This window comes from Musca autumnalis, unplaced genomic scaffold (genome assembly GCF_047663935.1).
Source record: "Musca autumnalis isolate F117 unplaced genomic scaffold, ASM4766393v1 scaffold_3, whole genome shotgun sequence".
NCBI lineage: Eukaryota > Metazoa > Arthropoda > Insecta > Diptera > Muscidae > Musca > Musca autumnalis.
The window spans coordinates 175,034,929-175,280,928 of record NW_027411866.1 but is presented as its reverse complement, the minus strand read 5'-3'; the positions used below and the strand labels follow the sequence as shown (position 1 = coordinate 175,280,928).

Sequence of the window (246,000 nt, the reverse complement as noted above, 5' to 3'; positions counted from 1 at the left end):
GTTGGCTTCTTCCGCATATAAAATATCGATTTTACTCCAGATATGCTGATTTTCATCCGAACTATGGATTTTATACCACACAATGCGAGCAAAACTACGACATAACTTGAAAAAAAACCCGCTCCAAAAAAGGATTGGATTGATTCTATGAAACACGTCGAAGGGAGTAGTATTGTTTGGCTTGAAATGCAACAATGGGTGTTGACATTTATGTTTTTATAAAAGCAAACATGATCACGGCATTATTAGCAATGTTTCCTCGATTTTTTCCTCTATCAGGGCAATGCCGTTAAAAGCTAGTCCAATATGGGGCAAGCCTGGCTGATACGGGACTTTCCAAATATCATTAGATTGTTATACCCTTCACCACTATGTGGGGAGGGTATTATAAGTTGGTTTTGGCCAAAAAGTTTGTAACGCATCGAAATAATGGTCGTAGACCCATACATATATATACCAAAATGAATGTCTCGACGAGCGATCTGGCTATGTGTGTCCGTCTGTCCGACTGTCCATCTAAATCTTGTAATCACGCTACAGGTCGCAATTTTGATAGGATCGTCACCAAATTTTGGGTGTTGATGAGGGTCCCGGAGGGGAAGAAGCCTATTGATTTTGGCGATGTTCTGATAATATTTAGGGATCGGAATGGGCAAAAAACTTATTTGGAGAAAAAGTCAAAGTTTTTTTTTAAAGCGAAAATCTCCGCATCTGTAATGGGTATATCAAAAGCAAAACCTGACAATGAAAGTAGAAAATATCACCTTTCTAACGACGTAAAGTAGGTTTTCGTAGGTGATCAAACAACGAAGATATCACAATAGTCGCTAATACACCCCAACTTTTCAATTTTGCGATTTTAATCATAATGACGAATATCACAGCTTTGGCTGGGGAGCTTCCAAAGGCACAGCCTGACTATGAAAGTAGAATATCCCTGCTTTACAATGTTGCAAAGTAGGTTGGCGTAGGTGGCCAAATAATGGAGATATAGCAATAGTCGGTAATACATCCCATTTTTCATTTTTTCCTGAAATCGCTCTATAGGTCGCAATTTTGATAGGATCGTCACCAAATTTTAGCTGTTTAGGGGGGTACCGGAGGGGAAGAAGCCTATTAATTTTGGTGATGCTCGGATAATATTTAGGGCTCGGAATTAGCAAAAAACTTATTTGGAGAAAAATTCAACGTTTTTTCCAAAGCAAATATCTACGCATCTGTATTGGGTATATCAAAAGCAAAATCTGCTAATCAAAGTAAAAAATATCATCTTTCCAACGACGTAAAGTAGGTTGTCGTAGGTGATCAAACAACGAAGATATCACAATAGTCGCACATAGAACCAAACTTTTCATTTTTGCGATTTTAGTTATAATGGCGAATATCACAGATTTGGATGGAAATTTTCCAAAAACAAAGTCTGGGTATGAAAGTAGAAAATCCCGTCTTTACATTGATTCAAATAAGGTTGGCGTAGGTAGCCAAATAACGGAGGTATAGCAATTGTCGGTAATGCATCCCATTTTCCGATTTTTTGTAATCACGCTACAGGTCGCAATTTTGATCGGATCGTCACGAAATTTTGGGGGTTAATGGGCGACCCACAGAGGAAAAAGCGTATTATGTTTGATGATGGTCGGATAATATTCAGGGGTCGGAATGGGCAAAAACGTATTTGGAGAAAAGGTCAACGTTGTATTTCAAAGTCAATATCTCTGTTTTTAAGAGGTATATCAAAAGCAAAACATGGCACGGAAAGTAGAAAATATCACCTTGACAACGATGTATAGTAGGTTGTCGAAGGTGGACAAACAACAGATATAACGCAATAGTTGGTACTTTTCCGATTTTTTGGTAATCACAATTTTGATCGGACCGTCACGAAATTTTTGGTTGATGTGGGACCCACAGAGAAAGAAGCGTATTAAGTTTTGTGATGGTCGGATAATATTCAGGAGTCGGAATAAGCAAAAAGCTTATGCGGACAGAACTTAATGTATTCCAAAAGGATAGCCCGTCAATGGAAGAAGAAAAGATCTCCTTTATATTGATGCAAAGGATGTTGGCGTAAGTGGGCAAACAACCGAGATATCACAATAGTCAATAGTAGTATATCCAATTTTTCCATTTTTTGTAATAGCGCTACTGGTTCGAATTTTGATTGGATGGTCACGAAATTTTGGGGGTTGATGGTGGCCCCACAGAAGAAAAAGCATATTGATTTTGGTGATAGTCGGATAATATTTAGGGATCGGAATGGGGAAAAACTTATGGTGAGACAAAATCAAAGTTTTATTCATTGTGAATACATCGGCTTCTAGTAGGTGTATTCCAACGGTAAAGCCTGGTAATGGAAGAATAAAATATTACCGTTATATTGGAGTAAAGTAGGTTGGCGAAGGTGGCCAAACAGGGAGATACCACAATAGTGGTACAGGTCGCAATTTCGTTACAGGTCGCAATTTTAATCGGATGGTCTGGAAATTTTGGTTGCTTATGGGGGTCCCAGAGAGAAAAAGGGAATATTATGTTTGGTGGTAGTCGGATTATATTCACTAAAATAAATGTTTACCAGTGAAAAGCTTATGCAGAGGGGTAGTGGTGTAGGGTATCTCATGGTCGGTCCCGTCCCGACTATAGCCTTTGCTCACTTGTTTGTACGTAATCTAGACAAAACCGTTAATGATTTTTCATAGTCATTTTTTTGCAAAATAACTTCGAAAACTAGAAATTTCTAGCCAAATTTCCTACAAAGGGACATTAATTACAATCATGCCAAAATTACGCCAGGAACATAATTTTTTCTGTCGGAATCAATAACAAAACTACTGAAAACGATAGGAAACCAATTATTCCATCATTCTGATTACAAAAATGGTATAAAAAGCAAAAAAAAAAAATAATGGAAATTATTTATCGATTATTGTGGTGCATCATTTTCAATGCTAAATTTAAAAATGTCAATTTTTGGTTTTCCGGTAAAATTTTAGTATAGCGGTTCTGTAAACAGAATATTTTTGTATGCCATCTTAAAGACATCTTTTCAGCCTACAAAATTGTTTTTGAATTGTTAAAAAATCTCAACTCGTTTCCAATTTATTAACGTTTACATTTTTTATTTCAGGTTGCATTATTTTCAGTGACAGTCACTATATTTACAAGAACGAATGAGACATTATGTACTTTTGGAAATCTAAGTTCGTGATTCACCATGTTATGAGATTGGATTGGATAAAAATGGACAATACACAAATATATTTATATTTTTACTTTTGTCTATGCTTAGTATATAAACCGCAAGCGATGGTATTACTAAAACCGAAGATATGATTCTACATTCATATTCATGATTTTGTTAAAGTACTCGATTTCTATATAAATTGACACCACAAGGCAGAAGGAATAACATTTCATTTGCAGTCGTAAAACAGAATATATCCTATTGTGTAATAAACCTTTCTAAAGTTAGAAAATGCGTATGTATTTTTCGCGTATTGCTCTACTTTTATTATTAGTTGCCATAATCGGGTGTTATGGAAAACAAACCGAAGAAATAGATAATACTGATTCGATAATATTAAGTACCTTGATGCACCGAGTTAAACGTAGAATTGGTGTTCCAAACAGATGTAATAATGGAGGTCCCACTTAATTTTTCTAAGCGTCGACACATTTCAATTGCTACCTTTAAATTTTGTTGTTTTGCATAGTTTTGTTTATAAATTAAACCCAATTTTACATACCGACGCTTACACTATAATTAAAAAATCACAATTTTAACAAAACAAAAAATGTACAGAAAGCATTTGTGACCGAGCAGAGTAATAATTATTTTTAATTTCAATTACACTGTGCAACAAAAGTCAAAATGATGGGAAACCCGAGTAGATTATGAAAATAGAGCTAAAAATATGAGACACGTGTATCGGCGTTTTTAATATTTACATTTCTAGTTTTTTTTTTTCGAAATATTCGAGTTAAGATATTATGGAATCCTTGCATTTCTATTATATATTTGAGTTTGGTGATAACAGACAGACTGACTGACTCAACATCAACGACCAGCTAAAACGGCTACAGCTAGGAGCTTGAAATTTTACCAGTAGGTCACTGTTGGTGCAAATGTGCGAGATAAGGCCGGGTTTTGCAAAATTCGACCTGGAACCACAAAAAATAACAATAACAAAAATCCTTATTATTCACTGTTCTTACCCAGCAAAATTGTGATTTCATGACGTGATTTCATGTCATCTTTTGCATTGGTTCAAAGGAAGTCGTGAAAGATCCGATCTTTTCATTAGGATTTGAACCAATGCAAAGGAAGTCGTGAAAGATCCGATCTTTTCATCAGCATTTGTACCCATTCCATCGATCCAATAGAGATGATGTTTGTGTTTTTATTTACACACCTGTTTATTTTCATTTTGGTATGTTCCAGTACTGCAAAAATCTACTAATTTTTACTATTTTTTCCGATAACATAAAGGAAAAATTGTTATCATAGTAAAAATAAGTAGATTCTTGCAGTTTCTGGAACAGACCAAAGTTGTTAGAACTGTCGTCGTGATGTTGTCTTACATTTCCTGCATATCAAACAACTAAAACTTCTAAACAATTGGTATTATATGAAGTCCCAACCATCGAGCTAAAAATAGAATCGGACTGCACACATTGCTATTTTAAAAGTTCCCTTGTCTGTTCTAAATCTGACATAGAATGAAATCAATCAAATCTCGCTTCTTGGAATTTGAAAAAAAACGTCCGAAACGAAAAGGAACAAGAATCTGAAAATAAAGAAGAAACTACTTTTGGAAAGAAACAATTAAAAATAAATTAATTAAGCATAAATGGTATTTTCCATAAAAAGTCTCTCCTCCCCGTTGGTTACATTTTGCTCTTAGAGATCCCTAAAGCAAGCCGGGTTGTAGATCCCTACATATTTCCGTCACTAAACAAAAGAGTATAAATTACCAAAATGTTGTTATAAGATAACAAAATTATAAAATAAAAGTAATTTACGAAATAAAAATACTTAAAGGAGTGCATTTGGAGTCCATGTTGAAATCTGAACTGGTGATGGGAAGATAATTGAAAAAACCTTTTGTAAGATGAAAGAATATCAGTTGCGGAGAACGGAGGAAGTAATCTTTTGCGTTGCAGCGGTGGTGATTACATTGCAATTTTGGATGTAAACTTTTGAAAAACTAAACTGATAAATTAATTGTAGCTATTTCATGAATTCGTTTGAATTAATAAAGAGTTTTGTTTTTCATGAAAATCATATTTCAATACAGCATTTCCATTTTCCAAACAAGACATGAAAATTTCATGCCAAGGGGTTGGTGAAAATGACATGCCAAAGCATTGGTTAAAATGACATGTCAAAGCATGGGTGAAAATGACGTGTCAAAGCATTGGTGAAAATGACATGTCAATAATTGGTGGAAATGACATGCCAAAGCATTGGTGGAAATGACATGTCAACGCATTGGTTAAAATGACATGCTTAGGATCCAGAAAAGAACGTCATCTTTTGGGGTCCACGCTCATATAAAATTCATCGATGAAGATGCTAAAAAGATGACATGCTAGATCACTTGCACCCATGATTGAATGTCATCTTTGGCATCGAACATTTTGCTGGGTACTTACTTATGTACTTAGTTGGCAACACATTTGTCAAATTAAATGCTATAATTTCTTAATACCGTAATATATCACAAACAATTTCAAATTTTGTAGTTTACTTCTAGGCGCATTTATTTTATCGTAAACCAATATATATTGGAAAGACAATGAAGGTTGTTATCTTTCATTGAAATAGAGGTCGCAGTTGGTGATAATGGTATAAACTTCTTTCTGATTTACGTCTCTTTAATAATTTTATTTTCACATAACAGGTGTCGCACAAAAGATTTACTTTCGTTAAAATCCAGTTAGACAAACAATGATTACAAACGATGAATTAGTAAAAATTTTGATTTTCAATTTCAAATTAAAACAAAAATTGAAAATCAAAATTTTTACAAATTCATCGTTTGTAATCATTTTTTGTCTAACTGGATTTTAACGAAAGAAAATCTTTTGTGCGACACCTGTTATGTGAAAACAAAATTGTATAGCTTATAGCAAAATTTTATAGCTTACTTGAAGTTTATACCATTGTCTTTCCAATATATTGGTTTACGATAAAATAAATGCGCTTGATGTAAACTACAAAATTTGAAATTGTTTGTGATATTTTACGGTATTAACAAATTATAGCATTTAATTTGACAAATGTGTTGCCAACTAAGTACATAAGTAAGTAAGAACAGTGAATAATAAGGATTTTTGTTATTGTTGTTTTTTGTGGTTCCAGGACAAATTTTGCAAAACCCGGTCTTATCTCGCACATTTGCACAAACAGTGATCTACTGGTAAAATTTCAAGCTTCTAGCTTTAGCCGTTAAAGCTGGGCGTTGATGATGAGTCAGTCAGTCACTTATCACCAAACTCAAATATATAATAGAAAAAAATAGCAGTATCAACTTTGCTGAAAAAACATGAAAATATTTCCCAATTTTTTTGTTGAAATTTTTCCTTCTTTTTTCAAGTTATTACCTGAAAGTAAAATGAAACTTGGTTCTAGGTGAAAAGTGTCAAAAGATGAAAAATTCTACACAAAATGTCACTGTGAGTTTCAGAATAAACAATAATATATCTACTATAGTATACGTAGAGAAAATTAGATTACAAATGTATATATATTAGAATGAAATTATGTGTTTTAATTTTGGACTGTTAATTTTAAATAATTCCATGCTGGATCCAATTCTAGCAAAATCCTTTACTTTTTGATAATAGTGTTAAAGAAAGAAATGTTCCAAATGAAATTTCATTATGAGTCTTTGAACAAAAGAAATCTGTAACCATAACATGTAGCATTCTTAGCAGCCCTTGTTTTTGATAAAGGGTGGTCCACTGGTGTCATGTGGAGGCACCCTGTTGCAGTCCTCAGGACAGCGTTTTGGCAGGTTTGAATCTTCTTCCACTGCGTAGAGCTAACATTTGCAGACCACGCTGGCTTTGCATAGCTTACCACAGACCAGCCTATTGTATTGTAGGTGGTCAACCAGGTTTCTTTATCAGCTCCCCAAGTGCTTCCGGTCAGCGACTTGAGCACCTTGTTCCTACTTCTGATCTTATCGCAAATAGCTGTGGCATGCGCGGACGACTTAAACATGCTATCGAACGTTACACCCTATATTTTGGTAAAGTTAGTGGTCGGAATCAGTGCACCATCGACCAATATGTTCAGTCGGTGCCTCATTTCAGCCGTCCATGTGGTGAAAAGTGTAGCAGTGGATTTAGCGGCGGATATTTTCATATTCCTTAGATGGAAGAACTGCACTAGGTCAGCTATGTAGACATTTGTTGTTGTTGGGGAGAATGCGGGGGTGTCTCGTATTCCGACGACGACGAAGAATCAGACGACGACGTAGAAGACGCACTGCGCAACGTGCATACGCAGCAAGCAGCAACATACCTATCGTTGTAATTCCGGGTGATATTAAGGCCAGAGCACCTACGAAAATGCACCCATTCCATACATCCGTTACATCTCACCATTGTTGACATGTGGTGGATGCGGATCTGGCAAACGTAACAGATTCATACTGGCCCGGGGTCCATCTCTATCCCGGCAGGGACCAGAAGAGCTCGGAGCAGTCATTCCGGAATAAATTGCCGCTCCCATGGTAAAAAAATACAAGAACACAAACACATAATTGTTGAGGTGACGCACAGTGTTGCCTCGTGGACAAACATCAAAAATTGTGATGTTAACTTTTACATATATTCATGATTTTTTCTTACAGTAAACACATCACATACAACGAATCTGGAAGAATTTTGTCGATATGTGCATCCATAATGAAGTTATAGCCCTTGAAATATGAAAAATATTTCCCAGGTAATCTAAAGCGGTAATCATATGAAAATTAGACAATTGTTAAAATAACATTTTCTGAAAAGTTTGTTGATAAAATTAAAAGTTTTGGATGGGGATTTGATGGGTGGGCTATAAATATAAAATTTTAGTACAAAAAGTTGACATCAACTGCACGTGGGCAATGTACCGTTATCAAGAAATCAAAATTTAAATTTGATAAAAAAATTCAAATTCTTATTATTTAGTAGAGCAGATCTTTTGATTGCCACCTATTGCCACCTCGGCTCTTGTTTTACGTTAATTGGACATCTCTTTCAAATAAAAATGTGCAACAACTTTCTGCCCATCCCTGCAACCTTCTGAGATATATCGGTTCAGATTTTATATAACCCCCATATATATCTTTTCCCGATTTAGCTACAACTTGTTCAATTTTGATCGGATAGCCTTCAAATTTAGTACGTGTTATTTTCTTAGGCTCCTGAATAGCTACACCGATTTTCACAAAAATCGGTTCAGATTTGGATATAGCCCCCATATATATCTATCACCGATTTTGCTATAACTCGGTCAATTTTAACCGAAAAGCCTTCAAATTTTATGTGCGATATTTTCTTAGACCCCTGAATAGATTCACCGATTTTCGTAAAAATCGGTTCAGATTTGGATATAGCCCCCATATATATATATCTTCCCACGATTTTGCTATAATTCGCTCAATTTTTGATGAATAGCCTTCAAATTTAACACGAGATGTTCCTCAGGCCCCTGTTCAGTTTTACCTTTGACCTGGTTTGATGAATGCTTGCACAAGTATTTATGAGGGCACAGGTCCATATCGGTTCAGGTTTGAACATGGCTTCGATATATAATTTCGCCCGATGTCACTCAAGTACGGATAATTACGTCATTTTTTCTTAATTAACCAATATCGTTGCGTGTTTAGTGAAATATATATGAGAGCTATATCCAAATCTAAACCGATTTTTGTCAAAATCGGTGGAACTGAAAAAGGCCTTAAGAAAACATCCCATGTTAAATTTGAAGGCTATGTTTCAAAAATTGATCGATTTATAGCAAAATCGGTGAAAGATGTATATAGAGCCTATATCCTAATCTGTACTGATTTTTGCAAAATCAAATCAAAATCGGTAAAACTGAACAGTGGCCTGAGGAAACATACCATGTTAAATTTGAAGGCTATTCATCAAAAATTGAGGGATTTATAGCAAAATCGGGGAAAGATATATATGGGGGCTATATCCAAATCTGAACCGATTTTTATGAAAATTGGTGAAACCACTCGGGGGCATAAGAAAATATCACATATAAAATTAAAATTGACCGAGTTATAGCAAAATCGGGGAAAGATATATATGGGGACTATATCCAAATCTGATGCGAGAATCGGTAGAGCTACTCATGGGCCCATGAAAATATTACATATTAAATTTGAAGGCTATTCGATCAAATTTGACCGAGTTAAAGCAAAATCGGGGAAAGATATATATGGGGGCTATATCCAAATCTGAACCGATATGGACCAAAGTTGAAATTTTTCATTCCTATGCCCTTATAAGTACTTGTGCAAAAATTCATCAACCTAGGTCAACTCCTTCTATTTTTGTCCACTTTTGTATGGAAGCGGCAACACTGTCATGACGGCCCCTGGTCGAAGATTCATCCGATTCTATTCGGTACATAGTACCGGCCGCCGTGGGATTTGCTTTTTCAATTGGTTTATTTGTGTGCGTGTAGAGAGAAACGCTCATTGAGCGTACGTGGTGCTTAACGCTGCTTTAGTGTGGTCTGTTGATATTTGCAAAAAGTAAGTATTGTAACATGTGGTGGCTTCGCCACTGGGCCGGCTACGCCAGCGCCGATTTCCTCGCAAACTACAAATGCTAGAAAAAAACCGTTACAGGCAAAATTGTGAGTTTAACGATATATCTATTATCTCCCTAAAATTTGGCAATTATGTCATGAGTATGATAGCGGAGGCATGCGGTTTTGTGTTTTCAGGGCATTCGGAAAGATAATGTTTTGTGATATCTTCTTTACCTTTTATGATATAAGAAGGGTATAAGAAGACAGCTACTATAGTATAGAAATCCCAATAATTTGCATGAAAAAAGCAATTACAAATGTCAATATATTCATATTAATATGAGAAATTTTTGGTTAATATCATAAATCTGCCAAGTTTAACTTAAATTCTTTATGCCAAATGTTATGCTCAACGTATGTATCTTATTTTAGTAATATTATGACTTTTGTTCCTAAATTCAAGGTACCTACTTCAATTAACTGCTGGAATCGGTTTATTTTTGTGAATTTGTGATGATAACATGTTCCTTTTTTTGCATAATGTCGGCATTTAAAGAAAGTTTTATACCCCCAAAGAAGACTAAGTACCAAATTTTCTTTATTTCAACAGACGGACGGACGGGCAGACGGACAAACGGTTAAATCGACTTAAATTTTACTCTGATCAACAATATATACTTTATAGGGCCTCCGATAAATATTTTGATGTGTTACAAACGGAATGACAAATTTAATTATACTCTCCATATTATGGTGGAGGTTATAAAAATTGACTCAACATTACAATGTTGGATAGCCGTTACTTACAATAATTGTTTGCCTTCTACAATACACCAAAGCTAATTCATTTCCAAATATTTTTTCAAAAATTTTTCTGCAAAATTTCTGTTATTTTATTAATACACTCATGTTCACATTTTAAATTTATATTTCTACATTAGCAATTGTATTTAATTTATTCTACACGTTCACAGATACCATTATGATCGGCAATAAATCCATCGGGACACAAAAACTCTGATATCTGCTCCGTTGTTGTTATTGCTGCTTCATTAGTCTCCAAATCATTTGCTGTTGTTTCATTAGCCCCCGTATGCAAAGACTGTTTATGCTCATCCTCTGTCAGCTTATCAATGAAAGCTCCAAAACTATTTATTATACCAATACCCAATAGCTTAGCTGCTTCTTCTAAACGTTTCGCTTCCTGTTGCAGTTCATCCATCCATGGCTTGGCCTTTTCCAAGGTACATTGTATTTTATGTAGGAATTTATTAACTTCATTTTCACTGGTCTCATGTTCCACTGAAATGTGAATATGTGAAATGTTGTGTGCAAACTTATCACCATTTAGATTCTCATTAGATTTTTCATTAATAATTCGATCATTTTCACATATTATTGAAGCACTTTCAATCGGAATGATTTGGAAAAATTGTATGACAAATATTTGCAACACAATGACGTGTGAAAGATATGCCATTATTAGTTCAAGATGCGATGTTTTACGTTCAAGCCAGTAATATTGACTGTCTTATGTGACACTTGAGCGATGTTGCAATAACCTTTACATGAAGAACAAGATGAACAATTTTAAACTTTCTTGTAGCAAATGAATGTGGGCATGTCCATTGTGGTTAGCTAACTGTCTTCTTCTTTGGTGTCTTACCATTTCTTATTATGTACGTATGTGAAATAACTTGTTCTGGTTCATCAACTTTTTTTTAATATGGGTGGCTATGTATGCACATTGCTACAAACATATAAACAAATATACATATGTGACCTAAATAAATCTTAAGAATGTTCTGTAACAAACATTATCCAGAACATCAGCTACTAATTTGGGAAGGAACTCCTAAAGTAACAAGTAAAAAAGTATCAGTCGGCTCTGCCGACAGAGATATACCCTCAGCCTGTGTCTATTGAAAAAAATTTTTCCCCAAAAAAGGTATGTATGTAGGGGGTTTTAAAAATGTTGGGCGTTTGAACCGACAAAAATGTTGATGATGATTAAAATCAAAAGTTTTGCGGAGGAGATACTAAAAGGAATGGATCGACATTGACCATTATGGAAGTGGATCTCCAGCCACTACATATGGTACCTATGGGGTTTTTACACCCATCGGGCTGTTTTCTCAAGAAGTATAGACTTGCCACTGAAAAAAAACTTTTGCCATCGTAATTGAGGCAGCGAATGCAAGCTGCTTCAACAAAAATCAAGGTGATTCGATATCAGGTCTTAAAGTGAACTTATCCGAAATTTTGTGTGGGAGGTACCGGATGGAGTAGACAAATATAGTCCATATTTGAAACTGATCTATAGCAGGAAGATATATTGGGATGTGTAAAGTATGGACCAATTCGGCCACTCCCTTCGAGAGTTATCGTACGAACAATTTTTGCGAACATTTTTGAACTTTTGTGGGGGAGGTACCTGAAGGAGTGGACCGATATGGCTTATCTTCGAACTTAAACTATGTTTGGACAAAATATTACTAAGGTTGGACCGAATCGGCAGATCCCTTCTAGAGTTATCTTGCGCTCCAACCACCTCACACGGTGTCATAGGGGTTTTTTGCAACTTTCATGCTATTTTCTCAGGAAGTATGGACTTGCCCCTAATAAGACTTGTACCGTCGTATTGGGGAAAGTGAATACAAGCTGCTCAAACAAAAAACAAAGCGATTCGAGAGATGGCCCTAAACTGAACTTTTCCGAAATTTTGTGTGGGAGGTACCCGAAGGAGTGGACCAATTGAGTCCATATTGAAACCTTATCTAAGTCTGGTACACATTTCAGGATGTGCAAAGTATGGACCAAATCGGTTACTCCCTTCAAGAGTTATCGTGCGCACAAATTTTCTGAACATTTTCGAACTTTTGTGTGGGAGGTACCGGAAGGAGTGGACCGATATAGCCCATCTTCGAACTTAAACTAAGTTTGGGCAAAATATTACGAAAGCCAAAATTTGAACCGAATCGGTTCATCCGTTCGAGTGCTATCGTGCGCTCCAGCCAGCCAGACAGACGGACGGACATTGCTCAATCGACTCCAAATTGTCTGAAACACATTTCGTCCAAACATACTTGGGGTCTAAAACCATTATTTCGATGAGGCGCATTATGCCCGTATGAAAGTGTATATACCCTCGTTAGCATAATTGCTGAGGGTATAAAAACGTACTTTCTTTGTTCGGGTCGAACCAAGAGAAAATATTAAAAGATGATATGTCGAGCTCTGAAACATGTAGCCATAAATGACATTGCTTATATAAATTGTAATCAAACAAAGGCTGTCTTCGACATAGACAATTTCTATAAAACCATTAAAATCATTCTAAATCAGCCAGTTATACAGGTTCAAGAGATATGTCGCTTGAAAAAGTCGATTTCTGTAAAACTATTCTTAAAATCACAAAATGAATAAGTTTTTATATGTTTATTTATTTATTTTTTATACCCTCCACCATAGTATGGAGGGTATATTAAGTTTGTTTTTCCGTTTGTAACGCATTGAAATAATTATTTGCGACCCTATAAAGTATATAAATATTCTTGATCAGGGTAAAAATCTGATTTGATCTATGCATGTCCGTCCGTTTGTGGTAATCAATCTAGCATCCACAAAAATGTAGATAGTTCGCTGAATTTTTTGGAAGATGCGTCTTTTGTTTGCGGGCAGGTCTCTAGGGTCCTAGTGATCCACAAAGTTATATTCCATAGATCTATGTTTTGGTATAGCCCCCATATAACGATACCCCCCAATTTTCGTTGTTCTGGGAATTTTAGCTAAAATTTTTAACCGAACTAGCTGTAATTTGAGATTTAAGGTTCTCAGTAGCCATGAAACTTTTCCACCAAAAATCGTCAATATAGGGCCATGTTTTGGAATAGCCATCATATAACGGTTCCTCCCGATTTTAGGTATTTTGAAGATTTAAGCTAACATTACGGTAGATTAGGTGAGCATAATTTCCTTAATTAGGTGATCAGCTGATCTGAAAAACCACCCTTGTAATGCAGCTGACCTCAGATGCCTTAAGGGCTACTACTATAGAATATCAGACCTCTTAGAATACTACTATAGAGTAGGCCTCAGAAACTACCAATTTAGCTGACCTCATAGATCTCTATTGTAAGTTAGCTGGACATGGAACAATTTTTGTAGCCTCTTAAGACACTACTTTAAAGTAGCTGACCCCAGAAAGTGGGCTCATATGCCACTCCTACAGAGCACCTCAAAGGCTAACAATTTTGACTAACTGTTGTATGTGGTCCCAACCTGCGACAAAAATCGAAAAATCAATATAAGCTAATTTCAGCGACAATTCAGCAAATTGTCTCTAAACATATCATATTTTAATATTCCAACAATGTTTTGGAATTTATAACGGTACTTAAGAAAGCAAAACAGAAGAAGTTGACATTTTCGTATGATCCCTTAAAGACTATAAAAACGTCAGTAAAGTTGTGACTTATTACACTATGCAACAAAATGGAGGTGAACGTCTGGGGAAGAGGTAATTCCTTTTGGGGATGGATGTTCTTGGTGAGTGTATTAAGAACCCCGAAGGACAGATCCGCCGTGAGTCGAACTTTCGAGTTATGGCGTGATGAATATTTTGCTGAAGGCCCTATAAGCCCTCTGGAATTAGCGTTATATCTTTTTAGCTGTTGCTTTGGCTTATTTTTGAGGTTACATGTCTTCAGTCAAATCGAATGAGGACTATTTTCGTAGAGCACTTCGACATTCTAACTAGCTTCCTTCAATGCCCTTTTCGTCCTTTATTTTAAGAGCCGATATAAATGTACCACAATATGACGTTTTACAGCATCGAAATGTTCTGCAAAAATGTCGCTCAGAAAATTTTAGGTACGGCTCTCATTGACAACTAATCGATTTTGTCGCGTTTTCGTTGTCGTTTTGTGAATTTACCCTGTTTTTGTTCAGAAAACGACTACTTTTAAAGCGGCTCTTAATATAAAGGACGAAAAGGACATTGAAGGAAGCGAGTTAGAAGGTCGAAATTAATCCTCATTCGATTTGACTGAAGATATGTAATTTCAAAAATAAGCTAAAGCAACAGCTAACAAAGATATAACGCTAATTCCTGAGGGATTATAGGGTCTCCAGCAAAATATTCATCACGCCATAACCTGAAAGTTCGACTCACGGCGGATCTGTCCTTACGGGTTCTTAATATACTCACCAAAGACATCCTTCTCCAAAAGGAATTATCTCTTCCCCAAAATTTGTGTTCACAGTGTTATAAGGCCAATAACAAAAATTTAAAAGATAAAATTATTATTTTTTTTTTCAAAATGGAATTTTTGGCTAAAGTTATTTAAATTAATTTTACACCAATATTTGTACAAGTTATTCGCATAAAATTTAGTGGAAATTAAATTTTTTTGAAAAACTTTTTTGTGGATTTCTTTCCAAGTCTTCAAAATTGAAGTTGAGTTTTACTAGCTATGCCATCCTAGGCCACTCTCAATATTTTTTGGAAAATGTTCAAAATAGTGTAAATTTTACAAAAATATGGTTCCAGTTGCATATATTTGCATTTCCGCGTGTGACATCAAAAATACTGACGATGCCTCTGGTCATTGTAGTGACTGCTGCAGTAGGTTGTGTTTTGTTGTTACCGCTATATGGGGGCTGTACTAAAACCTGGACCTATGTCCACAATTTTTCGTGCAGAATGTTTCTGACTTCTAGGAACTCAAAATACCAAATTACAGCCAATTCGTGCCCAAAATGTAAATAAAAACCTCAAAACACCTGAAATCGGGTTGTACCGATATATGGAGGCTATAGAAAAACATAGAGCCGTATTGATGATATTTTTGTCGCACCTTCCCATACAAGTTGGACCACTGTGCACTGTTTAGTAGCTGACCCCAGAGACCGCAGAAACTGGGCTCGTATAACACTCCTAGAGGGCCCCCCAAATTCTAACACTGTTGACTAACTTTTTCATGAAACTACTACCACCACTGTATAGTAGCTGACCTACAGTGGTGGCACTGTAGGTTATTCAGCCATATATGCCGCTACTATAGGACTGCTGAAATTAGAAACCAAAATTGTAGTTTAACTGGGGCACCTGAGCCACTTCGGTGGAGTAGCTGTTCTCAGAGGCCACTTCTAAAGAGTATCTAGCTTTTTAGGACACTCCTGTAGAGAAGGGGGTCCCACTATAGCAGCTGGCTGACATCAGTGGCCTCTACAGTAAACTAGAAAGACTCAGGCGCCACCACTATAGAGTATCTGACCTCTCAGAACACTACTGGCCTCAGTTGTCTCTATTGTAAATTTGCTGAATTTAGGAAAATTTTTTGTAGAATAGCTGGCCTCTTAGGACACAACTTCAAAGTAAGGGACTCATATGTCACTCCTAAAGAGCAGCTGACCTCAAAGGCCAACACTGTTGACTAGATTTTGCTTGAAACCAGTGCCATTATTGTAGAGCAGCCGGCTTCAGAGCACACCACTCTGGATTAGTCAGCCTTATATGCCACTACTATAGGGAAATATGAAACCACAATTATGTTCCTGTAAGCAGGGGTCCCTTCTATAGAGAAGCTGGTCTCAAACACAGCTTCTATGGAGTATCTAGCTTTTTAGGACATACTTGTAGAGGAAAGCGCCCACTACTGTAGGGAAGCTGGCCAAAAAGGCCTCTACTCTAAACTAGGTGGACCTAGCGGACACTTCTGTAGAGTAGCTGACTTGTAGTGTAATGGTGTCTTAAGACACTATTATAGAGCAGATGTCCCTAGAAACTGAGCTCATATGAAGCTTCTATTGATCAGCTGGCTTAAGAAAACACCAAGGCGTCTACTGTAAAGGTACCTAACTTTAAGGACTCCTACTATAGAGTAGCCGGCCTCAAGGGCCTCTCAGAATTTACATTTATAAAATGGCTGCGCTTGATACTTCCCTAAATAAAGGGACCGACATTTCCGAAAAAAATTACAAAAATCAATCAAGAATTTTTGCTCAAGGAGATTTATGTTTGGGTTCGACCAAGTTTGAACTGCATGGATCGAACTCAGAAATTTACGGCAGAATAAATCAGAATGTTTCAAATTAACAAGTAAAAAAGTATCGGCAAAGCCGACAGACATATACCCTCAGCCTATGTGAAAGGAAACTATTATCTACGGACAGATCGACATTTGAATTTTGGACATTTGAACTTGCCGACAAAAACTTGGATTAGGATTTTAGATCAAAATTATTGCGGAGGAGGTTTTTAGAGGAATGGGCCGACATAGTCCATTATGGAAGTGGATCTTATTTTGGGAGTCATATCTTTAGGTCACCGTGTAAGTTTTGGACCAATATGCCAGGAAGCATGGACTTGTCTACGGAAAACATAATATATCTGAAAGCAGATCCACAACGAACAACATCGGTATACATCTCCAAAGGATCTTCGAACAGAACCTAAACTGCACTTAGACACAAAGGTTGGGGAGGTACCCTAAGGAGAGGACCGAGAGAGGGCAAAATATTAGGAGATACAAAGTTTGGACCAAATTGGTTGCCTCGTTCAAGAGATCTCGTGCATAACATTTTAGTGACATTTTTTTAAAAATTGGGGGATAGTACCGGAAGTTGTGGACCGGTATTGGCCATCCTCGAACTGAAACTAATTTTGGACAAAATATGACAAAAGTCATATTTTGGACCAAATCGGTTGATCAGTTCGAGAGTTATCGTGCTCTCCAGCCAGTACACATGGTGCCATAGGGATGTTTACAACTTTCGGGCTATTTTCTCAGGAACTATTAACTTGCCCCTGAAAAAACATGTACCATAAAAGGGGTCAGTGAATGCAAGTTGCTTCAACAAAAACCAAAGTGAATCGAGAGCAGGTCTTAAAGTGAACTCAACCGAAATTTTGTGTGGGAGGTACCCGAAGGAGTGGACCGATTGAGTTCATATTCGAACCTGATCTATACCCGGTAGATATATTAGGATGTGTAAGGTATGGACCAAATCGGTCACCACCTTCAAGAGTAATCGTGCGCACAATTTTCCGAAGATTTTTCAACTTTTGTGGGGGAGGTACCTGAAGAAGTGGACCGATATGGCTTATCGTCGAACTTAAACTAATTTTGTACAAAAAGTTACGAAGGCCAAATGTTGGACCGAATCGCAGATCCGTTCGAGAGTTATCTTGCGCACCAACAACTGCACACGGTGTAATAGGAGTTTTTTTTTTAACTTTTAGGCTATTTTGTCAGGAAGTATGGGCGTGCCCCTAATGAGACATGTACCGTCGTAAGCGAGGCAGTAAATGCAAGTTGCTACTACATATTGGAACCTCATCTAAGTCCGGTAGAAATTTCAGTATGTGCAAAGCATGGACTAAATCGGTTGCTCCGTTCAAGAGTTATGGTGCGCGTAAATTTTCCGAACATTTTCGAACTTTTGTGGGGGAGGTATCCGAATTAGTGGTCCGACGTGGCCTATCTTCGAACTTAAACTAAGTTTAGGCAAAATATTATGATACCCAAAATTTGGTTCCAATCGGTTGATCCGTTCGAGAGTTATCGTGCGCAACAGCCAGCCAGACAGACAGACGGACATTGCTAAATCGACTCCAAATTGTCTGAAACGGATTTCGTCCAAACATATTTGGGGTCTAAAACCATTATTTCGATGAGGCACATTTTGCCCGTATGAATGTGTATATATACCCTCGTTAGCATAAATGCTGAGGGTATAAAAAACATAAATTTACAGTGCCCGGCATAATTATTTTGACAAAATTTACATTTGTCATAAATGGCATATAATTATTGTCAGCATTCATATAACGGGATATTAACAGCTTAGGGGTTTTCTTTGTCCTCTCAGCTAAATAAAAATTAGTGGTTCAAAAATATTCCAGCTTTATTTGTGATTAGGTAGGCAAATGTTTAAAAAGGGAGGCAAACGCAAAACGGCATAAGTATTTTGACATGCTATAATTATGTTACTTTTGGTACTTAATCGAACTTTTTGGTAACAAAATTTATTGATTTAGCTAAATTATTAACATTTAAGAAAAAATGTTCTTGAGAGTCATAGATTTTTAATTCAAATAGGGAATGTTGGTGTCAAAAATTGTAGTGAAATTTAAAATTACAGTTTCGGTGATAAATGTAGCTATTGTTTAGACATTGCTGCCGTTATCTATTTATTTTAAAACGAATAAATCTCAAAATATTGAAAACGCTGTAAATATGGTCTATCTAGGCAGAAAATGTGAAATTACAGAAGTTGCTCTCCGGTAAATAGAGCAGAATTGCAAATCTAATCTTACTTAAGCACACAAATCCTCATCTTCTGAATAATTTCGATGTCAAAGCAAACTCTCTATTAAGACTAGAACCTCTAAACATTAGAAAAAAATCAATTTGAAATCAGTTTTTGCTATTCCACTCGATTTATAAATCATAGCCACAAAAATTTTCAATTAGATTTTCAATAAAAATCACTTGCACCCCACCAATCATTGTGGTAGAGCATATTGTGGACTGATAAAAATAAATTTGGACATAATTCATCTTAAAATATCTTTTTTAGTATGCTTGAGTGAAAAAACCGCCAAAAAGTTTGATATCTTTGTGAAATTAATGTCCTTCTGATGCTATTGCCATGCCCAAATATATCCAAGCATCAGAATATGTTGATCCACCATTTAAAATACTGTGATATTTAATTTTTATCGATAATGCTGTGGACTATAATGAATATTTTGGCATTTTAAACAATATTTCATAACAACATGGTATTAAACCGATCGAAATGTTATGTATTCATTTGCAGAACACTGTTACTATGGTAAGCCTGAATTTTGTGGAGCAAGTTTGGGGCGTCTTTCGGGTTCAAACTTAAAGTAGTATCCTTCAAATATCACATTTGTAAGAGAAAAATGTTCTTACTCTCATTAAAAAGTGGAAATGTGGAAAATAATGGGAGAAAATCATCGAAAATGTTGTTTAGTGATAAATCCCTAAATCCTTGAAACATCGATCCTTAAATGGGTCCATAGCGGTACAGATGTGTGTGAAGCATATTATTTTTTACCGTAACTAATAATAATCATAAGTATAAATAAAACATTTTTAATTGTTGAGGTCTATAAATCAATAAAACAATTTTGTTAAAATACTTATGCCACGCAGTGAAATTTTATTTACATCACAAAAGTGGAAGCGTAAATTTAAATTGATAAAATTTATTACTAATTATAAGTACTCTAGTAAAGGATTAGCCAGAATATTTTTTCATATTTTTGTAGAAGACTAATCCGGTAAAAAACCAAACACATCATTTTTTCAAACTTGTCAAAATAATTATGCCGGGCACTGTATATGAATTTCAAACTAAATCTTTCGAAATCTGGGCATTGTAATTAATTTGAAAAGTTGCTTTATTTGGTTCCAAAACGACAGTTTTGGGTGAAATTTATGTATATTTCCCCGCTGAATATTATTAGCAACACAAGCAATCTACGTCAGCAATGTGCACCATCAAAATTAAAGATTAAACATTGTGTATTGTGTTAAACAACAACAAATTCCTCAATCGAAAGAACTACTTTACCAACCGACCAAGGTATGTGTCACAAAAGTTTCCCAAAATTCGTCCAATAACGGCAACTCCCTGATTTATTTTACGCTCTTCTGTTGACTTATAATACTATCTCTCTCACTGTCTTGAATGAGTAATTGGAGCTAAAGAAACAATCTGGAAATTGAAAAACAAATCTCAGCTTAAATTTATTTAACAACAGTGAACGCGCTTGGTTGTCAGATCAAAATAACAAACAGCAACGATTAGTTGTCGAAAGCACTTTCGAAAAGAAGCATCGTTTAAAGTTAAAGGCGCGAATACAATTTTAAAAAACACAAAACATTTCATTTCGACATGAAGTTCTTAATTGTTTGGACATTTTTGGCACTTATCTTGTTGTCGGCCACCAAGGCGGAGGAGGAGAAAAAAGATTGTGGTGATGCCGAAAAAGATGGAGCAGTTACTGCATGGTTTAAAAATGCCGGCTGTACTTTGAAACCATACGCAGACACAGTGACCAACAAGGCCAAGGAATTTGGTAGCACAGTTGCCCAGAAATATGACGAAGTTAAACACAAACTCACCGACAGTGATGAGAAACATGAAGATGCAGCAGCTGCTCCAGCCGCCGCCGCCGTTGTAACATCCACTGAGAAAGTTCCATTGGCTCCATTACCCGGAAGTGGTCATGAAGATGCCGCCAAAAGCAGCACAGGTGAGCATAAAATAAAGCCAGTCGTTCCAGACGCTATAGATGATCGTTTCCTTTTGCAGCAACTGGGGCATGATTGTCCACAAGGCCAAGTCCGCGATCACAGAAATCAGTGTCGTACCGGAGTGTAAATTGTTATTCTCTTTTTTGTTATTTTTTTATTTCTTCCCGATTTGTGTAAAATTAGTATAAATAAAACCTAAAAAGAATTGAAGTAAACATAGTAGTGTGTGTGTGACTTTAAACGAAAAATGGTTAAGTATAACGAAGAACAGTATCGATAGGCTGACAATAAAATTAAGTTGGCAACTGACTGTTGTTTACCGACATTGAACCCGTCGTGCATTGGGCAATGTGCACCTGCCATCACCAGAATAACCGGTTTGGAATATAAAAAAATTCGAAATTGTTCAAGCGGCAATGTGAATTACATATGTATGTATATGGGAAGGGCTTTTGCATTGACTTAACAATGAAAACACATCGAGTAGTATTTTTACGACTATATGGATTTTGTTAACAAAGAATAAAAAGGGTTGGGTAATACCGCAGTCTGATTTATAAATGTGTTAGGCACCTACATATATGGTTGAAAAAATATTGATCCAATGTTCTAGATGTTGTTTTTGTGTTAAGAATTGAAATAAAATAAATGACAAAATCGCAATAATTGTTTCAGAAGTAAACTTTATTTCCTTAAAAGTATTGCGTTTATTCCGGCTCGACTGTAAAGTAATACATTTTAATAAAACCATGGTCAGAGTAAATACTATAAACGGAGAACTAAAAGAACCGGTTTTGCACTGTAAAATAAATTACAAAAAAAAAAAAAAAAAAAAAACCAAAAACAATGAAAGATAATAGACTATACAATAAATAATAATATGAGATGATTTATTATCCAGCTGACTACAGTGCATTTAAAACGAAACACAACAAGAAATGTTATATGAAAAGAAACAAAATAAGAAAGGCTTTTCGATGAAGCTAGCTAAGTCATTCGTTATATTAGGTTAACTTATTAAGTTATATTAACTAATTAATGTTATATCTCAAAACCCAATAGGAATTTTGCTTTGAAATTTTCGACAAAAGTCTAGTCTTTGAATAGAAGCAAACAATTAAGCGCTAAACCCTCCCCCAAAAACTGATTCTCGATCCTCGAATTGACAAAATAACGAAAATGTTGATATTTTTAATTACAGTGCTCAATAACTGCTAAACAGTTGGTGTTAAGTAAATTTGCTTTAAAAATTATTTATACATGTTGTTTGAATTGTAAACATTGTCGACACTCGAAATATTCTTTGTATTTACAGTTTCACAACAGTCTCGTATACTTCTCTATTTCTTGGTCTAAACCTCAGCAGAAGCTTATGAAACAAGTAAGCAACGGTTATATGTAGGCCCTGCACCCCAAACCGGTGCCGTGACATAACTCCCAACCAAAACAATTTTGGGAGATATGTATGTCCGCCTTGGTCTGCGGACATAACACCCAAATTTTTTGGAAGCTATGTCCCACCCCATCTTGCGGACATAAGTCCCAATGGGAGTTATTTCCGTTTTTAAAATTTAAGTGATTTTTATTCAAATAAAATATTCATTTCAAATCTATAAGAAAACACTGTGCAACACGAAAATTATTAACCATATTCTGACACCGCAGCGTGATAGAAGACCAAAAAAGAGAGGACACGTGTCTCGCCGTTTTTTCGTATCTCATCAACTTTCTCGGTTATAGGCCTCCAAAGGTTTGAGGCTTTGATGTAAAAAGGGTCATTGAGTCAGGACTATATCTTCCAAACCGTTAGGAAATTTGAACTTATCTCAGAGGCAAAGTTGTAGCTCTTGTCTTAAAGAACGAAAATCGTGAACACATATAATCCATCAAACTTCATCTGCAAGGTCAAAATCGCCATGGTCAAATTTCTTTTAAAATTTTGTCTCAAGTTTTGTTATACAGCTATCCAACCGATCAAATTAGAAGCAAACAACCAACTACAAAAATGTACCTCAGATCTCAATAAACATCCTTCTAGAATATACGAACTCTGTAGAAAGGGATCTTAATGGTCAAAATAGCAAAACAATTTCGATTTTTATCCTATTAAATTAGAAGCAAACAACCAACTACAAAAATGTACCTCAGATCTCAATAAACATCTTTCTAGAATATATGAACTTTGTATAGACGGTTCTTAAAGGTCAAAGTAACAAAGCAAATGGGATTTTTATCCTGTTTTCTCTGGTTCTGATCCACAGATACTAAACGGCTCAATATTCAAGAAAACAACCAACTGCAATAATGTAGCAAAGACATCAATGAACAACTAGCTGGAACATGCTAAATGTCTATGAATGGTTCTTAATGGTAAAAATAGCAATCTTTTGAAAATATCCAATATTTATACTTTTTTGTCCGACTCTTGTCCAAAGATACGCAACCGCCCAAAAATTAGGGATACAGTCAAGTACAAAAATGTACCTTATATCTCAACAAACAAGTTTCTAGAACAAATGAAGATAGACATTTTCAGAAAGTTGTTTATTGATGCCTTATCCACAATATTGTGGTTGATTGTTTTCTTGAATTTTGAACGGTTTAGAATCTATGGAGCAGAAGCCGAGAAAAGAGGATAAAAATCGAAATTATTTTGCTATTTTGACCATTAAGATCCCTTTCTACAGAGTTCGTATATTCTAGAAAGATGTTTATCGAGATCTGAGGTACATTTTTGTAGCTGGTTGTTTGCTTCAAATTTGATCGGTTTGATAGCTGTAAACAAAACTTGAGAAACATTTTAAAAGAAATTTGACCATGGCGATTTTGACCTTGCAGATCAAGTTTAATGGATTATATGTGTTCACAATTTTTGTTCTTTAAGACAAAAGCTACAACTGTGCCTCTGAAATCAATTCAAATTTCCTAACGGTTTGGAAGATATAGTCCTGACTAAATGACCCTTTTTACATCAAAGCCTCAAACCTTTGGAGGCCTATAACCGCGAAAGTTGAGAGATAAGGAAAAACGGTGATACACGTGTCTTCTCGTTGTTTGTGTTCTATCACACTGTGGGGTCAGAATATGGTTAATAAAACATGACTCGAAAAATTACACACAGTGAAATTAAAAATTAACTTTAAGTACATACATATATATTTTTCACTTCATAATATAATTTATAATAGATTTAAAATTTTTAAGAAAATTAAGTACAAAATAAGTCGTAGCCAATACAAATCGAAATACAGTTGGACCTCGATTATCCGTGATGGTCGGGACCGGAGGCATTACGGATAATCGATTTTCCGGATAATGGAGGCAATGCTTTTACGCAGTTTTTGAACATATTTTTAATTAAAAATGACATAATATTGTACAATAATATGAAAATCTGCCATTTTTATTAAATTTGTTACGGTAATCCACCAAATTTTAGAAGGATAAGTAAATATCATCATTATGATATTCATCTGAATTGACTTTGTCCCATGGTTTTTGTGATACCATAAATACACAAATTGTGTAATAGGGTAGAATTGCCTGTTTTCGTTTGTTTACCTTTTGTTTGCTTAATCAGATTTATTGGAAAGTGTGTTTTTACTAACGGGTAATGAAATTTATAACGAAAAATAGAAGAAATGGAAAAAAGTCCAACATTTCTTTTCTATCACGGATAATGGAGGTTCCCGGATAATCGATTCACGGATAATCGAGGTTCAACTGTATATTCAAAATTTGCCATCAAACCCATCTTAAACGAAAAAGTAAGAAATTAAAAATCTTTTGTTTAAATTGGAAAATACTTTCAGTAGTGGAATTCTGTAACTCATTTTCGAGTTACTGACAAAAAATCGTTAAAAGTAAAACGCAAAATTATGAATGAAAAGTATCAATAAAAGTTGACAGCACTGTTGTTGTCGGTAGGTATTGGAGACAACTTTATTTTGGTTGTTAACTTACCGAAAATTTTCGTTAATTACCGAAATTATAAGCATTTTTATTTTACCGATTTTTGTCGGTAACTCGAAAAATGAGTTACAGAATTCCACTAATGAAAATATTTTCGAATTTAACTCAAAAAATGAGTTACAGAATTCCACTACTGAAAAACGAAAATATTTTTAAAAAATCGCGAGATTTTTACCAAAATATTTTCACTAGTTAAGAAATTAAAAGGTTGTTGTTACAATTTGTAAACACTTTCTGAAAAACAAAAAGCGTCGCAGGCGAAGATATTTTTAAATAATCGCGCCATGTTTTACAAAAATATTTTCACAATTCAAGAAGATAAAAAGTTTTTGTAAAGATATTCAAACATTTTCTGAAAAACGAAAAGAGCCACACGCGAAAATATTTTTGAAAAAAATCACGCGAGTTTCTAAAAAATATTTTCACAATTTAACAAGATATAAAGTTTTTGTAAAAATATTCATATTTTTTTTGAAAAATGAAAAGCGCCGCAGCCGAAAATATTTTTGAAAAAACGCGCGATTTTTTCAAAAATATTTTCACAATTTAAGAAGATTAAAAGTTTTTGTAAAAATATTCAAATACTTTCTGATAAACGAAAAGCGCCGCGCGATTTTTTACAAACATATTTGCACAATTTAAGACGATTAAAAGTTTTGGTAAAGATGTTCAAATACTTTCTGGAAAACGAAAAGCGCCACATGTGAAAATATTTTTGAAAAACATCCCGCGATTTGCTACAAAAATATTTTCACAATTTATGAAGGTAAAATGTTTATGAAAACATATTCAAATACTTTCTAAAAAACAAAGTGCACCGCAGTTTTTACAAAAATATTTTCACAATTTAACAAGATAAAAAGTTTTTGTAAAGATATTCAAACATTTTCTGAAAAACGAAAAGCGCCGCGCAGAAAAATCGAGCGATTTTTTAAAATCATATTTTCAAAATTTAAGAAGATTAAAAGTTTTTGTAAAGATTTTCAAATACATTCTGAAAAATGAAAAGCGAAGCTGGCGAAAATATTTTCGAAAATTTAAAAAGATAAAAAGTTTTTGTAAAAATATTCAAATATTTTCTGAAAAATGAAAAGCGCCGCAGGCGAAAATAATTTTGAAAAAATCGTGTGATTTTTTACTAAAATATTTTCACAATTTCACAAGATAAAAGTTTTTTTTTAAAGATATTCAAATACACTCTGAAAAGCGCCGCAGGCGAAAATAATTGTGAAGAAAATATTTTCACAATTTAAGAAGATAAAAAGTTTTTGCAAAAATATTCAAATACTGAAAACGCGCAAGCATAAGTATTTTTAACAAAATTCGCCCGATTTTCTTAACAAGTATATTCACAATTTCAGAAATACCGCAGTATGGTAAGACTACTCCGAACAGATACTAACGTAATTTCTTCTATAATTTCGTTTTTAAATAATTTTATGAAATCAGGAGGATTTTGTGGATACATCGCCATTGGTTGGCACTAAGGCCTTCTCAAATGTATAACCCCCTTACATTCTAACTTCTATCTAAAATTGATAAAAATTTGTATAACCTTAACAAACAAAACATTGTTTCACAACATCCCATTTTTAATATTGGTCCAAATAGGTAAAATTTCTTCTTGTATTTTTTGTGTTTTTATAAGCTATCTAATAAAAAACAGAAGCAGTTTTGCACAGTGGTCTTGGGTGAAATGTTCGCGATTTAATATTAAAAATCAATTTTTATTTATGATTGTACTCTTCAATTTTCTTGAAATTTTTCTGTATTAAACTATTTTTTTTTTAATTTGTCAAGAAATGTGTTCCTACGTGCAAAATTTGTTATTTTGCAAAAAAAAAAAAAAAATAAAATAAAAAGTTTCATTTAATAACATTTGCTTTGTTGTCTTATTAAGGAATTTATCTTATACATCTTAAAAATTTCTTTATTTTGTAAATTGAAGTTGTTTCTTTTACCCGCGATATGTTTAGACATTTACTATCTATCTTAAATTCAAATCCTCTTTCATATGAAGAAAATATCGCTTTACTATTTGATAGGTTATTTGACTCATATATAATTCATATAATTTCTGAGCTGTAGTTATTTGATCATCAGTTTAGTTAATCTATTGTCCGGTTGGTATAATTATTGCTAATCAATTTTCAAAATCAAAAAATAAATAAGTGAGCCAAGCAAGTGAGCAAAGGCTACAGTCGGGACGGGGCCGACTATGTAATACCTACACACCACTACCCCTGTGCATACGATTTTCACTGGTAAACATTTTTAGGGCATATTGTCCGACCTTCATCAAACCCAATATGCGTCTTCCTTTTTGGGACCACCATTAGCTACCAAAAATTCGTGACGATTCGATCAAAATTGCGACCAATACCCTGATTACAAAAAATAGGAAAATGGGGCTTTTGTGATATCTACGTTGTTTGTTCACCTACGCGAATTGGTGGATTGTATGTGTTCAGAATTAGTTCTTTAAGACAAGAGAAATTTTTAGCGGTTTAGAAAATATGAGCCAGGCAAAGTGATCCTTTTTGACAACAAGGCCTCAAAGCTTTGGGGGTCCATAACCGCGAAAGTGGAAGAATGGGAAAAACGCCGGGATACGTGTTTTTTATTTTTGGATTCTATTATGCTGCGGTGTCAGAATTTGGTTTATTTTTTGTAATTTTATTCGTGTCGCATAATGATATAAAATAAAATGTTTTGTTTTCTTCGAAGAAATTCATGTAAATATTTATTCAAAAATAACTAAGAAGGCTAGAATATTGAAACTTCGGGAAGTGTTGCACTACATGAAGGACATTAACATATATTTTTTTGAAAAAAAATGCAGGATGTTTTCAAAGGATTTTTTATCATTTAATTTTTCAAGGACATTTGTGATGTCCTTGTTATCCTGAAATGCAATAATTTATAATTGTTATATAAAGCCTATACTCTCCCCTTTAATATGACACCAACACCACCATCGTACGATGAGTACAAGTATTTAAAACATTTTTTTGAAAAATGTAGACCTTTGAAATTTGATTTTCCTCTAAAAGGTCAAAACGATGAGAAAACGAAAAATTAAAAATGTCATTATACCCTCATCATTTATGCTAACGAGGGTATATACACTTTCATACGAGCAAAACGTGCCTCATCGAAATAATGGTTTTAAACCCCAAGTATGTTTGGACGAAATGTGTTTCAGACAATTTGGAGTCGATTTAGCAATGTCCGTCCGTCTGTCTGTCTGGCTGGTGTGCTCGATAACTCTCGAACGGATGAACCAAACTTAGTTTAAGTTCAAAGATGGGTTATATCGGTCCACTTTTTCAGATACCTCCCCCACAAAAGTTCAAAAATGTTCGGAAAAATTGTTCACACGATAACTGTTGATGGGAGTGACCGATTTGGTCCATACTTTACACATTCTAAAATATCTACCAGATATAGATCAGGTTCGAATATGGACTATATTTGTCCACACCTTCGGGTACCTCACGCACAAAAATTTGGATAAATTCAATTTAAGACCTACTCTCGAATCACTTTGATTTTTGTTTCGCTGCCTGAAACCCTATGGCACCATATGTAGTGGCTGGAAAGCTCGAATCGAATATATTACCGAATATAGCTATATTATGTTTTTCGCAGGCTAGTGTGATAAAAAAAGCCCTAACTGTCGATATCCCCGCAAATTTTTGAGCTTTAATCCTATACATACTTTAAGTTTTTTTTTTTTTTTGGAAAAAAGTATTTCAATCCACACAGGCTGAGGGTATATCTCTGTCGGCAAAGCCGACTGATACTTTTTTACTTGTTTTACTCCATTTTGCCTATAGTTTCAAACGTATATAGTCCGGTTCAAGTGTAATTTTGGCTGTCGGACGGTGTTATCGTACAATTTATGGAATTAGCAGCAAAAATTATAAATTTTATTGTTTTGGCGAATATCTCTGGGTATCTGAGATACGTTTTAGAAAAAATAAAAATATATTTGGAGGTTAAATGCCGTTATTTAATGCCAGACTTCTTGTATAGTTCGTTAAAGCAGACCGTTGTTGTTTTCTTTCCTTTTTTAGGTATTTTACTTTATAAAAACTATTTTACTTTATAAAACTATTTATAGCGTAGTAAGATTTGTCTATTCCCTTAAAAGATTGCCGCATGTCACTCCTTTTGTTATTGATTTTTTAGGTTGCAAATTTCGTGATTTTATTAAATTACGAATATGCCTTCTCTTCTACAAATGCTTTAAGATGCAGACGCCACTTTACTTTGTAAATTTATTCAGTTTTACAAGATCATATCGGAACCCCCAAATTCGCATTCCTTTGCTCACACCTCCATTAGAGAGATCGTTTCTTGTTCGAGTAGCTAGAGTATATAATGTATTGCCACTGCGCTTAAGAGGAGTGTTTGGTCTTTCATTAGTTGTATTCCGCAGGAAATGTTGGAGTATATTGTTTCACGTTACTCCCAATTGTGATCTATTTATATTAATTTTTATATTATCCGCTTATAGCTCAAATGCTTTAAATATTTTTTCCTATGCTGCATACATGTGAATTTGAATGTAGTCACTGTGCCGTATTTTGCTTGAAATATTTAGGCACATCACTGAGTGGTTCATTTCATATTCAGATGTAAAAGTAGTTTTTATTGGAGTAGTTCAAATTCTTACTTTGCATTTAATGATCTGAATTTTCATAAAATAATAATGAATTTTCATAAAATATTTGTTTTTGAAATTCTCATTAATCAAAAAAATAAAAAATTAATATTATTTATACATATTTATATTGCTCTTATTATAAATGCTGTATTTCTTTTGGAGTAGTTTAAAATCCTTTCCATTCTTGGAGTATCAAAATTCAATTAATCAAAATGTTTTTTATTTACATTTTTTTTATTTTATAATTACTGCCCCCTTTTTTATACATAGTAATTATTTTTTTTTTTGAGTAGTTCTAATATCCCTCCCATGTTATATTTGAGCTATTTTATATAATATAAAATTGAACATTATACTGTAGTATACAGCCCTAAGGTCGAAAGACTGGGCATATGAAAATTGAAATAAATAAATAAAAATAAAAAAACTACAAATATTAGTGTCAGATTGCAGATCTTGAGGTCCTAGAAAGCTTTGAAGCTGTCCTTGTGCATAATATACCTTCCTGGGTGTCGATAAATGAATGTTTTTCCTAAAATTTCTCAGGAAGTTAATAGATTCTGCCGAATTCTTGGCGCAAATTACATACAGAAGGCCTTGAATTGCCTTGTAATATGGTCTAATATAATCCTTGGACAGAAATCCCAATGTATACATATATGACATATATGGTACATCTCACTATAGCCAAAACCTTGGCTTTTCACAAAGTTCAAATGACTGATATTATTTTAGCATTTGTTTATTTTATTTTATTTATTTAAACATTCATTTGTGACTAACTGTTGTTCGATTCCCTGTAGTAGTCAGATTTCTTAATTTAAAACGATAAAAATAATAGGGAATGAACTTTTCCCGCCGCAAATGATTTGCTGGTGCTTTTGTTATTAGTATTCTAAGCGTGCTGTCGTTATTAATGGAAATTTAAAATAAAGCCGCCGCGTCATGCAATTTAAATGAATGTTTCACAGATCGTTTATCATAAGATCATCAGTCTATTATGTATTGATACATCGCTTGAAATTATGAATATACATATATGCTATTATTTATTTATTCAAAAGTTATAGTCGAACATTTTTTTTAGTTTGGGGTTTCAGTTTCATATAATAACTTGCTGACCTTGGTTGCGGAAATTTTATTGAGACGTTATAATGTTGTTCGATGATCTATGATTGATTTGATTCCTATTTATTAAGAACAACTGTCTAGAAACCCCAGAGCAACAACTAAACAGCCCGTGGATAGAATGTAAACATTGGACAGACGTTAAAAAACTGGAATGAAGTCCAGCGTAGTATAAATTCTTGTTTTGTTGGCATATTAATTAGTAAAATAACACAATACAACAATTGACAATTAACTCTGTATGTGATTAGTAGAATATCCCAAAAAAAAAAAATGTTGTTCATTGTTGCGGCTAAAAAACGAATCCTACAAAAATGTTCTGAAAATCGGCTAGGAGATTGTAATGGAGACAACAACATTCCAGAGACATTTTAAATTAATTTAATCGTTCCAGGCTACTCAAATATAATACAAATATTTTGTATATGTACTGAATAAATTAATAAACAAATTGTCACATTAATTTGCTAAATTATAAAATTGTCAAAGTGACAGTTCTATTATCACTTTCATTACTGTTGTTATTGTAAATTACTGCGATTCTGTTTTTTTTTGCACCGTTGAGCAGACAATTATTTAGATTTATTGCTGTATAAAATCACAATCTCTATTGAAATTATTATTTTATTGTTGTATCACACTAAGTTAATTACATTGTTTTTGTTTTCTGCATTTGTGTGAAATAATAATTCACTATTTTATTACTGCGTTGAAATAATTATAAAATAATTACAAATAGCCTTTGTGTAACAACTGTTTAAAATGTAATTAAAAGTTTAGAGAATTGTGTAGAAAAAAAACAGTAACAAGTAAAAAAGCGTTACATTCAGCCGGGTCGAACTTTTTTACCCTCCACAGTGAAATATTCTGAGTTTAAATATAACACCGTCCGACAGTCAATATTATACATGAACCGGACTATATAAGTCTGAAACTATTGCCAAAGTGGATTAAATTCGCAATTTTGATTTTTCGTTTTCTCATCCTGTTGACCTTTCAAAGGACATGCAAATTTTAAAGCTCAACATTTCCTCGGTGTCATGCCTAAGTGTTCCATACACCATGTTTGCCTTTGTGAGATAAATGTGGTGTCTAGGGTTTTCCAAAAAGGCTAGAGTGCAAGATAACTCTCAAACGTTTTCAAAAATGTCTTCCAAATTTACTTTAACATAATTTAATATTACGAGTTCTCTAGGAACCAGACGTTTGTTTTCATTGCGAGACGTTAGGAACTCATGAACGCCCTCTTATCGAGATTCAAAGCCACTTTATTTTTATAACGCAAATCGAAACAAAATCTATTATTTTTTGCTAATGATTTGGTATAGCCCACATTACAGTACCTACTGATTCCACTATTTTGTCATATACATTTTTTTTATATACAGCATTCTTATTATGTTTGCCTATTTGTTTGGTTAGAGGATGAGGGTTTAAGAGTTTTATACGAAATGAAAATGTTGTTTCATATCGATTAGTCGATAAAATTAAATGTTTATTTCCAAGCTCGTTTTATTACGTCTTAATTTTGGCGTAGCTTTTTGTAATGAAAAAAAAAAAAATATGACAGCAATTCTTAACATTTCCGTGACAATATATCAATGAATCAACGACAGCAAAAATATCTCACATCTGATTGTCATTATTTTTTAAATAAACCTATTCTGAAGTCATCTGGTTTAACTTCACAATATAATATTACTCATGCCCTGTAAACAAATTGAAATAATTTAATTGTTGGCAGACGAACAAAAAAATAAATGAACGCCGATTCTAACAAAATGTTTTAAGCATTCGATTTATAGATTATTCGTGACTTGAATTATCCGTCTAGAAACCAATTATACGGCAGTCAAATTGAATGTCACACATGTACGAGTTTTTTGTTATTTAAAATTAAATAATAACGCTTGTACAAATATATTTATTCGAGAATACAAACATTAGTTGCTGGGATGTTTGAATTGTCCAATAATTAATGATATCACTGTGGATGAGGTGAATGAATTTTGTTGGAACGAACATATATACATATGTACATCTGAGCAATGTATGGTAGGTACAATATTACTTTCCTTCATAAAAAATTGATATACACAAAAATGTACTAATTGAAGGAAGATATTCAGGTAAAAACTCATTTTAATATTATTTGTTTTCTTTAATGTTCAGTTTAGGAGAATACGTGACAAGGTACTATGATGGACCGACCACTCCATAACTTATTACCAGATAATACCAAACACCTTTATAATCCATTGCGCGAATGTTAACTGTTTTGAGATATTACCCTGTAGGAAGCATGGGGTCATGTGTCGACATAACATCCCTTTGTCTAGTATTATGGTGACAAAGTAAACACTTTCTCAACATTTTGTCAACAATTGATACTTTTACCTTAATAAGAAGACACATTGTTTATATTGACAGCTGATAGCCCAACGATGCATCTTCTTATTTTTATACCCTCCACCATAGGATGGGGGTATATTAAGTTTGTCACTACGTTTGTAACTACTCGAAATAATCATTGTAGACCCCACAAACTATATATATTCTTGATCAGCGTGCAATTCTACATCGATATAGCCATGTCCGTCCGTCCGTCTGTCTGTCTGTCCGTCTGCCGTCTGTGGAAATCACTCTAGCGTCCGAACGGATTGACGTAGGTGGATGAAATTTTGGGAAAATCTATTATTTGTACGTAGGACTTTTGGTATTGAAAGTGGGCTATGTAGGTCCACGCTTTCGTATAGCCCCCATACAGAATGACGCGTGACGCGTCGTCGTTTTAAGGAATTTTTAAGACATTTGTCCCATTTTACCACCGAATTGGTTGTAATTTGGTATTTTGTGTCTCCAGAGGCCAAAAAACATTCCTACCAAAGTTGGTTTATATAGGTCCACGATTTGGTATAGCCCCCATATAACGCCCCATATAAAGTACGCGTCATTTTAATATATTTTGAATGTATTAGTCCCATTTGACAACAGAATCGGTTGCAACTTTGTGTTTTGTGTTTGCAGAGGCTAAGAAAGATAAAATGTTTATATAGGTCCACGTTTTGATATAGGCCCCATAGGACGATATCTCCCGATTTTCGGTATTTTGAAGGTTTTGGCCTCATTATCACACCGATATGGCTGAAATTTGGTATTTAGTCTTCGTTAAGGATATAAAACTTCCCCCCCAGAAATTTGTAGGTATAGGTCCGCGCCATCATATAGCCCCCATAGAACGGTAACTTCCGATTTTCGGTATTTTGAAGGTTGTGGCCACATTAATCCACCGAAATGGCTGAAATTTGTGGTGGAGGGTACAAAAAGTTCGGCCCGACCGAACTTAACGCTTTTCCTACTTGTTTCTTAATTGTTTGGTGTAAAATAATTTGGAGTTTTTTGTGAAAAATCAATAAAATATCGTAAATTTAGCAAGTGATTAAACTTCAGTTATATAACTTTAATAACAACAAGTATGAGCAAAATAAATTATAAAAGGCAAAAAAAAAAAAAACAAGTAAGAAAAGTGTTAAGTTCGGTCGGGCCGAACTTTTTATACCCTCCACCACAAATTTCAGCCATTTCGGTGGATTAATGTGGCCACAACCTTCAAAATACCGAAGTTCGGAAGGTACCGTTCTATGGGGGCTATATGATGGCGTGGACCTATACCTACAAATTTCTGGGGGAAAGTTTTATACGCCTAAAGAAGACTAAATACCAAACTTCAGCCATATCGGTGTGATAATGAGGCTAAAACGTTCAAAATATCGAAAATCGGAAGATATTGTATTATGGGGGCTATATCAACACGTGGACCTATATAAACATTTTATGGTAGAAATGTTTCTTAGCCTCTGGAAACACAAAATACAAAGTTACAACCCATTCTTTGGTCAAATGGGTCTAATACATTCAAAATATATTAAAATGACGCGTACTTTATAAGGGGTCTTATGTGGGGACTATACCAAACCGTGGACCTATATAACCCAACTTTGGTAGGAATGTTTTCTGGCCTCTGAAGACACAGAATACCAAATTACAACCAATTCTGTGGTCAAATGGGTTTAATACATTCAAAATATATTAAAATGACGCGTACTTTATATGGGGGCTGTACCAAAACGTGGACCTATATAACCCAACTTTGGTAGGAATATTTTTTGGCCTCTGGAGACACAAAGTACCAAATTACAACCAATTCGGTGGTAAAACGGGCCAAATATCTTAAAAATTCCTTAAAACGACGACGCGTAACGCGTCATTTTGTATGGGGGCTATACGAAAGCGTGGACCTACATAGCCCGCTTTCAATACCAAAAGTCCTACGTAAATATAACATATTTTCCCAAAATTTCATCAACCTACGTCAATCCGTTCGGACGCTGGAGTTATTTCCACAGACGGACAGACAGACGGACGGACATGGCTATATCGATGTAAAATTGCACGCTGATCAAGAATATATATACTTTGTGGGGTCTACAATAATTATTTCGAGTAGTTACAAACGTAGTGACAAACTTAATATACCCCCATCCTATGGTGGAGGGTATTAAAAAGTAGACAATTCTATATAAAGATGCTAATTCCGAGGCGGCTGACAACATTTGTGTGAAACTTCGACAATGAGACATTTTGTGTAACCTTTAGAGAAGATTGTGGATCCTGACGAATATATTGTCCCGTCTCGATGGAAATGATGAACGCAACTTACATCTGAAATTTGCAAAATTCGACTGCGAAATTTTTCCAATGTTTATACAGCTGTAAAATCTAAACAGATTTAAGGACTTTTTCTAGTAATGCTTGTTTATACATATTTATACAAAAGGTACCCTATTTAGTATATTCGTACCCTTCTAGTTCGAATTTCCAAAAACCAAAAAATTTCCCAAAAAAATTCAACTTTCTACCTTCAGCGTTTTCGACTGGGCGATGATATGTCAGTCACTCACTCACTCACTGAGCTCTTTTATATATATATATATATATATATATATATATATATATATATATATATCATATCATATCATCGCCCAGTCGAAAACGCTGAAGGTAGAAAGTTGAATTTTTTTGGGAAATTTTTTGGTTTTTGGAAATTCGAACTAGAAGGGTACGAAAGTACTAAATAGGGTACCTTTTGTATTAGGCAAACGGGAAGAGCTAGAATTCTGAAATTTGGAATGAGGGTCACTGATGGAGAGTTAGAAAGATGTACCAAAGGGTTTTTGGAAATTCGACCCATATGTCTACAAAAAGTACTAAAAGTTACTAAATTTGGTACTAATTGTATATAGCTACTATATGGATATAGCTACAATCTTAACATTTGGTATGGGAATCAAGGTCGGGAAGGGTTTTGGAAGTTCGTACTTATGGGTACGAAAAGTACTAAAAGCTACTAAATTTAGTACAAATTGGATTTGGGTGAACGGATAGCGCTGAAAACATGAAATTTGGAGTTATGATTACTGTTGAATTGTAGAATTGAGATATGGAGGTAGTTTTTGGAAATTCGTACTGATGTGTACGAAAAGTTCTAAATGGTACTAGATTTGGTACAATTTAAAGTTTGGTGAACGGATAGAACTAAAAACTTGAAATTTGGAATTGAGATTACCGTTGATGTGTAGGATTGCGATGTGGGGGTAGTTTTGGAAATTCGTACTTATGCGTACGAAAAGTACTAAATTTGGTACAATTTGGATTTGGTTGCACGGATAGTGATGCAATGATGAAATTTGGAGTTAAGATTATTGTTGGAGTATAGTATTGAGGTAGCTTGGTAAATTCATACTTATGTGTGCGAAAAGTACTAAATGGTACTAAATTTCTTACAATTTGGATTTTGGAGAATGGATTGAGTAGGAATCCTATAATTTGGTATGGTATGGAGGTAGCTTTAAAACTTCATACTTATGTGTACTAAAAGTAGTAAATGGTACTAACTTTGATATTGTGTTAATGAATAGAGTTGGGATTCGAAAATTTAGTATTAAAGTTGCTGTTGGTGCGTAGGGATGTGGTTGTGGAAATAAGTTCCATAAGTATACGAAAAGTAATAAATGGTATTCAATTTGTTATTGGATGTAGGGATGGAACTAGAGTGTAGCGTTGGTATATGGAGGTGGTGTAGGAAATATGTATGTACCATAAATATACGAAAAGTACTAAATCGTTGTAAATTTGGTAATTGATGTACGGACAGCGCTCGAATTTTAAAATTTAGTATTAGAGTCCCTGTTTGTGTGTGGGGTTTTTATATCGAGGAGGTATAGGTTGGGGGTTGAGATGTGGAGGTATTGGAAATAGAATAAGTACTAAAGGGGTTGAGCTGGAATTTTGGGATAGCAGTTGGTAGGAGGAGGTTTTGTGAACTCGTACTTATGAGTCCTAAATGGTACCAAATTTGGTACAGTTTGGATTTTTGCAAACGGATAGAGCTGGAATCTTGAAATGTGGAATTAAGGAAAGTACTGAATGGTACAGAATTTGGTATAGTTTGTTATTGTGTAAAGGGGATGAGATAGAATTTTGAATTATTAGGAGGGGATTTTGGAAATTCGTACTTATGTATATGAAATTTTTTTCTGGGGAAACGGATAGAGCTGGAAATGATAATCCCGCTTGGATGTAGGGTGATATAAGGAGGTATTTTTTGAAGCTTATACCTATGCGTACCTTTTTGGTATTGCTTGTGAGAATAAAGCTGAAATTATGTAATTTGGAATTATGGTATTAGTGTACTAAAAATATTAGAAGGTAAAAACAATAAGTGTACTAGAAGTACTAAATATTGCAAAACATTGAAGAACTAATATTGAGTGAACAGCTAAATCCAATGCTTTGACATTTGAGATTAGATCAGAATGGTTATGCAAATTCGAACTTAAAATGTATGACTTTGTTTCGACATGTAATGCCATAGGCATTAGGTGAACAAGGAGTGGAAAAAGTGTTAAATTTTAGATAAGGCCATGGGTGGAAAATTTGTATTAAATATTGTACCATTGGTTTTATGTGAACGCGAAGTATTTTACTGAAATCAAGTAATTAAAAGTGTAGACTCTTAAGTAAATTCATTTGGAAATGTAGACACATGCGAAAATTTTTTTCAAGAAGGTTTTTTCTCCCTTTGACGGCTGTTGATGTTTTGTGGTGAGATAAACCGATTTTTTTTGGAAATTCGAATTAAAGTACGAAGAGTACTAAAATGAAATCTAATATCAATTAACAACATAATTTTCATACCTCACCATTTCCATATCAAATATTGTTTATTCCCTTTCCGCATACGAAGTAGCGGGCATTTTGCTAGTTATTTAGTTTTAATTAAAAGTATGTTTTGACAGCAAATGAAGACATCAGTTGGTATTATTGTATCACCTTCTTTCTTGCACCCGGGACCAAGTCTTATGGCCAAGAAAATAAAAAAGGCGATGATATTTTTGACAAAGTAAACGAGTTTGTTATTATTTAAATGTTAAAATGTTTAGACAGCATCAAAAACATTGGCTTTATTTACTAATTTAGTGCTTATGTGGAATCTTGGGTTTAACCCTTTAAAACGACTATAATACGCAATTTGTATTTTTTAGCATTTTCAATATTATATGTTTTTCTTTAATAAAATATACTATTTATACAAAAGTGTAAGTTCATCGTGTTATTAAATACACTATATAGCTTTTTAATCTATAAAAAGTTCCGAATAGGCCAAACCCTTTACGAACTATTAACTCACTACCTCCAATGTCTCTACTGACTCACTACCTCCAATGTCAACACATGGTCTCTCAGCAACTACAGACATACTAGTTCTAGTGTCACTACTGACTTTCAAATGACACGTTCATACAAAATGTCTATAGGCAATTACATGAGTTGTCTACAGTTTGTCAGTAGTACTGTTGACAATGTCAGTAGTAAGTCAGTATAGATTCACTATTGACATTTCCTACAGGGTATCTTAAGGGAAAGTAAACACTATCATTCAAAACTGACATTCAGCGTACTTTTATGATAATTTTCCGTCAAATAAAACATTATTTATTATTTACAGATTAGGAATGTAATTATTCAGCAAGACTTTGATATTAACGAAATATACCTCGATGACTCTCATTTTTGTTGGTCTATGTGTATTATGCTTGAAAATCTCTTTAAAGAATAATTCGATGCCGAGGGTTCCACAAAGATTCAGGTGTTCATTACTCTGTTGTTGTACACAATTTTAGTCTGACAATAATTTACATAATTTTATTTATTATTATTAACTGCAGCTGATTATATAGAATATATTAACAAACGGACATACATATGTATCTGTATAAATAGACACATAGCAATCGAGTTTGTTTTGAAAACTTTCAAAACAATAGAAAAGTGCACTGCTAACACTTGATAACCTATTCTGAAATTGTTTCATTTCGTTATCTGCCAGCTCTGTACGTGATACATAGATTAACAAAAATGGGATTTCCATTTTTTATTTTTCATATTTTTTAATTATAATACTGTATTAATTAATATATTAAGAGATATGTATATAGAGTAGCGTTAGTTATTATCAATTTCATATGAACTAATTTAATGTGCACGCAAAATAATAGCTGGTTTATCTGTTAACTTTCCTATAACAAAACAATTGTATGTGTTAAACTAGTCATTCGATATATCACATATGTACATAGCCTAAGGTTTTTCGTTAGTAGCAATACTATTCTAATAGTTTGTAAACTGGGTTTTATCGAAATGGGAAGTCCAAAAATTAAATTTGTAAGTCTCCCAAAAAATTATTTTGACTTTGAATAACTTTTTTGTACACATGATACATCTCATTGTTAAGGACAATTCCCGAAATTTGAGGCCTAATCTTTCGTTGTAGTGAGGATTCCAGACCACTGGAGGTGCACTGCTATAGCAGTGAAAATTAATATCAATTTTCAACAAATGCGGGAAAATCCATGTATATAATTTAATCCTGGCGATAGTATCGATAGTTTGAATGAAAATATTGAAATTATCACATGTTGCGAATATGGATAGGTTGTCATATATATACAATACATTCATTAGGGTGATGACTTTTCGCCTTTTTTAAGCAAATAATTTCCTGTAGCACAAATGCTGGAACTGTCAACGTTTATTCCAGTAATATATTTAAAAGCAAAACGCACATACCACTTTAAAATAATATTTTTGTGAAAAACATTAAATTTTTATGTTTTTTGTTAAGTCATTTAACTTTTCACAAAAGCCACATCGCCTATGAATAAAATGAGGCATTGGTCATAGAAATTGACGAACTTCTTAATTTAGAATCGAATTCATCTCGTTGGAAAAAACGTTGACGATTTTTATAATTCTCACAATTAAATAACATTAGTAAGAAATTAAACGATATGCCATTTGTATAATAAAGTCTCAAAAATGTATGCTGAATTGCTTTTCTTCTGATATAGAAACTACTCCGTTTACATTCAATTTGAGGCGGAAAAGGAAAGCCAGTTTTTAATTATGTGTTTTGGCTTCTGTCACTTTTATGAGCGATCATTATTCTGAAAGTTTACAATTTTTACAACGAACGCATACATATACGTACACACATACATATGTTTCCTCAACATCTCCGAAAGGACAAAAGAAAACTTCTCGCATATAAATGAGTGCACGTCGATTCATATTCACTCAATGATTTGAGACCTAGTTTTTATCGAAGAGTCCGAACGTCTAAAATACTCAGGGTAAGCCAACATTACCCTGAGGAAATTGCCACCACAGGTATTCTGAGTGCAATACGAACGTGCTTCCCACTGCACCACAGTAGCTCCCGAATCAGGTACAACATCCCTAAAAAAGATATGCCAATTCATACTAAAAAAACCTTCTGGCCTAGGCAAAACGCAGTGCCGCCAGACGTCATTTGACTTTTTTTAAAGTTTGAAAATGTTTAGCCTAAGGGCAGAAAAATATATGTTAGAAATATGTTTGATTCCAAACAAATATTTGTTTGGGACTGATTGCAAACAAATATATGTTTGGATCCAAACATAATTTGTTTGTGTCCAAACAAATATATGTTTGCAACATTTTGTAACATATCTCAATTTTATATGTTTGCCAACATACTTTTACCAACATATTTTTTATGTTAGATCATATTTTTTATGGGTGGAGAGGATTTTTGTCAAAGAGAGTAACAACAGGGCTCTCGCAGCTTCGGAATGCTGGTTTATAATAAAGAGCTGTGTGCATGGCATAATAGTAGACGCAGACGTTTTGTGATGTGTATGCGTAAAACACGTGTGTTCCGTGCTTTGTTGTTGTTAACCAACGTAGCAAGCGAAGAGGAAAAAAAATGGTATTAATTATGTTGGTTTTGTTTCATCAGTGTTCTAGAGAACATCGTTGAGTAAAGACGGTAAAGTGAGTGAATACATCAGTGTTTTGTCTTTTCTTAAAGAAATTGTGCTTTTTAGTAAATTAAATGTCCAATACATTTTATAATTGAATCAAAAAGGGGAATGGAAATATTTTATTGGACAAGGAAGAAATCGCATTTAATATTGGTAATTACATCAATATAATATATATATATAATATGAAATATGGATGTACCTATTTATTACATTATATAATCATTTGAAAATGTGTTTTATTTCACAATTAAGGAGAAGCGTTCAACTATGTTTCTATATAATTTTTTTCTTTTTAAAAGTGCCACTTTTTATAAGTTATTTCATTTAGTTTTTCTTTTATAAAAGTGTGTTATGTATTTCTTTGGAATTTTGTGTCTTTGCTGTTTTGTCTTTTTTCTATGCCCTTAAATAAAAAACACCACCATTTACAAATGTGTACATACATACATATGTATGTTAGAAATAGCCAGTGAGCGCTTGCTGAGGGCAAGTGAGCATACATTTCAATGTGTTTCACATTGACATTTACGCTCCTTGCTCTCAGAAAGCGCCCACTGGTGCTTGTGTTTGTTTTTTTTGTGGCTTTTGGGTTTGTATTTGTTTTGCACCCAAACATATAATTTGTTTGCACCCAAACATATATTGGTTTGCAGGACCCAAACATATGTTATGTTTGGGACTGCTTGCAAATAAATATATGTTTGCTGCAAAATATGTTTGGGACATATGTTAGAAAGGCCATTTTTTCTGTGTGCACTCAAGACAGTTTGACATTCGACCATGTATCGGGTTGTTTACAGTGGCTTGATTGAAATACCTCCAAAACATGGCTTTTGAAAGTTTTTACAGCATCTTCTGCCGATTGCTGCTAGTGCTATACGATGAACCTTTATCGACATACAAAGATTTAATTTTATCGATGCACTCTTGCCGTAATTATTCACGTCGGAAATTGTGAAAAATTATTGGACGAAAATGCTTACAAGCAAATTCCTTTTTTTGATAAAGTGATTTTTCAAGTCACTGTAAACAACTCAACAAATGGTCGTATGTCAAACTGTCCTGAGTACGCTTAGTCTAAAAACTGTCAAACTTTCCAAAAAAAAAAAATCAAATTAAAAGACGCCTGGCGACACTGCGTGTTGTCTAGGCCAGAAGGTTTTTTAGTGACCCTCGTAAGTACCTGTCAATACAATACTGAAATTAAGTAGATTAAATAGGTGTTCATTGATCACGAAGCGTCGACGAATCCAAAGAGTACAAGTACATATTTTAATTTTTTAAATGTAAATTATAAAGAAGATCTTAAACAACAGGAAAATATTGAAGGAACTATTTGACATCTCCAGTATTTTACAGTGACCGATATTTGTCCATTCGATCTGCATGGCTTCCATGACAAACCCTTTTTTGCGCAACTTGAAGGGGATCCTGGAGAGGAAGAATAATAATATTCATCAAAAACCTTATATGGAGAAAAATTCAAAGTTTTATTCTTATACCAATATCTCCGCTTCTAGTAGGGGTATTCCCAAAGGAAAGCTCGCCAATTCTTGATCAGGATAATATTCTGTGTCGATCTAGCCATACTCGTGTGTCCACAAAAATTGCATAACAAACAACACAAAAACATTGGTCCACAACATCCCATACGGGACAAGGGAGACTTCTCTCATATCAATGAGTGCACCCCGATTCATATTAAGCTCAATGATATGGGACCTACTGTTTATCGCCGAGTCCGAACGGCGTGTCTTAAGACACTACTTGTGGAGAAGTTTTTCAAGGCTGAAATACTCAGGAAATGTCGCCAACATTACTGAGGGGTATTTTGCCACCGTTAAAAAAATTTTGATGTGCGTGCAAAGCGGGCGTGCATAGCATTGCACCACGGTGGCACCCAAAAATTGCACGCAGAGAAAAAAATATGATTGATCGATTAGCAAAATATGTATTGTAAAGATATTGTTAGATTCCGCATGTAGTATTGTGAGTCCAACAATCGTTTTCGTTAATTACAACAATTGTTTTTGTCATATCCAACGATAGTTGTTCTCATATTATTGATGTCAACGCCTGCACGTTGTCGTAACAACAGAGAATAACAAATTCAAATGAATGCTATGTCAGCCGTTGTTTAACTAAGGCACATTACTCTCCCATAAATTCTCTCTCATTTATTTTGGACATCAATGTCTCATATCCAACAATAGTTTTTGTCTGCTGGACAATATTATTCTCTTTTCTTCGAAAATTTTATTCTCTTTTCTCGGTATTCGTGCGTGGTGAAACAAAATACGAGAATTATATACTATCAATTGTTTTTGTAAAAATTCTAGATTATGATAGTTCCTACCATAGGTATTGTCAATGATTTTTACAATATTGAGGAATTTCGCAAGTTGTATTTGTTTTGTATGTTTGGAGCAAACGATGGTATTTTTGGATTTGCAATTGCAATGCTTGAACAAAACAAATGAATTCTTGGAACAAAAATAGATATTTTTGATCCAACAAAAGCAAAAAATATTTTTTCTCTGCGTGTGGGCGAGAACGCTAGATTTTTGCAGCCGAGTATATTTTTTGTCATTGGCAGGTCGAGTTCGAATATGGGCTATATCCGGCTGAATTTGATATTTAAGGTTCCTAGGTGTCACAACACTACTCTATTAAAGAATTTCAACAGAGGTTAGGTATCGTCCCCATATAGCTGTACCTCCTGATTTTCTGTACTTTAAGGGTTTTAACCACAATTATTATCCGAACGTGCTGTATATTTACATTTAAGGTTTTAGAGGTCATGAAAGTTATCCATGAAAAATCGTTATCATAAGTCACAAAACCTTTCCACCAAACATTGTCTGCATAGGTCCACACTTTGATAAAGCCCCCATATAGAATTACGACCTGATTGGACAAAGTTGTAGCTCTCGTCCTAAAGGATAATAATTGTGAACACATTAAATTCATTCGACCTCGTCTTCCAGGTCAAAATCGTCAAGGTCCAATTTTCATTATGGATCAAAATTGAAGCAAACAACCAACTAGAAAAATGTTCCTTAGATCTCAATAAACAATTTTGCTGTACGAAAATAATTACTAATAACCAGTATTACATACTTTTAGGCATTTGATAATACAATAACATAGGGATGCCGATCAACACATTGTTTCATTTTCATGTTGAATTTTTCCCAATAAAGGAGCATTAAAATGTGGGAAACACAGCATTTTTCGATTTAAGAATTTCCCTATACCTGTGATTAAATAATATCAAATAATTTATTTTTTAAGGTTCCCATAGTGAACCTCAGCATATTTTCTCTTTTCTTTTCTTCGAACGTAACAACAAAAGCAGGTTAGCCACATTGCAGCTGTCGTTTATGTTTGGCATTCCCAGGCGCCTGCAAAACGACACCGCATTGTGTTGCTGCAACATTGGACAACCAATATCAAACTTTTATTCTTCTGCTTGGTTTGAAGTTGTTGCATTGCAGCCACTAAGAAAGAAGAAAGCGAACTTCTGCAAGTTTAAGTCAAAACTATAATGGGAATGACAAAAGAAACTTTGCTTTAAAATTCAACGATACTGCGAACAGGCCACAGCTACAGCTACTACCAGTACTCTAAGCCACGAATCGTATTTATTCCTTCGATAATAACGATTTAGATGGTGGCGTGGGATTAAGTAACGAGGAGGGTTTATAAAAGTGGGGAAAGATTTACACTAAAATAACAAATAATATTAATATGTACAACTTGTCTATTTATCTTCTCTCTATTTGCAGGTTTGTATGTGTTCTCCAAGTAAATGGAGTTTACATTAATACCATAATTCCGAAGGTAATAAAGAAGAACAGGTGAGGATAAATTTTATACTACTAATTGCCAAAGCCAATTTTTGGTGGATCACCTATTTCAAAGACCAATCGTATCTCAATTCACAAAGGCTATTAAATGTTATTAGATCAGGCAAAAAAAAACAATTAAGCGTCGACCGGTTCAATAAACCGGATTGCCTCAAAGTAACAACTTTTACTAGCAACATTATTTTCGTATTTAACTATTTTTTCTACATTGGGAGCAGCACATGCCGAAATCACTCCTTGAATTATTTGAGTCATTGTCTGAATTGAGAACAAATCCTTGTCAATGGGTTCACTCAGATTGTAATCGTTTCCTTCTTTATAGTTCGTCATTGGTGTGATGCCAAGAATTAAATGCAGAGATGGCCCATATTTAATTGTTTAGGCTTTCGACCGTCAATAAGTTGTAACGTCTGTCTATTTAAAAAATCAAAAGTTGGACTTTTGAACTGGTTGATTACTTAGGATTTTGGTGGAATTTAAAGCAGCGGATAATTTTAGATTGGTAACTCCATGGTGCACTGGCAAGCACATTCGGCTTTTTCACTGAATGCATGTATTCGATTCCGAAATCAGAAAACGTCATATTTCTAATGGTGGCAAAATATACACCTCAGATTAAAATAGGCCATATTACCCAGCCTTTCAGTCAACTAAAACTTCTCTAAGTGTGTCGTCTTAAGACAACCCGTTCGGTTTCGGCGATAAAATATCGGTTCCATATCATCGAAATATCTATTTCCCTACAAAAGATTATGATTCTGAAGCATAGTGAGTCGCTAGAACTGCAAAAAAAGTGTGAGTACATGATTTCAATGGACGATTTTCATAAATATGTTAGGGTCTTACATGTACATCAACACCATAAAACGCTGTTGATGCGATAGTAAATTGAGTGTTGCCGACAAAAGTCATCCATCTTATGCAAATAAATTCTCCATCAAGAGAATCATGTTCAGTAGGGCGATTCTGTCACTCATTTTTTGAGTTACCTACAAAAATCGGTAACATTAAAACGCAAAATTATGAATGAAAAGTTTAAATAAAAGTTGAAAACACTATTGCTATCGGTAGAACTTTACGACAACTTTTTATTGGTCGCTAACTTACCGAATAATATTGTTAACTACCGAAATTATATGCATTTTAATTCTACCTACAATTGTCGGTAACTCAAAAATGAGTTAGAGAATCGCACTACAGGAGGATCAGGCTTCATGTCTTAATGGTAAAAGGCATAGTGTTAAGGTTAGGCAGAGCTGATTCTGTTGAAACTAATATAGTCATCCTCGGATACAATGCTTGCTCGACTGCAGCAGAGAAAAAACAACAGATTCGTATAGCAGATTCACATTAAGCAATTAATATCACGATCTTGGTTTTTAGAAACTTGCTGCACACAAAAAGTTTTTTAAAGGTATCCGGTCCCTTAATAGACCGAACATTTCCAGATTCGCAGATCAGATAACTTACTACCCTTAACGGATGTTAAAATCAGCTCCCTAGGTGACACTTAGTTGGGCAATCCCACGGCAGCTGGAAAAAGTCGATGTCAGATTATTTTATGCTCAAACTTTGGCAATCTTAAAATCTAACAAAACTAAACACTTTTTTAAAACCACCCTAGTGCTCAAACCTTGGCAATATTAAAATATAAAAAGTAAGAACAGCGTTAAGTTCGGCCGGGCCGAACTTGTTGTACCCTCCACCACGAGTTATATTGAAGTAAAATGGACCTTTTGTTTATGAAGAAGACTAAAACCAAATTTCAATAATTTCGGTGGAATATTGAGCCAACAACCTTCAACATACCGTAAATCGGGTGGTATCCTTCTATTGGGGCCATATGAAGGCGTGGACCTTTACCGCCAAATTTAGTGGGGAAAGTTGAATACCCCCAACGAAGACGAAATACCAAATATAAGCCATTTCGGTGGGTTATTGTGGCCACAACCCTCAAAATACTGAAAATCGTGAGATACCGTTCTACGGGGGCTATATGAACCTATACCGGCAAATTTAGAGGGGAAAGATGAATACCCTCAACGAAGACTAAATAACAAATGTCAGTCATTTCGGTGGATTATTGTGTCCACAACATTCAAAATACCGAATATCGGGAGGTACCGTTCTATGAGGGCTATATGAAGGCGTGGACCTATACTGACAAATTTCATATGTAAAGTTTCATACCCCAAATAAAAACTAAATACCAAATTTCAGCCATGTCGGTAGATTATTGTGGCCACAACCTTCAAAATACCGAAAATCAGAAGGTACCGTTCTATGGGGGCAATATTAAGGCGTGGACCCGTACCGACAAATATCTGGCGGTAAGTTTTATACCCCCAACGAAGACTAAATATCAATTTTCAGCCATTTCGGTGGATTATTGTGGCCACGACCTTCAAAATACCGAAAATCGGATGATACCGTTCTATGGGGGCTATATTAGGGCTAGGACCTGTACCGACAAATATCTGGGGAAAAGTTGTATACCCCCACGAATACTAAATATCAATTTTCCGTCATTTCGGAGGAATATTGAAGTCACAATTATCAAAATAACGAAAACGGGAGGTGCCGTTCTATTGGGGCAATATTAAAGCCTTAACCGGCAAATTTATGTGGGATAGTTTTATACGCCCGATGGAGACTAACTACCAAATTCCAGCTATTTTGGTGTGGTAATGAGGCTAAAATCTTCAAAATACCGAAAATCGGGCGGTACCGTTATATGGGGGCTATATCAAAACGTGGACCGATATAGCCCATTTGCAACACCAAACATCCTAGGAGTAATAGCAAATACCATACCAAATTATAAAGCTCTCTATATTATGTGGAGGGTATAATAAACACTTTAGGGGGTCTGCCGCATAAACAAAAATCTGACACCAGCAGTTGTTGTTCCAATCCTTTTAATAGTACTTTTTGCAATTCAATTGCGAGATAAAATCGAGTCTGAAGAAAATCAAGTTCGCGGCGGTACACAACGTACTGAGGAATGATCGTACCAGAAGTGGGGGTGGAGGATTAGCTCTCCTATTGCACCCGTCTGTTCAATACAGACCTATCTCGCTCGAGCCTGGCTCTAATAACCCGTACATGGAATGTATGGGGTAGCTGCCAGGTGAGGAACTGTCGAGGTAGAGTTGCTGAATGTATACGTCCCACCAATAAATAGCTGTTTTCCAGGTTATGGGTCCAATATTAGCCCGCTTTTGGAAGGTCGTTACCGTCTGGTCTTGGGGTACTTTAGTGCATATCATGTGTTGTTACATTCGGTCCTCGGAAATGACCATTGGAGTAAAGTGCTGGCAGAGCAGATTGATAGCTCTACTTTTTGCACGGTCAATGAGAACGCCCCTACCAGAATTAGCGGAGAGTGTCACAGTCCGCCAGACATAACCACAGTGTCTGACAAATGATTCCACCCGTCATTTCTCTTTGCTCTGACCACCTTCCTATCATCGTCTACGTAAATAGACCACCCATAGAACAAGTAAAAAAGTATCAGTCGGCTTTGCCGACAGAGATATACCCTACGCCTGTGTATATTGAAACAATTTCGTGCTGTTTGTTCAAGAAGTATGGACTTGCCCCTAAAAAAACATTTACCATCGTAATTGAGGCGACGAATGCAAGTTGCTTCAACAAAAATCAAAGTGATTCGATATCAGGTCTTAAAGTGAACTTATCCAAAATTTTGTGTGGGAGTTACCGGATGGAGTGGACAAATATAATCCATATTTGAACCTGATCTATATCTGGTAGATATATTAGGATGTGTAAAGTATAGACCAATTCGGCCACTCCCTTCAAGAGTTACCGTACGAACAATTTTTCCGAATATTTTTGAACTTTTGTGGGGTAAGTACCTGAAGGAGTGGACCGATATGGCTTATCTTCAAACTTAAACTATGTTTGGACAAAATATTACTAAGGCCAAATTTTGGATCGGATCGGCAGATCCGTTCGAGAGTTATCTTGCGCTCCAACCATCTCACACGGTGTCATAGGGGTTTTTTGCATCTATCAGGCTATTTTCTCAGGAAGTATGGACTTGCCCCTGATGAAACTTGTACCGTCGTATGGAGGGCAGTGAATACAAGTTGCTAAAACAAAAATCAAAGCGATTCGAGAGATGGCCCTAAACTGAACTTTTCCGAAATTTTGTGTGGGAGGTACCCGAAGGAGTGAACCGATATAGCCCATCTTCGAACTTAAAATAAGTTTGGGTAAAATATTACGAAAGCCAAAATTTGAACCGAAACGGTTTATCCGTTCGAGAGTTATCGTGCGCTCCAGCCAGCCAGACAGACAGACAGACGGACGGACATTGCTCAATCGACTCCAAATTGTCTAAAACACATTTCGTCCAAACATTTGTTGCAAATGACACCATATTCTCTTGTCCGATAGGTACAATAAATATAAACATAAAATTAACGAGTTTATAAAGAAAAACCAAAAATTGCAATAGTGTCAAAAGTTCCTAATATGCTCCGAAATGGCGCGATTTGAAAACAAATTGGTCCAGAACAGTTCGATAATGATTTTAAATTAGATTACAAAAAAATAAAAATTTTAATGAAAAGCAAATATGTTGTTATTACAGATAAAATTAAAAAATGCATTACTGAACTTCAATGCATTTGGTGCGGAAACTTTTTTCGCGATAGAGAAAAAATTACACCTTATTTCAAAATAGTATTTCATGCTCTACACGGCTATGTGGTGGTATTTTTGATATTTGCAAAAAAATGCAAAAAGTTATATCCCTAGTGTATATACCCTCGTTAGCATAAATGCTGAGGGTATAAAAACTGATTGACAAGGGTTCAGAGAATTTACCAGTCACCGTTTTAAAGAGCTGCCCATTGCCTCAGATGCTCGGCTAGCTGAGAATGCTCTCCGGAACATCGTTACTGCAGCAGCCGTTCGATACATACCTGTTGGTCGCATACCCGAAATCAGCCCAAATTTCTCAGAGACTAGCTAATGAGCATGATAAGACAGGAAAGTTGGCAGGGTGGTCCCGCCACAAAAGCCGGGTAATGGCGTAAGTAGAAATGAATCTTAAAGGCCGATTCCCCTCCTGTCGCCAGTAGCAAAGACTCTAAAGGCACTACTCCTTCATGGATTCTGGAAAATGCATAGTATTACAAGAACATTACACGCCATATCCACACATATCAGTAGAGGACTGAACCAGAACAGGCCCTGCGACCGAACAGTGATGGTGGCTCTTGACCTATCGAAGGCCTTCGAGGATATAGATAAGACTACGCTCCAGCCGTGTTTGAAGTGTTATGAAATGAGACTCCCACTGAACATTTGGTCGATGGTGTCCGGATTTTGACCTATAACTACCCCAAGATATTGGGTGTAACGTTCGATATCATGCTTAAGATGTCCGCGTAAGTCACAGCTATTCGCGATAAGATTTAAAGTAGCAACAAGTCGCTGGATGACAGCATTTCGAGTACTGACAAGGAATCCTTATGGACATCTAGCAAAGCAATAGACTGTTGTTCCTCCGAACTTCGGAACAACCTCCTCTGGACCTCCGACCACCCTCCTCCGAACTTCGGAACAACCTCCTTTGGACCTCCGACCACCCTCTCCGCACTTCGGAACAACCTCCTCTGGACCTCCGAGTACCATCTCCGAACTTCGGAACAACCTCCTCTGGACCTCCGACCACCCTCTCCGAACTTCGGAACAACCTCCTCTGGACCTCCGACCACCCTCCGAACAACCACCTCTAGACCCTCTCCGAACTTCCGAAGGTCCTCTGGACCTCCGAACACCTTGCTCTTCCCATATTCAACCCACAGGAACATCAAAACCTGTTCGCTACTACACACGAAACAACACACAAAGAGCAAAAAAATATTTTTATCACTCGATTTTACTCTTCGAGCAAACTCGTACTCTATTTCGAGTATTTTCATTCGCACTCTTATTTTTAAACCAAGAGTACTCGCGTGTGCTCCCAAATAAAACAAAAGAGTGGAGAGTAGAGTGGAGAGTAAACAGAGAGTACTCCCATTCGCGATTAAAAACGAGCAAATCGGACTTTTTACTAGCACTCTTGGAGTACTCCCACCCGCGATTAAAAACAAGCAAATCGGAGCTCTGTCTCAGGCACGTCAGGAGTGATCTTCATGATCTGGTCAGAGAGGTTCAAAGGTACAAACGAGAACCTCTAGACTAGCGAGGAGATCAGACAGGCTTGGATAGCATTCACACTGGTGTATTCGCGCAGGCGGTACAGAGATATCATGTGAATGCTATAATTGGGGACCACCTTCATCCATTGCAAGGCAAACACGAATGGTTTCAGTCCAGTTAGATCCGTACGATGCAGCCGCCTCAATTCTTATTGGCCCGAATTGATGCCATGATACGCAACACATGCCCGGCATGTAAACTGGGACAGAGCTACACGCTACACTTGTTTAGCTGCCCAGCTAACTCGACATTCTGTATCCTGATTCTTTATGGACCCAAGCAGTCTAGGTTGCAGAATTTTTGGCACTGGCTACAAAGGAACCAGAAACATATAACGGAAATAATACATGAACGAACATATTTGCGTTGCTATAACAAAAGATTTGGATTCCACATTCAGATTGAGAACTTAATATCGTTGATAAGTTTTTGTAGAGACTTGGCAGTGTACAAAAAAGAAGAAAAAAATACAAAAAACAAATTACAGGTATCCGCACTTAAGCTGGGTACACATTGTCAGTTTTGAATGACAGTTTTGTTGGTGCATGCTAGTGTGGCCGTTCATTTTTGTCATTCATCATGCAACCACAAAATATTTTGTGGTTGCTGGACGGTTCGACAGTTATCGATAATTGCAAAAAATCGTCATTCAAAACTGACAATGTGTACTGTACTTTAGAAACTTGTTGTTAACATTGATTATGTCATGTTCCTTGGTACAGGTTAATACCGGAAGTTAAAAGTTTATATATCGCTGAATGCCAGGAGCATTACGAGTTTTCTACAGTTCATAGGAAATTCCTATTAGGAATCCGATGTCAAATTGCTTCACTATCCTCGTTTAATACCAATACCATCATCATTGTGTTATTGTAAAGTTTTGCACTTAAGTAAACATTTGTGCACAAACGTATAAATGTCATAAGCATGCACAAGCACACACCAGTCACATTCCTACCTACATCAACTATTTGTAAGTTTCGAACTATGTGAGTGTTTCTGTCATATTTGTTAAACTAGAAGTTAATGCTTAAAAATGATGCTGCTGGTGGTGCCTTGTCCTGATGCTGTTGCTAATGCTATTGCCTGTCGGTATGCTGCTGCTGGTGAGGAGCTTAAATGCAGCTTGTATAGATTTAAAATGTTTATTGTGTTTTGTTTTTCCTGTTGCTGTTTTGTGTGTTGTTGCTACTGCTCTTCCCTCCCTCCCTGCCTGTGGCTGCCAGTCGACAATGGCTTTGGCAATGGCTTCCGAACTAATTCTCATTCGCAAAGATATAGACGTCTCGTGGGCATCGAATTATGACACTTTTAGTGGTTTTTGTTCAAGAAGTAAAATGCAGAAAAAACGAAATGTTTTTAAAACTTTTCGTTTTGTGCCCTCCTCTGAGAAGTTCTATTGGGATTTTGAGTTCTAGAAGTGAAGGAAAAAAATATTGGTAGGTATGTTGGTTTGAGTCGTTTTAGTTTATTTATTTTTTAAGAAGAAGAAGTCCAGAAAATACGGGAATATAAGAATTAGCTGTTCTTTTCTCTCTCCCTTGTTCGTATTTATTTTGGTTTTACATTAAAGTTTAACATTTGTTTTGTTGATATTTTTCGTTTGCATTTGCAGGAAATTTGCAAGAAATTTTTTGCACATTCTTTATCACTTCCGTCTTGTTTGAAGTTCTTTAGCGTAAAACGGAAAGAACAAAGTTTCTCAATAAAATTATGACAAAATCAAACTTTTTAATTTGATGCAATTTCCTTTTTGTTGGGAGAGAGCAAAAACACTCAGTCCACTATGATTCATTTACAGTTATCGAGTTTTTTGTGCTTGTTTATTCGAATGTGTTAAATTTATTTAGAGTCAATTATTCACCACAAACTCAGAAAAACTGTGAATGTTAAAAGGTATCACACATCCCTACAAGTGAGAGACAGGGTGGGATGGAATCTCACAGTCTCTCCCTCCTCATCACATCCCACTATCACAAGACTCTAATGATTAGAGAGATTAGAGTCTAATCCACTGTTGGGCAGAAATGCTCGGCCTCATACACAAAAGTGTAAAGAATACATGAGTCTCTCGCAATTTGCCCACCAATGGTCTAATCTCATAAATGAGAACACGGTAATACCACACATGGCAATAATCTATATAAGTAACAAGTGAACCAAGGCTATAGTCGGGTTGGGGTCGACTATGTGATACCTTACACCACTACTCCTGTGCATAAGTTTCTGACTGGTAAAACTCAAAATATTAAAATTGGGATAGCTTAGCGCCTTTGCTCTGAATGTCTTTATTAATACAGGTCAATTTTGTTGAAACGCATTTAAGTGCATCGTCAGTACAACTCAAAGAAAAAAGTGGAAAAGTGGGATGTACGCCAACCTTCCATATGCTTCTTTCTCTGTGAGACCCCCATCAACCCCCAAAATTCCGTGACGGTCCGATCAAAATTCCGACCTGGAATGGAAAAAAGGGATGTATTACCTACTATTGCGATATATCTGTTGTTTGACCACCTATGACAACCTACTTCACATCGATGCAAAGGTGATATTTTCTACTCTCCTTGTCAGGTTATGCTTTCGATATACCTCTTACAGAAGAGAGATTAATTAAAAGTTGGCCTTTTCTCCAAATAAGTTTATTTCACATTCCGACCCCTAAATAATATCCATCCATTACCGAAATCAATAGGTTTTTTCCTCTGTGGGAACCCCACGAATAGCCAAAATTTCGTGGCGACCCAATCAAAATTGCTACGTGTACCGTGATTACAAAAAAAACAAGTAAAAAAGTGTCAGTCGGCTTTGCCGACAGATATATACCCTCAGCCAATGTGAAGTGAAGCTTTCACCTACGGACAGATCGAATGTATTTAAGGTCTCTTCTGAATATTGTGGCCCTTTTTGGACATTTGAACTCGCCGACAAAAATGTGGATTAGGAATTAACTGCACTAAGATACAAATGTTGAACTTTTGTGGGGTAGGTACCCTTAGGGAAGACCGATATGGGCCATTTTAGAAGTTAAACTAAATTTTGACAAAATATTAGGAGATATCGTGCTAGCATTTTAGTGACATATTTAATATATTGGGGAGAAGTACCGGAAGTTGTGGACCTATATTGCCCCATGAAACTAAGCTTGGATATAATATGACGAAGACCAAATGTTGGACCAAGTCGGTTGAACAGTTCGAGAGTTATCGTTCTCTCCGACCGCCACATATGGTGACATAGGGGGTTTTTACACCTTTCGTGCTGTTTTCCCAAGAAATATGGACTCGCCCCTGAAAAAAACGTTTACCGTCTAATGGAGATAGTGAATGCAAATCGCTTCAACACAAATCAAAGTGATTCGAGAGCAGGTCTTAAAGTGAATTTATCCGAAATTTGGTGTGAGAGGTACCAGAAGAAGGAGACAAATATAGTCCATATTCGAACCTGATCTATATCTGGTAGGTATATTAGGATGTGCAAAGTATGGATTACATCGGTCCCTCCCTTCAAAAGTTATCATGCGCACAATTTTTCCGAACATTCTTCAACTTTTGTGGGGGAGGCACATCAAGGAGTGGACCGAAATGGCTTATTTTCGAATTTAAACTACGTTTGGACAAAATATTACGAAGGCCAAATTTTGGACCGAATCTGCAGATCCGTGCGATGGTTATCTTGCGCTCCAACCACAACACACGGTGTCATAGGGGCTCCTTTCAACTTTTAGGCTATTTTCGCAGGATGTATGGACTTGCCCCTGATGAAACTTTTACCGTCGTATGGAGGGTAGTGAATAAAAGTTGCTAGAACAAAAATCTAATCGATTCGAGAGCAGGTCCTAAACTGAACTTTTCCCAAATTTTGTGTGGGTGGTACCCCAAGGAGTGGACCGATTGAGCCCATATTGGAACCTCATCTAAGTCTGGTAGAAATTTCACGATGTGTAAAGTATGGACCAAATCGGTTACTTCCTTCAAGAGTTATCGTGCGCACAAATTTTCCGAAAATTTCCGAACTTTTGTAGGGGAGGTACCAGAAGGGGTGGACCGATATAACCCATCTTCGAACTTAAACTAAGTTTGGACAAAATATTACGAAAGCCAAATTTTGGACCTAATCGGTTGATCCGTTCGAGAGTTATCGTGCGCTCCAGCCAGACAGACAGACGCACGGACATGGCTAAATCAACTCCAAATTGTCTGAAACACATTTCGTCCAAACATACTTGGGGTCTAAAACCATTATTTCGATGAGGCACATTTTGCCCGAATGAAAGTGTATAAACCCTCGTTAGCATAAATGATGAGTGTATAAAAACTACTGAACCGATTTTCCTAAAATTGTCAGGGAATGTACAGGGATGGCCCCCGAAAACAGGCTACATATTTTATTGAATTCCAGAGGGAGCGGGGTACCACCCGTTTGCGATAATTAAAAAAAAACGATATATTTGCAAAAATTACGCATATATCGGTTTAAAAATTTACAACACTGAAAATGCAAACAACTTCAAGTATGAATTTTTGAAACTACATATTAAGACATCAAAAAACCTAGTTGGGTTTTGTCCTGTCAGATCCAGTTCGGATTTTATGGTCTCATCTAAACCAGGCTAAAACTACAGATGTTGGCATTTATCGGGTCTTAATCTCAGAAACGAATAGGAATTTGACCATGCTGTTTTCAGCAATATCGTAGCCCATCTAGGGCATAAAAATCGACAATATATAGAAAATTTTACATAATTTCTGGAATTCTGGTCGGTATCAGCTAAACTATTGGGAGTTGAACCCAGTAACCTTTTGAAACTCTAAAATGCTTATTTCATATTGTTTCAGCGGTATTTGTATCATAACTTGTACAGCACATATTTCAAACACTGTTCACACGACGGTTTATTCTTGCATTTGTGATTTCACCTCATTATAGACATATTTATTAAATTGTCGTTGAGAAATAATAATTATTCCACAAACAAACATCCCATACGGGACAAGGAAGACTTCACTCATATCAATGAGTGCACTCCGATTCATATTATGTCAATGATATGGGACCTACTGTTTGTTGCCGAGTCCGAACGGCGCGTCTTAAGACACCACTTGTAGAGAAGTTTTACATGGCTGAAATACTCAGGAAATGTCGCCAACATTACTGAGGTGTATTTTGCCACCGCTGAAATTTTTGTTGTTGCTTGGCCGGGGAATCGAGCCCACAACCTTCTGCGTGCAAGGCGAGTGTGCATACCATTGCATCGTACCCACGGTGAGAAATATACTGAAAACAACGTGATAGAGGCATTTTACAACAATGGCATGTTCTGAAGAGTTGTGTATTATATTCCAGCGAATATTTTTCCAAAATACAATACAAATACGAATTATGGAATTATTAGATATATATTGTAAATTTTGAGGCTATAAATGCAGTTTTTTTCCAGTTCATTGTTTCTCCAAATATATTCCTTTTGCTCTTATCTACAAGTTTCCTTCAAAGGTGAGGAGAAGATTCGCATTGGTTTCAGGGATATAGCCCCGGTAATATAACGGTTAAAGAATTAGCAAATGTACTTGCTCGAGGTGGCTCTAAGTCTATCGACCTAAGGATTGATGAAACTGTCCGGCCACCAATGTGCTACTACACCGGTAAACTTCGTGAAGCACATCGATGATGGCTCTTGGAACCTGGATTCAGGACATCTAAAACAATCTGACCTTGGTCTCCCTCCTATCACTCGGCAATTTAGGGATGAAAATCACTGTGGTCTTCAAAATGGGATCAATCCCACGGCAGCGGGTTCTTTCGTACCGGATTGACAAATGTCTGTATGTATTTGTTTCGTTTTTCTGTGTTGGGAGCAGCATATCCCGGAATATGGGCTCCGAATTCTTTTGGTCCGTGCCGGGACGGAGGAAACCCCAGGACCAATATATCTGTGCTCAGTTTGTCACATCCGCATCTTCAACCACATCTAACCTTCGGTGAGATGCAATAGATGTCAGGAGTGGGTGCATCTATGGGGTTGCTCTGGACTTGTCCACGTGAGGGACTACGACAGGGACTATGTTGCTGCATGCTGCGTGAACACAGTCCCCAGTGAGTCGTCGTCGGATTATGAGACTCCCTCGTCGTCTGACTACGAAACTCCCCCGCAGTCCCCTCGACAACAACCGCACACGCAGCCTTTAACACCAGCCGTTGTTGTCCCAATCCCAGAGAATGCATCCTTTTTGCAATTTAATTGCAATAGACTCCGATGTAAGATCGAGGAAATAGTAGATTTCATGAGTCAGAAGGACATCAAGGTCGTGAAACCAAGCTGAACGACAACCACAACTTAGAGCATTGTGATGGTTGCAATGTGCTAAGGAAAGATCGCACCAGAAGTGGAGGTGGGGGATTAGCTTTCCTATTGCACCAGTCTGTCCAATACAGACCTATCCCGCTTGAGCCTGTCTCTAATGACCCGTACATGGAATGTATGGGGGTAGCAGTCAGGTGTGGAACTGCCGACATGGAGTTGCTGAACATATACATCCCGCCGAGAAATAGCTGTATCTCAGATTATAGGCCTGATATTAGCCCGCTCTTGGAAGGTCGTAATCGTCTGGTCCTGGGGGACTTTAGTGCGCATCGTGAGATGTGGCATTCGGCTCTCGGAAACGACCAGAGAGGTACAGCGCTGGCTGAGCAGATTGATAACTCTACGTTTTGCACGGTCAATGAGGACACCCCTACCAGAATTAGAGGAGAGTGTCACAGTTCGCCAGACATAACCATCGTGTCACCTGGTCTGACAAATGACGTTACCTGGCAACCCATCATTTCCCTTGGATCAAACCATCTCCCCATAATTGTCTCCATTAGCAGACCACCCGACTTCATTACCTCTGACCGCCGCACATTCGTCAATCATAAGAAAGCTGATTGGCCGAGTTTCAGAGAGTTCACCAATCACCGCTTCAGAGAATTGCCCAATCCTTCTGACGTTCGGGTAGCGGAAATGACGTTCCGAGACATCATCACTGCTGCAGCCGCTCGTTAACAGGCTGGTCGGCGAGCGTAAGCGGAACAAATGGTTAAATCATCTGAAGAGCTTCAACATTGGAGCCGGTATATGTGAATTGTGGGCAACGGTTAAGTCACTCTCGAACCCTGGAAGAAAGGAAGATAGGACCTCAGTCACGTTTGGCGACGTTAGTTTGACTGAACCGAAGAGGTGCGCAAGTAATTTCAATCGATAGTTTGTCGAGCGCCCCGAGAGTGACAGGGCGAAGAGAAGAGTAGTACGTCGCATTACGTCGCACAATATACAATGGATGATGTTGCCAAAGCCATCAGAAACGCTAAATCATCCAAAGCGTTGGGCCCTGATGGAATTTCCATGGTAATGCTGAAACAGCTGGATGAGCCGGGATTGGAGTATCTCACTAAAGTTCTCAACTTGTCGCTAGCCACCCTCGTTGTTCCCGAAGTCTGGAAAATGGGCAGGGTGGTCCCACTACGGAAGCCAGGCAAGGATGCCAGCAAAAGTGAATCGTACAGGCCGATTTCGCTTTTGTCGCCCGTAGCAAAGATACTTGAGGCCTTACTCCTCCCCAGTATCAGAAATAGCTATCAAGTTGCCGATCATCAGCATGGATTCCGTAAGCAGCACAGCACGACAACAGCGCTGCACGTCATTACCACACATATCTGTCAAGGACTCAATCAGATACGACCGTGCGATAGAACAGTGATGGTGGCGCTTGACTTATCAAAAGCCTTTGATACAGTCAGGTACTCCAATCTGTTTGAGGACATTGAGCAGACAACCCTCCGGCCAAGCTTGAAACGTTGGATAGTCAACTATATGCGTGGACGCCAGTCGTACGTGGAATTCAGGAATAAGAAGTCCAAACCCCGTAGAGTGCAACAGGGATTCCCCAAAGGTGGGGTGATATCTCCGGAACTGTTTAACCTCTATCTCTCCCGTATTCCGCCCCCTCCAGACGGCATCGAGATAGAAACATTTGCGGATGATTGCACGATCCGTCGGGTACCTATCTTGATGACATCTGTGAGAGACTTAACAACTATTTAACCGATCTTACCACTTTTCCATTCGAGGAATATGCAGATTTCCGCCACAAAATCTACAGCCACTCTGTTCACCACATGGACAGCGCAGTTTGGACGTGAGTTGAATGTCGTGGTCGACGGTAGCAGAATTCCGACCACAAACTGCACTAAAATCTTAGGGGTCACATTGGACACTACATTCACATCGTGCACACACGCCACAGCTATCTGCGACAAGCTGAAAAGTAAGAACAAGGTCCTCAAATCCCTGGCCCGCAGCACTTGGGGTGCAGATAAAGAAACATTGTTGACCACATATAACGCTATAGGTCGGTATGTGGTAAGCTATGCGGCTCCAGTCTGGTCCCCGAGATTATGTGATACGAATTGGAAAAAAATTCAAACTTGCCAGAATGCCGCCCTGAGAACAGCAACAGGGTGCCTCCTCAAATCTTCAGTGGACATCTACATGAGGAGGCAAAGATTCTTCCAGTAAAGCAACACAATTAGATGCTTTCGTTGCAGTACCTGCTTGGATGTTACCGTGTGAGCCATCCCAATCACCATCTTGTGGGTAGGCCCGACACATTCAGGCAGACCAGGAAGGATATCCATGCTCTAGAGGGAGAGGTCCGGCGATACAGGAGAGAACCCCTAGATCAACAAACATATCAAGCAGGTTTGAATAGCATTCACACGGACGCAGTTGCCAAGGCCTTAAACAATTATAGTGTGAATAAAGTACTCGGATTACATCCCCCATCTATCGCAACTGAGGAGCGTCAGCTGCCACGACAAACCAGAGTAGTTTTGGCTCAACTACGCTCGGGATATTGCAGTCGCCTAAATTCTTATTGGGCGGAAATAGACCGCGCCGTGCAAAACATCTGCCCAGTATGCGGCGTGGGCCCGCGCGACACAGAACACCTTTTCAACTGCCCCGCCAAACCTACCCATCTAACTCCAGTGGATCTGTTGCTACATCCCATCGAAGCAGCCATTTTTCTGGAACTGGAGATAGACCCGGAGCCAGATTGAACAGAGAAACGAACATACAAACATAATAAAAAAACACTGTTACAACAAATCAGTTTTAGAAGTTATGTCCCTTTTAATGGGGTCTATGTCCGAAGTTATTAAGCGGACATAACTTTCAATGGGAGAAATGTTCTTCCTGTCCATTTTAATAATTTTGTTCTAAAATTTAAAGTGGACGGACGGTCTTCTGCTTGGATTTAAGACTATAACCCTCATCATCACCATCATCTTTGACTTATAAAATCTCTAATCGTTCAAAGATGATGAAGACGGTCAGCTTTTGACCGCAATTTGAGATTTCAACCCTTGGACAGGTGCAAAACCCTATCTTATTTTCCTTATAAAGTCCTTATAGTTATCGTAGTAAAAATACTCTGGGGCAAATATTAGCTTAACACCTTTAACGGCTGTTAATGGTAGGTCCGCAGGTAACATCACTGTGCGATACGACACGATAAGAAAAAAACAAGACAAGTAATACAATAGCCAAGAGTACAATCAATAAAGACTTTTTTCCATATATTTTTAAAATCTTTATTATAACAACTATATTTTTAATTAAAAACAAAACTAGAGCTTATCACAGCAATTATTTAAAAATATGTAGTGGCCAAGGGTAGTACATTTTTTCACGTTAAATACACATGACTATTCTATATACATATATTTACACTTAAATTTTATTCATACAGATATTAAAATATACTTGGAGGCCTTTTTACATTTACTAAATAAACTAAAAAATTTCGACAAAATTCTACACGTAAACCTTATGGAACTTTATACAATGTTTACCAATTCACAAAATTCATACCAATTCCCTAACCACAAGAAGCTTATGAATTAAAAAGAAAAAAACTTAAAACTACATCCCTTGAATACTAAAGTAAAATTAATAGAACTAATAATAGGTGTTATTTCTTTATCCTTTTACTAAAGCTTTAATTTGCTTTTTCTTCTCGGCAGCCAAACTATTGGCAAATTGTTTACTAGCTTCCGCTCGATATTCTGCTAAATTGGATTTTGTTGCCTGCAAAAAGATATAAAAACTTTTATTGAGGAAGTGCATGTCTATAAAAATATCAGCAAGTTCTCACATTGAAAGCATCTTGAAATTCAATTTGTGCCAAACGTTTAAGTCCTCTAAAATTGCGCCCAAGAATGCGTCCGAATTCGTAACGTGATATCTGATAACGTTCGGTAGTGGTTTTAACTTCAGAACTATCCGTGCTATCTTCACTGCTGCTTTTCTGTTTCAGGGAGATAAAGAAGAGATTAGAAAAGATTGAGTTATATGAACAAATGAGAGGGGAAGTTCCTTATTATCGAATTTCGTTTCGTAAAAGAATTTAGTTATTAATTTCTATTTCATTTTGTTGATTATTTTAGCAAATTGTTCTTCAAATAGCATATATTTGATTTAAATCATACAGACCGGCGCTTCTGTGCTTGTACTGCGTGGTGTTGGTTTCGATGGTGCTGGATCTGAGAATTGACTATTGAACATATTGAAGACCTCATTCAATGTATCTCTTGTATCGGTATATTGCTAAAAAAAGATGAAATGAGAATTTCACTCGATTCACCGCTTCAAATATTCCATACTTACCTCCACAATTAAATTTTTAGTTATAACCATTTTCTGAAAGATATCCCAAATTCCACGTTTCGCCCTATGTCCAGTTCTTTCTTCAAATTGTGCTGGTCGATCATCGATATCTGCAATAGTTTTAAAGTTCGTTTCTCCACCATTATCGTTCATTTCCATATGAAATGATTTGGAGACATTGAGCACAAGAAGTACAGCTATTAAAATTAATTTCATTTTTGTAGTTCGCTGTAAAGAAGGAAAATAAAACAGTAATTAATGAAAATATTATATTTAACGATATGATTGTTGAATTTTAGGTACATTTAAATATGAAAATTAGCGCTATAAACGAGAATTTTGAATAGGAATTTTAAAATGGCTTGCTTGGGGTTGCTTTAGGGTGAATACATTTCTTCTTCTTAAATATTTTCCTGTAACATGGATTTTCCTGTACCATGGTAGAACAAACAAGGTAAAGTAAATACTACAACAAATAAAACTCAACAACAACCACATAGACATTTGTTTTTGTTTGTAATGTTAGTGTCATCGGTACATATATGTAAACAAAACAAGGAAATGTCTATAAATTATTGGAATTTAAAAACTAATAATTTTTCACATTTGATATGTTCCGAAAACATGAATGAAAATTTGTTACATTTTCAATTTGAATGTTTCCATATCATTCCACTAAATACATAATTTCTCACAGATAGTAGAACTCTTGCAAAAATGTTTGGGATAGCTGGAAATCCATTGAAAAAGGAGAAGCTGTTTCAAACTTTTGTTTTTGAAATCAAAGAAGCACATGTTTATTAGGGCTTTATTTTTTCAAACTTAACACAAAATCACACATATTAACAAATGCTTTACCACCTCTATAGGAGGTGTTTTAGTGTGCGGCACGTCGCACAGTGTTGCCGCTTCCATACAAAAGTGGACAAAAAATAGAAGAAGTTGACCAAGGTTGATGCATTTTTGCACAAGTACTTATGAAGGCATAGGAATGAAAAATTTCATGTTTGGTTCATATCGGTTCAGATTTGGATATAGCCCCCATATATACCTTTCCCCGATTTTGCTATAACTCGGTCAATTTTGATGGAATAGCTTTCAAATTTAATATGTAATATTTTTTTAGGCCTCTGAGTAGCTCTACCAATGTTCACAAAAATCGGTTCAGATTTGGATATAGCTCCCATATATATATTTCCCCGATTTTGCTATAAATCGCTCAATTTTTGATGAATAGCCTTCAAATTTAACATGGGATATATCCTCAGGCAACTGTTGAGTTTTACCGATTTTGATCGGTACAGATTTGGATATAGCCTCCTTTTATATTTTTCACCGATTTTGCTATAAATCCATCATCAACCTAGGTCAATGGTAAAACTGAACAGGGGGCTGAGGGACATCCTATGTTAAATTTGAAGGCTATTTATCAAAACTTGAGCGAATTATAGCAAAATCGGGGGAAGATTTATGTCGGGCCTATATCCAAATATGAACAGATTTTAAGGAAAATCGAGAAACTATTCAGGGGCTATTTGATCAAAATTGAACAAGTTGTAGCAAAATCAGGAAAAAATATATGTGGGGGCTATATAAAATCGGAAACGATATTTCTCAGAAGGTTGCAGGGATGGGCAGAATGTTTTTACACATTTCGCTTCGGAGGATATGTGCAATTAACGGAAATAAAGAACCGAGGTGGCAATCAAAAGGTATACTCTACGAAATATTAAGAATTTGTATTTTTTATCAAACATAAATGTTTAATTCTTGATAACGGTACTTTGCCATATGTAGTTGATCTCCATCCTTCTTCTTTTCCGTTTAACTCCTTGAGGAGCATAGGGCCTCGATCCCCATCCAAAACTTTTAATATTATCAAAAAATTTTTCAGAATATGTTATTTTAAATGTCGTCTAATTTTCATATTTAAAGAGAGTTTCAATTCGTGTATGAAGAGGACTTAATACAAAATTTCAGCAATTTCGGGAAAACAATGTGAGGCACCATTCTATCGGGGGTATTTCAAAACGTCGATCTATACCGACAAATATCTGACGGAACTTTTTTAGACTCAAAGAAAATTCAATACCAAATTTCAAAATACCGAAAATCGGGAGGTACCTTTCCATGGGGGCTATATGAAGGAAAGTTTGAGTATCCCCAACCAAGTCTACGAGTAAATACCAAATTTCAGTCATTTCGGATGAAAATTGAGGCCACAATCTTCAGAATACCGAAAATCGGGAGGTACCGTTCTATGGGGACTATATGAAGGCGTGGACCTATACGACAAATTTAAAGAGGAAAGTTGAGAACCCCCAAACGGTGTCGAAATACCAAATTTCAGCCATTTCGAAGGAAAGTTGAGGCCACAACCTTCAAAATACCGAAAATTGGGAGGTACCGTTCTATGGGGGCTACATGAAGGCGTCGACCTACACGGACAAATTTATAGGGTGAAGTTGTATACCTCCAACAAAGGCTATATACCAAACTTCAGCCATTTTGGAGGAATATTGAGACCACAACGTCCAAATACCGAAAATCGGGAGGTACCGTTCTATGGGGGCTATATGAAGGCATGGACTGATACCGATAAAATTCAGGGTTTTATACCTCCAACTTAGACTACGTACCAAATTTCAGCAATTTCGTTTTGATAATGAAGCTAGTACCTTCAAAATACCGAAAATCGGATGGTACCGTTCTATGGGGGCTATATCAAAACGTGGACCGTGGACGTGGTAATAAAAACTTCTGAACCAAATATTGACTGTCTATCTTTAAAATTGCGAGCTCTATCTTGATTGCAACAGACAGACGGACGGACTGACGGACATGGTTAAATCGACATATAATTTTATGCTGATCAATAATATATATACTTTATAGGGTCTCCGACGAATATTTCGATGTGTTACAAACGGAATGACAAATTTAATTATACCCTCCATATGGTGGAGGGTATACAAATAAGGGGAACTCATACAAACAAAACTCACCAAAATTATTTTCTTCACCACGGCATCGAATACCGTGAGAAGAGAATAAAATTGTCGAAGAAAAGAGAATAATATTGTCCAGCAGACAAAAACTATTGTTGGATATGACAACAACTTTTGTTGGATATGACAGAAACAATTGTTGTAATTAACAAAAACGATTGTTGGGCTCACAATACTAGATGGGGAATCTAACAATATCTTTACAATGCATATTTTGCTCTACGAATATTGTTGGATCAATCATATTTTTTCTTTGCTTATACTTTTCAAAATTTAAGCGTTCTATCTATGTTTTTGTGGATGCTAGAGTAATTACTACAGACGGACGGACGGACATGCATGGATCGACTGAGAATTTTACCCTGATTAAGAATATATTGGGTACTCTGAGTGAAATCGAACACTTTTTCAAAAGTGTTTTTTGATTTTCTTTCTTTTTTTCTGTGGCGATGCTGCTATTCAGCAAAACATTTCGCTATATTTTCAGGTTTTTTGACGAACGGATATAGTGCCTTGAATATGTCGAATTCTGTAAAAACTTTATGCAAAGAAATGCTCATAACTTCTTTGGTTATTGGTCCAAATAAAAAAATCTATCCTTGTTTTTTTTTTTTGTTATTATCAGCTATCTAATTAAATATAGAAAACAAATTAGAACAGCGGGAATTGTTGCAATATTCGCGATTTAGTATTTAAAATCAATTTTTATTACTGTTTGTACTCTTCGATTTTCTTGAATTTGTTTGTATTAAACTACGATTAATTACAAACATTTTAAGACCTATTTGGTCGAATTTTTTAAAATTTATGAATACAATTTTTCCTCTATACTAGTGTGAAGCATTTGATATTTTGCAAAATTAAAATAAAATAAAAAAAAAAATAAAAAAGTATCAGTCGGCTTTGCCGACAGAGATATACCCTCAGCATGTGTTACATTTGAACTTGCCGAACATAGTCCATTATGGAAATGAATCTTATTTTGGGAGTCATATCATTTCGATAGATATCGCGCCCACTAGTCATTTCAGTGGGTCTTTGTATATCTTTTGGACCAGTATACCAGGAAGCATGGATTTGTCCACAAAAACATAATATCGCTTTAAACAAGACCACAACGAACAGTATTGGTATACATTTCCGCAGGATCTTCGAACAGATCCTAAACTGCACTTAGGCACAAATGTTGAACTTTTTGTGGGAGGTACCCTAAGGAGAGGCCAGTTTAGAAATTAAACTTAATTTGGATAAAATATTAAAAGGTCCTTAGTTTGGCTAATTCGAACTGAAACATAGAATATGACGAAGTCCAAATTTTGGACCAAATCAGTTCGTATGGTACCATAGGAATATTTAACAACTTTCGGACTGTTTTATCAAGAAGTATATACTTGTCCCTGAAAAAACTATTGTCATCGTAATTGAGGCAGCGAATGCAAGTTACTTCAACAAAAATAAAAGTGACTCGTGGACAAATATAGTCTATATATGAACCTGATATCTATCTGTTAGATATATTAGTATGTGTAAAGTATTGATCAAATTTGTCAGTCACTTCAAGAGTTATCGTCCACACAATTTTCCGAACATTTTTGAATTTTTGTGGGGGAGGTAACAGAAGAAGTGGACCGATATGGCTTATCTTCGAACTTAAACTAAGTTTGGACAAAATATTACGAAAGCCAACATTTGGACAGAATCGGCAGATCCGTACGAGAGTTATCTTGCGTTTCAACCACTACAGACGGTGTCGTAGGGTTTTTGTGCATCTTTCAGGCTATTTTCTCAGGAAGTATGGACTTGCCCCTAATGAAGTTGTTACAACAAAAATCGAAGCTATTCGAGACCAGGTCCTAAACTGAACTTATCCGAAAATTTGTGTGGGAGGTACCCGCAGGTGTGGACCGATAGAGTCCATATTGAAACCTCAGCTAAGCCTGGTAGAAGTTTCACCATGTGCAAAGTATAGTCCAAATCGGTTACTCCCTTCAATCGTGCGCACAAACTTTGTGAGGAAGTACCGGAAACACATTTCGTCCAAACATACTTGGGGTCTAAAACCATTATTTCGATCAGGCACATTTTGCCCGTATGAAAGTGTATATACCCTTGTTAGCATAAATGCTGAGCGTATAATTAATTTTTTAACATTTGTTTTGTTGTTTTATTTAAGAATTTATCTTAACTTAACATCTTAAAAACTGCGTCATTCTTCGACTTGAAAATGTATTATCAATTATTGTTGTTATTTCTCACACTTATATATATTTTTCACTACGCAAAAACAAACTGAATATACCCTCCATACTATGGTGGAGTGTATACAAATTGACCAACAAATTTCAGTGTTTTCTTTTGAACAATTCATGAAAATGGCTTTTATTGGGCTTTGCCACTAACAGGAGGTCGGTCACCCCTTTAAATAAAATAATCTTTAAGAAGTTAGATGTTCGTTTTAAGTTGTTATCTTCAAAGTAGGTGATCTATAAAGTCATCTTTCGATTTGCAGTGTTCTTCTTCAAATTATCCAAATAATTGAATTCGCAAAAACTAAATAATTTAATATGAAATGAATTTTAAAGTAAATGACAGTTTGTCATTTTCTCTGGTTAGTCGAAGGTCACACTAGCACTGTTTCAACATGACGATATCGAGTTTATAGACGAGGGGTATGAGGTAGTTCAACCGATGTACATGGTTTTCTGTATTTGCGATGTTGCCTCATCCTATTGTTCCCCAGCAAACCAAACCCCAGAGACGTCTTTCAGATTTCGTTCCGATTTCTACATGATTTTTCGGAGCGGTAATAGTTCGATTTCGGAACAAATGTCGGAAAGAAATTTCCTTTCCGAATTTCCCAAGGATTTTCTTCAGATTTCGTAACGAAATCGGATCGAAATCGTTTCGAAATTTCGTTTCGAAATTATGTCAACCACTTCATACAACTTTCGTTAAGATATCGTTACGATTTCGGATCTGACATCGGACGTATCGTCCGAATTTTGTTCCGATTTCGTTAAGATGTCGGTACGATTGGTTTGCTGGGTCGCTTCAAGAATCTCGCTAGTGTGACCAAGGACTTACCACCCAACAAATGAAACTATGCACTTCTTTTGTTCTGTTTGCCATTTCATTTGGTTCTCTTTACATTCTTCCAGTTGTGTTTATTAATTTGTGCCGGTAAGAACTGCAGTCGTGTGGTGAAATAGCAATCGAGTATTTCGCGTTCATTGTTTAAATTGTAATTCGAAAGTAAGTTTAGTAATTTGTTATAATTAATTGAATCTTAACACCAAGATTTATTTATTTATTGTTTATTAAATTTCATTGAATTGCAATATCTTGTGCCTCTATTGAAAATAAAGTATGTGAGAGAGGACAAAACTAAAAGTGAAATTGCAACATGCATGGGAGACAAATGGAAGTGAAGTATGAATGTTGTTAGTGTAATATTCTCTGTTTACTTTTTCATATTTTAATTTTGGAGAATGATTTAACAGAAGTAAGCAAAAAAGAAAAAAAAATAAAGTATGTTCTGGCTTGTGTCTGGCATGGCGCACTGTGTCACGACCGTGGCAAAAACAAATTGAATGAGTTTAAATTATCCCAGCCAGCAATTGGGAGTGAGTGAGTCACTTCCTCTATCAAAAGTAATCGCTTTCTGAACTTCTATTCTAGAAAATAGCGATCCTTTATCATTTTGCAATAACAATTTCATTGCTGTCCCTTTTTTAACTTCTTGAATAACTACCTAGTGTCAGAAAAGGAGATCGAAATTCTATTATTGCTTTTTTACACTAACAATGCTACTACTTACGACTATCGCATGGGCAGACACTTTCTCTGGTCAATGCAGACACTTCGATTGTTTACGTTCATTTGAGGCGTGTACAACCTTAAACTAATATAAGACTTTAGCCTATCTGGTACGGTGGTGCAGTGGTAAGCATGTTCGCTTTCCATTCGTAAGGTCGGGGGTTTGATTCCCAGGCCAGGCAACATAACATTTTTAAAAGTACAATAATTAATGAAGATGGCAATTTCATCTAAGGATTGTGTTCTTTAAAAACGTATGTAATTTGAAACATTAATTAGAATAGTAAAAAATAAAAATTAAAAGAATAACAACAGATAAAATGAAAAACGAAAAAAAATGTTTTTTTTCGTCACAACCAATTTTATCGCTAAAAGTACTTCTAGGAAGTCTCGAAAGCGGCATTCACAAGTAGTGTCGTGGACGTGGTTCATTTCTTCCCGAACGGTGTGCCTACTTCAATTAGAATGCGAGATCGCGGATGTGTATTTCTATCGCCTGGGAGTGACTGCTTCGGGTAATGGGCGATAATAAATGCTTGCTGGGATGGCATTGATATGGCAAGTAGTTTTGTCAATGTGAAGGTGCAAATCCGAAAATTGTTGAAAATAAGTACTATTTTTGTCCTGATTTTACTAAAATAATTAACTTTTTTCATGGTCAAATATTCTAATATTTTAAGTAATAGTCGTTCTAAGAGTAATTTTTACAGTTGCTTGCGATGCAATAAACTTGGCTTTATTATTGTTTGGAGGTAAATAATGATCATATGGTGTTTACTTAGTACATCGGTTTCGTGAACCAAATTTTAAAATTTGTGGAGCGGGAAAATTTTGTATAATAGTGTATATCGATACTATACACAGCAACCCCCAGTTTTTGTAAAAATGTTTAATCTTCTCACACGAATTGTCAAATTTTGTAGATCGATTTACTCGCTTTAGCGCAAATGTAGAGCGCTGATTTTTAAATGAGGAATCCTTAACGATATGTGGAACGGGTATACGAAAAATTAGATGTGTATGTCATCTGGGGGCTGAGCTATGAATGCCTAAATTATTACGAATATAGACGAACGAACAAAAAATAAGTTACAAAAACTGGGGGCAAGTCTGAGTTCTGAAAAGTGAGCAATTCAAATGTATAAAGCATCTTTTCCAGTGACCACCTCATTAAGAGGTTGTCCACTTTTTTATACAAGAGTTTTGGGGTGTCCACCAAAGCTCGAAAACGAATGGGCCGATTATCATATATTTTTGTGAGCTTATTAGGTACCTAATAATACTGTCTTTTAACGAGGAATTTTAAAAATATCCATATTTAAAAAAGTCATATTTCCGTCAAAGTCAAAATTCCGATTTTTAGTAAAAAAATAAGTTGTATTGAAGTAAAATGGAATAATTAGTTTCCTTTCGTGTATGAAGAAGGCTTAATACTACATTCAGAAATTTCGGTAAAAACAATGCGAGGCACCGTTCTATGGGGGCTATTTCAAAACGTCGATCTATACCGACTAATTTCTGACGGATAGTTTTCAGACTCAAAGAAGACTAAATTCTAAATTTCCTATATTTCGGTAAGAGAATGTGGCTAAAACTTAAAAAATACAGATAATCAAGAAGTACGCTTCTATTGGGATATAGGAAGACGTGGACCTATACTGATAATACTCTTCTGGAATATTTTATAACTTTTGGAAGACGAAATAACGAATTTCAGCCATTTCGGTTTTGACGTCACAATCTTCAGTATTTCCAAAATCGGGAGGTACCGTTCTATGGGGGCTATATCGAAACGTGGACCTATACCTACGAATTTTAGTCGGAAGTGGGGCAGTATGAAAGCGTGGACCTGTACAGACAAATTTCTAGCGAACAGTTTTATATAACATTGAAGACTAAATACCAAATTGCAGCCATTTCGGTGGAATATTGAGGCCACAACGTTCAAAATACCGAAAATAGGGAGGTATCGTTCTATGGGGGCTATATAAAGGCTAGGACCGATAAAGTTCTGGAGGAAAGTTTTATACCACCAATAAGCCCACAAAACTATATGAAGACTCAACACAAAATTTCAGTCATTACGGGTGAATAATGTGGCTAAAACCTTTAAAATATCGAAAATCGGGCGGTACTGTGCTATGGGGGCAATCTCAAAAATAAAAAAGAAGTAACCGATACCTTCATGAAGGTTGATGGAGAATCTGCTAAAGTGGGTCTGGCGGTAAACGGCGAGAAGACCAAGTTGATGGTATCGACGCGCAATGCGTCCATTGAGATCGGACCAACTGTTGAAGTTGGTTTCTATAATTTTGAGGTAGTAGAAGACTTCGTATACCTCGGCACCGCCGTAAACGCAACAAACGACATCAGTTGTGAAATAAAAAGAAGAATTGTATTGGCCAACAGATGCTACTTTGGCTTAAGTAAGCACTTCAAAAACAAAGCCACAACTCGTCAAAAAAAATAACGCTTTACAAAACACTGATACTACCCGTGCTGATGTATGTTCCGAAGCAGATAAGGCAGTGCTTGGCGTGTTTGAGAGAAAAATCCTTCGAAAGATCTACGGACCAATCTGCGTTGACGGAGAATATCGACGTCGTATGAACCACGAGCTGTTTCTGCTATACAATGACATCAACATAGTTAAACGTATCGAGATGCAGAGATTGCGTTGGCTAGGCCATATAATAAGAATGAGCAATGATTAACCCGCTAAAAAGCGTATAAATACGGGCCACATGGCGGTGCACGCAGAATTGGCAGGCCAAAGAATAGATGGCGCAAACAAGAGGATGAAGAGATGGCAAGGAGCGGTATACCAGAAAGCGAAGCACTAAACAGAGAGAACTGGAGATCTTTTCTTAGTTCGGTCTATGGAACAAATGTTCTGTGATGGGCCAGCTTAGTAAGTAAGTGTAACAAAGGGTCTCGCAATGCCTGTAGGGTTATGCTTCCTTCCGTGATACTTTCGGAACGATCGGGGTTCGCTGAGCTGGTAAGTGTGGACATAGTTACTTCAATTGTCTTCTTTCGCTTGTATTGATGCATGGAATTGGCATCGCAGGTTTGTCGCTCGAATAACCAACGCTCTCCATTTGTATCTGTTCTTTGCGCATCCATTCGCCTTTTACATTTGCGATGTTAAGAGCTCCTCCAGTGAATCAAAGTAGTGTTTTTTCTGTAGTTCAAGTTCAAAGATGTAACAAGATGCCAGGAACTTTGACAGGAAAACCTTTTTGAGTTCCCTGTAATCAAGTAATCTCCTTATTTTTGTGTAATTTGACATATGCTCTTTTCTGTGAACAGATTCGCCTTTATTCGGAACGTCCACAGTCTTTAAGTTAAGTATCCCAAAAATTCCATTAAGGTCCCGAAAAAGGTCGCAACCTTCGGAAAACTCCCTATACTATACATACATAATTTTCGGTGAAAACAATTTCGGTTGTATATCCATTATATTACGTATTTTTAACCAAAACTAAATACATCCTTTTTGTAGTATATTTTGGGCAAATCCATTTCAAGTGTAATGCTCACATGTATTGTTATGTGACAAAACTTTACAATACAAAATGCAATATATTAATCTTGATATACTTAATGCTAATCCCTACAAATTCTAGCATTCAACCAAAAATATTTATCAACTTATGAATGTTTGTATGTATTTCCGATTTACACTATTAGCATTTATCAACCGCAAATCGTAATCGTTTTCTCATTACTATTAACATTAATTCAATTTACATTGTTCGATTAGACAAACCAATTACCTATTGTTGAACAAATTAATTTTTAAAGTGTGATAAATCAATTAATTACCCATTTTGTGGAAATGGCAATTCATTTACATTCGGTATGAGTAACCAGCCGTTCGTTCGTTCTTTCATTTGTTCGTCTGTTTATTTATTTGTTGGTTTGTTTGAATCGATTGCATGCTTTGGTGATTTTTAACATTTCTAAGAGTTTAAATAAATGAATGAGAAAAGAGTAATTACTTCAAGAGGATACTTTCTTTTGTAATTGTGTATGCGTTTGCACTTCAATATAAGTAATTCAATACTTTAAGAATTTAATCAAAGTGATTACAACAAATTGATTTTCAAGAGCATTACGAATGAGGTTTAATCAATGATGTATACATGAAGAAGTTAATGAAAGTGCCTCGAGTGTGCGGAAATTTTGGAAAATCAAGAAAGGAAACTTGTAAACCCTTTAAATAAGGTTAGCAATTGTATTTATGAAAAAAAATAATTTTTGAAATTTCCCCATTTTTAATAATCACCTGATCATTTTTTTGGCACTTTAAAAAATGTTTGTCCAAAAGCATAGCTAAATTTGGGAGCCACATATGCAGAAAAACACACACATGAAAAAAAAAATTCAGCAAACATATAACATGTTTGGATGAAAACATAAAATATGTTTGGATCCCAAACATATTATATGTTTGCAACAGTCCCTAACATATATTTTTATGTTTGCTGCAAAAAATGTTAGAGAGGCCGTATTTTCCTCCGTGCATATTATAAGGTAATGTAATTAAGTTACCAGAAGGCTCAAGTATGACGGTAGTACAGAGTCTGGGCGTCCGACTCACATTAGGCAAACTATTTTTCTTGTTAAAAAATCATTGGTGTATGGTAAAATTGAACCTAAACAGTTCTAACAAGTAAGAACGACGTTAAGTTTGGGCGGACCGAACTTTTTATACACTTCACCACGAGTTGTATTAAAGTAAAATGGAACAATTATTTTCATTTGTTTATGAAAGTACTAAGCTCTTCCCCCACGATAACTAATGAATACCACTTTCGTTTAAACAAGAAATCTGAAATTCCATTTTACAGTCAATCCATTTGGACGATACGTGCACAGTAGGGTTATGAATTTTCCGTTTTTTTCTCAAAAAAGATTTCTTCTAGAAGGAATGGGTGAACTTTTTTCATATTGTGACTGAAATAACGTTTATTCCATTGAGGTATTAAAAAGGGTTCCGCACAAACCACATTCAAATTACATTTTTGTAAAAAATACTGTGAAATGAAAAAACATTTTTTCTCAAAAAAAATATTTCCTGTTGCACGAATGACAGAGATATACATTCAACGTTTGTGAATTGAAACTTACATCTATGGGCGGATCAACTACCGGTTCCACAATCAACATAATCCCAGCAAACCAAATATAGGATGTCCGACACGTCCGATCAATTTTGGAAGCAAGATTTCGTTCCGATTTCTAAACGATTTTTCGGAGTGGAAATAGTTCAGCTTTCGTACCGATTTCGGAGCGAATGTCGGAAATAAATGTCTCTTCCGAATTTCCCAAAGCTTTTCTTCAGATTTCGTTCCGCAATCGATCCGATTTCGCTCCGACATTTCGTTCCGAAATTATGTCAACCACTTCATACGACTTTCGTTAAGATATCGTTACGATTTCGGATCCGACATCGGACGTAGCGTCCGAATGGACGTACTTTTGACTGTTGATTTTTGCTAAAATATCGGTTGTGTGCAGTGTGGCCGTTTATTTTTGCCAGTCATCAGGCAGCCACAAAATGTTTTGTGGTTGTTGAATAGTTTGACAGCAATATATATTTCGAAAAAAATCGAGTGTCAAAACTGATGGTGTTGGATATGTACATAACGGTCGATACTTCTTTAAAATCCGCTTTCTTTTGTGGTTAAGTACGGACTTTTCTTCTGATAATATCGATAGAAAAAACACTATTAATTAATATTGACAACAAAGCATAGTTAATCTCATGAATTGTCTGCATTATTTTCTTTAGTTTTTAACCTTATTAAAAATCGTATGTCAAATCTGAGACGATCATGTTTTAAGACGCACCAAAACCCTTTGAACTAAGTCTAGTGTTATGATAGAAGACCAGCAGCCAGTTGCATAATTAAGAAGGGTTGCTTCCTGTGGTTCAAAACACAAACTCAATACACGATTTCGACATTGTGGTGTGGGGTATAAAATGCGTTTTGAATCACTAACACTTTTAAATTAATTATATTTTATTAAAAAATACAATTTCAATTTAACATACTATGTACATATTTAAAAATTACTGACTGGCTATCAGTGCAAATAAAATCACCTATCATAATTAATAATTACAAATAAATACATTTACAAATATTTAAAATTTAATTTAAATTTAATGTAAAATGGCTAGAATGTTTTGTGCTTTCCATGCAATGCTGCAAATCACCAACAAACACCCAACAATGGATAAATTTAAATTATTTTTTGATTAACTGAACATCAATGCACAATACACGCACACACATCCTCTATGGTGGTATTTTCAATAAAAATATCTCTCATTAAGTTAGGCCATTTTCTAGGAGGCATTGTTGGAATAATTGCCACCTCCGTGGCGGCTTCGTTATCCAACTCGGGGAATTTAAATCAATTAAATGTAACGGTTTTGTAGTCACCTACACTGATAACACTGTGCAACATTTTTAAGGTGACCTCGTGCAAACAATTCGAACTGAGGATTTTTTGAAAGTACAGACCCAAGCGACAAGAAACCCTAGTTGGGTTTTGTTGTGTCAGATCCAGCTCGGATTTTATGGCCCCATCTAAACATGGTTAAATATTGAGTTTTTAAAGAAAGTCAGGGCTGTATCTCTGAAACCAATGCGAATCTTCTTCTGACCTCTGAAGCAAATTTGTAGATAAGGACAAGAATAAAATATTTGGAGAAATAACGAACTCGAAAAACTACATTTATCGCCTCAAATTTCAAAATATATGCAAAAATTCTACAATTTTTATACATTTCGCACCGTATCTCCAAAACCGTTAATTTTTTCTGAATATTTTTTTGGAAAAATATTCCCTGGAATGTAATACATAACCTTTCGGAACATGTCATTGTTGTAAAATGCCTCTATGCCGTTGTTTTTAGTACATTTTGCAACGACTATTTAATAAAAATGTCAATAATTTGTGAATTCCGAAATGCGAGAAAAAACTGTTGGTGTGAACTGTATTTGAAATACATGTTGTAAAAGATATGATGCAAAATACCGCTGAAACAACATGAAGTAAGCATTTTAGAGTTTCAGATAGTTCTGAAGAATTGTTGAGAACATTATTTGGAAGATTTTTGCAAACGGTTACTTGGTTCAGCTCCCAATAGTTTAGCCGATACTGACCAGAATTTCAGCAATTATGTAAAATTTTCTATATTTTATAGATTTTGATGCCCTAGATGGAGTTTTCTTATGTGGTTTTTTCAAAAGATAAGTTCTACTAGTTTAGGGCTACAATATTGCTAAAGACAGCAAGGCCAAATTCCTATTCGTTTCTGAGATAAAGGCCTGATAAATTCAAAAAAGTGAAGATTTAGCCCGGTTTAGATGAGGCCATAAAATCCGAACTGGATCTGACAGGACAAAACCCTACTAGGGTTTTTGTAGTCTAAATATGTACTTTCAAAAAATGCATACTAGAAGTTGTTTGCATTTTCAGTATTGCATAGTGTAATGAAACGCTTGCTGTTGCCGTGCAACAACTGTTAACAAGTCGCCGGTAAATCTGTTGCTATTGTTTATAACAATTTCGTATCGAAATGATTGGTATTTTGTTGTTATGGTTGGATATCTGTTGTTATTTTTTGTTGTTTTGCAAATAAAACCAAATTGCGAAGCATTACACAAACCCATTATTAGTATGTATAGAATTTTGTTGTAATTGTATGCAATTCGTTATTACAAATGAATGCGTACTAATTAAATGCAGAAATGCGAACGCATTTTCACAAACATACATACCCACATAAACACAGATATAGGATACCCAAAGGTATAGAGGAAAGAAGGTATATGTTATATGTGTAAGTGTATAAATGTGTAGTTATCAATTCAGTAAACAATAATGCGGGTGGTATTTTAATTAAAATTTAAATCTTCATAGTTTCTTTATTTATTAATTTATATGATTATTGTATATTAATATATAATCGTTTTACTCCTATATTTTCAGAAATAAAAATTGATCTTGACAATTTTAACTTTAAATATTAAGTTTTATTGATTTTATTTGTCCACAATTATTGTTCTATATGACAAGATATTTTTCTCAGGGATTAAATCAAAATCCTACACGGTTTGCAATATATGAGCCCGACAAAATAGCGAAGGGGCATGAGTTAGGGGAAAACGTCAAGACACGTGCCTTTTCTTGTCTGGCTTCTATCACGATGCGTTGTCAGAATTAGAGAATACGGTCGTATAGTCGAATTAGATGGTAAAATGGTCCGAGTATTCCTTTGAACATAAGTTTTAGCTCCTGCTGTCTTTATAAACACATCTATATTACAACTTGATAGGATAAACTATATGCTACCCTACACCACCACGATCTCAGTATAATTTGGCGAAACTGTTTCTAGACCAAATTGCGTCACATGTTCATTTTTTCATCAAAAGGTATGTACAATTTTGTGTTTGGTGTGTCAAATACATGAAATCGGCCGAAAATATATAAGAGTGTTATATCTAAATCTGAACCGTCTTCAAAAAAATTTTGCAGACTTTTTTGTAAGGCAAATTCCCTCACACACTTCAAATTTCAACAAAATTGCGAAAGTCCTTTGGTCAAAAAAATATCTTTCCCAATTTTTAAGCGAATTGAACAATAAATGCGACCTGTACTTTAATTACAATAATACATGGTCAGATGAAAGGATAGACAGACGGATATGCGTAAATCGACTCAGATCATCAAAAAGAACTCTAGGTCTATTTCGTTTCCTTTTGCATGTTACAAACTAATGCAGTGTGGTATAGAGTGCAGGGATTCATTTTACGACTGTCCGTTTTGTTTGTTTGATTGGATAGTCCATACGATGGGATTTACCTATATTGTACCCACTTTACTTAGCCTATTATTTCTTAGTACTTTATATTAATCATGAAAATGGACTGCATGGTCATTTCCTTCTGGTATTATCCCATCAACAATTCGAAAGGTTTCGCTTAGCTCTATTTTAAGAATTTTTCAAGGATAATTTTCTCGGAAGTAGTTCTACATTTAGTCGAAGTTTTTCTAATATCTAGAGTTGTGTAGTTTTGGAAAGAACTAGTTCCAAGGAACTATTCCAGAGAATGAACTATTGGAACTATATCCAGCTCTTGCGTTTGTATTGTTCCTTTAGTTCACATAGTTCCTGTCGTTCTTCTCGTTCCATTAATTTAACGCATCGTTGCTGTTAATTCATCCACCATACCTTAACAAGTGAGCAAAGGCTATAGTGAGGACGGAGCCGACCATGTGATACCCTACACCACTACCCATGTGCATAAGCTTTTCACTGGTAAACATTTCTTTTAGGGAATATAATCCGACTACCACCAAAGATAATATGCCTCTTTCTCTCTGGGACCGCCATAAGCAACCAAAATTTCGTGACCATCCGATCAAAATTGCGACCTGTAGCGTGATTGAAAAAAATGGAAGAATTGAAAGAATTACCGACTATTGTGGTATCTCCCTTGTTTGACCACCTTCGCCAACCTACTTTAAGCGCCCCATACAGTATCAAATTTTGATGTCAACATTTGTAGTAGTATGGATTGAAGAAAATCAAAATAGTTTTGATTTTCAAAATGAAACCCAATCAATCCGATGAATATGGTTTATTTTGAAAATTTCCAAAAAGCAATTTTGAAATACAGAACATTGTGTTTGTGAAGAAATAAAAAAAAATTAAGTTCATTAATTTTTTGAGGAAAATTTGAAGTTTTACGTTGCAGATTGAAGACTGATTGAAAGCTTTGCCATACACTTATCAAGCACACACGTACAGAAGGAGTTCATCGGCTTGGCAATCAAATTTGATAGCGTGTGCCATGCTTAACACCAATGCACAGTGGATCCACCCATTGGCCAAAAATAAAAAAATTAATGTCAAAATTTTGGTACAACATCTGGCAAATCTGACAGCTATGACATGGACCTTTTTAAAAATACATTAGTTTTTGTTTCATTCGAACGCGATCTTCTTAAGAATAGGTTCAAAAGTCGGAACATTTTAATAATATTTTTTGTTGTGAGTGCAGCCTATATCTTAAGTGCAAGTAAATATATTCAAAATATCGCGAAACTAATACGTATAGCAAGAAGGAGGTAATAGCATAATTTCTAATAGCATAATTTTTATTAAAAAATAGTGTTTTAGCGTGTTCTGGAATTCTAGTTAACTTTGCCGTTGGAATACCCCTACTAGAATCCGATATATTCACAAAGAATAAAACTTTTAATTTTTCTCCACATGAGTTTTTTCCCATCCCGACTATGACCAAAATCAATAGGCCTCTTCCTCTGTCCATCAACCCCCAAAATTTCGTGACTATCCGATAAAAATTCTAACCTGTAGCGTGATTACAAAAAAGGAAAATTTGGATATATTATTGACTTTTGTGATATCTGGTTTTTTTCCCACTTACTCTGGTTTTTTTCCACATACATACATATATAAAGGAGTTCTTTTCTTCTTCCATTGACGGGCTTTCCTTTTGGAATACTCCTACCAGAAGCGGAGATATTCGCGTAAGAAAAAACCTTGACTTTTTCCACATAAGCTTTTTGCTTATTCCGACTCCTGAATACTATCCGACCATCACCAAACTTAATAAGCATCTTCCTCTATGGGACCCGCATCAACTCCCAAAAAATTTGTGACGATCCGATAAAAATTGCGACCTGTAGCGTGTTTACAAAATAATCGGAAAATGGGATGCATTACCGACTATTGCGATATCTCTGTTGTTTGACCACCTACGACAATCTACTGTACATTGTTGTAAAGGTGATATTTTCTACTTTTCTTGCCAGGTGTTGCTATTAATATACCTCTTAAAGAAACAGAGATATTGGCTTTGAAATACAACTTTGAACTTTTCTCCAAATAAGTTTTTGCCCATTCCGACCCCTTAATATTATCCGACAATCATCAAAATCAATAGACTTCTTCCCCTGTGGGATCCCCATTAACCCCCAAAAAAAAAATTTCGTGACGATCCGATCAAAATTGCGATATGTAGCGTGATTTCGAAAAAAAATTGAAAAATGGGATGTATTACCAACATACTTTGCATCATTGCACAGTGGATCCACCCACTGGCCAAAAATAAAAAAATGAATGTCAAAATTTTGGTACAACATCTGGCAACTCTGCCAGCTATGACATGGACCTTTTTAAAAATATATTAGTTTTTGTTTCGTTCGAACGCGATCTTCTCAAGAATAGCTTCAAAAGACAGAACATTTGACAATATTTTTTGTTGTGAGTACAACCTATATTTTAAGTGCAAGTAAATATGTATTTTCAAAATATAGCGAAACTAATACGTATAGCAAAATATTATGGTGGATTTTGAAGGAGGAGGTAATAGCTTAATTTTCATTAAAAATAGTGTTTTAGCGTGTTGTGGAATTTTAGTTAGCTGCATATTTTCTTAGTGTATTTCGTAATGCCAATTCGATCATATACTTAAATTTGACCTAAGGTTTTAGTCATGATGCCCACCAGTGCCCACCTCGGGAATAATTTTCCAAAGTAGGTCATGGGTTTAAGATTATTCAGTATTAAAATCAGCTGCCATCTAGTGCCAGACTATAAATGGTGGGTCGCTGAGTAAATCTGCCGTATAATAGGGTTTCTACGGATATATTAGCGTATAACTCTGTTATCTGACCACGTACTTTAACATTATTGGCATCAGTGGCAAGATGAAGGAATCTTCTTCCAAATTAGTCTTACGTTGGCGGTACGTGCCTTCCAGGAAGAACGCTATATAATCTATTTTAAAATTTTTTTTCAGACAAAAATATTAATTTTTTTAATCCGCCAAATTGGTTGGATTTTATGTTGTTTTGGAGATTGTTTGGTTTCCCTAAGCCCATTTTTGCATCATAAGATAATCGGGACCTTTGTTCACGTCATTTTGTATTAACCGCCTAAGAAAAATTTTACCGTATACCCCCTCCAGAGGGGAAAGGGGGGTGAATGTCACGCTCGTGGTTTCTTAAAACAGCAGCATAATGCTGTCACCGGCGCATTGGCTTGATTTTTACACTCTAAATATTTTTGGCCACTTTCTCCATACAAGTGGATCCACTGTGCATTGTAAAGGTGGGATATTCTACTTTCATAGTCAGGCTTTGCTTTTGGAAGCTCCCCAACCAAAGCTGTGATATTAGTCATTATAATTAAAATCTCAGAAATGAAAAGTTGGTTTGTATTAGCGACTATTGCGATATCTTCGTTGTTTGACCACTTACGACAACCTACTATAATAAATCGTTGTAAATGCGATATTTTCGACTTTCATTAGCAGGTCTTGTTTTTCACCTTATAGATGCGGAGATATTCGCTTTGAAATAAAACGTTGACTTTTTTCCAAATAAGTTTTTTGCCCACTCCGACCCCTGCATATAATTCGACCATCACCAAAATCAATAGGCTTCTTCCCCTCCGGGACTCTCATCAACACCCAACATTTGGAAAGATCCGATCAAAATTGCGACTAGTAGCGTGATTACAAGGTTTAGATGGACAGATGGACATACGGACGGATACACATAGCCAGATCGTCTCAGCTCGTTGAGACATTAATTTTGGTATATATAGGTATGGGTCTACGACCATTATTTCCCCACATAGTGGTGTAGGGTATAAAAACCAGAGCTTTACGTCAATTTTTGCAACCATTTTTCGTGGCGTTTAAACGACCAGTGGCTTTATGTGGGTTAATGTCGATTGCGATACTTTAACAAAGATTATCCTTTTTTTGGAATCTCGAATCAATCGTATTTTTTTCTTCCATTGCAAATTGTGAAGACTTTGATAAATCAATGTGGCAAAATCAAAAACATTTTTGCAGAACATTTCAATGGTGAAAAACACCGTCTTGTGGTACTTTTATAGCGGTTCTTAAAATACAGGACGAAAATGACATTAAAGGAAGCGAGTTAGAAGGTCGAACTGCTCTACGAAAATAATCCTCATTTGACTGAAGACATGTCATCTCATAGATAAGCTGAAACAACAGTTAACAAAGATATAACGCTAATTTCAGACGCCTCACAGGGTCTTCAGCAGAAAATTCATCACGCCATAACTCGCAAGTTCGACTTACGGTGGATCTGTCCTTCGGGATTCCTTATATACTCACCAACGGATTTCATTCCCAAAAGGAATTATTTCTGCCTAGATTTTTGCCCCAATTTTGTGTCACAGTGTTATTGAAACTTTCTAGATTTCAAGAAGAATGCACTATTGCGGTCAATTCGGTTTGAAAATTCAAAATAAATAAAATCCGGAGGTATCGATATTTGGAATAGGGAACATTTTTCATGGAGGCTTTTGTAAACTAAAAAATGTGTTATGGATGTTTTACACTTGCTAAAACTAAAACTATATCGCAACATGATGGAAGATCCAAGAAGGAGAATACTTTCGCGGTTATGGACCCCAAAAACGAGAGGCTTTGATGTCAAAATTTTGCATAAACCTTTTAGAATTTTGATTTTACTCTTGGAGGCAGAATTGTAGCTCTTTATCTTTAAGGCAAAATCGCCGAGGTCAAAATCCTTTTATAATTGTTCTGGGGTTTTGGTCTGCAGAAGCGGTTCTTAAAGATCAAAATAGCAAAATAACAAAATTCAAGAAAAAAATTGACTACAAAAATGTTCTAAGTAAATTTCTAGAATATCTGAACTTTCTAGGAACGGTTCTTAAAGATCAAAATAGTAAACACAAGTACGAGCGGCGTTAAGTTCGACCAGGCCGTACTTGTTATACCCTCCACCACTAGTTGTATTGAAGTAAAATGGAACAAGTAGTTTCCTTTCGTTTATGAAGAAGACTAAATACCAAATTTCAGTGGCTAACGTTCAAAATACATAAAATCGGGAGGTACAGTTCTATGGGAGCTATATGAAAGCGTAGACCTAAACCGAAAAATTTCTGGGGTAAAGTTGTATACCCCCAACGAAGACTACGTACATATCAAATTTCAGGCATTTCTGTGTTACAATGAGACTAAAACCTTCAAAATACCGAAAATCGAGTGGCACTGTTCTATGGGGGCTATATCAAAATGTGGACCGATATAGCCCATTTGCAATACCAATCTTATGATGCAAAGTGTCCTTTGTCTACCACCTTAAAAAATAATACAAGTAAAACAAACGTTAAGTTCGATTAGGCCGAACAGACAATCGGAAAAATATACATAGAAATCAATATATCCCATAATTTAATGTCGATTTGTTTAACACTTTTCCTTCCGTCATGTCAATTATAACTCTATTATAAATATATTTGCGCCTTCCTCAGCATAAATCTATTGACAAATTTACACCGTACGCCTGATATGGTAGGTTTTCTTGCGGATTACCACATGCTCTCCTGTTATAAAAAACAAACTTCCTCATAAAAGACTGTTGGTCCTTCAAAAGTCCTTTAAAATACCAACATAGCATAGCAATCATAGCATACGACTGGGATCTCTTGTAAAAAATGACATTCCAAGAAGTCTGACTAACTTTTCTCGTACAAATTCGGCAATAACCTACTAGGATCAATATCACTTCTATAAAAGTCCAGTTGTTTTTCAATATGATTTCTCTTCAAGTACTACAAAGTCTTTCTTAGAAGTCCAACAGATCATTAAACAGAAGACATTAATGACTTCTAAAAGAAAACAGGAGGAGAAAACCATTATGACCTCTATGAGATGACCAGTAAATTTTCTAGAAGATCTTTCCCAAGAATATGTGGGGTATGAAACCATTATTCCAAAGTGTATTATAAACAATCAATTAACCCAAAAAAGTTTCCTATGTGCATTTTATAATCAACATAGAAATTAAAGAGGTTGTATTTAAATTATGGTCCTTTAACTGATTTAAAGAATTTCTGATTTAAACAATTTTTGATAAATATCGAACAAATTGTTGCCCGGAGCCGATCTTTTTACACGACTCCGGCTCCGAGTCCAGCAAATTTTGCTAGACTCCGATCCCAACTCCGACTCCGAAATCCTGGGCATCACTATAATTAACGGGAATTAAAAAAACCGATAAAAGACATATGGTTTAGTTTTCGTAATTAAATTCTTCCATTCTTGGTATCTTCAAACCCACAAGTCTCCCGCCTTTGGTCTTATAGGGATGCAAATGGTCTGTGGTCGTACAGATAGGCCCATATCAGATTTTGTAAAAATTGTGTATTTTGAGTACTTTAAACTCGAATTACGTCATTAGGGCAAGCCATGGGCATGTCATATTGGATGTCCGAGATTTTGGCGAGTGCCTTGAAAATTCCTTCACAAATTCTATTTGTCGTTGAAGAATTTTACTGGGGGTCACCCTTCTTGTTGAACACACACTAGATGTTAAACCTAACCTAAGTACTGAGCAAATTTTGTACATAAAAATATGAGTTTTTCATGAGTTTCAAACACACGACCATTTGTATGCAGGCAAGATTGATATTAAAACCACCGCGATAAATAATGTAACTGGAATCTTGAAGCAAATTCAGCATGACCGTTTGCACATTCAAGACCTAGGCCACTCAGCAACACATAACTCTCGTCTCCCTGTAGTCTTTGCGACTCGGCGATGAAAATCAGCTACATGGCAGTAAAATGGGGATCCCATATAATTGAGTACTTTTTTGATATGAGAGAAGTCTCTCCTTGTCCTTTTGGACACGATCATTCGGACTAGATAATTTTGCTTCTTATTAAATTCAATCCAAATTTCTATCCCTGCCTCATTTAAAATTTATTCACCTCATTCAAAGGCACAACGGACTGACTGCCTGTATATTGTTCTCGGACACACTACAAACATTCAATTCGTCCAGTTCAAAAGGGTTTGCATTTCATTTTATCGTAATTTAAATGATTTTGCAAATGAATTCTCTCCACTAAATACAACCACTATCAAATAGAAACACTATCTGTGGACAGTAATATGCCCCAACACCATAGCAACGCTGACCTGCAATAGTATCCTGTAGGACAGGACGCCCATCTAAAAGCTAATGGGCAACATAACATTATCTCTCTCAGTGTATGTGTGTGCGCAATACAACACGTGTATTATTAGCTTCTCATGCTCATTTGCAATGTTTGTGCGTATTAGGCGAATGAGGAGGTACGTGTGCAGCTCATAAGGCCAAAGGCAAATTACCACCCATCCAATCCGACCTTAGTCAAACGTGCGGTGTTATGTTAACATAAATATTGAATACCTCAGCCGACTAAATGCCTTGGAAATCTGTATAAATTTGAATACCGATGTGATGATAGTGAATGAATGAACGAATGTCTCTTTTGGTTGTCGACTGGTTTTGTATCCTAGCAGAAAGGCGAAAGGATATAGGAAGTGTAGTCGCCATTGCACTTTTGTCAGTCTGAACTGTATGCACTTATGTAGATTATAAATTCGATTTGAATAAAAAGCATTTGTTGATGAAATATAATGGGAATTTAACAAAATATAAGTATCATATTCGATAGAGTTCTAGGTGAATGGGGATCTACACATTATAACAATATCAATACAACACCTTAAATAATTGCATTATAAATAAATTAATAATTAAAACCGCATTTTAATTTGTGACCATGCATGTTATATAGATGAAACCAGAAGAAAAAATATGTATAATGACTAAAAGCGGAACATATTTGCTAAGTCCAATCTTAAACTGGATTTAATTTCAAATTGTAGACGTATTGTAACGTGGCAAAATGATAACGTATTTTATATACGGTCCCATTAACCAACAACCCAATGCCAGTTACAGCGGAACTTCCCTCAATATACAACCAATACACAATGTTGAAATAACACGCATTATTATGCCATGATAACGATTACAGACTAATTCTTAGTCGGTTTGTGCGACTGGTTACATAAGTTGTTAAGTTCTTGGTGAGAAAGGTAGACTTACTGCCGCAGGTACCTAGCTACACAGGCTTTGAATACAGGAGGTGCATTACAATGCAATGTAATTAACCACCAATATAACTACTTTACACTGAAAAAAATGCTTCGTAGTATCAATGAACGGGTTTCATTGATTATTTTTCGTTTATGCTATGTAATGTTACATTAATAGAATGAAATGATTCATTCATGCTATGAAACCTTACGTTACCTAAAATTTTATGATTTTTTGGTTTCATTGCATAAATGAAGCGGAAATTTGTACTAAAATTTCTTTAAATTTAAGAAAAATATGTGAGTATTGAAATGATGCTAAAAAGGTATGTGCTAAAAAAAATAAAGTAAAAACATGTCGAAAAATTTGATATTTTTGATTTTTTTGCTTTGCTCCAAAAATTAATGAAACAGTTTCATTGAATAAATGAGAAATCCCTAATACTATTTAGTGGAATGAAAATAAGGCATGCTGTTAAGAATCTTATCTATATTATCACCCTTTGCGTTGTTTTATTTAAAAATCTGTGAATATAAGTATAAAATATTTCTTCTAATTATTTTGTCTTTATTAAACAAATGTTTTAAAATTTCCACAATCATAAAAAGAACACATTTATATATTACATATGGTAAATTTCAAATTTCCTTTACAATTACACAGAAAAAAAATTAAAAACTTTTTTGGCGAGGACATCCGCCATTTTTGGTACATGGGTTACGAAAACAATCGTGGTTTCAAATCTGTTCGCGTTCACAAAATTGGATGCTGCACTCAAAAGTTATATGCGCCTTTACTCTCTTGTAAAGAAAAAATATTTAAAAATTCCTATTGTGTTGTAATAAGAACATGTATATATGAATCGTTAGGAGCATTTGATATCTATCCGTAGATGCTAAAATAGTTGCCAAATTTATTTTTATTTTCGCGGAAAATCAAAAAATTTTGAAGAAATCTTGGAATAAATGTTATTTATTCTAAATCAGAGTCCAAAAAATCTCTAAAAAATAATTTAAAAATACGTACAGAATCTAGACAACGCGTAGAAAAATGTGAGACCAAAATTATAAAGATCGCGTTTATAACTTGCATATTACAGCAACAACAAAGAACGGAAACTTATCGTTGGAAATTATTTCAAAAATATATTTTTAGTTATATACGAAAAATTTGAAAAATAAATGTTGGGAGTTATTCTATTATTTCGCTAAATTTCGATCCAAATCCTGAAGTATTTTGCTTAAACTTCTACGAGAAAAGTAATTAGTCATCGTGAAAGTATATTTATTTTCTGTGATAAGCAATAGAAATAAGAAGTAGAGAGTAATATTGAAATTACAATCAAAGAAAAAACATAGAAGTTAAAAACCGTATAATTCGCGAATTGGTTTAAATCGGTTGAGGTGCATGTGCTTTTCGGATACAGGGAGTCCATGTCTATGAATATGCATGGATTTTCCCATGTTTCATTCAGCGGCCAAAGTGTGCCATCAGTTGCATCTTACTATTCCAAAAACCTTCAAGTGGGCAAAAATTACGCGATATGCATATGATTATAAGGTGCATCCGATTTCAATGGCCCCCTATTAAAAATACGTCAATATAAATTATTTTAGACAGATTCGTCAAGAACTGCGGATTTGCCACCGCATTCTATTTTGGGATAAATAGGAATATTACTCCTGAATCTTTGTAATTTGTGACACACCTTTTTGGCAAATATTATAATCGCGTATAAAGGATTACATTTATGCAAAAATAATCAAAGAAAATCGCGGTTCAATTCGCGGAATTGTCAAAATATATTTTTGCAGATTTTCCTACTTTCAAGGTATTTATATCCGGCGTTTTAGTGGATGGATTCGCGGAAGAGCTCATTAGATCCGGCACGTAAAAAAACTAAAATCACGCGGGGTTCGTGAGTACCTGTACGACAGTTGTAAATTTTAAAGCCAAAAAATAGGTTTTTTTCAGAAAATTTACGCACCAAATTTTCGCCTTTGGACTCCTATTACTAGGAAGCTGTACGGAGCACACTCATGAGATATACATCGACCGACGTGGAATCGCGAGTTCTACAATCCTATTAACTAGTTTGGATTATTATCTAGTTGCATCCTCTAATTATAAGAAAAATTCGAAAAACACTGAAATCAAAACTTCAAAATGTCAGCATCGATTTTAGGGGGATGCAGTGTATATATCCAAAAGTCGTACACTAGAACCATGTTGCCCAAAGGGTAGTGTTTAGTTCTTTCTTTGAGCACAGTTTCGAATTTTGCGTGATTTGGCCAGAAATCAAAAAAGAACACAAAAAACATGTTTACTTCAACACATTTTTCCCATTTTTTTTATATTACCACCAACGCAGCTTCCACGAAAATTATTTGTTATGGTCCATATTATGAGATCGTGGCTAAAACACTTCAATTAATATAAATATATTCATATTTTATAAAATATATTAACAGTTCGCGACTTATTAAATGGTAAACCTCAACTTCAACCATTGAAAAACTTTTTTGAATATTACCATTTATGCATACATACATACCCAGCATAATGTTTGATGCCAAAGATGACATTCAATCATGGGTGAAAGTGATCTGGCATGTCATCTTTTTAGCATCTTCATCGATGAATTTTGTATGAGCGTGGACCCCAAAAGATGCTATTCATTTTTGGATCCAAAGCATGTCATTTACACCAATGTTTTGACATGTCATTTTCACCAAGGCTGTGGCATGTCATTTCCACAAATGCTTTGACATGTCATTTTCACCAGCCCTTTGCAATGACATCAACATTACGACGAGAGTTTTAACAACGTTGGTTGTGATTTCAAGTCTCCGACAACATCAAGCCTATTGTAAATAATTAATCTTATATATTTAGAAAAATGTGTATAAATAAAAACGCAAAATTCATTTCTATTGGATCGATGGAATGGGTTCAAATGCTGATGAAAAGATCGGATCTTTCACGACTTCCTTTGCATTGGTTCAAATGCTGATGAAAAGATCGGATCTTTCACGACTTCCTTTGCATTGGTTCAAATGCTAATGAAAAGATCGGATCTTTCACGGCTTCGTTTGAACCAATGCAAAAGATGCCATGAAATCACGTCATTGCATGGAACCCTTTCCTTCAAATTTTGCTGGGTATATATGTATGTATAGAAACGCAGACATACGTATGTAAGCAGGAATATTTGCAAAAAATAGCATATGCGTCATCAAGAGAATAACTGTACAAAAATTCTTTACTGTCACTGATTGGCTTTGATATACATATGTACATATGTATTTATTCTCATTACAATATGTTTGTATAATTTTTTTATACTCGTCCCAGCAAAATAAAATCCTCCAAAGTAGAGGGTTTTTATAGTACTTTTTGGTAGTCGTAACTACTTACAAAACCCCCTACTAACCCATTATTTTAACAAGGGTATGTCGCACTGAATAACTAGTTATTCTATGACCAATATAACCACTAGAAGTAGTTTTTTGTATACATTATTTTGTAATGACTAAATAATCCGAATTTTTTCTGGGCTGCATCAGGACTGTTTATCTCTGTAGAGCAGAGTAGATGAATGCTATTCTCAGTTGTTCTGTTGTTATGCAGTAAATTCCAGCTGTGTTGTGTGAATGTGCATGTGTGCGTTTCACAAGCAGAAAACACGATTAGGCAAAGCAACCCTTCTCTCTGTCACAACAATAAGCGCTTGGTCAAGTTCATCAACAGATTTTCAAGTATATTCCCAGCAAACAATCGTACCGACATCGTAACGAATTCGGAACAAAATTCGGACGCTACGCGGAACTGGTGTTTTTTGCTTTGAAAAGTTAGTACGAAGTGTAATTTGTCAGTTGTTCATTTAAGTGAATTTTCTTTTATAGTCGTTTCGTTGTAATGGAGGCAAGAAATAGAATATCTAAAGATGAGTGGAATGACGTGGTGTCAACTAATTGCAATAAAATGAATTAAACATATTTAGCATTGGTTCATTACGTGAGTATGAAATGTCTTCATATCATAAATGAAATCTTACGTTACATCAATGAAATGTGTCATTGATTTTGAACCAACGTAAGGATTCATTGCATTAATGAAGAAGTTTCGTTGCACTAATGAAAGTATTTCATTACATTAATTAAACTAATTAATTGCATTAACGAAACAGTATAATTGCATTAATGAAAACATTTCATTGCATTAATGAAAAAGTTTCATTGCATTAATGAAGAAGTTTCATTGCATTAATGAAAAAGTATCATTGCATTAATGAAAAACTTTCATTGCATTTATTAACAAGTTTCATTGCATCAATGAAGAAGTTTCACTGCATTAATGAACAAGTTTCATTGCATCAATGCAGAAAATTCACTGCATTAATGAACAAATTCGTTAATTTTACTTCAATGAAACTTTTTCGTTTATTCAATTAAGCTCTACGTTGGTTCAAAATCAATGAAAAATTTTATTGATGGAACGTAAGATTTCGTTTATGTTATGAAGCTTTTTCTTTCAGTGTAGAATAATTCTCAATCGCCTGGTGCAACTGGTTACTTAAGTATGTGGTTAAGTTATTGAATTGAAGGAAGGGTATTCTTGATCAATCAACTGATCTGAAAGTAACAATTGTTGGGGATTGTTTTTGGGAAGCTGGCTAATGAATTCAATCTCCACCTTTGGGTGTTGTTCTACTTCACCTTCTGATATTACCTCAATCCAACTTCAAGCGTTGCTCCACTCCACCTTAGGTGTAGTATGTCTTAGAGGCTACCTAGTAGCATTTGTGCCAGCGACCAATCATAACACGAAGATTTAGAACCCGAGCAATTGCAAAACGAACACAGAATAACCAAATTCCCGAACACTGGATGCCCAACATCCGAGCACCGGGCCGTCGAGTTCTGAGTTTCCTATCATCATCAGAACCGAACAATGAATCATCGAGTTCAAGATCATCTTCAAATTGCCTACATCTGAACACCGGATCATGAAGTTCCCAATAATATACAAACTCTAACAACGAATTATCGAGTTTTTGATCATCTTCAAATCGTCAACATCCTGACACCGAATCACCAGAAAATTACCTTACTAACCCATAATTCTATCATGGAAATGTCGCCAGAAATGGATTGTTATCTTATGGCTTCTAAAAGTCAACGAATAAGTAGTTACGACCTTAAGTATTCAATGATCAACTACTTATTTTACTGGCCAAAGAAACCCACGACGGCGGGTACCTTAAAGCAAACCCCGTAGAGAGAAGCCGGGAGTTTCTAAAGGCGAAGATATAACTACGAAACTGTTTGACCTCTACCTTTCTGAAGTCCGACGTCCTCCAGACGTCATAGATATGGTTATGTATGCGGATGATTGTACGATCTTGGCATCGGATCCTACTGTAGATGACATACATATGTGATAGGTTAAATGAGAGAAATATGAAAATATCTGCCACTAAATCCACTGACACACTGTCCGCCTCCTGGACTGCTGAATATAGGCAACATATTGGTTGATGGTGGCCTAATTTTGACCACTAACTATGCTAGAATATTGGGTGTAACGTTCGACAGCATGTTTAAGTCGATATTTTCGTCATAATCAGAAGTACGAAGAAGGTTTTCAAGTCGCTGGCCGGCAGCACTTGGTGTGACAAAGAATCCTTGTTTACTTTTTATGGTCTGTGTTAAGTTATGCTGAGCCATTTTGGTATTCAAATATTAGCGCTACGCTGTGGAAAAATAGTCAAACCTGCCCCCTTGTGGACAGGCAGCCTCTTCATGACACTAGTCCAAAAAGAGAAAAACGAAAACCTCTACATCGACGAGCTTATCAGGCAGGTTGAATAGCATTAATACTGATGCAGTTGCGCAGGCAGTACTAAGGCACAGTACAATGAAAGCACCATCCCCAATACATCGCAGCAGAAGAACGGCAGATGCCACGGTAAACACGAGAGGTCTTAGCCCCGTTGCCTCAATTCATATTGGGTCCTATTGATGTCACAATACTCAACAAATACCAAACAAGCAAAATCATGAAAACCTTAAAACCCTCAAAATTTGACCTTTGGCCACCATTTATTTATTTCTTTTTTTGTTTTTTTTTTATTATTTTTCTCATCTATGAACATTGTAGTTTCAGAATCCGCAGAAACTTCCCAGTAAGCACTTTTCATTTAAAGTTAGTTAAAGCTCACCGTGTACATTTATTTAGCTGCCCAGCTACCCCCGCTCACCCGAGTCCTGGACGCAACCAATCCAGGACGCAACCAATCAAGGACGCAACCAATCCAGGTTGCAGTGTTTTTAAATCTGGATACAGAAGAACCAGGTAACTGAATAAAAATACGGGCGAACATATTTGCGTTGCTACAACAACAACTGGTTTCGATGTTTTCCGGCAATTCAGTTTAGGGCTTTTTTGACAAATATTGTTGGCGACGCGATGCCAAGGTGGCTTATTAAAAATAGTGAGAGATTCGAAGCTCGATCATGAAAAAGGTGACTCTCCATGATCGAGCTGCGATAGTTTTTCTCCATAATAATCAAAATTTTACTTCGCAAACTTTCGAGCTTCTTCGTTTAAATAACGATCCCATTCGAGAAATGTCATTTCGGAAAATGGTATAACCTTGCAGATGTTGTTGTAGTGGCTGATCCCAAAAGCAATCGTTTTTTGGTGTGTTTTTGATTTTCTATAAAACAGTTTTACATTTACATAACGTTTTCTGCTTCTCCTGTAAACTTATGGTTTTGCGACGTTACGTGTTTGGGCGTTTATGGTAACGATATGGTCATATGGTTGACGGTATAGAATGAAATTGAGGATCTTTCTTCTCGAAATTGTTAAAGTTCTAACAGCATTAGTTATCGTAATGACCTCAGAACGGAAATAGTATACACGATTAGCAAGAAGAATTCAAAACCACATTCTCTAAACCCTAAAATGTCTTCTCTATAAGCACGTTGTTTTTGTGTTTTTAAAGAAACTATTATATTTTCACCCTAAATTCCCCTATGCTTTAAAGTAGCTCATTAAGATACCCCTCAAGACCAATTCAACAACATTTTTGTGGCACCTTTGTTTGGAAAACTCTTCACAATTTCTTCGAAAATATTTAATGACACCTGGCACCCACACATATGGCACTACACCTACGTACATAAGTATATCATATATGTGTCTATATTGAGCAATTTCAAATCATGAAGGTAATATATTTTCACAAAATTTTTTCATTACGTCTGTTGAACTCTGTTCTATCATCTATTTCTATACTTAAAGAACGTACCAAAAATCTAAAGCAAACGAAGGCAAAAAGGGTAATCAATACAAACACTTCAATGACCACCATCGCAGACCATCAGTACCACCTCAATGACTTCCGCAATCATGAAGCAATTTTTGTTTTTCTTTTGTAACAAACTAAAAAACTTAACCAGACTTAAGAAGCAATCTCGTTCCATTAAGGATATTATTCCCAAATTTGTATTCAGTGACGGAGTGGAGATTGTTAAGGCCTAAATAGGGATAGGAACAAATATTTCACAATCAGTATATTTTATTTTAAACGTCACTATCGATTGATAGTCTTTTTCTACGATATCATCGGACGAAAGTATAGCGTGTAAACATTTCAATACGTGAACACATTGGAACATATAAAGGAAGTTCAGTTTATCACTTGTAGCCCTTGCAATTCTCAAAAGAATGATATATATTTGATCTTGCACAAATGCAATCTTTTCGAGATATGTTCCCATAAATTTCCGTAAATGTCATTTACCGACAAATAACAAATGTTCGTAAATGTCACTGCCGACAAGGAATAGAAATCATATTGCAAATAAGGCTTTAATTAATTGCGTTTAAGCTTAAATTAAATGGGGGTGCCAAAGAAAACTTCTTAATGATATTGTTTCTTTAGTCACACTTATATATCGAGCAGTTTTTGAAAGATAACTTCGGCGTGTTATATCAAAGAAAACTAGGGATCTGATGAGGACCTATGGCAAGGCCAAAACTATAATGCCAATTTTCCTCCACCAATAAAATAGTTGTTATACCTTCGGCCTTTAAGCTATATACACTTTGATACGATCAAAAATGTGTCTCATCGAAATAATGGTTTAAGGTCCCAAGTATGTTTGCACGAAATTAGTTTCAGACCATTTAGAGTCGATTTAGTTATGTCTGTCCGCCTGTCTGTCCGTCTGTCCGTCTGTCTGGCTGGTGTGAACAATAACTCTCTAAAGGATCAAACGGTTCGAACCACATTTTGTACTTCGTAATATTCTGCCCAAATTTAGTTTAAGTTAGAACCATATCGGTTCAAAGTTCAAAAACTTTCTGTAAAATGGTGTGAACCATAACTCGATTGGCACATCGTATTGTTTCTTCCAAAAATAGATCGGGTTCGAATATGGACTATATCGGTCCACGCCTTCGGATACCTCCCACATAAAATTCGGAAAAAGTGAAGTTTAAAATCTCCTCTCGGATCGTTTTGATATTTTCAGAGGGTTGTCCTTGCGGCCCCATTTGCGACGGTACAATTTTTATACTTCCTGAGATAATAATCTAAATGCTCCAACCTTGACGGCACCAACTAAAATTGCAAATCCGCAAGATAACTCTCGCAGGGTGTTTCTAATTGGTCCAAACTTTGCACATCGTATTATTTCATCGAACCATGTTAAAGGTTGGAATGTGGACTATATCGGTCCCGTCCTTCGTGTAGCTCCCACACAAAATTAGGAAAAAGTGAAGTTGAAGAGTTCCTCTTGGATCATTTTGAACATTTTTTTCCGCAGGTTGTCATTTTCGTCTTTTTTACGACCTCCAAGAAAACCTAAAGGCACCTACTAAAGTGGAAAATCTAGAAGATAACTCTCGCAGGGATTTTCTGATTGGTCCAAACTTTGCACATCGTATTATTTCATCCAGTCATGTATCAGGTTGGAATAGTTCATATTCCCGTATCGGCCCCGTCCTTCGAAATGGATATAATCCAACATTTTAGAATGCTTCGAGAGCTTTAAAAAGCCGTTTTCATTAATTTTATCCAAGAAAACTACGAAACTTTTTTTAGATTTTCTTTATCTGAAAGAACAAAACAAAATCTGCTTTGTGAATTTTAATTTGAAAAATACCACGAAGTTTTGTGGCAAATGTCCGTATACGAAAACCCTCTTTTTATAAAAGCGTTTTGCGGTGCCAACTCGAAAACTAAACCGATTGCCATATATTTTTGTGGACTTATCAAGAACATCAAAATCTAGTCCTTCATCGATCGATTTTGAAAAAAAATATTTGATTTTACGGAAATGGTGGACAGAAAAAGTTAAAATATTAATGTTTGGTTTAAAAAACTGACGTTTTTGTCATAAAACGGGCCAACAAAATACGGCAGATAAAATCGATCGATGAATTTCTAGATTCTGATGTCTTTTCTAGATTTTTATAGAATCATCTAATAATTAAAATTTTATCTAATTTTTTTAATAGCTTTTCAAAATAGACCATAGAGAGAAGACCAGTAGGTATTCTGAAGAAAACATTAGAACTTGTACAGAAGACGTTAAATGCCCAATTATAATTCGAATATCATAGAACTTTACTTTTGCTTGCAAAAAATTAAAGCATCAATTGGACCATAAATATTCTCAACATGCATTTTGTAGTCAAAATAGAGATGAAAAGATTTGACTTCAAAGATTAGTAGATATCCTGTGAATCGCCCTCTAACTTAGTATAATATACCGTTTGCTTAAGTGTTTTCTTATATTTTTGTTTCAAAATAAATAACGATTTTTTGAAAAAATTTTGGTGTCCCGAATTTTATGTTATATTTCTATAATATAGAAAAAAATTGCTCGGAGTCGGAGACGAATTATTTTTTTCGACTCAGACTCCGCCTCCGACTGCCTGCTCCGAAAACCTGCTTGCAGCGATGCCTTTCTACCACATTGGATGCAGTCTTTCTTCCTTCCATGTTGATGTGATGTAGCGCAGATGTAAATCATCTTCTCCTATTTCTTTGTTACTTTTTAGTTGGTGGTGGAGATGTTATCCGACCACCAATTACAGCAAATTTTGGGAGGAAAATGAAGATAAAAACTTCAAAATACCATTATAGAGAAGCTAAATCCTACAATTTTGGCACCTAAAAATACCAAATTTCATATTAAAGCTAATTCCATAAGAAAAATAGGTAAAAACTTCAGGATACCTGAAATCTGGCGATACCGTTATATAGGGGCTATACCAAAACACAGGCCTATGTGTACAACTTTTGTTGGAACAGTTTTTAACCACTAGGAACCATAAATGTCAAATTGCAGCCAAATTTTGTATATGGTTGTTAGTGATTAAAATCGGACATAACTTTTTTAATATTTGTCCAAATAGAAAAAATCTTTTTTGTTGTTTTATCAGCTATCTAATACAAAATATAAAAAAAATTTGCAAAGAGGGTTTGGATGGAATTTTCGCGATTTAAAATTTAAATTCATTTTTTATCAATTATTTCACTCTTCTATTTTCTTGAATATTTTTGTATTAAACTACGATTAATTACAAAAATTTTAAGACCTATTTCGTAGTGGGATTCAAATGATTACCATTTTTTTTAATTTGTTAAAATTTGTCAATACAAGTTTTCCTTTATACCAGTAAGAAACATTTGTTATTTTACCAAAAAATAAATAGTTTATTTTGTGAACATTTGTTTTAGGAATTTTTATTTAGGAATTTAGGAATTTATCTGATTTAGGAATTTATTTAGGAATTTATCTGAAACATCTTAAAAACCTTTTCATCTTGCAACTTAAAGAATGATTTAGCAATTAGTGTACCATCATTAGTGCGTATTACTGAATGAAGTTTTTTTAGTCCCGCGATAGGTTTAGCCATGTGATATCTCAAATTCAAGTCCTCTTTCGTATTTAAATAGTTATCTTCTGGTGAAAACATCCCTTTAATATTTGCTAGATTATTCGTCTCGTATGCCCATTCCTATAATTCCCAAAGCTGTATTTTTTGATAGTCAATTAAGGCAGATTGTTGTCCGGCTGGTACAATAACAGCTAAACCATTTTCAAAATCGAAAAGTGACGAAGTTTTTAATGTTGAAAAATGTAATTTTTTATTTTTTTGGTAAAATAACAAATTTCACACTGGTATAATAGAAAAATTGTATTGACAAATTTAAAAAAAAAAATTAAGAAAAAATAGTAATCATTCGAATCCCACTACCAAATAGGTCTTAACATTTTTGTAAATAATCGTAGTTTAACACAAAAAAAAAAGAAATTCAAGAAAATCAAAGAGTACAATCATTGATAAAAATTAAATTAAATTTTAAATCGCGAAAATTACATGCAATTTTTTTTTATATTTTTTACTAGATAGCTGATAAAACAACAAAAAAAATTTGTCTACTTGGAAAAATATTAAAGAAGTTATGAATATTTCTTTGCACACAGTTTTTACAGAATTTGACATTTTCAGGGCGCGATATCTCTGGAACCGTTAGTCAAAAAATTCTGAAAATATACTAAAATGTTTTGTTGATGAGCAGCATCACCACAGCAAAAAAAACAAAGAAATCAAAAACCACATCCTGAAAAAGTGTCCAATTTCACTCAGAAACCCCCATATATAAAAATGTATATCAAAATTTCAAAATATCAGAAATTTTTTCAAAACGTGGAAATCACTGAAATGACTAGTGGGCCCGATATCTATCGAAAAGGTATGAATCCCAAAATAAGATCCACTTCCATAATGGACTATGTCGGTCCATTCCTTCAAGTACCTCCTCCGCAACGCTTTTGAGCTTTAATCCTTATACAAATTTTTGTCGGCAAGTTCAAATGTCCAAGAAGGGGTAGGTATACATTCGATCTCTCTGTAGATGAAAGTTTCAATTCACACAGACTGAGGGTATATCTCTGTCGGCAAAGCCAACTGATACTTTTTTGCTTGTTAACTTAAGCTCCGTTATCTATGGATTGTGGACTTGATTGGGAATAATATTATTATTGAAGTGTTAACGTAATCAATATTTGTTGTCTAAAACCATTATTTCGATTATGCATATTTAAATGTGTATTATACCCCGAATGTGAAGGTTTAAAAATTCCCCACTTAAGGCCCCATAATACCATCAACCTTCATAGAAATGTATGTGAGATTTGCGTAACTATTGGTATTGGCCTCTTTCAGGGACGTAGCCAGGATTTCATTTCGGGGGGGCCCACCTGACCAAAATTTTGAAAGTTCATGTTAGCAAAAATTTCTTATTTAGCAATGATGTAAACCTTATTTTATACTTATATTACTGATGAAATAATTTGAAATGAAATAATTGTCATTACTAATTTTTAATTAAAATGACGTAAGACTTCTTGGACAATTTCCCTTGCTTTCAGAACTTTTTTGACAACGTATCAGAGTTAATATATGTTTAAAACTATGGATATATTAATAATAACATATACTTTTGTGTGTATCATTTATCAAATAACTCACAACTACAGTGAATGTTATGTAATTCAGTGATATCACTTCGGTAAGATCAAAAGAAAGAGTATACAATCGGTGGACCTTTCCTTTGTTTACTACTTCACAAAAGTTCAAAATCACGACTTCAATTTGCCACTCCAATTTTATTGAGTAATTTATGGAAGGAAAATGGGATTAGTAGAGAATTGATTTATGCAGATTTATGTCGCCCAATCGTACATCTGTCAATAGACTATTTTGGCGTCCAATCGGCAGACTTCTCTTTTAGACATTCTGGATTCCTATCGTGGATTTTCTCATAAATTGATCAGGAACTAGGAAAACTGTTGTCGTGCCAGTCTTGAATACTTTTAAAATGAAATTCTGGCTCCCAAAATTGTAGCAAAAATCCACAAACACAATTTTTCCCAACCTACATTTTTTATACTCTCATCGAAATAATGGTTTTAGTGCCAAAGTATGTTTGGAAGAAATCTGTTTCAGAAAATTGGGAGTCGACTTAGCTATGTTCGTCCGTCTGGATAGCTGCCTGGAGAACACGATAATTCTAGAAAAGATCAACCGGTTCGGTCCAAAATTTGTCCTGCGTGATATTTTGTCCAAAATCTATCCACTCTTTCAAGAACCTTCCACAGAGTATTTCAAAAATTTTCAGAAAAGTGCAGTTTAAGACCTCTCTGTATAATTAGTAAATATACCTGTGTAAGTTTAAGACATCAGTAGTCATGGCTTCACTTCCTTTATGCTAATAATTTAGTTATAAGTAAAAATATGAAATAAATAAATTAATTAATAAATAAAAATACCTCTCTGGAAACGCTTTGCTTTTTTGCAATAATTGTTCTCGGGGCCCATATTACTACAAGTTTTTGTCAGGGACAAGTCCATAGTTCCAGAGAAAATGGCCCGAAAGCTGTAAGGAACACCTACGGCCATCATGTGTTGTGGCTGGTGCGCACGACAACTTTCGAACGGGATATGGCTGTGGTCCAAACATTATTTATAAAAATATTTCTGCAAGCCTTATATAAATTTCGTAGATGGAAATTTTCGGTCTACTCCTTCTGGTATTCCCCCTCCCCCCCCCAAAATTCAAGAATTTTAGCTACAGTGGTATGTTCGATTTTTCTTGAACGGAGCAACAGATTTGTCCCAAACTTTGGTTTTAGTAATATTTTGTCCAAACTTAGTTTTAGGTCGAAAATCACTACATCCCGACAAACCTTCAAAATAGTACTTTAATGCAGTTTAAGGCCGGTATTCCTTGTGTTTAGAGCGGTCTAATGTTTTTGGTGGGGAAGTCCATATTTCCTGAAAAAAAACTGAAAATTATACTGTGACGCACTGAAATGATGGGCGCAATATCTTTTAAAAGGAATGACTCCCAAAATAAGATCTACTTCCAAAATGAAAATTTTCGGTCCGGCCCATTTCTTCAGGTACCTCCTCCTTAACATTTTTGATCAATGATAAAATCCATATTTTGTTGGGGATGGCTACACAACTCTGAAAATTTCCTAATACATAGCTTTGGGTTGTGTAGCCGCTATTCCATCTGTCCATAGATTAAAGTTTCAGTTCACGCAGGCTCAGTGTATATTCCTGTCCGCATAGCGGACTGATACTTGTTGAGATCTTAACGAATCTGAATCTATTTCCGATCAGTTTTTTTCCTTTTTGATTTCGTTTGTCCTTATAAGGTCTCCTGCCAAAGAAGGAAAAAGGAACAATTCTAGAAATGTGCATCCATTGAAAGTACTTCCCAAAATACAATTCAAAGAGTAATCGACAGAAAAATCCCTGAAGATGAAATTCAATGGAATTTCGAAATATTGGAAATAATATGCAATAAATAAAATATAAACATTGACCTCTATCTCAATAATCTTGATTTTATTAACATTCGAAAGGTCGAACAAAACATATAAATACGACAGAAAAATCCTTTTTTGTGCAATAGGCATTTACTTATTTGTAGGAATAGAAATTATATCTTAAAAAATTGTTGATATAGTTTTTTGCAAATTTCAAACATAATGAAGAACACTGTGACACAAAATGGAGATGAAAATCTGGTGCAGAGATAATTATTTTTGGGGATGAAAGCCGTTGATGAGTATATTAAGAATCCCGAAGGACAGATCCGCCGCTAATCGAATTTATGAGTTATGGCGTGATGAAGTTTCTGCTGAAGATCTTGTAAGGCATCTGAAATTATTATTTTATCTTTGTTAACTATTGTTTTAGCTTACTTATGAGATGGCATGTCTTCAGTCAAATCGAATAAGGATTATTTTCGTAGACCTTCTAACTCTCTTCCTTCGAAGTCCTTTTCGTTCCTTATTTTAAGAACGGCTATAAAAGTATCACAAGATGACGTTTTTCATCTTCGAAATGTTCTGCACAAATGTCGCTCAGAAAATTTTAGGTACGACTCTCATTGACAACTAATCGATTTTGTCGCGTTTTCAATGTCATTTTTGACATTTGCCCGGTTTTGTTTATCCGTTATTTATTGGTTGTTCGAATATACAGAATATACGAAAACACAAAACATAGTTTCTGAGCCAAAACAGGGTAAATGTCAAAAATGACCAAGAAAACGCGACAAAATCGATTAGTTGTCAACGAGATTCGTACCTAAAATTTTCTCAGCGAAAATTCGACTCACGGCGGATCTGTCCTTCGGGATTCTTTATATACTCACCAAGAGCTTTCGTCCCCAAAATGACTTATCTGTGCCCCAAAATTTCGGTTCACAGTGGAATTTGTAATTGTTATGATGTTCAAAATAGTTTATCACAAAAACGTGTTAGAGACTATATGCTTACTGCTCTTATCAAAAATTTCAAAAACAAAAGATCCCAAGAATCTTTTTTCTAGCCTAAAATTACCAATAAACGCTTAAACAACACCTTAAAACTTAACAACAACTATGCAGAAAATTGTTCAAACAGCCTAAAGTGTTCATTATTTTTATACTTTCAAATATCGACACCTCCAAATAATAGTATGCTAAGTCTAAAAAGTGAGTTTTGCAGGAGAAGCTCTCAAAGTTTGGAAATTTTTTTGAACTTCAGTACTATGCTAAGTCAATATTTGTTTATAACTTCTGTTCGGATTGACCGATCATTACCAAAATTAGACAGAATTTAAGTTAAAGGACGTTCGACACCTCCAAATAATAGTTTGCTAATTCTGAAAAGCGAGTTTTGCAGGACAAGCTCTAAAAGTTTGGAAATTTCTTTGACCTTCAGTACTATGCTAAGTAAATATTTGTTTATAACTTCTGTTCGGATTGTCCGATCCTTACCAAAATTTGACAAAATTTAAGTTAAAGGACGTTAAATATAAAAATATAAAGAACTTGGAAACATGCTAAGTCGACTTAGCATACTATTATTTGGAGGCGTCGATATGTTGAACAATAAGTATACCAATGTAGTTAAATTACTCTCTGTAATACTTCCTCCAAATATTTAACATATTTCTTGAAAAATTTAAAACAGTTTAAAATTTTATTAAAAAATTAAAAAAAATGTGTAACATAAGCTAATATCCTATGGGAACGAAAACCATTTCGGGGGGGCCCGGGCCCCCCCCAGGCCCCTTCCCCCCTGGCTACGTCGGTGGCCTCTTTCTGTGTGATGCAAGAAGTTCCAGAAAATTTTAATTATACCCTAATGGTGTATGATACTTGGTGGCTGGCCACTAATGCAAAAGCAATAGCAACAACATTGCACTTTGGCTTTTTTATTAGCATTTGCCTTTTGAATGTCTTTTTCATTGGCATCAATATTGACCATTGACCAGTTTTTCCTTCAGCCACTTCGTCGATGTTGTTTTGGTATTCTTTAACAACATTTTTATTTTTCTTGCAACGATCCTTTCTAAACTAGAAGGAAGATAGTTTCCTGGAAGGTCATGGAAAAAGGAAAGACGCCTCGGCTAACATCCTTATTGCCATGAAAAACTTTTTCGCTGTGGCAATGGTTTCATTATAATTTTTGTACTTCGTTAAATTCTTTCGTTTTTTTCTTTTTTTTCTTCGATCACACAAAAACACGAATAAACTGCAATGAAGATGGAACTTTTTCTTAGTACTGCGGTGATAAGGTTCATTCATTTCGGTAGTGTGTACCAGGAAGATAGCTTTGAATATTTTATTACCTCATTCTTATGTCGTCATTGTGTGTCCAAAGAAGTTGGTGGCAGAAACTTTTTGTCTGTATTTTTTCGGTGCCTTTGATTTGCTTCCATTTCGCTTCTCAAATAACAATTGTAAGATTACAATGATTCAGTTCAATGACGGCATCGGTTTCATTTGCTATTATTGTTAGCTAATTTCTTAGTCGGTATTCTGGAAAAACTCTTTGAATTTATTGGTAAGTTGTTCATTTGTTAAACATTTTTTGTCATTGGAATGCTATTTTTTGATAACAGCCTTGTGAATTGTAAATTCTCATACTTTTGTATTGTCTTCAAAAAACTAGGATGAAAATACGGCAAAAAGATCATCATAATCAGAGAATGCAAATTTCAATACATGCTGGTCGGTTAGTAATAAACTTTTCAGTCAGTGTAGAAGTAAGTGTGATATAAAAAATCTTTCCACAGAGAAGGACAATTTAATTCGATTTTACTTTTACATTGAATGTTTGAAAATTACAGAAGTTTTTAAACATGTTTTAATTAGTTCCATAAATCCTATTACACGGTGTGCCTTAACCAAATTTAAATGGAAGGTGCTTACGGATTTTAGATGAGAAGTATCAAGAAACAAAAAAAAAATCGCCGGACTGATTTTCAAATAAATTGCGTTAAGTTAAAATTTTTAGGGGTTCTTTTGCTTGGAAACTGCGAGCCCTATGTAAATAGGCCTAAAGAAAATGTTGTAGCTCCGAAAATTTTCCACAAGATTGACCCTTATGATATTTTCGTAGGTTTAACCGTTTTTGAGATATAGAAGTTTAAATTGAGACAATGCACTGACTGTATCGCTTCCTTATAAAACAATGCCATTACTGCAATTTCCCAAATTAAACTTATATATCTTGAAAATGGTACAACGTAGAAAAAAATAAATCATCCAATCTGGTAGAGAATTTTCACAGCTTCAACATTTTCTTTAGTCCCATTTTGATATGACTTGCGGTTTCCAAGTAAAATCTTGAAGCCTTAAGATAAAAACCTAAAAATTTGAACTGAACCTGTATATCTCAAAAATGATAAAACCTACGAAAAAACCTGAAGGTCTGTCTTGTAGAGAATTTTCACAGCTATAGCATTTTCTTTAGACTCATTTCGATACGACTTGCGGTTTCCAAGCAAAATCGTGAAAACCTAAAAACCCTAAAATTGTGAATTTTGATCGCGATTTATTTAAAAATCCCTCCGGCGATTTTTTCTGTTTTTCTTTTATTTTTCTTATCTATGAACATTGCTGTTTCAGAATCCGCGAAATCTTCCCATGTATAAGGGGTTTTCATCAAGAGTTAGTTAAGGCGCACTGAGCATGATATTGTTTTATAAGGAGGCGATTTATTTGAAAATCCCTCCGGCGATTTTTTTGTTTCTTGATATTTCTCATCTATGAGCATTGTAGTTTCAGAATCTGCAAAAACTTCCCAGGTGTAAGCACCTTCCATTTAAAATTAGTTAAGGCGCACCGTGATTAATTTATGAATGTTTTTTCCACACACTAACAATATTATAGTGGAAATCTAGTAAAAAACTAATTTACACGAATATCTCCGACGAAAAGTTGCAGGTTTCTCCCATATTAATGAGTGGTCTTATATGAGTGACTGAACCAAGGCTGTCTAAGCATTATATGACTGAAGTCCATCGTAAACGAAATGACAAATATCTTCATTTTACATCAGCGCACTATAGGTAATTTGCCCTGTTTTTGAGGCAAAAAGTCGATTTTGCAACTTTTAATAATAATAATTTTTTAGTTGGCATTGATAAAAGAACATGTCAGAATTTATTAATATGAATGATATTTTTCAAAATAGCGGTTTAAATTGCTGTCAAATTGAGAACTTCGAAGCCAAACTAAAAAAAATAGATATTATAATGCATATTTCAATGTATTTCAAACCGCGGAAAAATAAATTAAGTGTAAATTTATGTAAAAAAATTTACACAAAAAGTCAGAAATAAATATTTTATTTTTCTTAAACTCACTTCATATAGACTTATACTAAATTGGCCGTGTTTGGCCGTGAATTTGCCACCTAGAACACATTACTGAAAGTCTTCTGTATTGGTATTACTAGGTTTCAAAACCCGATTTTGCCCGTTTTTTGATATTTATAAGATTTTATTAGGTTACTTCTCAATAAAAAGTCTTAAAATTGTGGAAGTTTGGTTTGAGAGAGTAAATAATAAATGTAAAAAATATTGTTGTTTACAATTTCATTGCAAGTAAAATAAGTAATGGGGACAAATTGTTCGGTATATCCGTGGTTTTCTATAAACGGTGCGGCAGTAGTAAGCTTTATTTTATATCTCTATTACATATTAATCATTAATGTGGTTTAAAGGAGTACTAAACTCGGCTTTATTAACGTATATTCAAAAAATATACAAAACTGTAGTACAAAATCCGTTGGAAAATCTACTCGCGGGGACGAAATTTTTGTTACTTACTACCGTGATCGTTTTCAACAGTTTGTTGTGTATAAGAAAACAAATGAAAATTACATTGGAAAAAATAGCTTTGTTCGTTATATACGTAGTTGCTTATAACCGTTGTTCCTTATATCCGAATTTATCTGTAAAAATCTTTGTTTTATCTCACTTTTACACATAAATAATTTAAAAAGTTAAAAAATCCTTTAATTCCGCTGTTATTAATTTTTGTCTCAAAAACAGGGCAAATTACCTATAGTGCAGCGTTTAAATGTTTCTTCTTCCATACACAAATATTTGTTTGGGACTGGTTGCAAACAAATATATGTTTGGATCCAAACATAATTTGTTTGTGTCCAAAAAAATATATGTTTGCAACATTTTGTAACATATCTCAATTTTATTTGTTTGGTTAACAACATATTTAAACCCTATACCACAATGTGGAAAAGGGTATTATAAGTTTGTTTTGGTAAAAATTCATGTAACACCGCGAAATATTCGTCGGAGACCCCCAATGTGGTATACCAATCTTCATATCTCGACGAGATAAAGCGATTTTGAGATGTGTGTCCGTCCGTCAGTCCGTCCGTCCGTCTGTCCATTATAAATTGTAAACACGCTCCAGGCCGCAATTATGGACCGATCATCACGAAATTTTGTATGGAGGTCGGGTTCAGATCAGAATAGATCCCTATTCTTATTCGTGATGATCGTGAAATATTTAGCGGGTGAAATGGACCAAAAACATAATATTTATCCAATTTTCTAGCGGCTCTGTAGGTCTCACTAATAGTCCGATCAACGCGTAATTTTAAATAAGGTAAGAGTATATCACAAAGGAGAAGCTTGCAATTTGAGATGGGGATAGGATAATATTTAGAGGGTTAAATGGACCAACACTTTTGTGTGAAAATTGTGACAATTTTAAATATACAGCTTATATCTTAATTCCTGGAAGTGACATTCCGGACAAGTGAGATATACTTGAAAGTGGAACGCTTGACCTTTCAATTGATGTCAATTATATTGGTGTGCATGATCAGATAACAGAGTTACAGCCTAATATATTCCGTTATTTGTTTGTAGTGTAATAATAAACTCGTTAGAAGTCGCAATTATACATCAATAGTCACGAAATTTTGCACCGGGTAAGAGTATAGGTCGAAAAAGATGCCTACAATTTTGAATGATGATCTGATATTCTTTAGCGGGTGAAATGGACCATTACTTTTGTAAGAAATATAAAAATTTTATTTTTGGTAGATATTTTAATTCCTTGAGGACATATATATTTCGCAAAGAAGCCTACATATGGAAAAAAACTACTGACCTTTCATCTGACGTAAATTGCAATAAAGTGTTTGCTAGATAACGGGCCTACTGCCTAATATAAAATGGGTTCTGTGTAGAGAACCACAGTTTTATCCCATGCTACATATTGTCTCTCCAAAAGTTTATGTAACAACACGAAATATTCGTCCTAGACCCCATATTCGATATGCCAAAATTCATATCTCGACGAGATAAAGCGATTTAGCGATGTGTGTCCATCCATTAAAAATTGTAAACAAACTTAAGGCCGCAATTATGGACCGATTGTAACGAATTTTTTAAGGAGGTTGGGTTCGGGCCAGAATAGAAATGATTAGTTTTTGGTGATGATCGTGAAATGTTCAGGGGATGAAATGGACCAAAAACAAAATTTTAACCAATTTTGTAGCGGCTCTGTAGGTCAAAATAATAACCCGCAAAATTTTGAACATAGTTTGAGTTTACGATGAAGAAGAAGCGTACAAACCAACGTGAAGATCAGAGAATACTTAGCGGGTTAAATGGACTGAAACTTTTGTGTGAAATTGGTAAAAATTTCAATAACGTAGCGGTTAAACAACGAAGGTAGTAGTACTACATAAGTGGGTTTCATTACATTTTAGTTTGTGTGAACTAAATTTTCCTTTCCTGCTACAAAAATGTCTTTGTCATGCTAGATAACTTTTTGGTTTTGGTCATAGGTATTATACATTACATCTGTGATATTTGATAATTAAATTTTCACAATCATGGAAAAGAAGTTCCGTGGAGAGCAATTGTCCAAGGATAGTGGTATAGGGTATCTCATGGTCGGCTCCGTCCGACTATAGACTTTTCTTACTTGTTTTTATATTAGAACATATTTATGTATATGTTGAGAGAGGATTTTTGACAAAGAGAGTAACAACAGGGCTCTCGCGGCTGGGGAATGCTGTTTTATAATAAAGAGGTGTGTGTGTGGTGTAATAGGTGACGCAGAAGGTTTGTGTGTTTCGTTCTTTGTTGTTGTTAACCAACGTAGCAAGCGAAGAGGAAAAGAAAAAATTGTATTAATTATGTTGTTCTTTTTTCTTTAGTTTTCTAAATATAATCATTGAGTCAAGCCGGTAAAGTGAGTGAGTGTTTTGTGTATTCTTAAAAAAATGCTGCTTTTTAGTAAATTAAAAGCCCAATAAACTTTATAATTGGAAAGTATGACACCGTGTGTAGAGGTTGGAGGGCAATGTAACTCTCGAACGGATCAACCGATTTGGTCCAAAATTTGGACTTCGTAATATTTTGTCCAAACATAGTTCGGAAAAATTTTTCGCACGATAACTCTTGAAGGGAGTGACCGATTTGGTCCATACTTCACACATCCAGATATACAGCTGCGAAAAAAATTATAGCACCACCTCCTAAAAAAATAGTTTGGAGGCATTTTTATTTACATGTGCAAATTTTGCTGACCGTTTCATGCATTTTTAGAACAAAACGGCTCTAAAAGTAACAACCATCTCAATTATTTTCGACACTTTAAATAATAGCACTACCATTAACAATTTTCTTAAAATAATAGAAATTGGACAAATGTTTACACTTTATTGCTCAAGAATAGTAGTACATTACATACTGATTTACTGTTCAGTTGAATTCGATAGTAACGCCTCGAGATAGGCTTTGCACCGAACAAGAGGTTTCTGGTATTTTTCGCAGGATTATTCTTAAAGGACCTCTAAATAACAATCCAAAATTGACCTTAGCTAACACTTTGTTTATTTGTAATAGTCCAGGGACAACGCACGACCCTAGTGAATGTCCACAGAACTTCTATAAGACAATTTGTTTGACTTTCTTCCAGATTATAACCCAGTTTATTACTGTTCAAATCCTTTTGGAAGGACCAAACTAGTGTCATCTTATTTTCTAAATGAAATAAAGTCATATTTTTTTGGATTTCAACCATAATAAGTTAATTCTTTACAGTTTTGTTGCCTTTTATAGCCTACTAGGACCTTTGAAATAGTACATTTTTGCATTTCAGATAACAATTTTGACCTGATGTTGTGTCAGGGATCAATTAATTCCACTACTTTACGCATTTTCTTTACAGTTAATAGCGTGATGAATCATTTTCTTAGATTTTCAAACAAATCTGCCAACTTATCTGTAAAACTTTGCTATCTACAGAAGTCTTTTTCATCATTTTGGACTGCTCTGCACTGTAGGCCTTTTTAGGACCTATTTTAATTTAAAACATCGTATATGAAGGTGGAATGTCAAAAAATGGAAATTAATGTTCAATGAGTCAAACAAGTGTTTAAATGCAAGAAAATGTCCCAAAAGTAAAATATTTTCTATAGAAAATGTAAGTGGTGCTATTATTTTTTCGCCTCTTTTTTGACAGTTTTTGGTTAAAGCTGCCAAAAACAAATATTTATTACTAGCAAAATGCCCGCTACTTCGTATGCGGAAAGGATATAAAAACAAGTAAGAAAAGCGTTAAGTTCGGTCGGGCCGAACTTTTTATACCCTCCACCACAAATTTCAGCCGTTTCGGTGGATTAATGTGGCCACTACCTTCAAAATACCGAAATTCGGAAGGTACCGTTCTATGGGGGCTATATGATGGCGTGGACCTATACCTACAAATTTCTGGGGTAAAGTTTTATACGCCTAAAGAAGACTAAATACCAAATTTCAGCCATATCGGTGTGATAATGAGGCTAAAACGTTCAAAATATCGAAAATCGGGAGATTTGTATTATGGGGGCTATATCAACACGTGGACCTATATAAACATTTTATGGTAGAAATGTTTCTTAGCCTCTGGAAACACAAAATACAAAGTTGCAACCGATTCTTTGGTCAAATGGGTCTAACACATTCAAAATATATTAAAATGACGCGTACTTTATAAGGGGTCTTATGTGGGGACTATACCAAAACGTGGACCTATATAACCCAACTTTGGTAAGAATGTTTTCTGGCCTCTGAAGACACAAAATACCAAATTACAACCAATTCTGTGGTCAAATGGGTCTAATACATTCAAAATATGTTAAAATGGCGCGTACTTTATATGGGGCCTTATATGGGGGCTATACCAAAACGTGGACCTATATAACCCAACTTTGGTAGGAATATTGTTTGGCCTCTGGAGACACAAAGTACCAAATTACAACCAATTCGGTGGTAAAATGGGCCAAATATCTTAAAAATTCCTTAAAACGACGACGCGTCACGCGTCATTTTGTATGGGGGCTATACGAAAGCGTGGACCTACATAGCCCGCTTTCAATACCAAAAGTCCTACGTAAATATAACATATTTTCCCAAAATTTCATCAACCTACGTCAATCCGTTCGGACGCTAGAGTGATTTCCACAGACGGACAGACGGACAGACAGACAGACGGACAGACGGACGGACATGGCTATATCGATGTAGAATTGCACGCTGATCAAGAATATATATACTTTGTGGGGTCTACAATGTTTATTTCGAGTAGTTACAAACGTAGTGACAAACTTAATATACCCCCATCCTATGGTGGAGGGTATAAAAAACAAATAAACAATATATAATATGGAAATGACAAACACTGAAAATTTGGTCGCACTTAGTACTGTACGTACCCCTTAAGTTCGATTTTCAAAAAGATCAGCCGTATCTCACCCTTACACATTAACAGCGAGATCAACGTTGCACACCAATACACACCCTAACTCCAAAAAATAAAAATTCCAGCACTGTCCCTACACCCAAAAACAAATTGAGTACCATTAAGTAATTTTCGTATACTTATGGTACGTATTTCGACGACATATCTCAGCCATACACGGACATTAATACAAAATAATTACAGTAAATTCCATAATAATTACAGATCTCAAGATTCCAGCTGTATCCGTTCGTCCAATTCCAAATTGTACCAAACTCTTCGTACCCATAAGTAAGATTTTCCAAAACTACCTCAATCCTTCACTTTAGTAGTAATCTTACTTCAAAATTTCAGGATTCAAACTCTATCCGTTAAACCAAATTAAAATTGTACTAAATTTAGAACAATTTATAATTTTCGTACCAATTTTCAAAACTTCCTCAACGCAACAGGGCTACAATAATCATACTTTCAAATTGCAGGATTCCACCGCTATCCGTTCACCTACATACAAATTGTACTAAATTTAGTACCATTTAGTACTTTTCGTACACATGATTGGTAATTTTCCAAACCATTTCCTTTTAGAAGCACCACTTCCCAACCTTGATTTCCATACCAAATTCCTATATTCCTATATTCCTGGGGCCTATTATTGATTTCATTAATTATTTAGCGATTTCTTCAAATTACAGATTTTGAAATTGAATAGTTATGACTGTACATCTCCATATACGATAAAATTCTTAATTGCAAATAAATCGTGGTAATATGCACAATTTTATTGCACTTTCATTGATTTGCAAACATTTAGTTATTACCAAAAAGTGAGGTCCATACAGTTTTTAGTTGTTGTTATTTCTGGCCGAATTCTGAATTTATTCCCCTAATGTTGTCTTCAACAGCAACTCATTTGTTCAACAAACCCAACATCATTTATTGAAAGAATTTTTGTTTTAATTTTAAATTGAAAATCAAAATTTTTACAAATGCATCATTTGTAATCATCTTTTCTAACTGTATTTTAACGAATGAAAATGTTTTGTGCGACACCTGTTTATACCATTATCACCAACTGCGACATCTGTTGCAATGAAGATAACAAATGTCTTGTCTTTCCATTATTTAGTGGTTTACGATAAAATAAGTGCGCCTAGAAGTAAACTACAAAATTTGAAATTATGTGTGATCGTTTACGGTATCATGAAGTTATAGCATTGTTAATTTGACACATGTCTTGCAGAGGGCCAACTAACTAAATAAGTACGTAATAGTATTGAAAAATAAGGATTTTTGTTGTTGTTATTTTTTGTGGTTCCAGGACGAATTTTCTAAAACCCGGCCTTATCTCGCACATTTGCATCAACAGTGACCCACTGGTAAAATTTCAAGCTCCTAGCTTTAGCCGTTTTGGCTGGGCGTTGATGATGAGTCAGTCAGTCAGTCAGTCAGTCAATCACTTATCACCAAGCTCATTTATATATATAGAAGATAGATAATGCGAATATAAATTTTACGATTTTATAAAAGGGACACCTTAGGATATGCACCTAACAACAGCATTAGGGGAAACAACAACAATCTTGATTGTTTTTGTAGTGGCAAACAAATTGTTCACGGTTCAGGTTCCAATATGGACTATATTTGTCCACTCCTTCAGGTACCTATCATCACAATTACGACGGTAAGAGATTTTCAGGGCAAGTCCATACTTCTTGAGAAAACAGCCCAAAAGGTGTTAAAAATCCTATGGCACCATATGTAGTGGCTGGAGTGGAGGGTATATCTCTGTCGGCAAAGCCGACTGGTACTTTTTTACTTGTTGGTTTTGTTGTTTTCCTACCTCTTGCCCCATGTTTCGGTAAACAATGTTTTTTTTCTTCATTAATATTTAATTTGTGTAGATCAGTGGTTTTCTAAGTAGTTTTTTTTTTTTAATTTTTGGAACATGTGTATATTCAATCTAAAATCGTGGTTAAACAAGTAAAAAAGTATCAGTCGGCTTTGCCGATAGAGATATACCCTCAGCCTATGTGAATTCAAACTGTGAGCCAAATTTTGGACCAAATCCGTTGACCACTTCGAGTGCTATAGTGCGCTCCAACCACTACACATGGTGCCATAGGGATTTTTACAACTTTCGGGCTATTTTCTCAGAAAGTATTTACTTGCCCCTGAAAAAATTGTGCCATCGTAAGTGGGTCAGTGAATGGAAGTTGCTTCATCAAAACTCAAAGTGATTCGAGAGCAGGTTTTAAAGTAAACTTATCCGAAATTCTGTGTGGGAGGTACCCGAAGGAGTGGACAAATATAGTTCATATTCGAACCTGATCTATACCTGGCCGATATATTAGGATGTGTAAAGTACGGACTAAATCGGTCACTCCCTTCAAGAGTTGTCGTACGCACAATTTTCCGAACATTTTTGAATTTTTGTGGAGGAGGTACCTGAAGGAGTGGACCGATATGGCTTATCTTCGAACTTAAACTAAGTTTGCGCAAAATATTGCAGAGGCCAAATGTTGGACCGAATCGGCAGATCCGTCGGAGAGTTATGCTGCGCTCCAACAACTACACACGGTGTCATATGGGTTTTTTGCACCTTTCAGTCTATTTTGTCAAGAAGTATGGGCTTGCCCCTGATGAAACTTGTACCGTCGTATGGAGGGACGTGAATACAAGTGGGTACATCAAAAATCAAAACGATTCGAGAGCAGGTCCTAAACTGAACTTTTCCAAAATTTTGTGTGGGAGGTACCCGAAGTCGTGGACCGATGGAGTCCATATTGGAACCTCATCTAAGTTTGGTAGAAATTTCACTATGTGCATCGTATGGACCAAGTCGGTTACTCCCATCAAGAGTTATCGTGCGCACAAATTTTCCGAACTTTTGTGGGGGAGGTACCGGAAGGAGAGGGCCGATATAACCCATCTTTGAACTTAAACTAAGTTTGGAAAAAATATTGCGATAGCCAACTTTTAGACCAAATTGGTTCATCCGTTCGAGAGTTATCGTGCGCACCAGCCATAGACAGACAGACGGACGGACGGACATTGCAAAATAAACTCCAAATTGTCTGAGACACATTTCGTCGAAACATACTTGGGGTATAAAACCATTATTTCGATAAGACACATTTTGGCCGTATGAAAGTGTATATACCCTCGTTAGCATAAATGCTGAGGGTATAAAAAAAAACCTTAAACTTTACATGTTCAAAATTTTGTGTTGGAGATACCCTAAGGAGTGGTACGATGTACGTTCTATATTTGGACGTAATCCAAGTATGTACGCGAGTGTTATGTTAGGCACAACCAAGTTTAGTTAGTGCCGGCAGATTTTTTGGAGCTCCAGGGCCATTATCTCAAAAAGTATGGAGTTGTCCCCGAAAAAGAATACACCGTCAAGGAAAAGAATACAAAGTCAAAATTTCGATTTTTAACAAAAAATCTGCCGTTTTTTGACCATTAATCGGTCAAAAAAATTATAAGGAAAATTCTCTTATTTGAAGACAAAATTTTGATGTATTCAATAAACTCACAAAAATATATGAAGACTGAACACCAAATTTCTGTAATTTTGGGTGGATAATGTGGCTAAAACCTTAAAAACCCGAAAATTGGGCGGTACCGTTCCACGGGGGTTATATCAAAACGTGAACCAATACCAACAATTCTCTGTAAAAATATTTCGCAAGGCCTGGCTAAGATTAAATACCAAATATCAGCTACATTGGTTGTTTAATGTGGCTAAAACCTTGAAAATACCGAAAATCGGGTGATACCGTTCTCTTGGAGCTATATCAAAACGTGGACCTATGTAAATAATTTTTATCAGAAAAGTTTTTTGGTCCATTGGGAACCCTCAATGCAAAATTTCGGCGTATTTTGGTGTGAAACTTATGTAAAATCTTCAAAATTCCGAAAATCGGGAGGTACCGTTATATGGGGTCTATATCAAATGGACCTATGTCCATAATTTTTATCGGAAAAGTTTTCTGTAAAGTGAAAACCCCGCACCTCAAAATTCAACCAATTTGGTTGATAAGTTTAGCTAAAATATTCAAAATATCGAAACATTAAGAAGTACGGTTGCATGGGGACTATCCCAAAACGTGGACCGACCTTCCCAATTTTTTGCTCTCGACATTGTCAGTGAACTACAAAATTCATCTGCCAACGCCAACTCCTTTTATATTTGGCCACTGTTTATTTGAACTCGCGACATAGTGCAGCGTTTTTTTGAGGTTATGTGCCATTATCTAGGGAACTATGGACTTCCCCTCGAAAAAAATTACAATGGCGTAACGGTGGCCGCACAAACACCCTGCTACAAAAAAATTCATAATTTCACTAAACTGCACTTATTTCAAATTTTGTGTGGGAGGTACATGAAGGAGTGGACCGATATAATCCATAGCCATATGCAAAGTTTGGTTCAATTCCGTTACTCCCTTCGAGAGTTATCGTGCGCACAAGTTTTGCGACAATTTTTGAACATTTGTGGGGGAGGTACCTGAAGGAATGGACCTATATGGTCCATCTTCGAACTTAAATCAAATCTGGACAAAATATTTCGATACCCAAAATTTGAACCGAATCGATTGATCCGTTCGAGAGTTATCGTGCGCACCAGCCAGCCAGACAGACAGACGGACGGACATTGCTAGATCTACTCAAAATTGTCTGAAACGGTGTTGCCGCTTCCATACAAAAGTGGACAAAAATAGAAGGAGTTGACCTAGGTTGATGAATTTTTGCACAAATACTAATAAGGGCATCGGAATGAAAAATTTCAACTTTGGTCCATATTGGTTCAGATTTGGATATAGCCCCTATATATATAATTCCCCGATTTTGCTATAACTCGGTCAATTTTGATCGAATACCCTTAAAATTTAATATGTAATATTTTCTTAGGCCCCTGAGTAGCTCTACCGATTTTGACAAAAATCGGTTTAGATTTGGATATAGCTAACATATATATTTTCACTACACACGCAATGTATGTGAGATATTGATTAAATTAGGAAAATATGACGTAATTATCCGTAGTTGAGTGGGTTGAGTCGGGCGAAATTATATATCGAAGCCATATTCAAACCTGAACCGATATGGACCAAAGTTGATATCTTTCATTCCTGTGCCCTCATAAGTACTTGTGCAAACATTCATCAACCTAGTTCAACGGTAAAACTGAACAGAGTCCTTTGGAAATCCTATGTTCAATTTGAAGCCTATTCATCAAAAATTTAGCGAATTATAGCAAAATCGTGGGAAGATATAAATGGGGGCTATATCCAAATCTGAATCTATTGAGGGGCATAAGAAAATATCACACATAAAATTTGAAGGCTATTCGATTAAAATTGACCGAGTTATAACAAAGATATATATACATAGATATATATGGGGACTATATCCAAATCTGAACCGATTTTTGTGAAAATCGGTGTAGCTATTCAGGGAAATAATACGTACTAAATTTGAAGGCTATCCGATCAAAATTTAACGAGTTGTGGCAAAATCGGGAAAAGATATATATGGGGCCTATATAAAATCTGAACCGATATATCTCAGAAGGTTGCAGGGATGGGCAGAATGTTTTTATACATTTCCCTTCGGAAGAGATGCCCAATTAACGAAAATCAAGAGCCAAGGTGGCAATAGGTGGCAATCAAAAGATATACTCTACCAAATATTAAGAATTTATATTATTTTTATAAAATTTAAAGTTTTAATTCTTGATAACGGTACTTTGCCCATGTGCAGTTGATGTCAACTTTATGTACTAAAATTTTATATTTATAACCCACCCATCAAATCCCCATTCAAAACTTTTAATATTATCAACAAACTTTTCAGAAAATGTTATTTTAAATGTCGTCTAATTTTCATATGATTATCGCTTTAGATTAACTGGGAAATATTTTTCATATTTAAAGAGCTATAACTTCATTATGGGCGCACATATCGACAAAATTCTTTCCGATTCGTTGTATCGGATGTGTTTACTTTAAGAAAAAAACATAAACGGCAGCACTGTGCATCGTACAAACATTCTTGGGATATCTTCTTCTTCTTTATTTGCTAATTCGATTTTCGAATGTAAGCGACCATACATTTATATCGAGGTACATTGCATTTACTTATTTATATACATATTAAATTTGATATTATTTAGTACTATATATTTATAAATTATTAACAATTATCTCAAAAGTGTTTCTATTTCTTGCCGCATTTAGAAGGTTTGCCGAATTATTATATTTTGTCCATTCTTCTATGTTCTTTAGCCAGGTCATCTCTTTTCGGCCTCTGGTACGCCGACCTTCAACTGTTGCTTTCAGGATTTTTTGCAATAATCTATATTTTACATTTCTCATGATGTGTCCCAGATATGAGGTTTTTCGTTTTTTGATTGTAGCTATGAGTTCTCTTCTTTGATTCATTCTTGTCAATACTTCGGCATTTGAAACGTGCGCAGTCCATGGTATTTTCAAAACTCTGCGGTAGACCCACATTTCGAAGGCTTCCAATCGTCGTATATCAGCAGCTTTAATAGTCCACGTCTCCACGGCATACAGTAGAACTGACCAGATGTAGCATTTTATAAACCTTGCTTTTGTTTCGATGTTTATATCATGATTGACAAGGATTTTCTTATATTTAAAAAATGCATCTCTTGCCATCTCTATCCGACATGGTATTTCCTTCGAGCAATCCCATTGGCCATTAATAAGTACACCCAGGTATTTGAAGGTCTGTACTCTCTCGACATATGCATTATTTATTTTTAATTTAGCTTCATTATGTTGATTTTTCTTACTAACAATCATTAGCTTTGTTTTGTTAGTATTAATTTTTAGTCCATATGATTCGCTACATAAGGTGAGTTGGGTTACTAATTTTTGGAGTCTTGATATACTATCAGCGATTATAGTAGTATCATCTGCATATCTTATGTTGTTTATAAAGGTGCCGTTTATTTGTATTCCTTCCCGGATATTCGTAATGGATTCTTGGAAAATTCTCTCTGAGTATATATTAAATAGGAGTGGAGATAAAATACATCCTTGTATGACTCCTCTCGATATTGATATGTCATCTGTCAGACTTCCATTGACATTTATCTGTGCAGTTTGCTGCCAGTATAAGTTTCTTATGCACCAGATTTCTTTATCATCTATTCCGATAGACACAAGTATTTCCATTAACTTATCGTGTTGCACTGTGTCAAATGCTTTCTCATAATCTATGAAGCACAAGAAAATGTCCTTGTGAACATCTCGGCATTTTTGTATTAGGACCTGGACACAAAGTAGAGCTTCTCTCGTCCCCATCCCTTCCTTAAAGCCAAATTGATTTGATCCCATAGCTTGTTCGCATTTTTGATATATTCTTTTGTGAATAATTCGTAGAAATCATTTTTAGCAATTCAGCTGGAATTTCGTCTGGTCCCGTTGCTTTCCTATTTTTCAGTGATGTTATAGCACTTTCAACCTCCATCTTCGTAATACTTGATCCAGTCAACGGTTCTGGTGTTTGGTCATTAAAACATGTGCTTCATTTTTGTTGTTGTACAAACAAAACCATTATTACGATGAGCCTAAAGGCTGAGGGTATAAAAATTATACATAATTACACAAAATACTTAAACGTCCTTGTGTTGTTGAATTAATACAAAACTAAGAAAGAATACTTAGACATCCACTAGTGGTGTTATTCGCTCAGGTAAAAACCAATTGTTCAAGAGACTTAGGGCCTGTTTATGTATGTCGATAAGAAAATGAATACGCAAGAAAAACTACCAAATTTGAGTGTGCTTTTCAAATTTGTTTTTTGTTTTGAAGCGAAAGCAAAGGAAATAATATTTCAAAAACTAAGGTTTGGGTGTGTTTCATGCGCACACATTTTCGTTTCGAAATACATAAACTGGGAGTTAATATATACACTTTGATACGACGGAAAAAGTGTCTCATTGAAATTGTGTTAAGACAAGGGGTTCGAAGTCGATCCATTTTTCCTTCGGCTCCTGGAGGCTAGTTTTTTCACGACTCCGAGCGTAATTTCCTATACCACTGATAATGAAGATAACATGTACCATTTTTAATTTTTTTTCTATACTATACTATATGTTGTTTTCCCTAAGGTATTTTGTAATGCATGTTCCATATTGATTCTGCAACAGAAACAACTTATAAAGTTTTAGTCGGTTTTGCCTACATATACAGTGTTGCGCATATCAAAAGTAACAAATCCAGCATTTCGCATTAATTAAATTTTTGGATCTGTTAAATTTTATTAATGTAATTTGGGCCCAGTTTTTCTTTGTTATGTACAGAAGTTGTTTCTCTACTTTGTAGTTGGATGGGATAACAACAACAATATTGACTGATCCTGGAGAATGGGGAGTGCAAAACAAAAGCAACAACGAATTATCATTAAAGATTGTAGTGCTACACGCAGAGAAAAATATTTTTCGCTTTTCTCAATATTGTAAAAATCGTTAACAATACCGATTGTAGGAACTATCATAATCTAATTTTGTTTACAAAAAGTATTGTCAACCCAGAAAACCAGCCCAGAAATTTTTGATTTGAGTGTATATACTTCTCATTTACACTTTTCACATAACTTGGATATAAATGTCGCGTATAATATTGCAATCATTGATGAACACAATACATGGTTTGCTGCATTGGCTGACAACAAAGACAAACAAAAAGCCACAAGCACCCACCACAACATAAGGAATAATTAAACACCATAACAAACTCCGGTATAACACCAAACCTCAAAGCACAATGAAGATAGAAGAATGAAACAAAACAGAAACAAATAAAAGCAAGAGTCTCATTGTTGGTTTACATACACACAAAAACAAAGATAAAGGCATCATGTCATACAAACAAAACTCACCATAATTGTTTTTTTCAACACGGCATCGAATAGCGAGAGAAGAGAAAAAATTGTCGAAGAAAAGAGAGAACTACTGTCCAGTTGACAAAAACTATTTTTGGATTTAACAAAACCCAATTGTTGGAATCACAATACTACATTTGGAATTTAACAATATCTTTACAATACATATTTTGCTCTTCGAATATTGTTGGATCAATCATATTTTTTTTCTCTGCGTGTACCGGTTTTAATTAGCTGTACTTTTGACTTAAATTTGTTTTTGGGACATATTAGAGTCATTTTGGGAAGAATTTGCATTTGTTTCGCATGGTCTGGGGAAAATATAATAATACCCTCAAATCTAATTTTTTTTCTTTAATTGAATTAATTAAGCTGTCATGACATAAGGAGTTTGTATTGAAAAAGTGATATATAGCGAAGTCCACACATATCCAACCAATACGCTACGATCGTTTCACTGGTGGTTTAATTCAGCTCATCAGCCACATTATATGTGGTGCTAGACAAAGGCTGAGTTTTGCCAAGTTTACACTTGCGCTCCAAAATCCACTGGATTTCACGAAATCCTGTAATACACCCCGGTGTTTACACTTATTTTTTTGTTGATTTCAAACATATCACAATGATCAAGGTAGATGCATATGCGCAGCTGATCGAAAATGAATTTTCAACACAAGTTGTTGTAAATTGAATTAAACATCAAAAATATACGACAATATAGAATTTTACAACTTTCTTTGGAAAATTATAGTAAAATTATCTATATATCGTAGTATAACAAATGAAAAAATAAAAAAATGATTTTATCGTTGAGACATCGTTATAATAAATTTTGATAGATGAAAGTTGTGCTCAGATCCTGCACAATATTAGCACTTGCAGTAGTTTTCTCGTTTCGTGCTAAAAATGCGTTCCCGTAATTCGAAATATAGTAATACTTGCACTTCTCTTCAAACAAAAATCGCGCCGAATAACACCCTCTTCTCCTGTTTTCTGCCATAAAATTTTGGCCTAGTAGAAAATAGCAGCAAGCATGTTCATATGTTCATTGGTATCTAATATTATAACTGATGCGCTGATTTTGACATTTCTGCTGGAGTTTTTGCAATTTCCGTCATTTTTCCGTTCCCGTACTTTTTAGGAAATTTATATGGGGAAGCAATTTTTGAAAATTCGCTCCATTTTCTAAAATTACCATTAAAAAAGTACGGGAACACAATGAAAAATAGCATTGTAACAAAGTAATTTAATATTTTTTCACATTGTTTACAAATTTTGATACTAACATTTTTTGTTGCAGCAATTCGCACATCTACCTTGTTTATTGTCATACGTGAAAAGTGTTGCAACTTTTGGTACTTTTTTAGGCAAAAGCAAGGTTGTATATCATGTGTACTGTGATTTCGATGTTGATTTCGCTGAAATCACGAAATGAGATGATTTCATTTTTGTACGCAAAATCATGATAAATTTTGCTTGATTTCGCGCGAAATCACGAAACGCCTACGAAATCACGAAACGAAGCCCAATGTAAACCAAGCATTTGAAAACTTGTACATATACTACACTTACTGCAAATTAAGTATTTTTGAAGCCTTTTTACTATTAAGTCAACCTAGTGTATCTGGTCTTCCTAGAATTCTTCTTCAACGCTGACATAGGTTCATGTTTTGGAATAGCTTCCATATTAAGGTACCTACCGATGTTCTGTATTTCCACGATTTTAGTCACATTTTCAGACCGAATTAGCTATAATTTCCTAGTGACCAAAAAACCGCTTTCAGGTATTTTGACGTTTTTAGTCACATTTTCCGACCGAATTAACTATAATTTGGCTTCTAGAGTTTCTGTTGTTCACAAAATGTATCTACCAAAAATGGAGGACATAGGTACATACATATATCCTTCCATACAACGGTAATTTGACATTTTTAGTTAAATTTTCAGACCAAATTTTTTTAAAATTTGACATTTAGGGTTCCTATTAGTCACATAACTTATCTAACAACAATTGTGGATAAAGGTCCATGTTTGGGTATAGCCCCCATGTAAAGGTACCGCCCAATTTCAGGTAGATTGTATGTAATTTAGTATATGTGGCTCCCAGTGGTTAAAACTTCTCCACCAACAATTGTCGATATAGGTTTTAGTTGTGTTATAGCTTCCATAAAACTGCACCCCCGATTTCAGATATTTTTAAGTTTTTAGATGACCGAATTAGCTAAAATTAGGTGTTTGGGGTTCCTAGTCAACAACATCTCCCCTAAAATTATTCGTAGCAGAATGAAAACTTATTATACCATATAATTTCAGAATATTTCATTATGGAGGGTTTAAAAAGTTCGGCCCGGTCGAACTTAACGCTTTTTTACTAGTTTTTACTAAATTAGCCATATTCGGACATTTAGGTTTCCCAGTGGTCAAAAAACTTCTCTACTTTCGTAATAGAAAGACAATTAATTATTCCCTATGAGTTTAAGTTCCATAAGTTCACAATATTTAATGCTTATGTTGTTATTGTTTAAGATTATATTGGCCGTTCCTTAAAAGTGGTGTTCTAAGACACACCGTTTGGCAAGGATATAAAAAGTAGATCCCACATCATTGAGCTCATTGACTCAGTTAGCTAGTCATCTGGTCATGGCGAATATTTTTATTGTGGCGAATAACTATAGTACCTCTCTAATAAAAAATGTAATCTGTGAATAGTTTGTACACACTGAAAGTGGTGTAGGTTTTCACATAGTCGGTCTCGTCCCGACTACAGCCTTTATTTTTTTGCTCAAACTAAAGTGGTCTTGTAAAAAATATCTCCATAGTTATTGGCGTAAACAGACGTCATGTACGTATGTATTATTGTGTAGAACAAAACTAAACACCACTTTAAGTTTTTCTAAAACTTTGTGCCAAAGCTGATTATTTAATGTAAATCTTCCGTATCTCCTTCTTTTTTAACATAATTATGTACATAAAAACCTTATGTTAATTATGTATTTAACATCAAAACCATTTACATCATGTCAAGGTAGTACCAAACACAGTACACATTCTCCAGTTGGTAGTAGTTATGTTTTTATAAACAAAATCTAAATTGAAATTACAAAAAAACCAAACACAATAATTTGTAAGAACATTAAAGCAACTCCCCTAAAGCATTTATAAACATATTAATATTCCATTATGAAATCGTTTGTTTAAAAGCCACACAATTTCCAACGAAGCAACGACGACCGACCTTCAAGCTTTGAACAGTTACATAGTTTGTTCTTGCCTTTTATTATCTAGTGTCTGTTTGCTTGCCATTCATCTATTAAAGTTAAGTCGTGAGCATTTATGAATTATTACCCCTAACTACAGATCACGTACTAAAAACATAATGTGTACTCTCTAGCAATTCTCCCTTCCATACAGGGACGTAGCCAGGATTTCATTTCGGGGGGGGGGCCCAACCGACCAAAATTTTGAAAGTTCATGTTAGCGAAAACTTTATATTTTCTTACTATGTAAACCTTGTTTTAGACTTATATTACTGATAACATAATTTTCATTGTTTTTATTTCGTTGAAATGTCATAAGACTTCCTGACCAATTTTTCCGTTTTTCAACAATAAATAGGAGTTAATATACATATGTTCAAAACAATGAGTCTATTATTTTTTTAGTTCCTTTATTATTCCACTTGGGAACATAGGGCTTCTGCTAGAGTTTTATACAGAGGTTTATTGTGGCACAATGATTTAAGTCATGGAATGATTTATTTTGTTTTTCAAGTTCCTTCATCGTTGTTCTTCGCCATGTATTGCTTGGACGGCCTGGACGTCGGCTGCCCTGTGGGCTCCATTCTAGGGCTGTCCTTGGGATGCTCTGCTTAATAATTGCAAATATTTTTGGTGTCATGTATCAAGTTGGAGATCCTCGTCAATATACTTCAGAAGTAGGCTTAAAATCACAACTAGAGTATATACATAAGTATCATTCAATTCAGTGATATCACATCGATAAGACCAACGTAGTTAAATGACAAAAGAAAGCGAATACAATCGGAAAACCTTAGAAAATATAAGAAAATATCTTAAAAATATTGTGTTCTTTGTTTACAAATACATACATATTTATTTCAGCACGGAGAATATAGCAAAAGCGGTTGTAGCGCTGTGGATACTACAACTAAAAAATTTCTTAGGAAATCTAATCTTCCCGAAACAATGTACTAAAACGCCACGGCCAAAATTGCGTTAAGTAAATACATGTGTCCATGGAATGTTTAAGGCCTCGTCGCCTGACTTCCTTGTCGTGCTTTATTTCTGACATAATAAAAATAAAAGATCAAGGTTGACGCCATTTTCTTCTACATATATTCTTTTATTTTTATTATGTCAGAAATAAAGCAAGGCAAGGAAGCCAGGCGACGAGGCTTCTTATGTATCCAGGTCTTTAGATCCTTTCCTTTGAACAAAAGTTCAAAATTACAGCTTCAATTCTTCACTCTAATTTTTTGCGTAATTTATTAGAAGATGTGATTAGATGAGAATTGATCCATGCAGAGGGAACGTTGGGACATCATGGCGTCATCCACTTGTATTTTTTTGTATGGACAGATAGAATTCAGGAGTTGTGAAGTGATGGGAAAAACGCCGAGACGCATGTCCTCTTTGTTGGTCTTTAATCACGCTGCGGTGTAAGAATATGGTCAATTTTCCATGACCCAAAAATTACGCACAGTGTTATTATATTTTCCACACGACTCACAGTGCGAAATTTGGAAAGTTTAGTGGAACTTTAAGGGATTTTTAAAGTACATGAAATTAATTAAACTTTTATTGAATTTGTTAGCTAAGTACTCCATTGCAAATGGTCCATACTCAGTTTGCCGATTTACACCACGAAACGACTTAAAAATGCACTTAAAGTTGCACTTTTGTTTGATAATTTTTTTTTTGTAAGAAATGTATTTTTGATTCATCAAACAAATGGAGTGGCGCGGACAAATGGTAAGTCAGTATGCCATGATTTATTTTTCTTAATATTTTACAAAACAATTATGATATTTTACACTTTAAAAAAATGCAGAAAACCCTTATTGTTTTCGGGCAATTTTAGTCGGAAAGAAGTGATTTTTTGAAGTTTTCAAAATTATAATTTTTTATTTTCCGTGGACATTTCAAAAGTGAGTTCCGTACATTCACGTGTTAAGATATATATAATCTGAAAGATTGGATTCTCCTCTCTTCGCAAAGCTATAAAACTGCTGCTGTATCGCGCGGTCTTTGGAGATATTCAAGATTTTCTAAAAAGACATCGGGAATTTCATTCAGTTGCATTTTCCAAAAGTGGTAGGTAAACGCGACAATGAACGCCATTGTTGAAGAAATGGACTCACTAATTCTAACAATGATAATTTCTGTAAAATTAAGAAACCTCTCGCAATTTTTCATAGTTTTGACTTTTAAATGTTGGCGATTTATATATAGTGCAACAATTTTAGATGCTGCGGTGCAAATACCGAAATACGTTAAAAATTGTAATGCAGTGCAGACCTGAACTTGATCTGTAAGATATTATTAACAAAATTAATGGTACAGACCTGCTGATTGGACCAATAAACATTATAGATACAAATGAACACAAAAAATATTGACATTTTACTCCTTAATAGATGTGTAGGGTTGTGGGGCTTCACCCAGAAGTGGACCTATGTTGACAGCTTTTGTGTGAGGAGGTTTTTTATTCGCTAACATCTTAAAATTTACATTTGCAACAAAATCGGCTGCAATTTTTGTCTTTAACCTTTAAAATACCCAATATGAGGGAACCCGGCATGTGGTGGCTATTCCAAAACAAGAACCTTTATTGAAAATATTTTGTACATAAGTTTTCTATCCGCTGAAAACTCAATATACCAATTTGCATCAAAATCGGTTGAAAAATGAATGTAAAACGTAAAAACGGCAGCCACCGTTACATGAGAGCTACAGGAAACCGCGGGTCTATGTGGCCCAATTTGAGCCCCACACTGTCCACTAATATAAGAAACATTTGTGCAAAATTTTAGGAATCTACACCTTTTCCTTCAAAGTTATTAGTAAAGTTCCGCTAAAGTGCTCATATTTTCCACTGTGCGACTGTCTGTTAAAATACAAATTCTAGCACTAAGACGAGGGTTTGTTAATTGACCAATTGGGGTATGTTGATGGGCAACTTCTGACTCCTAATCACGGTTCTGTTTGTATTAATATTCCAATCGTTGTTGTTTTCATAAAGAAACCAATTGTAGTTATTTCCCTAAATGCATCTGTCCGTATACCAATATTGGCGTCCAAATTCCAAATTCTGGTTTCCTATCGTGGATATTTTCCTAAATTGTTTAGGAGCAAGCAAAACTCTGGCAACCTGTCTTGAATTCTTCTATCTTTACATGTACATATACAAAAATCCTTAAGCCGTGTAAAAAATTATTCTTTTCACAAAAAATCAATGAACACAATTTTCCCAATCTACATTTTTATACCCTCAGACTCTAGGCACACTTTCCAAAATGTGCCTCATCCAAATCAATTTCTTAGTACCCAAGTGTGTTTTTAATCAGATTCAGACAATTTGGAGTCCGTCCGGATCGGATCAACCGATTGGGTCCAAAATTTGGCCATCATAATATTGTGTACAAAAGTAGATCAGTTTCTTGTACCCCCCACACAGTTTAAGACCTGCTCTAAAAACATTTTGATTTTTTTAAAACAGGTTGTGTTCGGGGCCCCTGTTACGACATTATATTTTATTCAGGGACAAGTCCATACTTCTTGAGAAAACTGCGTAGAAGCTATAAAAAACCGCTACTGCCACAATGTGAATGGTTGTTGTGCACGACAACTTTCGTGACGGGTTCTGCGTTGGTCCAACTTTGTAATGTTTCAGCAAGTCTTGGATAATATTCGAATATGGTCCACAACATTCAGCACCCTCACCATAAAAGTTAAAACTTTTTCGCTAAAATGGTAGGCACGATATTTCTTGAACGGAGCAACAGATTTGGTCCAGCTTTGGATTTAGTAATATTTTGTGAAAAATCATTTTAAGCTCGCGATATCGGGGCGCTCCTTAGGGTAACTCCCCCACTAAAGTTCAACATATTTTTTTAAGTGTAGTCTGTCCGAGGATCCTTTTGAATTTTTTACAGAAGGTATTCCCTGTTTAGGGCGATATAGTCTTACCCGGCTCGGCAAACCCGACTAATACTTTTTTACATGTTGAGATATTGAGAAACAAGAATCGGTATCCGACCAGTTTTTTTCTTTTGTCTTCCCAAAGTCGAAGAAGAAATAGGAAATTTCCTAGAAATATTATGAATCCATTGAAAGTACTTATTTATTCCATAGCATCCTATTTTACCCAAAATACAATTATTTTGGTTTTCTATGCTACATGCAGTCGGTATAAATCCACTCTTCTGCCTTTATTCAAAAAAATAATCAGCAGGAAATTCCTTTTTCGTTCAATAGACATTTTAGAAGATTGCAAAATAGGTTTTATTTTCTAACGCACGCTGTATCTCTGAAACTTATTCGAAGTGAAACAAAGAGACCAGTTTAACATAATCTTAACGGACATCACTGCGGTGGAACATAAAGAGTTTGTAAATATTAAAGTAATCAGAATAGCTCATTACAAAAACGAGTTCATTTATTGTTGAATTAATGTTATCAAAAATTTGAAAATCAAAAAATCACAAGAAATGTTTTTCTATATATTGTTCATAAGCCAAAGTATTGGACGTTTTATGCCACAAACATTCAATAAATATTACATTGTTCTGAAGTCAGTAACACTATAGTCGGTCCAAATTACGATTAGACCCTTCAAAACGACTTTAAACTTGACATCAACTGTGCAGAAAATTAATCATATATTTTGGACAATAATTATACAGATGTAGTTAAATTATACTCTGTAATTCTTCCTCCAGTACTTTTCATATTTCTCTACAAAATTTTAGGAAGAAATGAAAAATGTGTGTAGCATAAGCTAATATCATATGCAAACCAAAATCATTTCGGGGGGGGCCCGGGCCCCCCGGGCCCCCCCCCTGGCTACGTCGGTGCTTCCATATAATAAGGTTAATGTTAACAATTTAATAGCATAAGGAACAAAGCAAAAACAAAAAAGGTAGAATAAATGTATAATAATGGCAAAAAGCTAGAAAAAAAGGTTCGCTTGTTACACATTCTCAGGTGTGCTGCTCACAGATGCGCCATGAAATAGTTGAACATGTTAAGGGATTTTCAAAAGATAAATATTTAATTTAGTCCTAGATATACAAGCTTGAAATTTATTAACTCAAATATATAATAATTAAATGTTGGAAATTGAGATGGTTAGAGGAATGTTGAGGCAAGGTTTCTGTCATGACTTGAAAGAAAAGTAGAACATAGGGATGGTATATTTCATGAAAAGCTATTGCTATTTTCTGTGTGGTGTAACAAAATTCATATTGTCATACATGAAGTTTAACAGATGGCAAATATCCTTCCCCTAATAATTATTTACAAGAATTTGCAATGTTTGTATTTCATCACGTACAATTCCGAATGGTTTCTTAGAGGATCATAATTAATCAATTACTACAAATCATATTGTATTAACACAAAGTCCTATAACCGCGGGATAAATGGAATAATAAATAAAATCAGTTATTGAAACGCTTTAAAAAATCTTTGTATGATTAAAAGTAAAAAAAAAAACAAGTAAGAAGTTGTTAAGTTCGGTCGGGCCGTACTTTTTATACCCTCCACCAAAAAATTCTTTTAATTAAAATGGAATAATGATTTCCTTCCCTGTCCACAATTTTAGGCGCAAAAGTTTTTGACCACGGATACCCCAAATGCTAAAATTATCTAATATAATCTAAACAAGTAAAAAAGTATCAGTCGACATTGCCGACAGAGATATACCCTCAGACTGTGTGGATTGAAATACTTTTTTTTTCCAAAAAAACTTACGTATTTAGGTGGGGGTTTCAAAACAATATGGACAGGATTAAAGCGCAAAAATTTGTGGGGATATCGATAGAGAGGGCTTTTTTAACAGAGTTTCGACAATGTTTAGAGTACCATATTAGCAAATATTTTCGAACATTTGAGGGGGAGGTATCGGAAGGTCCACTCCTTCCACCTTCGAATTTCATCTAATATTCGAAGAAATATTACGATATCTAAAGTGTGGAGGAACACAGTAATCGGTTCGAGCTCTCCAGTCACTACATATTGGGCCATAAGGGGTTTTTACAACTTTCGGTTTTTTTTTCTCAAGAAGTATGGACCTGCCCTTGAAAAACTTTTACTGTCGTAATTGAGGCAGCGAATGCAAGTTGCTTCAACAAAAATCAAAGTAATCCGAGAGTAGGTCTTAAAGTGAATTTATCCAAAAATTTATCCCCCCGGAGTGGACAAATATAGTCCATATACGAACCTGACCTATACCTGGAAGATATATTAGGATGTGTAAAGTATGGATCAAATCTGTCACTCCCTTCAAGAGTTATCGAACGCACAAATTTTCCGAACATTTTTGAACTTTTGTGGGGGAGGTACCTGAAGGAGTGGACCGATATGGCTTATCTTCGAACTTAAACTAAGTTTGCACAAAATATTACGATGGCCACGTTTTGGGCCAAATTAGCTCATCCCTTTGAGAGTTATCGTGCGCACAAGCCAGCCAGACAGACAGACGGACGGACATTGCTAAATCGACTCCAAATTGCTTAAAACACATTTCGTCCAAACGTACTTGGTGTATAAAACCATTATTTCGATGAGGCACATTTTTCCCGTTTGAAATTGTATATACCATTTCTAGCCTTAAGGCTGAGTGTATAAAAATTTACGTAATAAGGTAGTACCTTAATATGGGTGCTATAGCAAGGTGTAGACCTGTCTTGACAATTTTTTGGAGGAAAAGGTGTGTAAATGCAGGAACCTCAAATATCAAATTACGGGTAGTGCCGTCGAACAATGTAGCTAAGACCCTCAAAAGGGGAGGTACCGTTATATGCGACTATATTATAACATGGACCTATGTTGACTATTTTTAGTAAAGTAGTTTCGTCACCAACTTCAAATGTCAAATTACGGGTAGTTCCGTCAAACAATGTAGCAAAGACCCTCAGAATACAGAAAATCGGGAGGTACCGTTATATGGGGGCTATACCAACCATTGACATATCGTCGGTGTCATGCTTAAGTGTTCCATACGCCATTTGCCTGATTCGAGAAAAACTCAAGTTAATGTTTAAGGCCATACAGGATAAAAATGGTGCAATAATCCAATACTTTAAGAGCTCAGTTCTACTTAACTGAACTCATAGAATATATCGGTAGTTTATTTTAGTCAGATATCTGTGATAGTCTAGAAGTTATGGCAAATTTTTATAATTGCAAAAAGTTGCTGAATTGTTCCATGGAATCTTTTTTTCATGTTTTTGGCAGTTTGTGTCACATGGAACACGTTTTGTCACATTTCAACCAAAACACTTTTTATCAATCGTGTTCCACCTCCCTTATATCGACACCTCCAAATAATAGTATGCTAAGTCTAAAAAGTGAGTTTTGCAAGAGAAGCTCTCAAAGTGTGGAAATTTTTTGGAACTTCAGTACTATGCTAAGTCAATATTTGTTTATAACTTCTGTTCGGATTGTCCGATTTTTACCAAAATTTGACAGAATTTAAGTTAAAGGACGTTCGACACCTCCAAATAATAGTTTGCTAATTCTGAACAGTGAGTTTTGCAGGACAAGCTCTAAAAGTTTGGAAATTTCTTTGACCTTCAGTACTATGCTAAGTAAATATTTGTTTATAACTTCTGTTCGGATTGTCCGATTTTTACCAAAATTTGACAGAATTTAAGTTAAAGGACGTTGAATATAAAAATGTAAAGAACTTGAAAACATGCTAAGTCGACTTAGCATACTATTGTTTGGAGGCGTCGATATGAAGTACTACTGTGGATTTTAAAAATCAGGACTTTAAGTGAAACATTTATTTTTCTCACATAAATACAATAAGGACCATTATTATAGGTTTCCTTAACATTTATTTAAGGGATTTCCTCTACTTATCACTATTTTTTTGTGGTAAAAATTTCGATCGGACAAAACGGATTGATATTTTGCATTTCTAAGGTAACATAAAACATTTAAACGCGATTTTCTTATAATACCATTTTTTGTAGTCCGTAAGCTTCAAGTCGAATGGACGCTTTTGCGTATATTTTTGTGGACTTGCATCAAAATTTTGTCTTTAAACTAGGGATTTTTTTGTTTAAACGATTGATAAATTTTCGTTTTCATATAACAATACAAAATTCAAAAATATTTGGATTTAGAAACTATTATTCTTCAGTTTATAAACCAAATCCTTTAAAAAAATTTGTTCCATACGCCACACTTTTCCGTAACTTGGCAAAAATGGCAATTTTTTTGTTCCAAACGCCATCATTTTTGATGCGGAACAATTCGTTTTTGTCTCTTTTTGTTCCATACGCCAAACGAAATGGATATGAAACTAAAAAGTTCAAAGATGTTTTGTTCCATACGCCAGGCTTTATGGATATGGAACAAAACGTCAAGATTATTTGGGTCACAAAGCTGATATGGAACATGCTGGCATTTGAATATCTCAGAAACTATAAGAGATAGAGAAAATCCGACCAAAAAATCTGAAAGAGCATGGTTCAAAACCTTGTAAGGTACCTTTATCTCAAAATGTCAAAAATGGCGTATGGAACACTTAAGCATGACACCGACGATATGTTGCCAATTTTTTGTGGAGAAGTATTGTAACCACTAAAAAACTCACATGTCAATTGCAGGTTAAAAACTATAGCTAAAATCCTCAAAATACCGAAAATCGGGAGGTACCAAGAAAAAAATTTGATCCGGTAGTCATTACGTAACCCTTTACAAAGTAATGTAAATAAACTTCTTTTCGCATTACAAGTAATCTGAAAAGTAATGGGTTATTTCTTAAAAAATTTACAAGGTAAACCTACTTACTTACTCCTCACTAAGTAATGAGGACGGTGGCATAGTGTGTGTGTCCGACTATAAATCCTAGGCACTCGAGTTTTTGACAAAATCAAAAAATTTTTGTTAAATAAACAAGTGAGAGAAGGTTATAGTCGGTACGGGGCCGACTATGTGATACCCCACACCACTACCTCTGTGCATAATTTTTTCACCCAAAAACATTTCTTTTAGGGAAATACGAAAGTTTTCACCGAACCGAAATAATTAATATTTCATTTTATATTTCACTACTATCGACATCACCAACATCAATAGGCTTCTATCTCTGTGAGAAAAATTTTTGATGATCTGTAGTGTGGTTGCAGAAAAAAAGGGATGCATTACCGACTATTGCGATATCTCTATTATTTGACCACCTACGCTAACCTATTTGCATAATTTTAAAGATGGGATTTTCTACTTTCTTAGTCAGGCTTTGCTTTTAGAAGGTCCCCCAACCAAAGGTGAGATATCCGTCATTATTATTAAAATCGCAAAAATGAAAATTGTGTTCTATTAGCGGCTATTTCTCTATCTTCGTTGTTTGACCACCTAACACAACCTACGTTACATCGTTGCAAAGGTGATATTTTCTACTTTCATCGCCAGGTTTTGCTTTTTGTATACCCTTATAGAGTCTGAGATATTTGCTTTGGAATAAAATGTTGACTTTTTCTCCAAATAAATGTTTTGCTCATTCCGACCCCTAAATATTGTCCGACCTGAAAATCAATAGCCTTCTTCTCCTATGAAACCTCCACTAACCCTCGAAATTTCGTGACGATCCGATCAGAATTGTGACCTGTATCGTGATTTCCAAAAAAAAAAAAAAAAAATGGAAAAATGGGATGTATTATCGGCTATTGCGATATCTCCGTTAGTAGGTCACCTACGCCGACCTTGTTTGCATCATTGTAAAGATGGGATATTTTACTTTCATAGTCAGGCTTTGCTTTTGGAAAGTCCCCAACCAAAGCTGTGATATTCGTCATTATAATTAAAATCGCAAAAATGAAAATTTGGGTTTTATTTGCTACTATTGTGATATCTTCGTTGTTTGATCACCTACGAGAACCTACTTTACATCGTTAGAAAAGTGATATTTTCTACTTTCATTGTCAGGATTTGCTGTTGGTATACCCCATATAGAAACTGAGACATTCGCTTTGGAAAAAAACGTTGTCTTTTTATGCAAATAAGTTTTTTGCCCATTACGACCCCTAAATATTATCCGACCATCACCAAAATCAACATGCTTCTTCATCTGTGAGACCCCATTAACCCTCAAATTTTCGTGACGATCCGATTAAAATTGCGACCTGTAGAGTGATTTCCAAAAAAAATGGAAAAATGGGATGTATTATCGACTATTGCGATATCTCCGTTAGTAGGTCACCTACGCCGACCTAGTTTGCATCATTGTAAAGATGGGATATCCTACTTTCATAGTCAGGCTTTGCTTTTGGAAAGTTTCCAACCAAAGTTGTGATATTCGTCATTATAATTAAAATCGCAAAAATGAAAATTGGGGTTTTATTTGCTACTATTGTGATATCTTCGTTGTTTGATAACCTACGAGCACCTACTTTACATCATTAGAAAGGTGATATTTTCTACTTTCATTGTCAGGTTTTGCTTTTGGTATACCTTATATAGAAGCTGAGATATTCGCTTTGGGAAAAAACGTTGTCTTTTTATCCACCTAAGTTTTTTGACCTTTCCGACCCCTAAATATTATCCGACCATCACCAAAATCACTAGGCTTCTTCCCTTCGGGACCCTCATCAACATCCAAAATTTCGTGACGATCCGATCAAAATTGCGACCTGTAGCGTGATTACAAGGTTTAGATGGACAGACGGACAGACGGACGGACGGACACATAGCCAGATCGACTCAGCTCGTCGAGACATTCATTTTGGTATATATAAGTATGGGTCTACGACCATTATTTCGATGCGTTACAAACTTTTTGGCCAAAACCAACTTATAATACCCTCCCCACATAGTGGTGTAGGGTATAACAAGTAAAAAAGTATCAGTAGGCTTTGCCGACAGAGGTATACCCTCAGCATGTGTATATTGAAACAATTTTTTCCCAAAATACGTATGTATTTAGGGGGTTTTAAAAAATTTGGGCGTTTGAACCGACAACAATGTTGATTAGGATTAAAGATCAAAAGTTTTGCGGACGAGATACTAAAAGGAATGGATCGACATTGATCGTTATGGAAGTGGATCTCCAGCCACAACATATGGTGTCATAGGGCGTTTTTACACTCTTCGGGCTGTTTGCCCCTAAAAAACTTTTAATATCGTAATTGAGGCAGCGAATGCAAGTTGCTTAAACAAAAATCAAAGTTAGTCGATATCAGGTCTTAAAGTGAACTTATCCGAAGTTTTGTGTGGGAGGTACCGGATGGAATGGACAGGCATAGTCCATATTTCAACCTGATCTATATCTGGTAGATATATTAGGATGTGGAAAGTATAGACCAATTCGGCCACTCCCTTCAAGAGTTACCGTACGAACAATTTTTCCGAACATTTTTGAACTTTTGTGGGGGAGGTACCTGAAGGAGTGGACCGATATTGCTTATCTTCAAACTTAAACTATGTTTGAACAAAATATTACTAAGGCCATATTTTGGACCGAATCGGCAGATCCGTTCGAGAGTTATCTTGCGCTCCAACCACCTCACAGGGTGTCATAGGGGTTTTTTGCAACTTTCATGCTATTTTCTCAGGAAGTATGGACTTGCCCCTGATGAAACTTGAACCTTCGTATGGAGGGCAGTGAATACAAATGGCTAAAACAAAAATCAAAGCAATTCGAGAGATGGCCCTAAACTGAACTTTTCCGAAATTTTGTGTGGGAGGTACCCGAAGGAGTGGAACTATTGAGACCATATTGGAAACTCATATTACTCTGGTAGAAAGTTTATGCTAGACAAAGTATGGACCAAATCGGTAACTCCCTTCAAGAGTTATCGTGCGCACAAACTTTCCGAACATTTTCGAACTTTTGTGGGGGAGGTACAGGAAGGAGTGGACCGATGTAGCTCATCTTCGAACTTAAACTACGTTTGGGCAAAATATTACTAAAGCCAAAATTTGAACCGAATCGTTCATCCGTTCGAGAGTTATCGTGCGCTCCAGCCAGCAGGACAGACAGACCGACAGACGGACGGACATGGCTAGATCGACTCCAAATTGTCTGAAACACATTTCGTCCAAACATACTTGGGGTCTAAAACCATTATTTCGATGAGGCACATTTTCATCGTATCAAAGTGTATATACCCTCCTTAGCCTAAAGGTTGAGGGTATAAAAATAACAGCTCGTGGTGCACATGTGCACTGCGCATTTAAGTTCTTAAGCAACCCTTAATGTTCGTGTTCGTGGCACAGGTCAGGGAGCGAAATGAAAGTAAAATAAAAGTAAGAAGTGTGTTGAAATTAAAAACAAATTCTCCACATCAACTGTTCTAAAAATAGAATTTTTTCACCTTACTTTTCAACTTCTATTGGCCAACTACTATTTAGCTAAAATCCTCAAAATGCCGAAAATCGGAAAGTACCGTCATATGGTGGCTATACCGAAACATGTACCTATGTTGCCAATTTTTTGTGAAGAAGTGTAACCAATAAAAACCTCAAATGTCAAGTTACAGCCAGACATTTAAGCTAAAATCCTTAAACTACCAAAAATACCATTATATGGGGGCTATATCAAAGCTAGGACCTATGTTGACAATTTTTGGTGGAGAAGTTTCGTGACCTCAGAAAAGCTCAAATGTCAAATAACAGCTACTTCGGTTAAAAATTGTAGCTAAAACGACTCCTGATATAGAACATATGGTAATATTCAAAAATGTTTTACAATCGTTGAAGTTGAGGTTCACAATTTAATAAATCGCGAACTGTCAATATATTTTATACAACATGAATATATTTATATTAATTGAAGTGTTTTAGCCGGGGTCGCATAAAATGAACCATAACAAATCATTTATGTGTTAGCTGTGTTGGTGGTAATATTAAAAAATGGGTAAAAATGTGTTGAAGTTTACAAGTTTTTGTGTTCTTTCTTGATTTCTGGTCAAACCACGGAAAATTCAGACCTGAGCTCAAAGAAAGAATTAAAGAATACCCCTTAGGCAACATGGTTCTAATGTATGACTTTTCGATATATACACTGCATCCCCCTAAAATCGATGCTGACATTTTGAAGTTTTGAAATCTGGGTTTTTTTTAATTTTTCTTATAATTGGAGGGCGCAACCAGATAATTACCCAATCTATTGATTAGATTGTAGAACTCGTGATTCCACGTCGTTTGATGTATATCTCATGAGTGTGCTTCATACAGCTCCCTAGTAATAGGAGTCCAAAGTCCAAATTTTGGTGCGTAAATTTTCTTTAAAAACCTATTTTTTTGCTTCAAAATTTACAACTCTGACTCAGGTACCCTTGAACCCCGCGTGATTTTAGTTTTTTTACGCGCCGGATCTAATGTACCCTTCCGCTTTCAAATCCATCCACTAAAACGGCGGTTATAGATACCTTGAAAGTAGGAAATTCTGCAAAATTATATTTTGATGATTCCGCGCATTGAACCGCGATTTTCTTTGGTTATTTTTACATAAATGGAATCCTTTATACGCGATTATATTATTTTCCAAAACCGTGAGACATAAATTACCGAGATTCTGGAGTAATATTCGTATTTCGTATAAAATAGAATTTGGTAGCACATCCGCGGTTCTTGAAGAATTTGTTTAAAATTTGTTATAATGACGTATTTTTTATAGGCGGTCACTGAAATCGGATGCGCCTTATAATCTTATGTACATCGCGCAATTTGTACCCACATAAAGGTTTTTTGAACAGTAAGATGCAGCTGACAGCACACTTTGGCCGCTGAATTAAAAGTGGAAAAATCGCTACATATTGATAGAGATGCACTCGCTGTATCTGAAAAGCGCATGCGCCTTAACCGATTTTAACGAATTCGCGAATTAAACGTTTTTTAACTTTTATGTTTTTTCTTTGGTTGTAATTTCAATATTACTTTCTATTTCATAATCCTATTGTTTATCAAAATAAGCAAATACACTTTCGGGTTTGTCATCGTATTTTCCCTGAAGAAGTTTCAGCGAAGTCCGTCAGTCCTTGCATCGAAATTTAGCTAAATAGTAGAATAAGTCCCAAAAATGTTTTTTTCTTTTTTTTTCGTATTAAACAAAAAAATATATTTTTGAAATAATATTCCAACAATAAGTTTTCGTCTTTTGTTGTTGCTGTAATATGGCAGTTATAAATCCTATCGTTAAAATTTTGGTCTCATATTTTTCTACGCGTTGTTTAGATTATGTACGTACTTTTAATTTATTTTTTTCGAGTTTTATTTGGACTCTAAATTAGAATAAATTAAATTTACTCCAAGATTTTTTCAGTATTTCTTGATTTTCCGCGAAAACAGAAATACAATTAGTAAATATTTAGGCATCTACGGATAAATATTAAATACTGTTAACGCTTTATATATACATTTTCTTATTACATCAAAAATGGAATTTTTAAATATTTGTTCTTTATAAGGGAATAAAATCCCCCATAACTTTGGAGCGCAGCATCCAATTTTGTGAACGCGAACACATTCGAAACCACGACTTTTTTCTTAATCTATGTTCCAAAAATTACGGATGTGCTCGCAAAAAATTTTTTAACATTTCTTCCAATGGAATTGCAAAAGAAATTTGAAATTTACCATATACATACATACACAGTTTTACGCATTAATTCAATTTTTGGATACGTTACGTCCTGGTGTAAACCTCTTGAGGCAATCGGCACATTGTGGTTAAAAACGTTGGGGAAACTTTAAAAATTATGCGAATAGGAACTTCCAAGAACTAGTTGGGGCTCTTATTTCTGATATACGCTCTAGATTCGATCGCAGAAAACGTTTTGAAAACAATTTGAAAAGTTATACACTCGCCGAGAAACGATACCCAAAAGAAGATCATTTATAAAACACTGCACAGTGTCCAATTTTATGAAAAACCTGGCCAAAAGTCTAAAAATTAGAGTTGCGTAGTTCCGGAACGAACTAGTTCCAAAGAACGATTCCGGACAAGGAACTATTGGAACTATATATTATATAGTTCCTTTAGTTCATATAGTTCCAGTCGTTCATATAATTCCTTTCATTTGTATAATTCATTTTCTTTTTTTTTAATTCCACACTCACTTCGATCCTTCACATTCGGCTCCTTTATCTTTCAGATGCGGCCACATTGTTAAATAAACGTAAATCACATCCTCGTTACATCGCTTCAATTTATTTATTTTTATGTCAATTCATCCACCAAAAGATGAAAACAAAGAAAAGATTCGTTAAACTACTTCACTCTCGGAACTATTTGGAACGAAGGAAATAAAAAGAACGACGAAAGAGAAAGATTCATTGAATTTTATCGCTCTCGGAACTATTTGGAAGTATGGAACTATATTAAGGAACTAGTTCCTTTTGGAAAAAGGAACTGGAACGAACGATCCGCTCCGGGAACTAGATTGCCCAACTCTACTAAAAATGAATGGTTTTTGGCTAAACCTTGGGTTCTTATGTTTTCCGGGTCGCTGGTTTATTTTTTCATATTTTTTAACCCTCAAACGGTCAATAAATGGATCCTTTTAGTGCCATCTCCTATAAAATGTGATCGTATCAGATCAAAATTTTCTACAAATTTGTTCACCATCAGTTTTTATTATAGGTCCTAGAATACACCAAAACTCTACGTCTACCTAAACTACAGAAATATGTAAAATTAAAAACACATTTTAGGGTCAAGGTCATACTTCATGTGAGTTTTGGCAAAATTGTAATACAAACCATCATTTTAGAAGAATAGCGTAAAAGACAAAAATGTTTTCCGATAAATTTCACCATAAGCCACCAATGAAATGAAATCTCTATTTGCATTACATACCAAGGAAATGTTGGTATCAATTTTGCAAAAAACCAAGAAAATAAAATAGGGTTGCAAGCTCTACCATTTCTACAGTTTCGGAAATATTTGAGTTAAGATTACATGGAATTCGTGCAGTTTAGGTATATGGCGAGGAATACTTTTCTAGAAAAAATAACCCTCATGCGAGTCATAAAATGGGTCTTTTTGGTCCCTTTTTCCGCAAATCTTTAAAATCTCCCATAAAATGTGATCGTATTAGATCAAAATATTTTAGAAACTTGTTTGTCATACAATTTTACTATATGTTCTAGAAACATCAAAACTCTAAATTTGATCTAAAGGCCAGGCTGTTACCCTATACTATATTATGACATTCTGAATCAACGAAAAATGTACACTGATGTGCGAAATAATAAAGCCACAGAAATTACAACACCTTTAACGTTTCTAAATCAATTTTGAAAAGTGGGTTATGGCGCAATTTGCATTTTTATAGTGAAACAGTATCCCATAAATAAAATTCAGTCAACATTTGTCGAATTTTCGGATTGACCTTGTATTAGGCGAAATAATAGAGCCACTTTAAGTAAATATCACAATTTTTTAAAGAAATTTAAATTCGACCTTCAAACTCATAGGAAAAACGTTAATCCTTCCTAACGAGTAAATAATTGATTGTTATCGACTCTAACAGATCTTAGGTGTTACTTCAGAACAGCCTAAAATAATTTATGGGTGCAGAAATCACAAATTTTAAACATAAAGACAGAGTATGTTTATTGATTTTTGATTTTTTCCTTTTGAGTTAAAACCAGCCTAGTGCACTGTTTCGATTCACCTAACGGTCAAGGGTATGAAATATTTGAATAATTGAATGAAGTCGTTTACGTCAATATTTTCATATTGTTTTAACCACAATATCATTAAAATAACAAAAATCACAAAACAAAAGACTATACATACTTATTTTTAGAATTGGAAATATGTTGCGGTTGAGTGTGGCTTTGTATTTTCGAAACAATAGAGAATTATTGTAATATTGGATGTAGGCGAAATTATAAATCAGTATTTCTTGGTACTTCACGATGAAAGTAATAATCGCAAAAAGTGTTCTGCTGATTCTGATCATTATAGCAATTTTAAGTTGCCATTGCCATCCTATTTCTGAAATTGTTACCCCCAGTGGAGGACACCATTTACAAAAGCGAGGTGTTATAGGAGCTCCACCAAACTGTAAACGTAAACTTCCTTCAGGAAAATGTGAAACGATTAAAAACCCGCTGGCTGATGTTACACAACTGAAAACTTTACAACCTTTTTCTAAGAGTGCGAAGAAAAATGTTTAACATATAAAACTATTAAGATATGTTTGTCTTCATCCTTGTCATGTTCTATTGTATTTAATTATAGTTTATTTAATGAAATATTTTAAAAATAAACAAAAATTGTTCTTTGTATTTGTTTCCTTGAGTTGAAATAAGGGTCAAAAGGTCTAAGTGCGGTAAAAATTAGAAACTATCCAAGAAATTTTATGTGAAAAATATTTAACCCTTTGTGGGGTAAATACCAGAAAGAGTGGTCCGATAGAGCCCATCTTCGAATTTGAAAAAAAAAAATATTTAACAAAATTTGGAAACGACCTCAAAGTGCAGTTAAGTGAAAAATGTTGAGATTTTATGGTAGAGGTACAAGAAGGAGATGAACGGCAACTTTACACTTTGCAGCACAAGAAAATTATCCATATTCTGACATCGTAGCTAACACTGTGCAACATTTTTAAGGTGATCTTGTGCAAACAATTCGAACTGAGTATTCTTTTAAAGTACAGACCCAAACGACAAGAAATCCTAGTTGGTTTTTGTTGTGTCAGATCCAGCTCGTATTTTATGGCCCCATCTAAACATGGTTAAATTTTGAGTTTTTAAAGAAATTCGGGGCTATATCTCTGAAACCAATGCGAAAATTCTTACGATCTCTGAAGCAAATTTGTAGATAAGGACAAGAATAAAAAATTTGGGAAAATAATGAACTCGAAAACTGCATTTATTGCCTCAAATTTCAAAATATATTCAAAAATTCCACAATTTTTATATATTTCACACCGTATCTCCAAAACCCTTAATTTTTTCTGAATATTTTCTTTTGGAAAAATATTTCCTGGACTGTAATACACAACCCTTCAGAACATGTCATTGTTGTTAAATGCCTCAATGTCGTTGTTTTCAGTACATTTTTCAGCGACGATTTAATAAAAATGTCAATAATGTAGTGAAATCCGGAATGCGAGAATAAACTGTTGGTGTGAACTGTGTTTGAAATACGTGTTGTAAAAGATAAGATACAAAATACGGTTGAAACAACATGAAGTAAGCATTTTAGAGTTTCGGGATGTTCTAAAGAATTGTTGAGAACTTTATTTGGAAGATTTTTGCAAAAGGTTACTTGGTTCAACTCCCAACAGTTTAGCCGATACTGACAAGAATTTCAGCAATTATGTAAAATTTTTTAATTTTATAGATTTTGATGCCCTAGATGGAGCTTATCTTATGTGGTTTTTTCAAAAGATAAGTTCTACTAGTTTAGGGCTACAATGTTGCTAAAGACAGCAAGGCCAAATTCCTATTAGTTTCTGAGATAAAGGCCTGATAAATGCAAAAAAGTGTAGATTTAGCACGGTTTAGATGAGGCTATAATATCCGAATTGGATCTGACAGGACAAAACCCTACTAGGGTTTTTGTAGTCTTAATATGTACTTTCAAAAAATGCATACTAAAAGTTGTTTGCATTTTCAGTGTTGCATAGTGTAATTGAAGGCCACAAACAAGAAGTTACGTGTTTCAGTTTTTTCCCATCAAATACCCTTCCGGTTATAAAGACCAACAAATTCGTGTTTAATCGTTTGTTCCGATCTTAGGTACATATTTTTGAGGTTGGTTTTTTGCTTCAATTTTCAATTATTTGACATATAGACCAATACCCACGAACAATTTATTAAAGACATTTAACCATAACGACCCAGCAAACAAATCGTACCGACATCGTAACGAAATCGGAAAAAAAATCGGACGCTACGTCCGATATCTGATCCGAAATCTTAACGATATCTTAAAGAAAGTTGTATGAAGTGATTGGCATAATTACGGAACGAAATGTCGGAGCGAAATCGGATCGATTTCGGTCAGAATTCGGAACGAAATCGGAAGAAAAGCCTTGGGAAATTCGGAATGCGAATTTTTTCCTACGAATTTTCGTACAGATTTCTGAACGATTTCGGAATAATGTCGTATGAACATCTGAGTTGCCTTCCGAATCTTCGTAAAGATTTCTGAAAGATTTTGGAATAAGGTCGAATGAATATCGAAGGAAAAAATTTTTCGTTGACGCCCCTTTTTTATTGATACATTTTTCTTTGCTTGTTAGACATATCGATCCGAATTCGTATCGAAATCGGAACAAAAACATTAGCATATTCGAAGGGAAATTTATTTCCGACATTCTCTCCGAAATCGGAACGAAATCTGAACGATTTTCCCTACGAAAAATCGTATAGAAATTGGAACGAAATCTGAACCATTTTGCTTCCGAAATTGTTCCGATGTGTCGGACATCAGACATTTGGTTTGCTGGGGATTTTGAATTTGAAGTCATCTTCAAATTCATGTGTTCATATCTTTTGTTCTTTTTGAGCTGCAAGATTGACTGGATTAGTAATTTAATATTCTTAAATGTTTGGAAGATATGAGTCTGATTGCTCTTTTGACATCAAGGCCTCAAATCGCGAAAGTGCAAGTGACACGTTTCTTATGTTTTTTTGAAACGAAGAAGCATTCTGCAAGTAGTAGACTTGTTTATAACTTCAACATGGCCGGTGACTTTTATCACTACTAACCCTAAATGCTAAACTACTATCAAGTTAGACCGAAAAATGTTGATAAAAATTAAAAATTACCAAAGTGAATCTAAAATAGACACACAGCACGGTGGACGATTTGTTTGTTGTTATTTTCGACAAACTATCAACATAGTTATGATGATTCTCTGCATTGTGGAGACGCATAACAGTGGGAGTAGTTAATTTGGTTTGCATATGCGGCTACGAGGCTTTTGTATGCGGAAAATATAGAAAAACCCTTCAGGCGGTACCGTTATAAAGGAGTTCACGGTGCTCTTGAACCAAATTTAAATCGAAGGTGCTTACACATTGGAAGTTTTTGCGGATTCTGAAACTATAATGTGCATAGATGAGAAAAATAAAAAAAAAACAAAAAAAAATCGCCGGAGCGCTTTTTAAATAAATCGCGATTCAAGTTGACATTTTTAAGGGTTTTTTAGATTTTTGCGATTTTGTAATGTTGTAGCTTTGAAAATTCTCTACAAGATTGGCTTCTATGATGTTCTCGTAGTTTTTACCGTTATTGAGATATAGAAGTTCAAATTAGGACAATGGATTGACTGTATCGGCTTCTTATAAAACAATGTCATGACTGCAATTTCCCAACTTAAACTTATATATCTCAAAAATGGTACAACCGAGGAAAAAATTACGAAAGCCAATCTTGTAGAGAATTTTCACAGCTACAACATATTTTTTAGTCCCATTTCGAAAGGATTTGTAGTTTTCAAGCTAAATCGTAAAAAGCTAAAAAACTCTTAAAAAATGTCAACTTGAATTGCGATTTATTTAAAAAGCGCTCTGGCCATTTTTGTTTTTTTATTTGTCTCATCTATGAACAATGTAGTTTCAGAATCCGCAAAACCTTCCGTTCCATTTAAATTTGGTGCAAGAGCACCGTGAGCTATATAAACACGCGAACCTACTTTCACAATTCTCTGTAGGAATGTTTTATACCCCTATTGAAAACTAACACCAAATTTCAGATACATCAGTTGGATAATGTATCTAAAACCCTAAAATACCCAAAATCCGTACCGTAATATGAGAGCTATATCGAAAGGTGGAATTATACCAAAAATACTCTGTAGACATGTTTTGCATCTCTGGCGAAGACTTAATACCGAATTTATGTCATTTCTGTTGAATAAAAAATTATATTCCTACGATAACTCCTACTATTTTTGGACCCAAGATATAGTGCGCCGTTTTCTGTCAGACCCACTTTAGCAGATTATCTTTTCAAAGGTATCAGTTACACAATTCTTTTAATGATGTCAATGTCGCACAGTGTTGCCCCTTCCATACAAAAATGGACACAAATAGAAGGTGTTAATGAATTTTTGCACAAGTACTTATGATGGCATAGGAAAAATTTCAACTTAACTGTTCAAAGAGATTCTTCCCTATTTTAAAAATAGAATCTGGTATTTGTTAATGTCATCTTACAAAGCCGAATGAGTCTTGGGGTTATACCAAATCCAGACATGGATTGGAATATCTTTGAACGTTTAATCGACAGAAAGATGTAAAGATTCGTTATGATTCTCTTGGTTCTTTTCCAGGATTTGCCGCATGGCCAATTATTTCATTGACCATAGGCTTTAGTCATTCACACAATATTGCAGGCTTATTGCAGACTTATATGCACTGGGGAGCAGACTTATGCCCATATACAGTGTTGTGCATATTAAAAGCAACAAATCGAGGATTTTGCAGTAATTCAATTTTTTGATCCGTTACAATTTTTAAAAATGTAATATATTGTGGCCAGTTGTTCCTTATTATGTACAAAGAGCTTCCAACAAGTTGTTTCTGTACTTTGTCGTTGGATGGGATAACAACAACAATAATATTGGCCGATCCTCGAGAACGGGGATTGCAAAACAATAGCAACAATAAAATATTATTAAAAATGGCAGTGTCATCGGTGTAAATTAACTGTACATTTGACTTAAATTTGTCTTTTGGGGCATGGTAGTGTCATTATAGACAGAATTTGCATGTGTTATCCTAACAGGGTTTGCCACTTTCTCAAACGTTTCCCATGGTCTGGGGAAAATATCATAATACCCCCAAATCAAATTTTTTCCCCTCATATAACGATTGACATTAATCCACTTTCCGAATAAATATTTTAAAATTTAAATGTTTATATGAGGGAAAAAATTTTTGATTTGAGGGTATTATGAGATTTTCCCCAGACTTTTCGAAAAGTGGCAACCCTGTTAGGATAACAAATGCAAATCCTTTCTAAAATGACACTACCATGTCCCAAAAGGCAATTTGAAGTCAAAAGTACAGTTAATTAACACCAATGACACTACAATTTTTAATAATATTCTATTGTTGCTTTTGTTTTGCAATCCCCGTTCTCGAGGATCAGCTAATATTATTGTTGTTGTTATCCCACCCAACGACAAAGTACAGAAACAACTTGTTAGAAGCTCTCTGTACATAATAAAGAACAACTGGCCACAATATATTATATTTTTAAAAATTGTAACGGATCCAAAAATTTAATTACTGCAAAATCCTAGATTTGTTGCTTTTGATATGCACAACACTGTAAATACAGTATACTACAGTCTTATCTCTTTCTTGTGGACGGGATATAGGATGCTCTCGTTCCAATCACCAGGTATGCGTTCTTCCTGCCAGAAGGTAAAGGGTTGCCTAAGCAAAGTTCAAGTAAAAGTGAAAAAGAAGCGCTAAAACAAGTGAATATCGATTTCATGTCTTTAAGAGCCATACCTATATTCTGAGCGACATTTTTGTAAAACACTTCGATGCTGAAAAGTGCCACCTTGTGGTACTTTTACTGCAGTTTGGAAAATTAAGAACGAAAAGGACACTGAAGGAAGAGAGTTGGAAGGTCAAATATTTCTACGAAAAAAAATCGTATGATTTGACTGAAGACATGCCAGATTAAAAATAAGACAAGCTATATAATATATACAAGCTATATTCGCGACAGGGCCGACTATAAGATACCCTGCATTATTACCCTGTGCATAAGCTTTTCACTCATAAACACTGTTTAGGGAGATGCTAGAGTTATCAGCCTACCTGGCTTTTATACCAAATGACTAAGGGCTAACTAAATTAAAATAATAAATAATTAATTTATATTTGACTACGGTCGATCATCTACTTGGTGCTGTTAACAAGTTTTGCAGGTCTTCTGGACTATAATTTTACATATTTCCATTCGATATTCGCATAAGAATAAAACGTTGAGTTTTTCTCCACATAAGTTTTTTGCCCATTCTGACTCCTAAATATTATCCGCCTACCTACTTTGCATCATTGTTAAGGTGATATTCTCTTCTTTCATTGACAGGCCTTGCTTTTGGAAATGCCCAACTAGAAGTAAAAATAAGAACAAAACGTTGAATATTTTTCCACATAAGTTGTTGGCCCATCCCGACCTCTGAATATTATCCGACCAGCATCAAAATCAATAGTCGGTCCCTACGGAACCCCCATCAACACTCCAAAATTTCGTGACGATCCGATCAAAATTGGAAATAGGATGTATTACCGACTTTGCATCATTGTAATGAGGAGATTTTTGCATAATCTACCCTTTAGGTTTTCGTCATTACAATTGAAATCCCAAAAACAAAAACCTAAAAACCAACTAACCAACTTTGCATTGTTGTAAAGGTGAAATGTTACACTTTCATTATCAGACTTTACTTTTGGAATAGAAGCGGAGATATTTGTATTAGAATAAAAACGCGACTTTATCTCCACATAACTTTTTGCCCATTCCGACCCCTAAATATGATCCTGCCATCGCCAAAAGCTATAGGCTTCTTCCCTTGATTGGGGGTCCTAATCAACTTCAAGACGATCCGAACAAAATAGCGGCCTGTAGCGTGATTACAAGATTTAGATGGACAGACGGACGGACACACATAGCCAGGTAAGCCTACGACCATTATTTCGATGTGTTACAAACTTTTTGGCCAAAACCAACTTATAATACTCTCCCCACATAGGGTATAATAAAATGTCAGCGAAAAAAGATATAAAAATATAACTTTATAGGGTCTTCAGTAAAAAATCATCGTGCCATAACTCGAAACCTGGAATCACGGAGAATTTGTCTTTCCGGGGTCTTTCGTCTCCAAAAAAATTGCCACAACCAAAATTTCGGTTCACAGGGTATGATCGGAACGAGGAGTGCTTTAATTGGGCAACATGACTGGAATATGATGTGGCTTCTTTTGTGATTGCAGCTTTCCGATTTCCAACATCCGTGTTGTGTCTTTTCGTATTTTATTTGCTACATTTAATCCGGTACGTAACAAGGTAGTGATTCGATTCGATGGTATGGAATGTCCTTCTTGTCGCCGAACTCAACTAGAATGTTGAAGTTAGAACGATGCCACTTGTAGACAAATTTTACATGAATGCAATTCTCAGAAGAAGGTCAAAATTAGAGGCCAGAATTTCTCTTAAAACTTAAAACAAGATGGGCATGCGAGTCACGAAGCCCCTTGTGATACAGTGAAAGCATTAAGGCCTCAATAAAAAGCAAAGCTGTATATGCGAGTTCTGCGAACTACGCCCTTATCTAACACCGATGAAACAATAGGGATCCTAATACCAAATCTGAACCGTGCCAAATTTAATATGACTTTGTACCATTTGTACACTTAAAATATGAGTTATTAAAATTAACTCGTTACGCATCCTGGTACCTGGTTCTATCTTTTCACAAATGGTAACAACTTAGTAAAAATGTTTGTGCAGCACTACTGAATTTCCAGAAAACTGCATAGATTACCATTATAACAAATTTCACAATTCTGCTTTACTCTTTCTCCTAATTGTATAACTTTTAGAGGGTTGTTTGAAATTTGATATAAATAAATTTCAAACAACCCAGATATACAAAATTTAAGATTTGAGTTTCAGCCGTTTGTCCTAGGTATCAACGTAAATCTGTCTCTTGTATGTAAGCGTCTTTAAATATCGATGGTTTATTATACAAATAAACCTAGAGTTTAGGTTATAATTCTTAGGCAGATCAAAGTAAGTAGTTACAAATCTTTGGTTTATAACTTTACTGCAGCCTTAATAGATGTTAAGTTAAACACACATGTTTCATGTGGTTGAACTATACATTCATAAAATAGCAAGTATGTATGTGTAATTTACCTTATTAACATTTATTATTCATTTGGCGCTATTCTCCTCTAGCATTTCTCAATTGTTTGCATTTATTTTCGCCAGTTTTCCCACACGTATGTAATATGGCCATCAAAAATGTTTGCAAAGCAACAATGTCAAAACAATGAACACGTTCGTAACACCATTCCCCTGTCGCCTGACGGGTAGACGACGAGTTGTTTTAACCCCCAATGTGGAATCCCAAACCTATGCAGAATACTATGTCCATCATTTATGTTGTAGATTCATATGAAAAAATTAACAAGTATACGTTTGCTTTTGATGGAACTGTGGAAGGACTGTGGGTGCATTATTATTCCTACATTACGTTACCATTTTTTGTTGGTGTTTTTTGTTGTACATATTATGAATTATGACTAGTTCCGTTATCATGTTTCTGGTGTCCCTATGCTTTATTTTACTTTTGTTGTTGTTCCTCTTGGGAACTCATGTCAACTATGGGGCTAATTGATTAGGTCAAGATAGAGAAATATTAAAATATTATTATGTTTTTATAACCAGCAGACATAGCAGGGATAATTTGCTGGATGTTTTTTTTTGCTGAACTTTAAAGGATTTTAAGAGTTTATTAAACTGTGGAAATATGTAGTGACATAGCCTTTATGCTCTTCAGCATTGGGAAACACTAATACGTGTACTAAAATATGGTACATATAGGGAAAATTGCTGCCATTCAGAACTAGTAAGGGTAAAGTTTTGATAAGGAACGAATAGATTGCAAATTAACGATACCACCTTTTAGTATAATCTTGATAAATGTTAGGTAAAATAACCTTGGAAGGTTGATAAACTAATTCATTTAGAGGAAAGAAACATGCAAGATCAATTGTTCAGGGAACTATGCTACCAAGAACTAGGTATTAAATACTGTTGCTTATCATCTTAGTCAGACATACACTCCGGTTCATCTGAATAGAACCAACCATTATTTGCCTACAATTACCGTTATATCTGACGACAGGAGAGGAATTGTAAATGATATTTTTGTGGACATGTAGAGTATATAGTTGCCGATATTTTCAACACCTGACATGTTTCACACATGTGTTATAACGGTACTTTTTACTCGATTTATGAAAAAATGTCAAAATATTAGCATGTTTTAATGGTTCACCATGATAGAACCACCCTAAGAATTTACACAAATCCTTTGTCGGATGCGGTAAACTTTTACAAACAACTATTTATAATTATAAATAAAGGCCGTGAGTGTTGATTGCCAAAAAATATTGTGCAAAAAATTTGTATTAGGGTCTTGAAATTTGATGAAAATCGATGCTTGGGGCTCCAACAAATATTCATATGAAGAAATCGGTAGAAACAATTTACAAAGTCAAAATATTATACTGAATGATGTTCAACATTTTCAAGACTACAATAAAATTACAAAAGGATCACACTTGTTAGGTTTATGCGTCTGAAACAGAAGAAATATGGTAAAGATAATTCAAATGAAGCGTTCGGCGGTGGGATTTTCTTTATTTTTTGGAACTGCATATATAAATTTTTGGATTGGAATGGTAGTAATTTGAGTTATATTTACCATATTTCCACTAGTTTGGACTTATAATGTGACTTTTTTATATAATGTGACTTTTTGTAATTTTATTGTAGTCTAGAAAATTTTGAATATAATTTAGTATAAAATTTTGACTTTATAAATTGTTTCTACCGATTTCTTCATAAGCATTTATTTTGAGGTGTAAGCATCCATTTTCATCAAATTTCAAGACCCTAATAAACATTTTTAGCGCCATATTTGTTGGCAATCAACATTCACGGCCTTTATTTATAATTGTAAATAGTTTGTAAATGTTTACAACATCTGACAAAGGATTTGTGTAAATTTTTAGGGTGGCTCTATCCTGGTGAACCATTAAAACATGCTAATATTGTGACATTTTTTCATAAAGCGATTAAAAAGTACCGTTATAACGCATATGTGAAACATGTTAGATATTGAAAATATCGGCTACTGTATACTCAACATGTCCACAAAAATATATTTTACAAGTCCTCTCCTATCGTCAGATATAACGGTATTTGTAGGCAAATATTGGTTGGTTCTATTCATATGAAACGGAGTGTATGTGATGTCCGGATTACAGAGTCTATAATGTACAAAATTCTAGTGTCCAGATTACCACGTTGTCCGGTTAAACAAGTGGTCGGATTATCGAGGCTATACTGTATATAAATGGAATCCTATACTTTTTTGTTTGAGTGCAAAGAACGTATGGCTTGTTTCACTAAGACGATTCGAATTCAAATTCGTTCGCATTGCTACCAAACTCGTGTTATTCACTGTGGAGACAGAATTTTCCTACTGTTGGACTAAAGATGTTTTCATTCCAATTTTGGCATTTTAATCGCCTTGAAAATTTTTAATGACATGAGCAGTACATCGGTCACTTTTTTTCTAGGCGCTTGTAAACATTATTTTTGGTCTCCTCGTCCTCGTTCTGACCTTCGGCTAACTACAAAACCCTCGATCAAACTCATTTTTGTGACTTCTCGTTGTTTCAAAGGAAGCAACTCAAGTCTGTATTACTTCAATGGTATGGAAAGTCCTTCTTATCGCCGAAATCAACCAGATCGTTGAACTTAGTACGATGCCACTTGTAGAGAAGTTTTACATGAATGAAATTCGTAGGAGAAGGTCAAAATTAGAGGCCAGAATTTCGCTTAAAACTTAAAACAAGGCGGGCATGCGAGTCACGAAGCCACTTGTGATACAGTGAAAGCATTAAGGCCTCAATAAACAGCACTGCTGTAGATGCGAGTTCTGCGAACTACGCCCTTATCTAAAATAGGGATCCTAACACCAAATTTGAACCGTACAATTTTATATGACTTTGTATATTTTGTACACTTAAAATATGAGTTTTCAAATTATCTCGTTACACATCCTGGTAGCAAAATTAAAAATTCTGTTTCTATCTTTTCACAATAATAAGTATTCTGTTTGATTAAAAACAAAAATCTCAGCCCAACAGTCGGGATATTCAGTATTCAAAATGTAACGGAATGTGTCGTTGCAGCGGCAAAAACATGGTAGCTACCAGCACAAGATTTAACAATATCTAAATTCAAAAGGATGTCACCGGATCAAAAATAAAGTAGGAAAAAAATTGATCACGTTGTTATAGAAGGCGTTCTGGATGTTTTATCGATCCGAGGAGCAAACATTGCACAGTGTCCAATTTTAGGAAAAAACTGGCCAAAACTCTAAAACTGAACGGATTTTGACCTCAACTTGGGTTCTTATGTTTTTCGGATGGCTGGTTTCATTTTTCATATTTTTTAACCCTCAGACGGTAATGAAAGGGGTCTTTTTGGTCCCTTCTCTTATAAAATGTGATCGTGTCAGATGAAAATATTCTACGAATTTGTTCGCCATCAATTTTTATTATAGGTCCTAGAATACACCAGAACACTATATCTTACCTAAACTCCAGAATTATGCAAAATTAAAAACACATTTTAGGGTTAAGGTCGTAATTCATGTGAGTTTTGGCAAAATTGTAATACGAAACATCATTTTAGAAGAACGGCGTCAAAGGCAAAACTGCTTTCCGCTAAATTTCACTATAAGTCACCACAGAAATGAAATCTCTATTTTGTAATTTTGCAAAAAAAAAAAAACAAGAAACTAAAATAGGGGTGCAAGCTCCTACCATGTCTACAGTTTTGGAAATATTTGAGTTAAGATTACTTAGAATCCTTGCACTTTAGGTATATGATGTCTTTTGTAACTTTACTAACAAGAATGCGAGGAATGTTTTTCTTAAAAAATTAACCCTCGCGCAAGTCATAAAATGGGTATTTTTGGTGCATTCTTCCACAAATCTTTAAAATCTCCCATAGAATATGATTGCATCAGACCAAAATATTTTAGAAATTTGTTCGCCATACAATTTAACTATAGGTCCTAGAATACATCAAAACTCTAAACATCTATACAAATACATCTAAAACGCCAAGAAGTGACCTATACCATATTCTGACATTCTGAATCAAAGAAAATCGGTACATATCTGCAAGACAAAATATCACATAAAAACAAAAAGTGCAAATATGTGCAGGATGTTTCGATGGAAATTGGTAAAAAACTGTTCCCTTTTTATGAAATGATAAGGTACACTGCCCAACTCGATCTTACTCACAACTATTTTCATCACTTATTGTTAAAATTGACCTTGAAAAAAAATCAACAAGTACGGACATCAATTATTAAAGAACGCCCACTTCATTGGCGACACTGATCATCATCTTATTAAAATTGCAAAAAAAAATATTTTAAATCCGTTGTTTATATAAACAACATAGTTTTATAAACAACTTAAATATTGAGACAACAAAAAATCCAAATAGGGTCACTTTGACCTGCTTTTACACCCACTTATTTAACAAGAAACCTATATATTTATTCATAACTGCACGCAGTGAGATCCTATAAACAATATATGATTTAGTGTAAATTGATAAAAAAAATTTCGATTTTTGGACAGGTTTTTCTGCAAATTGGACACTGTGCATTGGCTCGAATCATTACCTTTTTGTAGCGAATAAATTACGACCAGTCGAACACAGAAGTTTGGCATTGGAAATCTGTAATAAGATATTAGCGCCGCGAAATACAGAGAAATGAAAAGGCGGAAGTGTGGAAAATGCTATATGTCCTCGAGACTTGATTCTCAGTGTTGCAATAACTAGTTAATACTTAGACCACTCACATTGCAATGAAACTTTGACATGGGGATAACACAGGAGCTAACCAATTGAATCTTTTTGCAATACCCGTAGATGGCATTACTCGGGCATAACTTCTTTTTTCACAACTGATTTCTATTGTTTATTTTTCCTTCCTTGAAAAGCGCATAACAAGCAGGGAACTTCTTTTCCTCGTGCTCTAGGCTGCCTAGAAGACACTAAACATTATACGAGGGCAGTTCGGAAACTTCTTAGCCTAGCTCAAAAAGCGCAGTATAAACAGAAAAAAAGTTAAGTGTTTTGGAAACTTCCATCTCTGTTATGAACACTAGGGTTATGACTTTTTTACAACCTCATATCCCTGTATCATAGCGTGATGAGTTTTGCCATAAAATTACATAAAATCTTAATTATAAGGTGATTCGGTGAAAAAACCTCACGCACAAAATGATTTTAAAATTTGAATTTATCAAAATTATGGACAATTTTTTGAAGTCACTGAAAACAGATATATAATTGAAAATAAACTTTAGAGCCACATGAGATAATTAAAATGACATAAAATTTATTTCTCACTATTTTTCTTCAATTCTGAGAGTCGTAAAAATGTCGTAAACGCTTTTATTCAAAAATATAATTTTTTAACAAAAAGCAAAAAATTTAAAATTTTTCCAAAGTGACTTTTTTGCGACTTTTTTAATATTTGAATGAAATAAACGTTATTATAATTATTAGTACGCTTATATTTATTCATTCGTGCAACAAAAAATAATTTTTTGACAAAAAAAAAATTTTTTTCATTTCATATATTTTTTCAAAAAATTATTTTTTTAAAATCGATTTGTGCGTGAACTTTTTTTATATTTCAATGGAATAAACGATAGCATAGTGATTAATATGCAAAAGTTCATTCATCCCTGCTACAGGAAATCATTTTCGAGGAAAAATGTCAAAAAGTCATAACCCTAATGAACACATGTTAAATTTTAAATTTTCTGGCAACTCCTTCATATAGAAATAGGTGTTCAAAAAAGACACATCCGCAATTTTTTTACAATGGAAAAATTAGAAATGCGTGCTGTCATTAAATATTTACATAAGAAAGGTTTATCGGGACAAGAAATTCATAATGATATGGTGAATGTGTTAGGTGAAAGTGCTCCTTCATATGCAAGAGTAAAAAATTGGGTTGCTGAATTTAAACGTGGTCGTACAAGCATTGAAGATGAACCACGTAGTGGACGTCCAAAAACAGCAACAACAAGAGAAATTGTAGCCAAAGTTCATGATATGGTATTAAATGATCGACGAATAAAAGTGCGTTTCTCAAGCTTGTTTGGACCGTTTTAAGCGAAATAAAATGGATTTTAAGCGTCGTTTCATAACTGTTGATGAGACATGGATCCACCACTCCAGAGACAAAAGAACAATCCAAACAATGGACTGAAGCTGGAGAAAGTGCCCCAAAGAAGACAAAAACAATTCAATCGGCTGGTAAGGTTATGGCAACGGTTTTTTGGAACTTCATAGGTTTTTTATTGATTGACTATCTGCAAAAGGGTAAAACAATAAATTCAGAGTACTATTGCAAACTTTTGGATCAATTAAATGTACAAATTCGAGAAAAACGTCCTGGCTTACAACACAAAAAATAATTTTTCATCAAGACAACGCACCAGCGCACAAGAGTGTTTTAGCAATGGCTAAAATCAACGAATTAAAGTACGAGTTGCTTGACCACCCTCCTTATTATCCTGATTTAGCTCCCAGTGACTTTTACTCGTTCCCAAATCTAAAAAAATTCCTTGCTGGCAAGCGTTTTAGCTCAAATGAAGATGCAACTACTGTTGTAAACCACTATTTTGAAGACCTTGAAGAAAACTATTTTAATCAAGGGATAGAATTGCTAGACTAAGTGTACTAAGTGGACTAAGTGTATTGAAGTTTCAGGAGATTATATTGAAAAATAAAAATATTTTTGAAAAACTAACTATTCTCTTTTATTGATAGGCTAAGAAGTTTCCGAACCGCCCTCGTATTTATTATTCTTTACTAAACATCTGCACAAGACACTTGTTTCTCCATTCAAGCCTTGGAACAAAAAACAAGTTAAGTCGTTTTAAGTCAACGCTACAAACGAGTCAAGTAAATCAACTCAACGAAATTTTCAAGACCAATCAAGACATGCAGACTCAACGAAATGTTCGAATCAATAAAGCCACACAACGAAATGTTCGAATCAATCAAGCCACACAACGAAATTTTCGAATCAATCAAGCCACATAACAAAATTTTCAAGTCCAACCAAGCCAAACCAACCACCAAGATGAAGTCGATCAGCACAAGAGCTGAGTCATAAAATATGCGTAAACGGCAAATGTTTGAACAATGAACAATTGTTGTTGGAATGATGAAATGCCGTGTGTGCATTAATTATGTTACATGGATAAAGAAACCCTTAATGAAATTTCCATACATTTTACGATTCGGCTTTTTAGTCTCAGTTTAGAAATACGCTCTCATTACATTATACAATCTCAATGATTTCAAAGAAACGCGATAATTCGAGTAAACGTTAAAACGTCATATATTTCGAAATTAAAAAATATCCACTATTTTGCCATAATAAAATCACTATGGAGTTCGAAATATAAATCGCCAACACTGCAATAAATGAAAATTATTGCGTATTTCCCATGTGTAATGTGATGTGTATGTATATTAACTTTTTAAGTGAATTTAAGTGTTCTCAGTTGATAATAGTTCATGTATTTATTGACATCTTAACAAAAATGTCTGTAATTCGTTAATACAAATTACCGGCTATCCACAATATGTTATTACTATGTAAATAAAACGCATTTTACACTTGGATTTAAAACAGGTGTTTTGTAAAATTAACGTCATTTATTGGACAGATATTCTATGGAATTGACAACCAAAATGATGCAAGTTTTATAATACACGTTAGATGTAAATTGCGTTTAAAACTCGGTAAAGTATTTAAATTATTTTTTATATAAACTGCAGAAACATGTCCTGAAAGCTCTGAACCTGAAGGAAAATGTTAGGTTATTAAATTTGAAATATTTTTTTGTATAAAATATTTGTTTGTATACATTTGAAATATTTGCTTGTATAAAAATTAGACCGACAAAAAACTATTCAAGTAATTAAAACCATAACAATTTAAAGCAAATATAAGTAAATAAGTTATAATAATTAAAAGGAAAAAAATAAAATATATAATAAAATAAAGAAATATTTCTTCAATTTTTAAACCGTGGTATATTTTTCACTAGTTATTTTTAGAGTGTTTTTAAACTTTTTTGTTGTCCGTTTAGTTCAATCTAGCAACTCATTTTTGACATGCTGTAGTTATCCGAAGTAAAACTATGCCCACTTTTCAGATTTGGATGGCAATACATGAATATGAAACCAAAAAAAATGTGGGTCAATTTTTGTCTGTAGCCTCCATATAACGGTATCAACCAATTTTAGGTATTTTGAGGATTTTATTCTCATTTTAAGTTCGAATGGTACAGAAACTTCCTCACCAGGTTTTGGTATTGCCCCCATATAACAGTCCCACCCGATTTCAGACATTTTAAATCTGTATCTACATTTTCGGTTTAAATTGGCCTAATTTGGTTATTTGGTTCTCAGTGGTAAAAAATGTATTTGCCCTAGCTGAGGGCCTACTAGCCAGAGCTTCTTTATTATTTTACACATCACACAATGACTTACATGAACTAACTCATAACTGTGATTTGAATCATTCGGCTTAGTTTGTGCGAATGACTTGAATGAATCAATAATGTCTTAGGCTTGAAAAATGTCAGGTCATGTAAGACGGCACGTGCAGCACTTTATTCTTTACCAAACATAAAATTAAGTTAGCTTTTCAAAATGAGAAAAGCCAATAAAACTGAACGAGTTATGCAATTTTTTTAGTTTTAACTTTCTGGTTTTTATGCATATCCGTCTCTCCGTCCATCTGTGGCAATCAATCTCACAAAATTTGAGATAGGATGATGACATTTTGGAAAAATGCGTCTTTTGTTTGTTCCACATTTTGGTATAGCCACCGTATGACGGTGGCCTGATTTAGGAAACAATAGAAATCCGTTGTGAAAAAGAAGAGTTATGTCCGATTAAAGTCGAAAATCATAGAAACCCTTTTTTCACTGCATATACCGTTATAAAATAAAAAACGAAGTGTACCAAAGAAACCAAAGGTATTTTCGTTGCCCGTGGATCCTAACAGGACAGATTTTTAAATCAGAACCCTTGAACCCTTTGTAGCACAGTATTATTACACTGTCCGACATCCAAAATTACACTTGAACCGGATTATATACGTTTGAAAATATATGCAAAATAGAATAAAATGGCATTTTTAATTTTTCGTTTTCTCATCGTTTTGACCTTTTAGAGTTGAAAAAAATTTGAAAGGTCAACATTTTTCAAAAAGATATTTTAAATACTTGTACTCGTCGTACGATACTGGTATTGGTGTCATATTAAAGAGGAGAGTATAGACTTTTTATAATAATTATAAATTATTGCATTCCAGGATAAAAAGGACATCAACAATATCCTTGAAAAATTAAGTCAAAAGTGAGCATTTTGGCAGGCGCATATCTTCTAAACCGCGAAGAATTTTAATTTGTTCATGGAGGCAAAGTTGTAGCTCTTGTCATAAAGAATATAAATTCTGGGCACATGAAATCCACCAAACCTCTGCGTCCCATCCATGCCGCATGTTACCCTACTTAGTCAAAATTAAGTAAGGACTAAAAATGCCGAAAATATAAACATACGTATATGAATCATTTAACAGTTCCATGGTTCCTATTCCCTATATAACCTTCGGTAATAAATCTATATTTTCCATGTCGAGCAATTCCCTCAGATATTGACATTCACCTGATTTCTTCGGCTTTTATTAATCATGCCATAGATTAGCCTTGACTTCAACATTAAAATGCTAATATAACCCACAAAATGGTTTAACTCAAGCATTTAACCTTAACAATGAACAGACACAGACACGCACCTGCCCTTCTTCGTTTTGCATGGACGTGAAGACAACAAAAAATATTTATCAACACAATTTACCAAAATAATACATCTTCTAAAATACCAAAAATAGGAAAAAAACAAACAACAAAAACAATTACCATGGCAAAGATGAACGAACCATCAACTGTATGGCTGAACGTGTAGAGACATTTAGTCAAAAAAAAAAAAAATAATAATAATAAAACCAAAAAAATGTAAATTTTTAAACGTTTCAAAGTCAAACGCGATGTTTGGGATACCCACGACAACAACAAAACGGAAAACACCCGACACTTCATAACGAAATGAAACGTCATAACTTAAAGTGTGGTTTAAATATCATTTAACAGGTTTATTGTTGGGTTTTGTTGCGGTTTGGGAGGGAGCTCATGGACGATTTAATGCGTCAGGTAAACAAAAAAGGGGGTAAAAGAGTTGTATTATGACGTCTTCAGAGCTTATTTGAACTTAGCTACTATTAATGTGCATGTTGTTAAGGGGTATAAAAATCACCAAATTATTTTTTATACGTGCCAGTATTTTTTGTTTGCGAGCCAATGAAGTACCATATGAGAAATTGCATTGCAGGAAAATATATGAGACATACAGAATGATTTTTTCTATACTTGGGATGCTAGTTATGAAAGATTAATTGTCTTATGATAAGACTGTAAGACTACAGTCGTTATTTCTAAATCACCCATGTCATGGGATGGTTTGTCATCCAAATAAACTTGTTTGACTCCAAAATCTTTCAAATTTTGTAAAAATATAGACTTGGTTCTAAATAAAAACCAAATCATAGCTTAATATACAGAGGCTACTAGAAAAGTTGCAGACTTAATAAGGAAAAGGTGAATATTTAACATCAAGTTGATTGTTTTTATTGTTTTCTAACGTATTCTCCAGCATGACTTATACACTTTTGCAAGCGCTCAAACCATTTGCCGAAGCACTTTTTCCACTCCGATTGAGATACCTCCAAAACATGGTTTTTGAACGCTTCAACAGCATCTTCTGGCGACGAGAATCGTTTACCACACCTCTTTTTATACTCTCAGCAATGATGCTAACGAGGATATATACGCTTTCATAAGGGCAAAATAATCGATTTGGTCCATACTTTGCACATCGTAATATTTCTACCAGACATGGATAAAGTTCAAATATGGACTATATCGGTTCACTCCTGGGTACCTCCCACACAAAATTTCGGAAAAGTGGTGGTTAGGACCTCCTCTCGATTTTTGTTGTAAAAACTTGTATTTGCTTCCACCATTACTACGGTACACGTTTTTTTCAGGGGCAAGTCCAAACAAAGCTATCTTTGAATGGCAATGAATTTAGATTCTTCCGGGGAAAGTGTCACTTTCAATTTGAACGTTCCACTTTTCAACCCAGGCATTGGGGCACATGGAGTTGAATACCTTCTTGAAATAATTGCAGGGTTCGTAGTTGGTACCACGTTTCTTCTGGCAGCCATAGAAATCCTCGTAGGATTGGTAGCAGTAACGGGCCAGGTTTTGGTTGGGGAAACGTGGATCAAATCGCCTTTCGCAGGTTCTTTGCTTCCTCAAAAAAAAAAAAAAAAAAAAATTGTTCGCTGCTTCAACTCGACTTCCTGAGAAAATGGCCTGAAAGCGGTAAAAACCCGCTATGGCACCATGTGTTGTGGATGGAGCGCGTTGTAACTCTCGAACGGATAAACCGATTCGATCCAAAATTTGGCAATCGCAATATTTTGTCCAACGTTAAATTAAATTCTAAGATGGACCTTGTCGGTTTACACGTTTGTGTACCTCCCCCACAAACCGATTGGTCCATACATTGGACATCGTAATATTTCTACGAGACATCGATCAGGTTAGAATGTGGACTTTATTTGCCACACCACACCAAATTTTCGATCGTTTTGTTATACCCTCCACCATATGGAGGGTATAATTAAATTTGTCGTTCCGTTTGTAACACATCGAAATATTCGTCGGAGACCCTATAAAGTATATATATTATTGATCAGTATAAAATTCTAAGTCGATCTAACCATGTCCGTCTGTACGTCTGTCTGTTGAAATCAAGTGCAGCTCGCAATTTTTAAGATAGAGCGTCAACATTTGGTACAGAAGTTTTTATTACTTCCAGGTTGGTTGGTATTGAAAATGGGATATATCGGTCCACGTTTTGATATAGCCCCCATAGAACGGTACCTCCCGACTTTCGGTATTTTTGAGGGTTTAGCTTCATTATCCCACCAAAATGGCTGAAATTAGGTATTTAGTCATCGTTGTGTGTATAAAACTTTCCACCTGAAACTTGCCGGTATAAGTCCACGCCTTCATATAGCCCCCATAGAACGGTACCTCCCGATTTTCGGTATTTTAAAGGTTGTGGCCACAATAATCCACCAAAATGGCTGAAATTTGGTACTTAGTCTACGTTGGTGGTATAAAACTTTCCCGCAGAAATTTGTCGGTATAGGTCCACGCCTTCATATAGCCCCCATAGAACGGTACCTCCCGATTTTCGGTATTTTGAAGGTTGTGGCCACAATAATCCACCAAAATGGCTCAAATTTAGTACTTAGTCTTCCTTGTGGGTATAGAATTTCCCCCAGAAATTTGTCGGTGAAGGTCCACGCCTTCATATAGCTCCCATAGAACGGTACCTCCCGATATTCGGTATTTTGAAGGTTGTGGCCACAATAATCCACCAAAATGGCTGAAATTTGGTTCTTAGACTTCATTGGTGGTATAATACTTTCCTCCAGAAACTTGTCGGTATAGGTACACGCCTTCATATAGCCCCCATAGAACAGTACCTCCCGATTTTCAGTATTTTGAAGGTTGTGGCAACAATAATGCACTAAAATGGCTGAAATTAGGTACTTAGTCTTCGTTGGGGGTATAGAACTTCCCCCCAGGAATTTGTCGGTATAGGTCTACGCCTTCATATAGCCCCCATAGAACGGTACCTCCCAATTTTCGGTATTTTAAAGGTTGCGGCCACAATAATCCACCGAAATGGCTGAAATTAGGTACTTTGTCTTCGTTGGGGGTATAAAACTTTCCCCCAGAAATTTGTCGGTACAGGTCCATGTCTTAATATAGCCTCCATAGAGCGGTAGCTCTCGAATCTGGTTATTGTGAAAATTGGCCACACTTTTTACCGAAATTGCTGAAATTTGCAATTTTGTCTTCTTCATACACGAAGGGAAATTATTCCATTTTACTTCAATACAAATCGTGGTGGAGGGTATAACAAGTTCGGCCCGGCCGAACTTAACGGCGTTCTTACTTGTTTCCTCTTGCAAGAGGTTGCACTCAAGGCCCCTATTACGATGATACAAGTTTTTTCAGTGGCAATCCATATTTCTTGAGAAAATGACCCGAAAACTGTAAAAACCCCTTAGGGCCGGCATGTATAGTGGATGCTGCGCACGACAACTCCCGACCCGAATACTGCGTTGGTCCGTCCACACGTTGCATATTGTAATATTTCTTCGAATATTAGATGAAATTTGAAGATGGTGCAACGGAGCAACCATTTTGTCCATACTCATTTTGTTTTCGCAAGTGTGCCCTATCGGTCCGTTCCTTAGGGTACCACCCACACAAATTATCTACATTTTTGTTGCACTGTTCACAGCGATATGATGTTTTTCGTGGGCAAGTCCATGTTTCCTAATGTAATGGTCCTATCGAGAGGAATGACTCCAAAATGGACTATGTCGGTCCATTACTTTAGCTACCTCGCCAACAAAAGTTTTGAGATTTATCCTAATCCATATCTTTGTCGGCAAGTTAACATGCCCGAAATTCGGCAATGTCGATTGATACTTTTTTACTTGTTCTTTATGTGCGGGAATAAAATAAAGTCATTGGGTGCCAAGTCAGGGCTGTACGGCGGATGGCCCATCAATTCCACGTTTTTATACCCTCCACCATATGGAGGGTATAATTAAATTTGTCATTCCGTTTGTAACACATCGAAATATTCGTCGGAGACCCTATAAAGTATGTATATTATTGATCAGCATAAAATTCTATGTCGATTGGACCATGTCCGTCTGTCCGTCCGTCCGTCAGTCCGTCAGTCCGTCCGTCTGTCTGTCTGTTGAAATCAAGATACAGCTCGCAATTTTAAAGATAGAGAGTCAAAATTTGGTACAGAAGTTTTTATTACTTGCAGGATGGTTGGTATTGAAAATGGGATATATCGGTCCACGTTTTGATATAGCCCCCATAGAACGGTACCTCCCGATTTTCGGTATTTTTAAGGTTTTAGCTTCATTATCCTACCAAAATGGCTGAAATTTGGTACATAGTCTTCATTAGGGGTATACAACTTTCCCCCAGAATTTTGTTGGTATCTGTCCACACCTTCATATAGCCCCCATAGAACGGTGCCTCCCGATTTTCGGTATTTTAAAGGTTTTAGCTTCATTATCACACCGAAATGGCTGAAATTTGGTACTTAGTCTACGTTGGTGGTATACAACTTTCCCCGAGAACTTTGTCGGTATTGGTCCATGTCTTCATATAGCCCCCATAGAACGGTACCTCCCGATTTTCGTAATACTGAAGATTGTGACGTCAATATCCGACCGAAATGGCTGAAATTCGTTATTTCGCCTTCCAAGAGTTATAAAATATTCCAGAAGAGTATTATCAGTATAGGTCCACGTCTTCCTATATCCCCATAGAAGCGTACTTCTTGATTTTCGGTATTTTTTAAGTGTTAGCCACATTCTGTTAACGAAATATAGAAAATTTGGTATTTAGTCTTCTAAACTTTCCGTCAGAAATCTGCCGGTATAGATCGACGTTTTGAACTAGCCCCCATAGAATGGTGCCTCACATTGTTTAACCGAAATTGCTGAAATTTAGTATTAAGTCTTCTTCACACACGAAAGGAAACTAATTATTCCATTTTACTTCAATACAACTCGTGGTGGAGGGTATAACAAGTTCGGCCCGGCCGAACTTAACACCATTCTTACTTGTTTCCTGTCAAAAAGTCACTTGTTTGAGTCAATGTGTGAGAGTTCACATTGGCATGGTGCACTATGATTCGTCCGTTTCTTGAATTTCTTCAAAGACTTCAGCCAACAAACTCTGGTGTACCACTCAGAATTTACGATGCTAAAGCGGATTAGTCGCCACATACCCAGTTTTACTTGCTTCGAAATGCTTCTCCCATGAACAACTTTCCTTGCATTTGGTTCGTCTTAGAAGACCCACACTACCGATTGCTGTTTTGTTTCGGGCTCTTACACGACGACGATCTTACGAACTTCTTTTAAAGCATCGCGGTCGTATTTTTTCAACATTTCATTGCACCAATCGTCAAGAGCCTTTTTGAGCGATTTTCAAATTGTGCTGGATCTAACGAGGACAAACCTTTTGTATGGACGAGGTGTTCATGCGTGGTGGAAAAAATGCCATATGACGATCTTGCATTATCACTTCACGGACGTCATCAATGTTTTCAGGCACATTGGTCGTTTTTTAGCGACCGTCACTTCCTTCGTCTTTGAGCGAGCTTTGGCCACGACTGAATTTTTTAAATCAGTGCTAAATCATGGTGCTTCAAGATTTAATTTCATCGATGTAATCCTGCAAAAATTTTCACATGACACAAAAATTTTCACATGTCAGTCACTGTAAACAGCTCAACACATGATCGTAAGTCAAACCGTACTGAATACATTTTGGCTAAAACATGTCAAACGTTCAAATGGAAATGTCAAATGGTTCCTGGCAACACGTGGTATTGTCTAGAGCACTTATCTGCTAGCCTCCGTATTTTCCAAATAGTTTGTTCTTAGGTTTCTGTCAACTGTAAAGACAATGAGGTCTTTTTTCAATTTTCCAAATTTCCAATAATAACCATCACTCACAACACGACTGGCCACGATACAAACAATAATGCAAAATACTTTTCGTACCTAAAATGTCATAGCATGTAATACACGTACACTGAAAACTTATTTGTTAGTTTTTTGGTAATTCAACAAAATACCAAAATAATAACAACAAAAAACTGACCAACATCAACAAAAAATGTACGCGATGACAGGCAAATAAACAAATGTTAAATTTCTTTTAAGCAGACAATCCAAGTAAATTAACTGCGCACACAATTCCATGGCATGTTAACAACACCAACAACAGAAAACGCATATTTATTTTAACGCATTTTAAAAAGGCCAAATTATGTTGTTGTAATTATGTTGATTTCCATTTGATTCGTTCCATTAAAAATATAATTTTTTTCATGTCACGAAGGTTTTTTTGTTTACCTACTCTAGGTCTTGTCGCACTTTTTTAACCGGTAAATTGACAACGGTAACAGCCCACGTCGCACATACAAAATTGACTTTGACAAGTGGTAATTGATATCTGGGGGTCATTGGACATTTATTAGGTTGACGTATCTGAAGTCTATCGACTGTCGGGTATTTCAATTAAAAACGCATACTTGTTCTATTTTAGGTAATGTAATTAAAATGGAATTGAGATGAAAACCAATCGAATTATAAATGATGTATACTTTTGCACGCATTTACTTAGCATATTTAAAATTAACAAGTCAGAAGGTATCAGTCGGCTTAACTACAGAATTTTTTAGTCATCCTGTAAAAAATTAAAACTTTTAATTTTAAAAAAACATGTGAACAGACTTAGTACGGACAAATCAATCTTTTCCTTAAAACTGACATCAACATTTTGCTTGTGGCAGTGACGTTTTTCGGAATTTTGTGGGCCCTCTATCTCAATAAGTTGCATTATCACACTACTACTTTAAGGGGTGATTCCCAGTTGTAGAGGCCAATAAAAGCCTTTTTTAATGACTTTTCCCAGAAAACAATGAATCTTTTTTGGTGGATTTGTTTCATCAGAAAGCCACATCTTAATGTACTTACTGAAATTATATTAATATTATGTGGTTTTATGGTAAATTGACGTTTACGAAACCCGGTTTATTTTGAACATAAAGATCTAGTCCTTCATCGATAGAGTTTTTAAAAAAAAATATTAGGTGTTACGGAAATTTTTGGAAATTTTGGAATTTTCAAAAAGTCTTTATTTATTTATCAATAACGGCCTTCTGTCCTTCAAAGTAATAAATAGAGTTTTTCCAATCCTCGAAACACTTCCCGCTTGCAAGATGAACTACTTCGGCATCGTTCTACTTTAGACCCCTCACAGTGCAATCAACTGCAAACTTTAACATGGGGATGTCATTGGAGGTAACCAATTGTATGCATTACCTGTAGATAGTATTGTACTAGTTCCAAGTTTACAGTCATATGCCAGTATATGTTGTTCAAAAAAGTGGTGGATTTAATGTAAGAGTAAATAGTCGCAACTGACGACTCGCCGTTTACTTGGGGATAAAAAGGTGTCAATTGGTTCCTTTCGCATTTCTTTGTGCCGATTTGGTACTAGTTCGGCCCAGAATTATTTCTGGACTAATTTTGACATGCAATCCCTACAGATAGCCACATCATATTCCAATAAACTTGTCCAACAACTCAATAAAAACACCCGTCGTTCCGATTACATCGATAGCTCAGGACAGCACATATCAGCGCTGAAACACAAACATTTTGATAGTTTCCCAACATACCGTTCAGTCTGATTTTGTAAAATTTACGAAAAATAATTCGTATAAATACATTCTTCAATTACACGGATAAGCTAATAATTAGCATAAACATTTATTATTTTCAAGAGAATCAAGTTTCGTTTACTCTCCGGTGGCTACACAAGAATTTATAATTCAAATTCGATGTTTTTTTAGTAATGTTGGTTTGTTGGGTTGTCTTGTGTAATGGAAAAAAATTGTGTATTGAAAATTTCATTTCAAAAACAAAACCTCTCTTTTTTAATTGTGTGAGTGAGCAAATTGACACACGCCGACAGCAGAAGGGCGAGCTTTGAGCAGCCTTGTTTTAAAACAATGGAGCGGTTACAGCTTTGTGCTGCTGCGAAGAGTGTTTTAAGAAACCACGAGCGTAACATTCTCCCCCTTTCCCCTCTGGAGGGGGTATGCGGTAAGAATTGTTTTATGCTGTTAATACAAAATGACATGAACAAAGGTCCCGATTATTTTATGATGCAAAAATAGGCTTGGGGAAACAAAACAATCTCCAAAACAACATAAAATCCAAAAACTTTAGCGGATTAAAAAAATCAACATTTTTGTCTGAACATGGATAAAATTTTTCATATAGATCTTATAGAGTTTTTCCTGGAAAGAACTTACCGCCAACGTAAGACAAATTTGGAAGAAGATTTCTTCATCTTGCCACTGATGCCAATTATGTACGTGGACAGGTAACAAAGTTATACGCTAATATATCAAAGTAAGCTTTAGTCAGCTTCCCACCATTATAGTCTGGCACTAGATGGCAGCTGATTTTAATACTGAATAATCTTAAAGCCATACTTTGGAAAATTATTCCCGAGGTGGGCACTGGTGGGCATCATGACTAAAACCTTACGTCAAATGTAAATCTATGATCGAATTGGCATTACAAAATATACTAAGAAAATATGCAGCTAACTAGAATTCCACAACACGCTAAAACACTATTTTTAAATAAAAATTAAGCTAGTACCTCCTCCATCAAAATCCACTATAATATTTTGCTATACGTATTAGTTTCGCTATATTTTAAATTTATTTATTTGCACTTAAAAAATAGGTTGTACTGACAACAAAAAATATTAGTCAAATATTCCGAATTTTGAGGCTATTCTTAAGAAGATCGCGTTCGAATGAAACAAAAACTAATATATTTTTAAAAAGGTCCATGTCATAGCTGTCAGATTTGCCAGATATTGTACCAAAATTTTTACATTAATTTTTTTATTTTTGGTACATCTGTCCAATTTTGATGAAATTTGGAATGTGATATCTCCTATATATATTTTACGTATTCACAGTGGTGTAGGGTATCATGTAGTCGGCCCCGCCCGACTATGATCCGTTCCTTACTTGTTTTTTTTTTATTATTCCTGTGATTTGAACGTATAACCTCTCCTTTTGGAACTCAGTATACTAAGCATTATTTTACACTTCTTAAAATGATAATGACAAAGCATATCTGAAATATAAATAAGAAAGTACAATTATGGGAATACAAATATTGACTTGTTTCGTTCTCGCAAATACAGTCAAACTCCTCAATAACGCAGCACTTGGGACCGACGAATTATTACGTAATAGCAAAAATGCGTTATAGAGAGCTCATTTTGTGTGAATTTCTACTTGTGGCTTAACAACAACTTCGTTATAGAGAAGTATACAGGGAAATTCCTTGTAGAGAAGTTCGACTGTAGTACTTTTTAGTAGGCGTAACTACTTACAAATAAACCCATTATTGTAATAATAAAACCCAAACATGTTATGGTTTTAAGTGTTTAAAACGTTAAAATAGGCCAAAATATGGCTTTAATATCACTATGCAACTCGAAAATTATTAACCATATTCTGACACCACAGCGTGATAAAAGACACGTGTCTCCCCGTTTTTTCCTACCTCATCAACTTTTGCGGTTACAGGCCTGCAAAGGTGTGAACCTTTGATGCTAAAAGGGGTCATTTTATGTGTTCACAATTTTTGTTCTTTAAGACAAGATGGATGATACCAAGCAACGGTCCTGACCGGTTTTAACATGGCAAAGCCCAGGATTTATCTTGGTCCCTCTTTCATCTCAAGTGGACACTGACCTCCCCGTGGTGTCACCTGGGGAACTGCCTTTAACACCCGTTAAAGGTAGTGAGCTAACATGTGCCGCGCGTTCTCCCATAAGAACGTTAAAAACTTGGGTTTGGGCGTCAGGCTAGTAACCCTCCCCTAGAAAAAATAGCCTACTATGAAAAAAACGAAAGAAAAGAAAAACAAACCCTCTAAAGTTGACGAACCCCGCAAACGTTTTAAGGACCATGATCTGTGAATCTGCACCTCGAATGTTCGCACTCTTTATAGAGAAGGTGCAGTCTTCGCATTGGCAGACGTACTTGAAAAGTACAAGGCCGATATTACTGCCATACAGGAAATACGATGGATTGGGAAAGGCGTCACAACAACACCTAAAGGTGACGCACTGTGCTATAGCTGCCATGACACAAAGCATGAGTTTGGTTTTGGATTTGTAGTTGGTCGGAGATTAAAACATCTGGTCTCCAGCTTCACTCCAGTGAATGAAAGACTTGCTGCAATTCGAATAAAATCTAAATTCTTCAACATCAGCTTTATTTGCGCTCATGCTCCCACTGAAGAAAAGGACGAACAGACCAAAGATATATTTTACGAGCGCTTAGAAGAAACATATGACCGTTGCCCTGCCCATGACATTAAAATCATTCTAGGCGATTTTAATGCCAAAATTGGAAAGGAGAATATCTTTGGCCCAACAGTCGGGAAATTCAGCTTCCACAGTGAAACATCTGACAATGGTATGAGGCTGATAGACTTTGCAGCTGCAAAAAACATGGTAGTTAGCAGTACCAGATTTAATCATCTCGATATTCATAAGGGCACCTGGCTGCCTCCAGATCAGAAAACAAGAAATCAAATTGATCATGTTGTGATAGATGGAAGACATTCATCGAGCGTGTTGGATGTACGGTCGTTCCAAGACGCAAACATTGATTCGGACCACTACCTTGTTGCAACAAAGGTACGCACCCGCTTAAACATAGCAAACAAAGTACGAACAGACACAACACGAAAGTTAGACATCGGTAAGCTGCAATCACAACATATAGCCACAGCATATTCCACTCAACTAGCCCAATTGCTTAATCAAAACACTCCTCATCCCGATAACATATCAGCGCAATGGAAAAGCATTGCCCACTCCATGCAAACTGCCGCAAAATCCATACTTGGATACCAGAGGCCTCCACCAAGGAATCCATGGTATGATCAGGAGTGTCGTGCTGCCACCGAAGAGAAAAATGCGGCATATAGGTCTACTTTACAGAGATACAGGGAGAAAAGGAGAGAGGAGAAACGTCTTTTCCGCAGGAAAAAGAGAGAGATGGAAAAGCGGGAGTGTGAAAAACTCGAGATGTACAGGAGCCAGAATGAAGTCCGAAAATTCTACCAAAGAGTCAAGCATCAAACTGATGGCTTTGGTACAGGCACATCCTCCTGTAGAGACCAGCAAGGTAATTTGGTAACTGATACAGATAGTGTACTCAGGATATGGAAAGAACATTTTTCAAAACTGTTGGTATCCAATAGCAGCGAAGACGACGAAGATACCACAGTCCCAATCCCAGAAGATGGTATTGAATGTATACCGCCCAGCCACGATGAGGTAAAGACAGCAATAAATCAGCTGAAGAATAATAAGGCAGCAGGAGCCGATGGCTTACCAGCCGAGCTGTTCAAAACCGGAGGCGACACGCTGATAAGGTGTATTCATCAGCTAGTTAGCACCATCTGGCAGGAAGAACGAGTACCCGACGATTGGAACCTGAGTATCCTGTGCCCCGTCCACAAGAAGGGAGATAAGACTGTATGCTCTAACTATAGGGGCATAAGTCTACTCCCTATTGCCTACAAGATCCTGTCAGGGATATTGTGCGAACGACTAAAGCCAATGGTCAACGAGATAATTGGACCATACCAATGCGGCTTTAGACCTGGCAAGTCCACCATTGACCAGATATTTACCCTGCGGCAAATTCTGGAGAAGACCCAAGAGATGCAGATCGACACCTACCACCTTTTTGTCGATTATAAAGCAGCCTTCGACAGCCCGCTGCGTTCAAAGGTATTCCAAGCCATGTCTGAATTTGGTATCCCCGCAAAGCTCATCCGGCTTTGCAAAATGACTTTAACTGACACGAGGTCCTCAGTTAAAATAGGAAAGAACCTCTCCGAAGAGTTTGGTACCAAAAGAGGTTTCAGACAAGGAGACAGCCTTTCGTGTGATCTCTTTAACATCCTGCTGGAAAAGGTTATACGAGAGGCAAACGTCAAAAGAAGTGGCACAATATACACCAATAGTCATATGATGATAGGCCGATCAGTAAAAGAAGTAACTGATACCTTTATGAAGGTCGAAGGAGAATCTGCTAAAGTGGGACTGGCGGTAAACGGTGAAAAGACCAAGTTGATGGTGTCGACGCGCAATGCGTCCATTGAGCTCGGACCGACTGTGGAAGTTGGTTCCTATAATATTGAGGTAGTAAAAGACTTCGTCTACCTCGGCACCTCCGTAAACACAACAAACGACATCAGTTGTGAAATAAAAAGAAGAATTGTATTGGCCAACAGATGCTACTTTGGTTTAAGTAAGCAGTTTAAAAACAAAGCCACATCTCGTCAAACAAAAATAACGCTCTACAAAACACTGATACTATCCGTGCTGATGTATGGCTCCGAAGCCTGGGTACTTGCGCAAGCAGACAAGGCAGTGCTTGGTGTGTTTGCGGGAAAAATTCTTCGAAAGATCTACGGACCAATCTGGGTTGACGGTGAATATCGACGTCGCATGAACCACGAGCTGTATCTGCTGTACAACGACATTAATATTGTTAAACGTATCGAGATGCAGCGATTGCGTTGGCTAGGCCATATCATAAGAATGAGCGATGATGACCCCGCTAAGAAGGTGTATAAACACGGACCGCTTGTTCTGTAATGGGCCAGCTAAGTAAGTAAGTAAGTAAGTAAGACAAGAACTACAACTTTGCCTCTGAGTGTAAATTTTTTAACGGGTTGGAAGATGTGATGCTGACAAAATGATCCCTTTTGTTATCAAAGCCTCAAACCTTTGGAGGCCGCAAAAGTTGATGAGTTCGGGGAAAACGGCGAGACATGTATCTTCTCTTTTTAGTCTTCTGCCACACTGCGGTGTCAGCATATGGTTAATAAAACATGGCTCAAAGCATTACACACAGTGTATTACGGAAATAATATTATAATAATAATTGCATGTAGTACGTTAAAAACTTGGCGCAAGTAGTAGTAGTAGGTAGTTTCTTCTTAGAAGAAATATAACAGAGATATGGTGCAAAATAAACATCAACACTCTACTGAAATTTGGGTTAATTTCTTCCTGAAATTTCAAATTCCCATGACTCCTATTCCATAATTAAAATATTAGGTGATTGTTATTGCTCTTCGTACACACCGAACGAAAATAGGTTGAATTTCTGAGGCAACTATAACTATATTTTTAGATCTGTGGTCGTGAATTTATCGTCAATTTCGAAAATTTGAATATTGTGTTCACAGTTTTTACAGTTGGACACTAAGCCCACCTGATTGTTATGTTTGTTGTCTAAAACATAATTGTTAATTTAAATACAAAGTAACTCAAATCACAATAATATAAATCTATTATGTTTGTTGTCAAAAGTTGTTAACAGAACTCTGAATGGCCGACCTTCTATAGGCCTTGATTGTGGTTCCAAAGGGTAGAAAATATACTTTTAAACAATTTCCACAAATACGGTTTTGTATAGCCCACATGTAAGCGGCTGTGTCAAAACGTGGATATTAGGGCCTCCCAAAAAATTGTTTTTTTTTTTTTTTTTGTAAAGTCTACGTTTGATCCAAAAACCTTATACATATATGAAATTTTATTTCGATCGGTTAATGTTAACCCGTGTCAAAGATCACTCTTTGTTTCCATAGTAATTTGTATGGGATTAAAGTTCAATTTTCACTTAATATGCTCTTAAAGCCGTATTTATGGTCTAATCGATGAAAAAACTTTAGCAGTTCATTTTGTGGCTAAAAAACGATTTCTACAAACATTTATGATGATCATTTAACGATAACCCATGCCCCCTGACCGATCTTTATTTCCATAATACTTCGTACGGGCACCAAAGGCGAATTTTCAGGAAATCGCTCTAGAGGCCAGAATTACACTTGAAAGTCTACGTAGGGAAGTAACCTAAATAGGCGTGGCAATTTCTGCCCATTTCTACAGGTTTTTAAATATTCGACATCAGATTCCTTGAAATCCTTGCATTTTAGGTATAAAGTTTCTTTGGTAATATTACTGACATCAATGCGGGGTATCTTATTATGAAAAAATTAACCCTCATTCGAGTCACTAAAGGGGTCTTTTTGGTCCCTTTTTCAAAAACGTTTAAAAACTCCTTTAAAACGTGATCGTATAAGATCAAAATGTTCTAGAAAATAGAATATAAAATTTTATTATAGGTCCCCGAATACACCAAAACTCTAAATCGTACCTACACGCCAAGAATCTGCGAAAAGTGAAATCACGTTTTAGGGTTAATGTTGTACTTTATCTGAGTTTATTAAGTTTTGTCCCACAAAACTTCTTTCTAGATAAAAGACGTCAAAGACAAAAATATTCTCCATCAAATTTCAATATAAGATCGCCAATAAACTAGATATGTATTTACAATATATATCAAGGAAATATATGCATCAAATTTGCCAACAAAACATCCAAATATTTTGAATACATTTGTTTTGTTCTTTTTTTCGAGTTGATGCATGAAAGTAGCATGAAATTTTTAGAAAGTTTTAGACGAAAGGTGTTAAAAGAAGAAATATTCTACACAAAGTTTCATTGTAAGTCCTAGAACAGACTAGATATCTGAGTAAAATACTTTTTTAAGAAAATGACGTTACAAAATTAGATATTATAGGTAGAAACTATTTCTTAAACTTTTAGACTCTTAATTAAAATTTATTCCATACCGGGTCAAAATCTCCTAACATACTTCACTTTTTGGGGATGATATCAAAAGAAGAAATGTTCCTAATCAAATGTCTTTATGAGTCTCTGAACCAAAAAATTTGTAGCTATAATATCTAACATCTTCAGAATTTTTTTTCATAAAAAGATACCCCGCATTGTTGTCAGTAATATTGCCGAGGATGCTTTATACCTAAAATGCAAGGATTCCAAGGAATCTGATGATATTTCAAAACCTGTAGGAATAGGCGGAACTTGCCACGCCTATTTAGGTTACTTCCCGACGTAAACTTTAAAATCGTCTATAAACGTGACTTCTTCTTTTCGGTCTACTTTCATAATCTGTGCGGGGTTTCTTGTAATTTTAAAAAAGTTTAATTTTGTTGTACTGTGTTATTTTCAAAACGATGAAAAATGTTTATCAATTCATTGTTGTGACTAAAACACAATCCTACATACAGTATGTGCGTTGTACCGATTTGAGCTTCTTTATCTCAAAAATGGAAAAAATTACGAAAATACCATAAAGGTTAATCTTGTAGATAATTTTCACTGCTACAACATTTTCTTTAGTCGCATTGCGATTTCCAAGAGAAATCGAGAAAACAACAAATGTGATCTTTGAGTTCTCCGTCTATTTTTTTTTGCTATTTTTTTTTATCTATGAAGTTGGTTCAGGCTCACCCTGTACAGCTTTAGGATAATTTTCTCAAGAAGTATTGAATTATTCGCTAAGAATTATACGATGGTAATAGTGGCCGCGAGGAGTACGTACTGAAAAAAGTATAAATGCTCCCAAAGCTGTTCCTATGCTGTACTTTCACAAAAATTTTGTGAGAGAAATATTTGCCATCCACAAAGTTTATATCAAATTGCTTACTCCCTTCTTTGTTATCGTGTGCACCATTTTAGCAAAAAATTTTGAATTTTTGTGGGGTAGAAGTACCCGAAAGAATGCACCGATTTGGTCGGTTTTCGAATTTGATCTGATTTTGACAAAATGCTTCGAAGGGGAATGTTTTGATTAAATCGGTTGATATGTTTGAGAGTTATGGTGGAAATCATCCAAACTGATGAACGGGTCCAAGCTGACAAATTTTCAGGTTAAAAAAGGCAGACGAATTAAAATAACAAATCCTAAATAGGTATAGGTGACGTTGAAATGTTTATAAAATGTTAGATTACTTTACATTTCTACTCAATATCAAAATATCAACGTGATATTTCATTATCTCAGGAGCAGTCAAAAGTCTGACATTTCGGTCAAGCGACTACATTAACGCAACGATTGTCTTTATTAATCAATTACCACCGTTCATGCTGTGCTAATATTTCTTGGTATTATTATATAATACACAATAACACAACAACTCAATTCATGGATTTTGTAAATAATGCAAAAGAAAACAAAAATTTCGAACAAAAGTAGTTATTGTTGAAATATTTGTTAACCCCCCTACCATTACAATCAATTCGATTCGCAATTAAAAATATGAAATAAAGTGTTGAGTAGACCTATCATAACTATCAACTCAAAAGGTGTTGACATCAATGGCAATAGATTTTTGACATCAAATACTATGTACATCATTATTAATCACTTCATAATTCGTCTAATGAAAGGTTAGGAAAAAATGACCTCAATTCACTGAGTTTATGGAAGTTCAAAACATATGAGGTAGGTTTGTTAATTGGTAGATGGCGAAGAAAGTTGTATGGACATGTTTCCTATTATTGGTACAGGAAATAACGATTTTTATAACATTGATTGTATCTATATAATCGTTTTAATTACTTTGATTATAATAGACGATAATTAAGAATATTTTACATATTTGTAATAAAAATTGATGAAATGCATGCTTTCTATATTCGTCCTTTTCAAAACTATAAGCTGATGTAAAAGAATAAACTAGTTTAGTCTTTGTACTTGAACGATAAGTTACCAAAAACTCGTTTTCATTGAATTGAATTGATAAAAAAAACCAATGAATCGTAAATACTACGAACATGTCAAATTTTCCACCGATAGCCTCCAAAGAATCACAAGCAATTAGCAAAATTTTATATTTTAGCATTCAATCTATTTCTTGGCCATAAATTTCTTCTAATTGAGACATTATTTGTAGGCTCTTGCTAAACAGATGGTAAGGTCGCATTATGGTTATTCTGGTTTCAAACTAAACCAATTGATGATGTATCGAACAAGGTAATCCAGAAGTGATTGTAGTTTATAAAAATTGAATGACTTTTATATAGATTAACCTTCGGCTTAAACTTTTAATTAGCAGAGATGATTTGGGTACGCAAACTACATCGACTACGCTCCATTAAGTTTTTAACACCTTTTGTGGGACTACCCAAATTAATAAACACGTGAATAAAAACACAGATGAGAAGTCATTCCCTCATGAATCGAAACTAGTTTTGTATATTGTTAAAATATTTTAAATATTTTGCACACTACATATGATTAACATAAATATTTTATCCAAATTAAACTGTTCCGGAATTCGATATGGAATGAAATAAATAAACAATGAAACAGTAGCAATAAATCAAACAATAATTAATTAATTGTGATTTTCTTTGCAGGTTTTAATGGCACGAAGTTTGTCCAATGAATTTGATAAAAAGGTAAGACTTTTAGGAATTTTTATTTTTTGTAATTTTGGGTAATTTTTTCCAAATGCCAAATCTATAATAGTAACTAATTCATGCTTAGAATTTATATGCCGCAATCATATCAGTATTTATAAGCAGACACAATAATGATATTCTTCATGTTGTGCTAGTCTAAGAAAGAAAATCCTACTTCTTTTACCTTTAAAAATAGTTTTACTGTTTTCTTAAGTATTCTCCAGCATGATTTATATGCTTTTTCATGTGCTCAAAGCAATTGTTGAATCCCTTTTTCCACTCCGATTTAAACACCACCAAACATGTTATTTAAACGCTTTTACAGCATATTCTGGCGACGAAAACCGTTGACCACGTCGTTTTTTCTTGAGGTGCGGGAATCAAATTAAGTCATTGTGTGCCAAGTCAGGGCTGGCCCATCAATTCTACATTTTGTCCGGTCAAAAGGGCGCCGCACAGTGGTCGAAACCACTGATCTAGCGGCGCGAAATTAATAACTTGGAAACGAATGAAGATATCTTTCTGAAATTTTGCACAAACTCAACCTGTGTCTGTGGGTAATTATGGACTAAATATGAACAACATAGGCACATATTTTGGTATAGTCCCCATATAACGGTACCTCCTGATATTCGATATTTTGAGGATTTAAGCCACATTTTACTTCCAAATTAGTTGTAATTTGGTACTTAAGGTTCCTAGTGATCACTAAACCTTTCCACCAAAAATTGTGGACATAGGTCCACGTTTGGGTATAGGCCCCTTTTAAAGTACCTCCCGACTTTCAGTAGTTTGGGGATTTAAAGCTACATTTTCCGACCAAATTAGGTGTAATTTGGTATTTGGGGTTCCCAGTGGACACAAAAATTCTCCACCAAAAATTGCGAACATAGGTCTACATTTTGATATAGCCCCCATATAACCGTACCGACAGATTGTGGGTATTTTGAGGATTTAAGCTATTTTTCAAGACCATTTATCAGCAAGATTTGCAGCTATTTGCAGCTAAGTTTTGGTTATTCGGAATCTAGGGAGTCCAATTTAATTATTAAAAAAATAACTGGACCGAACCTCGGTGGACCTTTGTAGTTACGCTCCATCCAACAAAAGTATATTGCACTAAAAACATACAAAAAATAATAATTTTTGAAAAGTTATTGCTTTATAACTATGTAACTTCAGGCCCCAAGCATTTTATTTTAATTTAACTTAAACCCTCCCCTATCAATAAAAAATAAACTTTGTACAAGTTCCGATACAGGCGTATGGACTTGTAGGGGTTCTAAATCTACAGAGTAGTTTTAGAGCCGAAATTAATTGTTGTCCAAAGACGAACAACAACAGCACTTCAATGAATATAGACAACACAACAAGTATTCAGGCGATACTTACGTGTTGCTATTAGGAAACTGGTGGTGTAGGTTAAATGAAACACTTAGTTTAATACGCAGGCGGTCTGAACTTTGGTTTTATTTATTTTATAATTAATTCTTTTGCGGCAAAGTTGCTGCTTCTGCTTCAAAGGTTAACAGATGATTATAGATGTGACGTTTTAGTGATGGGATATTTGTGACATTTATATGGCGTCGATAAATACAATAGTCGAGGTTTTGGCAGGTATCGATATCGGCATGCGATTGGTTCCACACCTCGACAACTTTGTTTAGGTTTATTACGAATTTATTTAACAATTAAACAAATATGAGATCAGGGTTTTAGCAACAATTTTATTAGAATCTGATCCGTCAAAATTTCTTGCACTTGACACTGAATATCTGAGTGAATATTTACAACAACAAAAAAGTAAAACCAAAATCTTAGTCAGCAGAGTGTCTGTAATCGATATAATGGAAAACATTTCGCAATTTTATACTTTGATTTTTGGACTTTCGCGCCGCTAGATCAATGATTTCGTCCTCTGTGCGCTGGTTTGAATCGATGTGTGAGAGCTCGCACTGTCATGGTGCACAATGGTTGTTGTTGTTGTAACAGTTTTTATTATTATGTTTGTATGGTCGTTCTTCTGTTCAAACTGGCTCTGGGTCTATCTCCAGTTCCAGGAAAATGACTGCTTCGATGGGATGTAGTCACAGATCCACTGGAGTTAAATGAGAAGGTTTCGCGGGGCAGTTGAAAAGGTGCTTTGTGTCGTGCGGGCCCATGTCGCATACTGGGCAGATGTCTTGCACGGCGCGATCGATTTTCGCCCAATACGAATCTAGGTGACTGCAATATCCCGAGCGTAGTTGAGGCAAAACTACTCTGGTTTGTCGTGGCAGCTGACGCTCCTCAGCTGCAATAGATGGGGGATGTGCTCCCAGAACTTCGTTCGCACTATATTTGCTTATGGCCTTAGCAACTGCATCCGTGTGAATACTCCTCCTATATTGTTGGACCTCCCTCTCTAGAGCATGAATATCCTTCCTGATATGCCTGAATGTGTCGGGCCTAGCCAGCAGATTGTGATTGGGATGGCTCTCACGGTAACACCTAAGCAAGTACTGCAACGAAAGCATATCATTGTGTTGATTTACCGGAATAATCTTTGCCTCCTCATGTAGATGGTCCACTGAAGACTTGAGGAGGCACCCTGTTCGGGGATCAAACTGGAGCCGCATAGCTTAACACAGACCGACTTATCGCGTTATATGTGGTCAACAAGGTTTATTTATCTGCACCCCAAGTGCTGCCGGCTAGGGACTTGAGGACCCTGTTCCTGATTTTCAGTTTGTCGCAGATAGCTGTGGCGTGTGCGCACGACTTGAATGTAGTGTCGAATGTGACCCCGTCAACCATGACATTTAACTCTCGTCCAAACTGCGCTGTCCATGTGGTGAACAGAGTGGCTGTAGATTTCGTTGCGGAAATCTGCATATTCCTCGAGTGGAAAAAGGTGGTAAGATCGGTTAAATAGGTGTTCAGTCTCTCACAGATGTCATCAGGGAAGGTACCTGACGCCAGGATCGTGCAATCACCCGCATACGTTACGATCTCGATGCCGTCTGTAGGGGGCGGAATACAGGAGGGTTAAACTGCTCCGGAGATATCACCCCACCTTGGGGAACTCCCTGTTTCACTCTACGGGGTTTGGACTTCTTGTTCCTTGAATTCCACGTAGGACTGGCGTCCAAACGTATAATTGACGTTCCAAGCTTGGCCGGAGGGTTGCCTGCTCAATGTCCTTAAACAGCGTGGAGTGCCTGACTGTATCAAAAGTCAAAGCGCCACCATCACTGTTCTGTCACACGGCGGTCTCTGGTTGAGTCCTTGACAAATATATGTGTTAATGGCGTGCAGCGCTGTTGACGTGCTGTGCTGCTTACGGAATCCATGCTGATGATCAGCAAATTGATAGCTATCTCTGATACTGGGGAGGACTAAGGCATCAAGGGTCTTTGCTACGGGCGACAAAAGCGAAATCGGCCTGTACGATTCACTTTTGCTGGCATCCTTGCCTGGCTTCCGTAGTGGGACCACCCTGCCCATTTTCCAGACTTCGGGAACAATGAGGGTGGCTAGCGACAATTTGAGAACTTTAGTGAGATAATTCACTCCCGGCTCATCCAGCTGCTTCAGCAATACCATGGAGATTCCACCAGGGCCCAACGCTTTGGATGATTTAGTGTTCCTGATGGCATTGGCAACATCATCCATTGTAAATTGTGGTGGTTCATCCTCGGCAGGAAGAGATCTAATTCAACGTAATACTCTTCTCTTCGCCCTTTCATTCTCGGGGTGCTCGACAAATTGTCGATTTAAATAACTTGCGCACCTCTTCGGGTCAGTAAACGTAACTCGCCAAATGTGACTGAGGTCCTATCTTCCCTTCTTCCAGGGTTCGAGAGTGACTAAACCGTTGCCCACAATTCACCTATACCGGCTTCTCGGGAACGTCCTTTCCGCTACCCGAACGTCAAGGATTGGGTGATTGATGAACTCTCTGAAACTCGGCCAATCAGCTTTCTTATGATTGACGAATGTGCGGCGTTCATAGGTGAGGAAATCGGGTGGTCTGCTAATGTAGACAATTATGGGGAGATGGTCAGATCAAAGGGAAATGACGGGTTGCCAGGTAACGTCATTTGTCAGACCAGGTGACACAATGGTTATGTCTGGCAAATTTGATACTCTCCTCTAATTCTGGTAGAGCTATCAATCTGCTCAGCCAGCTCTGTACACCTCTGGTCGTTTCCGAGGGCCGAATGCCACATCTCATGATGCACATTAAAGTCCCCCAGGACCAGACGATTATGACCTTCCAAAAGCGTACTAATTTCGGGCTAGTAATCTGAGATACAGCCATTTCTCGGCGGGATGTATACGTTCAGCAACTCTATCTCGGCAGTTCCACACCTGACTGCTACCCCTATACATTCCATGTACGGGTCATTAGAGACAGACCTAAGTGAGATATGTCTGTATTGGACAGACTGGTGCAACAGGAATGATAATCCTCCAACTCCTCTTCTGGTGCGATCCTTCCTTACTTAGCATGTTGTAACCATCCAACGTTGTAAGCTACAGTTGTTGTTGAGCTTGGTTTCTTGCACCGCAGCGACCTTGATATTCCTCCGACTCATGAAATCTACTATTTCCTCGATCTCACCTCGGAGTACATTGCAATTAAATTGCAAAAAGGATGCATTTTCTGGGATTGGTGTTAAAGGCTGCATGTGCGGTTGTTGTCGAGAGGACTGCGGTGGAGTCTCATAATCAGACGACGAGGGAGTTTCGTAATCCAATGACGACTCACTGGGAGACTGTATTCGCGCAGCATGCAGCAACATAGTCCCTGTCGTAGTCCCTCACGTGGACAAGTCCAGAGCAACCCCTTAGATGCACCCGCTCCTGACATCTATTGCATCTCACCGAAGGCTGAATGTGAGTGAAGATGCGGATGTGGCAAACCGAGGACAAATATAATGGTCCTGGGTTTTCCTCCGTCCCGGCAAGGACCAAAAGAATTCGGAGCAGGCATTCCGGGATATGGTTCTCCCAACGCAGAAAAACGAAACAAATACAAACATATGTACACTGAGGTGGCAGCCGCTGGCCGGAGCGTTGATGTTGTGTGGTTCCGGGTCAATCCGGTACGATAGAACCCGCTGCCGTGGGATTGCTCAATGGTCCGTCTTCTCTTGTTCGTTTTTCGAATTTCTCAGGAGGCTTCAACCAAAGAAATTGTAAAGTACCACTCAAATTAACTATCCTACGGTCCTCAAGGCGCCACAGGGGTGGCAGCCACATGGTCAGTTTAACCGAAGAAACAGACGACCATTTGCTTTGAAGTGCTTCTTCCATGAACAACTTTCGTTGGATGTGGCTCATCTTCGAAGACCTCCATGGTCGATTGTTGTTTTGTTTCAGGCTCAGACGCATAGATTCAAGATTCTGTGACGATCTTATATACTTCGTTTGAAGCACCGCCATGGTATTTATTCACAATTTCCTTGCACCAACCGACAAGAGCCTTTTTTGTGCTAGATTTTACGTGTTCGCGCGCGACTTCATTTTTTCTGCCACAATGGCCGTTTTTGGACTACCCCAAACTAAACTTGACACCGTCGCGAGATATTTAGTTCTAGCAAGAGTAGTATTTTCTGCTTCAGAAAGAACGTTTATGCTATGCATGAAACATTTACCTTTACCCTTTGTAGAACAGTTCATGCATTCTTAGCGTACTGATAATTTTGTTTTGATCGGCCAGTTAAATTATCCATAAGATCTCTAGGAATAGGTGTGTTAACCCATAAGAAACCAGCAAAAATACCCCTTAAAAACCCCCTAATAACCCATTATTTTAACAAGATCATGTCGCGTGAAATATGTAGTTATTTTTTGGCCAATAACATATGGTCTGTTCCTTTACTTTAAAAAATGGTAACAGTGGCAAAAAATGGTAAAAGTGGTGAACTGGTCTCATATAAATTGTATGCTTGTTGAAGTAAAGGAACGCTTTGCAGGTTAAAAATGGTAAGAAATGGTAACCTCAGGCACGTAAAGGAACAGAGCTATAATTAGATAAATAAGTAGGCGCGACTTTTAGTAATTACTAGACATCGGATTTTGCATATTTGCATATTTTTTAATAATAGAGATACGAAGATTCTGATTGGACCAAAATTCGTTTCAAAGAAATCTAAATTCAATGGCAGGGTCATATTTCGTATTTATTTTGCATATTTGCATATTTTGCATATGCACAAAATATGCAAAAAATATGCAAAATATGCAAAAAATATGCAAAATATGCAAAAAATATGCAAAATATGCAAAAAATATGCAAAATATGCAAAAAATATGCAAAAAATATGCAAAATATGCAAACAGTTTTTGGCCGAAAATCGTCATAAAAGTCGTAAAATTTACAATTAAAGTTGGGAAAAATCATCAAAGTGTCCTAAATTAAAATTGTTGGCCGTTTAACGTCGCTTTTTTTTAGCCGATTATTATGCTATTGAGACCCCTTACCACAGTGTGGATATAAAAATATATATGTTATACGTATATTGTAATACCATTTTTTAAATTGTCAAATATTTTATTTAAAATTCAATATTTTCTTTGTCATAATTTGTTGCATTAGTCTGGTTTTAACTCAAAGGGAAAACATCGATGTCGGATTTTTTTATGCGGCACTCCCCATAAAGTGTTTAGTTTGCTTAGATTTTAAAATTGTTAAATTTTGAGCACAATTGGAATATGTTAACACATGCCACTGGGTCCTCGTAGTTATCAAAATCTCGACTTTTTGGCTATTTGACGACTTCAGCTACCCATATCTATGGAACGGTTAAAACTATTTACCCGTGTTATGCATTTAATTAAATGCCATACTATTCTTAATATTTCTTGCCGAACAACAAAATATGTAAGTAATACTGAATTCAAGATAATAAAGCCAATGTCCCGAAAACGCCTTAGGGTGAAAATGGAGTCTATTGTGAAAAAACCCTTTTTACAGTGTTTAATTTAACTTGCTTTTGTGTCTGTTTAGGTCAAATCTAGTAACTTATTTTCCACACAGTTGTAGTTGACCAATCGAACTAAAACTTTACACACTTTTCAGACTTGGATGACAATACATGAATATGAAACCAAAACCAATATCTGTCCATTTTTTTTTTTTTCTTAGAGCCCCCATATAGCGGTACCACCCGATTTAAAGTATTTTAAGGATTCTGGTAAAATTTTTAGGCCGAATTGACTATAACTTGGCATTTGGGGTTCCCAATGGCACAGAAACTTCCTCACTAAAAATGTTGGACTCAGGTCAAGGTTTTGGGATAGCCCCTATATAACGGTACAACACGATTTCAGGTATTTTAAAGTCTTTATCTACATTTTCGGCCTAAATTGGCTATAATTTTGTTATGAGGTTCCCAGAGATCAAAAAAATTAAATGCTGAAAAGTTAAAAATAAAAAATAGTTAAAAAATAAGTTACAGTGTTTTATTTACAAATGCACTTAAAACTAGAAAATATTTTTTAATGATTAAATCTCTCAAATAAAGCGCTTGCATTTGAATTAAAAATTGTGGCAACGGCCACCAGCGTTTTATTTGAGAGTATCCATCATTAAAAATTATGTTCTAGTTTTAAGTGCTTTTGTAAATAAAACATTGTAACTTAATGTTTAAATTATTTTTTATTTCTTCCCATATTATCAATTTTTGGGAATGAAAACAAACGTCTTTTACATTTTTTTCATATTTAAATTTAGTTAAGGGGCTGACATAATGTGATTTTCGAGACATCTGGGTAAAGATGACTACTTGGTGATGAACTCGACTCCTTTACCCTTCCTGGTAATTGATGTTCTGCGGTCAAGTTACAGGATCTTTTTCAAGAAATTCGGAGTTAATGCTTAATCTCTTGAACAACAAGTAAGTATACCCTGTAATTACTCCTGGTAGACTTTTTCTGGAAATTTCGGCAGTTGTTCTTTTGTTATACCCCGGTTACACATAGCCGGATTAACCGAGTGGGTTTGGATTTCAAATGTCAATTCCATAGCGCAAACGTCAAATCCTCTCGAAGTGGGTTAACCCGGCAAAAAAAACTCTAGTGTAACCGTACTATTAGTTTGGTTTTTTTCATCTTCTTCTGCTTGCTTTGTTAAGATTTTTGTCGCATTTGGCTCTTTACGGTGGTTTGAACTATCAGATCAGGCCAACAAGTTCAGGACTAAGATACCACAGATGATATATCATTTTGTTATTTCCTTTATCTGATATTTGTTTCATATTTTAATAAATCTTCAATGCGGTTTAGGTCTTTTTTCGACCTAAAAAATATTTCTGAATTTCGCTTTCACTATTTGTTGTATTAAACTCAATCTATTGTCTCTAATCCTTTTCAACCTATTGATTATGTTTACCCAATCCATCCAATATTATATCTACATAAACATTATCTTGTTCATTATAGGTTTTGTAGAATCAATAACCCACACTCTCATTTATAACACTCAGTTGTTGTCCTTTGATACAAAATAAACAAAATAAGAAACATTAAACCGGGCTCGAAAGATGAAAACACAAAGTGCTTCTACGACCTCTTGTTCTTGGGAAGACATCTGGGAAGTAGTTTTAAAACATTCTCGACTACATCGAACTTGGATTTGTCAATCGCAGACTATTCTTATAGAAATCGCGTGAATATGTTTGTTTGATGTCCGGACGTGCTGCCAAACTTCCAGTCAAAAATACCTCTCAACAATACTTCTTACAAATCTGTACGCAGGTACAGAAACTCTCGACTTAACATTTGCTCAAGCTGGTAAGACCCCATTATTCTAGGCATTCGTACACTGCTAAGTCTTGTTTCTCCCCTGAGCTACTGTCAGTTTCAGGAACGCCCAGGAGTTGTTCTTTACCCCATACCAGATGATACCAGAACAGCAACCCGTTCCTTCTGCACTGTTTTGGGAATACCTGGTAATAGTTTTCCATGCCAGTGCACGCAAATGGCCTTGTTTTGGGGCATCTTCCTTGAAGTTGTTGCTAGTATCTTCGCTGTTTATTCTCCGGAATAAACGGATAAAGCTTCTAAAGATCACATATTTTTTGAGGGTCCTCTCCGAGAGCTTCTGCTGTAGAAAAAATGATACGACTAACGTTCCTATAGGACACTTTACAGGGATCCAGCAGCAATGACAATTTCATGGTTAGGAGTTTTTGTTGAAGCTGCGCTTGATTATTTTCGGGACAGATGGTTCTTCAGATTCTACGAATCGTTTAGCATTAAAAGAAGACCTAGACCTCATTGAAAATCTATTGAAATACAAAAACATAGAGAGTAAAAGGAAATAAAAAATGATAAATCACCTGTGGTATCTTAGTCCTGAACTTGTTGGCTGGGCATTGTTTGATCCGACAGTGCAAAACACCGTAAAGAGTCAAATGGCGACAAAAATCTTAACAAAGCGAAGATGGAAACTTCTCCGGAAATATTCGACCCAAAGTTACAAAAGAACAAATGTTCGAAATTAATAAAAAAGTCACATTAACTCCGAGTTGAGCTCACCCCAGATTACAACCAATTAAATAAAAAGGACGAATAACTAAAACAATGCGTTCTCCAAGTAGTCGGCTATACCCAAATAGTCACGTTAATCGGGACACTGGTTTTCTATCTCGTATTCAGTAATACTTAACCATTTTGTTTTTGAATATAAAATAAACAGAATGGCCTTTAATGCATAATACTGGCAAATAACTTTAACTGTTCCACTGATTTAACTTATTCCAATGGTGCTCAATTGGCAATCTTAATCTTAAATCTATCTAAAATCTAATCTAAGTAAACAGTTTAGGCGGCACCCCCGCCTAAAAAAATCCGACATCGATTTTTTCCCTTTGCGTTAAAACCAGCCTAAAGCTACAAATTAAGACAAAGAAAATATTAAATTTACACAAAATGATTGATATTTTATCAAATTTTATATTTTTGCATAGTTTAACAATAAAAATAGTATTACAATACCGTATATCCTACACCACACCGTCGTAAGAGGTATCAATAACACAATAATCTGCTAAAAAATCGACGTTAAATGGCCAACAGTCTTAATTTAGGACACTTTAAAGTTTTTTTGATGATTTTTTCCAACTTTAATTGTAAATTTTACGACTTTTTTGACGATTTTCGACCAAAAACTGTTTGCATATTTTGCATATTTTTTGCATATTCTGCATATTTTTTGCATATTTTGCATATTTTTTGCATATTTTGCATATTTTTTGCATATTTTGCATATTTTTTGCATATTTTGCATATTTTTTGCATATTTTGCATATTTTTTGGCATATTTTTTGCATATTTTTTGCATATATTTTGCATATTTTTTGCATATTTTTTGCATGTTTTTGATATGACCCCAAATATCGAAAAATTGACCCTCAAAACGCCTAGATCCAAAATTTGAGTCCAATCGGATGAGAAATAAAAAACATGCAAAAATCCGATGTCTAGTAATTACCTTTTAAAGTACTTATTTAAGTGGCCAAAAATAACAACTTATATCGCCGGCCTGCCCTTGTAAAAATAATTAGTAGGTTAGTAGGGGTTATTGTAATGAGTATTTTTGCTGGGAAAGTCCTCTTGCACTGAAATACTTTAGTTCTAAATATCACTATGCGACACGAAAATGATTAACCATATTCTGACACCACAGCGTGATAGAGGACGAAAAATAAGAAGACGTATCCCGGCGTATCCCGGCGTTTTTTCCCTATCACTTCAACTTTCGCGGTTATTGGCCCCCAAAGACCTGAGGCTTTGATGTCAAATGGGATCATTTTGTCGGGCACATATTTTCTAAACCGCTAGGAATTTGGGTTTACTCGTGGAAGCAAAGTTGTAGCTCTCGTCCGAAAGATTAATAATTGTGAACACATACAATGCATTAAACTTCATCTTCAAGGTCGAAATCGACAAAATTTCCATTATAATTTTTTCTCTGATTTTAGTCTGCAGATATCAAAGCGATCAAAAAAGAAGCAAACAACCAAACTAGAAAAATGTTCCTTTGATCTCAATAAACAACTTTCTAGTACATACGAGCTCTGTAGAATCGGTTCTTGATGGCCAAAATAGCAAAAGTATTGTCATTTTTATTCTTTTTTCTCGACTTCTGCTCCATAGATACTAAACCATTGAAAATTCAAGAAAATAATTAACCACAACAATGTAGCAAAACTATCAGTAAACAACTTTCTGAAACATACTGTCTATGAACGCTCCTTATTGGCGGAAATATTGAAAAACTTTTGAAAATTTTCGATATTTATACTTTTTTCTCAGATTTTGGTCCATAGATACCAAACCGTCCAAGACTTACGGATACCGTCAACTACAAAAATGTACCTAAGTTTTTAATGAACAACTTTTTAGAACATATGAAGTGTCTAGGAATGATTTTTTAAGCTGAAATTCACAAACAATTGAACTGTTTTTAACGTACCCCCCTGCTCAGGTCTGGAAATAGCAAACTGTTCAAAACTCAAGGAAATTTGAAAGGTTTGTTATTTACGTACCTGAACAGGAAAGAAAGATCGAATTTAGAGCTTGAAGGACCGTTCCTATAATATTAATATGTTCTAGGAAGTTTTTTATTGAGATCTTAGGTACATTTTTGTAGTTGATTGTACTCTTAATTTTGGGGCGGTTCGCTATCTGTGGACCAGAATCGGAGAAAAAAGTATAAAAATCGAATATTTTCTAAAGTTGTTCCCTATTTTCGCCAATAAGGAGCGTTCATAGACAGTTCGTATGCTTCAGAAAGATGCTTACTGATATTTTTGCTACATTGTTGTGGTTAATTCTTTTCTTGAATTTTCAACGGTTTAGTATCTATGGAACAGATGTCGAGAAAAGAGGATAAAAATCGCAATATTTTTGCTATTTTGGCCATCAAGGACCGTTTCTACAGAGCTCGTATGGTCTAGAAAGTTGTTTATTGAGATCTAAGGAACATTTTTCTAGTTGGTTGTTTGCTTCTATTTTGATCGCTTTGATATCTGCAGACAAAAATCCGAAAAATTTTAATGGAAATTTGACCTCGTCGATTTTGACCTTGAAGATGAAGTTTAATGGATTTTATGTATTCACAATTATTATTCTTTCGGGCGAGAGCTACAACTTTGCTTCCACGAGTAAACCCAAATTCCTAGCGGTTTAGAAGATATGTGCCTTACAAAATGATCCCTTTTTGACATCAAAGCCTCAGGTCTTTGGGGTCCATAACCGCGAAAGTTGAAGTGATAAGGAAAAACGCCGGGACACATGTCTTCTTATTTTTGGTCTTCTATCACGCTGCGGTGTCAGAATATGGTTAATAAGCCATGTCTCAAAAAATAACACACAGTGTATTATAAAGGGCATAAACAATCTGCCAGCTCGAAGTTTTGACTTGTTACTTATATTTTTAATTCCACTATTACAGAAACAAAGAACCGGCTTTGAGATTTCCAGTTCTAATACAACAAAGGAATTTTGTAAAAACCATACACGCACATATAAAACAATACACTTTTGCAAAATAATTACAAAAATATAAAAATTTTCAACTTTTTCATTGTTGTTGATAACCCTGACCCACATAATAACTGAAACAATGCAAAAGCACAACACAATACTACCACTTTGGAACTTTGTTCATCAACATTTTTATGGTTCAAACACTTAAGACAAAAGTTCAACATTTAACAACATGAGATTTTTATTTTCAAGAAAATCATAATAAAAATAAAACTAAAAAAACAACAACTTCACACAACTCGCACTAATAAAACAATGTATATAAAATCCACCTCTTATGGCAACAGATAAACTAGCATGAAAACGTTTACAACATTTGGTTAGCAATTCACACAATTTACTTGCTGCTTAAACTTCAACAACAGAGAACGAACAAATTCCAAAGTATTTCCCAAATTGTTGAATTTAAAAATTTGAACCTTTTTTCTTTTAAATTGAAAATTTAATTTATTTACATGAACTTGCTATCGTCATTATTGATCAACAACCAGGTCTTCATAATTCTTTAGATTGTTTGCAGGTGACGCTATTCGGTCATTCAATCAGCCATTCATTGATTCATTCCCATCGCATCCTCAAGGTAAACGAGATGCTGTATTTAACTTTTGACTCAGTACTGAATTTGGGTTAATACCAGTCAACCAATGTAGCAGATATCTTTCCACCTAGCCAATCACATATGTTTGCATGCAGAGACGTATACATACAGTATTTATGTAGATTTCTGCACCATATGGTTATGGTCTTTAACTTATTTTTGGTACTACTCTTTGTTTGTTTATTTGGTCTTAAATGAAAAATGTAAATAAAAAAACGCCCAAAACCGAACGATGTTGCAAAAACAAAAAATAACAAATCAAAAATATTTGTGAAGGTCGTTGGTATTTACGTACATAGTTAAAAGTAATACGAACTACGTCAATATGTATGCCTTTATTCGAGAAAGGTTTAATGTGGTTGTTAACTAAGAGGAGGAGAAACGAAGTTCTACGAAAAGTCGTCTGGTACATTTGAAGAGAGATGTGATGGGAGATAGATTTAAGATCTGCCAGTAATCGCTTTAAGTCAGGGTAGACTGGGTCATATCCTACTAAATTTATTATTTTAGGAATTTTGTAACTGTTTAGCTAGGGTTCCAACCAAATGTAGTATATATATAACACGGTGCTCTTGAACCAACTTTAAATGAAAACCGCGTACACCCGGGAAGTTTTCGCGGATTTTGAAACAGCAATGTTCATCGATGAGAAAACTACAAAAACAAGAAAAAATCGCTGGAGCTTTCGCCACCATGAAGCCATCGTCCTTGACAACGCCAAAAACGCGATCCTGCACTTAATGGTGGTAACTGATGAACTTGGGTGTGGAGTGGCCATCTTCTTCGAACATTTGCTACAATCGAACTACTACGCCTGTCTTCTTGCCGGTATTCACGTATGTTGTATCGGCAACATTCATCACAATTGATCCTCACATATTGAGCACTAGGGTTATGACGTTTTTAACAACCTCATATCCCTGTATCATAGCGTGGTGAGATTTGCCATAAGATTACATAAAATCATAATTATAAGGTGATTCGGTGAAAAAACCTCACGCACAAAATGATTTTAAAATTTGAATTTTTCAAAATTATGGAAAATTTTTTGAAGTCACTGTAAGCAGATATGCAATTGAAAATTAACGTTAGAGTCACATGAGATAATTAAACTGACATTTATTTCTCACTCATTTTCTTCAATTCTGAGAATCGTAAAAATGTCGTAAACGCTTTTATTTAAAGATATAATTTAAAAAAAAAAAAAAAAACAAAAAATTTAAAATTTTTTCGAAGTGGTTTGTGCATGACTCTTTTCAATATTTGAATGAAATTAACATTATTATAGTTATTAGTAGGTTTATATTTATTCATTCGTGCAACAAAAAATAATTTTTGAAAAAAATTTTTTTTTCATTTCATACATTTTTTCAAAAAAATATATTTTTAAAATCGATTTCAATGGAATAAACGATAGCGTAGAGATTATTAGGCAGGAAACCATTTTTGAGAAAAAATGTCAAAATGTCATAACCCTATTGAGCACCGTTAACACATTTTAGAGTCCATTTGCCAATGCTCGAGCTTTTCCATCTTTCAATTTGAGTGCAGCCAATTTCAAAGCTTTGAATGTGTTTGTAGTCAAAATACATGCTCTTCTTCCCAGATAAAGCGGGCTTACCAAGCACCCGATCAGCTTCCTTATAGATGCCTTCAGTGGAAAGATAATGGCGTTGCTGCTTTATGGTATGACTGCTTTGGGTTAGGGATACACAGTGAAATGCTATAATCGGTTTTCCGATCATTCGGGTTTTGTGAAAAACTTAAAACTCGATTTTCGGTTAGTCGAATATTTGAGAGTGTTCAAACAGCCGGGGTGCCACCGTGGTGCAATAGTATGCACGCCCGCCTTGCACGCAGAAGGTCGGGGTTCGATTCCCCGGCCAGGCAACATCAAACATTTTTCAACGGTGGCAAAATACCCCTCAGTAATGTTGGCGACATTTCCTGAGTATTTCAGCCTTGAAAAACTTCTCCATAAGTGGTGTCTTAAGACACGCCGTTCGGACTCGGCGATAAACAGTAGGTCCCATATCATTGAGCTAAATATGAATCGGGGTGCACTCATTGATATGAGAGAAGTCTCCCTTCTCCCGTATGGGATGTTGTGGAACAATGTTTTGTGTTCAAACAGCCGACTTTCGATCAATCGTTAACCACCGAAAACCGATTATAATCGACCATTTTCGTTGATGCGATCCGTGATTGTTATATGTATAAAAAAGTACCCTCGATTACGCGGTTTTAACACACCCAATAGTCAACTACGACTAATAGTCCACCACGATTAATAGTCGACTACGAATACTAATAGACTACGACTAATGGTTGATTACGAATAATAGTTGACTCCGTCTTCCGAAAGTCGATTAAGAATAATCGATTATCCGGTTTTCGCACATTCAATAGTCGACAACGACTTTTGGAAATTTTACGGCCAATAATCGATTAACCAAAATCGATTTTACGTATCCCTACTTTGGGTAATGCTTCCTTTTCCACGTTGACGGATGAGTCCATGCTACTTTCGGAAAAATCTCGTATCGCTGAAACTGTGAGCGTGGATACAGTCGTTTCTATTGTTCTCATTCCCACGGTAACTTTCGATCGGATCAAAATATTTGGTCCAAACTCAGGTCAAACTAGAAAGTGGACAAATCAGCCGACTCCTTCGGTTTCCCACAAAATTTGGAAGTTTTTCACTAAATTATTGGTAAAGTAATCGATTTTGTACATACTTTACACATCATAATAGAGATAGATCTGATACGAATATAAAATATCGATGTCTTACTTCCTCAACCTCGTATCTTAAAAAATACAACTTTTCTTTTGATACATCGGTTTTTTGGGTAAGAGTTTAACTGCAATTATTAGGGAATTGAGTACATCTATGTATATTAGTAGGAATAATATATTAATCTTTTTTAGTTTAAGCATGAAACACATTTATTGAGGTACGAGTTTGAGGCAGTAAATGAAATCTAATCTTTGGGGTCCCATAACAGCAAAAGTGCATGTGATAGCGATAAACTGAGAGGCATGTATCTCCTCTTTTTTGGTCTTCTATCACGCCGCATTGTCAGAATATGGTTATTTTGTTCGTGGTACCTCAACCATACACACAGTTTGTGACGTAGATAATAAATGTCATTATTCCACTATTATCGTCCACTTACCACCATAAAGGCTGCCTGATTTTATGGTAACTATTGGATAGGCATTGGCAACCACCATGGTGCGGTGGTAAGCACGTCCGAGTTGTACTCAGATGGTCTGCCCTTCAATCCCTCCATTCCACTTTTATTCGTTCACTTAATGCCAAATAGTACCATTTAGTACTTTTCGTACATATTTGTACACATTTCCAACTCACATCCTTACATAAAAAAAAACATTTCGACCGATATTTTGAAGATTTTAACTTTATTCGTTCAAAAAATACCAAATGGTACACTTTTAGTACCTTTTAATACTTGTCGTAAACATATTGTTCGAATTTCCAAAAGCCCTTTAATGCAACTATCTTGCACTCTGTCCGTGTACCAATTTTCCGCTCAGAATTCTAGCTCCACTCGTTCGCCTAATAAGAAAGGTAAATTTGTTTGTATACACTTACACTTCAATAGGAACCCTCCCTCAGAATTTCAAGATTCTAGATTTAGCCGTTTCGCTTCGACGATGATTACCAGTAAGTCGCTCAAATGGTACAAATATTAGTACATTTAAGTACTTTTCGTAACCCTTCTACTACGAATTTTCAAAAACCAAGCCAAATTGACCACTTATGCTCCAAGACTAACCCTCACTCAAAATTTCAATATCCTAGCTTCCGCCTGAGCATTGATTGTCAGTCAGACACATTGCTCACTTATGAAAATGGGTAGGAATGAGATACGAGAATATATTGTATTAATATTTAGCGATCCGCGACAAAACTTTGAGCACTAGGGTTATGACGTTTTTAACAACCTCATATCCCTGTATCATAGCGTGGTGAGATTTGCCATAAGATTACATAAAATCATAATTATAAGGTGATTCGGTGAAAAAACCTCACGCACAAAATGATTTTAAAATTTGAATTTTTCAAAATTATGGAAAATTTTTTGAAGTCACTGTAAGCAGATATGCAATTGAAAATTAACGTTAGAGTCACATGAGATAATTAAACTGACATTTATTTCTCACTCATTTTCTTCAATTCTGAGAATCGTAAAAATGTCGTAAACGCTTTTATTTAAAGATATAATTTAAAAAAAAAAAAAAAAAACAAAAAATTTAAAATTTTTTCGAAGTGGTTTGTGCATGACTCTTTTCAATATTTGAATGAAATTAACATTATTATAGTTATTAGTAGGTTTATATTTATTCATTCGTGCAACAAAAAATAATTTTTGAAAAAAATTTTTTTTTCATTTCATACATTTTTTCAAAAAAATATATTTTTAAAATCGATTTCAATGGAATAAACGATAGCGTAGAGATTATTAGGCAGGAAACCATTTTTGAGAAAAAATGTCAAAATGTCATAACCCTATTGAGCACCGTTAACACATTTTAGAGTCCATTTGCCAATGCTCGAGCTTTTCCATCTTTCAATTTGAGTGCAGCCAATTTCAAAGCTTTGAATGTGTTTGTAGTCAAAATACATGCTCTTCTTCCCAGATAAAGCGGGCTTACCAAGCACCCGATCAGCTTCCTTATAGATGCCTTCAGTGGAAAGATAATGGCGTTGCTGCTTTATGGTATGACTGCTTTGGGTTAGGGATACACAGTGAAATGCTATAATCGGTTTTCCGATCATTCGGGTTTTGTGAAAAACTTAAAACTCGATTTTCGGTTAGTCGAATATTTGAGAGTGTTCAAACAGCCGGGGTGCCACCGTGGTGCAATAGTATGCACGCCCGCCTTGCACGCAGAAGGTCGGGGTTCGATTCCCCGGCCAGGCAACATCAAACATTTTTCAACGGTGGCAAAATACCCCTCAGTAATGTTGGCGACATTTCCTGAGTATTTCAGCCTTGAAAAACTTCTCCATAAGTGGTGTCTTAAGACACGCCGTTCGGACTCGGCGATAAACAGTAGGTCCCATATCATTGAGCTAAATATGAATCGGGGTGCACTCATTGATATGAGAGAAGTCTCCCTTCTCCCGTATGGGATGTTGTGGAACAATGTTTTGTGTTCAAACAGCCGACTTTCGATCAATCGTTAACCACCGAAAACCGATTATAATCGACCATTTTCGTTGATGCGATCCGTGATTGTTATATGTATAAAAAAGTACCCTCGATTACGCGGTTTTAACACACCCAATAGTCAACTACGACTAATAGTCCACCACGATTAATAGTCGACTACGAATACTAATAGACTACGACTAATGGTTGATTACGAATAATAGTTGACTCCGTCTTCCGAAAGTCGATTAAGAATAATCGATTATCCGGTTTTCGCACATTCAATAGTCGACAACGACTTTTGGAAATTTTACGGCGAATAATCGATTAACCAAAATCGATTTTACGTATCCCTACTTTGGGTAATGCTTCCTTTTCCACGTTGACGGATGAGTCCATGCTACTTTCGGAAAAATCTCGTATCGCTGAAACTGTGAGCGTGGATACAGTCGTTTCTATTGTTCTCATTCCCACGGTAACTTTCGATCGGATCAAAATATTTGGTCCAAACTCAGGTCAAACTAGAAAGTGGACAAATCAGCCGACTCCTTCGGTTTCCCACAAAATTTGGAAGTTTTTCACTAAATTATTGGTAAAGTAATCGATTTTGTACATACTTTACACATCATAATAGAGATAGATCTGATACGAATATAAAATATCGATGTCTTACTTCCTCAACCTCGTATCTTAAAAAATACAACTTTTCTTTTGATACATCGGTTTTTTGGGTAAGAGTTTAACTGCAATTATTAGGGAATTGAGTACATCTATGTATATTAGTAGGAATAATATATTAATCTTTTTTAGTTTAAGCATGAAACACATTTATTGAGGTACGAGTTTGAGGCAGTAAATGAAATCTAATCTTTGGGGTCCCATAACAGCAAAAGTGCATGTGATAGCGATAAACTGAGAGGCATGTATCTCCTCTTTTTTGGTCTTCTATCACGCCGCATTGTCAGAATATGGTTATTTTGTTCGTGGTACCTCAACCATACACACAGTTTGTGACGTAGATAATAAATGTCATTATTCCACTATTATCGTCCACTTACCACCATAAAGGCTGCCTGATTTTATGGTAACTATTGGATAGGCATTGGCAACCACCATGGTGCGGTGGTAAGCACGTCCGAGTTGTACTCAGATGGTCTGCCCTTCAATCCCTCCATTCCACTTTTATTCGTTCACTTAATGCCAAATAGTACCATTTAGTACTTTTCGTACATATTTGTACACATTTCCAACTCACATCCTTACATAAAAAAAAACATTTCGACCGATATTTTGAAGATTTTAACTTTATTCGTTCAAAAAATACCAAATGGTACACTTTTAGTACCTTTTAATACTTGTCGTAAACATATTGTTCGAATTTCCAAAAGCCCTTTAATGCAACTATCTTGCACTCTGTCCGTGTACCAATTTTCCGCTCAGAATTCTAGCTCCACTCGTTCGCCTAATAAGAAAGGTAAATTTGTTTGTATACACTTACACTTCAATAGGAACCCTCCCTCAGAATTTCAAGATTCTAGATTTAGCCGTTTCGCTTCGACGATGATTACCAGTAAGTCGCTCAAATGGTACAAATATTAGTACATTTAAGTACTTTTCGTAACCCTTCTACTACGAATTTTCAAAAACCAAGCCAAATTGACCACTTATGCTCCAAGACTAACCCTCACTCAAAATTTCAATATCCTAGCTTCCGCCTGAGCATTGATTGTCAGTCAGACACATTGCTCACTTATGAAAATGGGTAGGAATGAGATACGAGAATATATAGTATTAATATTTAGCGATCCGCGACAAAACTTTGAGATTATAAGTAGTCGTAGTAATAAAACACAAAAATAGCAATCGTTTGATATAAAATTTGTATTTTTTAAAATACGAGGATGAGGAAGTAAGGCATTGATATATCAATCAATTACTTCAAGTAAATCCCAAAGAAAATTTCAATATGTTTTTTTGCGAAAGTGCAGCTTCAGACATTTTTGTAGTAAGTTCATTCTTCCTGAAATAATTATAAAAAACCCTACGGCCACCAACTAAAACAACTCTTAAAGGGAGTACAGGATTTGGACCAAACTTTGCACATCATAATATTTCTTCCATACTAACATGAAATTCGAAGATAGACTATATCAACCCACTTCTTCTCCCACTCAAAAGTTCAAAGTTTAAACTTTGAATACAAATGAATGAATTGTGCATTCATTCGACGAATGGATTCATGCAGATGTCTAGGTCAAATATATTGGTTTATGTACAGGACGAAACATACGCAAAATGTTAAATAAAATGTTTTAACTAAAGTTGACAGAAGTCTTGATATCGGTATGACTTAACGACTTTTACATTTTTGTACCTATCCTGTCGAAAAATTTGGTTAATTACCGATATTATAAGACGGTTTTAGTCGATAACTCGAAAAATGAGTTACAGAATTCCACTACTGTTCTGCAATAATTTATAATTTTTCCAGTTTTTATTATAACAGTAAATACCAGTTTCTTAGTGAAATTTCTTCTTCTCGAGATAATGAACCCAAATATCCAAATAAAACATACACATTGATACTATAAAAAATATGCCATTTGGCCTCGTCAGACCGTTTAATTCTCGGACGTAGCATCCGATTTGTTTCAAATTTTGTGCAGCCTAATATTTTTTCCACACTTAGTTTATGTTCGAATATGGACCATATTAATCCACGTTTTGGTAAAATCTCGATGGGTGGTAATTTCAGATTTCAGTTCTTATGAAGATTTTAGTCAAATTTGCCATTCGAATTGTTACCAGAAATAGGGAAAACTGGTATAGGTAAAAATTCTGGTATAGCCTCAAAATTTAAAATCAACATATTTCATAGAAGTCAGAAATAAACTGGGTTTGCTTCTTTTCTTTTTTTCACAGGCTGATGGTCGGTTTTTAGTTCGTTTCAAAGTTTAGTAAGAATGCAAACATTTGATGTAGATATATTTGTTTATATATTCGATATTCTTTCACATTTATAAGACTAAAAAAATAACGTTTTAAATACACAACATTGTTTTTCTCAGAACTTCTCAACTAAATTGAATCGAAAACTATTGTATCGAAAATGTGCATTATTTAAGAAAGTTTGATTCTTGCACCCAAATTCAAACCAGGAGGAATAAATAGGGAGGCAAAAGCAAAACGGCATAAGTATTTTTATACGCCATAATTGTACTAAATTTAGCTAAATTTTTAACATTTAATTAAAAATGTACTTGACAGTCAAAGATTTTAAATTAAAATTGGGTATGTTGTTGTCATAAGTTGTAACGAAATATAAAACTACCGTTTCGGTAATAAATGTAGCTAATGGTCAGATATTGCTGTAGTTATCTTTTTTTATTTTTTAACGAATAATTATCAAAATACTGAAAACGCTGTAAATATGCACGATGTACTACAGAAGCTACTCTCGGGTAAATAGAACAAAACAAAATAAAATATAGAACAAAACTAACTTTACTTATGCTCAAAAACCCCCATCTTCCGAGCAATTTAAATGTCTCTATTGAGACTAGAACTTCTAGACATTAGAAAAAACAAGTAAAAAAGTATCAGTCGGCTTTGCCGACAGAAATTTACTCTTAGCCTGTGTGGATTGAAATACTTTTTTTCAAAAAAAAAAAAAAATTATGGGCGTATGAACCTACAAAAATTTTTCGGGGGATATCCATGGATAGGGCTTTTGTACCATACTAGCCTACGAAAAGCATAATATCGGGCCACTAGGAAAACCTTCGGTAAAAAGGTGCAAAGTATTCTCGAACAGACCCTTACCTACACGTTTGTGAGATATTGTGCTTATCATTTTAGCGAATATTTTCGAACTTTTGTGGGATAGGTACCGGAAGCAATGGACCTATAAACACTAGCTTCGAATTTCATCTAATATTCGAAGAAATATTACGATATCAAAAGTGTGGACCAACGCACTAATCGGTTCAAGCTCTACATATTGTGCCATAGGGGTTTTTTACGCCTTTCGGGCTATTTCCTCAGGAAGATTGGACTTGCCCCTGAAAAAACTTTTACTGTCGTAATTGAGGCAGAGAGTGCAAGATGCTTCAACAAAAATCAAAGTGATTCGAGAGCGGGTCTTAAAATGAATTTATCCAAAATTTTGTGTGGGAGGTAGCCGAAGGAGTGAATAAAACAAATATTGTCCATATTCGAACCTGATCATATATCTGGTAAATATATTAGGATGTGTAAAGTATGGACCAAACCGGTCACTCCCACCCAGAGTTATCATGCGCATAATTTTTCCGAACATTTTTGAACTTTTTTGGGGGAGGTACCTGAAAGAGTGGACCGATATGGTTTATCTTCGAACTTAAACTAAGTTTGTACAAAATATTACGAAGGCCACATTTTGGACCGACACGATAAGCAAAGTATGGACCTAATCGGTTACCTTCTTCGAGAGTTATCGTGCTCACAAATTTTCCGAACATTTTTGAACTTTTGTGGGGAGGTACCGAAAGTAGTGCACCGATATAGCCCATCTTCGAACATAAACTAAGTTTGGGCAAAATATTACGAATGCCACATTTTGGACCGAATCGGTTGATCCATTCGAGAGTTATCGTGCGCTCCAGCCAATCAGACGGACGGACATTGCTAAATCAACTCCAAATTGTCTGAAACACCGCCAAAAATTTTGGTATTTCCATGGCTAAATGCTCCCTGGCATCAGAATAATCTTATCAACCATTTAAAATGCTGCACGCAGAAAAATTTATGTTAGAAATATGTTTGGATCCAAACAAATATATTTTTGAGACCGGTTGCAAACAAATATATGTTTGGATCCAAACATAATATGTTTGATTATAAACAAATATATGATTGCAACATTTTGTAACATATCTCAATTTGATATGTTTGGGTAAAACATATTTTTAATGTTAGAACCTCTTTTTCATGGGTGGAGAGAGGATGTTTGTCAACGAGAGTAATAACAGTGCTCTCGCGGCTGCGGAATGCTGTTTTAATAAAGAGTTGTGTGTATTGTATAATAGAAGACGTAGAAGCGAAGAAGGGGGCTTTGGTGGCATGTATGCGTCAAACTCGTGTGTTTCTTGTTTTGTTGTTGTTAACCACCTTAGCAGGCGAAGAAGAAATGATATGAATTATATATTTTTTTCTTTTTTCAGTGTTTTAGTTGCCTTTGTAGATTCAAGACGGTAAAGTGAGTGAATAAATCAGTGTTTTGTGTTTTCTTAAAGAAATTGTGCTTTTTAGTAAATTAAATGCCCAATACATTTTATAATTGAATCGGAAAGTTAAATGGAATTATTTTATTGGACAAGGAAGAAATCGCATTTAATATTGGTAATTACATACATACTTATGTATATTTGAAATATGGCATATCAGCAAAAATGTCTAAAATCGTCTTTTCCATTTCAAAAAAATCCAAAAAAATTTTTGATACTACATCTATGATTTTTGGTACATACATTAAGAAAAAAATCGACATTCCAAATCTGTTTTCGTTACCAACTTTGATCGTTGCGCGCAAAAGATATGACCGTTTTAATTATGCTAATTAGAAAAAATTCTAAAAAAATCGCGGCTCAATATAGTAAGATGTTATATCCTATTATCGTTAACTGAATTCGCACCATTTGCGATTATGCAAAAAAAAAAAAAATCGAAAAGTTTCAATGGATTCGCGAAAAATTAAATTTGTTAAATAATTACACGTATTTACAAACATATTTTTGAAACAATAGCGCTTATACTTACAAGAAAATATATATAACAAAATTATAGCAGCGTCCAGACATTGTGAGGAATAAAATGAATCCTACGTCGTGAAGTTTGGAGCTATAGTATTCGTGTTATTTGCAAAAAACAAAGAAAATATGACGAAAAAAAATAAAAATTATGTTATTCTAATTTTATTTTTTATGGTTTTATAGGAAAGGTTGAAGAAAAAATGTTTAAGTTCTTCGTCATTTTCGTCCAAATTTCACGCAATAATGAAAATATTCCATTGCAAAAAATTGTTCGCTTATAGTTTTCCTATTGGCAAATATTTTTAGAACATTATATTAAACCACAAGGAATTCCAATTGTGGCATAACATTAACATAATGTTATATTGAATATTACAACATTTGAAACGCATATAAATCGCGTAATAGTGAAAATGACATGATGCGCATCCGATTTTCCAACACAGCGAATCAATCCCTCTTATTTGGTGTACAGTTTGTGAAATTCCATTTGGCGACCACGATGTAGCATCAGTTGCATGTTAGGGTGCAAAAAACAGTAAAATGCCCATAATTTGCACGAAGTACATTTGCATTTTATGCGCATCCGATTTCAATGATCACCATTAAAAAATACATCATCCTATGTAATTTCAATGCCATCCATCAAGAACCGTGGATGTAGCATCGCACTCAGTTTTTAGAAGAAATCTATTATATCTCCGGATTCGCGAACGTTTTTCAATATCTGTTTTCGCACATTTTAAATATGCGTTTCGCTCTATTTATCTAAGTAGGAATAACACATCTAAAACGCATCTAAATACGCGATATTTTCAAAAACATTTTTTGCAGATTTTCGAAATTTGAGGGGTATCATATCCGCCGATCTAGTGGATGGATTTAGACGCGCAAAGGCTTGTTAGATTCAGAACGTAAAAAAACTAAATTCACGCGGGTTTCCACTGAAATTGAATGGCATTTGTAAATTTTGAATCCAAAAAGCTGTTTTTTTAGAAAAATTTACGCACAAAAATTTCGACTTTAAGCTGAGATTGTTGTGAACCTTTGAAGGCTACACGCCCGAGTTATACATCAGAAAATGCGTACTACAATCTCATAATCAGTTTTTAAACGAGTACAGTTGCGCGTCCCGTTTAGAGCAAAAATTCAAAAAACCCAATTTCTCAGTCTTCAAAATGTCAGCATCCGTTTGAGATTGATGCATTGCTTATATTAAAAAATCATACATAAGAAACTTCATCTCTGAAGTGTATTCTTTAACTTCTACTTTGAACATTATACTCTACACTGTATTGTAAAGCCACTAACTGAAAATTGACTTTAAAAACTTGTTTCCTTCAACGATTTTTTCCTATATTTTTTACATTAAAACGACCACAGCTTCCGCTCAAATTACTATTTTAAGAAACCCATCGGTGAATCGGGCTAAAACAGTTTATCTTACCGAAATGCGTTCAAAAGTTATGGTATAGTACAACTGGTCGCGAGTTACAGTACCCATACCTCAGTTTCAACATAAGTTAATTTTCTACAAAAAGGTCGATATCCATATTTATTTATTACATTACATAATCATTTGATTCTAGATGCCGATTCCCCACTGATGATGTCTACTTTGAGTAAAATTTGTTTTATTTCAGGGACGTAGCCAGGATTTCATTTGGGGGGGGGGGGGGTCACAACTGACCAAAATTTTGAAACTTCATGTTAGCGAAAATATCTTATTTAGCAAAGATGTAAACCTTATTTTAGACTTATTCTACTGATGAAATAATTTTCATTACTTTTTTTTAATTCAAATGCTATTTTTAATAAGACCTCTTGGCCAATTTTATCTTGTTTTTTGACAATATGTCACAGTTAATATATGGTCAAAAGAATGAATATATTAATAATCCCATATATTTTTGGGCGTATCATCTGTCAAATAATTCACAACAACAGTGAACGTTATGAAATTCCGTGATATCACTTCGGTAAGACCAAAAGAAAGCGAATACAACGGAAAACCTTAGAAATATCATGACATTTAATTTTCAAATATCTCAACACTATAATTTTCAAAAATATGCAAAAATCCGATGTCTACTTATCACAAAGAATTTCTGAATGCCGAGAACTAATGCTGAGCAATAGTTAGTCTACCCATCAAGAAATTCTAGCACCTAATCGCGGTTATGTAAATGACAAATTCTGTCGCCATATCGTGCATCTGTCAATAGACTAATTTTGGCGTCCAATCGTCGGACTTCACTTATAGAAATTCTGGATCTTCCATAAATTGATAAGGACCAAGGGAAAATCTGGAATCCAGTCTTAACTTCTTTTAAAATAAAATTATGTCGCCCAATCCACGGTCTATACATGTATACATTCTTTTAGCAAAAATCCATAAACACAATTTTTCCCAATCTACATTTTTTATACTCTTAGCCTTTAGCCAAAATGTGCCTCATCGAAATAATGGCTTTATGGCCAGAAAACTTGGAGTCGACTTAGCTATGTCCGTCCGTTTAGATCAACCAATTCGGTCCAAGATTTGGCCTTCGTCATATTTTGATCAACTTCGAAGATGGGCCATATCGATCTACTCCTTCGGCAAACTTCCGCAGAGTATTTCAAAAATTTTCAGCGAAGTGCAGTTTAAGACCTCTCTGGGTAAGCTGTGTAAGCTTTAGACCTCAATGGTCATGGCTTCACTTCCTTTATGCTAATAATTAAGGTATAAATAAAAATATGAAATAATCGGGGCCCATATTACTACCGTACAAGTTTTTCAGAGGCAAGTCTATACTTCCAGAGAAAATGGCCCGAAATCTGTAAAGAACACCTAAGGCAATTATGTGTAGTGGCTAGTGCGCACGACAACTTTCGAACCGGATACTGCTTTGGTATAAACGTTGTTTATCGCAATATTTCAGCGAGCCTTATATATACAAAATTCGAATATGGTGCTTTTCGGTCTAATTTTTTCTGGTATTTTCCCCCCAAATTTCAAGAATTTTAGCTAAAGTGGTATGCGCGAGTTTTCTTGAACGGAGCTACAGATTTGGTCCAAACTTTGGATTTAGTAATATTTTTTCCAAACTTAGTTTTTGCTCGAAAATTGACCATACTGGGGTACCTCCCTCCCAAACCTTCAAAATAGTTGTTTAAGTGCAGTTTAAGGTCTATTTGGGGATCTTTAGAAAATTTTACTGAAGGTATTCCTTGTGTTTAGAGCGGTATTATCACGAATCGTTTTGATTTTTGTTGTAACAACTTGTATTCGCTGCCCCATTACGACAGTACGAGTTTTTACAGGGGTAAGTCCATACTTCCTGAGAAAATGATCCGAAAGCTGTAAAAACCTGCCATGGTACCATGTGTAGTGGATGGAGCGCACGACAACTCTCGAACAGAAAAAGCAATGCAGTCCAAAATTTGGCAGTCTAAGATGGGTAATATCGGTCCACTCTTTCCGGTATCTCCCCACAATAGTTAACAAATTTTCGCTAAATTGGTGCGTACGATAACGCTCGAATGCAGTCACTTATTTGGTCCCTACTTTGCACATCGTAATATTTCTACGAGGCATAGATCCGGGTACCTCCCACAAAGAGTTTCGGAAAAGTGCAGTTTAAGACCTCCTCTCGAATCGTTTTGATTTTTTGATCTTGCGACCGCTTGCACTCAAGGCTCCTATTACGATGGTCCAAGTTGTGTGAGTGGCAAGTCCACACTTCTTGAGAAAATAACCAGAAATCTGTAAAACGGCCAGCATGTGTAGTGGCTGGACCAGCCACCGTACAGCACGACTGCGTTGGCCACACTTTGCATATCATATTTCTTCAATTATTAGAAGAAATACGAAGGTGGTGCTTATAGATTGTTGTTGTTGTAACGGTGTTTTATTATTATGTTTGTATGTTCGTTCTCCTCTTCAATCTGGCTCTGGGTCTATCTTCAGTTCCAGGAAAGTGGCTACTTCGATGGGATGTAACCACAGATCCACTGGATGAGTAGGTTTAGCGGGGCAGTTGAATAGGTGCTTAGTATCGTGCGGGCCCATGCCGCATACTGGGCAGATATCTTGCACGGTGCAATCAATTCCCGCCCAATAGGAATTTAGGCGACTGAAATACCCCGAGCGTAATTGAGCCAAAACTACTCTGGTTTGTCGTGGCAGCTGACGCTCTTTAGCTGCGATAGATGGGGGGTGTACTCCGATGACTGCATTCACACAATGAGTACTTATGACCTTGGCAACTGTGTCCGTGTGAATGCTGTTCAAACCTGCCTGATATGCCTGTTGATCTAGAGGTTCTCTCCTACATTGCTGGACCTCCGTCTCTAGAGCATGAATACCCTTCCTGATATGTCTGGGTGTATCGGTGGCCAGCAGATGGTGATTGGGATGGCTCTCACGGTAACACCCGAGCAAGTACTGCAACGATAGCATCTCATTATGTTGCCGTACTGGAAGAATCTTTGCCTCCTCATGTGGATGGTCCACTGTAGATTTGAGGAGGCACCCTGTTGTGGTTCTCAGGGCGGCGTTCTGACATATTTGAATCTTATCCCACTGCGTGTCACATAAATTCGGGGATCAAACTGGCGCCGCATAGCTTACCACAGACCGACCTATCGCTTTATACATGGTCGACAAGGTTTCTTTATCTGCACCAAAAGTGCTGCCGGCTAGGGACTTGAGGACCTTGTTCCTACATTTCAGTTTATCGCAGATAGCTGTGGCATACGAGGACGACGTGAAAGTGGTGTCGAATGTGACCCCTAGAATTCTGGGACAGTTTGTGGTCGGAATTCTGCTACGATCGACCCTGATATTCAACTCTCTTCTATACTGCGCCGTCCATGTGGTGAACAGAGTGGCCGTCGATTTAGTGGCGGATATCTGCATATTCCTCGCGTGGAAAAAGGTGGTAAGATCGGTTAAATAGGAGCTCAGTCTCTCACAGATGTCATCAGGGTAGGTACCTGACGCCAGGATCGTACAATCATCCGCATACGTTACGATCTCAATGCCGTCTGGAGGGGGCGGAATACAGGAAAGGTAGAGGTTAAACAGTTCCGGAGATATCACCCCTCCTTGGGGAACTCCCTGTTTCACTCTATGGGATTCTTGATCTTGGATCACGTTTGGAGCGTATTCCGGGGTCAAACTCAAAATTATTTCTTCACGTATCACATTTGTAAGAGAAAAAAAGTCGAAATCCGTAAAATATTCCGAGATAATGGGAGAAAACCATGGAAAATGTTTTTTAATGATAAATCTCTTTAATATCGCTATATCCTTGAAATATGGATATCCATACTGGTACAGATGTATGTAAAATATATTATTTTTACCGCAACTGCTAATAATCAAAAGTATAAATAAGACATGTTCAATTGTTGCGGTTTGAAAACCAATAAAACAGTTTTGTCAAAATACTTATGCCACACAGCAAAATTTTTATTTCCATTACAAAAGTACAGGGTACATTTGCATTGCTAAACTTTGTTACTAATTACACTGTCACACAAAATGTAGGTGAAATTTTGGGGCAGAGATAATTCCTTTTGGGGATGAAAGCCCTTGGTGAATATATTAAGAATCCCGAAGGACATATCGTTGTTAACTGTTGTTTTATTTAAGAGATGACATGTCTTCAGTCAAATCGAATGAGGATTATTTTCGACCTTCTAACTCGCTTCTTTCAATGTCTTTTTCGTCCCTTATTTTAAGAACCGCTATAAAAGTACCAAAAAATGACGTTTTTCAGCTTCGAAATGTTCTGCAAAAATGTCGCTCAGAAAATTTTAGGTACGACTCTCATTGACAGCTAATCGATTTTGTCGCGTTTTCATGGTCATTTTTGACAATTTCCCTGTTTTGGCTCAGAAAAAACTATGTTTTTGTATATTCTGTATATTCGAACAACCAATAAATAACAAATATATAAAAAACAAAATATAGTATTTTTTTGAACAGATGCACAAAAGGACCATGAAAACGAGACAATGAGAGTCGTGCCTAAAATTTTCTGAGCGACATTTTTGCAGAACACTTCGAAGCTGAAAAACTTCATTTTTTGGTACTTTTATAGCGGTTCTTAAAATAAAGGACGAAAAAGACATTGAAGGAAGCGAGTTAGAAGGTCATATTCTCTACGAAAATAATCCTCATTCGATTTGACTTAAGACATGTAATCTCATAAATAAGCTAAACAGCAGTTAACAAAGATATAACGCTAATTTCAGATGCCTTACAGGGTCTTCAGCAGAAATTTCATCACGCCATAACTCGGAAATTCGACTCACGGCGGATATGTCCTTCGGGATTCTTAATCTCTGCCTCAAAATTGCGGTTTACATTGTTATAAGTACTTGTAAAGAATTATCCAGAATATTTTTCATATTTTTGTAGAAGACTAATCCGGTAAAAAAAAACCAAACACACCATTCTTTTGTATATTATCGTAAGCTATTAAACTTTCATTCATTTGACTGCGTATGGTTGCATTTGTTTTGGCAATAATAATTGTAAGGATCACTATTAACTCCTTTTTTACCACTGCTATATATTCATATAATTTCATTTTACCAACTGAAGAAACATAAATATATTGTCTTTGTTACATACCACACGTTCTTTTTGTATTAAATTGAAATTATTTTGAAAATACTAATTTGCATTGAAAAATCTAATTTTTTAATATGCATTTAATAAATCACTTTTATTTTCCATCGATATTTGTATGTTATTTTTTCTAATTTCACTTTATAGCTGTATTATTTAAAATTATAATATTTATACATTCACGTTTTTTACACTGCGGAAGAACAACAACAATAAGATTGCATGAAACAAACACAAAAAATAATTTGTAAAATAGGCACGAAGCGAAATTTACAATAAAAACAAAACAATTCCAAATCTAACAAACAATCGAAAGCATTGCACAATTTGCATTTTATTATTTTATTTTATTTTTTCTTTTCTTTTTTTTTGGATTTCTATTTTCACTGCACTTTTACTGCATTTCTGGCCATGTGCATATAAATTAACACTTCTTCGCTTGCATATAATAAAATCAAATTAAATCATTTAATCCGGATTTTGTGATGCAACTTTATGTTACATTTATTAATAAATTAAACATTAAATTAGCTTTTTAGTGTTATCAACAACATACTTTTTACACTTCTTGCTCACGACAACAAAATCTCCACTCAATAGGCTCTCAAAAAAGCTCTTTACAGGTAACGCGCACGTTCACTTCTAACTTCGAAACAGAACTAAAGTTACTACCGCATAAGAAATCAAATCACACCAAAAAAAAAACACAACCACAACATACGCTGCGCATGCGCTTCAACAACGACCGCCAAATGTCAGTCTCATTGACTTAACTGGCTGGCTAGCTAGCAATTCCATAGATAACCCAAAAAAGTAATAATACCAACAACAATATTATTAGCGTATAATGAACCACTTATAGGTAGTAGTGGCAGCAGAAGAAGAAGTCCATTCCCAGACATGAATCGCATGTACTCGCTCCCCAAAAAAACCATTGTTACATTTATCGCAGTAGACCGACCCCCACTATCTATAACATTATAGATATTTTCACACAGATACTCACCCATACATGAAAATGGAAAACATTACAATTTGTGGAGACTTTTTTCCCGACTGCTTAAGTCTGTCAGTACATAACGAGTTTGGTTTTAGTGGTTGGTTTGCTTTTTGTTTACATTTATTAGCTTTGCTTTTGTTTTGTTTTTCTTATTCGGGTATTACCAAATAACACAAAACTAAAAAAACGTTTTCATGTGAATGGACTGGCTGTCTGCATGACAAAGCCAGCCAACCAGTCTGTCAGTCATACGCGGATGAGTAGAGTATAAGGGAATTAGCAACTAACAGAGCGCTAATATTTTATTATTGCCGTAGGTCAGTTTGGCAGCGGAGACTTCGTATAAATTTTTATTAATTTTATACTCATTGACAACAGCTTTTTGACTGACTAACTGACTGTGTGCCTTCAAAGGGAGCAAGCGTGCTCATCTTATTGTGTAGACTCTGTAAATTGTGTTAATAGGTGGATCAGTTTACTGCGCAGCCGCATTAAATGCATATGCATGCATCAGGTGCGGTGCATCCAAGCATGCATCTCCCTAAATTGCATAATATCACGTAACCTAATGAATACTTGAGAAGGCATAAATGCATATGGGGTGTTTGCCTTTTCTACACAATTTAGGTTACTAATGTGAATGTCATAATTAGGGAAGTACATAGACAAATGTTGTGTTGCAGAAAATGGCATATCGAAAGGATTGGAAACTAATATTTATGTCCAACATCAATGTATGGGGAGGGGTTTGTAACATGGATTTGGCTCAAAAGATGGTAACACATGGAAATATTGATCCAAGATCTGGACTAAGATCGCTCGTTGATATCGAGTGTTCGAAAAAACTTAGGTTCGACTACCACATAAGGCATAATTTTCAGAGGGACAAAAATCATGGCTACAAAAACTGAGTGTTTTCAGATATGCAAAATATTTTCTACAAATGGTATCGTGATATCGAAGCAAAAAAACGAAACTCATTACAAACCTACGTACAAACCCATTATTTTCACAAGGACATGTCGTCAGAAATAATTAGTTACCCAGCAAAATGTTCGATGACAAATCACGAGTTTAATGATGGGTGCAAGTGATCTGGAATGTCATCTTTTTGTCATTTCCACTCACGAATTTTATATGAGCGTGACCGCCAAAATATGACGTTCTTTTTTGGGGGTGCTTTGACATGTCATTATAACCAATGCATTGACATGTCATTTTCACCAGTGCTTTGGCATGAGATTTTCATTTCTTATTCGGAAAATGAAAAATACTGCATTTAAATATGATTTCATGACAAACCAAACTCTTTATTAATTCAAACTAATACATGAAATAATTACAACTAATTTATCAGCAAAGAATTATATAAAAATTGCAATTTATCACCGTCGCTGTACCGCAACAGAGTTTACTTCCTCCGCTCTCCGCATTTCGATTTTGTTTCACCTTACAAAATGTTTTTTTCTATTTTCTTCCCAACACCAGTTCAGACTTGGACATGGATTCCAACTTTACGAATTTTTTGTTCGTGACATATTGTCAATTTTATAAAAAAGAAAACAAGTAAAAAGTATCAGTCGGCTTTGTCGACAGAGATATACCCTCAGCCTGTGTAAATTGAAACATTTTTCTCAAACAACTTATGTATTTAGGGGGTTTCACAATTTTGGGCGTATGAACCGATAAAAATATTGATTAGGATTAAAGTTCAAAAGCTTTGCGGAGGAGGTACTTAAAGGTATGGACCGACATATACCATGGAGGTGCCTAGGGGGTTTTTTACACCCTTCAAGCTGTTTTCTCAAGAAGTATGGACTTGCCCCTGAAAAAACGTTAAAAAAATCAAAGTGATTCGAGAGCAGGTCTTAAAGTTAACTTATCCGAAATTTTGTGTGGGAGGTACCGGGTGGAGTGGACAAATATAGTTCATATTCGAACCTGATCTATATCTGGTACATATTTTAGGATGTGTAAAGTATGGACCAAATCGGCCACTCCCTTCAAGAGTTAAAGTGCACACAATTTTTCGAACATTTTTGAACTTTTGTGGGGGAGGTACTTGAACGAGTGGACCGTTATGGCTTATCTTCGAACTTAAACTAAGTTTGGCCACAATATTACGAAGGCCAAATTTTAGACGGAATTGGCATATCCGTTCGAGAATTATCTTGCGCTCCAACCACTACACATGGCTATTTTCTCAGGAAGTATGGACTTGCCCCTGATGAAACTTTTACCTTCGTATGGGGGCAGTGAATACAAGTTGTTACAACAAAATGGTAGAAATGGCAAACTATGGACCAAATCGGTTACTTTCTTCAAGAGTTATCGTGCGCACATTTTCCGAACATTTCCGAAGTTTTGTGGGGGAGGTTCTGGAAGGAGTGGACCGATATGTCCCCTCTTCGAGAGTTATCGTGCGTTCCAGCCAGCCAGACAGACGGACGGATATGGCTAAATCAACTCCAAATTGTCTGAAACACATTTCGTCCAAACATACTTGGGGTCTAAAACCATTATTTCGATGAGGCACATTTTGCCCGTATGAAAGTGTATATACCCTCGTTAGCATAAATGCTGAGGGTATAATTATAGAGATTGTAGTTCCATGAAATGAAAGGTAAAATCAGAAACTGGAAAGGAACATACAAAAACTTGTTGGCCAACACAGCTTCCACGTAAATTATACAGTACCCTAGTAGGGTGTTGTCATGTCAGATCCAGTTCGGATTTTATGGCCTCATCTAAAACGGGCTAAAACTACATTTTTTTGCATTTATCGAGCCTTTATCTCGAAAACGATTAGGTACTTGGGTTTGCCATCTTTGGCAATATTGTAGCCCTAAACTATCTTTTGAAAAGACCACATAGGAAAAACTTTATCTAGGGCATCAAAATCGTTAAAATATAGAAAATTTTACATAATTGCTGAAATGCTGATCAGTATCAGCTAAACTATTGGGAGTTGAACCAAGTAACCTTTTTCAGAAATATTCCAAATAAAGTTATCAGCAATTCTTCAGAACATTCTGAAGCTCTAAATGTAATGGCACGAAAGCTCTAAAACATCCTATGACAACAAAACCAGAATGGTTGATGTGAACGATAACTATTGTAAAACTCTTTTGGTTTTTATACCCTCCACCATAGTATGGAGGGTATATTAAGTTTGTTTTTCCGTTTGTAACGCATTGAAATACTCATTTGCGACCCTATAAAGTATATATATTCTTGATCAGGGTAAAATTCTAAGTCGATCTGAGCACGTCCGTCCGTCCGTCCGTCCGTCCGTCCGTCTGTGGTAATCACTCTAGCATCCACAAAAATGGAGATAGGACGCTGAAATTTTGGGAAAATGCGTCTTTTGTTTGCAGGCAGGTCAAGTTCGATGATGGGCTATATCGGTCCACGTTTTGGTATAGCCCCCATATAACGGTACCCCCCGATTTACGGTATTTTGACGTTTTTAGCTACATTTTCAGACCGATTTGGCTATAATTTGACATTTAGGGTTCTTATGTCTCAATAAACATATATAACAAAACTTGTGGACATAGGTCCACGTTTTGGTATAGCCCCCATATAACGGTACCCCCCGATTTGCGGTATTTTGACGTTTTTAGCTACATTTTTAGACCGATTTAGCTATAATTTGACATTTAGGGTTCTTAAGTATCAATAAACTTATATAACAAAAGTTGTGGACATAGGTCTACGTTTTGGTATAGCCCCCATATAACGGTACCCCCCGATATACGGTATTTTGACGTTTTTAGATACATTATCAGACCGATGTAGCTATAATTTGACATTTAGGGTTCTTAAGTGTTAATAAACTTATATATTAGAAGTTGTGGACATAGGTCCACGTTTTGGTATAGCCCCCATATAACGGTACCCCCCGATTTGCGGTATTTTGACGGTTTTAGCTACATTTTCAGACCGATTTGGCTATAATTTGACATGTAGGGTTGTTAAATGTCAATAAAAATATATAACAAAACTTGTGGAAATAGGTCCACGTTTTGGTATAGCCCCCATATAACGGTACCCCCCGATTTGCGGTGTTTTGACGTTTTTAGCTACATTTTTAGACCGATTTAGCTATAATTTGACATTTAGGGTTTTTAGGTATCAATAAACTTATATAACAAAATTTGTGGACATAGGTCCACGTTTTGGTATAGCCCCCATATAACGGTACCCCCTGATTTACGGTATTTTGACATTTTTAGCTACATTTTCAGACCGATGAAGCTATAATTTGACATTTGAAGTTCTTAAATGTCAATAATCTTATGAGACAAAACTTGTGGACATAGGTCCACGTTTTGGTATAGCCCCCATATAACGGTAGCCCCCGATTTACGGTATTTTGACGTTTTTAGCTAAATTTTCAGACCGATTTAGCTATAATTTAACATTTAGGGTTCCTAAATGTCAATAAACTTATATAACAAAAGTTGTGGACATAGGTCCACGTTTTGGTATAGCCCCCATATAACGGTACCCCCGATTTACGGCATTTTGACGTTTTCATCTACATTTTCAGACCGATTTAGCTATCAATTGATATTTAGGGTTCTTAAATGTCAATAAACTTATATAACTAGTAGACATAGGTCCATGTTTTGGAATAGCCCCCATATAATGTTACCGCCCGATTTCAGGTATTTTGAGAATTTTACCAACAAGTCTTAACCGAATTATCTGTAATTTGAACATTTGACATTTGAAATTCTTAGTGGTCACCACACCTCTCCACCAAAAATTGTCAGAAAGCCCCCATATAACGGTACCTCCCGATTTTCAGTAATTTGATGATTTTAGCTACAATATTAAACCGAACTAGCAGTAATTTGATATTTGAAGTTCTTAGTGGTCACAACACCTCTCCATCAAAAATTGTCAACATAGGTCCATGTTCGGATATAGCTCCCATGTAACGGTACCTCCCAATTTTCAGTAATTTGGCAATTTTAGCTACAATTTTTAACAGAACTAACTGTAATTTGGCATTTGAAGGTTGTAGTGGTCACCACACATCTGCATCAACAATTTTCAACATAGCCCCAATATAACGATACTTCCCGATTTTCGGTACTTTGAGGATTTTACTTAAAATGTTTAACCGAACGTAGGTCAATGTTTTTGTATAGCCCCAAAATAAACCTCCCGATTTTCTAAGGATTTTTTTGGACGAACTTTCTGTAATTTGAAATTTAAAAGTCAACAAAAATTCTGCAACAAAAATTTTTCGTTTAAGTTCATATTTTCGTATAGCCCAGATACTTTCGAACTAGCTGTTAATGACATTTGAAGTTCCCACGTTATGTACCGATTATGTACGAATTAGGAATTGTTTGACATTAAAAGCTCCCATCAAAAACTGTCAACATAGGCCCATGTTTTATTATAACCCCTATATAACAGTACCTCCCAATTTCTAGCCCACCAAAAATTGTCAACAGTTAGATATAGGCACCATAAAAAAGGGCCTCCCGAATGAAGCATTTTATGTACATTATCTGACATTTTAACGTACTCACTTAAAGTTGAGGACAGGAATGAATATTTTATGGTGGAGGGTATGAAAAGTTCGGCCCGGCCGAACTTAATGTTTTTTTACTTGTTACCATATACCCTCGTTGTCTTAAGGCTGAGGGTATAATCTCCATGGTTATGACTTGTCTATATATACACTCGTTGTCTTAAGGCTGAGGGTATAATCACCAGGGTTATGACATTTTTACAACTTCGTATCCCTGTATATTGTTGAGTTTTTATCTAAGATTAGATAAAAACTTAATTATTACGTGATCCGATAAAAAGCTCACACACAGGCATATTTTCTATGTTCTTTTTGACAAACAGGTATATAACGGAAAATAAGCTTTGGAGCCACACGACATAACCAAATAAAATTATAAAAGAAAAACCCAGTAAGAAAAGCATTAAAGTCGGGCTGAGCCGACTATATGATACCCCACACCAACACGATTATAATTTATCTATATTCAAATCTGAACCGATTTTGTCATAATTTGGCCACTTATTTCTAGCTTGAATTCGATCACATTTCCAAAATTTCACCAAAATTCGACAGAATTTGGGTGTTTGATGCACCAAATACATGAAATCAGATGAACATATATATGGGAGCTATATCGCTATATCCAAATCTGAACCGATTTCAGTACAATTTGGCGCATTTATTTCTAGTCCAAATTCGGCGACATTTTCCAAATTCCAACAATATTGAACAGAATTTGCGTGTTTGGTGCACCAAATAAAGGGTGTTTTTTTAAGCCCGATAGAACTTGAAATTGTAAAAAATAACACAAAAAATTAAATTGTAATCAAAAGATTAATACGTGACATTAACATTTGAAAATGATTTCGGGCATATGGGCACCGCGGCTGTTCTTGACGAAGTGCATTCTGGACGTCCAATTTTTGGCCACTTTTTCGAGCACTGCTGGCCGTATGTCAATCAATTGTTGCTGGTTTATCAGCATAAACCAGTGACTTCACGTAGCCCCACAGGAAATAATCGAGAGGTGTCAAATCGCACGACCTTGGAGGCCAATTGACAGGTCCACTTCTCGAAATCAACTTATCGCCAAATTTTGATTTCAATAAGTCGATGGTTGCGTTCGCCGTATGGCACGTAGCGCCATCCTGTTGAAACCACATCTCCTCCGGATCAATGTCATCCATATTTTCAAACAAAAAATCATTGATCATGGTGCGGTAATCGTTACCGCACCTTCATTGACCGTAACGCGAGCTCCGGCCTCATTTTTGAAGAAATAAGGTCCGATGATGCCACCAGCGTGAAAACCGCACCATACGGTGCATTTTTCTGGATGTAATGGAGTCTGTAGGGTCTCTTGTGGATTGGTCTCACTCCATATGCGGCAATTTTGCTTATTAACAAACCCGTTAAGCCAAAAATGCGCCTCATCGCTGAACACAATTTTGCGATAAAACAACAGCTCATTTGCCAACTGCTCCAGAGCCCAATCGGCGAAAGAACGACGTATATAATGGTCTCGTGGCTTCAATTCCTGCACCAGCTGGATCTTATACGGGTGTAGGCCGAGATCTTTGCGCAAAATTTTCCAATTCCTGCGACCGACGACGAATCGATAAATTTGGATTTTCTTCCACACTTTCGTTTACAGCGGCGATATTGTCTTCAGTACGCACATTCCTTCGACGTGCTGGTGTTATTGCATCCTCTAGAGAGTATGTGGTACGAAATCTATCCACAGTTCGACGAATGGCTTGTTCAGATGGACGATTATGTACGCCATACAAATGACGTCTATAAGTTGCGCGAATCGACGACTGATTTTCAAAGTAAATTTGGATAATTTCGTAGCGTTGCACAATGGTCCCAAATCCAAATTTTCTGGCCAAAACTATTTCAACGTCCATTTTGTATTGAAATTAATTATTATTTATAATAAATGTGCACAAACAGCAATTCTTACGTTTTAACGACCAAAATGACCAAAAACTGCCAAAATTTGTTGAACATTGACCTATGTTAATAATTTTTGGTACGAAGGATTCATATCTTCCAAGAGGTCAAAATACCAAATTTCAGCCGAATCGGTCATAAAGTGTCGCTAAAATCCACAAATATCTAAAATCGGACAGTAATTTTATGTGGGGGCTACGACAAAAAATTGACCTATTTTCAAAAAAACTTGTTTTTTACATTCTGAAACCCTTAAATATGAATTTTAAGGGAACTCGGTTGATAGATGTGCGTATTACCGTTCTATTTCAATTGGATACTACGTACAGTCATAACAGGTATTTACAAAAAATTCTCCCATCTTAAAATAGAAAAATCCACTTTATTTTAACTGTGGCAAATTTGAGCACGATTTTACTTCTGAATTTATTAGTACAGACCCCCTGCTATCTTCCAATTTCGATTTGGAGGTGGACAAATTTGGACATTTTTTTAAAAGTTTAAATATATTAAAAAAATATATGTAAAAAATAATTTTCAATATATATAAAAACATTGATTTTATTACGCTAATTTTACATATTTCATCGTTCTTTTTGTAAATATTATGAAAGTACTTATTAACAGCTTCCCGATTCATAATAACTTTGGTCTCACTTCTGTATATTTATGTAGCGACGCAACACAACAAAAATTGTATATTTTACAGCACAAAGTCTGTTTTATTTTTACATAAAAAAGTGTCAACTTTGGTACTGCGCCAATCAACGAATACTAACGTTATTTATAAAAACTAATTATTTTCAGATGACTTGATGTGTTTTTTATTATTCTGTGCAAAAACAAATTAAAATTTCGAAACTTCAAAAATAGGGTTTTGGCCAAAAATTTCCTTATTGGAACCTATGTGCGTTGCTCAAGCGTGAGTCTATTCATGATGATTTGTCAGAGTATACAGATTATTTAATTTTTTGTGTTACTTTTTACAATTTAAAGTTCTATCTAGCTTAAAAAAACACCCTGTACTTCAAATCGGGTAAAATATCCGCTACATCTAAATCTGAACCGATTTTCACCAAAAGCAGTGGCGTTCTTCCTTAGCTAACAAATTTTCAGATGAATCGGACAATAAATGCGATCTGTACTTTCGGCCGGGCCGAACTTTTTATGCCCTCCACTATGAAATATTTTGATCGGTCGGTACCGTTGTATGGGGGGCAACAATAAAACGTGGACCTATATCCATGTTTAAATCGGGTGGTACCGTTATATGGGGGATATACCAAAACGTGGAACTATATTGGCAATTTTTATTAGGTAAGATGTTTGGTAATTGGAAACTTCAAATGTCAAATTTCAGCTAATTCGGTCAAAAAATCTAGCTAAACACCTCAAAATACTTTAAATCGGAAGGTACTGTTATATGGGTGCTATACCGAAACGTTGACCTCTCTTGGCAATTTTTAGTAGATGAGCTGTTTGGTTATTGAAAACTTCAAATGTCAAATTTCAGCAAATTCGGTCTAAAAATCCAGGGGTACCGTTATATGGTACCTATACCAAAACGTGGGCCCATCTTCACCATTTTTGGTGAAGAAGTTTCTTGTCTCTGGAAACTCCAGATACAAAATTGAAGCCAATTTGGGAGGAAAATGTAGCTAAAATAATCAAAATACCTTAAATCGGGAGGTACCGTTGTATGGGGGATATACCAAAAGGTGGACATATCTTGAAATTTTTAGTAGAGAAGTTTCTAGTCCATTACGAATCTCAAATGTCAAATTTCAGCTAGTTTGGTAAAAAAATTAGATACAATCCACAAAATACCTTAAATCGGGTCGTACCGTTATATGGGGGCTATACCAAAACGTGGACCTATATAGCCCATCTTCGAACTTGACCTGCTATGGAAAAAAGACATTCGAGTGCAAAATTTTAGCGTTCTATTTCAAATATTGCGGACGCTAGGGTGATTACAACATATGGACATGGCTAGATAGGGTCTCAAATGATTAGTTCGAGTTGTTACAAACAGAAAAACAAACTTAATATAATATAGTGGAGGGTAAAAAAAAAATTAACAGCCATCCCAAAAAAAAACCAATAATATTCTAATCGAAAAAAGTTACATAAACATAATTTTTTAAAGCATTTCTGAATTTAATGCATTGCTTCTTTAAATACCCAAACATACATTTTCATGACGTTATTGTTTATTAATTAATAAACTTTATAAAGATGTAGTTCAACCATATTCGTAATATAAAATGTCAAAGTAGTTGGTTTTTGATATACACACTTCATGAACACAACAATGCAAGTTTCTATCACAACCAGATAACAAAACTGCCTCTTTTAATTATGATTTAAACATTCAAGTGTTTTTAATTAAAACATTTTGTTAAACTATTACAACATGGCTACCTACATACATACACATTGTAACAAACAAATAACACATTTAATAAAAACAACCGCAACATTAACACGCGACAGTGTTTTTTTACACTTTTTTCCGGTGGCAAGTGACGGTTGCAAAAAAAACAACACAACAAATCCGAGGTGATGGCATCTCAAAAAACCACATACGTACATACATACATCTGTATATGAAAAAATATTTAAAAATGTAACAAACTCGAACGATATATGGAAACATAGACAACAAAATTATAATCTGAGTTTTTACATTAAAAAATGAAACACTTTGTAATATATAAATAATTTAAATAAAAGTATTTCACTTTATTTTTTACAATATTTAAGGTATTTTAAGTGCACTAGAGTTACAACAAAACTTGGATGCAAAAAACATGCAAAAATATAAAGGATTGTAGGCTTATAATATTACATAAAATGGTGGTATTTGTTTAATTCACCATTTGGACCACTTGAAACCCTACATGTGCCATATGTACTTTAAGGAAAGAAAATAAAGAGCCAGAACATAATTCCACTAAATCCTGTTGAAAGGTCGGCTCTCATCAACTGTAAAAATAAAAAGTAAAAAAGTGTCAGTCGACTTTGGAGACAGAGATATACATACCTTCAGCCAATGTGAATTGAAATGTATTTAGTGTCTTTTCAGGAGAGGACCGATATGGTCCAGTTTAGAAGTTAAATTAAATTTGAACAAAACATTAGGAGACACTTTTTTTAATTATTGATATAATTTCTGTTCCAACGCTGTGTCGTCCGTTGAGATTATTGGAAACTGGTCTCTTACTACAAATTAATAAATGTCTATTGTACAAAAAAGGATTTTTCTGTCATATTTTTATGTTTTGTTCTGTCATATTTTTATGTTTATGTTAATAAAATCAAGATTATTGAGATTGAGGCCAATGTTTATATTTTATTTATTGCATATTATTTCCAATATTTCGAAATTACATGGAATTCATCTTCAGGGATTTTTCTGTCGATTACTCTTTGAATTGTATTTTGGGAAGTACTTTCAATAGATGCACATTTCTAGAAATGTTCCTTTTTCCTTCTTCGGCAAAGGACTATGTGACGACAAACGAAATAAAACAAGTAAAAAAGTATCAGTCGGCTTTGCCGACAGAGATATACCCTCAGCCTGTGTGAATTGAAATACTTTTTTCCCAAAAAAACTTATGTATTTAGAGGGGTTTTCAATAAGTTGGGCCTATGAACCGACAAAAGTATGGATAGAATTAAAGTTCAAAAATTTGCGGGGATATCGATAGATAGAGCTTTTTATCACACTAGCCTACGAAAAACATAATATCGCTGTAAACAGGGCCACTAGGAAAACCTTCGGTAAAATGTCCAAAGGATCCTCGAACCGACCTTTAACCACACAAATATGTTGAATATTTGTTGTTGAACATTTGTGTGGATGGTACAGGACTGGACAGATAGGGCCCAAATTTGAACATAAACTAAGTTTCGACAATATTTAGAGATCCAAAGTTCGGCCCAAGCGGTTGATATGTCCATGTGAAATCGCGCGTACAATTTTAGAGAATATTTTCTAACTTTTGTGGGTGAGGTACCAAAAGGAGTGCACCTATAAGCACCACTTTCGAATTTCATATAATATTCGAAGAAATATTACAATATCCAAAGTGTGGACGAACGCAGTATTCGGTTCGAGCTCTCCAGCCACTACATATGATGTCATAGGGTTTTTTACAACTTTCGGGCTGTTTTCTCAAGAAGTATGGACTTGCCCTGAAAAAAAAAAACTTTTACTGTCGTATTTGAGGCAGCGAATGCAAGTTGCTTTAATAAAAATCAAAGTGATTCGAGAGCAGGTCTTAAAGTGAATTTATACGAAATTTTGTGTGGGAGGTACCCGAAGGAGTCGTCCGATTGAGTCCATATTTGAACCTGATCTAAATCTGGTAGATATATATTTATGAGTACACTTTTGAACTTTTGTGGGGGAGGTACCTGAAGGAGTGGACCGATATGGCTTATCTTCGAACATAAACTATTTTTTTTTTTTTTTATTTTTGCCTTTAATTAATTCTCTTTCGAGTTGAGCTGTTAGGCCTTTAGAGATACATTGAAAAATTAGGAGTCTACCGAAGTCCCACGCATCCAAACATTACACTACGTTTCACGGGTGGTAAAGCCGATCTTCAGGTGTATTAGGATGTTGTTATTGCGGCAGACGAAGGCAAAGCTTGGAAACTAGTATATATATCGCACTTCATTAGATAAATGTATATGCGAAATTATGTCAGTTAATTGAAACTCCAAACTTTTCCTATAGTCCTGCTTGGTAATCCCATTTTTTAATGTTCACAAATACTACGGTAAGTTTTTATTACGAAGGCCACATTTTGGAACGAATCGGCAGATCCATTCGAGAGTTATCTTGCGCTCCAACCACTATACACTGTGTCATAGGAGTTTTTGTTCCATTCAGGCTATTTTCTCAGGAAGTATGGATTTGCCCCTGATGAAACTTTTACCATCGTATGGGGGGCAGTAAATACAATTTTTTACAACAAAAATCAAAGCGATTCGAGAGCAGGTCCTAAACTGAAAATGTTTCCAAAATGTTGTGTGGGAGGTACCCGAAGGAGTGAATCGATTGCGTCCATATTGGAACTACATCTATGTCTGGGAAAAATTTCACTATGGCCTAGATCGGTTACTCCGTTCAATAGTTACATTGTGCAACATTTTTAAGGTAATCTTGTGCAAACAATTTGAGCTAAGGATTTTTTGAAAGTACAACCCCAAACGAGAAAAACCCTAGTTGGGTTTTGTTGTGTCAGATCCAGCTTGGAATTTATGGACCCATCTAAACATGGTTAAATATTGACTTTTTAAAGAAATTCTGGGCTATATCTCTGAAACCTACAGTCTGTCGCAAAAGTTAGTATACACCGTTGAAACCAAAATGTATTAGGGATAAATATCACTATAACTTATTGAAAACAACAAACAATTAGTTTTATTTGATAGACAAGAAGGTTGTCTTCCGTAATAACAATTAAAAGTGCGCAATATTTGCATTCGAATTCCAAAAATACCAAAATTTATGTCGCAAAAGTTAGTATACAACGGAGAATCCTCCTGGAACTGTGTAAAAAATTCTTGATATTTTTGAACAAAATGAAACTAAATCTGTACCTAAGATCATAAAGAGCATATTAGTTGGTTTTAATGGCAGTTATAGTACTTATAGTAACAAGTCCAACGTACACTGGATCGTAAAATCCACAAAAATTGGTCATATACAAATATAACAACTGTAGTGACAAAATTCCGGATGTTATGTCTTGTTTATGAATTTTAAAGCCATGAAATGCTCAGAAAGGCTCTAAAGTTTCAATATGGGGTGATCTTGATCGAGTTTCGACTTGTCCCTTTTGAAGAAACGGGAATTTCTTAAAGGAAACCCATACGTTTGAGGTCGTTGTCCTCTTGAAACATGTAATAACCCTTAATCCTTACTCAAAAGGACTTTCCTTTTCAGTTAATTTTCTCACAAATTATATCCCTTTTCACATTCCCACCAAAAATAAATAGTAGGAGAACCTCAAGTTCTGGTGTAAGCTCTACAGTGATAATCCACCACCACAACAGAAGGATATGATAGCTAATTTAAAATTTTAATACAGAGCTGTCTCTGCTGTTATAACGCATGGATTGTGCAAAAACGTTCTGAAAAGCTGTGTTCGCTTCACTTAGGACCAAAATACAACTAAATGGATCAGTTAGAAGTAGTTCATTAGACATTAGTAGTAAATTATACACTAGGGATACGAGAAGCATGTCCGATACTGCTGAAAGGCCGGTGGGACATTATAACTGTAGGGCTTATAACGGACCTTGAGGTTCTCCTACTATTTACTTTTGGTGAGAATATGAAAAGGGGCAACATTTGTGAGAAAATTGACTAAAAAGGAAAGTCCTTATGTGTAAGGATTAAGGATTATTACATGTTTCAAAAGGACAATGGCCTCAAAAGTATGGATTTCCTTCAAGAAATTTCCGTTTTTTTAAACAGTACAAGTCGAAACTCATGATCACCCCAAATTGAAACTTCAGAGCTTTTCTGAGCATTTCATGGCTTTAGAATTCATAAACAGGACATAACACTCGGAATTTTGCCGCTACAGTTGTTGTATTTGTAGATGACCAATTTTTGTGGATTTTACGATCCAGTGTACGTTGGACTTCTCACTATAAGTACTATAACTGCCATTAAAACCAATTAATATACTCTTTATGATCTTAAGTACTGATTTAGTTTCGTTTTGTTCAAAAATATCAAGAATTTTTTACACAGTTCCACGAGGATTCTCCGTTGTATACTAACTTTTGCGACATAAATTTTGGCCTTTTTGGGATTCGAACCGTACATTTGCTAATGTATGCAAATATTGCGCACTTTTAATTGTTATTACGGAAGACAACCTTCCTGTCTATCAAATAAAACTAATTGTTTGTAGTTTTCACTAAGTTATAGTGATATTTATCCCTAATACATTTTGGTTTCAACGGTGTATACTAATTTTTGCGACAGACAGTATGTGAATCTTCATCTGACCTCTGAAGCAAATTTGTAGATAAAGAGTAAAATATGTGTACAAATAATAAACTAGAAAAACTACATTTATTGCCTAAAATTTTATAAAATATCGAATATTTCAATAATTTGTGTACATTTCGCACCATATCTCCAAAACCGTTAATTTTTATAACCTCAGCATTTATGCTAACGAGGGTATATGGGAAATAACAAAAATGTTTTGCAATCGATGAATCCGAGTTTCACCCTTTCAGAATTAGCGAACTGTTAACACATTCTATAAAGGATGACTACAATTCTTTATAAATGAAGTGTTTTAGGAGGGATCCCATAATGTCGACCATTAAAATAAATTTTCGTGGAAGCTGTGTTGGCATCAATGTAGAAATATGGGTAAAAATGGGTTGAAGCCAACAAGTTTTTTATGTTCCCATGCGATTTCTGGCTAAACCTCACATTTTATAGACTGAATCACAGAATACTCCATGGGCAATAAGATAGCAGTGTATGATTTTTCGATATATCCACTGCATCCACCTAAAATTGATGCTGACATTTTGAAGCCGGAATTTCGGGGTTTTTTGAATTTTTTTAATAATCCGGAAGCGCAAGAAGATAATATTCCAAACTCATAACATGATTATAGAACTCGTGATTTTACGTCGTTTGGTGCATATCTCATGAGTGTGCTCCTTACAGCATCCTAGTAATTGGAGTCGAAAGGCCAAAATTTCATGCGTGAATTTTCTTACAAAACATATTTTTTGCGTGTAAAATTTACAACTGTCATTCAATTTCCTTTGAAACCCGCGTGAATTTAGTTTTTTTACGCGACGGTTCTAATGAAGCCTTCCGCGATCGAATTCATCTACTAAAACCGCGGATATAGATACCTTGAAAATCGGAAAATCAGCAAAAATATATTTTGACAAATCCGCGTACCAAACGGCGATTTTCTTTAAAATTTTTTACATAAATGGAATCCTTTACTCGCGATTATAATATTTGCGAAAACACGTGTCATAAAAAAACAGAGATACGCGAGTAATATGGGTATTTCGCCAAAAATTTAATGTGGAGGCACATCCGCCGTTTTTGAAGAATAGGTGTATATTGACGTATTTTTGATGGGCGCTGATGACACCGGATGCGCATCAAAATCGTGTGCACATTGCGTGACTTTTACCAACTTTTTGCAGTGCATGATGCAACTGGCGGCACACAATGGCTGCTGAGTGAAACATCGAAATATGCATAAATATTGAAAGCGATTGATTCGCTTTATCCAAAATCGGATGCGCATCAACCGACTTTAACTAATTCGCGAATTACAGGCTTTTTAATTTTCATATCTTTTAAATGATAGTAATTTAAATATTACTCTTAATTTCCTATCATTATAAGTTATCACAGTAAGCAGTTAAGCTTTCACGATGGTAACCCATATATTTTGATAAAGTTTTAGCAGAATACTTTAATTTATGGATTAGTTTTTAGCGAAATAGTTGGATAACTCTCAAATATTTTTTTCTAATTTTTCGAAACAAACCAAAAAATATATTTGTAACAATATTTTCCAACAATGAGTTGTTTCTCTTTTGTTGTTGTTATAATATGCCATTTATAAAGCCAATGTTTATATTTTTGGTTTCACATTTTTTACGCGTTGTCTAGTTTCTGTACGTATTTTTAATTTAGTTTTTAGAGGTTTATACGTACTCTGAGTTAGTATAATTTAAATTTATTGTCAGATTTTTTAACTTTTTTGATTTTCCACGAAAATAAAAACACATTTTGGAAATTTTGGTGCATCTACGGATGGATATCAAATGCTGTTACTGATATATGCTTACATTTTCTCAATACAAAAAATAAGAAATTTTAAAATATTTTTTCTTTATAAGAGGATAAAAACCGCTATAACTTTTGCGCATCGGATCAACCGATTCGGTCCAAAATTTGGATTTCGTAATATTTTGTCCAAAATTAGTTTAAGTTCGAAGATGGGTTATATCGGTCTACTCCTTCCGGTACCTCCCCCACAAAAGTCCGAAAATGTTCGGAAAGTTTGTACGTACGATAACTCTTGAAGGAAGTAACCGATTTGGTCCATACTTTACAAATCGTGAAATTTCTACCAGACTTTGATGAGGTTCCAACATGGACTCAGTCGGTCCATTCCTTCGGGTACCTCCCACACAAAATTTCGGATAAGTTCAGTTTAGGACCTGCCGTCGAATCGCTTTGATTTTTGTTTTAGCGTACCTTTGTTTCAGGTACCTCCCCCACAAGAGTTCAAAAATTTTCGGAAAAATTGTTCGTACGTTCACTCATGAAGGGAATAGCCGAATTGGTCCATACTTTACACATCCTAATATATCCACCAGATATAGATCAGGTTCAAATATGGGCTATATTTGTCCACTCCATCCGGTACCTCCCACACAAAATTTCGGATAAGTTCACTTTAAGACCTGCTATCGAATCACTTTGATTTTTGTTGAAGCAACTTGTATTAACTGCCTCAAAGTAAAAGTAAAAGTTTTTTCAGGGGCAAGTCCACACTTCATTACACCCGAGGGTTGTAAAACCCCTCGGGTGCCATATGTAGAGATCCACTTCCATAATGGTCAATGTCGATCCATTCCTTTAAGTATCTCCTCCGCAAAACTTTTGATCTTTAATCCTAATTAACATTTTTGTAGGTTTATACGCCGAAAATTTTTAAAACCCCCTATATACATACGTTTTTTGGGAAAAAAATTGTTTCAATATATACACAGGCTGAGGGTATATCTCTGTCGGCCAAGCATACTGATACTTTTTTACTTGTTTCTTAATGTTTTCTTTTGGAAAAATATTCGCTAGAATGTAATACACAACTATTCAGAACATGCCTTTGTTATAGAATGCCTCAATCACGTTGTTTTCAGTATTTTTCAACGACGATTTAATAAATATGTCAATAATGTGGTGATATCCGAAATGCGAGAATAAGCCGTTGGTGTGAACTGTGTTTGAAATACGTGTTGTAAAATATATGATGCAAAATACCGCTGAAACAACATGAACTAAGCATTTTAGAGTTTCAGAATGTTCTAAAGAATTGCTGACAACTTTATTTGGAAGATTTTTGCAAACGGTCACTAGGTTCAACTCCCAATAGTTTAACTGATACTGACCAAAACTTCAGCAATTATGTAAAATGTTCTATATTTTATCGATTTTGATTCCCTAGATGGAGTTTTTCTTATGTGGTCTGTTCAAAAATCAAGTTCTACTAGTTTAGGACTACAATATTGCCAAAGACAGCAAGCCAAATTCCGAATCGTTTCTGAGATAAAGGCCCGATAAATGCAAAAAACTGTAGTTTTAGCCCGGTTTAGATGAGGCCATAAAATCCGAACTGAATCTGACAGGACAAACCCCTACTAGGGCTTTTGAAGCCTCAATATGTACTTTCAAAAAATGCTTACTAGAACTTGTTTGCATTTTCAGTGTTGCATAGTGTTATCTTGCGCACTTCTTTTCCGAACATTTTCGAACTTTTGTGGCAGAGCTACCGGAATGAGTAGATCGATACAACCCATCTTCGAACTTAAACTAAGTTTGGAAAAAATATTACGAATGCAAAATTTTAGGCTTAATAGGTTGATTCGTTCGAGAGTTATCGTGCGCTCCAGCCAGACAGACAGACGGACATTGCTAAATCGACTCCAAATTTTCTAAAACGGATTACGTCCAAACATACTTAGGGTCTAAAACCATTATTTCGATGAGGCACATTTTGCCCGTATGAAAGTGTATATGCCCTCTTTAGCATAAATGCTGAGGGTACAAAAACTTATCTTTAAATCGTATGTAAAAATGTAAAATTCGCTTGAATTTTTTTTTTTTTAATTTAAAAAATGAAGAAGATTTTCCATTTAGTATTTCAAAACATATTAATAACAGTTCTGAACCAACTTTTACCTGTACCACTGGTTATTTTATTTTTTCCTTTAATAACATTCCAATTTTGGAATATTACAGAACTGTTAATACATATTTCTTTCATTAATGTTAAAATATCCCTTGGACTTTCCATTGCATTTTCCAATCAACATTTCCTTTGTATTCTAGACAAAAACACCTGTTGATTTATTTTGTTTATAAACCTCTCCGCTAGCAGCTATACGAGTACACAATTCCAAAGAGAATAAGTTTGGAAATTCACCACTTTTTAAAGCGCAAACTCATGCCATGTTGCCGCTCTCGCCCAATCGTTGTTAATTGTATAAATATCCGTGAAATTCGTGGCATTCATGCATTCCGCAACTGGCGGTTAAAATTAAATTATGATGGAACATTAAGCGTAAAAATAATGCGAGTTTTAGAATAAACGAAATTTGCTTGCTGGAAATATTACGGAATATATTTTTTGTGTTAAGTTAATTGTTACAAAGCTTTGAAGATTTTAATCTATTATAACTACACAATATGGATTGAATCAAGAATAAAAAATTTGGATACATTAAAGACCTTGTGGTACTGATAACAACGATATAGTTTTTTTTTTTCGTGGACAAGTCCATGCTTGCTGACGTAATGGCACGAAAGTTCTAAAACATCCTATGACAGCCAACCAAAATGGTTGATGCGAACGATCTCTATCAAAAAGAGTGGCTGTCATTGGATCAACTTTTCACATTGTATATCCCCACAGAACTTTAAAATGTTGAACTGCCCTCAAGCAATTTAAGGCCAGTTCGTTTGACATTGTGAAGTTTTCAGCGCAGGTAGTTTACACGCTCCCCGAAATAACTACCCGAAAGCTCTAACACTACCACGGTAACATTCTAAAACGGGATAAATATTAGAAACAGTGACTCCGAGCTCGAGTTCCAAAATTGAATATTGTGGCAAAAATTCATTTATCTTCTCAAAAAAATTTCAACGCTATTTCTGACCAACCGCTTCCAAAGCTTTTTCCATTTGATTTCTTATTTAATCGACAAAAATTGAAAATAACGCTAAAAGTTTACGGGGGTATTATTAATTCGGTTTTGTATTAACTCGGTTTTGTGGTGGTCCATGGAAGACGAAAATACCTTTGGTTCCTTTGGGCTACTTCGTTTTTTTAATTTTATAACGGTAAATGTAGTGATAAACAGGGTTTCTTAGATTTTTCAACTTTAAACGTGCATACTTTTTTAACTAATTTCTATCATTCTTGTTTTCCTTAATAGGGGAGAATAACATCTTTCGATCATGCAATAATTTTCTTTCCTCGTACTCTATAACGCAATCGTTGTATATTGATACGTTACTAATGTCGTTGTATAGCAGATACAGCTTGTGGATCATATAACGTCGATATTTTATTGGCGCCCTAATAGGGAAACTTTTCAAACAAATAAAATCAGCTGAGCCAGGATGGGGTTTGAACCCACGTCCTTAAAAAAGACAAGAAAAAAGGTATTTCAAAGGCAGCGCTAAGCGTTGGTCATGAAAGCACAACTAAATGGGCAAATACCCATTGTTGTTGTAAAAACTTGCATTTAAAAAAAAAGGAAAGGTCGATGACAGAGAAGCCATTCCACAGCCGATATGTCTGAAGAGCCTCTACTAAAGGCGAAACATGCATGTCACATAGTGGTGGTTGTGTGGGTTCGAATCTTCGGCTTTCCAACGTGAAATTAAATAAAAAAAGTGATGTTGCTTTGTTTTCAAACTGCTTACTTAAGCCAAAGTAGTATTTGTTTGCCAATACAAGTCTTCTTCTTATTTCACAACTGATGTTATTGGTTGTGTTTATGGCGGTAGACGAAGTCTTTTACTACCTCAAAACTATATTAGCCAACTTCTACAGTTGGTCCGAGATTTATTGGCGCATTGCGCGTCGACCCCATCAACTTGGTGTTGTCGCCGTTTACCGTCAGACCCACTTTAGCAGATTATCCCTCAAGTTTCATAAAGGTATCAGTTACTTCATTTTCTTATCGTCCCATGTTGTCTACATTATCAGCATAAACAAGTAACATGTGGCTATTGGTGTAAATTGTACCATTTCTTTTAACATCTGCATCCCGTATAACCTTTTCCAGCAGGATTTTGAATAAGTGACACGAGAGGTTGTCTGTTTGTCTGAAACCTCTACTAGTAGTTAACTCTTTGGAGAGGTTCTTTCCTATTTTAAATAAATATCTGGTCAATGATGGATTTATTAGGTCTAAGACCACATTGGTGTGGCACAATTATTTCGTTCACCATAGACTTTAGTCTTTCGCACAATATCCCTGACACGATCTTGTAGGCAATAGGGAGTATACTTATGCCCCTGTAGTTAGAGCAGACAGGCTCATCTCTTTTCTTGTCGACGGGACAAGGGATGATCAGGTTTCAATCGCCGGGTACGCGTTCTTCGTGCAAGAGGTGCTGACTAGCTGATGTATACACCTTATCTGCGTGTCGTTTCAGGTTTTGAGCTCAGCTGGTAGGCCATCGCCTCCTGCTGTCTTCCTATTCTTCAGGCGCTTTATTGCTGTCTATACCTCATCTCTTATTGTAAAGAGTTTTGTAAAGTGTTACTTTTGTTTGACGAGATGTGGCTTTATTCTTCAACTTCTTCCTTAGCCCAAAGTAGCACATGTTGGCCAGCACCATCATTCTTCGTATTTCACAACTGATTTTCTTTGTTGTGTTTATGGCGGTGCCGAAGTAGACGAAGTTTTTTACTACCTCAAAATTGTAGGTACCAACATTCACAATTAGTGCGAAATCTGTGGACGTAATATGCGTCGATACCATCAACTTGGTTTTATTGCCGTTTATTGCCAGATAGACTTTCGGCTTTTGCAAAGGTACCACTTACTTCCTTTACCGATCGACCCATGATGTCAATGTCGTCGGCATAAACAAGTAACATATGTCTGTTTCTTTTGACCTTCGCATCTCTTATAACCTTCGCATCTCTTCCAACAGGATGCTGAAGAGATCACACGGCAGGCATCTTACAAAGCCGAATGAGCTTTGTGAGGATACCGAAATCAGACATGGCTTGGAATACCTTTGAACATATAGGGCTGTCGAAGGCTGCATTATAATCGACAAAAAGATGGTAGGTGTCGATCTGGATTTCTTGGGTCTTTTCCAGGATTTGTCTCAAGGTAAATATCTGGTCAATGGTGGATTGCGCGGCCGCACTGACCCTATCAGTTATCTATTATTTAATTGACCATGGGCTTTAGTCGCTTACACAATATGTCAGATACTATTTTATATGCATTAGAGAACAGACTTATTCCCTGTAGTTGGAACAAACAGTCTTTTCTCCCTTCTTGTGGACTGGACATAGAATGCTTACGTTCCAATTGTCGGGTACGCGTTCTTCCCACCTTATCAGCATGTCGCCTTCGGTTTTAATCAGCTCGGCTGGTAGGCCATCGGCTCCTCTTTCCATATCCCGAGCACACTATCCGTCTCTACAGGAGGATGTGCCATCAGTTTGATGTTTCACTCATTGGTAGAATTTTCGGACTTCATTCTGGCTCCTGTACATCTCGATTTTTTCACACTCCCGCTTTTCCATTTTTCGTGCGGAAAATGCGTTTCTCATCTTTCCTTTTCTCCCGATATCTCTCTCGTACGATAGCATTGCTACTGATTGTAGAGTAGCCCTATATGCCGCATTTTATTTCGGTAGCAGCACGGCACTCCTGGTCATACCATGGGTTCCTTGGTGGTGGTCTCTGGTGTCCAAGCACGGATTTTACGGCTATTTTCATGGAGTGGGCCATACATTGTCATTGTTCTGATATGTTATCGGGACGAAGAGTGCCAGTTGAGTGGAATATGCTGTGGCTATCTGTTGTGATTGCAGCTTACCGATGTCCAACTTCCGTGTTGTGTCTGTTCGTACTTTATTTGCTGCGTTTAATCGGGTAGGTACCTTAGCTGCAACAAGTAGGTGGTCCGAGTCTATGTTTGCTCCTCGGAACTATCGTGCATCCAACACACTCGATGAATTTCTTCCATCTATCACAACATGATCAATTTGATTTCTTGTTTCCTAATATAGAGACATCCAGGTGCCCTTGTGGATGTCGAGATGCTTAAATATGGTACTGCTAACAACCATGCCGCCGCGAAGTCTATCGGCCTCATACCATTGTCAGATGTTTCACGGTGGAGACTGAATTTTCCCTCTATTGGGCCGAAAATATATCTTTGGTCTGTTCGTCCTTGTCTTGAGTGGGAGCATGAGCGCAAATAAAGCTGACGTTGAAGAAGTTTGCTTTTATTCGAATTGTAGCCAGTTTTTCATTCACTGAGATGCAGCGGGAGACCAGACGTTTTAAATTGCGACCATATACAAACTCATACTTTATGTCACGGCCGCTATAATATAGTGCGTCCCCTTCAGGTTTTGTTATGCCGCTATTTCCAATCCATCGTATTTCCTGCATGGTGGTTATTAGAGTTTGAAGGTTTTGTCAACTATAGAGTGGTTTGTTTTACTTTTTGTTTGTTTTTATACCCTCCACTATAATATGGAGGGTATAATTAAATTTGTCATTCCGTCTGTAAAACATCGAAATATTCGTCGGAGACCCTATAAAGAATATACATATATTCCTGATCAGCATGAAATTCTAAGTGGAAATAGTCTTTCCGTCCGTCTGTCTGTTGAGCAAGATATAGGTCTCAATTTTTAAGGTAGAGCTTTATAATTTTGTATAGAAGTTTTTGTTACTCCTAGGATGTTTGGTATTGAAAATTGGTTATATCGGTCCACGTTTTGATGTAGCCCCATAGAACGGTAGCTCTCGATTTTCCATATTTTGAACATTTTAGCCTCAGTATACCACCAAAATAGATAAAATTTTGTATTTAGTCTTCGTTGGGGGCATTTGTCGGTATAGGTCCATGTCTTTATATAGCCCCCATAGAACTGTACCTCCCGATTTTCGATATTTTGATTTTCGATTTGTGGCCCCAATATCCCACCGAAATGTCCGAAATTTCGTATTTAGTGTTCGATGAGGGTATAAAACTTTCCACCTTAAACTTATTGGTATAGGTCCACGTCTTCATATAGCACCCCTAGATCGATACCTCCCGATTTTCGATATTTTGAAAGTTGTGGCCCAATATCCCACCGAAATGGCTGAAATTTGGTATTTAGTCTCCGTTGGCATTATAAAACTGTCAAACTGAATTTTTTCGGTATAGGTCCAGATCTTCATATAGCCCCTATGGAACGGTACCTCTCGATTTTAAGTATGTTCAAGATTTCAGCCTCAATATCCCACCGAAATGCCTGAAATTTGGTATTTAGTCCTCGTTGGGGGTATAAAACCATCAACCTGAAATTGGTCTGTATAGGTCCACGTCTTTATATAGCCTTCATAGAACGGTGCATACCGATTTCGGGTAATTTGATGGTCTTCGTTTATGGTAAAAAACTTTCCACCATAAGTTTGTGGGTGTAGGACTTGATATAATCCCAATAGAACCGCACTTACTGTGGGAAGAAAACCTCCACACAGAAAATGTTCAATATAAAGTGATTATCATCAGTTAAAATATTATTCTCCTCCATGGTATTAGACTTAACGCAGGTTGAAAGCTTAGTAGTTACTAATTGTTCCTATTTACTTAAATACAGTTCGTGGTGGGGGAAATAAAAAGTTTGGCCCGGTCGAACTCAACTCTTATGGGTACTTTACACGATATGTATTTTACATATGGGTTGTCACTTTGCGTATACATTTTGTATATAAAAAGTGACAACCCATATGTAAAATACATATCGTGTAAAGTACCCATTACATATTTATACCCTATACCACAATGTGGAAAAGGGTATTATAAGTTTGTTTTGGTAAAAATTCATGTAACACCGCGAAATATTCGTCGGAGACCCCCAATGTGGTATACCATTCTTTATATCTCGACGAGATAAAGCGATTTTGAGATGTGTGTCCGTCCGTCCGTCTGTCCATTATAAATTGTAAACACGCTCCAGGCCGCAATTATGGACCGATCGTCACGAAATTTTGTATGTAGGTCGGGTTCAGATCAGAATAGATCCCTATTCTTATTGGTGATGATCGTGAAATATTTAGCGGGTGAAATGGACCAAAAACATAATATTTATCCAATTTTGTAGCGGCTCTGTAGGTCTCAATAATAGTCCGATCAACGCGTAATTTTAAATAAGGTAAGAGTATATCACAAAGGAGAAGCTTGCAATTTGAGATGGCGATCGGATAATATTTAGAGGGTTAAATGGACCAAAACTTTTGTGTGAAAATTGTGAAAAGTTTTAATATACAGCTTATATCTTAATTCCTGGAAGTGAAATTCCGGACAAGTGAGATATACTTGAAAGTGGAACGCAATTATGTTGGTGTGCATGATCAGATAACAGAGTTACAGCCTAATATATCCCGTTATTTGTTTGTAGTGTAATAATAAACTCGCTAGAAGTCGCAATTATATTTACATCAATAGTCACGAAATTTTGCACCGGGTAAGAGTATAGGTCGAAAAATATGCCTACAATTTTGGATGATGATCTGATATTTTTTTGCGGGTGAAATGGACCATTACTTTTGTATGAAAAACATAAAAATTTTATTTTTGGTCGATATTTAAATTCCATGAGGAAATATATTTATTGCAAAGTAGCCTACATATGGAAAAACACTACTGACCTTTCCTCGGATGTAAATTGCAATAAAGTGTTTGCTAGATAACGGGCCTACTGCCTAATATATACTGGGTTATGTGTAGAGAACCACATTTTTATACCATGCTACATATTGTCTCTCCAAAAGTTTATGGAACACCACGAAATATTCGTCCTAGACCCCTTATTTGGTATGCCAAAATTCATATCTCGGCGAGATAAAGCGATTTAGCGATGTGTGTCCGTCCATTAAAAATTGTAAACAAGCTTAAGGCCGCAATTATGGACCGATTGTAACAAATTTTTTAAGGAGATTGGGTTCGGGTCAAAATAGAAATGATTAGTTTTTGGTGATGATCGTGAAATGTTCAGGGGATGAAATGGACCAAAAACACAATTTTAACCAATTTTGTAGCGGCTCTGTAGGTCAAAATAATAACCCGCAAAATTTTAAACAAAGTTTGAGTTTATGATGAAGAAGAAGCGTACAAACCAACGTGAAGATCAGATAACACTTAGCGGGTTAAATGGACTGAAACTTTTGTGTGAAATTGGTAAAAATTTCAATAACGTGGCGGTTAAACAACGGAAGTAGTAGTACAACATAAGTGGGTTTCATTACATTTTAGTTTGTGTGAACTAAATTTTCCTTTCCTGCTACAAAAATGTCTTTGTCATGCTAGATAACTTTTTGGTTTTGGTCATAAGTATTATACATTACATCTCTGATATTTGATAATTAAATTTTCACAATCATTGAAAAGAAGTTCCGTGGAGAGCGATTGTCCAGGGATAGTGGTATAGGGTATACCATGGTCGGCTCCGTCCGACTATAGACTTTTCTTACTTGTTTTTTCATAGTATGTTGCTTTTACGGAGGTATGGGTTACTAGCCCAACGCCAAACCCAAGTATTTAACTTTCTTATGGGTGAACACGTGGCCCATGGTCACCGCGTGACACCACGAGGAGGTCAGTGTCCACTTGAGATGAAAGATTGACCAAGATAAGTCCTGGGATTTGCCATATTAAAGCGGTCAGGACCGTTGCTTGGTATTTTCATCCTCTAAGTCACCCAGCCATTATATTAACATCGATCAACTATGGGTAAAATTGAATATAGATGACATTTTGGCTCATATTTCAATAGCAACCTATCCTATACTTGCTCAGAAATTGGTCTTAAAGAATATATCTTCATAGACATAACACGATAAATGGAAGGATCCTGGATAAACATATACGAATATGTAATTCTATACACTATCGTCCAGTTATTCTTATTTCAAGAGTTATTATAGCCGTTAATAAACAACAGCAAACTTATTAGATTCTTTTAGTTTCATTAAATGTTCCTTTTTCCGAATTTATATTCATTGCTGTCTTTTTCGGAACAAAGTAGTAAATTCATAGAACTACAAAAGAGCTAAATAAAAATAACAACAAAAATATATGTGTAAAAAGCCTAAGAAAACTGTTTCACTTTCATTATCCTTTTGTAATAACCAAAGGAAAAAAGCCCGATGAAGAGACAATCCATAAAAAACTACTACAACTTGAAGTACGACTACGAAGTATGATTACGTTCCGCTTTGTTACGTTTTTTTCTAATTTTATGAAGTTTACTACCACGTTCTATATCCCTGACGCAACACACAGCCAACATATCCTCTTACAAATCGGATATGAATGAACATAGTTTTACTGGTTGTGAGTGTGTGTGTGTGTTTTTACGAGCTTCAATATTTTATATGATTTTATGAATATTCCGTTCATATTTTTCTACCAACCAAGCAACGGAATGAATAAGACGACGACGTCCTAGCGCTGATGATGATATGGGAGGTCTTTGTAGATTGTTGTTTGAATGGCGGATGTGTAGTTTGTCATTCATAAGGAAATTATTACAAGTGTTTGCGGGGCGAAGATGCTGCAAGGTTTTTATGCGTGTAGACTAAAATCCCACAAACCCAACGTAAGGCATCTTTCGCAAAAACTCGGAAAGGAATCTCTAGTTCTTCACGTATGTATGTGTTTGTGTTATTATCTCGTTAAAGGAAAGAGACGAAATAGGATGAGAAAAAATATAGGCTGAAGGATAGTAGAAATAGAAGAAATTAGACTTGTGTGTGCCGTTCGTCCTTTTCTCAAACTAGTTTGTTTTTCATTCACTTCCATTTTCTTTTGTTTGCTATATGCATTTTACAAAGCGTGAAATTAAATTTCATTTACTTATTCATGACAATATTCTCATGAATATGATTCGAAGAAAATCTGTTTTTGGAAAAATTCCTTACCGAGATTTATTTTTCACTTTGTCCTGTATACAAATATTTGATGGGAAATTTAGTTTTATAGCTTGGAGAAAATCCCTTTTTAAACAAGCGCCGCTTACTTTAGTGGGTATTTGGTTTAACTTTATGAAACTTGCGTGTTTTTCTTCCGTTATTATTTTATGGTGATGAATATTTGTGTAATAAAATTATATTTTATTTAACGAAATACATTAAGACACAAAATACACAGTTTTTGAAGAAAAAGCGTTGAAATTGAATGGATATTAAGTTTATTGCCTGAAGTGGTAGGGTGTTGCTTATTGGACAAAGCAATAAACTAGTAATGAATGTAGCATACACTGAGGCATGTTTACGATAGCCATGTTCAGCCATGTACACTATTACCTAACTACTTTGTTGACCCGATACAGAACACTTATCCCACAAGCCGAATATTTGTCATATTGGATGAGCGGTATACACTCAGTATCATCCTCTGGGATTGGATCTGTGATATCTTCGGTACCATTGGTTACCCCCAGTTTGGGAAAATGGCTTAGCACGATATTGGTATCTGTTATAAGATTACTTTACCGCCGTCCTGATTCATCAACTGCTTGCTTTCCAAATGTCAAATTATAAAGGAATGCCAGAGCTCTTTGCAAGTCTGCCGGCTTTCCCCATATAATTTGACATTTGAAACAAAGCAACGAGCTGATTACGTCACGGCCTTTAAAGCCACCTCGAGCTAGTTTATCTACTAATTCGTTTCCCATTGTATTATTATGACTTGGAGCGCAGCAAAATTTAACAATGTTGCGTGTATCGTGCAGAGCTTTCCAACAATGAAGGATAGCTTTAGAATTTATGGATGCTTGAAGATTGACATATACAGTATCGGAAAAAACATTTGCAACTGTCACTTAAAATACACTTTAAGCGCTATAACTTTTGTAAGAACCAAGGTTTTGTTAAGTTTTCTAGCTTTAAACTTGTGTATATTCACCGAACAAAATACTCCAAATTAGTTTCAACTGTCTTATGATAATTAGATTAATACATTCTTTTTTATCCCAGCAAAAAGTTTGCCTCCAAATATGCAATTAAATCATATGTACAAGTGATTTGGAATGACATTAAAATAATGAATTTTCACTCATGATTTTTACAAGAGCGTGACTACCGAAATGATATTTACTAGATTTACTTGTTATAGTACGTTTATATATCACCGAATTTAATAAATTCACTAGCTTTTAAATGTCAATTCCATTGTTTATACGTCAAATAATTCCTCATAAAGAAGGTTAACCCGAAAAAAAACTATAGTTTATATTATAGTTTTTTTTTCTGGTGAACCTTCCATTAATTAACCTCTTAAAACTATATTTGTATTAGTTTTGTTTAAAAATAATTTTTTTCGAAGACAATTACCAGACTTTTTTAAACAGCTCGGCTGGTAAGCCGATTTAGGTGGAACAACTTTACGACAATAGATGGACTCCTAGTGCCTGACACTATTGCTTAAATTACACTGTGAACACAAATGTTGGGGCAGAGATAATTCCTTTTGGAGATGAAAGCCCTTGGTGTGTGTATATTAAAAACCCCGAAGGACAGATGCGCCGTGAGTGGAACTTCCGCGTTATGGCGTGATGAAGTTTTTGCAAGAGACCCTGTAAGCCATCATGAATTAGCATTATATCTTTGTTTGTTGTTTTTGTAGAGCACTTAAGCAACAGTGAAGAAAGATATAAAGCTAATTCATGATGGCCCACAGGGTCTCTAACAAAAATTTCATCACGCCTTAACGCGGAAGTTCGTCTCACGGCGGCCTTTCTTCCCCAAGAGGAATTTTCCGTGCCCCAGACTTTCACCTCCATTTTGTTTCACAGTGTTATCTAATCTAATCTAAAAAAATGTGTTCAGCTAGGTAAAAGGTACCACCTATGGGGCTATATCAAAAAGTCAACCTATCTTTAAATTTTTTGGCGGACAAGTTTTATAGCTGCAGGGAACTTCAAGAGTCAAATTGAGGGTAGTTTCATCAAAACAATGTAGACCCTCAAAAATGGACCCATGTTGACGACTTTTAGTGAAGAAATTTCGTGACCACTGAAATTTCCCGAAAATCGGGAGGTACAGTTATATGGGAGGATATACCAAAACATGGACCTATCTATATTGATGATTATTTTTGAATAGACAAAATTGTAGCTAAAAATCTCAAAATACCGATCATTACAGCTAGTTCGGTTAAAAATTGCAGCTAAAATTCTCAAAATACCGAAGATCGGGAGATACCGTTATATGGGGGCTATACCAAAACATGGACCTACGTTGACTATGTTTCGTTGGAGATGTTTTATGACCACTGAGAACTTCAAATGTCAAATTACAGCTATTTCGGTTAAAAACTGTAGCTAAAATTTTCAAAATACCGAAAATCGGGAGGTACCGTTATATGGGGGCTATACCAAAACATGGACCTATGTTGACGATGTTTGGTATGGATATTTCATGACCACTGAGAACCTCAAATGGCAAATTACAGCTATTCGGTTAAAACTGTATCTAAAATGCTCAAAATACCGAAAATCGGGAGGTACCGTTATATGGGGGCTATACCAAAACATGGACCTATGTTGACGATGTTTGGTGGATATGTTTCATGTCCACTGAGAACCTCAAATGTCAAATTGCAGATAGTTCGGTTACAAATTGTAGCTAAAATTCTCAAAATACCGAAAATCGGGAGGTACCGTTATATGGGGGCTATACCAAAACATGGACCTATGTTGACGATGCTTGGTGGAGATATTTCATGACCACTGGGAACCTCAAATGGCAAATTACAGCTAGTTCGGTTAAAAATTTTAGCTAAAATTCTCAAAATACCGAAAATCGGGAGGTACCGTTATATGGGGGCTATACCAAAACATGGACCTATGTTGACGATGTTTCGTGGAGATGTTTCATGACCACTGAGAACCTCAAATGTCAAATTGCAGATAGTTCGGTTAAAAATTGTGGCTAAAATTCTCAAAATACCGAAAATGGAGAGGTACCGTTATATGGGGACTATACCAAAACATGGACCTATGCCCATATCCTTTAGGATATAAGTTTGTTGATCACTAGAAACCCTAAGTGCCAAATTATAGCTCATTCGGTCTGCAAATGTGGCGAAGAATATCAAAATACCTCAAATCCGGAGGTACCGTTATATGGGGGCTATACCAAAGAGTGGACCGATATAGCCCATCTTCGAACTTGACCTGCCTATGGAAGAAAGACCCTCGCGTGCAAAATTTCAGCACTCTATCTCAATTATTGCGGACGCTAGAGTGATTACAACAGACGGACAGACGGACCTGATCAAGAATATATATACTTTATAGGGTCGCAAATGATTAGTTCGATGTGTTACAAACAGAATGACAAACTTAAAAAAAATGGTGGGCTTTTAAAATTCAAATTTTGTAAAATAATTGGGTAATTGTTTCACGAGCATCCCTACAGTGACCTACAGTGAACACGGTTTTTTTAAACAGTGTTTCGTAGGTTGTCATTTGTCACAAAACTGCTTTGTTTTATGAATTGGTAATTGTTTTCTTTACTTTTATTTGTTATCTTATATAGTAATAATTTGAACTGAAATACAAGTTATTGTATTTGCCGATTTTTTGACGATTTGAAATACTATTTTGCCGATTTGACGATTTTGGCTCCCGAAAATTGACGATTTTCGACCAAACATATCTGGCGTCACTGGAGTAGGATGCAGTCCAATTTGCATCCAAAGCGCGTGTTTCGATGCAGTGTTTTGGATTGAATATAAATGCTATCTTCGGAATGCGTTTTTAATCAGTTCAAAGATGAAAAAAAATTACACGGTTACCGGCATTCCATTCCTTTCATTTTAACCGCATTCGGATGCGATCCAATGAATGACATCCTTTCCTCACATTTTAACAGCATTTGGATGCAGATCAATCGGAGTCGTGAAAAAGGCACTCCAATTCTTTACATTTTAACAGCATTTGGATGCGATCCAACGATTGACATTCATTTCTCACATTTAAATTGCATCCGGATGCAGTTCAAGGGAGTCGTGAAAAGGGCACTCTGTTGTAAAATGTATCGAACGCAGTGCCTTTTGAAAATTTGAAGTAAATCCAAATTATCCTGTCCTAGAGTCCGTACAAACCCTCAAATGTATCGTAAAATGTATCGAACGCAGTGCCTTTTGAAAATTTGAAGTAAATCCAAATTATCCTGTCCTAGAGTCCGTACAAACCCTCAAAAAATAAATTACAAATATATGAGGAATCTAGACAATGCGTATTAAAATATGAAACCAAATTTATAGAGATTGGGTACATAAATTGGTTACTATAGCAACAACAAAAGAGAAAAACTTATTGTTGGAAAATATTGATGCAAATATATTTTTTGCTTTGATTCGAAAAATTAGCAAAAATATTTGTGAGTTCTCCAACTATTTCGCTAAAATCCCATACAATAATTAATGTGAATTGCTAAAACTTAATCAAGTAATATCGTTTACCATCGTGAAAGCTTAGTTGCTTACTGTGATAACTTATAAGGATAGGAAATTAAGAGTAATATTGAAATTACAATCATTAAAAAGATGTGAAAAATATTATTCGCGAATTAGTTAAAATCAGTTGATGAGCATTCGTTTTTGGATACAGCGAGTCAATCTATTTCAATATTTATGCATATTTTGATGTTTCACTCAGCGGCCAAAGTGTGCCGCCAGTTGTATCACACAATGCAAAAAACCTTAAAGTGGGTAAAAGTCGCGCAATATGCATACGATGTTGATGCGTATGCGGTTTCAGTAGCGCCCATCAAAAATACGTCAATATACACCTATTTCTAACAGATTCTTCAAGATCCGCGGATGTGCCTCCACATTCTATTTTGCGTAAAAGACCCATATTACTCGCGTATCTCTGTAATTTATGACACGCGGAATACCGACTTTGACAGGTCACCATCATTTTAAAATTTGATATTTTTGATTTAAACTTCACATTGACAAAACTACTTGACATATCAATTCTCATCAATTAAATTTGCATTTCTAAGTATGTACTTGCTTTTGACCATGTTTGGCCACGGTCGTGACACTGTGCGTCATGATCCGCGGATGTGCCTCCACATTCTATTTTGCGTAAAAGACCCATATTACTCGCGTATCTCTGTAATTTATGACACGCGGAATACCGACTTTGACAGGTCACCATCATTTTAAAATTTGATATTTTTGATTTAAACTTCACATTGACAAAACTACTTGACATATCAATTCTCATCAATTAAATTTGCATTTCTAAGTATGTACTTGCTTTTGACCATGTTTGGCCACGGTCGTGACACTGTGCGTCATGAATTCCTCTTCAAACGTTGCTACCTTAACAGTGGACTAGCCTTCGTTGAATTTCCAGGCCACAAATCCTAATCCAAATTTACCACAACACTATAGGTAATTTGGACGTTGCTAGCTTAACAGTGGACTAGCCTTCGTTGAATATCCAGGCCAAAAATCCCAATCCAAATTTACCACAACCACCGACGTAGAAATGATTTTAGTTCCCATAGGAGATTAGCTTATGTTACATATTTTTTGTTTTTGAGTAAAATTTTAAACTGTTTAAAATTGTTCAAGAAATATGTAAAGTAGTTGGAAATATTGCTGAGAATTATTTAACTACATTGGTATACTTATTGTCCAACATATTTGAAAATATGAAAATAATGAACATGTTAGGCTTTTTGAACAATTTTATGCAAAGGTCTTGTTAAGTTTTAAGCTGTTGTTTAAACGTTCAATGGGAATTTTAGGCTGACTGTAAGTCCTACTGAGTTAAGAACAAAAAGTTTATTTGTATTTATTGAACGTTTGCAACATGTTACGTCCAATACTTTGGCTTATACACAACAACATCCAGAAAAAAAAATTTTGTGATATTTTCTTTTTGAAAATTTTTATAAGAGCAATTCAACAAGAAAATATAAAACCGTTGCTTAATCTTTATTGTTTAAAGTGTTTATATATTTTATTTAACACGTTTTTATAATAAACTATTTTGAAATTCATAAAAATTACAAATTCTTTATTAGAAATTTTCTGTTGAATTTTGTTTACATTTATTTGTAGGCCAATGTTCGTCACTCATTCCAACTTTCATTAATATCGGGTATATAAAGCTTGTTTGGTGCATAAAATACATGAAATCGGCCGAAAATATATATGTGCACTATATCTAAATCTGAACCGATTTCAATATAATTTAGCAAATTTATTTCTTGACCAAATTTGTGCTGACATCCAAAATTTGGAGACATTATCTGTTACCATTCTATAGTTTATGGACTCAGCGGTTTTTGAGTCCATAAACTTCAAATAAACAAACAAACGTACAAACATTTTTCTACTTTATATACATATATATTGATTTATTACATATTATTTCCAATATTTCAAAATTACATTGAATTTCATCTTCAGGGATTTTCTGTCGATTACTCTTTGAATAAAACCAGAAGAAAACGTCATAGAAACCCATGTATTGTGGAAAGTGCTTTCAATGGATGCACATCTCTAGAAATGTTAATTTTTCCTCCTTCGTAAAGGATTTTGTGACGACAAACGAAATCTAAAAACTGATCGGAAACAGGTTCTTCTTCGTCAAAATCTCAACAAGTACCATTCGACTTTGTGGACAGGAATATACCCTGAATCTGTGTGAATTAAAACTTTCATCTATAGACAGATCGAATAGCGCCTACACAGCCAAAATCCTTAAACCCAAAAACTATGTATTAGGAGATTTTCAGAAATGTGTAGCTATTTTCGGAGTATGAACTTGCAAAAAAAATATGGATTGGTATCATTGATCACGAGTGTTGCGGAGCAGGTATGGAAAAATGGATCGGATCGACATAGTTCATTTTGGGAGTCATTCGTTTTAAAAGATATTGCGCCCACCAGTCATTTCAGTTCGCCACAGTATAATTTTCACCTTTAGACCCTTGTGTCAGGAAATATGGACTTGCCCACGAAAAACATAATACAAGAATAATACAATAAACACAAGGAATGCCTTCAGTATAAATTTCTAAAGATCATCAAATAGACTTTAAACTGCCCTTAAACCACTATTTTGAAGGTTTGTGAGGGAGGTACCTCAGTATTGCACATTTTCGAGCAAAAACCAAGTTTGGGAAAAATATTACTAAAATAGCAGAAGAAATATACCGAAAAGCACCGTCTTCGAATTTTGTATATATAAGGCTCGCTGAAATATTGCGATAAACAAAGTTTGGACCAACGCAGTATCCGGTTCGAATGTTGTCGTGCGCACTAGCTACTACACATGATTGCCTTAGGTGTTCTTTACAGCTTTCGGGCCAATTTCTCTAAAAAACTTGTTGCAAGAAGGCAAAGCGTTTCCAGAGAGTTCTTTTATTTATTAATTTATTTATTTCATATTTTTATTTATAACTAAATTATAAGCATGAAGTGAAGCCATGACCATTGATTTCTTAAACATACACAGCTTATCCAGGGAGGTCTTAAACTGCACGTCGCTGAAAATATCACGAAGGCCAAATTTTGGACCGAATCGGTTGATCTGTTTGAGGATTATCGTGCTCTCCACGCAGCTACCCAGACGAACGGACATAGCTAAGTCGACTCCAAGTTTTCTAAAACAGATTTCTTCCAAACACACTTTGGCCCTAAAGCCATTATTTCGATGAGGCACATTTTGGCTAAACGTTGAGAGTATAAAAAATGTAGATTGGGAAAAATTGTGTTTATGGATTTTTGCTAAAAGAATGTATACAGGTATATACCTTGGATTGGGCGACATAATTTAATTTTAAAAGAATTTAAGACTGAATTCCAGAGTTTCCCTTGTTCTTCATCAATTTATGAGAAGATCCAGGATAGGAAACCAAAACTTCTATAAGTGAAGTCCGACGATTGACGCCAAAATTAGTCTATTGACAGATGCACGATTTGGCGACAGAATTTGTCATTTAGATAACAGCGATTAGGTGCTAGAATTTCTTAATGGATAGACTAACTATTGCTAAGCATTAGCTCTCGGCCTTCAGAAATTCTTTGTGATAAGTAGACATAGGATTTTTGCATATATTTGAAAATTATAATGTTAAGATATTTGAAAATTAAATGTTATGATATTTCTAAGGGTCTCCGATTGTATTCGCTTTCTTTTGGTCTTACCGAAGTGATATCACTGAATTTCATAACATTCACTGTAGTTGTGAATTATTCGATTCGCGAAATATCTGGTTATTTTGTAACCACTGAAATAAGTAGTCAAAAATACAAAATAACCAGATATTTCGCGCGACATGCCCTTGTTAAAATAATGGGTGGGAAAGGAGGTTTGTAATGAGGATTTTTGCTGGGATATTGTCAAAAAGTCCTAAAAACAAGACACAATTGGCCAAGAAGTCTTACACCATTTGAATTAAAAAATAGTAATGAAAATTATTTCATCAGTAAAATAAGTCTAAAATAAGGTTTACATCTTTGCTAAATATGACATTTTCGCTAACATGAACTTTCAAAATTTTGGTCAGATGGGCCCCCCCCCGAAATGAAATCCTGGCTACGTCCCTGACCACAACACTATAGGAAATTTGGACATGTTTTTAGACAATAAGTCGATTTGCACTTTTAAAAACGCGAGTTTTATAATTTGATTCGAAGAAAGAGCATGTCAAATTCTATGGATGTGCAATTTGCTTTCAAAAATATTTAAAACTCGCGGTATAACTCGAAGTTAAAATCAAAATTTCGAAGACGAAATAAAATATTTTAATAAAAATTAAAACTCAGAGCAGAATTTGAACGCAATTTGTAGGAGTTTGCTTGTTTGTTTTTATGTAATTTTTTTTCAAAATGTTAGTTACAGCGGAAAAACTCGTCATGTAGGATACAACCCATGGTAGAATAAGAAAAGGTAACAGCAATACACAGCTGACTGAACTGGGTTGTAACGTTAGTGTCAAATTTCATATGACATTTTATACATTTATTATTAGGTTTGTCCTTTTACGTACTGAACTTTACTGAACATTGTTTCTTCAGTAATGTTTAGCAACATTTCAATTATACAATTGTCAAAACTTTACTGAAGAAAAAATGTTCAGTAAAGTTCAGTACGTAAAAAGACAAACCATCTATTTCGATGTACATTAGGGACATATATTTTTTGATAAAAAAATATATCATTCGGAAAAAACCATTTCCCAGAAAGACTTCTTCATATCAATGATATGTAACCTCCTCCAAGTTCGAACGATAAGCCGCGCAGTAAATCCCCGCTTGTAGAGGCAATACAACGTTTGTCAATATGTGAGGTATTTTGTTAAAATTTAAAAAAATAAAGCCCTAATAAACATGTGCTTCTTTGATTTCTAAAACAAAACATTGAAACAGCTTCTCCTTTTTCTATGAATTTCCAGCGACCCCAAACTTTTCTGCAAGAATTCTACTTTCTGGGAGAATTTATGCATTTAGTGGAATGATGTGGAAACATAAAAATTGAAAATGTAACGAATTTTCATTCATGTTTTCCAAAATATTCAACCAAATGTGAAAAATTATTAGTTTTTTAAATTCCAATAATTTATAGACATTTCCTTGTTTTGTTTACAAATACAACTGGCAGTAATGTTACAAACAAAAACAAATTCCTTTGTGGTTGTTGTTCGAATAATAAACATGTGTTTTTTTGTTTTCAATAGCAAACGATTGGTACAGCTTCTCTTTTTTCAATGAATTACCAGCGACCCCAAACATTTTTGGAAGAATTCTACTTTCTGCGAGAAATTATGCATTTAGTGGAATGATACGGAAACATTCAAATTGAAAATCTAACGAGTTTTCATTCATGTTTTTCAAAATATTCAATCAAATGTGAAAAATTATGAGTTTTTTAAATTCCAATAATTTATAGACATTTCCCTATATTGTTTACATTTACGTTGACACTAAGGTTTACAAACAAAAACAAATTTCTTTGTGGTTGTTGTTGAGTTGTATTTGTTGTAGTATTAACTTTACCTGGTTTGTTCTACCATGGATACAACCTAAGAATTTTTTTTATATTATAGACTTTCACAAAATTGTCCAACTTTGTCTGAAATTCCGGGAGTATCTTCAGCAAAGGGTTCTGAATCAACTACGTAATATATCAAGTTGCAATTTTTTGCGTTTTTTTGAGTTATATCACTTTTTTAAGGTGCCCTCCTTGCAGAAAAAATATTTTTATTAATATTTTGTTTGGTAAAGAAATATTAAAGAAATTAAAAGAAATATTCACCATGTGTTCTAAAAATGTCGTGTTCAACATGTTTGTTAATTAAAGCCGTAATACGTTCTAACTAGGGATCATGATTTCATGATTTATTTAGTCTTTTTAAAAAAGTAATATTTATAAAGATCTCGTCCCGAAGCAGGTAAAATAAGAATAGGGGGTAGGAACAAGAAAATTTGTTCGTTATATCTGACGTTCGTTATAAACGTGTTCGTCTGTAAAATTCTTGTTAAAGCTTATTTTTAAATATCATATATTAAAATATTTGAATCAGGGCTTAAATTCGTCGCTATCCGCTTGTGATTAAAAGCGGGCCTTAAAAGCGGAAATCCAAACAAATTGTAAAAAAAATTCTACACGCGTCGTGGCAATTTTTGTTCGTTACAATCTTGGTCGTTTTAAGAAGTTAAATGTTTGTACAAATATTAAGAAAATTTCTTTGGGGACACTTTCTTTGTTATAAACGTAGTTTCTTATAACCGATGTTCTCTATACCCGGATTCTACTGTGTAATTCTTTGTTTATACCCTCAGCATTTATGCTAATGTGCCTCATCGAAATAATGGTTTTAGACCCCAAGTATGTTTGGACGAAATGTGTTTCAGACAATTTGGAGTCGATTTAGCAATGTCCGTCTGTCGGTCTGGCTGGCTGGTGCGCACGATAACTTTCGAACGGATGAACCGATTTTGTTTAAAATTTGGTTTGTCCAAACTTAGTTTAAGTTCGAATATAGGTTATATCGGTCCACTCCTTCCGGTACCTCCCCCACAAAATTTTGAAAATCATCGGAAAATTTGTGCGCACCATATCCCTTGAAGGGAGTAACCGATTTGGTCCATACTTTGCACATCATGAAATTTCTACCAAACTTTGGTGAGGATCCAATATGGACCCAACCGGTCCACGCCTTCAGTTACCTCTCACACAAAATTTCGGAAAAGTTCAGTTTAGGACCTGCTCTCGAATCGTTTTGATTTTTGTTGTAACAACTTGTATTCACGGCACCCCATACGGCGGTACAAATTTCATCAGGGGCAAAACCATACTTCCTGAGAAAATAGCCTGAAAGTTTCAAAAAACCCCTATGACACCGTGTGTAGTGGTTGGAGCGCAAGATAACTCTAGAACGGATCTGCCGATTCGATCCAAAATTTGGCCTTCATAATATTTTGTCCAAACTTAGGTTAAGTTTGAAGATAAGCCGTATCGGTTCACTTCTTCCCCCACAAAAGTTCAAAAATGTTCGGAAAAATTGTGGACAGGATAACACTTGAAGGGAGGGACCGATTTAGTCCATACTTTACGCATACTAATATATCTACCAGATATAGATCAGGTTTGAATATGGGCTATATTTGTCAATTTCTTCGGGTACCTCCCACACAAAAGTTCGGATAAGTTCACTTTCAGACCTGGCTTGCAATCCATACTTCTTGGGGAAACAACCCGAAAGTTGTAAAATAGCCCCTATGACACCATATGTAGTAGCTGGAGAGCACAATAACTCTCGAACTGATAAACCGATTTGGTCCAAAATTTTATCAAATTTTGTCCAAACTTAGTTTAACTTCCAAAATGTCCATATCGGCCATCTCCTTAGGATAGGGTCTGTTCTGCAGTTTAGGGTCTGTTCAGAGATCCTTTGGAAATTTATACCGATGATGTTCTTTGTGGTCCTGTTTACAGTCATAAGTTTTCCGTGCACTAGTCCATGCTTCCTGGCATACTGGTCCAACAGGTGTACTATAACCCACTGAAATGACTAGTGGGCGCGATATACATATATCGAAAAGATATTACTCTCAAAATAATATCCACTTCCGTAATGCACTATGTCGGTCCATTCCCTCCTCCGCAAAACATTTGAACATTATTCCTGTCCACATTTTTGTCGGCAAGTTCAAATGTCCGAAAAGTGCGACAAAATTCTGAAAAGACCCTAAATACATACATTCGAGCTGTCCGTAGGTCAAAGTTCCAATTCACATAAGCTGAGGGTATATCTCTGTCGGCAAAGCCTACTGATACTTTTTTACTTGGTTAGCTTACTTTTGCATATAAAGCAAGCAAAATGTATAAAAAGCCCATAAGTCCATCGCTATTAATTTTTGCCTCAAAAACAGGCCAAATTACCTATAGTGCACAAGGCGAAACACTGTTCCCAATTTTATTTTAAATACATCTTGC

The 246,000-nt window shown here is 35.4% G+C and overlaps 2 protein-coding genes across 3 annotated transcripts; one reads left to right on the top strand and one right to left on the bottom strand.

Annotated features, from left to right (window-relative positions):
• The first annotated feature begins 20,525 nt into the window (after positions 1-20,525).
• Positions 20,526-21,273, top strand: LOC141398520 (uncharacterized). Its single transcript, XM_073975845.1, has 2 exons — positions 20,526-21,053; positions 21,113-21,273. The coding sequence occupies exons 1-2, from the start codon at positions 20,693-20,695 to the stop codon at positions 21,124-21,126; spliced, it is 375 nt and encodes a 124-aa protein (XP_073831946.1). The 5' UTR covers positions 20,526-20,692; the 3' UTR covers positions 21,127-21,273.
• A 39,704-nt stretch (positions 21,274-60,977) lies between these two features.
• Positions 60,978-205,620, bottom strand: LOC141398519 (uncharacterized). Of its 2 annotated transcripts, none has more exons than XM_073975844.1 (5): positions 205,516-205,620; positions 62,065-62,292; positions 61,891-62,004; positions 61,553-61,705; positions 60,978-61,485 (listed from the first exon to the last, which is right to left on the bottom strand). In XM_073975844.1, exons 2-5 carry the CDS (start codon positions 62,278-62,280, stop codon positions 61,378-61,380), a joined length of 591 nt encoding a protein of 196 aa, XP_073831945.1. In that variant the 5' UTR covers positions 62,281-62,292; positions 205,516-205,620; the 3' UTR covers positions 60,978-61,377. The 2 variants fall into 2 exon arrangements, with proteins under 2 accessions (XP_073831945.1, XP_073831944.1); XM_073975843.1 differs by lacking the exon at positions 205,516-205,620 and adding an exon at positions 74,025-74,120 and having other exon boundaries at positions 61,170-61,485.
• Positions 205,621-246,000: the final 40,380 nt, after the last annotated feature.

Excerpts from the sequence above, each read along its gene's own strand:
- LOC141398520 (XM_073975845.1), top strand. The coding sequence starts at position 20,693 with ATGAAGTTCTTAATTGTTTGGACATTTTTGGCACTTATCTTGTTGTCG.
- LOC141398519 (XM_073975843.1), bottom strand. The coding sequence starts at position 74,063 with ATGTTGATTGTGGAACCGGTAGTTGATCCGCCCATAGAT. Across the intron at positions 62,293-74,024 it reads TAGTTGATCCGCCCATAGAT|CGAACTACAAAAATGAAATT; the intron begins GTAAGTTTCAAT and ends CCTTCTTTACAG. Across the intron at positions 61,706-61,890 it reads GTACAAGCACAGAAGCGCCG|AAAAGCAGCAGTGAAGATAG; the intron begins GTCTGTATGATT and ends TCCCTGAAACAG.